Source organism: Anopheles merus, chromosome 2L (genome assembly GCF_017562075.2).
Source record: "Anopheles merus strain MAF chromosome 2L, AmerM5.1, whole genome shotgun sequence".
NCBI lineage: Eukaryota > Metazoa > Arthropoda > Insecta > Diptera > Culicidae > Anopheles > Anopheles merus.
In genome coordinates, this window is record NC_054083.1 from 18,119,111 (window position 1) to 18,404,427 (window position 285,317).

The 285,317-nt window shown below is 41.6% G+C and overlaps 9 protein-coding genes across 31 annotated transcripts in view; 6 read left to right on the plus strand and 3 right to left on the minus strand.

Moving 5' to 3' along the window:
* Positions 1-39,634: 39,634 nt before the first annotated feature.
* On the minus strand, positions 39,635-43,167 carry LOC121592268 (myomodulin neuropeptides 1-like). Its single transcript, XM_041913665.1, has 2 exons — positions 43,163-43,167; positions 39,635-40,161 (listed from the first exon to the last, which is right to left on the minus strand). The coding sequence occupies exons 1-2, from the start codon at positions 43,165-43,167 to the stop codon at positions 39,639-39,641; spliced, it is 528 nt and encodes a 175-aa protein (XP_041769599.1). The 3' UTR covers positions 39,635-39,638.
* A 3,524-nt stretch (positions 43,168-46,691) lies between these two features.
* LOC121593696 (uncharacterized protein K02A2.6-like) lies at positions 46,692-51,750 on the plus strand. The gene has a single exon (XM_041916287.1). The coding sequence runs from the start codon at positions 46,692-46,694 to the stop codon at positions 51,213-51,215; it is 4,524 nt and encodes a 1,507-aa protein (XP_041772221.1). The 3' UTR covers positions 51,216-51,750.
* A 1,953-nt stretch (positions 51,751-53,703) lies between these two features.
* Positions 53,704-59,714, minus strand: LOC121594523 (serine protease inhibitor 42Dd-like). 11 transcript variants are annotated; one of them, XM_041917861.1, is made up of 6 exons: positions 59,462-59,712; positions 59,134-59,345; positions 58,253-59,050; positions 58,006-58,147; positions 57,163-57,337; positions 54,009-54,101 (listed from the first exon to the last, which is right to left on the minus strand). In XM_041917861.1, coding segments are annotated over exons 1-5 (1,281 nt in total). In that variant the 5' UTR covers positions 59,463-59,712; the 3' UTR covers positions 54,009-54,101; positions 57,163-57,209. The 11 variants fall into 11 exon arrangements, 10 of the variants coding, with proteins under 10 accessions (XP_041773797.1, XP_041773795.1, XP_041773791.1 ...); XM_041917857.1 differs by lacking the exon at positions 57,163-57,337 and adding an exon at positions 57,689-57,877 and having other exon boundaries at positions 54,010-54,101; positions 59,462-59,714; XM_041917858.1 differs by lacking the exons at positions 54,009-54,101; positions 57,163-57,337 and adding exons at positions 54,524-54,602; positions 57,689-57,877 and having other exon boundaries at positions 59,462-59,714.
* Positions 59,715-60,757: 1,043 nt separating this feature from the next.
* Positions 60,758-178,525, plus strand: LOC121594526. 3 transcript variants are annotated; one of them, XM_041917877.1, is made up of 4 exons: positions 60,758-60,830; positions 177,589-177,872; positions 177,971-178,124; positions 178,198-178,525. In XM_041917877.1, exons 2-4 carry the CDS (start codon positions 177,630-177,632, stop codon positions 178,296-178,298), a joined length of 498 nt encoding a protein of 165 aa, XP_041773811.1. In that variant the 5' UTR covers positions 60,758-60,830; positions 177,589-177,629; the 3' UTR covers positions 178,299-178,525. The 3 variants fall into 3 exon arrangements, with proteins under 3 accessions (XP_041773811.1, XP_041773810.1, XP_041773812.1); XM_041917876.1 differs by lacking the exon at positions 60,758-60,830 and adding an exon at positions 173,891-174,200; XM_041917878.1 differs by lacking the exon at positions 60,758-60,830 and adding an exon at positions 174,516-174,780.
* LOC121594525 (GTP-binding protein Di-Ras1) lies at positions 60,759-234,543 on the plus strand. Of its 9 annotated transcripts, none has more exons than XM_041917872.1 (7): positions 187,837-188,941; positions 189,070-189,357; positions 209,421-209,980; positions 210,100-210,377; positions 229,089-229,249; positions 229,466-229,622; positions 229,717-234,543. In XM_041917872.1, the coding sequence occupies exons 3-7, from the start codon at positions 209,810-209,812 to the stop codon at positions 229,796-229,798; spliced, it is 849 nt and encodes a 282-aa protein (XP_041773806.1). In that variant the 5' UTR covers positions 187,837-188,941; positions 189,070-189,357; positions 209,421-209,809; the 3' UTR covers positions 229,799-234,543. The 9 variants fall into 9 exon arrangements, with proteins under 9 accessions (XP_041773809.1, XP_041773806.1, XP_041773800.1 ...); XM_041917866.1 differs by having other exon boundaries at positions 189,070-189,316; XM_041917869.1 differs by having other exon boundaries at positions 187,837-188,399; positions 189,070-189,316.
* On the plus strand, positions 127,425-134,252 carry LOC121594522. The gene is made up of 2 exons (XM_041917854.1): positions 127,425-131,448; positions 133,042-134,252. The coding sequence occupies exons 1-2, from the start codon at positions 128,425-128,427 to the stop codon at positions 133,663-133,665; spliced, it is 3,648 nt and encodes a 1,215-aa protein (XP_041773788.1). The 5' UTR covers positions 127,425-128,424; the 3' UTR covers positions 133,666-134,252.
* A 1,000-nt stretch (positions 234,544-235,543) lies between the features above and the next one.
* Positions 235,544-238,977, minus strand: LOC121593705 (probable RNA-binding protein 19). The gene is made up of 5 exons (XM_041916295.1): positions 238,859-238,977; positions 237,778-238,782; positions 237,166-237,703; positions 236,237-236,855; positions 235,544-236,112 (listed from the first exon to the last, which is right to left on the minus strand). The coding sequence occupies exons 1-5, from the start codon at positions 238,892-238,894 to the stop codon at positions 235,719-235,721; spliced, it is 2,592 nt and encodes an 863-aa protein (XP_041772229.1). The 5' UTR covers positions 238,895-238,977; the 3' UTR covers positions 235,544-235,718.
* Positions 238,978-239,999: 1,022 nt separating this feature from the next.
* Positions 240,000-243,220, plus strand: LOC121593218 (protein kintoun). Its single transcript, XM_041915413.1, has 3 exons — positions 240,000-242,442; positions 242,514-242,634; positions 242,760-243,220. The coding sequence occupies exons 1-3, from the start codon at positions 240,170-240,172 to the stop codon at positions 243,042-243,044; spliced, it is 2,679 nt and encodes an 892-aa protein (XP_041771347.1). The 5' UTR covers positions 240,000-240,169; the 3' UTR covers positions 243,045-243,220.
* A 13,310-nt stretch (positions 243,221-256,530) lies between these two features.
* The window catches only part of LOC121592207 (potassium voltage-gated channel subfamily H member 8), a 46,451-nt gene continuing 17,664 nt past the window's right edge, over positions 256,531-285,317 (plus strand). For 2 of the 3 annotated variants that reach the window (XM_041913605.1, XM_041913608.1), the window contains exons 1-6: positions 256,531-256,882; positions 259,246-259,630; positions 274,498-274,667; positions 276,619-276,729; positions 276,834-276,953; positions 281,004-281,141. In XM_041913605.1, coding sequence (XP_041769539.1) covers positions 274,592-274,667; positions 276,619-276,729; positions 276,834-276,953; positions 281,004-281,141 — 445 coding nt within the window. In that variant the 5' untranslated portion in view covers positions 256,531-256,882; positions 259,246-259,630; positions 274,498-274,591. Of the gene's footprint in view, positions 256,883-258,499; positions 258,715-259,245; positions 259,631-274,497; positions 274,668-276,618; positions 276,730-276,833; positions 276,954-281,003; positions 281,142-285,317 lie in introns of those variants that run through there. The other variant, XM_041913607.1, reaches the window with a different exon arrangement.

The following is a 285,317-nucleotide window of genomic DNA, read 5'->3' on the forward strand; positions in this document are numbered from 1 at the left end:
GAACACATTTCAAAGTTCACCGTTTCATCAGTAGATAATCGCACTAGATGCGTAGAGCGGTCACTGTTGCAGCAGGTGCATATACGGTTGACATGGCTTTTATTTCATCATATATATACTTTTTGTTACACGTTTTCACGTTTCGTTTGCTTTATAACGAAATGTGGCTGGAGCGTAAGAAAAAGAGAGCGGGAAAGAGGGAGGGGGGTTGCAAGAAAAGAAGGATAAAAAACAGCAGGGATAGCGACAATGTTCGCACATACGCAAAAAGCGGTTTTTATTGCCATAAATAATTATTTTGCTGTTGTACATAGTTTCCTGGTTTTGCTAAAATATGTGTTTGTAATTTTGTAAAATGGAAGGCAAATCATCATTCCACACTGTGTGCGATGGGGGAACAAACGGCAGGACCAGATTATGGCTATTTCATGCAGAATAGAGTCATACATACAATAGGACAGCAAATCAACTCAGGCGACTTCAAATTTCAGTTCAAATTGCAGCCTAAAGCAATAAATTTAAAATGTTTGGAACAAAAATTCAATTGATTTGAATCCCTAGTATCTCGGATGCTGCAAGGAGATCTCAGTATTGGTGTTAACACATGCCTCCATATTTCAATTGTGAATTAAGCTCTGTCTCATGGTGTAATACAATGGTGAAAGGACTCACTTGCTAGTTCGGGTACTCATTTTTTTTTCAGTTTTTTCTTCTACAACCGTTTTGCAACAGTAGCTTAAAACAAAAACATACACATCTGCGTACGACCAAACTAACTTGTAAGGAATTGATTTTACCATGAACTAATTCCTTCTTCATAGTTGAAATGTTCCATACTATGATTACTCCTCCCCCTCTTGACTCTTGTTTACCTATGTTTCATCGTTTTAGAACTGTATTCTGAATACTCATTAATTTAACTAAAACAAAAGTCAGTCGAGGCATGAACAATTGAAAAATGAGACACGCACACAACATCCCCACAAAAACTATCATTTATGTATACAAAATTACAAACATCAATGGCCATTAACCAGATTGCCAGAAACAATTTTCATCACACACATCTATATTAAATTTAAAATAATCGGTAAAGACGAAACACATATGCAAACGTGAAAACATATAGCGCAAAAACAAAAGACAAAACAATGCATTTGTGTTTACATACATTTCCATCACAAAAAAAAGAAACGCCGCTGATAAAAAAAAACGTTGCGCAAACAAACAACGATTACGTTAAGGGCGTAAAAAGCCATAGTAGTTAAAGTAAAAGCAACAGTGAAACGTAAAAAGAGAGAGCGAGATATGATGAAAGAGAGAGATAGAGAAAAAGAGAATGAGATAAGTAGAGAGAGAGAGAGAGAGAGTGAGAGAGAGAGAAAAAAACAAAAAAAGGTACAGACCGTGGGAGGATCGAACGATCGATACACGTTATGATCGTATGTTTTTTTTTATATTGATTGTAGTACATCATTACCATTTTTTAGTCGTAAGTTGTTTTATGCCTTATAGAAATATAAAAAATAAAAAAAAACTTCGATACGACATAGATGTTTATACTATAATAATTACATGATCTTTACAGGATGCTGTTAAATGCGAAAGAAAGCAAATCCATGGCTCATTCACGACTAGATACAACTTTGTTTTACTTTTAATGATAACTATCTCTCTTTCATTGCCAGGCGTGTGTCACCACAGCCAATGACACCATAGCATCAAATCGAGAACCACAGTGCCGACGAAAGGACAAATGTGCAGTGACGAACTAAAAACAATAAGGCGTACACAATCCTCTCTCTCTCTCTCCTTTATTTTCCCATTTCATATGATCATCGTTTTCATAACTCACATCATCAGCAGCAGTGGAAGGCAAATTCCAGAATTCCTTTTATTAACGTGTTTCTTTTCTTTCTTTTCAGATGCGTTACCGGAGACGACACAGCGAAAAACTCACTCTGAAGTTGTCAGCCATTGTCAAATAATTTGCATGATCTTTGAGGACAGTGTTTCTTAGCCCAAGTCGCAGCAGCAGCAGTAGCGGCACCAGCAGTATGATTGATTCCAATTACTAACCGTTGCCTTTGGTTCTTCATCTCCGCTTGCATCATCAATTTCAAAAATGAGGATAAGAACAGATTTGGAAATCATAACTGGGTGATCTCTGGATTTGAAGGAGTGTCCCTGGCAATTGTTCCATTCTGTTCGGTTACCTCTCTTCATTTTTCGATTGCGATGTTTGCGAAAGGAAAGTTTCTGTAACACGGATGTTTCGAAACGTAATTAAATTAACAGGTTAATTTTCCAATGCTCGACCATCGTCTTCAGTTGCAGCATTCACAACTCGGCATGTGTATCAGCAAAACAATTGATCATATTACTTTGGGAATGAAGGTAAACCAAGAAACCCACACTTAAACAATCCTGATAACCAAGGGAGAGCGAGGTGTGTTGTACTGAATTTTAACCCAAGCTCAACTGCCTGCCTGAATAAAACCTTAACAGCGCTGTGTCATGAGGATGGCTCTACGATAGGTGGCTGTAATTAACACAACTTCAGTAGGATATTCTTTCTCTAAAAAACTCGTTGTGATGCTAACAATTTTGGTTGGAACAACAATAAAAGAACATCGTAGTTTTCTCTTTTTGCTGGTAAAGCAATGTTCGGGGAATTTACGGTGGTGCTGCATTGCTTCTCTAGTTTTGTTATGGTTTACTAACACTGGCTCATATTTAAGTCTGTTTCCGACCAATGCGTAACACATCGTTGAAAATAATCCAAAGTCGTTAAAACCCCAGATCTCAGCCGTAGATTCGAATTCAATTTATCACTTAGGAATTTGGTATAGAAAATTGTTCCGGTTTTGGTCTTCCGTGTCAACACAGTTGAATCAATAGAAAAAAAACCTTCGTTTGTGCTGTACGTTCTCTTTCTCTGTTTTCTTTTTTGCCCAATCGAAATAAATTCACTCGCTCGCCATTTTCCATCTCAACACTTACTTCTCATTGTTTGTTTTTATTTTACATATGTGATTCATGTTTGCACTTTGTTTTAGTTCATCTGTGTGTTTACGGCAATTTATATTGTGTTGTCATTAATTTTGTGGTTGTGTTTCGTTTAAATCCACCATTTAGTAAACGTTTTCCATTGGTAAACATTGTTTCCGAACAATGGAAACCGTGGTATCTCAAGTTAGCTTTTGTGTTTTGTGTTTGTGTGCTGAGAATAGAATTACTTAAATGAATGCAAACTAATTATATGATTGTAGCAACATCTTATTACTTGCAGTATTATTGGCACTAACGGCAACTAACCATAACATTTTCTTTCTCTGTTTCTCTTTCTCTCTCTCTCTCTCTCTTCTCCTTCTGCCGAACGCGTTTTTCGCCGGTGGATGCGTATCTTCGACTTTGTATGAATATCATATTTAACAACTACGAATATTATCTTCATGCGGAATCACACGCAACGAACAATCTACAATTTCTTAATTATAAAAAAATAATATACTATTTAAAACAAATTGTTCTTAAAAACAAAACACATACACACACAAACTAAACTAACAACGAATTAACACATACCCGTGCGCATAATAATGGTCGTTGCTACATGCGTGTTCGTATTAATACCACATACTTATACCACTATTGCACCTACTACACCGGTCTGAACATTCTTGTACTACTACTGCCCACTTGGTTGCATTTCTTATCCCTACTAATCACTCGCGGATCGTACGTACGGATACGGGTGTGTGTATGTGTATGTGTATGGGTATGAACAATAGAAACAGAAGATCCCGAGGACAGTAGCTCGCTTGGTGGTGGAATAACGAAAATAAAGTTGGAAAACTTCTGGCACGATAACGACCTGATCGCGTTTGCCGAACCGGTCTCGAACCATAACGCGAAGACGACGATCGTAGCGCAACCGAAGGTGCAGCGAAATATCGCCACCACCGCAACCACCATCCCGGCATGGCGCTGCAAGACTTCGAAGTCCACTTCGAAAATATCGCTCGCGCCGATGGTGACCACGGTCGGACGCATGATGGTGGCCAAGAAATCGTCCCCGTCGGGTGGCGGTGTCGGCGGCGGCGCCAGCATGCTAGCCATCATGAAACCGCTCAAGACGACCGGAAACGGAAACGTGATCCTAACGTCGGCCGGGTCGCTGATGGCGACTACGATTTCGAGCGGCACGAATGCGACCGGCGGTGGTGGCAGCGGCAGTGCTAGCAGCAACGGCAGTAGCATCTCGCTCGGCAGCCGCAAGGAAGACAAGATCATGTTCCAGCACGAGAACGACGCAAAACCGTGGAAGTGCAAGAGCTGCGGCCGCAACTACAAGTGGAAAAACAGCCTCAAGTGTCACATCAAGAACGAGTGTGGCGTGCCGCCGAAATACTTCTGCGAGCGCATGTGCGGCTACAAGACGCACATACACAGCAACCTGAAGCGCCATCTGAATTCCAAGTTCTGCAAGCCCAACTGAGACCTGGTGCTGGCGGCGACCCCGACGACGACGTCGATCACCGCAGTAGCAGCGCGGTCCACTGTCGGATCCAGCACTGCCGCAGTTGCTTCCACCTCGTCGTCGGCGTCGACGTCCTCTTCGGTCTCCGTTTCGTCGTACACTGCTCCTTCCGCCGCCTCCGCCGCTTCCACCTTCATCAGTACCTCCTCTTCTTCCTGCTCCTCCTCCGGCGCTGCCACAATACAGGTAGCAGCACCGCCTCCGCCGCCGCTCGCAACGTCACTTACGCTCGCTTCCGGTACAAGAACTGCCATCCTTGTCGCGCCCGCCGCGATAACCGAGGTGGAGGTCGAGACGGAAGAGCAGGAGGACTCCACGCAACCTCCCCGGACGCGACTGTCTCGCAGGCGCATCCGCCGTGTTGTTGCGGGTACGGGTATTGGAGGGGGCCAACGTGCACACATCATTTACTATTAAAGCATGTGCGTGCGTGCAGGCTGTCATGATTGATGCTGCATGAAACGGAGCACACTTATCGCCGTGTGTGCAAGTGTGCAAGTGTTTGTGAGTGTTTATATCTTATATCAAAGACATAATCACACACACTCACAGACACACTGGTAGAAGATTTACAAGATTTTGCATTCGTTAAAAGCAGCGTTACTGATACGGTTGGTATTCCAATTGTATTACGGTTAACAATATCGCCCCAAGATCGTTTCTAGTGTTGGTAGAAATGTGAAAATGGGTGGGCGGATAGTCGAGAATTATAAACATTTCCGTTTTTTGTCTGTAAAGGATGTGTAGCAGAAACGAGGAAGAAACTGACCACATTAATATGAATTAAGAGGCAGAGATGCGCGCGCGCGTAGGAGAGAACGAAGACAAAGAGGCAAAGAGTTGAGTAGCATTATTTTGACTATGTTTAATTTAGCTCAATATTTTCTTCTATTTATTCTACTAATTAACAATGGTAAAAACGCAGCAAAGGGTTTTTTGTAATTTTAATATACTTTGGACGCGAAGAGTAAAGATTAGCCAGTAGTGAGAGGAGTCAGGCAAAGCGCAAATCAGTCAGCGGTATTCGGTAGGGTAGAAGCTTTGCCAAAACGTAGATTAAGTTTGCTTATTTATTTCAGGTTTATTTGTCCCTCGACTTCAAACGTAATGGTGAAACGCGCATTTCTTGCCCTATAGCAAGGGCAATATGAAACGACGAAAAAAAAAAAGTGGGAAACCAAAAGTTGCTCAACTCGGTAGATGTTTGTTTTTGTTTTTTTTTTTTAAGTTATAATGATTTTAGATTTTTTGTTTATGAATATAATTCAATTCCAAATTGCATCACCATGAATGCGACATGAAACCATAACTTATTTGAACACAAAAACTATACAGGCAGCGTTCAACAAAGCGCAACATTCCTTATCTTGCTTTAATGCTTACTTTTTTCCTTCGTAATTCTACAGAGCCGTTGAGGAGGCAGAGTTTATGACATGCGTGCGTTTGTGTTTAAGTATGTACGAAAGTGCAATCGATCTTTTCGTCTTTTTTTTTTGTAAACAGCTAACAGATTTCACGATACACACCCGCCATCAATTCAATTTGCCATGTGACTCGAAGGCTTTTACGCGCAGATTATTACGTGTGTACCAAGAGCAAAGTAGTTCGAAAAGGGGTTTGACATGCATTTTCCCACTTCAGAAAGTGTGCCATAATTTGGGTGTGTCATTGTAGTAAAACAAAAATGAAGGCTATTTCTAAAGTAAATATGTCCCAAGAATTACATGATTCACCAAAAACAAAACAAAAAGCAGGAGAATTCACTAGCAGTAGAGAGGGAACGATGTTTGATTGCTGCTAGTGATGCTAAAACAGTTTTATCAACTTATCTAGTCGGATGTACTTAACTATGTTGTACCTTTTGTTTTAAATGGTAGGAAAGACATGTAACTTTTTGTTTCCTTTAGTTATATACACTCTTCGCGGCCAGCTATATATTATACATAAGTATATTTTTTTTATTTGTTGAACTTTAACATTAAGTTAATAAGTAATATATTCCGTTCCCCATTCCATTACACATTCCAGTAACACATTTTCAGCACTATCAGTTTATTTGTATTTGTGCTAACCCCGCTGAGGTTTTGGAGCACTTATAAATCTTTTGAAACCGTAATTCCATTCCATTCAAATGAAAATGCAAATACTGTATTATAGCGAATAAGAAGCGCATGATGGAATGATAAACAACAAAGTTATGCATAGGCTAATGTGTTTTACACAGAGCATTGTTGTACACAAAAAACAATGAACACAATAGCACGCGCATATATGAATATGAACACGAGCATAGAAAAAAAGGAGTCAAGTACACAGACCGGTTTGTAAACGAAGTAATTTGTTTGCCGTGCGAAAAGAGAGTGATTTGCTGTAAGAATGAATGGCTTTTCTGCTGCAAAAAAAAAAAAAACAAACGACAAAGAACAAAACAATACATGGTAGATAAATTGGCAATTAAGTTGCGTCAATATAGAATCGGATAAATAAAGAAGATCGTAAAAAATAGAATCGATAAGGGAGGGTTGAAAAATGTTTGCGATGAATGATAATATTTAAAATAGAAATAGATGAAACGGTGGTTTAAATAGCTGCAACACACAGCTAAAAAGACAGATAATACATTAACAGCAAGCAGAATCACCAACAGTTTAGTTATCGACTTTCTACAGCAATGACTTAAAGCAGCCCAGGTACAGACTTCCCCATCACAACCCCCCCAGTACACCACATATAAGACAATGCGACGTAATATTAATTGGTAAAATTACACTTATATTGTCATAAGAACTATTTATCAGCTGCCTGCGGGTGAAATAGCCGACGAGAGGAGGTATAAAGTGTTTTGGGTTGAGCAATAGAAATGAGCATCGTGAAACAGAAGCAAGCAAAAAGAAGAGAGCCTATGTTCGATTTGCTGTTTGAATGAAAGTATAGAACTGATCTAGTGCGATGCTGAACGATTACAAACAAATAAAGAAAAGCACAGTGCAGTGTATGCATTTCACTTTGCGCAAATATGAGCAAATGATTATGTTTCAATACTTCCATGTGTAGGATGCACGGGGGACGACGCCTAAATTTATAGTGGTCTCTGGGTGGCCGAGTTGAGGTAACATTTGTAGCTTATGCTAAATGCTGTGGTATCACCCATTGTGGGGTTGTTGTATTAGTTTTTGTTCACTGTTGCACTAAGAGTTTTTTTTCCTTCTTTTTATTAACATTTTCATTTTCATTTTAGGTCATCGAGGAGGTCGCTGGAGGAATAAGAACTGGCCCGTGGCACTCACACTCAGTGGTTATAAGAAACCGAGCCGGAAGTTAGTTGTTCACTGGAGTGCTGAAGAGTCTTGTTAGTCTATATCATATGTAACAACGCATGCTGTTTCCTGGTTTTTGGATACATTATAACGAAGCGAACAAGATTGTGCCAACACATCACAACAAATGTGTGTGTATGGGTGTTTCCATATGTGTGGCCAACGCGCACTCATCGCCATTGGAAAATCAATCAGTCGATGAGAGATAGTGACTGAGTGTGAAATTAAGCTTTAGAAACTTCTGTATACCGTTAATGGTTGTAGAGTTCTCCAATAAAAATTCATTCGCTTGGGTTTGTTCTTATTTTATGTCCAATCGCGTAACTAGGAGCAGGAGAGGTTTTTTCATTGCATTTTATGGAATGATCATTTCAGTTACGATTTTTTTAATTTTAAAATTGAAAATATTTTAATCAGAACAGTTTGGCATACGCTCTAAATTTCATCAATGAAAAGAGGAAGAAAAAAAACGAGATAGAAAAAGCAAAAATCAATAGTCTCGGAATCGAAGTGAAACATAAAAGTGCAATGTCCTAAAACGTTAAACAATAGCTATAATCTATAACCTTTTAATGCGAAAATTCTACTCTTGTATAAGCTTTAAATGACTATTGCAGTTTGGATCAAAATGTTCCTCCATTAGTTATTCATCGTCGTTAGGAGAAATGTTTTGTGTATCATTTTCCCTTGTCAAAAATGTATTTTTCTTCTTTTAATATTTGTTAAACTCTCACTGCTTACGAGTTATTCTAAAGCAAAACAGTTAATAGAGTTTCATTACTATCGCATTTCGGGTTTATTCCTCTAGCTTTGCAGGATAAACAACAGCATAATGGAAGCGAATGCAAAATAAATTTAAACAACAAACTTTGCAGCAAACCAAAATAAAAAAACAAACACATAATTTCATTCACACACACACCTACCCCCTGCTATCATGTAAAACCACAAACCAAGCGCGCGCACAAACACACATACCTTACCTTTAGCTCTTCGTTTCTATTGCAAATCATACATTACTGCTCTCATGCAAACTACTACACACAATTTAATGGTGGTGGCAAGATGTGGTTTTCCTCTATTATTATTCATAACTTATATCTTTTGTTTTTTTTCTCCTTCAAGTTTATCGTGTGTTGACGAACTTTCTCTCTCGCTCTCTCTTTCTCTTTAATGTATTTCAATAAGTTCTTATATCTGTTTTTACTATATATTTGACAACTCAGTTATTGTTCTGCTATAAATGTATTCGTTTGTTTGTGTTTTACATGTGTATGTGTCTTTTACTGTGTGCGTGTGCGTGGGAAGGGTAAAGGAACTACAAAAACAACAACAACAAAAACAATCAACAAAACACAGGTGTTAGGGGTTAAAACAATGCTTCGGAAATGCTTTTATTTAAAAAAAGAGACAACCCATAGATTAGAACGTGCGCTTGTGCGTGCTTCTCGTACACGCGTAAAAGATTTTGTGGCTATATGTGTTAACAAAACCTTTCATTTTGCCTATAGCTCGTCGCTCCTTATTGCATATAGATATACCGTACCCGCACCAGAAGCATAACGAACATATTTCACAAAATGTTATGTGTTTTTTTTTGCATCAGGCACATACAATATATATGCACACACAGAGGCGGTCGTACACATGCACCCATGCCAATTGGTACTCGAATTATAAATCAAAACCGGATAAAAAAAAAACCCGGAGCAATCAGATTAAACATCGCACCCACTCCACCGCGTCAAAGAAATAAGTGATAAAGAGCGAACAAATTAAGTTCCTTGAAAAAGCATAAATTTTAATAATATCAATCCACATGGTTGCATTGTATCAATGAAGAGTACTGTTCAGTGTGCGTGTGTGTGTGCGATGGTTAGTGTATATTGCTATCGAAAACTTTCTGTGTGCATATGTACCTCCATTGCTGTGTGTTTTGTTTGTTTCTGTTTCGCTAATTATATGGAGTTTTGTTTTCACTTAAATTAGCAGCTTGTGGAAATCGTATCAAACTGAAACGGCAGGGACACAGTTAGCATAACCGTGGCTTAAATGTTTGCCTATTATTATCACACCGCATACAATGTACTGAGTGAGCGATAAATAAGTACTAATTTTACGCACATGTAACATAACTTACAGCATTGATAATCACATGGTTTTATACTGAATCTAAGGGTGCATATTGTGGCTCTCGCAAAAAAAAGAACAATTTAAAGCCCGTCTGGCTTAAACCCTTGATAGGTGTTAAGACTATGCGTGTGCAAAACAAATATGCAAAAAAAGCAACACACAGCTCCTAGTCATGTGTGAGAAAACAGCCAGGCACAGAGATAGAGGAAGAGATAAAACGAATATTCAATAGTTTAATCACACGAACACACTAAACTTTTGAACATTAATTTTTTCTGTGTAATGCCAATTGCCACTACCACCGGGAAAAGGGATAAACACAAATGCAAAAACAAAAAAAAAACAATCCGATCGGTAGCAAATATCAAACTTAAATCCAAACTCTACTTGTTCAGTTTCTGTACCCGTAGGTGAGGCGAGCGACACTGATGGAGGCCCATTGGTCGGTGGTGCTGCCGGAGGAGGAGCGCCAGAAGAAGGCGATCTCGTAACCAATCCCGCCGGTAGCGTGGGTAGTGCGGCGGCCACTGTCATAGCCGCCACCGCTGCAGCCGCCGGCGACATCATCGGGTGTTGCAGTGGCAACATCAGCAGTGCCATCACCATTACTAACAGTGGCGTGGCAGTGTCGGCAGCAGGCAATAGTGTTGAGAGCAAAGACAGACCGATGATGTGCACGACTGCTGGTGGTAGTGGCGGTGGTGGCGGCGGCGGTGGCGGCTGCAGCAGTAGTGCAAGTAGTAGTAGCAGCAACAGCAGCAGCAACAGCAGCAGCAGCAGTAGTAGTAGCAATGGTGGTATCGCCAGCGGTACCACCGGTAATAGTGATGCTGCGGCCGCAGCCATAGCCCTGGCCCTGAACCAGCAGCAGCCGACGAACATGTCGGCGGCTGCAGCCGCCGCCTTGATGGCCGAATACATCAAGAGCGATGTAGTGGGGGTCACGTTCCCTTTACCTGTTGTTACTACTACCCAGCCGTCGCCACCGATCGGTAGCGGCGGCAGTGCCGGGGAAGGATCCTCCTCCCACAAGCAGCTCGTGGCAGCCTCGCTGAAGCTGCAATCTCAATCCCAACCATTGGCGCTGCACCAGCAGCAACAACAACAGCACCAGCAGCAGCAGCAGCTACAGCAGCAGCAGCCGCAGCCGCAGCCGCAGCCGCAAACGACAGCACTACCGCTACTCTCACCGAAATCGCCACCGATCGATGAGCAACCGTGCGATCTGCGGATGCTAACCCCGGCGACGTACCTGCGAGAGTTTGCCAGCGCGGTGAAGCCGGAATCGTTCGCGGTTGCCGCCGCCACAGCGATCAAGCTCGCCGCGTCGGCTAATACGGGCAGCGCCAGTACGGCGGCCGCGCTGCCAATGCCCATGTTCAAGGGTATCAGCATGACGACACCGCCGCCCCAGCCGGCAATGGCGATGCCTTCGCCGATCGTCGGCGGCACGTACTCCTGCACACGGTGCGGCAACTCGTACGCCCGCCCGCATAGCCTCAACCGGCACATCCGGTTCGAGTGTGGTGTCGAGCCGAAGTTCGAATGTCCCGTGTGTCACAAAAAGTCCAAGCACAAGCACAACCTGGTGCTGCACATGCGCACCCATCAGCATCGATGATCCAGCAGCAGGGGGCTGCTTACGATGCTGCGCTACTTACTGCTGCTGTGCTTCCATTTCGTTGCGGATGCACTTTCGTGCGGGACACACGTTTTTTTTTGCTGCCAGCTACGTTTGCTAGCTGTGACGTGTGTTCGCACGTATGCAAACACCGGTACACGAAAGCTTGTGTAGCAGAGAGCGGCAGAGGGAAACAGAGAATGAAACAAAAAAAAAAACTACACTTTCTTGTGCAGCTGTGATTCTGTTGTGACGGGCAAAAGACGATGCGGTAGAAAGGGAAGCGCGCGAACTGTTCGAGCAGGAGCGAGAAGGAATCCACGTGTTTTGTTACAATTGTTATTTTTGATCTTTTCACTACCTTATTATTTTTTCTTTAATCTTTATTGCTTCGCAATTGTTATTACCATTATCTAACGTTATTTTAGTTGCTTTACTATTTTATTTCACCGTATCAGCTAAATTATCGTAACATGGAATTGTTTGTAGTCAGAAATAACCAAAACAACATATCCATCAGTCTGAATTAGTGGAAAACAAGGGATACAAAAAAAACGGGAAAAACAAGAAACAACTACACAGGCGAAATGGAGAAAAAGGGTGTGTGTAGCAAACTTAAAACAGTCGATGGAAATGGATATATAACAGTTCATATAGTCAAGAGCGTTTAAGGAAACAAAGGTTTAAAAAATCACATTCTAAGAATTAACAAAATCCTATCTGGATGTAAAATTGAACTAATCAAATGGATTGACAAAGAGTTGAAAAAGTAAAGTAAACGTTTATAGCTTATAGGTTAGTAGTACGTAAATGACACAATCTGTCATTATTATTGCTTACCGGTTTACCCCGTGCTCTGTGCCAAGCAGTTGAGCATCGAACGGTAATGTAATATGGGGCATATTCGTGTGTGGGTTAGGGGTATACGTACTGCAGGGCAGTAAAACAAGAGCAACAACAGTTGTAAGCAAAATCGAATACCCCTTTAAAGCATGTGTATGTGGGAGTTAATTGTGAATTGATCTGTGGTGAAAACAGAAACAAAAAAAAAAAAATGAAATTTTTGGTTAATTAATATTTGGGTTTTCTTGGTTACTTCAGGCGCACACATACCCACCAAATTCGAAGGCAATTTTTGTTAAGTTCTTATAAAATATTATAACAAAAACACATCATGCAATGTCTAACGAAACAGTCACATAGTGACACTAACGAGAAGAGAGCGAAAGAAGATCCCGGTTATATCGCAGGATTAAGCATTGAATTACCATTGAAAGGAGGGATAGTGTCTAAACATAAATTAGGTGGGTCAGTTACTTAACATTCTTGTTTTAGTTTTTTTTGTTTTGTTTACCTTAAAAGTTCTTAAACGGTGTTTGTGTAATTTTGCCCTTTTGCCGCCATATGTTAAATCTTCGTAAGATCGATAAATATTCACGAGCATGCAACGAGTAAAGCGGGAGCAGCTGCTTTGTTATGTGGGCAATTTATTTCTTTAAAACGTCTTTCAATTATAATTCTAGATTCAAAATACCACTTTCCCCTTTCCCAAAAGAAGATACAGAACATTTATTACACGCACCGCATGTAGGACATGCAAATCAGTCCCGTAATATAACGTGTTACGCTGTTTATCGTGGTGTGTACGGTAGGTCGAAGAAGAAGAAAAAACAATTCGAGTCATTTTTACATTGAGTAAGGTTCTTCTGTTCCAAACACGAAAATCAGTACTTTACAAGATGCCATTTGGCAGCAAGCTCGTTGTAAACGAATGCTTACCAGCCTACGGTCAAATTGCAGTTGTGTTTGTTTTTTCCTTTCTTCTTTATTGAGTTTTTGCATAGCATTATTTATACTATATACATGTAGATAAACGCAGCGGGGAGCCAAGCTCCTTCTAAATCGTACGCATAGATTGATTCTGAAGCATAGCTGCCGAAGCAGTAGCAAATCGGACAGGGGAATAATGGAGCAGTCGACCGAGCGCAGTTTACCACGGTCCGCGCAGATGATGGTCGATTCGTTCACTGTTAATATCGTTTACGCAACAATTGGTTACCAGACTACTAATATGTAAAGGCAGAAAAATGTATAGTATACAACAAAATACACACACACACACAAACCTCCAGATAATCGCGCAGTTACACCAATAATAAGATCGTTTAGCTAAGAAGATTTAGGAACGGGTTAACATATTAACATATTAATAGGTAATACTTGGTTAGTGGACATGTCTGTTGGACGCATAAAACGCATATTAGTTATTTTAAAGCTTTACTTCTTTTGCGTACGTTAAGGTAGTAATTTTTTTTTGTTGTGGTATGGAATTGATCATGGAGCGAATGGCAGCAGTAGCAGTAGCATCATCATGGAGTGTCTGTTCGAGTGATAATAGTTATAGACTGTGTGTGTGTTTTAGTCTGAATGGGTGAGATATCAGGTGATCAGATGGGAATGGATATTGATGGATATTTATTGATTGCTTTTGGGCATTGTTTTTGATCAGTTAAAGGAATGGTATTTGCTCGGACTGTGCAATGGTACAAATCCACAAATCCATTACACAGCCGGATCGTTTAGTGGTCCCAGAAAATCAACAGCCAGAGTGATTGGAAATTGCAGTGCAATAATGTGGATGTAAGATTTAGATAGCGGAAGAAGTAAAGCGCGCAGTCGACGAGACGGAAATGATGGGATAAACACGCTTTGCGGATACCAACAACGTTATATGTACCCCAGTTAGCACCGAAAGCTGTGTGTTACCGTGATAATGGAAATCAGTAGCAGGACTTTTTGCTTTGCATGTGTTCTCATTTTGGATCGCGGAATAGATTTTGTTGTAATTACTATGGACATTGTTTTCAATGCTAATAAGACCAAGTAGCATACTGGAACAGAGTAGTTCTCCCAGAATTGCATCATATACACAAATACATGTTACCACTAACTGTTGTTGGCGCGTTGTTTAGAGCGGAAAAGCACATAGTAACACACAGTGCAAATATGTTGGATTCGAACGGATTCTAAAAGTACCAGGCAGCGGGTCCTATAGGGATGACGCGTAGGAAGATGAGGTGTAACGTAAAGCTAGATGTAGAACAATAACGAATGAGCGAAACAAGGAGGTAGGCCTATGCATTTATTGAACGAAAGGCATAGGCACTTTAGTGTTAAATAGCCCATTATTTTGCGTATCATTGGGCGTGTGTTTAGTGTGTGATGGTCGATGGGGTGGGAGAATACAGAGGGTGAAAACAAGAAAACTGAAACAATTGGATTGTGATATTTGCAAAAGAGTATAGTCGTTCTTTATTTAATTTTTTTCTCATGAAAAAGATAGAGAGTTGCGATACGATGATCGGGGATAAGGAGAGCGGACACATTTAAGGGAAACACGAAATAGTATAGATAAACATTGCCTACGATAAGTGGATTTTGTGTGTCGTATGAGATCAGGTAGAATGATCTTCATGTATGGGGGAGGTGAAAAAAGGATAAATATTATTAACTCGCATACTACTTACTAGAGACGAACCGAAACACGAACTGTAAGGGAAAGACACATAAGCAGAAAAAATCTGACGATGATATCGACAGCAAAACATCCATTTCCGGAATGTTCCAGGTGTGGATGGGTTAGTTGTAAGAACGGCTCAGTGATCACAGTACCACAGAAGAAATGGGAAAGAAAACCGAAACGAAAGCAAATTTTAAAGCGAACCATTTCCAGGTCATGCTCTGCCTGCAACGACACTGCTGGGGGGGCGCATGCTTTGGTGGATCTTTTTTCTATCTGCATGCCATTTTGTTGCTCAGATCTCGGATACTTCACCTCACAATAGAATTCGGCTTTCCACCAGACGAACGAAACACATACACACCACTCTCGCTAGGTTCAAAGCCCATGAAATCGCACATGTTGATCAGTCCAGCTGCAGGGGATCCATCCGTATCTGGTGTAAAAATGCAACAGTTACTTAAAAAAACACACACACACACACACACATTTAGGACACACATACAACGTGCAAAAAGGGGTGGTGATGCAAATGTTTCCCCTTTAAGGAATTGCGTCCTTTCCCTTGCGTGGGGTACATTCCTCAGCGTTTTTGTTTTAAATATTGAACGCATTTTTGCTTGCTTTTGCTGCAGGTGTTGGGATGATGGTTGTTGACAAAGCAATTCTTTGTTGATTAGTTTTTGTGTTTGCATTATTCTGTTTGTGTTAGAAAGGTCAAAATTTATGTTTCCCACTTTTATCGGAACGGTATTTATCGTGGGAACGTTTTATTTTATCGATAATGCCATCAAATTTTATAAACAAAAAACAAAATACCACGCACACACATATACTGATTTGGATATCTCACATACACAACACTCCTCTTTAGATGCGTTTTGGAAATTGTTCATACAAAGCAGAAGAGGAGGAGCGCAGTGAAGAATAGATGGACAAAAAAACAAGGATAAAAAAGGGATAAAAGATTAAAAAATGTGCTGTGAACGAAAATATTGATGTGATTTTTTGTGATCGTTATTGTTATAACAGAGAGGAAAAGGGCGAAACATAAGTGAAAGTAGAGCCTATATAGCTCAGACGAATCATTAGATAAATTATATACATAGAACAGGGAAAAAAAGAACTAAAGCAAATCAAACATTATTGGAACGCCCCTCCCCCTCCTATCCCATCCTCCCCCAAAACATGTGAGCTTTATGAACGTGTCTCGACGAATCAGTAAAACAAAACAGTATAAGAAAAGTGAAAGTGAGCAAATTTATAGGAAAAAAAACACAAGCCAGATTTTAAATTTTGTGAACGAAAGGAAAACAAGTCGAAAAACAAAGTTAAACAAAAAGGTTCGTTTTGCCCCCCTCCCCCTCCCCCTACACAGAATCTTACCATCGTGTTGCATCGTGAAAAAGTATCATTTTGTGCAATTCACACCGTATTGGATTCGGAAAGTGGGGTGGAAGTAAGCCGTTTGGCGACACTTTTCTTTTTGTAACATGTGTGTGTGAGATTATTGGCTAGCGATGAGCACGAGGAGAGTGTGGTATAAGGGCTAAGGAGTAGACATAACAAAACATTGCAACTGATTGGGTGGAATTAGTCAATGAAATTGTGATCCGTTTTTCCGATCCCTGATGTGTATGGTGTGTGCGTGATGGGGGGGGGGGGGGGTGGTAGGACAACAAATTGAATGGTGGGGAAGTTATGCCACTGGATGAGTTAATGCGCAGATGCGACGACACGTGGACACGTTTACTTAAAAGAGCCGAACACTGTATATCGCCATTTTTATATACAAAACACAAACCACACGCAAAGCAACGAATTGGATCTCTTCAGTCTGTTTTCTTATGACAGATTAGCAATGCAGGAATAGTGAAACAGTCCGGCTCTTAACAGCGTTTGTGTGTATGTGTGTTTGAGTGAGTGTGGCACGATAAAAAAGCTGGCAATGTGTAGTAACGAAATACGACAGATTTCAAACAATGACAGGATAAGAATGTTCGATAAAAGGACGATAAGTTACCGAACAGAAACAGCAGAGAGAGAGAGAGAGAGAGAGAGAGAGAGAGAGAGAGAGAGAATAACATTTACACATTGTTTATGTTGTAACCGATCAATACTAAGTTTAAGCGAAATGATAGCATGCCAATATTGAAAGTTACCAGAAAGCGAAATCTTAAGCTGTGTTTCAAGTGTGCAATGCCAACGAATACACGAAAGTTACCACAAGTTAAACGGGAGAGAACGAAGGCGCCTTGATCGTGCCTCGATCTTTTCGGGAGGGGGGAGGGGAGGGGGGGTGCCATTCGTCGCAATAGGTTGAGACACGGGGAGACACACAGCGAAAAGGGGTCAAAATGTTCTGTGAGAAAACAGAAGTAAAACAAAAACGCGAATGCGACCACAGATCCACACGCACACGCACCCTTAAACGGCTTAAACTATCTCTACGAAACGAAAAGATAAAAGCAAGATGCGTGTAACCACTGGTGTAATAAGTGTAAATGAGTGTAAGTGATTAACCATACTACACATGGATATGAGTCCGTGGACGCGGTTAGGCCAACATCGTGCGCGCAGCATTGCTTAAAATTAAACTAACTGTAAGCTTAAGTGCACCTTTATTAACGAAACGAGAAACCGGAAGGAACAACAAAAAATGGCATGTAACAGAAAGGTAGAGCAAAAAGCGAAACCCTCCAATAACGGTCAATCACAATCGGAGTTTCGGAAAATTAACTGTGACAGCAAAGGAAAGTAAACGGAAAGCGCTTAAATTTTTGAGGAAGGTAGCAGCGGTGGCGTGTGTAGAGAAACAGTGTACATTTTATACCAAAACTAATGATCATTTAATATTTTGTTTAATAACTTTTTCGCGACTAAGAGAAAGAGGGCGGCTTACTACACCGGGCGTGTAAGTTGGCTGCAAGATACTAAACGATAAATATTAATGCAAAAAAAAGAAGTGAATACATCTTATATATTATATATATACACTGAAGAGTAACATGCATACAGACGATGAAAAAAAGGAAGATTGAATGATCGACCTCTAAACACTACTGGGCACTACTAGTCGAAGTCGACCAAAAGAAGTTTTGAATGTATAAAAAAAGAAACACACAAGGATCGATCACACAATTGGCGCCGGATGTATGTATGTATGTATGTATGTATGGGATATATATAGCTATATATTTATATACACATATTAAGAACCGAACGGATGTTAGATCATCGGGGGGTAATCAAGAGTGTGAAGCGCGCAGTTTTGAAATGCAAAAGTGAGCAAGGAAGAGAGCGAAAAAGGTGAAATAATATACATTAGTTGCTTGTGCGAATCTGAATATAGAGAAAAGTTGGAAAGGTGAAATAATAAAAGAAGCAAAACGTAATTAAACAATGTCAAAAAAGGAGCAAAAATAAGGAAATACAAAAGCGAAACCAAACTATATGAAATGTGATAAGCGATAAAACCTACAAGATTATGTATTCGCCGGCCACTCTCCAGCCGATTCGTTTTTCGCTCGTCCTTTTATTAAATTTGATGATTGATGAAGCGTCGAAGTGGAACGAGTTCGAGTGTGTTCGTTTTCGCCCACAAGGAGAAACGTCCTCGAGTGCGTGCTGTTGCGTGTGTTTTACGAATGCATGGCGCGTGACTGTTGATATATGTATGTGTGTGTGCGTGTGATGTATGGTTTGGTATGTTTGGAAACCAAAGTGCAGTCCGACTACTTACAATACTTAATACTGAACTGTTTTTAGACTTTTGCCGACCCTGGTTCAGACCTGAGCTCTCTCTCGCACTTATCACCACAAAAAGTTGGAAAAACATAACACACAAACATAGAACTCGCACATGACCCTTTTTCAACCTCTAGACACATCCCCTTATCTCCTTTCCCTATCGATCCCAGCATATTATGTCGAATGTATTCATATTAATTTTGTGTTCATAGGGTTACCCTTGTGTTTTGATACCTTTTTGTTAATGTTCTTCCCATTTTCGTTTTGGTGGGTTATGATGGAAATCGTGCGCACTTCACTACCATCCCCCAAAACGAGAGGCAGAAGATACCGAAACAAAAGTGGTCGTTGTTCATGTGCAGCGCTTCGGTCCGGGACGCTGGAAACACTTTTCACTAACATATTGTTCTTTTCTGTTCTTTTTCCAGACGGTGCGTGTACGGTGCAGACGGGTCAGGAACAGTTGCAGCTGAAAGTGGTGAAGAGTGAAGAAAATGCTACCATCACCCCGGTAGCGCTTGCGAGCGAAGGATTCGCGCGTGATAATGGAGCCCAGAAGGAGGAGAAGGAACAAGAGGAGGAGGAGGAGGAGGAGGATGTGGAGGATGGTGATCAGATGGACGTAACGTTGCATCGGCTCGGTTCAGACGAAGGCATCCTGGTGCCTTCCGCCTCCCTATTTGAGGACGGCCACTTTGGGATGGCATTTACGACGGCGGCCGGTGGGAGTGGGGCGGCACACCACTACCACCACCAGCCGCCCAGTTCGCTGAGCGACGATCTGGCACTGATGGTGGGGCGACCAGACGATCTGGGCTTTTTTCACTGTCCGGCGGATTCTTGTGATCGAAAGTATGAGACAAATTTGTGTGATCGATTTCCATCCCCCCCCCCCCCCGTCCTGTCGGCCCATTCCTGTCCCCCTGTCTCGTTCAGTGGAGAGGGAGTAGTGTGGAAGGGGTGTGGACGGGTCCATGTGCACCGGTGGTCCGACATACTGAGCCGATGGAATTCAAACATCTCCCTCTTGAACTCTCTTTCGCTCGCTGTGATGGCGCCCCGTCAGCACCATAGGTTGGTTTCCTCTTCTGCACCTCTAAACAAGCGCCACCGACCTTGTCATGAGCCAGAAGTGCGACTACCTACTGGAGTGGTGCGGTGGGGTCTTATTTTGCAGTTTGAAGAAGAGTTGAATTTCTAACGGCCAGTGTCAAAAACCGGTGCCGCGGAGTTTCCATCCGGAGCTGAATAAGCGACATCCCTCTACCACCGCCGTCTCTCCTTTCTCTCAGCTTGATCATGATCGATCGCTCTCTAAACAGCGTAAAAGTGTAAATGTTTATGTGTTTTTTTCTTCTTCTCATCTTTTCTTCTCCTTTCATGCTTGCTTGCTTGTGCATCTCCATCTCGTCCGGGGGCGCTGCTAATTATTACTTTCGCAACTCCTTGCGCGCCATCATCGTATATTGGTGTGTGTGTGTGTGTGTATGTGTGTGCGTGTGTATTTTTGATTTTCATGCCTACCTCCACCCTTTCCATAAAAAAAACATGCTGTGGGTCCCACCTTTTCATCCCTTGTGTTTTCAGATACAAAATCAAATACTCGCTGCTTCGTCATCTGCGCAATGAGTGTAACGCTGACCGGCGTTACTCGTGCCCGAAGTGTAAGAAGAAGTTTTCCTACGCATTCATTCTTAACCGGCATCTGCTAAACGTGCACAAGGAGAGCCCCGGTTACTACTGAGGAATTAATTGTGGGAGAAGGGGAGGCGTCCCACAGTGTGTGATAAAAATGACTTTAGGTAGAAACTGTAACGGAAAAATCAAAGGGAACGTTGCTTAAGGTAGATTAAAACATTAAAAAAGATGCAAGCAGAAGCGACTAAAAACACTTTAGCAAAAAAAGAGGAAAGGAATGTTTTTGTTTGTTTTTAGCTGTTAACGTTGCATTCCAAATTGCCAAAAAAAATGTAACTTAAAATAGAGTAACAAAACAAAACAAAAAACAAACTACATGCAAATTACATTTTTTCTTGTACATGATTCCTTTGCATGTATCCTTTTTTTATGTTGCAATAACAGGATAGTACTAAGTGTTACAACATGTGTGACATTGCGTACGCTTTTTTACTATTCAATTATATAAGTCAGTAGCAAAATGAATGAAGGACCATAACAATCAAAAAACGAATTAGAAAAAAAAATGCTATTATTTTTGCGGAAGCACCAAATAAGTTATTGAAAGTTTGCGAAAAAAAAATGTTGGATAGGGAAGGGACGAAAGTAAAGGTAAAAAAGACAACACGATGGCAAAAAGAAGAAATGAGTAATAAAAGTTAAACGAGTATATTTAACATTTTCTATTGAAACAAAACAACAAAAGAACAAAATGAAAATGGTAACAGCGTCAAGCATGTTTTCAATTTCTTGTACGTAATTTATTCACGAAAGAGTATTGATTTCAATCAAAAAATCAAGAAAAATCTTTCATACATACAAAATTCTCCATTCTTAATCAACATGATACTATTTTATGCTGGTGGTGACGGTGATTATAGAGAAAGGATAGAGCGCTTGTTTTCATTAGATCGTTTGCAAGGAGCATATGAAACCGGGTAGATGTTGGAAGCTACAAACTTTCTTAATGGTAGTAGCATTTTAGTTGCCGTTCTTTGTTTTTGTGCTACCGTTTACATTTTTACCTTGTTTGTTTTACTCATTCATCTCAGCTCTTTTCACTAGCATACCGAAATACGACAAAAATCGTAAATCTCTGTCCTTTAGCTCTCTATCTGTACGGATTAGTCGGGGACTACTGCTACTGCTACACAAGTACGGAAGTACGTTTCACGGCGAATGGCGCATGTTGGGGGATAATAGGATGTGACCAAATATTGTGCATTATGTTGTTGGGCGTGTGCTGCTATCTTACGCTCTCTACTATTACCCTGTTTATCGTAGCCAGTCGAGTCCGACTTTCTGCTGTTAATGTTGTTTTCTCCTTTATATTCCCCTTCTTTTCATTTTTTAGCAAGTATTTTCTTTTTTTCTTTCTCTTTCTTTCTCTCTTCCTCCGTATGCCGTTCTGTTTTCTCGCTGCGTTTCTTTCTTTTGTGTACCAACACCCTTTTTACATCCGTCTTTTGTAGCGCTGTTCTAGCTTGGTCTCGTTCTAGCTACGAATATAACCTTATACTCGGACTTGTAGTCTTGTGCTTGAGTCCGAAGGTAATTATCATTATTTGTCGTTTACTGTTATGTTTTCGTTATGTTTATTTATCATTTTTCCTTTTCCATCTATTTTCCTTTTCCTCCCTTTTCTCTTCCTTTCATTATTTTTCTCTCTACCTCTTTCTCTCTCGCTATCTCCTTTTTTCAATTGATTGGCATTTTGTTTTTTCATTCACACACCTCACCTGTGCTAGTATCCTTCCTGCTCCTTTCGTTACCTTTTCGAACCTTATTTCGGTATTAAGTTATTTAGCTACCTATTTAAAATTATTGTTTGAGGTACTTTGTAGATTGTTCTTGTTTTATTTATTTTTTATTTAGATCTTTTTGTTTTTGTTTCTTCTTGCGTTCAAAATTATATTTTTTTGTTTGTCTCTTATTAGATTTCCATACGTATCAAAAACAACAAAAAAACAAAAAACAAAAAACAACAAACACCTAAAAGAGTCGTGAAGCACATTTATCACCGACTAATAATAAATTTTCTTGTATTTTTTTCTTTCTCTCTCTTTTCTCTTCTCTTTTACGATGGAAATGCGCGCCTTCCCACACACGGTTGATTGGGTGCTTTCACACGTATGTTTGTGTGTGTGTGTGTGGATGTGTGTGTATGTGTGTGCTGCATGCAAACGGTTTGGGCGTGCGGTGTTGTTGTGGATATGCCTTCACTGTGCTACCAATTTTAGATTGCATCGACATGCTGGAACCCAAAGTAGTGATCATGGACGATGGCCTAACACGTTACGTGTGTCCGCAATGCGGCGTTAAGTACAAAAAGCTGAGCGCTCTGCGCGGACACATGAAGGAGTGTGGAAAGGGTGCGCAGTGCCCGCTGTGTCCGAAGATTGTCACCCAAAGGCGCAATCTGGCCAAGCACATGGAACGTCATCGCCGCGATGGGCTGCTCGAGTTCCATCACTTTATTGACAACTTTCCCAGCAACATAAACTTAATCATTTGAGCGGAAGGGGAGCATCGGACAGCAGGCGAAGTTACGCAGCGTGCGAACTACCGGAGTTGCGACGTGAAGAGAGAACACGACCGTTTGCATGTTCGTACTAAATGTTCCGATTTGATTTGATTTTTTTCGCTGGATTCAACAGAGGGGAAAGATAAGGGAGCCAGGAAGAGTAGTTTTTTAATTGTGTTTAATGTTTCTTTTCATGTTCAAATTTCATCGTGCTCTGTATCGTTTATTTTTTAACTCCCTTTTTTGTCCAACCTTTGGAAAATGGCTTTTCATTACTATTTTTACAAACCTTAATTCTATTTTGATAATTTGATTTTTGTGTTTAAGTTTAATACGTGTCTTTTTTACACTGTTCGTTTAATCTTTAACTGTAGAAGTAACGTTCTTTTCATTCCAAGTATTAGTACTTTGATTCATTCGACGTTAGGTTGTACCTCTGCAGCTCACTGTGCAGTGTGTGTGACTTGAAATCTACGATTTTAAAGTGTTTTGTTTGTAAGAAGTAATGTTAACCCTGCATATCATGTCAAATTTCAACAAGTTAAGAGCAAAACCACTAAGAGCGAGCAGGAAGAGAAGTAAACGAACACGAGAAAAGTAACTACCACTACCTCCCTTCGAAATAGTTCTGTTCGTCATATGGTAGGGCGCGCATACTTTATGACACGCAAGTGTCACGAGAAAAAGAAAAGAAGGTAATCTCTGCTGCTTGCGACAAAGTGTGTGTGTGTGAGGCACGTGAGAGTTTAAGGGCTACGAAAAAGGATCTTGTATATGTTAAGTTAAACTTCGACGAATGAAAGAGAGATAAACACTAGCACAAACAGAAATATTCAAGAACTGATCATTTACAACAAATAAGTTAGTAAGAGCTCGCTCACTTCACACAGGAAATGAATCATAGCAGTGGGTACAGTGACAAGGTTTCCTCGATCATATGCTTGCTTTGCAGATTGGAGGATCAATCATTCTGTTTTTGAAAATAAATCAATGATATGGGAATACTGGACTTGACTTTAAGAAAAAGTAACTCATTTTCTTATCCTTCAAGTGCTTTATATACCTTTGAAACTGTCTCAAATGAATCCAGAACATTATTCGATATTGATTAAAACAGATACATGAATGCATATTCGTTGTTATGCCTCGTATTCCATATTGTTTTGCCATTGTTACATGAACCAGCTTATTAATCGGCTTTAATTATGCATAAAATTTGATTTCGTGTTCGATTTTGCTCCCACAATGATGATCCGTAGGGCGTTGAAAGACGATCTAGAGAAGAAAGACCGAGATAGAGATAGAGAAAGAGAAGGAGCCTGCACTGTAATTTTCTTACACAATGGCATAATTTCATAGTGAAATATATTAACGCCCCAGCAGCTTTCAGTTTAACCAGTGCCATAAGCAGGTGATTCTGAGAGGATTCGCTGAAGCATCCTTGTCCATTTATGCGTGACACGATATTCTACTTTTCTCCTGCGGAGTAGCTTAATCTTCATTTTCGTTAGTATACCTTAGTTTTGTTACTATTAGGCGCGTATTACAACGTCAAACGATTCCATCTGCCGGAATGGCATTAATAATGGCACCCGGGATCTCTAAAACGGATCCGTCGTGCAACGATGCTTCTATGGGGCAGTGAGTAGCGAGCGAGATAAGATTCGTGTCACGAATTTTATAATTATGTGCTGATTTGAGATGACTAATTGTAAACTTTCAATTTTCCTAAGTTTTTTCTACCTCATTGTTCTGGATGTTTTTTTTATGCACGACATTGTATCGTGATACTGGAATCTGGACAATGGCCGGCATTACGTTTGGTTATGATTCTAGGCGCATACGCATAAGAAAAACAAACAACAACTCGCGCTTAAACATATAAAGAAGCAAATTCGATAAAGAAATGGTGATACTGACAGGAATGGCTGCAGGGCATACAACACAACTAGGTTTTAGTTATTTCATGGTTTATTAAATTCGGTCATATGATACACATGATTGACTCATTTCGGCATATACGTCGCATAACGGTGCATTTACTTTTCATAGGCAAGAAGAAAAAAAGAAACAGATTTATCGTCCATCAGATTTTTGTGAACCACTCTGGCACAGTCGGTAATTGAAGCATGGAAAGAAACCAAGCAGGGACAATACATGGAGTACTGTTAATTGTTTTGCTTAGCTGAACGTGCAGCACCGTGCAGCGCGGTTAGGGTAAACAAAACATTAAATTAGAATCTTAAGCTATATTACTAAGTTGCACAGCCGGAGGAAGATTGTTACGAAAGTTTACTTACGATAAGTTTGTAGTTCATCGCAAAATAAAGAGCTAACACAGCAAGCTGAGATAAAATACCTGAGTCGAAACGATAAGCAGGAGAAAAAAAGTGTGTGAATTGTAAGAACTTGGCTGCGGCGGAAATGCCACTCTAGACCCTCCGGAAGGAGGAAGCCCCCCGGTTAGGAGAGAAGTTTTCCAATACGTTTTGAATATTTCTTTTTTTTTATTTTCCATTGTTTCATTTGAAGGGATCTAAATTTTATAAGATTCATGTATAAGATTCATGATAGTGAACATGAACTGTGTGTACATCGAAACTTTCAAGTTGTACGGAAGCCGCTTGCCCAGGTGCTAGGTGAAACAATGACGCCCCAAAAGATTCCGTTTTTGATTCTGATTATAAAAAGTTTTGTTTTCTGAGACGAGTGTGTTTGTGAGTGTGTTAAGAGGAAAGGATGAGATTCAGTGATGCATTTTTCTTTAAATATTGCATACGAAAGTGCTTTGAGCATAGAGAAGATTATAGGTTTTTGCGCACTGTACTGAAAGCCGCCTTGCTGCTCTGCTGGAAGGCGGTTTAAAGACGAATCGCAAACGTTGTTAATCATATATATACATATACTGTGCCAATAGTTTGTTCAATTAGGAGGACAATAAGAACAGCAGAACAAAGGGAGAGGAAGTAGCACGTGAACATGAAATGAAGAGATAGTGCTTAAAACGGAACAAACAAATAACATACGCTACTTACAATGATGAATAATCGTTTGCGTGGGTCTGCAGCACAGTGTCCCGTCTCCGACAGCTTGTACTAAGGTGGCGCAATCGAAAGAAAAAAGACATTTAAATTGCTTTATTTCTATTTACGATATGAGACGCTATTGTGCCGATATCAAAACGAAAACGAAACGCATGAAATTGATAGCAAACAAAAAAGAGCAAAAAAATTAAAGCTAAAAAAGCGCACATGTAAAAAAGAGTAACTCCCTTCGGACGCCCGCCATACAGAAGGTGGGTTGGAAACAAGTTTGATAGAAAGCAAAACGAAGGACGCGTAATCAGGGGGGGGGAAGAAAGATGATCAAAATTGCAGATTTGCAAACGTTTTCCTTTCCATTTACAACTTAGAGTTTGTATGTATATGAGCAAGCATTTCTTGTTGGGTTGTGAGCGTGTTTAGAGCGCGTGTTTTGGCTTAGCGTACGCAAGGAAAGCATAAAAACAACCTCACACCTGATTTACGTCAAATTTGTTTGCATAAAGCTACTATTGCTGTTTGCATTAAGTGGAAGAGCATGTACGTGCGCGATCCTAAAAAGAGCGAGTGAGAAGATAATGAAATAGAGTAACTAAGATTTGTATAAAAAAAACAACATGTGTTTTTTTATTGTTTAGTAGTTTGCAGTTTTGCATCGTGCTCCAGTACATGCACAAAAATGTACGAAAATATTTCTTTTTTTTACGTTTTTCACGGGCATTCATTTGCCTTTGTGAATCGTGAAATGTTTCAAATTAAGAAGAAAAAAAAGTGGTGCAGGTAATAGTGTACAAAATCACACGATACCGTATTGTACGGGAAAGTTCGTATTATACTAACATTTTTTTTTGTTTCTTACAGGCTTCTGTGCAACGGCAACTCATGTGCCTTTTAACGAAAGGCTAAAGAATTCACATGATTTGTCGATTTTCAATGCGAATTATTAAAAAAGCCGCTGAATTTCACAACACTCCACGATGGGGGCTGCCTTGACCTTACGTATGTAAAACCTGTGACCACGGGCCGCGTGGGACTACGTGGGAATCCGTGTCTACGTGGGACAAATACAGTATTTTCTCGTTGGCTTATTGATCGTTTATTAGCAGAATTGGATCGTTAACCTTCGTTAGTGTGGATCCCAACATCCGGTCGTATACACATCCACAACACACTCCCAAGGCAACTCTGCAACGGATGAGTGTTTCCTTTTATCATTCTCCATTTCCATATCGTTGCCGTCCCGTCCTCACAACAGCCGCCCGCCCCCTGTGTTGTGTTATGTGTTGGCCATTTAGTTGGCCATTTCGTCATCCGACATGTGTGTGAGTGTGTGTTTGTGTGAATGTGCGTGTTTAGTCCTAATTGTGAAGCGGTGTGCATAGAAATGAAATAAAACAAGTATCAAACACTGATCCGCCCCACCTACCTATCCTCCCGCTACCACACACACACACATCATTCATGCTTCTCGTGCGCATCGTTCAACAGCAGACATGGGGATACTATATATATATATATGTGTGTGTGTGAGCGTTTATGTGTATGCGTAAGCAATTGTTGGTCACACAAAAGTTAGGAGTGGCGCATTTGCTGGATCAAAACCGTTTGTTACTCGTTACGGCTTCGTGAGGATAATTGGGGAATGCTTTACTTACAACGTTTATTGGGTTAGCAATATTCCAACAACTTGGAAACGATGAGTCGCCACGGGGGGATGCAAGTAGTTGACAAAATTCTTGTCTTGACTTGCTGCATACACAGCATGGGAACTCAAATTGGTTGTTGGTTTGTTTTCCGTTAAGGTTGTTGCAATATAGTACATCTATTTAAGATTGTGTTCTCTTCCCTAATCTTGAAACATGTTTTACCTTTATTTCGCTTTGCTCTTGAGGATTCCGATACGGTTTTTTTCTTTCTCACTTGCCACTTTTTCATTCAACTCAACCTTGCTGCTGCCTGCCTGTGCGTGTGTGCGTGTTTGTTGTGTGGTTTGATTTTGCATCTTGCGCATATAATTTGTATTGTTTTTTTTCTTTTTTTTTAACTGTTTCTCATGTACATAAAACCACCAGTGTGTTGTTGACTAACATCGACGCTCAAATGCTGATTGGAGATAACATGATTGCAATTTGGAATGTTTAAAACATTATTTACATTTAAAAAAAACACACGAACATACTTTGTTTTAAAACCGCCCTTCACACCAACTAACTAATCTATATATATCACAGGATTTTAATATGGAAACGGCTCTTGTGGAGGCCTGAATTTCTTCTTCCCTTTCTTCTTTTCATTTTCCTATGCCTGTGCAACCCTTAATGCATTCATTTTTTTGCTCTCCTCTTTTGTTTCAATTAGCTTCACCTTGTTTTTTGTTGAATAGTGTTTATTGAAATTTTGAAAGGAATATTCAAACCAATCGTTTGTCTGTATCTCCTTTTACTCTCCGGTCGAAATCGAAAAATGGTTGCTAATGAAAAGAATGTTTTTATTTTTCTCTTCCAATTCTATCTTTTTCTCTTTCTCTCTTTCTCCCCTTTTCACTTTCATTCTGGTGTTTACTGCGCGTGAACACGTGGTAAACGTTGCAAACATTAAAATAAAAAAAATCGAAAATCGGATATTGAACACACACACGCATCCCTCGTTACCGTGCCAAACAACGGTGTTGTATCCTGGTGGTGTCCTTTTCCCGTACCTGCTGTCGTACCTGCTGGCTGGTTTGTCTGTGTGTGTGTGCGTATGTGTAATATGCGCGCGCAGAGCTGTGGAGCGATTACTACAACTTCGGTTCGCTTACCGACGATCTGTACGGTCGCGGTAGCGATGCCAGCCGCCAGCTGAACCAGGCCCGTCTGATGGCACGCAAGAACGGGCAGAACTTTCCCTGCCTAAAGTGTGGCAAATGGTACTCGACGCGCAGCATCATGCTCCGGCACATGAACCACGAGTGCGGCGTTGAGAAGAAGATCCAGTGCAAGTTCTGCTACAAAAAGTTTCGCCGCAAATGGAACCTCGAACAGCACATCAAGCGCCTGCACATGAGCGAAAAGCGCAAACATCACCTGCACCAGCAACAGCAGCATCACCAGCAGCAGCAACAGCAGCAGCAGCAGCAGCAGCAGCAGCAGCAGCAGCAGCAACAGCAGCAACAGCAGCAACAACAGCAGCATGCAAGTCAACAAGTGTCCAATAGGAATTGACAGGAGTCTTCGTTGTCGACGGTGGTGCTACGGGTGGGGGAGCATGAATCGGGACAAAACAACGCCAAAACAACGCTACTGGCTAATGGCAACGGTTGGGAGCTGTAAACGGTTTGGCAGACGGGTAACGATAGTCGAGATGGCGGGGGCCGATTAGCACGATCTTCACGAGGGACAGCAAGAGGGAAATCAGACAAGCTTGATCGCAAATAGCGCATATTGCCGTTAATGCATCACATTTCGACTCTCTCTCGCTCTCTCTCTCTCTCTCTGTTACGCTCCTTACTGCTGGTCGATCGTTTGTATGAGTGTATTTGTGTTTGTTTTTTTTTATTGTTTATTTAGGATTTGTTTTACGGATTTTTTCTATTTATTCTTCCTTGGACTGTAAGGATTTTAGCAAATTTTTGTTTTAATATTTTGCGCTAATTTATTTCTACAATGTAACCCAATGTGTGTTGTTGCACCGCACTAAGCAACAAGGAGCGCTTGTTTGGAGCTTTTAATCGAACAGATGTTAATGTAAAAGATAGAGAGTGGTGCTAAGAAGAAACAAACGAAATGTGTACCTTGTTACATATTTTTAAATAGGTGCAAGTGTGTGTGAAGGTGGCTCCCAAAAAGAAACAGAAAAACCAACGACGACACCACACCCAAGGTGTGTGCGACAGCCGTTGGTATTGCACGGAACAAACTAAAGCATTGATCGAGCTCTGAGAGTCATTATCAATATAAACAAGTAGCAGGCAGCAGCCACAGCACACACCGCCCGTTACGGAGCTTCCAGCAAGGGTTTACCAGTCATTGAGTGTAGGGCTTTTATAAGAATAAGATCATTATTATATGGCGCCAGTGTGAGGATCAGGAGCGTTCGCGCGTAAAGTTTTCAGTAAGCACAGCTTGTGGTGTAGTGTTCATCTACCAGTTTTTTTGTGTAAGATTAGTTTATGTCTGCTGTTACGTACTTTAAAATAGCGTGAGTGTGTGTGTGTGTGCGTGTATGTCTGTCTGCTTTAGCGTTAGTGTGCTATTTATGCAACTCTTTCTCTAGGTGCTAAGGTGTAAGCGATAACAAGAGATAACAAAGAAAGAGGGAAACGAACGTAACAAAAAGGAAAAACGGCAACAAGAAAATTAAAGAAGAAAGGAGTAAAGATACAGTAAAAAGGATAAAGGAAATGAAGAGAGGAAAAAAACCAGCAAAGTAAAGAAGAAATGCGCAGATATAGTTTGCAAACAGCAGAACACTGAGCAAGTGTCCTTCCGTGTACTGTGCAGATTGAAACATTTGTACATAATAATTGATTGCTGTCAGCGGGCGGGGGTGGGTAGAGCTGAGGATCGAACGACCACAACAAACAACCAAAACTAGTTTTACTAACAAAGAATAACAAGAACAAACGGGTGGCTCATGATTATTTCCTCCTTTTTAATCCTTATTAAAAAAACAAACAAATCATCTCATCGCCCCCATCCAAGGAGTATAGAGTATTACACCACACAAGCAGGGGGCGCTATTAACTAACCAAAATGAAACCAATCAATACAAATCAATCGAAAGCCAAAGAGTAACACCACACAATTAACAATGTAATGAAAACATGTTAACGCTAAACGGACAAGAGACGAGGGGAGGGGCACACATCAGAGTGATTAAATTTTCGAAAGCGAACCGAGCAAAAGCGATGCTTTCAAAGCAGAGCCAAGCAAATTTGAATCAAACTAAAATACCCCTCAACACAGCAACACACTATTCACATCTTAGATGTGTCATAGTAGTAGTAGTGCTAGTAGTAGTAGTAGTAGTAGCAGTAGTAACGGCGGAAGCAATCCGGTGCTGCACAAATCAGCGAGTTTTGGGAGAAATCCGTGTTGTGTCATGATACAATAGTTTATATATACTATATATTTCTATTTATATATACTTTACACACGTAATGGTCGTACAATGTAAGCATAGTTTTATACGCGCCGTTGGGGTGCTCGTATCTATTATGAGTACGGAAGGAAATGTAAGATGAACCAATCATGCGGAAGGGCATCGCATATGTGTGGAAATGGCGCGTAGCAGCAAGAGAGCAGGAAACTGAGTGCCAAACTGATAAAAAAAACCCGACATTACACATTTTTTGTTTGGAAATTGGAATGAGGATAAAAAGAAGGAATTTTTTTATTGATTTTTTCTCTCTCCTCCAACACTATACAAACACAAACACAAGTGCCACAAACTTCTCAGCACAAACAGCGTTCAGGAAAAGCAAAAATTCTTAAAAAGAATTTCAATCAAAAGAGAAAGCAAAAGAGATCAACGAAACCTCCAAGGAGTACGAACTATGTGATTGGAAGAGAGTTTTGTTTTATGTTTGTCACATCCACTATTGTTGAAAAGCAATTTGCAAGCGCAAATGTAACCGAACTGCCATAACGCGATGAACAAGCCCACGGAAAAGAGCAAAAGAACAAAGTGAATGCCATAAAGCAAAGTTCAAATGACGACCATTGCGCACACGTTGTTGCATTAATTGTTTGCCGAACTAAACAATGCGCTAGAGATTATTTTTTATAACATCCTGTTTAAAAAAAACCCATATAGACACACAAACTTACACATACACGAAGCTACAAACACCCACCAATAGGGAAGAGATATTTGTATCTTGTTATCATGTTATCATTTATTCGACTGTGATGCAACGAAGATGCACTCAACCACCAACCAATCTATCCGCTGTTACAGGTTTATAAAACTAGCAATACATACACGATGCCTTTCACCATTGCAGTGTCATTGACCGAGGGAGATGATTTAAATCACTCCTGCAGAATCGGGGAGCTTTTATACATTCTTCTAGTGCAGCTTCAATTCATACAACCCACATAAAACGGCGACACAAGCATACATACATACGCAAATACCTGCAGAGCATAATTGATAATATGTGGCGTTTTCTTTTGCATTTATAGCAACAAAGGCAAACAGGCAGCATATTATTAAACAAGCCCAGTTTAAACCATGTTGTGTGGGGTATGTGGTGAGTCTTTATCGTTCACTAACACCACAAACCACAAACCACAAACGAAGAGCGCATTTTACGTCCCCCCGTTTTACTTTGTTTCCGCAACTAGACAGCACCGAACGATGAAGCTTACCTTCTCCACAGTTGCAATAGTTGTTCCAGCAGCAATCATTAACAGTACAAAGCTTTATACTCAATAAATATAATCCGACAAACAAGGCATGGAGCGCTTACCATGGCGATGGACAACAACAAATCGTGTGCGGAACGACACGCGGTCCAGTCTCCCTCCCTGTACCAGGTCTAATATCATGGATTGCTTCATCTTTCGTTTAATTGAACTGCTTCGATACTCATGTTACACGTTATGATTGATTGTATGCATCATTTTACTTATCAAAGGCGCTCCATATAAAAACAGGGATGAAAAGGAGAGAATTGAATCGTCAGGGCTTCAGGAAAGACTTATTTGGAAGAATATATTTCATCATGATTATTGAAGAAAATGTTACAGTAGTATACTCAGGAAAAACAAGATAATGGCTAGAAGGGAAACGATATCCTTGAGGGGGGAAAGGAAAACGAAACGAAGAACAGTTCTTTTATAAAAAGGCACAGAATTTACATTTGAAAAAGATGTTTGTTTTTGGCAATTAAAATTTATCCATATATACATTAACTCCTATTAACGACTCTAAGAGGCAACCTCGACATGACTGTGTGTGAGTGTGTGAGTTTTTGCGCAACATTGAAGACACGCACGACACTGAGCGATGCGATTGTGCATGCCAAACAGTCACGCTAACGCTACTATTTATTTCCTTCTGCAAACCAGTGTCATTAATTTTGCTATTAATTGTTTCAACTATTTGTAGAGGTAATGTAATCACGTCTTTTTTGTTCTAGAAGTAATGCAATTAACCAGTTGCCAAAGCATAACACAAAGTCAAACTAATGGGTAACGATGACGATAGTAGATATCAGAGTAAAAGGTGCGGTAGGAAAGCTACGCTCGATTGAAAGCAACCAAATCAATATGGCCATTAATGTATTTTTTTATCCGTTTATCAAGCCATATCTCATTGAAATCGCGCTTGGCAAGTAACAAGTATCAAGGGTGCTTGTTGTTTGCAAAAACTATACACCATAGGGTATTCAAATACAGTTGAAAAAAGGACACATTCACCTACACAAATTATGATCATCTTGTTCATATTATAAAGTAACGAAACACAAGTATAACTCAGTGAAAAAGAAGAAATCATTGTATGGAGAAAACTGTATCGTTATAGCATACTGTTAAAGTTGTTCGTGTGCCATCCGTGGCTAAGTTTTGAATGAGGTGATTGTTTTTCTTTTTATATGAGATGTAAAAGATTATTTAAATGGAAAATAGAACTATACATCAAACACACACATGCACACACATTAACATACATACATAAGCAAACAAATTCATAATGCTCTAAAGTTGATTAAAAAGACTAAACATGAACTTTACTAAAACCACAAACAACAGTACAATTGATAGGTGAAAACATGCCTTCTCGAAATAAAACACTACAAAACCCTGTTTTACCTTGCTACCAAAGTCTTATAATGAAGGTGTTGTGGGGTCAGTACTAACAAAGCTTTTTTTTAATTTAAAAAACCTAAACCAAGAGCTAATTACCAAATAAAACAAAACGACTAAAAACTATTGCAAACTTGACAGAAACAACCACAACACAACAAACCAGTTGAAAAACGACACTAAAGTAAGCTCCTCGAATGTGCGGCAGATGGAAATGGAATGTAAAAATAGTAATGAGTGATGATTAAGATAAATGGTGTCATCGATATTTTTAAGAAAGTGTATAGACATGTATGGCCATGTTTTTTTATAAGCGGGAGAGAGTAAGTGAAAAGAGAAAAAACGTCGCGAAAAAAGCTTCATAGCTTCATTTATAACTGAAACTTTCTCCCGTGTAAAAGCACACTGAGTAAAAGCAGAGGAAAAAAGTAAAATCTATCTATTCAATCGTTTTCATTGAAACATTTCTTCATTTATCAAAGAAAGAGAAAAAAATGCTGAAACAAATACAATTGAAGAAGATGGGAAAACAATCATTCAGCAAGATACTTGAAGACACAGGAAAGGACCAGATAAACTATATAAAACAGCCAAACTAAAAGTTTGAACAAGCGGTGAATATCTCATGATCAAAAGAATTGAATATTTTGTATGATGTTGAATCGGATTTTAAGGAGACGTGTGTGTGGGGATGGTTTTGGAACGTATTTTACAAAATAATTGCAATCAAATCTAGAAATCACGATACGCACAAAAAAGAAGAATAACACAACACAACAATTAAACTGCGTCATAGTGCCAACCACAAAGAAGAAGACTTAGTTCTTAGAGCACAACTGCGCGCCTCATTGACTAAGGATTTGTGTATATTTAAGAAAAGCAGAACCAGGAAAAGTCACAAAACTAAACCGACCGGCAATGAGAGGCGGTGGAATGGTTGTACTTTGTATGCACGAAGATCTTCCAGCGTATTAGAGCGTATGTTTTGGATTGATATTAGGAAGGAATCGATACGATCTTTTTTTATAATACGTGTGTCATATATGATGAGGAGAAAATCACACAGATTGGGAATAATGATGCCATAACGACTTGAGTTTTTTTTTGCGAGTGGTGATGGTTTTTTACGACTTTTACTAATTCGCAATTGGTGCAGTTGCATCTGTTCGTGTATCTGTGCGAGATTTATGATCAGCGTGTTTAAAAATGACAAAAACAGCCACCAGAGCAAAAACAAGAACAATCGTGAGGTGTTTTATATATTATTGTGTGCACAAAAGGAATGCAGACATATTAACGAACAAAAATAAAATTCAACCAAGCTATAATATGTGCTGACTCTTGCTATCGTCAATGTTGATTCGCACATCCGTACAATATTATCACACAGTACAAAGTTGCATGTAGAGTATCGTTTTGTTTTAATCCAAGTACAGGTGACCCCCGAGATACGCCTGTATTTGGGACCGATAAACTGTCCCAAAGCAAGGCGTAACTCGGAATAGCCGTATGTTGAGTTTATAAATTTATAACCGATGTTGAAGAGTCAGAATCTATGATATCGTGTATTTTATTTAAAATAATGTTCGATAATGCAGGGGAAGGTAAGTAAAGATGGACACTACGAGTATAATGGACACTTCTCATAAATGCATGAAAAAGGTAATTTTCAAATAATTCAATAATGCAGCATCCAAACTTAAAGTAAAACAACACATTTGAGAATATTTTTGGCATAATATATGCAAAATTGGTTAAATCCACGTACAAAATAAATTTTCAACCGTGCGCACTCTTGTTGATCTAATTTGATTACTGCGGATCTTAAGCTCTACACCTTGTTTTGTTTATATTTCCGGAAGTTTTATTTCATGAATAGTTGCCGTGATCATTAATGAAAAAACTGGCAAATGAACGAGGATGAAAGCAATAAAAATATTGTTTTTTGGTGGTTTAAACATCCTGACACCAAAGCATGAAAGACGTACACCTTGTCGTAGGGAAAGATGGACACGGAGTTTGTTGTTTTATTTTACTTCTTAGATCATCTGGTGATGAATCAAATATCAAATACATACCTTAAATCAGAGTAGTTAGAAGATATAAATCATCCAGCAACTAGAGAAAGCATGACACCAGTCAAAATAGCAGCCATTTGTAGTAATTGCCTAAAGGGAAGTTCTAGACTGTTATTCTGTAAGCTGGAGCAACGTCAGCTGTTAGTGCGCGATATTTCAATAATGCTTTAGATTCGATACATTATTGAAGGTGTTATAAGTGGCGCTTACAATTCCTTAATTAACGAATGAATCAAACGCCGTTCCAATTGGTCTAGAATTGGTTTATGTACCATGATGTGGAAAGTAATAGGATATGTGAAAATACTATAAACCTCTTCAATTTCCAACGTTTTTAGGTGTCTATCTTACCCTTCATGGTGTCCATCTTTCCCATATCAGGTGTCCGTCTTACCCGAACATTTCAAAACTGCACAAAAAAAAAATTCATTCGTGAAAAAACTCAAAAATCGATGGAAACTTAAAAGTTTCAACACATTTTCTAATAAAACATGAGTGTAAGATAATGTATGCACATTTTTATGGTCGTTGCACTTATATATTCCTAGATGTTTACCATTTTCTTAAACGTGTCCGTCTTTACCATCCCCTATATAGTGTAAACGGCTTTTGGCGTGTGTTGTTTTACTTTAAGTTTGGATGCTGCATTATTGAATTATTCGAAAATTACCTTTTTGATGCATTTATGAGAAGTGTCCATCTTACGCCGATCTGGTGGTACAGTCGTCAACTCGTACGACGTAACAACATGCCCGTCATGGGTTCAAGTCCCGAATAGACAGTGCCCCCATACGTGTAGAACTGACTATCCTGCTATGGTAACAATAAGTCACTGAAAACCAAGCTCACTTCATTAGTGGGTACTGGCAGGCCTTGACCGACAGCGGTTGTTGTGCCAAAGAAGAAGAAGTCCATCTTACCCGAAGTGTCCGTCTTTACCTACCTTCCCCTAGATATTCAAGATATTCAAGAGGTAGTTGGGGAATCGTTGGAAATGTGTGTGTAACGGTTGTCAGCAAGGAATTAAAAAAAAAATCATAAATTTCGTCACAATGACAACTTTCAACTGTGAAAATCAAAATCGTCGTATCTGCGAATCGTCGTAACTCGAGGCGGTCGTAACTCGGGGGACGCCTGTATACAAATTGTAAGCAAGTAAGCAGATTCATGTCTTTCATCTTATATGGAAGAAAGGCGTAGGCCATTTCAAGAATTAATCATCCTTTCTGAGTAGCGGAAAACGGGGCAAAATGGACATGTTAAGTAGTTTAAAGCATTTTTTAACTTTCCAGGAAAATAATTATTCTTACATTATATTTTATCGTATACTTTTGATGTCTTGTGGTTTTTTTAGACCATAGAGCAGTAGTATAAATTTTTATACTATTTATCCGTGGATTAAAATTAGCACAAGTCCTCAAAATAACGCAGTAATAAAAGTAAAATAAAGGTAGAAGTTTCGCGTGTTGCTATTGAATCAGCGAGGCAAAATGGGCATATTTCAACAAAACACGTGACGCGCCAAAACACTGGAGCGGTCAAAGGGGGGGGGGGCAGATTTTTTCATGATTTTGTATGACTACGGCTGTTTTGGACCCCGCGTGTAGGCGCTGACTACATCCGGTTTTGTCGGCTCGATTTTTTTAAGATTTGAAAACCCATTAAGAAATTGTGATCGTTGGTTTTATTGTGTAGATAAATACAACACCATAGCTTTATCAATAGCACGGCGGTCCCGTGGTACAGACGTCGAACGACTCAATAACATACCCGTCATGGGTTCAAGCCCAGAATGGACCGTGCCCTCATACGAAGGACTTACTGTCCTGCTATGGTAATAAATAAGTTACTGAAAGTCGAGCCCACTAGTGGTACAGTCAGGCCTTAACCGACTGTGGTTGTTGTGCCAAAGGAGAAAAAGAAGATATCGGGTGTATATTTGTCAATAGTATACAATGTAGGTAAGTAAGCATAAAGGTGTTTTTTTTTGTTTACAAAACATGACTACTCAGTGCATTGATTCACCTCTATTCAGATTTGTTTGACTATAAAATGTTGTTCCAAATATTGAGAGTAGTATTAGAAATTTTAAGTAGTAAGTAAGTAAGTATGACTATTTTAGTTTAACAGTAATTAAATGCTCTTCAAACAGTTATTTAATTCTCGAACGGTTTGATTCATTGTAAGTAAGCTACTAGAAATAATTTTGTTTCATTGACAGTCCTCCTGTAAGGTCAAACGTGGTCGTTACCATCACCCATCCCGGTCGTTCTCTTATACGTTAGCCTACTTTGGAATACACTGATTTGCAGAAACCCACCATGGCCCATCATGGTCGATAAGAAGCGGCAATGCATCCAATGGTCAATTGTGTAAGAGTGGAAAGAAGCTTTAGAAATTTTTTTTTATTGGAAAGTAACAAAATGTGGTTCTTTCGTTATATGCTTCAATTTTCAGTTGAAAGACTTTCTTTAGTTAAGTTGATAGTCAATTCATTATACAAGATAAGGCATCAAATGTTCAAGATTTCAGAGAATAGACTCTAATCTCAGAAATATTCAAGAACAGTGGCGAATTTAGGATATCGGGGGCCCTAGGCGGTAAGATGATTTGAGGCCCCCTGTAGAGCGGGGTTGGGAGATTGAACAGTGTAACATGATTGAACACTGTAATTGCTGACGGAGGAGGGGGGGCTCCTTTGTTTCTTTCTTTATGTTCATCAATTACTATTTACAATTTAAATTATTATTTGAAAAAGTCTGATTAAAACCATTTCAAAATTGTCATTGTAGAGTTTTTACATAATATTTTGTTAAATTCCAAAATGTGAATTGCATAGAATGTGAAAAGCATAGAAAAACTTTCTTTAAATTGAATGGTAGGTTTCGCTAGTCTTTCGGCTAGGGTAGTTCGCTGCACAATCCGGTGACGTACTCTACAGTTTACATGTAACAGAAGCCGACATTGCTGAAAAGTTGTTGAAAACTCATTAACGTGTGAACAACATTGTGTGCTTGCTCCAATTATCGTGAAAATTCAACTATTTCATTGTTTGGGGAATGTAGCTCAAGCCAACCGAAATTATGCGGTGGCACTTCTCATTGACAGAGAACGGCTGCTGAGCGAACAACTTCAAAACTAGGTTAATTAATCCTACCAAAGTAGGAAACGAGGGGCCTTTTTGCGGATTCAACTATTTATTTACTGTGATAAACATAAATACATATCTGAACGTAAACCGATGCCTTAACAAGTATTACCGCATTTTACATGTAATCATTTTGATCGATATGTACGAAATATTTCAATTTGTATTGCTAGCTGTTCACAATATGTCTTTAGCGGTTTTTTTCTCACCTATGTTACGCGTGTATGCAAATGATGGTGAACTTAATTACACCCTCTCCGATGGAAGCATTAATCATCATTTTACGAATGACCCAAGTTATACCCACGTCATACTCAGCGGACTTAGGGTTTTGTTAAAGTAAGGTGAACAAGATGTATGTTAATTTAAATTTATGAAACCTATAGAAGTCTTAAAACTCAATAAAAGGTCTCTTAGATAGAAGCTAAATATATACAGCACATATATACATATATGCTTTATGTACCGAATTTACGAAAAAGTCAAAGAGGGGCTATGCGATATTCTCAATATCGTAATCGAGTGACAGTGGAGGTGAAACTATTACTTTGTTCATGATATTTTTCATAATCGTATTGAAAAAGCGACGACGAACTTTGCGACCAAGAAGTTTGCGACCAAAAAGTTTGCAACCAAGACGATTGCGACCAAGCAATTTGCGATCAAGAAGTTTGCGACCAAGAAGTTTTCGTCGAAGAAGTTTGCGACCAAGAAGTTTGCGACCAAGAATTTTGCGTCCAAGAAGTTTGCGTCCAAGAAGTTTGCGGCCAAGAAGTTGGCGACCAAGACTTCTGCGACCAAGACTTCTGCGACCAAGACTTCTGCGACCAAGACTTCTGCGACCAAGACTTCTGCGACCAAGACTTCTGCGACCAAGACTTCTGCGACCAAGAATTTTGCGACCAAGAAGTTTGCGACCAAGAAGTTTGCGACCAAGAAGTTTGCGATCAAGAAGTTTGAGTTTTGTGTTAGCGAGCCGATCGAGCAGGAGCTCTCGGCAGGGGCGCTCGGTGCGGCTGGTGCGCGGCCACCGTACAGTATACGTTTTAATGGTTTGTGTTATGGAGGCGTTTAGGGCGAAACGCGATAAGTGAGCCAACCTGCGCAAACAGTTCGGCTCCGACTGGCTGGTCACTCAGCGAGCCGAGAGGCCACTCAGCACGATCGGAAGGACGATCGTGCTCTCTTGGATTAAGGCGGTCGAGCGGGACGGTCACACCAAAAAGGGCATTTAGGATTAATAAATTATATTATTGTATTGTATCGTTTTAAATAAGTACTGTTGGAATGTAAGGATTATGAAACGGTCATTTTGAATTGTTTGCGGTTGTTTTGTCAATTGGGAATTAAAGGTTAAATGTATTTTCTGGCAGCACTGCCGATCGACAATTTCTTTGATCAAGTATGTGTGCGAATAAAGCGGCACTAGCGCATGAAACTCGATACGAGCCGGACGTGTTCTTTACTTTGTCTCCTTTGGCGATCGAAGACGACACAACAAAACACAACGTAGGGCGTAGAGGCGTCAAGGGGGAAAGGAACCAACAAACCATGTACCAGAACGCAACATTGGTGCCGTGACCAGGATGGTCTAGTATTTGCGGTTTGGTTTGACTGGTTAAAGTGAAGAGCTTTGTGTGATTTCTTTTGGCAAAAATCGCGTAACGCGTGTGAAATCTGAAAGTTCCGTATCGAGCGTTGGTGGATTTCTGAATAAGAAAAAATCGCGAAAGCGTGAGAAATCATTGTGCTAGTGGGTGTTCTTTGCGTGTGTATGCATTTTGTGTCGCGTATTAGAAATGTCGGTTAGTGAAGATTTTGCCGGTTTCTCTGACGCGTCGGGTTCGAACAATACAATGCAATACACACAAGCAGAAGATCTGGATATGATTATCCTAAAGCGCGAGCGCGACCGAGTCGTGCAATCGTTGACAAGAATCGACACGTTTTTGGCGCAGTACAAAGAGAGTGATTTCCCAGAATTGACGCCTCGTCTCGATCTATTGAACGAGCGTTGGAGGGAGTTTCAGACTTTGGCTCGAAATATTGGCGCAAAAGATTACAGTGAAGATAACGATGTGCTTTATGGTGAGATCGAAGACAAAGTCATGCTGTTGAAAGGAAAATTATTGGGAAAGCTGCGGGCTGGAGCGGAGATACCGAGTGTGAAACAGGAGCGCGTGTGCGATGATTATAATAGTGTTCGTTTGCCTCAGTTGACGCTTCCTCAATTTTCCGGAAAATATGACGAATGGCTCCCGTATCACGACATGTTTGTTGTTACTGTTCATGAGAACGAGAAATTGTCGCAGGTTGAAAAGATGCTTTATTTGAAGGGTTCTCTGAAAGGTGAAGCGCTGAAGGTGGTGGATACTTTGCAAGCCTGCAATTCGAATTATGACGTAGCTTGGGATGCTTTGAAAAAGCGATATTCTAACGAATATATTTTGAAAAAGCGTCATGTTAACGCGATGCTACAATGGCCACGGATGAAAGTCATGAACACGGTGGGTATTCATGGGCTTATCGATTGTTTCGAAAGGAACTTAAAAATTCTAAAGCAGTTAGGTGAAGTGACCGAACAGTGGGGATGTTTGATTATTCAGATAATCATTTCAAAGTTGGACGAAAGCACCCAACAAAAGTGGGAAAGGCACGTTGAAGAAAGTGAGCAAAAAACGGTGACGGATTTGTTAAACTTTTTGCGCACACAGACGCGCATAATGGACGCGTTTGCAGTGGATAGGCCAATGGCGGCGGGCAAATCTACAAGTGAACGTCGTGTTGCGTCTAATGTGGCTGCAGAAGCAAAGTGCGCAAAATGTGATGGATCGCACATGGTGGAAAATTGTGACTCGTTTCGGAGTTTAACGTTGCCGCATCGTCGTGAAGTGGTTGAAGCTAAGAAGCTTTGTCTTAATTGTTTGAGGCAAGGGCATTTTCAAGCCAAGTGTTGGTCACGTGCACGATGCAATATTTGCAATCGTAAACATCATTCCCTTCTACACGGTGAAAATGTAAGTGAAACGATCGGTCCGTCGGTTCGTGAAGAACTTCCATCTACCAGTGGCACGCAAAATGTGGTGGTGAACGCGTCATCGAACAGAGAGTGCACTTCTGTGTTATTATCAACGGCGATAGTGAGTGTGCGAGCGTGTGGTAACAAATGGTTGTCGGCAAGAGCATTGATCGATAGTGGGTCTCAGGTGAACCTGATGACAAAGGGCTTGGCTGCGCGGCTTAAGTTACCGCAATACGAAAGTAAAACGGCATTATCGGGAGTTGGACATTCGAAAGTGGACATAACGACGTCGGTAACGACTGTCATACGTTCCAAAAGTTGTAACTATCAAGAACGTATGCAGTTTCTAGTGTTGCCGAGAATTTCTAGCTACAGGCCGGTAACTGGAAATCAAATTAGCAGGCAGAATCTCCCGATGAATTTTGTGCTCGCGGATCCTAATTTCGATAGTGATGCGGAAGTGGATTTATTGTTGGGCTCCGAATTTTACGCGACTTTTTTGAAACCGGACAACCGTGGTAAAATTAGGCTCGAGCTACCAGCGCTCCCAACATTTATTAGCACTGTTTTTGGATGGGTTGCAACTGGGAAAGTTCCGCTGGCTTCTGAAGGCAGCAATTATGTTACTTGTGGCACGTGTACTAGGTTGGACGATTTAATTGAGCGTTTTTGGATTATTGAAGAAATACGTGAGCCGCTTCAACATAGTCAGGAAGAAAGGGATTGCGAAGCACATTTTGTGCAAACTCATCAGCGGGATAGTGAAGGGAGATATATAGTGAAGCTGCCATTTAAGTGTGACTTACAGAACCAATTGGGACCGTCCAGTGCGATAGCGAGAAAACGGTTCTTGCAGTTAGAACGACGTTTCAATCGGGACCCATGGTTGAAACAAAAGTATACGGCGGTTATCAACGACTACATCGACAAAGGGATTTTAGTCAAGGTGGCTGCGAACCCTGATTCTGAAGAAGCTCATGGTCATTATTTCTTACCGCATCATCCGGTAATCAAGGCGTCCAGTACCAGTACAAAGGTACGACCTGTATTTGATGGATCGGCCTCTACCGACGGTGGTAAGTCTCTTAATGATTTGTTAATGACTGGTCCTGTGATTCAGGAGAACTTGTTGGCGTTGTTGCTGAAATTTCGGATGAGGAGCGTGGCATTAGTGGCAGACATAAAACAGATGTATCTGCAAGTCAAGGTGCATCCCGACGACACTCGTTTTCAACGTGTATTATGGCGAGGCTCATCTGTTGAGTCCATCGAAGTCTACGAGTTGCAGCGGGTCACATTTGGACTTGCACCGTCCTCCTTTCTGGCCATTCGAGTACTGCAGCAATTGGCAATTGATGAAGGGGAAAACTTTCCCTTGGCGAGACAGACGTTGTTAGAGGACTTCTATGTCGATGACTACATTGGTGGTGCCTCTAGCGAAGAAGAAGCAGTTAGGTTGCAAGCTGAGCTGACGCTATTGTTGAGAAAGGGCGGATTTCATCTAACTAAATGGAATTCTAACAAACCAGATGTTTTATCTAGCGTTTCAGCGGAAGACAGAGCAACATCCAACGTTAAAATGTTTGAAGTTCCAGAGGAGCCAATAAAAACTCTAGGTATCGCGTGGCTACCAGAATCGGACCAACTGTACATAGACTCGAACATTCAGATGAACAACGAGAGCTGGTCCCGTAGAAAGGTTTATTCTTTGGTAGCACGTATATACGACCCTTTGGGGCTGGTGGCTCCTGTGACATCTTGGGCCAAGATAAATATGCAATCGTTGTGGTTGGCAACTGATGACTGGGATGAAGAAATACCGGCTGTCATGCAAGAACGATGGTATGCTTTTCAATCACAACTCGGGTTGCTGAAGGAGGTTAAGTTTTCGCGCCATGCTGTTGTGCATAATCCTGTTGCTGTTCAACTACATTGCTTTTCGGATGCATCTGAAGCGGCTTATGGGGCATGCGTGTATGTTAGAACGATTGGTAGCAGCGGGGAAATGGTAGTTGAGTTGCTTGCTGCAAAGTCTCGTCCTGCGCCGTTGAAAAGAGTCAGTTTGGCCCGGTTAGAACTTTGTGGAGCATTACTGGCAGCAAGGTTGCAGAAAGTGGTACGCCAAGCGTTAAGAATTCCAGACGTGGAAACCTTTATGTGGACTGATGCGACAATCGTGTTGCATTGGATTCGAGCACCATCCCATTCTTGGGCTACGTACGTAGCGAATAGGGTATCCGAAATTCAGGAATTGACGCATGGCTACAAATGGATGCACGTGAAGGGCGTTGACAATCCTGCCGATATTGTATCGCGTGGAGCTATGCCAAACGAGCTGTTAGCATCGAAGCTGTGGTTCCATGGTCCCGGGTGGTTACAACTATCAGAGGAAGAATGGAAGAAGAATGCCAGCGGTGTGTTGGCAATTCCCGAAGAGGAGTTATTGGAACGAAGGAAGAGCTCATTGGTGGCCGCAGTAAGTAGCGAGAGCGATGATTGGTGTGATAGGTTTTCCAACTATGACAAATTACTGCGGATCACTGCGTATTGTATGAGATTTATTCGTTGTTGCCAACGAAAGCTGGATCCTAAACACAAAGGTGTTTTGTTGGTGAGCGAGCTAGCAGAGGCGAAAATTCGACTGGTGAAAAGAGAACAACGGATATACTTTGCGGCTGAGATCAAGGAGTTGTCTGCTGGACAAACGGTACGTCCCAAATCATCACTGAAGACATTAGGAGCTTTTTTGGACGGTGATGGTTTGCTCCGAGTTGGTGGCCGCTTGCATCGCGCTAAAGCCATGCAAGTTTGTAGCAGATTTCCGTTGGCGCTACCCAAGAAGTCACGATTTACTATGCTAATGGCAGAATATTATCATCGATTGGCACTTCATGGTGGGCCAACTGCAACATTGAGCGCACTCAGGAGAGAATTTTGGCCAATTCAAGGACGATCTTTGGTCAATAGTGTTTGCAGAGGCTGTCTGGTATGCTTCAGGATGAATCCCGTGTTAGTTCAACAACCACCAGGACAGCTACCCGTGTCACGTGCTATGCCAGCTCGACCATTTTCGATCGTAGGGGTTGATTTCTGTGGACCCATTTACTTGAAGCCGGTGCATCGCCGAGCAGCAGCGGAAAAAGCATATATTTCAATCTTTGTGTGTTTTTCAGTAAAGGCTGTTCACATCGAGCTTGTGGAGTCTCTATCAACTCATGCATTTCTAGCGGCGTTTCGTCGGTTTGTGGCAAGGCGGGGTTTGCCCAGCGAGGTCTATTCCGACAACGGTCTCAACTTCCAAGGAGCGAGTAAGGTGATCGATGACTTCTACACGTTGATGAACAGCGATTCGGCGGTGGAAGATATATCGAGGTATGCTGTTGGCGCTGGCGTTAAGTGGCACTTCATCCCACCCCATGCACCGAACTTTGGCGGCCTTTGGGAGGCAGCGGTAAAAGCGGCAAAACGCGTCCTACTGAAGGTTGTTGGTGATCGGCAGCTGGCGTTTGGGGAGATGTCGACGGTACTGGCACAAGTGGAAGCTCAACTCAACAGCAGACCGCTTACACCGTTGTCGGAGGATCCGGAAGAACTTGATGTATTGACGCCGGGGCATTTTCTAATCGGTGCTCCAATGAACGCTCTACCGGAGCCTGACGTGGGTGATGTACCAATCAATAGATTGAAACGGTATGAGGAATTGCGTAGAGTGGTACAGAATCATTGGGCGCGTTGGCGTAGGGAATATTTTAGCGAACTACATAACGAACATCAACGCGGCAAGGCAGTAGTAGAGCTAAAGGTAGGACAAATGGTCCTGTTGAAAGAGGATGGGAAGACTCCTCACCATTGGCCAATGGGACGGATTGCTGAGGTATTTCCTGGCCCAGATGGCGTAGTGAGAGTCGTTAGTATCAGGACTAGGAATGGCTTGTATAAGAGGCCAGCGAATAGGATTAGTCTTCTTCCGTTTGAGAGAGTGAATTAGATATCATAAAGGCATTTTGTGAAGTAACGGCAAGAAGTAAATTTGGTAAATTTAGGTGGCCGCTATGTTGGAATGTAAGGATTATGAAACGGTCATTTTGAATTGTTTGCGGTTGTTTTGTCAATTGGGAATTAAAGGTTAAATGTATTTTCTGGCAGCACTGCCGATCGACAATTTCTTTGATCAAGTATGTGTGCGAATAAAGCGGCACTAGCGCATGAAACTCGATACGAGCCGGACGTGTTCTTTACTTTGTCTCCTTTGGCGATCGAAGACGACACAACAAAACACAACGTAGGGCGTAGAGGCGTCAAGGGGGAAAGGAACCAACAAACCATGTACCAGAACGCAACAAGTACAATATCGTTTTAGCAAGCCCCGCAATATCACAAAAGTGGCGACGAGAAAAGTTAATGTGATCGTTTCGTGTTGTTAAGTGCTGACCAATTTTTAATTCGTTTTGTTCGTTTTCTTCCGTGTCCCGCTCACACACATACACCCACACAATTGCGCCACCACGTCCCAAGAAGCGCAAGATGAACCCCGCTGATGCAACGATGGATTTACCGACGGAGGAGGAGCAGCGACGTGCATCCTTAGGCCGGTCTGGATTTTTCAACCCGGCGGTGATGCAACAACCCGGAACATCGCGGCCGCACGTTCCCTCCGTGCACGAAGTAGCGTCCCATCATCAGTTGTCTCCAAACGGACACCTCTATCCGCCATCGCAATTGGGACCCGCATCAGCGCAGCCGGTATCAGCGCCATCGCAATTTGTGCAACCGCCATCGCAAACGGGCTCAGCTGTAGTGGATAACGCCGTACTCCTGCAAACGCTAAATATGATGCAGCAACAAATGGCCCAGCAACAGCAGCTTATTAGTAAAATAATGGCCCAGCAAATAAGCCAGCCCGTAGTTACGCCAAATTTCAATCCGGAGCAAGCAACGGAAGCATTAGCAAATTCAATTATGGAATTTCGGTTCGATCCTGAAGCTGGCATCACCTTCAGAACATGGTTTTCCCGGTACGAGGAGCTGTTCAACGAGGATGCTTGTCGGCTGAGTGATGCAGCAAAAGTGCGACTGCTTTTAAGGAAGCTAGGTGCAGCCGAGCATGATCGGTATTTGTCGTTTATCCTGCCCCTACGTTCAAGTGAATTTTCATTCAAGGAAACGATCGCAAAGCTCGCTGTGCTGTTCGACGTACAGGAATCCTTGATAAGCAAAAGGTACAAGTGTTTGCAGCTTACAAGGAAACCTGAAGAGGATCTGCTTACCTACGCATGTCGTGTAAATAAATCATGCGTAGAGTTCGAGCTCAGCAAGCTCGACGAGGAGCAGCTAAAGTGCCTCTTATTCGTTTGTGGATTAAGAGAAGAACGAGACGTCGAAGTGCGAACCAGATTGTTGGCGAAAATCGAGGATCGAGAGCAGATTACGTTGCAGCAACTGTCAGAGGATTGTAGTCGCATTGCCGCACTAAAAAGAGACAGCGCAATGATTCAAGAAAATGAACGGCAAGTACTCGCATTGCATAACAAAAATCATACAAACATATTTAACAAACATACTAAAGCTAAAAATTCGAGTTTTCAGCACCGGCAATTCCCCAAAAGAAATAATGTCCAAAGATATGATAAGCAGCGTCCTCCCGCACGGAACACCCATCCCAGTCGACCATGCTGGCTTTGTGGCGACAGACATTGGGTGCAATATTGTGGCTATAAATCGCACAAGTGCCAAGATTGCGGACAAATAGGACATCGGGAAGGCCACTGCAATACCGCGAACCAAAAAGGAAAATTTCGTCAGAGCCCATCGGTGGAGACACGTATCGTTACGGTAAATGCATGTGCCGTCGCGGTAAACCGTAAGTACGTTAACGTACTAATAAATGGGAAAAATGCCAGGTTACAACTCGATACGGGGTCCGATATTACGATCATAAATAGATCTCTGTGGCAAAGCTTAGGCAAACCTCCTCTAAATGCATGCGAGATACGAGCAAAAACAGTTTCAGGGGCCAGCCTTCCCTTAGACGGGGAATTCGAAGGAATTGTTACGGTTGGAGAGAAAACAAAAGCAGCTACCATCCGCGTAGCTTGCGTAAATCTCTTATTATTGGGTGCAGATATCATCGACGCATTTGATCTCGGATCGTTACCGATGAATGCATATTGTGGAGCTGTTTCGACAGCTACACCAATTGCAAAACAATTAGAAACCAAGTTTCCCAGTGTTTTTAGGGGATCAGGTTTATGCACCAAGGCACGTATAAAAGTGCAAGTAAAAGAGAACACCCAACCAACTTTTTGTCCAAAGCGCCCAGTCGCTTATGCTATGCAAGAAGCTGTGAATAAGGAACTCGACAGATTAGAGCAACTTGGAGTTATTACACCGGTAGACTATTCGGAATGGGCGGCTCCTATAGTGGTTGTTAGAAAGGCAAATGGAACTATAAGAATATGTGGAGACTACTCCACCGGCCTAAATTCAGCATTACGGGCGCATGAATACCCTTTACCATTACCCGAAGACATTTTTGCCAAACTTGCCGGTTGCAAGTATTTTAGCACAATCGATCTATCGGATGCATTTCTTCAGGTGGAAGTAGAAGAAAAATACAGATCGTTTTTGGTAATAAATACACACCGTGGTTTGTACACATACAACCGATTACCACCAGGTATAAAGATTGCACCAGCCGCATTCCAGCAAATTATTGATACCATGCTAGCTGGATTGAATGGAGTGTGTGGTTATATGGATGATGTGATAGTAGGGGGTAAAACTGAGGTTGAACATGATGCTAATCTATACAAACTATTGCAACGGATCGAAAGCTACGGGTTTACAATACGCGCCGAGAAATGTTCTTTTAAAACGTACCAAATTCTATACCTAGGCCACATAATTGATCATCAAGGAATTAAACCAAATCCAGAGAAGATAGCGGCAATTCTCAACTTACCAGCACCAACCGATTTAAGTGGCGTAAGATCATTCTTAGGTGCCATTAATTACTATGGCAAGTTTGTGCCCAACATGCGCGAGTTAAGGTATCCTTTAGACATGCTCTTAAAAAAGGACGGAAGATTCGAGTGGACCTTTGAGTGTGAAAAAGCTTTTAAAAAGTTTAAAGAAATTTTATCATCAAATTTGCTTCTCACACATTACGATCCCCGAGCCAAAATTGTTGTTTCTGCAGACGCCTCTTCTATAGGGGTCGGAGCAACCATTAGCCATGTTTTCTCTGATGGATCCGTTAAAGTAATACAGCACGCATCTAGAGCGCTAACCAAAGCAGAAACAGGCTACAGCCAAATCGATAGAGAGGGATTGGCCATAGTATACGCTGTAACCAAATTTCATAAAATGCTGTTTGGGAGACACTTTATTTTACAAACAGACCATAGACCACTGCTTAGAATATTTGGTTCAAAAAAGGGGATTCCGATCTATACAGCAAATCGTCTTCAAAGATTCGCGCTGACGCTACAGCTTTATGATTTTGAAATGGAATACATACAATCAGACAAGTTTGGAAATGCGGATGTCCTGTCTCGTCTTATACAAAATCATGCAAAGCCAGAGCCAGAATATGTGATCGCGAGCCTAAGCCTAGAAGAAGACTTGGAGGCAGTAGTTATCAACGCGATTAGTTCATTCCCCCTCACGTTCAGAGACGTTGAGATAAAAACCCAGAGCGATCCCGTACTACGACAGGTTTACACAAATATAAAAAAAGGCTGGCCAACAAACGTATCGTATGGATCAGAGCTTGCACGTTACCATGATAGAAGAGAGTCCTTGTCGGCAGTAAACAACTGTATCTTATTTGGAGAGAGGGTAGTGATCCCCAAACTGCTACAAAAACAATGTTTGAGTCAGATCCATCATGGTCATCCGGGGATTCAAAGGATGAAGGCCTTAGCTAGAAGCTACATTTACTGGCCATCTATGGATCGTGATATTACTGAATGGGTTAATTCGTGTCATGCCTGCCAGGCAGCCGCCAAATCACCTCCAAGCACCGATAAAACCAGCTGGCCAAAATCTTCAGCTCCTTGGCAACGCCTTCATATCGATTATGCTGGTCCATTAAAGGGAGAGTGGTATCTTATATTAGTGGATTCTTTTTCAAAATGGCCTGAAATAGTTCAAACTAGCAATGCGTCATCAGCGTCTACAATTGCTATTCTTCGTAGTATTTTCGCACGTTTTGGTATGCCGATGACGCTAGTGTCTGATAATGGGACACAATTCTCCAGTATTGAATTTGAACGATTTTGTAAGAAAAGCGGTATTATACACGTTAGAACGGCGCCTTACCATCCACAATCAAACGGCCAGGCAGAGCGATTTGTGGACACTTTTAAGCGAGCTATGACGAAAATCGAAGTTGATGGGTACACGGTTCGGGAGAGTTTGGACATATTCTTACAAACTTACAGGTCTACCCCAAACGCTTGTCTGGAAGGATCAAAGTCTCCCGCAGAGATCATGTTGGGTAGACGCCCAAGAATACCGCTGGATTTATTAACACCATTACAAAACCCACCACAGATAAGCCCTACTGTAGAAGAAAGAGAATTTTGCCCTAATCAAAACGTTTATGCTAAACATTATTCCCAGAATGGATGGAGATGGATAACCGGTACGGTTCTGAAGCGACAAGGTAGAGTCATGTACCTGGTCAGGGCGGCCGATGGAAAGATCATTCGACGGCATATTCATCAGCTACGTCGGCGGACGCAAGAAGAATCTTCAACAGTAGTTCAGCCTTGCTTACCTCTAGATGTTTTGCTTGAAGCTTGGAATTTGGATCGCGTACTAAATCCACCTGCACCTGCACCGTCACCACCAGAAGACTTACCGTTATCTTCAAGCATCAGCGACCACCAAACGGTACCGGTGTTTCCTCCTGCTGCATCCACACAAACATTTGGAAAAACAACAACTGCACGTCCCAGAAGGCTGTATCAGGTACAGGAACCACGACGCTCTTCTCGAAATAGAAGATTGCCCAGTCGGTTCGATGTGTACCGTACATTTTAAGAGAGGGAGATGTTATGGAGGCGTTTAGGGCGAAACGCGATAAGTGAGCCAACCTGCGCAAACAGTTCGGCTCCGACTGGCTGGTCACTCAGCGAGCCGAGAGGCCACTCAGCACGATCGGAAGGACGATCGTGCTCTCTTGGATTAAGGCGGTCGAGCGGGACGGTCACACCAAAAAGGGCATTTAGGATTAATAAATTATATTATTGTATTGTATCGTTTTAAATAAGTACAATATCGTTTTAGCAAGCCCCGCAATATCACAAAAGTTTGTTCATTGTGTCTTTTATTTATTATTGTTCGTTTCTAAGTGTTTTAAAAAAAGCAAATAGTGTCAAACATAACACTTTTATACGAAAGTTTATAATGTTGAAAGTATGCAATTTCCTACCCCTAACGCATATGCGAATTGTCACTTGGGCAGGGAAACATTTCATCAACACTGTAAATACATGTAAGCGATTCATTCCGCCAATGTGTTTCGTACAATAAACACACACTTAAATACGACTGCGCAAGTGTCCTGCTATTTCTCCCTTCCAACATATAAGGCTTATATAGGCCCGATTATAACGTACGCAGTGCTGGCATGGATTACTTGTGCGTACTCACATAGAAAAAAACTTCAAGTTGAACAAAACAAAATATTGAAAATGATCACATGAGTTAATTAATTTCTAAACAAAGCTCACCTTTTCTCTATCTAGTCCAGAATTAGGTTTAGGAAATGTAGGTTAGGCACCAGGTTAGACATATTTGTTTTTAGGTTAGGCCTAAAATTGCATGGGTTTTCCCATATTGGGGCGCTTCACGAATCTAGTCAGTTTTTTGTATGGTGTTTGACAGTTGGAGGCTGAAATCATGTAAACACTCCATACAAAACCACACATAAAACTAGCCTGCAATTTTCAGTCTAGATTATTCTAGCCCAGGGGTCTTCAAACTTTTCAGTTCGCGGGCCGCATTGCTTCACATATAATGGTGTTGAGGGCCATCTTTCCGTTGTCTGTAACTAATGCGAATTTATAAATTTCGTCTTTATTGGAAAATACTAACATGTTATACAAAACTTCTATAGCTTTCTAATATTTAAGCTTGGTCTACGTCTCTAAAAAGCAGCAATTACATTTTCTTTAAAAATAGTCACAATAATTAACTATTTCTTTTAACAAAGCCGCCAAGGGCCGCATAATAGGCTCCCGAGGGCCACATGCGGCCCGCGGGCCGTAGTTTAAAGACCCCTGTTCTAGCCTCTAAGCTAGAACTAGATTCGAGTACCTGCTCGAAAACACGGTGTTGTTTACATTTGTCCCAAGATGCATTAAAGAGATCTGATGATGGAATCTAGAATCAAAGTGTATGTAGTCGAGGTGGTCTCATAGCATGTTTTTTATAACCAAATTTCAATATCATTTTTGACAAGATGGGATAACACTTTTGTTCAAAGAAGCTTTCTGGAGGCTGGACGAATACTCAAAACACTTTTAAAATCTTAATTCAGAAGCAGAAGCGATAACAATCAGCCTTCTAAATTCATACACCTTGGGATAAGCCCACCTGTATACTATACCCACTTTGTTAGCTGCTCGGAAACTGTAATACAATGCAAACAGCTGCCAGGCTGAAATTTAAGCATACGAACTTAAAACGGAAAGGGCCCAATTAGTAGATTTATAATCAACAGACAACATATTTTTAACTCAGCTATGCTATAAAAATCCCGGTTATTGAGGAAAGCACATTGCGTATTCAATGTTAAAGAACGATCGATTATATATGTATATTTTTTTCTTTCCATCCACATTAAATATCTTTACTACCACTGCATCATTTTATAGTGTAACTGGTTGACGGACGGTAAGAACGTTGACGCTTTAATTAGTTGGGAAATAGTATATCTTTTCTTTTGGTATCAAATACGGATGACACGAGGCGGGAGTATTGGCGTAAATAGGATTTCCGCCATACAAACCTGTAATATTTTTGCATAAAGGTTACGCTTGCCCATAAAAATCAAGCGTAAAATTATTGAGTTTACGCCTCGTGTGACATGCTTATGCACTACATGTTGATAGGTGATATTCGTGATACAATAACAAATTATATTTCTTGCTCATGCTCACTCGTTCAGTAAAAAAAATTCGAAGAGTAATCATTTTTATGCAATTATGTCTATGAACGTAGCAATGATTTGTGCTAGTTCAATTGAATAAAATAACACTGTCATCGTCTTTGATAGAGTAGTGAAGCAACACACATTACTGGAGGGAAACATTAAAGCAGTGCTGACCCCAATCTTAATATTGCCTAAAATAGCTGCCCCACATTGCGACCCATGAGTGTGATGCGTTATGTATTGTGTTAATCAATAATTCACTAGCGCCTAGTACACTAGTATTCGAGTGAACCCAAATCGAAAACTACTGTGATTTGAAGAATAAAATGAAAAAAGTCATCATGATTGAGAAAAACAGCAAAGAGAAATGAGTGAAACAAAAAACAGTTTATCATTTATTTTATGACACTTGGTGAGTTGTACACCACATTGACATTAATATAAATATATTTGGAACATTTGTAAGTACCTTAAGTCCTTACTGTGCTCTTTGATACGCTATACAGAAGAGGTAGCTTTGTACGGTTTGTATTGTTGTGCGCGTTTAAATGCATACATATGAATGGATTAGTTAAGGCAACTGTTTGTGTTTGTGAGGTTATGCGTATTTGGTCCGATTTGAAGCATTCTATATTGACTCGTATTTCAAACTTTAAGTATTTTACCAATGAACAAGATGTTTCCTTGCGAATCTTGCAGCGCATATAGGAACGGATGATCAGCCGTAAACATAGGGTACATAATCATTGCGCACGTCATCATCACCATACCTGTTGGAACGATAAAAATTAACATAAAGTACGTGTGTGTTTTTATAGTCGTTAGCAAAAAAAAAAGTTGTTGCGTTTGTAGAGTTTTATCAGCCAAAGACGTGCATCTACTATAAGCGCTACGACTATACGAGACACATATTGAAACTATGGCCTACGAAGATATTCATTTTTGGTAAATCATCTTTTGTGTTATTCTTATGGTTCTTTGCTATTTTGAATGTTTGCATTTGCCTATCTTTATTAAATCAATGTTTTAGGGTGACTACAGAAACTGAATATCGGTTTTAGGAACTATAAAACGTATAAAAATGCATCATTTCTCCTCATTGTAATGCGGGTTATTAATGGTACACCGTAAACCATGTTATGGCATTTTACAGGTTTTTCCAATGAAAAACACACTCTTCTCCGGTGACATGAGTGCGTATATGAATGGATGATCAACTGTGAATTTCACTGGTTCGGAGATGATCATACAGAATGACATCGCGATCATGGCTAAAAATAAAGGAAATAATTGACACAAAATAGATCAACAACACGAGTCATCGAAAAAGAGGTACCAGAAGCGATTAAAAATAAGAGTTAAATCAACACATTTGCAAAAGTCAATCCTAACATCGTAGCGTAGTGAATCAAGGAAAACTAAAATCTTATAAGGTAAAATGAACCAACTTCAAAAACTCAAAAACTCTAGTAGAAAAAATTAATAGCGTTTGTTTACGATTAGGTCTAAATAGTAGTTAAAGTAGTCTAAAAGATCGATTTAAGTCATGTTTATATAGTCATTTTAAGAATTAAATGACCGAACATCGGAAATCTGGATCGCGGCAGTCGAGTGGGAACTTCTGCATATTGGCAGAAGACTGTCTAGTTTGACCGGCAAAGTATACAGAGAGGCGTTGAGTAGAGTGCGTTTAAAGCAGTAAGATAGTAACTTGAGGTTTGTCTTCGACCTGACGTATGTCTGGGTCCAGCCGGAGACTTAATACACCATCTAGACCACACATTGAATGTATTGGACCATGCACACGATATCTGTCTCGTGAATTGTGGTCGTGTCAAAGCTAAGACAGCCTTTATTTTAGTGATTGGTTATAAAGGCACTCAAAAAACATTAGTGAACACATTCCAAGCCACAAATGTAGCATAATCTCAACTAATATTCGATTTGGATGTTGTGAAGTTGACGTAATGATTGATTAATCAATCTTAACATCTCTACGCAAATTTCGAGAAGTGTTACGTGTCAAAATAAATGCATTGATTTTCTAGTTTTGAATACTAACTAAAATAAAATAATTTTACAAATAGCTTCGAGACTGCAAATGAATCAGACTCAGCTTTAGGTATTTTTGAGAAATGACATTGGAGCTCACAGAAGACCAACAATGTTTGTAGTATTCTCTTGGAAAAGCCGGCATCTTGTGGTACAGTCGTCAACTCGTACGACTTAACAGCATGTCCGTCATCGGTTCAAGCCTCGATTGGCCTGCTATGGGTTATCAATGAGACACTGAAAGCGAACCCCGCTAGTGGCATGGCATAGGTGGGGTAGCCCTTGACCGAAAACGGTTGTTGTGTCAACGAAGATTTTCTTCGAAAATTGGTGCTCGCTTGAGGGAGAAAAAGCCTAAGATGAAAAAGTTCCTGGACTAGTTAATCTAGTCCTGTTAACATGTAGCGTTGTTGTTCTATTTACGTTTTCGATTATTTTTGTTCATTATTTCTGTTAGCCCCAACCAAACCATCTGCTCCCTAGGCCAGTTCAATATCAATTTTAAGTAGTGAATTAGCATGCTTCATCAATCGGCTTGCCCGCTCGTTTTGCAGCATACTGTAGTTTTTGACCACGTACTAACGTCATCAAGTGATGCAACTTATTATTGATATGGTCGATTCATGTAGTGCATGTTATCTATGCTTATTTTTATCTTTTAAACTCTGACAGAAACATTGAATATGAAATCAAAGGCACGCGTTTGGGATGCGAGTGAAATATTGACGCAAGAGTAACAAGAACCGATGTGTCACAACTGATAAACTGATTCGGGTGTGAATGGTCGGATTTACTGATATCGTTTCCGACTGTGAAGCAACGTCTACATTTTTCAAGCATTCTCGTGGGGCGTACATTCGTATCCCCGCTTGCCTATCTTCCTAAGCGAAAGTCGAATTATTTTGATGCACAACAAGAAAACTGATATTTGCACCTAAAAATAAACCACCGGTTGGTTTGGGTGGGAGTATTCCCAGGAAACGTGTCTGAATAGCCACCAGAAAATAACGCAAGAGTTATTTGTTTACTCAAATGCGGTGGGGAGGTTTGTTTAGCTATTTAGGCGCAAGTGATCTGCTGCACCGGTTCTCACAAACAATTAATGGCGCTTTTTTTTCGCATCACGGCAGCAAACTCACCATCGAATGAGATCATTGAACGCGATGAAGTAGCAGTTGAGTTGGGAGACTTTTATGTACTTTGCGATTTAAGTCGAGTGATTCATTTTGGTGCGCATAAACTTGTACCGAGTTAGTCATTCTGCATCTATAATGGTCGATAATGTACTGCAATGGTGATTCACACATAAGTTAACTTGTATAAATGCTTAAACAAACAACGGAGTTATCAAAAGCCAAGGGCTTAGTGCAAGATTTAAAACACAAATGCCATCGGCACTGTGCATCGTTAAGCAAAGCATTTATAAATTACTTTGCGCAACCGTCCAAAGTGTGTGTGTGTGTCCTAAGGCACGTACACACCTTCATATAAAAAAACACTGCAAAGATCGGTAAGGGTGCTGAGCAACACACCGATCGTAGGATTACTAGTTTACGAGTGGGTCACTTCCAGTCAGATAAAATTGATAAGCAAACGTGCACAAAATGACAAAAAAACCAGTATCTCAGGCGAATGTAACCATACTTTTCAGAGGTTTTGAAAAGCAACTTTACAGCGCGGGCACGGTGGTAGTGTACAGTGAACGAATACTTCATATTTATTTTCCTTGAGATAGGTGATTTCATTAATACTAAATATTATCACGTGCATTCGACGTACGGATTGCAATCGGAGCAAGCTCGACCAGTTTTGCGCCTTGCTGCACGCTAAGCATCGATCTTGGCCACGCGACCCACAAAGTAGACCATCTGCTGATGCCTCAGCACATAAAGAAATGGATGGTCGACCGTGAAGTAAGGGTGCATTGGCATGCAGCGCATCATCATGATCATACCTATTCCGAGGATTTGTCCGGCCAGAATGTATCATCGGGTGCGGCGAATCATGCCATGTAGGGAAGAGAATAAGAAAAAAGGGAAAGCGATCAGAAAGACGCACGTCAAGAGGGGCTTGTGGTTAGATAATTGCGATCGAAGCCAATTAGGAGACGTTTTCTCGAGTGAAGTTGTTAAGGGGCGTCGGTTAGGGCCGAGTTAACAGAAAGAAAAAAATCCGTATTCGATAAGCGAATAGATTGTAACGACCATTAATCACATGGCCAAATGAGTGGTCTCACCATAAAAGCACAAGCGAGACCGATTGCAGTTCGTAGATAGCACACTCGCACACACACACACACACCCACCGATTCGCCGTGCAATTTACAATTCCTCGTGGCGATTTGCTTGGGTGACATCAGATTGATCGGGTTTCACCAACCGGCCAACGAAAGCCGTCTGCCGTGAAGACCCCATCATCAAAGCGTACAAGAACGGATGGTCTAGCCGTACTTTGAGGCGGTTTATAAGGGCTCGTTTGACGCGTGCAACAGCCGCTACAAAAAGAGGAATACCGGTACAATGATAGAATGCAAATGCTCGTGTGACTTTAGCTCTCGTTAGGGGGGACGGGCAAAGTTATGAGGGCTATGTGGAGCCGGGTCAAAGAAAACTAAATGCTTACCGGTAGCAGCAGCCGCCTCAGTGCCTTCCTCGTTCACTTCAATGAACGCTTTGTGGACGACTTTGGACACCTTTAGTGGTTCGTTTTGCTCCAGCAGGTCGGGGAATTCGGCCGAGTCGCTGAACATTCTTTCCATGCCGAGCTGTGTGTGAGAAAGTAAGCAGAAGGGGAAAATGCGTCAGACTTCGCTACAAGGGCTTTAACATGCACATTCCTACAGGAAAACGAAAAAAAAAACAGGACTTACCGCTTGCAGATCCTCGTTGAGATCGCGTGTAAATTCGATCTTGAATTTGGGCAGAAACACCTCCACCTCCTGCTTGTGCATTTTCCCCGCCAGCTCGGCCAGATTGAGCGTGGGCAGCTTTTCCTCGAGCGCGGTCAACCCCATACGTTCGTTCGGCAGTAGCAGCATCATCGTCATGTCGCTCCCGCCGTACGTGAGCTCCAGCGCCGAGAAGCCGAGCTCCTCGAAGTTGTTGAAGGCAAAGTGTTTCTTGATGTTCATCATCGGCACGTCGCGCGATTCCGTCTCGCTCAGCCAGAACGGGAACGGGCGGGTCAGACTCGGATCGAACTGGTACGTCCAGGTGCCCTTGAAGTGCACCGCATTGACCAGCACCATGCGCGACAGCTCGTCCAGCGCATCCGGCGAGATCAGATCCTTGATTTTGTTGTTCGTCTTCTCCTCCACCCAGCCGTTGATCTTTTTCGCTGCCGCCGCGCTCTCGGCAAAGTTGACCGACTCGGCCTCCGACCGGAAGCTGCCGGTGGCAATCGCGTTGAACGCACCCTTGACGGCGTAATTCTGCATGACGTAGATTTTGTTCGCCACGTTGACCGTGCTGTCGGTGGCGAGGCGCTCCATTAGGCGCCGATAGTTGTCGGCTACGGTTTGCTTTCTGTCCGGCGCTCCAAACTCCAGCACGGAGTACATCTGCTCTGCGGTAAGGCCGCCGGCGCCCATCGCGGCCAGGGAAAGGCACGCACTGATCGAGAATGGCGAAATGACCACATTCTCTCCCGCATGTTTCGCACTTATTCGCTATAAAACACAATGTACACACAGTAAGTATTCGCGCATTACATTGACCGTCCAGCCGCTTGCCGTAAGGTGGCGTGACTCACCTGGTACAGCTTGGTAGCGAAGCTGTTCGACTGTGACACAAATTGCGCATCGAGAGAGCTGCTATTTTCGGCCATGTTAAGTTTGAGGTTGTCCAGATGGTTTGTTATCTCCGGTTGGGTTGAGAAATGGTGATCAATCGATTGCACTTTGGATAGTAGTAGAAGCACTGCTAGAACTGGGCGTAATGTACCGAATCGTCGTATCGCGGGCACTGCGAGCGGGTTGAAGGTTATTTTGGGACTGGAATTGAAATCTGCTCAACATAGGCGCTATATACGCTATATTGGCGGGTGGTGCAAGCTTGTACATAAGCACACACACACTTACTTGCGTTATGGTGCGATGACTCATTCGGCCGGATGCGAGTTGGTGTTGTTGGATGGACGTCTAGCCGGTGTATTTGGGCGGCCGCGGCAAATATCGGTGTGTTTTTGGCTTTTCGGTGCGTAGACCGCAGCACCAACACAAGCACGACCAAACTTATGTTTGTGATTCAGCGATAGGCCGTGGGGAGGAGATGAATATTGGCAGCATGTGTTAACACACATACACGAAAGTACGTGGTAAGCGCTAATACGTTATGTACTGTGTTCGGTGGTTTGTTTGTTTTCGAATGCGTGGCGATGACATTTGGCCAAGCAGGATAGAGTTAAGCCGCAGGATTGAAAACTTATGATTGGAAATGCCGCACAGTGGGTATCAGCTGATCATCGCGCCGTTTTTGTGTTTCGCGTGTTGAGTGTTTTATTGTAAAGAATTCATATATATTGGCCTATTTTGTGTTTTATCTAAACATCTGACTATCTGACCTGCATTGAGCCATTAGCACATACAACAGTTTATCCGGAGAGTGAAAAAAAAGCTTTAACCGATACAGCAACAATGCAACTGAAAAGGATCCTGCGGAATTTGGCAATGTCCATGGAAACAGATTCTTGGATAGCAACCAGATGGGTATAAAGTAGGGAGCTGCTGCAGCTCAACGTCAAATTTGTGTGAACATTAGAAGAAGTAACTCTTAAATCTAGAAGCCAAATTAACGTGAACGTGAATCGAAGGAAAAAGTGAAGTGAAGTGATGTTTGAGTCCCAGTGCAAGTGTCCGTGAAAACCTAAAGACCACATTCTCATTGGTTGAAAGAAAGGTAGGAATTGTTTTACTCCGTCAAGGTTAATTACAGGAAAGTGGCGATTTAAGGACGGAACTGGCTGGAACTGGCACAGCAATATATGTCCTGTTGTAGTATCGTGTGGAGTAAGGGGAGAAAGTTGAAGGCTCAGGGTTTTGGAGTCGGTCATACATACATTGGTCAAACCTCCGAGAGCTCTGAACAATCTTGGGCCCTGGTTGAATACCACAGCCGCCTTTAGACATCGCGGTCCTACGCGACTGCTTGGTTCACTCAGAACTTGATCCGTTACCTGATGTTACCTGTGGCCGTGTGCATCAACAGTGCACCAAAAGGATGTAGCAGTAGGATATTTTAATGTTATTTTTGTGATTTAATGTGTAGTGTTTTGTTTCTTTTTTTCTTTTTGATGTAATATGTTTCATAGATTTTTTTCTTTAAATTTTATAGAGTTGCAGCTTACTGGTTAACATGCGCCTGTTGGATTTTGATTCATTTATCGAAAAAATGGCGAACCTTGAGTGACTCAATCCATGTTTGTATTCCTGTAAAAAACCAGCCAAGGGGGTAAGTATTGAAAAGTTTGTTACGGGCATGAACCATACTTTGGGGTAAGTGTCCAATTTACACTCGGCGAAAATATTTGTTTACTATATGCACTTGTAAAATAATATAAATGTGTCTGCATTGCAGGCTTTTCATTAGATTCCTTGATTCGTCTCACAGCCAATTAACTTTTTCTTTCTTACTCTGCATTGTGCAATGTGTGCTTTGATCGTCGGTTGTTACGCCTCGTAATACAGCGAGGAATGGTGGGCTTACCTTCGAGCGGGTTTGGTTGAATGAAAGAGGAAAATTTAAAACGCCAAGATGCTCTAGGATTAAATCCATTTTGTGGTCGTTTGAAAAAAACGTTTTTATTCTCCATTTTCTCTTATGCAATTATAACATATATCAATCAAATCAAATTGTGCTCAATTCAATACTATTGCATGCACAACACAATACGCGACCACTTTTTAGTGTTAAATTGTTTTCTTTTTTTGCTTTAGTAATAAATTGTGTTTTCAAATGATTTTTTTTAACATCTTCTATTTTATCGACTAATGAAATGTGATATAATTGCTATTTTAGTTTTGCTTTAAGCTTTAACATTATTCTATAAGCTGCATTCACGCTGTTGTCGCAATATTAAATAGTATCAGGTACATCTGGCTGTCTAGTTTGGTACATCTGCTTCTCTTTCAATTTGTATTGCAAAGAATAACATCCGATTTTAAAGGAACGCACAACTATATTCAATGAAGCGAACAGAATGAAACTTTATTATAAACTATTTGTATATCAATGTTAAATTAATGATTACTTTGATCATCTAACATCTCCTCCTTAACCTTGATGAGACAACTCCTTGGTTATTAATAGCTTCAGTAAAGCGACATCCAGGAATAAGTTTAGTATGGACGTCTGCTTTCTGAAGTTCTGATAGCAGGTGGTGTAAAAAGATTGTCTTCTTCTCTAATTATTTTCGCACGAAGTATATCCAATCTTCTTTTCTGTACAAAAACATCTTTTTCAAAAAAAAAAAAAAATTGAGAAAACCCCGCCACCTAATTACCTCCTGAGATGTATTCGAAAGAGCCATATATTCAGCTTCTCTTGTGGATAATGCAAACAGTAGGTTGCATCTTACAGCTCCAAGCTACAGATCTACCACAGAACTGGAATACAAATCCTGTAGTAGAACGACGGGTTTCAACATAGTTTCTCTAGTCGGCATCGCTAAAAGCTTGAAATAACGGATTAAACTGTTTCTGATACGTTAATTTCATGCTTTTAGTACCTTTGAGATAACGTAGAATCCTCTGTCGCTATCTAGTGTATCTCGTTTTGTTCGCTGCTAAATCTACTGACCTTGTTTACGGCATAATAAATATCTGGCCGAGTGCAGTGTGCCAAGAACTAGCTCTCGAAAAGGTACTTTTTCCATATGCTGCTTTTGTTGGATTGATGTTGTTTCAGCTTTCCTCAAATTATTACGTGGTTCAACCATGAGTGCTTTTATTGAACTGACCATATAATCTTACACTAACCTGAGCCATAACACCGATCTCACTAACACCTAGTTACATGCTATAATTTCGCATATGTATATATACTACAGTCTCCCCACTAAACGCAAACTTACGATTAACTATTTACAATATTTCAATCGCGGTTGACCTTTCAATCTATCTGATCTCCTAATGGGTGGAGATTGTGATTCGCTACGTTTGCGTTTATAATTATTCTCTGTATTCAACAATGTATCATTTTGGGACAAATTCTTTTCAGTAATATAACTATAATTCAACTTGCGTTTCAGCTTCCTTAATTGGTTTGTGTACTAATCTGGTATTTCCATTTATATTAGCAATGTAAGTAGTATAACTAACTTTCTTTATAATAGTGTCTGGAATCCATCGCACTAATTCCTTAAAATGGTTTCTATACACTACCTTTTCTCCGCTTTTAAAATCGATATACTTATTTTCCCTTCTTATGTTATGAATACGGACCGCTTTACAATTTTCTTCGTTATCCTTATTTTTTTCTACTTGCTTTGCATTTAATTTATTTAAAACAGTTACTGAAATGTAAGCAAAAATTCTCTGTGACGGCGTTTCTTTAGTTTACGTTTAGTAACCGTAGTGGGCGTATTCCTATAGTGCAACAGAAATTTGCTTATTTTGCGGCTCAAAGGCAAAAATTTATATTTAGAATCTAACAAAAACTTTTTTAATACTTCTTTTACTGTCCTCACTCCTCTTTCTGCTAACCCATTTGATTGAGGGTGATACGGTGGTGATTTAGTTACTTTTACACCATACTCTCTCAAAAAATTCACAAATGATTCAGAATTGAACGGCGGACCGTTATCAGTAACCACTTCCTGAGCAATCCCAAAATAACCAAAAAAAGATTCTATCTGCTCTATGATGTCGTTAGCTTTGGCCATATTTAACAAACGCACATCTATAAACTTCGAATACGCCTCTACTATTATTAATAATGTTCTAGATTCAAAATAAAATAAATCTATATGAATCCTTTCAAACGGATTTCCACATGAAGGCCATTTTGTTTCTACTATCTCTTTGCTAACTGGTTGACAAGCTTGACAAATCGAACATTCTGTTACAAAATCCGAAATATGCTTATCCATTCCCAACCACCAAACAAACTTTCTCGCACTAATTTTCATCTTTACGATACCATCGTGATTTGCGTGAAATTTGTTGAGTATATCATTTCTTAACATTTTTGGAATCACTATTCTATCATCGAAAAATAATATTCCGTTTTCTATTCCTAAACGATTTTTCACATTGTTATAAATTTTCAACCCTGGCTCTAAATTATTTTTCCATCTATATTTCACCAAATTATAAACATTCCTGATTTCACCATCACATTTACTCCCAAATTCACATTTTTTAGTCCATTTTCTTCAGGCAACGGTAATCTGGACATGGCATCTACATTTGACATTAACTTCCCTGCTTTATGTTCAATCGAATAATTATAATTCGCTAAAAATAAAGACCAACGTTGCAACCTTGCTGCTGTAATTGCAGAAGTTCCTTTCGACGGATTGAATATTTCCTTGACGCCACTGTTATCCGTAATTAGTTTAAATGCCCTTCCATACACATATTTGTGAAATTTTTTTATGCCGAGGCATTACCGCTAATGTCTCCCTATGCACTTGTGCATAATTCATTTGCGCTGCAGTTAACGTGGATGATGCAAACCCTATTGGTTTTTCCTCACCATCGATTATATGGGATAAAATTGCTCCTACACCATAAGGACTGTCATCCACTTGCAATACCAACGGTTTGCTCTCATCATAAGGTATTAACACTTGATGATCTACTAACTGATTTTTCGACTTATCGAACGCTATTTGACACTGCTCCGTCCATTCGAACTTAGTTTGTTTCCTCAAAAGGATATACAAAGGATGTAATAAATTTGCTAAATTGGGTATGAAGCGATGATAATAGTTCACCAACCCTAAATAAGCTTGCAGTTGCGTTACATTCTTTGGAACGGGTGCGTTAACAATCGCTCTCACTTTAGACTCGTTAGGATGAATACCCTTGTCTGATATTATATATCCTAATTACTCAATACTGCTTTTGAACAAGACTGATTTGGCCACATTGATTTTTACATTATGCGTATTCTTTTTCCACAAAATTTTGTATAGACGCTCTTTACATTGCTGCATATCGGTACCTCCTACCAAAATATCATCGATATACGCGATTCCTTCTGTATCTTGCAATACTTGATCTATCAACGATTGAAATATTGCCGGTGCTGAATGTATGCCAAAAGGCATACGAGTACATTGAAATAATCCCTTATGCGTATTTACCGTACATATTTCACGAGACGTTTCTGATAATAAGACTTGCAAGTACGCACCCGACAAATCTATCTTGCAAAATACCTTCCATGCTGCTATTTTAGCAAAAATATCTTCCACTTTCGGTAACGGGTAATGTTCCACTGATAATTGCCTATTCAATACCACTTTACCGTCCAAACACAAACGTATACTTCCATCTTGCTTCTTCACTATTGCAATTGGACTTGCCCATTTTGAAAATCGTGTTGGCCGTAAAACACCTTCTGCTACAAGCTTGTCTAAAGCTTCTTCTACTTTCGTCTGCATTGAGTATGGCACTGGGTACGCTTTATGAAATACAGGACCACAACCTGCCTTTAATACTAAATCCGCCTTAAAACCTTCAATTGTTTCGTTTTCTCCTGATTTTATAACTTTCGGAAATTTCTTTGCTATTTCCATAAGTAGATCCGTTTCTATAGCTTTTATCTCAAACACTTTTCTCCAGTTTGGAAATAATAATTCCAACCCATCTCGTCCTAATAAAGGACTTACTTCCCTTTCCGTAGGTATAATCACCAACTCTAACTTTTCTTCTTTTTCCGCCTTCGGCATCCTAACTTTCACTTCAATTTTACCGATGAGTTTTAACGATTGACCCGACGCCGATATAAAAGACATGGTGATCGGCTTCACCTCTACTTGGCTAAATACATCCGTATATGTCTTTTGCGAGATCACACTCGCACACGCACCACAATCTATTTCAAAAACTAATTTTTTTCCATCACACACTAACGTGATCATTTGCGGTACACTTGTATTAGTTCCTTCTACTTTTCGTACGCCTCTCTGATACGATCGACCTCGACACACTTTCGCTACGTGCCCTTGCTTCCCACACACATAACACTTCCAGGTTCGCGCAGGACAGTTTAACGGGTCATGATCTTTGCCGCACCGCCGACACATCACCTGTTGCCCTCGCTGCTGGTTCACCGGTTGCTGCTTTGCTGCTTTCTGCATGGCCGCCAACACGTTTCTCTCTCTGTCGGTCATTGCCTCGTTCTGTTCTTGCGCTGCTTCCCAAGATCGAGCGATTTCACATGCTCGCACGATTTTTAAATCTTCCTTCTTCAGCAGCCGTTTGCGAAGCTCCAGATCGTACACGCCAGCCATAAATTGATCTCTTAGAGCGTCTGATAAGAAACTGCCGAAATCACACGTCTGTGCCGCTGCCTTCAGCTCAATGATGTAATCAGCAATCGACTGTTCCGCTGTCTGCTTACACTTTCTGAGTAGATAACGCTCGGACACAACGTTCACGTTGGGCTTGAAATGCTTCTCCAACACCTTCACTAAATCTGCATACGTTTTATCTCCGGTGCCCACAACTTTATTGCTACCGAATACAACGACGCACCAGCCATTGTGATCAACACTGGCACTTTTTTCTGGACCGAGCAATATCATTGACGGTGAAATACATCTCCAGCCGATGAATATACTCTTTGAAACTTTCTCCCATTACGTAGGGCTCTATGTTTCCTATTTGACTCATCTTTTTACTTGCGGATTCTCTGCTGTGACCTTTTTTATCCTCGTCGCCAATATTACGTGGTTCAACCATGAGTGCTTTTATTGAACTGACCATATAATCTTACACTAACCTGAGCCATAACACCGATCTCACTAACACCTAGCTACATGCTATAATTTCGCATATGTATATATACTACACAAATGATTATGTGGATCCATAGGAGTTGAAACAGGGTTACAATTGGTCATGTTGAACCGTTCTAGTAATGCTTCCACGTATCGCTGTTGATCCAACAATTGTTCGTTAGTTCAGCTAAGCCGTTCCGTACTACGTTATAAGGTACCGTGACTTTATGAAAGATTCCTGCATTGCGAAGAAATCTCTCCATTTCTCCGTTAACGTTTTCTTGTCCATTATCAGTACGTAGACGTTTGATACGTTTTCCGGTTCGATTCTCCATCAGCGTCTTGAAATCTACAAAAACCTATAGCACTTGCGTATTTGCTTTCAAAAAATATACAAACATCTTGTGGCTTAAATCGTCAATAAACGTTAGGAGATATCGGCCACCACCGATGGACATATTCACAAAGGTCGCTGTGAATTAATTCCAAAACTTTTCCTACACGCTTACCTCAATGGTTGAAGGGGTGACGAAAATGTTTACTTTGTAACATGGCACACAAGAGTAATCATTTCCTTCGTTGAAAGTGATTCCCGTTGCAATTGACCGGAGCATTTTTAAACTATGTAAATTTAAATGCCCTATTCGCCGATGCCATAGCAATCTTTTCACCCATCCAATCTTCGACTGAGCAAAAATCCTTTATGTTTGTTAACTTTATCGTCCTGGAACGCTTTTTTCAAGCTGTCCAAGCCAAGTTTTGCAGTTTTTGCTGCCTGAACCAAACTGTTATTGATTGGCTTGTTGCTTAAGAAAATTGTGGCCAACACACTCAGCGATTGCGAGATTTCTGGACCGTTATCTTCTAGTGCATTTACTGCATCCCATGATCCTTCGCTGATCAAACGCAATTTGGTTGCAAATGCACGAGAAGAATAATTTTCTCTTCCTCGCATACGCTCCTTATACTGCTTCTAGACGACCAACTTTTGTACCGCGACAAATTTTCGGCGAGCTCCTTGTGCTAATAAAACTTCTCGATTTCATGAATATTGTGCTCATCGAAAAAAATAGCCTACATGGTTTGCCATTCGGAGCTAGATAACCGTCGAACTCCCTTGGTCCGTTTTGTTATATACTTTTTTAGAATATTTTTTTCTAAAAATTACCTTCGAAATTCAATGCAATATTTTATTAATTTTCTTCTTTTTTACTAATTATTAGACTAGCTCGTACCCCATAAAGATCTTTCCCTTGAACGTTCTTCTATATTAATTATAATGTGTCCTTCAGAATGTTGACCCATGTCTTTTCCCATGCCTGTTCTTTTATATTTTTCATTTTGTAATTCTAAACCAAGTTATATTCGTCCTTTCCTACCTCTGCAATAAATCCGATCAACAAAGCGATCGGTAGTATGATTATATACTTCAGACTTCTGGTCGTATTCTATTGCTTCGAATTTTACCATAATGGCACGAGCTTTCTCCGACAGGCGATACAACTCGCTGCAATAATTACGTTTTTATACCCACGCCTTCGCAGCTTTTCAATTTATGGACTGCGGATCAACGGTTCACTTACACTCTAACCTCCGTTATGCTCGTGTGAAGATAATTTAAAAGGACTTTTTGACATACCTAAGCACACACCACTAGCGCTTGAAATTAATGTAAATAACCTGTTCCGAGCCCGACGGCCAAATCGACTGCAACGGTTCTTTTATTGTGGTTCGCTTCAATCCGGCTGCTGCCACGGAGTTGCACATCCCGGGAAAAGGATTTCGGTGAGCGTCAACAACTGTCTAACTCTGCTTCAACAAACTATTTTCAATATTGATCTACCAGGCTAGGCTTGTTACCTTTTCCAATACAAATTAAGGAGTCTATTCAGTGGTAGCGCCGATATTGATTTTGGATAGTGTCACAGAAGAGGGAATATACATATACACACTGACATAAGGCTGGTGTATTACCGATATTGTATCGCTCTACTATTATACCCTAAATTGATCCCTATTTTAGCTTTCTAATTATATAACTTAAAGCTCTAATATATAAGGTAGAATCTACCGGGTATACGCAAGTTGTAGGGTGCTCGCAAACTCCGTTTTGCCCGCAAACTTTGGAAGTATGAGATGTTGCAATATAACTCGTGTGTTTACATAGCACAGACGATCTATACATCACATTACCTTTTGTTTTGGAACCACACCCTGTCCTTTTACGTGTAGATGCAGTGGCGCGTTAAACGGTGGGCGGACTGGGCGGCCGCCAGGGGCCCCGGCGATCTAGGGGGCCCCGTCATTGTGGATGTTCGACTTCGTATCGATTCTACCCCCCCCCCCCCCCCCCCCCCCCCCTCTGGATGGGACTTTTACCATCTATTTCAAAAAGACTCATTTTTAATTAATGCATTTTTCCCATCGCTTCACTCACTGTATTTTGTCAAGGGCCCGAACCGAAATACCGGGGCCCCATACTACTCAAAGCAGCACATTAAATGTTCTAAGAAATCTGCCAATACTTGCCTCACAGTCGCAAGCGAAGAACGCTGCGACATGCGCGCACAGCTCAAATCAATACCTCATCATCGTTGTCGCAAAGTATTGGACAGAGCGAGAAACCGTTAATTTTTGCTGGTGTGGGTGGCCTGTGCACGAGCACCCAAACCCAAAACCACGCAGAGCAACTTGCTGCTAAAATGGAATGCACAGCACGCTGCGCTTAACTACCACCGAAAACCCGTTACACAACACAATCATACAACACACCCAAGCAAAAATTTAAAGACCCCGAAACACAATATCAATACACCGACTCGTAGCCGGTAAAATTAGCAGGAAAAATTGACTAACATCAAGCAAGCAACGGTGCTCCAGTGGGTAGAGGTTTCATTCGAGAAACGATTCCATCGATATCGATGTGTGCGCTGTTCAATTTGGCTGGGATGAAACGTGCCTGCGCTTGTCTGGGGCCCCTATACTTGTTTTGCAGATGTGTGCCGAAAACAGACAGCTGTTTTCACGCGAAAAATGGTATTCACATCTCAAGCCTGAGATCGTGGAGCGTGCCTGCTTTTAACGAAAAACCTTAAATTTTCACGCGGGGTCCTACTCAACTTTTGTGGTCAACTGACAAATAGGGGAAATCGGGAAGGGGTGGTATTCATATGTCCAAAAAGGAACTCGAAAAAGGAACATAGTTGTATTTACATACAACTTTTTGCGTGAAGACAAAATAAAAAAACCGTTACAGCTATACTGAAGCCAAAACTCAAAGGTGGTTTACGGGGCCTCAACGATTATGTGGACTCTTCGATGAAGGGGTCCCGTCGGTAAGGGCCCCGTCGGTAAGGAGGCCCCATCAATAAGGGTCCCCGTCTATTAGGGGCCCCATCAATAAGGGGCCCCGTCCATTTGGTGTCTTGGTGTGGATGGTCCGTGCTCGAGCTCACCAAAAAAACGCGGAGACACTTGCTGCTAAAATCCAATGCACGGAACACAGGACAGCGCTGCGTTTAACCACAAAGAAAACCCGTTGAAACAGCCACAATCACAAATCATACACAGACAAAAATTTAAAGGCCCCTAAACAAAATTTCAATACACCGGCTCGTAGCCGGAGAAATTAGCAGGAAAAATTGACACCAAGCTCGCGTTGCTTTAAAAAGTCTAGGAAGATCGTTTGGTCAACGGTCCTTCAGTGGGTTGAGGTCTCATTCGAGAAATGGTTAAATCGATGTCATTGTGTGCGCTCTTGACTGGGATGAACCGTCTTGTTCTTTTATACGGGGCCCCTGCTACCGCTTTGCGATTTTGTGTCGAAAGCAGACAGCTGTTTCACACGAAAAATGGTATTCACATTCCTGGCCTGGGATAGTGGATTGTGTGTGTCTTTTAATGCAAAAACTAAAATTTTCATTCTTGGCCCTAATCGAACACATCAAGTTTGTGGACCGAAGAGAAGGGGAAATGGGAAAGGTTTCAGTTAGAAGGAAGGGGGGAAGGGTATAAAAATACTCAAGGAACCTATGGACCATGTTCATTTATATATGGTTTTTATCGACTATTTCAATTTTTGCGAATACAACAAGACCAAAAACCGTTACAGATGCATCTACATCCAGCCATAATACGAAGAACAATCTCCATTGCCTCGGCCATTTGGGGGCCCCGTTGATGATTCGGTCGATTGAGGGGCCCCTTCCATTTGATGTTGTCAACCTAATATATCCCCATTTTTCCCCGGGGGTTATGTTTACAATCAGATTTACTATTACTACCAGACCTATCAGAAGCATATTTATTTTACTTATCAGAAGCATTTTACTATCAGAAGCAGAAAACATTTGCCTTTTTAACATGTGCAATATTTTTGTTTACCATGTGCACCTTAGTTGGAAGCGTAGAGCGCTGCGATACATGCCCAGAGCTCAACACAATATCATTTCATCATCGATGGCCCAAAGCGTTGGATCAAATGCATTGAACGCTACGCGCGAGTTGGGTAAAGCGAAATCCGTTACAAGAGATGCCTCACACAAACTACATGCACATACGACATCAAAAGGCTCCGAAACCGATCTCAACACAACGGTTCGTAGCCGTAGAAATAAGCAAGAAAAATTGGCTGACACCAAGCACGCTCTTTTTATCTTGTTGTGTTTTGCACTTTTACTTTTATTAAAACACTTATAACGTACATAATAAATAAAACATAAACGAAACAACCAATACACTTTAAAATATAATAGTACGGTGGCCGCGCACCAGCCGCACCGAGCGCCCCTGCCGAGAGCTCCTGCTCGATCGGCTCGCTAACACACTCTAACTGTGCGCTCGGCACACACTAAGCCTTGCGCTGCTTAGTGTGTGCGACAGTGTGTGTGACACACTGTCGTCCTCCTGGACGTTGACCGGTGGCAGCGCAACTGCCACGGCAAGTCCAGGGGTCGGCACGGCTGCCCACAACATCTCCCCCTTTTAATACCGAAGGGCTCGAACCGACGCGGGGGTATTCCACTAAGGGAATACCGGCGTGGTGAACCCTTCCGACCGATGCTGCCAAGATGTGGGAACCCCGATGTTGGTGCGCTGAGCAGCGCTGGCTGCTGCTCTCGGGCCACACCGCGATGGCGATGACGCGGCGGTGATGCTGCTGCTGTGCCGCTCCCTGGGACGGCGGCGATGGTGTGACGGCGATGATGATGACGATGATGATAACGATGATGATGATGATGATGCCGCGATGATGAAGGTGCCGCGATGATGATGATGCCGCGATAATGATGACGATGATGATGATGATCCTTGCCCCAGGGCAGCAGCGATGTATTTTTTTTTTTCGATGACGGGCGGCAGAGATGAAAATACTCGGGCGGCATTGTTCCTCGCCCTCCTACGATGCGTTGGCTCATCGCCCTTCTTTTTGCTGTGGCTGCAGTCGGGGCGCAATTGACGACGCCCGTTCGACTGCAGCCGGGACGGCATGCAACCTCGTCCCATCTGGACATTGTGGCTGTAGCCGAGGCGCAATTGGCGACGCCTGTTCGACTACAGCCAGGGTGAAAACGTTCGCACTGATGTGGGCTGCTGTGTTGCAGCCGATGCAACTTGTGCGTTGCCGATCCTGTTGTGCTGCCGAGGCGGAATGTCACGTCGCCGTGGTGAGAGGCAGGGCTCGAGCCGCGGCGGAATTGCTGCCTCGCCGATGATGTGCTGAGCTCGAGCCGGGGCGGTATTGCTCGTCGCCGATGGATCCTTGTTGTGCTGCCGAGGCGGAATGTTACGTCGCCGTTATGTGAGGCAGGGCTCGAGCCGCGGCGGAATTTGTGCCTCGCCGATGATGAGCTGAGCTCGAGCCGGGCGGTATTGCTCGTCGCCGATGGATCATTGCACTGCTGCTGCTGCAGCTGGGCGGAATGCGTCCTCGCCCGATGAATCTGGGGGCTGCAGCATGGGCGGATGCGACGCCCATCCGAAGATCCAGCAGCAAGGCGGAAAGCTGCCTCGCCTGTGGTGCTGCTGGCGTTGCTGGGGCTGCAGCCCGACGACCTTCCTTGTCGCCGAGAGTGTGTGTTCGGCTGCCCCTATGGTCGCCAATGATGGGACGGCAGCCGGGGGCCTCGGTGTTGGCGGCGGTGGCGGCGGCCCGATGTTCCGCGGTATCCCAAAGGCACAGGGAACCGTGCCATCGCGATGGCCGCTGCAATGATGCAGCAAAAGCGAGATGGGCTCGATCGCGATGGCTTCCGCGGGTTCTTGTTGGATCCCCCTTACGCAGGAGGATCCCATCCTCGTCGCCACTGTTGTGTTTTGCACTTTTACTTTTATTAAAACACTTATAACGTACATAATAAATAAAACATAAACGAAACAACCAATACACTTTAAAATATAATAGTACGGTGGCCGCGCACCAGCCGCACCGAGCGCCCCTGCCGAGAGCTCCTGCTCGATCGGCTCGCTAACACACTCTAACTGTGCGCTCGGCACACACTAAGCCTTGCGCTGCTTAGTGTGTGCGACAGTGTGTGTGACACACTGTCGTCCTCCTGGACGTTGACCGGTGGCAGCGCAACTGCCACGGCAAGTCCAGGGGTCGGCACGGCTGCCCACAACATATCTGTTGAGGTTTCATTCAAGAATCGATTCCGATGTCGATGTGTGCGTTTTTTAATTTGGCCTGTGTGTATGTTATCACGCAAAAACTAAGAACTCGTGCCCCGGCTAACCTTTGGGGCCCCAGTTAAAATTGTGGACTGGACGAAGTGATGGTGGAAAGGCAAGCTGTTGAAGGGTTTGGGTCAAATTTGGAAGGGTCGACGGAAAGGAAATATCGATATGAATGATCGCGTAAAATTTGAACTAATTAAGCTATCGGCAAAGTCCGGCCCACCACAATATGCAGTCAGGCCCGAGAAAATATTTGCGCGATTTTGAAAGATAGGAAGATCCTATTTATTAAAAATTAACTGAACATATTTTAATATGACAATTCATATCGTTGAACTATTCCAAATTTGATCACCATAACATGGATTGTCGGACCAATCAATATGGTCAAATTTGAGGAGAAATTAGAAAATAGAAACGAATAATTCCATAAAAACCTAACTGTTGATTTTACGAGAACAATGGTTACACTCTATTGCTTTTTAAGGATGCAACGATTTTCTTGGAGCTTTTTTTTTAAGAAATGCACTATCAATTCGTCTGACCTGGCCTTACTTGTCCGTGGCCTCATAATAGTACTGAACGATTGTACGTTTGTCTCGATATTTTTCAGCTGTTAACTATTTTGTACCATCTCCAGATATATCCTAGAAAACAATTTGAAACATGGAAGGAAGGGTACGTTAAGAAGCGATATTGCGATTTTGCTTTATTGTTTTGAGCTTTTTATGACTTTTGCACACTATGCTGCAGACTCTTAATTGAAGAATCTTTACAATCAATTTTAGTTATTGTAATTTAATAAAATGAATTTAAAACTTGCTTGGATGATATAATAATCTAAGAAAACCAATAACCAATCGCATTGTTTAATAACATAAATATCATATCATTTTGTGTATTAACTGTAATAATATAATAATGTATGTGTAAAACAAATGCATTCTCCTGGCCCTCACCGCTCGATCATTTAGAAAGCAGCTGATCTAAAGCAGTGGTCTCCAACCTGTGGTCCGTGGATTACTTGAGACAAACATACTGCAATACAAGGTATTTCCAGTTACTTTCGAATGAAAATATTGTTTTTCCAGCGTGCAAGAAGTTATCGCTTTGACCGATTGAAAATGAAGTGGCCGTAATTCGAAGCCAGACGGTACTTCAGTATTCATTGTAAAGGTAAACCAACGTAAAAGCAAAATATTGTTTTCATGTTATGCTCACGATGACGATTTTAAATCAAATCGTCCGTATTATGAAACACGAGCTGGAAATTGTAAAGTAGGAAAGAAAATATCGTTTAGAACCATCGTTCTTGTCCATAAAAGACAAACGTAACTAGCTTAGCGAAAACGATAACTTTCCGACCTTTAACTTCTATTGAGTATAGATAAAACCAACAACAACGATCATGGCAGGTCAGATTTGTTCGGATTGTCAGGATAGGACTAAGCCCATCCATCATCTATCGACTTCTCATTTAAGGAGTTTACTTATGTCCTCCTACCCAAGGTAAGCCCTCTAAACTCCAACGTCCTACAGGTTTTTATGATCGCCTAGACCAGGGGTCTCCAAACTTTTCAGTTCGCGGGCCGCATTTCTTCGTAAATATCGTTGTTGAGGGCCATTTACGCGTTACTTTTGGTAATGAGAACGTTTAAAACTTGTTTTGACAAGAAAATACTTAATAAATGTTTTAAAGTTCTGCATTTTTCTTTTATAGTAACTTGATTCTTGTCTTGGTTTAGTAAAAATTAAAAAAAAATGATGGAAACTGTCAAACATATATGATATTTACATTATCCTTTACAACATCATCACGGGCCGCATTATAGGCTCTCGAGGGCCGTAGTTTGGAAACCCCTGGCCTAGACGATCAAGTGTCGAAAGTCCGCTTCGAAACAGTATCCACAGTGCCCAAAATTTTAACATACCACAAAGCCTTTCTGATATTAATGATTGTTAAGTCATTACTATCGATTGAAAATTGGCGAAAAAAGTATTAAAATTGGGGTTTTTACTGATGCGCGGGTGGCAGTCCATTCTGCTTATGTTCATCTCTGTTTCATAAAGTTTTATACAGATGTGAATTGTATTTTGTCGAAAGAAGTTTGTTGATTTGGTATAATGGGTATTTGGCCGAATACGCACCTAAAATTTATCGGGGTGTCTGTAAGCGGTTACCAAATCAAATTTTTGTTCATCACGAGCAAGTGGGCTTCGCAGTATGTTTTCCTTTGAAGCTCAGACGTGTCGTTTTGGTAGAATAAATAGCTGCATTTTCAGTAATTTGTTTTACTGATATTCAGTACCATGTATTACTTAATAGCTTTCAGTCAAAAATGTAACTGCAGCAAACTTATACAATTTGCAGTGTATGATTCGTACACCAAACCCCCCCCCCCCCCCCGCGATGGATTTGGTGAAGGGGCCCCGTCTACCATAACGCCTAGGGCCTCGGAGAGGCTTGACCCGCCACTGTGTAGATGATTAATATTTTAAGAAATATCACACTGTACTTACTTCGAATCATCCGTAGGAAGGATTCGTTATGCACTTTTGATGATTCGTAAATAGAAAAAACGTCTTTATGCAGTAAAGGCTGGTTTATTAGTGAATTGGTATAATACGGCGATCGGCAATGTGCGACTCGCGAGCCGCATGCAGCTTTTTGTTATCAAGATGGCGGATCTTAACAGTTCATATATTTCATAGCAATTTCTCACATTTTTGCTCTTGATTTAACAATTTGGCTCTTCAGGTGAAACTCTACGAACATTATTTTAGAATTTGGCTCTTTCGGTCGAAAAATTTGCCGACCGATGCTATAGTATAAACATTCCACATTTCCTTCACCGTGGTCTTCTCTTGTATACATCCCAAGAACTCCTCCGAAATAAAACTCACCAGCAACGACTTGGCCTTGGCGTCCATTTAAACATACAAACTTAACTAGCCTCTGCTGGAATATCCTTTGTGACTGCGTCCCATACCTTCGAGATTTTCAAAACCTAAACACTTTGGCCCTAACCTTTCAGGTGTCGTAGCTTATTCAGGAAAACTGCGGGATTCCGCAAACCATTACTTTTTCTGTTTGTCTGGGACAATAACCTCAAAACGCTTGTTCTTACTGCTGGTATTATCACAACTGCGATCTGTCTTTGCATTTTGTCAACTACGCTATTGCTAGATCTACAATAATTTTTATAGACTACTACAATCCATAGTCAAGTATCTTCAAATGTTTCGTTCAATTCAACAAATTATATATACAAGGGTTTCCAATAGAACAAAATAAAATAAAATAAATTAAAGCACGGCTTTAGGCAATTTTATTTAGGTGGGGAAGTGCATTAAAAAAGTTTTTTAATTTTTTTTTATTACTTAGTACAGTCAGAATTCAATAGTTGAATGCTTTTTAGTTGGTATACTTTTTAGTCGAACGCTCGATATTTGGCTGACAGTTCAATGAAAAAGTATGCATTTGTATGGAAAACCCGGTTCTCGAAAAATCACAAAAATATCTTGGCCTGCCGAGAAAAATTTCAGAAAACTTTTGCATGGAAAAACATGCCAATAAAAAAGCACATATTTAATAGTTGGCAAGGAATAAAAGTTCAACCAGTGATTTCGGACTTTAATTCTTAACTAGGTTAAATCTTTTGTTAAACGGATGGTTTACTGTACATGGTTACTAGGATCATTTAAAGTACATTGCGCCAAATCCAAGAAATAGAGAAAGAAGGAAAAGTTCACCCTAGCAACGAACAGAAAAAGGGAGAGGACAATCTAGAGCGTAAGGTGCTTTTGAGAGAGTTATTGAGGATAATGCTCGAAAAACACGGCGATGTGACGACCACTACATTTTCTTAGCCAAAAGTAAGCGACTTCAATAAAAAAACGTATGAAACGTTTAATACTAACGTTTGCCATTGATCTCATCCACACCTTTGATTTCGATGTCAATGTTTTCCACGGCTTACTAATGCATCCATATTATCAACCCATTTCCATTCGATGTCAACATTGTCTGTTTCGATGTGATAAAACTACAAAACAATCCACATTTGATTTTTATCATTTATCTTTTTTTTATTAAAGATGTTCCTGCTTCTCTGTTTTTTAAAAGTGAGTCGACCGGACGGTGCTTTCTGAGCCGCTCGGGTCGGTTCAATACAACATTATTGATGTTAGTCACATCCGAGTTCAACGGCAATAGTATAAACCGATCCAGATTTTTTTGGTACCGTTAGATGTGATGGAGTTCCAGATAAACTTTGGTGATCAGTCAGCGCATATAATCTTGTAGTTTGTTGGTGCGGGGCAACACCAAGTCGAATGGTAGCTTTACCAGTGATAGGTTCAATCCGGAAAAAGTATCATTGACGCCTCTCGCCAAAGTTCTGCAAATCTCTCGCATGACTTGTGTCTGGGGTCGATCGCACTCGCATGTTGATAGTCAGCCGCTGCTTGGTAAAGTGATGCCAAAGCACGCTTTGCTTGATACACTAATCGATTTTCTGTGTCCCCGTTTCCTTACCTACAATCGGCAAAGTGGTATCGATTATCAAAAAAGATTGGCATCACATCAACATCGCTGTAATGAGCCGAGCGTCTTCGGCAGGCCACGCGAAGGATTGGATCTCAGCCAGAGTCGCTGGGTCGTAGCGAAGGAGAAACAAACAGCGAACTTTTGGACAGAGTCCTTTGACACTTTGCCTACTAACCAGTCTTTCATAGCTCTGTCCTATTTCGGTTGTTGGAATGAAAGATGTTAACTCCAAGATCATTTGCGTTTGGATCTCTGTTAATTGGAAACATGTCCTACTTTTAATTATACCCTTGCACGTTTACCCGATTATCCGCTCGCACTGGATTGTTCGGGATTCCAAAAATATATTATTGTGACGTGGAAGGATTTAGAAGTATAAAAAATGATAACTTGGATTAGGATAAGCTAAATGGTGAATAAAGAAATTTATATTCACACTAGTTAAGGCCCGGTAAAATCTACCGGATGTCCTCAAATTTCGAATTATTTTCAAACTCTACACGTTGCAACAACGATAACTCCTATTTGTTTTTATGCGTTAATGCATTTGTGGTGACAAATGTGTTAACCTTGTAACTTCCTGGACAGTTCTTACTGTACCTTGCAGAACCGTTAAATATCGATGAGGCTACTTTGAGCCAAGTCACGCAATTTTGTAATTTTCAAACTGATACGTTCCATGGCTCTGTTGACACAAATGTATAGTTTTTTTATTATTATTTTTTAGTAGTACGTGTTCATTCAACAGGTCTCATGGTACAGTCGTCAACTCGTACGACTTAACAACATGCCCGTCATGGGTTCAAGCCCCAAATAGACCGTGCCGCCATACGTAGGACTGACTATCCTACTATGGGGGGAAATCAATAAGTCACTGAAAGCCAACCCCACAAGTGGGTTGGCAGGCCTTGACCGGCATCGGTTGTTGAGCCAAAGAAGAAGAAGAAGTTCATTCAACAACGTGTTCATTGAATAACGTATTGATGTGCAGTGAATTAAAAAATTAGGGTGCCGCTAATACATATACAACATGTTTAGATCCAATCCCAATTACGTACCTAAAACATACGATTTTTGAAATGCTCACTTTTGCTTCAATCCATTTTGTGTTTTTTGTGCCCCTTAACTGTAAGATTGAACTATAAAAATATGATATCGCACATGGTTCGAATTTCATTTCTACTCTTTTTTTCGACTTATGTTTCATACGTTAAGTAATAGATGCTTAGAACATTTTCAATGTAAATTTTCCCGGTCGCAAATTTGAAAAAGGTTTCCAAAAACGCCGTCAAAATTTCATTTTATTATTCTGAAACTGGTTTTGAAGTATTGAATGGAATTTGTATTTGTGTATGAGACAATTGTTATTGTAGCGCCAAATATCAAATTTTAATAGTGAACATTTACCCTCATATAATCATTCCAAATGTGTAGTTCTAATATTCCGATCTATATTGTTATAGAAAAGAATGGTTCAACACTGTTATAGCCTTTCTTGATCAATTAACTAAATTCGCATTTACTTGCAAACTACTTTATTTACTCTTCCCGACCCACATTTTTCAGATTTTGCTTCTGTGACGTGTCCTTAAAGATAACGTGGTTGTTCTTAATCAACACCATAGTACGGTGATAGCATCACATGGTAGATATAGCTATCACTCTTGATAGATACAGTCAGAATCTTTTCAGCCCTCTTGGGCACGTTACAGTAAGCATAGTTTCATTGTGGATCATTCTGCAGTTGATGCTGATCCGGCTGAATGCAGTGCGCACGGTTGTCTCACCTAACGCGCAGTATGTTGTAGACATGTTGCGCAATGAACCATCTCTCCCTTTAGTGCTTTGTTCCGGAAGGACATCTTGAAATAAGTAGTTCTTCCCGCATGCGAGCAAATCGTTACAAATTCAATTTTTAACTTTCAAGCCATCAACATTCGCCGCTTTCTTGCTCGGAATTTCAGCAAGGCTTTTTAGCATATGGCCGCTCAGGGTCTCTCGGCTACATGCACCTCTTATTGTCATGCGTTTACTACTCCGCAATATTGGCTGAGTCGGGACAAGGAAGATTTGAGGGAGTAGTCGATTTGGGGCGGTCCCGTGGTGCAGTCATCAACTCGAACGACTCAATAACATGCCCGTCATGGGTTCAAGCCCCTGGACCGTCCCCCATAGCAAGGATTGACTATCCGGCTACGTGGTTATGAATTAAGTCTCGAAAGCTTATACTATACGGCATGTCCGCATAGGACGTTACGCCAAATAGAAGAAGATTTGAGGGAGTGTACATGTTCGACGTGCTGGGTATATCAACCCGTTTTACAGGATATTCTGTACCACACTTATCTGCCGATGATGACGGTGTATGTAGTATTCGAGGTGCTTAAGCACCAATAATGAGTATGGTTGGCTTTATTAATGATTGAATGAATTGGAATATCAACTATTTTGGATAGTTTTCAAACATGTTTTTTTTAATATTGCCTTGAATATCTTAATTAATAATGGGAAGGGGTTTGATATAAGACACTTTATCATCAGGTGGCTAATTTGCAACTTTATTTATTAAAAAAATCATTATATCCAATACCATGTGTTTTCAAATCGGTTTGTGTAAACAAAAAAATCTAAGTAACCATTGCCCTCATTACCCGCGGGCTGGCAGTGGTGCATGGAGCAAGTCCTTTCGCAGCAACGCGCGTTGCTAAGAGTGTTCTGCTCTCACCGCTTTCTTTCTCTCTCTCTGGCTGAATGTTTACTCTCACGTCATTGTGGCGATTTTCGATTTTATATATAGTGAGAAGAAGAAAAGATTTTGCGGTATTTCCACGATAAGTCGGTTAGCGCGCTCCGCAAATCCGATTTGCGGATTGTACTCGTTTGATGCCTCGTGCCAAATACCTTCTTTCTGCAAATAGGCTTTGAAGCTCTTGTTTATGTACTCCTACCGTTATCAGTCCGAATCGATTTCAATTTTTTGCCGTTTTGACGCTCCGCCCTGGTGTGGTAATCGTTCTTGAAAACCGCAAAAAAAAAAATGTTTCTGATTTCGTTTTCAGGAAGCACTCGAAAATACGCCTCGTAAAGTAAAGTCATCGATGAATGTTAAATAGTACTGATTATCACGAAGACAATTCGTTTCCATTGAGCCAATGATATCAGAATGTATCATATCAAATATATTCACCGATTCAAGATTCTTTAGATTCGAAGCTCCGAGATGAATCTGAATCGAGATGAATGAAATCATCCATTCGTTTGTGCCACAGTTTGAAGCTTTCAGTTAAGTTACACGACAACGCCTTTTGTGTGTTAACTACTATTTGGTCGAGCTTGAATTGATTGTTGGTAGCCTTAGCAAGTTGCTACCAGCTTGCCGTTAGGGTTGTGCACCTCGCACCCATCTTTCTCGAGCTTGACGGTATAACCCTTCTGTACCATATAGCTCACTGAGAGAAGATTTGTCGTTAATATGCCACCGAATCAAAAAAACCAAACAATCGCGTCATCCTTTCCAAACGTAGACAGTGCCATGCAAAACGTTTCCCCCTTTTTGTCAGCCTTGCGGAATTTTGCGATGTGTCCGTGCCGGCCATATTTTCTGCATTGCGGAAGGCATAGGCTTAAAATTGTCCCTCCGTTTGATGGTTTGGTGGTTATCACCTGGTTTAAATTGGAGCTCATTGAGCCGCAAGTATCCAGATCTGACTAAATGAGCTTGTGAAGCATTTGCATCTAACGGATTTGCACAGAGAGCCCTTTATGCTCAAAAGCCGCTTCTAATTTGTTCCAGGTGGATCGAGCCGATAAGCTTCAATCTGGCTTGCAAATCTTTCTTCTCATCCGCCGTTTTGAACGTTCCATCTTGTTTTTGCGCTGATTTCACTATCTCCTAAAGTCATTCGAGCTGTAGAAACGTTTTAGCAGCAAACTTCCAAGATGACACATTTTCCGGACCCAGCAAACGATCGAACGAGGGAATACCTGAAGAACCGACGCTTGATGAACTGCTTGAACTAAGAAGTGGCTTGACCCTGCATATCATTGTCAAGCTGTGCCCCTTTCACTTGTCCTGTGGCCGGGTCCATGATTTCGACAGAAACAAATTTATAATAATCATTCAGTGTCTGAGGCTTGTCGTCATCCCTGATCATAAGTAGAAGGCAATTAACGCTTCTGAAATTCTATAACGTACACATTGGCTACCTCCACGAAAAGTGCACTTTTGTGTAGATCGTCCAGTATTGCGTTTTTCTTTTCATGAAAAACTCGATCCGTGAGATCGGGGCGATCGAACGCATGTTGACCAGGTATCAGAGTTTCCGTGATCTCAGGTCTCTTAGGATTGCACGTGATGGTTACGAAAAGATCTGGTTTTCCAAGAGCTCAAACAATGGCTCTGGCATCCTTGTACTGTGGTCGCATGTACCTGTCACTGCAAAAAAGGATGGAGCCAAAATCAAACGTGTTCCTGTAGTAGCAAGTGTAGGAGGATTGTTGTTATTATCTGAACTGGAAGGCTGTTGTTCACTGGCAAAAACGTCCCACACGCCCTGGTACAGCTCTGTTCGAAGCTGTTGTTTATGACTACGTTGAAACAAAAGACGTTGGATTCTACTCTGCAGAACAAATCAACACAGTATCGCTGGGAAAGCCTTCCTGCGCGATGTAACAGGGTGTTGTCTGTAGCTCGCCAGCATAACCTATATGCAGCGTACTGTCGTGGGGTTATTTGCCTTTTTGATGCTTCTGTGTCCGTAGCCCATTCGCCACAATATCCTGCTGTTCGTCGGTGCATCTTAGGAAGTCAAATCGTCCAGCCTTCTTCAGCGTATGGGTGTAATAGAGGGAATTGCATGGAATCTCTTGCAGGATGTTGTTCAAATATTTTAACTACCCGGCCAGTATTACGGGTCTGTGACATTAGGTCCCGAACTGGTGCAGTTTGTCCCTCGATCAAAGGCCTTTCTTCCGATTCTGCCACCGACGGCCGGCTGTACATGAACCTGCTGACATTCGCTCGTACGCGTGCTTAAATAACCCCGCCAAAGAGTTGTGGCCTGTGAGTATACGTTGCAGGATCAACATGATGGACCGATCGAAACCCGCACAGAAGGACATCCTTGATTTCAGCATTGCGTTGTACTGGTTAGCATCACTGGAGTCATAAAAGTATAACTGAGCAAATGAAGGCGCACATCCAGATAGATTTATCACGGAATCGATGCGGTGACATAGTGCTCCCTGGATACGGTAATTATATACCCCACCAGTATCAACAGTCTCGTGTTGTCGTACGGGGTCATTAGCTCTGGCCGACTTGTACTTACGGATGTCCTCAATGAAGGTGGTATTGTTGTATAATTGAATCAGCTCTGATGGAGGTCGGTCGAACGATGGCAGTATCACCTGGCTTCTGTTGCAGCATACCGTAGGAGCTTCACCTGGTCACTTAGGCGCTCTACAGTATGCACAGCTCCGTTGTTAACGCTGCTGACGGCGTTTTGGGTGGTTGTAGGCTCATGGTAACCTCATCGAACACGCAGTGTCCTGCTACCATGTCGCGCAATGAGCCGACGATGTCGTGTTGCTTCGGTCTCCTGACGGAGTCGCAAGAAATCCGGAGTAAAATGCAGCATAGTAGGCTGCTGCGACAACGATGGCGCCGCTGATGGTGCAAGAAGCAAAGTCTCCGCTTGTGAAACTGCAATTATATATTACGACGATGAATAGCTTCCAGTTTACGTGCAAGTCGTCGTCTCTTCACAGCAGGCGTTTTGTTTAGAGGGGTAGCAAACTCATCCACTGATCCCAAGTCAGAGTCGACATTGATTGCGTTCTGTATTTGTTGTAGAGCAGCTGTAGATGTTGATATGGTGCCCGTCCCCGGCTCTGATTCATCCTCCAAGTTAGATTCCCGTACTCGTTTGCGATGGCGGTAAAACGCACTGTTAATTCGTCCAAAGCGGTTCTTGCGGTCAACCACCGTTTCAAACGGGGGAGTGCAGGATATCTCGCCCGAATTTCTGCTTCAATCGCTTATTCCTACCTAGCGCTTGATATACCTTAAGCATTACTCGCCTGCTCTATTAGCGGCAGGATAAACTGCTGGCTGGCTTACTAGCTCACTCACCGAATAAACGTGGCCACATGCCGGTTTTGTTTGGTTGCTGCTGCTGGATCGAGTGGACGAACGTGGCGATAATCATGCGCACGTAACTATGTACAGTAAAATCTTTCTAAGATTTATTTTCTTTAAGATTGATCATGGAGAAACTTCACTGTAACTACGTACACGATAGCGACTCGCCCAAACACATTGGCTGGTATTATTGAATCCATTAGTAGCGGCGGCGTACGTCCCGACACTCATTTTCCTAACGTACTAGATGGTTGCTACAGTTATTCACCGCGGTGTTGTAGGAGCGGGCTCAAGAAATGTGTTGCCACCCCTAGAATTTCATGTGAGCGCCGTACGTTCCCGCTACGAACAGATTCAATAATACCTGCCATTATCGGACGAATAAGCATCAACATCGACCCGCTGAAACACCGGAGTACCACGGACGATCGTGACAAGCAGGGTATGCTCGTCTATCAACTACGCACCTGCTTCCAGCGCAACGATGGATTGCCAATTGTTATTGCCGATTGCAATTATCGAGCGAAGAAAGAACCCATCGTCATGCCAGCACTGTGATTCCGGGCGGCTAATAAAATATTCGTCGGGTGCTGTTGACGTCGTGCGCTGGTCAGCATTTCCTGCTTGTCGCGATCGTCCGATGCTGTGTAGTTTTTAAGAATCATAGGAACACTTCGTGTGTGAAATGATTCATTTGTATTAAAACTTTGACGAACGAAGCACTTACTACTTTGGTGTTATGGGGAAAATCACCAGTTGAATGATATGATATACTTTGTTCGTCAAAATTAAGTTAATTAGTTAATTATATAAGTACAAAAGAGAGCTCAAGTTATATACATGAAAAACGAGCTTCGCATTAAATTAGTTAGTTAAATGTGATTGTTTTGAATTTAAACATTAAAACTTAGACTTTTCTGCTGTGACAATTCATTTATTTTGACCGATCGCGTCGAGTGCTAAAGATGGACTGATTTTTGATTTCATCCGCTCGTGATACGAAACTTCTCTAGTTTGTCGCTTAACATCGGAAATTCTAAGAAAGGCCGATCGGCCACCAAAGGCGCGCACGTGCCTTAGCGCAGACAATTGTCCTTTGTTTTACTTTTCAGCCAACTTGCGAGCAGGCTTCACACTGTTCATATTGTGTCATTGGTTTACAAAGGAGATACAAAGTTCTTAGTATTGTTTTTCGCTTCGCTCACACCATATGACGCCCCTAGTTCCTAGCATCCTATTATTTTGCTTCAACAGTGATGAAGGTCAATTAGTTCGTCGGAGAACATCTATGAATCATGGATAATCAACTGTGTTGATGCTCAATACTAGGCATTTATGGAAAATTGATTTGAAAGCTGACATTGGCTTCCACATCAAAGATTAAACAAACTAGTTGACCCACACCACTAGTTATTTATAATATGTATAAGCATACTTACCGTGTCGACATGCATCGCATCTTGGGCGGCTTCGTACACAAATGACATCGCCTGGTAGGCGAACCACCGTGGGCGGAACACGTCGTCATTGCTTAAAATAAAACAATAATCAATTGGGATGAGAAAGAATAAATTCGCTTAATATATATGTTTTGTATGTACCTGCACCGGTTTGCGTCGTTTTCTTCACCTTGGTCTTGTTGGTCCGATAAATCCCAAGGAGTCGGGACCACAGATGTTTCGCATCTTGTGGCGAAATCTCCTCCTTGGCCGCTATCGCAGCCCATGCGTCGCCCTTTATAACTAATTTTTCTTGTGCCTAGTAATTTTTATTTTTCTCGTGCAACAAAACAGGGTGCTTTTGCACCTCGGCAATGAAGCGTAGGCTCTTTTCATGATCCTGGATTAAAAAAGAAAATTCGGTTAAATACTTCCCTTTTTTAATTTAAATTTAAACAACAGAAAGGTCGATAATCGCGTAATAATTCGGTCATGCAAGCCTTCACACCGGAACCGTAGTGAAAATAATAACACGTGCTATTTTTATAGGCCGGTAAATTTTACTTGCAATTTGATTAAAACACGTTCTACCAAGCAATACGGCAAGCAGTTCCTCATGAATAAAAAAAAAGCTCTATACTAAAAACCGCTGCAATACCAAATCGAACAACCAGTTTTACACACTTTACAATGTAGTTTAAATGATGAAATAGATGGACAAACCATACACTAAATTATTTAAGCACTTGTGAAACCTACTAACACCACATTTCTCATTTTAAAATTTTAGGCACAATTGCGACACACACACACACACACACACACACACACACACACACACACACACACACACACACACACACACACACACACACACACATGCACCTTTTCTGAACCTCGGAGCAACGCGCGTTGCTAAGAGAGCTCTGCTCTCACCGCTTTCTTTCTCTCTCTCTGAATGTTTACTCTCACGTCATTGTGGCGATTTTCGATTTTATATATATAGTGAGAAGAAGAAAATCCATCACTTCATCAAAGATGTTCAGTTTCTCAATACCAATTAAAATATAGACGGTAGTAAAACTGTCTTTTTTATTTAATACCAGACTATTGACATAAACTACACCGGAATAACACCTAATTGCACTGACTCAGGTTACTTAGATCTTTTCGATCTCCTCGATCGAAGTTGCGCAAATAAATGAACTAACTACTGCCCTACTAGGCGATTAAAGAGGTAATGAGATTTACTATACACTAGTTAATTTGGCCCGGTTGCAGGGTTTCGTAACAGAACTTAAGACGTGTATACTGGCTGCAGGGCACATTTAAATGTTTTCATGCAAACATGTAGATAAGCATTTCTGCTCTCTTTTGATCTTGATGTCTTTTTACTGATACTTTTTATGACCGTGTCGCTATCTTGGTACAGTTTTCCATCCAATTCTTATCCCGGTTCATAGCCCTTCCATAGTTTTGTCTTATTTAGTTATCGTGGGTTCAAGTTCCAATGTGACTGACTATTATCCTGCTATAGGTTATCAAAAAGTCACTAAAAACCAAGCCCCGATGTGGTGCAGGCAGGTCTTGGCCGTCAACGGTTGTTGTGGTAAAGAAGAAGATGTTTGACTATTCCGCTATCATTGACCATTTTTACAACCATATAGGACATACGAAAATTTAATTTAGTCATTGTGAACTTATGGAATAGCTTCTATTAAATGTCATGACATGTTCATATGGGTGTTTCCATCCATGCAAGACTATTTGTGTACCAAGCAGCCATGGATATCCAGGAGTGCTAAATGCAGATAAAATCAATTGAACTAACTTCATTTAACTTTGTTGCTTCATCATGTGCTCATATAAAAAAAAAACCCCATGGCCCAGGAATGTCCTTATTCCGTGTACATTATTGTCCCATTACGCGCGTGGAGGCCCGATCTATGGGAAATATAAATCCGTTATATGCATGTTTTAAAGTTGTTCACTTAGTCCTAGTTATGCAGCTCCGATGGTTTCACTATTTTGCATGGTACCACGCATTTTTGGGTTAATGTACAATGAAAAATTGTAATTGTTAAACGTTCATAGCGTACGATTTGGCAATCCTTTCAAGCAAGCATTTGACTGCATTTGGATGATGGTACAGGAAGCAAGTACATGATAGTTCAAAGCAAGTCTTTTTATTTAACCGTTTTGAACTACACAATAAAACACTACTACACATGATAAAATGGATGGAGCGAGGTAGAATCTCCACCACAGAAGTATTTAGAATCACTGGGAATAATTTGATAATTATTGATACACTTTCAACACGTGTGTAGAAGAAAACAATGATGTCTTTTGTTCTGAATGTATCAATGATTCAATCACTCTACCATTGCTTGTTGAACTCTTGTCGGAGAATGGAAACACCGCAAAGAAATAAAAATCATCCAAGCACCCATAGTTGGTTAGCAAAACCGTTCTATAGTGAGTAACTTTTTCATACAGGAAGATCCTATAGTGAGCAATCGTGTCACCTATTAGCGTAACGTGAGCGTAACGTGAGCGTCACCTCTTACTTCGTTTTGTATAGGGAGACTAGCTTAAGAAGGCACTGTTATTGGATTTTGCAACAGAATCCCGAGTGTTTTTGTATCACTCGAGACTGCACTCAAACACCTTCACATGCAGTCCTGTTTCCCCTATCTTTATCGATATTTTCTTTTACGATCGAGCACATCGTCCTTACATGGCCTGAACAACAATTCTCCATGACGTTTGGTCCCTAGTTGCAGCATCTCAACCATGTTGATACCCATTCTCCGACAAAACTTACTTTATCTGATCCAGATTACCAACCCCTTCTTGGCGAGACATGAGTTCGATATCCTCATAACATGCCCCAGCGTTCGTAGCATGTCAGCCTTCACCATCTTTAGGGTGCTCTATCCGCTGTACAGCTCAGCAAACTTGTTGTTCATCCTTCTCCTCCAAACTTCATGCTCGAACACAGCACCAAAGGTGGTCGGAAAATGCGTCACTCAAACACGCTCAAAGCGTTTGCGTCTTCCGCGGGTATGATCCAGGACTCGTGTTCATAGAGGACCACCAGGCAAATCAATGTGCGTTATATCTCACATTTCATGCGGGCTCGAAGTTTTCTGGATCTCAGCAGTCGATGAAGCCAATAGTATACACGATTCCCCTGCACAATGCGTCTCTTTATTTCACTGCTGATGTCGTTGTCCGAAGTAGTCATCATATCAAGACAGACAAATTCCTCTAGGTCGTCGAGACTGTCGCCGACAACTAACAAACTGCTTCCTAGTTGGTCTGAGTCTCCAGCAAGCAGGTCTTCCGTCGCATTGATTATCATATCAATGATGGTTGATTTGTGCTTGAGTCACCTGCGTTTATACGCCTTACACACCTAAGCTGTTTCTCAATATTGAAACAATAACCGTTTGAACGTTATTAAACAATTCCTTCGGCTGTAAAAAAACACTTTTGCTGTTGTTCTGCCGATGATGTCAATCTCATCCGGGAAACCAAGATATTTGAGAGACCGGTAAAATATCATGCCATGGATGTCGTAAGTCCCGTGATTCGAATGATACCTTCCAGGGCGATGTTGAAGAGTAGACAGAAGATTCCATCACCTTGTCTCAGAACCTGTGTTCGTCAACAGTATCCTGTGCGTTTCGAACGATTCCGACATCAAGTTTGATACTCTTTCCTTGCACTGCAACTCGTTCATAGTGGCTTCTACCATCCGGATCAACTTCCTAAGAAAGTGATACCGCAGCAAGATTTTCTATAGCTCATACCGGACTAAGGTTTTGTTGGCAGCCTGAAGTCGATAAATAGGTTAGTGGTGGATTTGCCTCCAAAAAACCCTGCTTGGTAGCTGCCGACGAAATTTGTAGCTAGGGACGCATACGTGCAGAACAGGGTCTGGGGCAGGATCTTGTAGGCGGCATTAAAGACTGTGATGGCACGACAATTCGAGCATTCTAGCTTGTCGTCTGTTTTTGAATTTAAATGTCATTAATGAATGAAACCCAGCGTCTTCTCATTTCTAGCAGTTCTTTCTGTTCCCAGGTTCTTATAATCATGAATGCACCAACCATTTCGAGGGTAAGCCTCACCGGCTCTGTATTGAAGAGCTTGGCCTCTAGCTCATCACTGCCAGCAGACTTATTGCTCTTAAACTGCTTGATAGATGGCGAAATTACCTTGTCGTCTATACAGTTACTGTTGCTGGTGTTATTGATGTTTCCCATTCAAACAGTCGGAATTTCGATTCGAGCCAAATTCGCAATTCGGTTTCATAAATGTGTTTCTATCATGTTCTATTTGGCGTACCGTCCTATGTGGACATGCCGGCCTATAAGACTTTCGAGACTGAATTCATTACTACGCAGCTGGATAGTCAATCCTTGCTACGGGGGGACGGGCCATTCTAAGCTTGAACTCATGACGGGCATGTTATTGAATCGTTCGAGTTGATGACTGTACCACGGGATCGCACCATCGTGTTCTATCGTGTTACAGGTTCCTTTTCAGGACTGATACCATCCTAAACCTTTTTTTGATTTATCTGATTAACAATATTTAGAAATCAACTTATCTGGATATCTAAAGATGTTATCACATTTTAAATTTATTTTACATCACACAAATAAAAAATCATTGTAATGTTGCAGCAAATCCCATTGACAGAACTGATTGTCCTCCTTTGCACAAACTACCATCAATAGGTTCAACCCGGTATTGAATTTGACTAACTTTCCGTTCCATCTACATTAACTGAATTTAAGTTTAACTTAACCAAATATACACGAAGCAAATGGGGTGGTCCCGTGGTACATTCGTCAACTCGAACGACTCAATAACACGGCCGCAATGGGTTCAAGCCTGGAACGGATCGTCTCCCCCGTAGTAAGGTCTGACTATGCGGCTATGTGGTATTGAATGAAGTCTTGAAAGCCTGTATAGGCCGGCATGTCCTCGTAGGATGTTTACACCAATCAGAAGAAGAAGAAGAACACGATGCAAAATTGTTTTAATTTTTGCTAAGTTTTCAACTCAACTGTTCATCAATCATCATTGTGTGTCCGATAAGATTTTTATCAACCGCAATGTTTCTTAGAACACGAAATTCAATCTGTGCAGTGCTTTCATTCATGAGGGCAGAGTACAGTTGATCGTAATGATTGTCCATCTTCCATCAAAAGACACAGGGACCGCCACCGGCGTACGGGAAAGTTCGCTGGTGGTCCCTGTAGACCGCTATAGGACTGAACGTGTTAATCTGTGCTCTACCTTCTGCAGGATTTTATTGTATACTAGTTAAAATGGCCCGGTTACACGGCTACGCAACGTTTATCGGAGGGCAACTTCAATAACAATACAGTAGATGACCGCTAACTGGATGTGTTTTACCGGAGTTTCTTTTAACAGGAAGTTCGCTGACTGGAGTGATTCTCAGTTGAAAAAACACATAAATTTCAAAACATGAAATATCCGGAATCTTGCGAAGCGAAAATCATAGCAAATGTGCATTTTTCTCGCAAATTTTAACTCTCAGTTAGCGGTCACCTTCTGTATAAGAATTGCACTTCAATTAACCATTTTGTTTTTGGATCCTTTGTGAAAGATTTTTTTCTGTGTGCTAAGATTTATGATCTCTTAATTTTCTTTTATTTAATATTTTACTAGTTAAGGCCCGGTAAAACCTACCGGGTGCACGCGAGGTGCTCAATAACTCGGATTAGCCTGTAAACTCTGGAAATATGAGATGTAGCAATACAACTCATGTGCTTACAGTGAATAGACGTTTTATACATCAATCTACCTTTTGTTTTGGAACCACAAACCTTTGCTTTTACGTCTCAATGATTTGTATTTTAAATAATATGATATTGTACTTACTTCGAATTATTTGTCATAAGGATTCGTTTTCTGCTTTTAGAGATTAGTAATATATCCTGATTACATTTTGAAAATCATATACTATATACCATGTTTTTATTGCAATATGTGCGTCTAACAGTTGAATTATGTTAAAGCGTCAACAACTTCCTTGTAGACGATGTTTTTCGTGGATACTCCTTGGTCATCTTGTCTTTCAGGATTGCCAATCAGTATGCTCAAATTTTCCCTAGACGTGACGCGCGACAATGCAACGTATAGTTGACCATGAGCAAACACATTCCTTGGTAGATACAAACCCACATGATTGAACGATTGTCCTTGTGACTTGTTTATCGTCATTGCGAAGCAAGTTTGGATAGGAAATTGCCTTCGACGGATCTGGAATAGTGCGCCTTTGTCGTTACTATCGCAATAGATTCTTGGAAGCAGCACGTCGTCACCACTACGCTTGCCTGTAAGAATACGGGCATGAATGCAATTCGCCTTCATTTCGATAATCTGCAACCGTGTGCCATTGCACAATCCCATCGCGGTATTGAGATTGCCCAGCAGCAAAACTGGGACGTATCTCTTTAATCGCAGACGGTGCACAGGTATGCCGCTCAAGTTAATTGAGTTAAGGTACTCTGGCGGCAGTTGAAGATGTTCCTGCTCCTCTGGATTCACAAGTGAGTCAACTGAACGGTACTCCATGAGCCTCTCGGGTAGTCGGTCCAATACAACATTATTAATGGTAGTAACATCAGCGTTCAACGGCGATAGTATGGATCGATCCGAGAAGAATTTTGGGTCCCGATAGAAGCGATGGAGTTCTGGATACACCATGGTGATCAGTGAGCGCAAATCATCTTCCAGTTTGTTGGTGCGGGGCAAAATCATGTCAATTGGTAGCTTTGCCAGTGATTGATCCAATCCGGAAAATGTAGCATGACGCCCCTCACCAATTTGAAGCAAAAAGTCAGCAAAGTATTGCAAATCGCTGGCATGACTTGCGTCGGGTGCCGATCGCACTCGCATGTTGATAGTCAGCCGCTGCTTGATAAAGTGCTGCCAAAGTACGCTATGCTTGATGCACTGATCGATTATCTGTGTCTCCGTTCCCTTAGGTACAATCGGAAGAATCTGACGGAAATCACCTGAGAGCAGCATAACTTTACCTCCAAAAGGTCGCCGAACACCGATGATATCTTGAAGTGTGCGATCGACTGCTTCAAGCGCGTACCGACTGGCCATGGAAGCTTCATCCCATACGATGAGCGAAGTCTCGCGTATTAACTCGGCTAGTTTAGACTGTACGGGTATAGCACATGTAGAACGATCGTCCAGATCGAGTGGTAGCTTAAAGGTCGAATGAACGGTTTTACCACCGCTAAGCAGCAAGGCGGCAATCCCGCTCGACGCTGTCGCTAGTGCGATTTTACCTTGACGTCGCGTATATGCAAGAATCGTCTCGAGTAGGTACGATTTTCCGGTACCTCCCGGGCCGTCAAGGAAAAATAGTCTTTCTTCCTGATTGGGTGTGGAGTCCAAAGCATTTTTTAGTTGGTCAAATACCCTACGTTGGTCCTCATTCAGCAGATCCACGGCAGCAAGTGTATTATCGAGAACGCTCGCAGAGTAGTTTCGTTCAGCGGCGATCAATGAGTTCGTACCGTCATTGATTAGGTATTCTTGAACGTGAGCATAGTCGGCGAGCTGCGGCATATTCGGATAGCACGTCAGATCCTTTGGCGGTGTAGCACGTCGAAGGAAGTGGTCAATTTCGCTGAGGGCACGAAAATGCTCGATGTCACGCAGTAGTCGGTTATGGTCATCCGCTTCATCCGACGTGTAGCGGTCTCGATTTTCGCGACAAAAGTCTTCTGTGAAATGCTCAGCAAAAGTGTCCCATAGAAGTCGTGGATTCTGTGGTTGTCCACACGTTAGTATTGTGACGAAGCAATACCTTAGCGGTCGAGGCATTTGAAACGATGCAGCTTCTCTAAGAGTTCTATCCCACACAGTGTCGTCCTGCAGCAGACCCTCCATGACCGCAGCTTGTTGGTAAGTGGGGCACACTGTTCCACGGACAGTGCGTAAATCCAAAAAAGACTTGGGTCCTTTGCGATAGCATAAAAGCAGCCGTAAGCAGTATCGCTCCATATCTGTCATGGGAACATATACCATTCGGCCGATGATCATTTTTTCGTTACGGCTGCGTCTAATCCACTGATTGCCCGTGCCGTGCCACTGCTGTCGCTGAGCTGCTGTAGGTTTGGTAAAGCGATAATGCGTTGGAATCTCGTGATATAGGAGATTCTTAGCAAAATCGTCATGCGTTGCAAGCTCGAAAAAGCAAGTCAGCATGGTATTCTTACCCCGTTCCAACACCGTTTCAAGCGATTCCTCTGGCCTGTAAAGGACACTTTGCTGATTCATCAGATGGATCGGTAGGGTGACTACGACATGTGATTTCGCCTGCACTTCGAAACGCATTATTCTCCAGCATGCTTCGGAAGCCGAAATGTAACGCGCGTCCTCATACATTTTGATTTCATTCACCGATTGTCCTAGTAATATCGCTGCTCGATCATGTCCCTTGAAAAGGTACTTATAAAGATACTTGACCCCTGTAATAGATGTACATATCTCTACGTTAATATGACAATCATATTTGTGAGATAGCCACGGGTTGTAAGGAACAACATGTCGGTTGTCTAGCTGTACCCCTTTCACCGTTACGGTGCGTCCGTTGTTCCGACGACGGTATTCTGGGTATCCGTTATCGCTGGCATGCGTCTGGTCGCAGAAGGGTTTCGGGTAACGTTTCCAGCAAACCCCGTCCTTCATACACGGAGATTGCCGATTGTGACTTCCACACGGGCCGTGCATCATGCACTGAGTTACGGTGTGGTAAAGTTGTTCGTTGGTCGGATCCGGGATTTCGGCAGAAACGAATTTATCATAATCATCCGGCGTCTGAGGCTTGTCGTCGTCCCCGAGAATAAGTAGTAGATGTGCATGTGGCAATCCACGCTTCTGAAATTCTATAACGTACACATTTGCGACCTCCACGCCAAGTGCACCTTTGTGTAGATCGTCCAGTATTGCGTTTTTCTTTTCATGAAAAACTCGAGCCGTGAGATCGGGGCGATTGGACGCATGTTGACCTGGTAGGAGATTTTCCGCGATCTCAGGCCACTTGGGATTGCACGTGATGGTTATGAAAAGATCTGGTTTTCCAAGAGCTCGAACGATGGCCATCGCATCCTGGTACTGTGCTCGCATGTACCTGTCGCTGCCGACAAAGGATGGAGCCAAAATCAAACGTGTTCCCGTAGTAGCAAGTGTAGGGGGATTGTTGTTGTTATTATCTGCACTGGAAAGCAGCTGTTCACTGGCAAGAACGTCCCAGACGCCCTGGTACAGCTCTGCTCGAAGCTGTTGTTGATGAGTACGTTGGAACAAAAGACGTTGGGATTCTACTTTGCAGTACAAATCAACACAATATTGCTGGAAAAGCCTTCCTGCGCGATGGAACAGGGTGTTGTCTGTCGGTCGCCAGCATAACCTATATGCAGCATACTCTCGTGGAGTTATTTGCCTGTTTGATGCTTCGGGTTCCGTAGCCCGTTCGCCTCGATTTCCTGCTGTTCGTCGGCGCATCTTAGGAAGTCCAATCGTCCAGCCTACTTCAGCGTATGGATGTAATAGAGGGAATTGCATGGCATCTCTTGCTGGATGTTGTTCAAATATTTTAATTAACCGCCCAGTATTGCGGGTCTGCACCATTAAGTCCCGAACTGGTGCAGTTTGTCCCTCGATCAAAAGCCCTCCTACCTCTGCCACCGACGGCCGGTTGTACCGACGTTGATCAATACCTTCGATCCGAGAGTGCAGACGGATTTGAATGTTTTGGCATGAATCTGCTGACATTCGCTCGTACGCGTGCTTAAATAATCCCGCCAAAGAGTTGTGTTCTGTGAGTACACGTTGTAGGATCGACATGATGGACCGATCCAAACCCGCACAGAAGGACATCCTTGTCTCCAGCATTGCGTTGTACTGGTTAGCATCACTGGAGTCATAAAAGTATAACTGAGCAAATGAAGGCGCACGTCCAGGTAGATTTGTCAGGGAACCAATGCGGTGACATAGTGCTCCCTGGATACGGTAATTATATACCCCACCAGTAGCAACAGTCTCATCTTGTCGTACGGGGTCATTAGCTCTGGCCGAGGCGCCCATCGACGTGAAAGTAAACGCGTTGTTGTACTTACGGATGTCCTTAATAAAGGTGGTATTGTTGAATAATTGAAACAACTCTGATGGAGGTCGGTCGAACGGTGACAGTATCACCTGGCCACTGTTGCAGCATACCGTAGGTGCTTCACCAGGCCACTTAGGCGCACTACAATATGCACAGCTCCGTTGTGAACCCAGCCGATGGCGTTCTGGGTGGTTGTAGTGCTCATGGTAACCCAATCCAACACGCAGTGTGCTGCTACCATGTCGCGCAATGAGCCGATGCTGCCGTGCTGCTTCGGTCTCCCGACGTAGTCGCAAGTCATCTGGATTAAAATGCAACATAGAAGGCTGCTGCGGCAACGATGGCGCAGGTGATGGTTCAGGAAGCAAAGTCTCCGGTTGTGCAACTGTTTGCAATTGTAGATTACGACGATGAATAGCTTTCAGCTTATGTGCAAGTCGTCGTTTTTTCGCAGCAGGTGTTTCGTTTGGAGGGGTGGCAAACTCACCATCCAACGATACGTTCAAGTCAGAGCCGACATTGATTGCGTTCTGTCCTTGTTGTAGAGCAGCAGTAGATGTTGATATGGAGCCCGTCCTCGGCTCTGATACATCCTCAAAGGTAGATTCCCGTACTCGTTTGCGATGGCGGTAAAACGCACTGTTAATTCGTCCAAAGCGGTTCTTGCGGTCATCCTTCGTTTCGAACTGGGGAGCGGGATATCTCGCCCGAATTTCTGCTTCAATCGCTTCTTCCTGCATAGCGCCTGATGTACCTCCGACTCCGTTCATGATGAGAGCAATTTTTTGTTTTTGACTGTTTTACCAAAAACATTGAAAAGATCAAACATGGACACACATTACACATACACATAGTCAACACATAATGACTAACTCTAAAAATTAAACACCAAAGGCACTAAGAATCTTACTTGCAATGACAGCTTCTCTTGCACAGCACTAATTGTTCCACTTAGGCAATGCAATACAATGAAATCTTTTCCGAACCTCGGAGAGATCTACAGCTTTTTTAATACTAATCAAACGTTGGGTAATGTGTTCAAGAAGCTAACTGTTCAAATACAGCATCCTTTGATCCCAGTCAAAGGTATAATACCAAGGTGGCTAGATAGAGTACAGTTGGGTTGTTAGGTTAAATTTGGTAGCCGTGATGGATGAAGTTTTCTACAAAATTTTCAAATTTTGTGATATTTTCATTAAAAAATAATACAAATCATGTTTAAGTACCATATTTTATTAATTTATAGATAATAGATAGGATTATCAAAAAAATAAAATATTCCACCATAAAGATGCTTCACATTTCTCACAATCTGCAAGCCGAAAATCTAAGTAGCCTTTTTCATCACTCGTTCATGTTCACACACACTGGTTGAGGGATAAAGAAGAGAGGGAGATAGGAAGAATAGAAATACGTGGTGGATGAAACCTTCACACGCAACGCAACTTAGCAACGCGCTTTGCTAAGCGAGCTTTGCTCTCAGCACTCTCTCTCTCTCCTCGCTGAACGTTTGCTCTCACGTCATTGTGGCGATTTTCGATTTTATATATAGTGAGATAAATTAAATTGTAGATCATGTACCCCTTGAAATACATAATTTATGTATAAAAATTCACATTGTTTGCGATAAATTTACGTAACCTTTTGAATCAGATGTTCCAGGTAATATAAAGTCGCGTGGTATCTTGGCATATGCCTTACCGAACCCCGGCAATGTCTTATGCCGTATGTCGTATGACTCTCGCCGATACAGAGCAGAAATTCTACGAACTCTTTCCGCTCTTCAGCATCTCGAACAGTCTGCACACGCATGTTTTCCCGCAAATGCAATACCCTAAATTTGCCCCAAATCATGCTCCGCCGAATACACTGCTGCAGACCTTTACTGTACACGGATATTATAGGAACTGTGAACGTCCAGGATGAGCGATAGCTTGAATGTAGAGTGTAGCGTGCTTTCCATGGTCAGCAGCAGAGTAGCAATTCCACTCGAAGCCACTGCGATTTCAATTTTCGATTAAATGCAAGAATAGTTTCGAGCATTTACGGATTTCCGATGCCACCAGGGCAATCAAGGAAAAAACCTGTCCATTGTGTGTCTCCTCTGCGCTGGATTGTTCTGTCAAATCGTAGCTGTCCACTGCTGCGGTAGTAATCGCACACCATTCATTGTTCGTTGTTCAATTGGTTCACGTTTACTAATATGTTTTCCAGCTCATCGATAGCATAAGAGTGTTCCGCATCCACCAGGGAAAATATTTCGGCTGCGGATAAAGCGCATTGTAGAAAGTCTGGCTGTATCTGCACAAAGTTGTCTAAATGCAGCATCAGCGGCGTCATTTAGCACAGATACTAATCAATGATTCGCAGCGCTTTGAGGTTCTCGAAAGCTTGCAGTATCTGATTCTGTTCGGAGTCTTCGATCTTGATTTTGCGAGTGTAAATCTTCACAAAAGTGGTTCACGTTTGCGTTCTACAATAAAAGAGGATAATGCGACATTTCCTCCACCAATATAAGGGCAAATAGGTGATTCAGATGACTGAAGATTTGAAATGAGACTGCTCCCTGTAGAGTCCTGGATATTTTGGTGTCATCCTGCAGCAATCCAGACATCAACAGTATACCATGCGGCCAATAACGATCAGCCAATCAGTCTGGCGGTGGCCCGCGATCCACTGGTTACCCGTACCAGCATACCACAGAAGCTGCTGCAATCAATTTTAAGCTTTACTGTACTTTTTGAATCTTTATGCTGTTTAGATCACTTCATAAATATTACACAATTTCACATACGTGAGGGCGATATTCGTCTGTTCGTTTGACGAAAACATCCTTGTCGTCTTTCGTCCAAAGCCTACATCGATGAATCGCTTTGTCGGTGCAAAGTGTGCAAGAAACGGTACAAAAATCATCCAAGCTATCCGCACCTAACATCAACTCACTAACCAACATCGTCTCACTATAGGATTGAAAAAGTAACGCTCTATAGTGAGAGATTGAAAATGAGAACCTTTTTGTAAAATTTGTTATAGGAAAATGTGATTTGACTGAATCAAACGCCGTAGCTCTATGATTAACAACATGCATTCTGCTTAACATTCACGGTTTTGCGTTTGCGTTTTGAGTGTTTAAATGTAAATTGATAATCACTGGTTTTTGAGTTTCATAAATTATAGATGATGAGTCTTGCAGTACTTGGACGCTAATGTTTATATTCGGGAAACGGCACCACTGGCGCCTAGGTGGCAACAATTTGAAGCTATCGTTGATCTCATCAACGTAGGTGGATCGTAAAATTACAGGAATTATTTGTCTTGAATTGTGTGATAGGAGTACCATAATATCAAAATCTACTGTTTTTTGTTTAAGTGTGTGGATTTCTGTTCAACACATCAAAGAAATGAGTATGTATGTGTTTGTCCCATAATGCATCCATCTTATTTTGAAAGGTTGAATTGGACAGGTGGGTTTATTTTGAATATTCCTCTTCCTGCATTACTTGATAGCTGAAAACATAAACAATATGTAGTGAACATCAACCAAACTAAGAAGGACGCAGGTCTTTTTTGTAAAACATTTAATGAGTGTGATATTGAATGAGTGCAATACCGTTTTTAAACGACAGCGTTGTGATTGTGTTTATGACATTGTTGCTAAATTTAACATCGTATAAAAGCCAATCGGAATTAATCTCCTTTTCTATGATATTTTCCATGGATTTTTCAAGGGCGATATCGAACATGCATTTGTATAAATCATCATCGTCATAAATTGTTTGCCATAATCAACTTCATTTCCAGTTATATGCCGATATATGATTACGCTCAAGCATCTGAATAAAGTCGTTAATCGAATTGCGATTTTGTTTCGCTTTGCTAAGGAATCACACACGTCCTTGGCTGATTTCGGAAAGTAAAGTAGAGAATTCGATGGTTGTTAAGATTGAATTTCTTGCCGGAGCACTTCCGTACGTTCTTTATTTAAACTCTCATTCACAGCTACGTTACTGCGATGCATGTTCTTCTTTTTTTCTTTGTACATTTTTTTTGTAGTGCCTGTTGGGCCTGTCCATCCCACCAACCCTATTGCGTTCGGCTTCTACAACTGGACGTTTAGTTACCTGTACTTGCTTGGTCCATTCATAACGTACATCTCCTAACACTCCTTGAAACGGGATACTTCACATGTCCACCGTTTTGTTTTTAGGAGCGAGATGAGCGACCTTTTTCCTTCTGTCTTCTTGAGTTGTTTCGTTGTTGTAAAAGCTATAGGTAAAATTAAAACGGTTGGTTAATTTATTTGCTAACAGCTGTGAATAATATCGATGTGCGATAAAATACTCACCATAAAGTATGGATTTTCATCTGTATTCATCTTCATACTGTATGGATCTCCATCTGTGTTGCCGTTTGATGCTCTTGAAGTTATTAGATTGGATCACGCTGGTCAAGGGATTCATACACACATGAAAAAGGTACATTGTTTATGGTTAGTACTATAAACATCTGTTCAAAAAATCATCCAACTTACCAAACTGTTCGCGTTTCAAATTGGTTAGACGAAAGCACCATTTTTGCAAATATCGACATGCCTTTTCTTTCCGAAAGCTCGATTCACCTCGAAACACGTTTGATCAACACCCTAGCAATTCAATTGATACACAAAACTTGGCCCAGCACCAGTTAAAACAGTTTCAACGGCTTTAAAAATATATTCCACAAAAAAAAAAACAAATACAATTCCATCAACCAGATCGAATCCGTACGGTTGAAAATAACTGCTAGATCAAAACAGCCGGTCAGCAAAAGTGTCCGAGTACGGTGCACGTGTACGAAGAAGAGCAACCAATGAGAAACACACCGTCTCCGTAACACCGTCACCATAACGGCGTCGCCGTAACAGCGTCACCGTAACGGCGTCACCCCGTTGCCATGGTAGCGTTACGCGCTAAGGAAAATTTATATATAGGAGATATATCTACTTCGATCTACATTGTTCGAAATAAATGTCGGCTTACGTTGATGCACATAATTTTATAACATATTCACTTACACCAATCCATTTAGGCACTGATGGAAATGTCCGAATTCCGAAAAATATAGAAGAATGTCTCTTAAACAGGATTAAAACTTGTCATTTCTAAATAAGGGTTCCTCCATCGGATCCATTGACATTAATGGTTCGTAGTCGATCGACGTGCTCAACAGCTCCGAAAAATGGTTGACCTGGCAACGGTTCCTTCGTTCATGGTTTCTATACACATACTACGTTCAGTACCACGTTCTGTTGTATTTGAGAACTAATCTTTATTTGGTTGAATAACACACTTGAATGAGCTCCACTGAGCTTCTTGCACTCTTTTTACAGTGGTGCGATTTACGCATCTACGATGTTGTACAACCTAGCATCCATTAATATGGCTACTATGAAATTCAACACGTTCTGGACTATCCATTCATAACCTCCTGGAACGTGTGTGACTTTTCGTGGATCTGCGCTGCAATGAGCACTGTGTCTCAATATATTTTTGGCAGAATGCCCTTCACAATCATTGCTTTCTGGGATATCTGCAGTGAATACAATTCTTGAAATCGATGCTACTCGTTTCTGATCTTTCACGACTCGACGAACGTTTATTATTATTTTTATTCTTTATTTATTATTTATTCTTTATTATTTTCATCCTTGATGTCTGCTTTGATTGATTAAATAACGAGTAGACCACGAGTAAACCACGAGTAAAACTGACTTCTGTATGAGAAAAAATGTGTTCATTATTTACTGACCGCATGGATTCACCACATGGCGTTGTATACTTTGAATTTCATCACATCCATTGTCATAACTCTTGTGCAATTTTCAAGTTAGCAGTTTTGAAATGATATCTTACAGTGGGTTTCGATGTAACGAGAATTGTAGACCTGGGATTCGAGTATAATTTCACCAATTTCGTATTCTCGTTCAAACTCAACGCACGGTTATGAAAGCAGTTGTATAATGCATGTATAAAAAAGTTACTAAAATAACAAACATAAGAAGATAGTATGTTTCTTCTTTTAGTAACTTGCTATTGCTTTGTTCTATATGTTTTCTGCCGTTGGATACCTCACGGAGATGAAGATGGCAAATTATACGCTGATATTTTGTTCTTTAATCAATTCCAACTATTTTTGTCACATCGTAAAACTATTAAAAAGAAGAAGCTAAATGGTATTGAAAATCCTGATACATAATAGACTTCTAACAAGGATCTGTAGAATGCTCAATCGAGCTCTCTGCCTGACACGCAGCTCTTACACAGTAAAATTTCTAGTGATCTGATGAAATAGGATTTGCGTTGAGAGTAGCCATGTTTTGCACGGGGATTAACAATAAAATAACTATAACACCCAGGAATGGCTGTTGTCCGCCAATTACGCTGCAAGCACAATCCGTTTCGACATATAGTTTTGTCCTACATTCTTATCATCTATTGAGTTATTGGTATGAGTTTTGTGCGTCATCAGTCAATTAGTGTATGGTATAACATTTTTGGTTTTCAATAGCGACTGCGGCATTTTTCTGAAATGCCCCTCGAGTGTTCTCTCGAAGTGAAAGTGAAAAGCCCTTAAAGCAGGTTGTAAAGGCGTCGAAAAGCGGCCTCACGTTGTGTGTCCATCTGCTTGTGTTAAAAACGATCATATCGAAAATGCACATGCACAATGATGGCAAAAAATTATCGTGTTGGTATAGTTGCACTAGTAGAGCCTCTGAATGTGCGCGTAGTCGGAATGGGAATTATCAAATGGATACACGCGCCGGCTCTCATAAAGCAGGACGTGGGTCGAATATCATTTAAACTGTCCTCTCCGGTGCACAGGATTGTAAAAATACAAACATGCGCGCTCAATACAATGGTCCTATAGACTGCGCTAGGAAAACCAGTTGTTAAAATCGTGGTGATTTTCTGATGGTGCATGTAATTCACATGAGTAGTTACCCTTTAGGCTATATCAATCTAGGAAAATATGGATATCTTGCAAGTTTGGTCGGTGAGGTTGGTGGTTCGCTTGTTGCGACAAATAATTTTATAATATATCCAATATATAACAATCGTGCAACAAATGTGCTACTCCATCTTACTTTCATGATGTTATTGGCATTCAGCTTCAAAATCAAAATTACGATGTTGTGAATCGATGATGATAAAAAAAGTTTGTAGATATCTGGCCTTGTTTTATTAAAAAAGGAATACAATTTCAGCTATGCAGTCATCTCTTTATTACAAAATTCAAGTATCGTCAGAGATACTGGATAATGAGAAAAGATTAAAAAAGGAGTAACTAGAACAAATCATGGGTCATGGGTTCAAGCCCCAAATAGACCGTGCCGCCATACGTAGGACTGACTATCCTGCTATGGGGGGAATTCAATAAGTCACTGAAAGCCAACCCCACAAGTGTGTTGGCAGGCCTTGACCGGCATCGGTTGTTGAGCCAAAGAAGAAGAAGAAGAAGAACTAGAACAAATCAAGTAGTAAAAAGCGAATGATGAAAGAATTGTTGAATGAAAAAGACAAAGCTTTCTTAATAATAAGACACGTAACTATTGAACCCAATGTCTTAAAAGTACTTGGATGAATATATAAATTGCACAAGAGTAATGAAAGGGGTGAAAAGATAGTTTATATATTTTGATTTCTGATTTCGTTGTTCTGATAAAATATTTATTCTGAGCACCAAACCTCTCATTTTTAAAGCCAAGTTTTAAAGCTCAGTTCTGGTAGTCAAAACTCAAACAATATTCTTTTACTAGTGGATAGTAAAAAAATAAATTAATTGCGTTAGATCATTTGTTCGTCGTGAACTCCTCCGGTACCTTCGTACTCAACATCATGCCTATTTTTCTGATTATTATTTTTTTGAATCATGCAATCTACAAGCTTCCCATGTCATGGTTACCTTGATAAACGTTGAAATTTAGCCGGAAGTTCATCAATCGATGATTGCCAGGATCTATTATAACATCTAGATCCTTTATCTACAAGATTCTCACTCTCCATAGTTTTATGGAAGATCAGGGTGTTAACTTAGATTGTACAACGCTTGTGTATCACGTTATCAATTAGCATTTATTACGTCTTATCAATACAACGGTTAGCGAGCAAAGAGATCGAGCCAAGGACCGCATATCCTTAGTTCCCTAATTCTATATCCGCTTAATAGCTATATGGCTTAACTCGATTCAGTGGAAGGTTGAGGTGCGCAGCGACAAGTGGCGTACCTGCTATAATTCGTTACCTGCTAGGCCAAGATCGCCAGAACAGGTCTAACGCGAATCTAACGGTTAGAACTGGTCTAAAGCCGTAACGGTCACTACAATTGTAACCAAATTGAATGATAGAAAAATAACAAATAGGTCATATTCCTAGTAGTGATGGGTAATCCGGGGCGGAGTCATGGATCAACTCCGACTCCGGTGCGCAAAATATGACTCCGACTCCGGATCCGGAGTTAATTTCAGTTTTTTTGTCTTTGTGCGGAAGACTTAGAAGATGACTTGTTCGCGTGTGGCGGCCATCTATACAGTTTACTGAACTGAGTGTGCGGCCTCGACATTACTGCCATCATTAGTATCCTGGACCTTCATAAACGAATTAAACGGGTTGATTCTAGCTTCCTTTTGTTACTCTGCATCTGCATTTGTTTTTCTTCTATACTTACTTACTTATCCGGCGCTACAACCGCTTTGCGGTCTTGGCCTGCCTCAGGAGTGTCCGAAACCGCTCGCGGTCTCGCGCCTTCGTCTGCCAGTTCGTTATCCCGGCCTTAATGGCGGACGCCTCCACGCCATCTTGCCACCTCAATTTGGGCCTACCACGCCTCCTCTGTCCTTGTGGACGGCCTTTTTCTTCTATAAATGCTCTTATTTTCATTTGTAACACATGCTTTATCTGACGTTGAAATCTCACATGGACGTCCGTTGCAGAGATCTTTCATTATCATTAAAGAATCATTAGCTTCAACAGCAGTGCTTCTTTTGCATCGATTCTCTTCTCGATTTTATACCAAAGCAGGGGAACCATGAAGAAAATAAAAACACCAGCATATAGGCGAGTGACAAAATGTCATCTCGTCTGCTTGGTGTGTATTTGAAATGCGGGAACACTGGAGCAAAATCGATCGTTCCCGCAAATGGGATGAACGCATGTTATGAAACATGCTCTACCGTATGGGGGAACTGGTACTGCTCTGCAGTACCGTAGTCCATTAGATGTACCGATTTGCAGGCCGTTCTGCTACTCAGCTGCTACTCAGGTGGACGAACCGTGGTGTTCGTGAAACATCTCCAGCTTGTCGAGCAGTTGCAACGTAAGCAGGAGCCTCACCCATAAGCTGAAGCTTCTTCCACACCTATTTAGCAACTCGTGCAGTGATATGGTCCCAGACGATCCAACGCTAGTAAATCGCATTTTGCGATTCGTGCCTCTTGAAGTTATTGAAAATAAACCTTCTCCTTCAGAGGTATAATAGTAACTAATTTATATTTCTTCAAAACTTACTAAAGAAACTTATTCAAAGTGTACTATGTATCGTGCTTGCTTTGATGTAGCATGCTGAATACAAGCCTATTTCATCAGTGCCGACATCTATGAACATGGACTATCCACGAGCCTTCGGAAGCTTTGTATACAACAGGTGCTACGTAGCTAGCAGGATCTTTTGCAACTCGTCAATCATTTTTATGACCACCCTTTGTTTGGCACGAGTATGCATGCTCAGCAACATGGTACCACATTCACCAGGATCCTCTTCTTCCAGAATCCGATTGGTGGAGGTTTGCGCCATTATCACGGATTCCTGCGAAATGGATTTGGAGGCACGTGGCAGTATCTTCGTTTTGATTTGTATAATCAATATATTCGTGTTTTGTCCACCAAACAAACTTCAATATGAACAAAAGCGATCCCTAGGTGCCTGATATAAACCATGAAGTAGAGTAAATCTGTATGCGTATGCGTACTTGTTCACCGTTTCGTTAGTCTTTCGCATGATCAGAAATTTCTGCCGAAATCATACGATCGTAGTTCGCTGCCGAACTTGGTTTTTACGATTTCTCTTAAAAATATTATTTTAACTTGACAACTTTTTTGGGAGACTTCCAAGTAACATGCTTTCTCAAAGAGTGAACCGCAAATTTTTGGCATTTTCCCTACTATTTACGCATTTCTTGACGTTGAAGTCCTATAGTTTATTATATAATTTAGAACCAGTGCTCACTTTTTTGATGTGTATTTAATTTGAGTTTTGTGAGTTTCGATATCATTGCTAGCTTATCCAACTTGTTGCTCACCACCATGACTGGTTTCCGGTTCACAGTTGAGCCGCTGATTAATATTATTGATTTACGACACGAAGTTTCTATCGGCATTTAAAATTCTCGTTGTGGTTTTTCCTCGTAAACGACACTATTTGTTTTGCTTTAAGTGCGAAAGCATACTATATCGATATTTCGTGATCTACTTCTGAAATAAAAAATGCAACAGTTTATATTAATCTATTGTCAAAAGCCGCAGAGTAATAGCAAACTTGTCATTTAAACCGATCGCTTTTCACATAAACGTATGTATTTTAAAGGTTTTATGACTGTGAACGATTTCGAACATTCCTGAAGCAGGCTGCAGACTGCAAAACTGGTTAAAGCGCTGGATAAGTGAGTTTACCCTCTTCTTTCATTTGTAATACTTAGGATCGTTAAAAGAGATAACGGAAGAAACATCCAATTAAATACATTTTCAATTGGTTTTTACCAATATTGCCCTTTTTTTAAATTTCGTTAGTTACAAACACATTTTAACGTTTGAGAATGGAGAATAGCTAGCACAGTAAACAGCACGCTAATAAAAACTATCAACGTTGTGAAAAAAGTTTCAATTCATGTTACCGGAAAACATGAGTAGCTGCGTGTTCCTTTAATAAATACACGCGTTTTTCTTTCGTCTAACGAATTCCTTATGGTCGTATCATCCCATAATAGCCTTTGTGAATGTTTTGGAGAAAATAATGTAAGAATATATAATCTAAAATAGCACAGCGAACTGTAAAGGCTAATTGCCGGCAATTGATGTTCACTGCTTGTCGTTTGTCTCGTTTGCCTGAAGCTTTTGATGTATCGAAGCGAAAGTTGGTGCTGTATTGCATGCTTGGGTGCGTGGTCTGGCGTGCAATCATGACTGCCATGACAACCATAAACGGATGCTTGCAAAATTAAAAAAGTAACACCACATCATATCATTGCTTTCTGATGGAGTGGGGGGAGGAGGGTTTTTTTTAATTCAGACTGATGCTAAATAAGTCCATATGATCTGTTTTTATCCTTACATGAGTATATTGATAGACCAAATATTGATTCAATACTTACAGTCCGATACTTGTTAGTCTACCGGTTAAACTTAAATGTTTGTTCGAGAGCACATAAAAAACATGCGAGAATTATTGTTTCAGCTATTACGATTCAGGTGCTGTCTTTTTAGTTTTTTTGCAAAAATGATATGATGAACTCGATTGTAAGATATTTTATCTGAAAAAGTTCAGAAAAGGAAACATGGTCAGACTGTTTATGTTTGTTTAATTACAGTATTTAGTCATTTTTGCCATTTAATTTAGCCTACTTTTCCAATCATTTGAAGAACAAGCTACTTTTATATTCCATTATCTTTACCAACAAAAACCAGTTTGAAGAAATTGTAATAGTAGTCTCTCTACAAAGTAAAATATTATTGTAAACATCGTAATCGTAATTTGAAAGATCATAAAAGTACTTACATGGTGTCGTGATCTGCGATACATTTTTATTACACCCGTTTTGAGCTACGTCCGTATCTCCTTCCATTTTCATCGAATTCAAAGTGAGTGTATATATCAGTTGGGCGTATGGTGTTCTTTCTCACCCATACATCGACAAACAATTTGACGGTTTGTTTCATAACTTTACTCTTTAGTATTATTTCAATGATGGAAGTACTCGCTACAAAGCATGCCGTGCTGAGATGATAAAATAAGAGCACCGTAAAATGATATCTAAAATGAAATAAAATGAAATATCTAGCTGAAGTATTTTGGTAGCGAGGTGTGGTTTCTTCATTATACTTACATGAATTTCAAGCTACGTTCGATTGGTCGATACGGTCTATAAAAAAGGGAACTCGAACATACCTAAAAAAAGCCAGTAGGAAGAAAAAAAAGATGTTACATATTTACTAGCTAAGGCCCTGTAGAATCTATCGTATGCCTACAAATTATGGGGCTACTGTAAATTATTAACTTCTATCTGTTCTGAAAGTCTAGAACAACTCGGATATCTAATTTTTCAATCAAAAATCATACCAACATTTGAAAATTCCATGAAAAACCATGGCGTGCCCTGATAATTGATAATTTGATAATTTTTGGAACACTTCGGGTTAGTGTACCAATTATGGCTATATTATGTTATCAAGATACCGATTTTACTGCTGTAAAAATAAGTATTGGGTAAAATTTTAAAAGTATATATGTTTTCTAGAAGCCTATAATGTGTAGAACACGAGAATATTTTTTATTTTGACTCAATGTTTAGCTAAACAATAGAAAATTTCGATTAAAAATTGCATCTCAAGTTCCCAATTATGGCTATAGTGTTCCTAACAATTCGCCATAGCTGTACCAATTATGGTCGTAAGGCAAAACTCATGGATATTTAAACAATGTCACAAATTGATTTTTGGTGGAACTCAAATCAAGTAGTAAAAAGTTCATTGCAGGTAAATTAGTAAGTGAACACAATGAAATAAGTAAAATCAACAGTTTCAAATCTCCGTTTTGTTGTATCACTATTTGTATTGATATCCACGCTCAATTAATCGCACAATTGACAGGGCGCTACAATAATTTACCTCCCTCCACTGCTGTATCTGTGTCTGAAACAAGTTCTTCTAAAATGTTAGGGACTTATTCTACTGATAACACCGTATTTGAACACACTTTATATCTCCCGACAATTCTTCATATTCCTTCATTTGGAAGCTATACCGAAGCTAGCTACCGTTTCAGCACGAGATACAGAGGAGCGCAAATCAGGGTGGCCTGTTTGAATTGATTTAAATCGTATAAGAATCGTAACCATTGCCCAAATATCTTGAAGATACTTCTGGTCAATTCTTCTCTGATCGACAATTAGAGCATAACAAGCGTCGTTCAGATTACACCTTTTTTTCGTATGAAAGTCATTCAAGACTGCGTTATTTCGATGAAACTCATTCGATGTGTTTAATTATACAATACAATGATGCTTAAAACACAAAATAACACTTTATGTTTCGAAAATAACACAACCCCGATTTGTTCACTTGGAAACTAAGCACTGCGACCAAACCGACAGTTGTCAGTTGGACATACGGAAAAAATACATATTTTCGATGAAATGTTGGTAGATTTTGATGTGTAGTCGTTAAATAACTAATATTTTGCACCAAAATGATGATTTTGAGATAAAATTAGGATTATGTGCTTGAAAATCGCTAATACCATACAGTGCGGTTCTTAGCAAAATGGAAAGAGATACCAAAAATCTTTTAATGAAAGGAGACTGTCTGATTTCCAATCGATCTCATACATTTGACGCCTTTGCGAGAACTCATGCATTTATGTCAACAATTTTTCTAGCTATCGGCAGGATTTTTTTTTGCTAAAGCATAGCAAAACAGTGTCCTCAGCAAAACGTGTGAAGAAAGTTCAGTGGTGTAATGCTGTCTTAAAATACCGCTAGTACGTATGTAACATGTTTCCAACTGAGCGGATACAGAACATACAATCTTGAAATGCCCGCTTCTGCTTGAATGCGTCTGGCGCTTTTGATGCACATAAATGTAACAATATGTCGTACGTGGTTCGCAACTGATTTCTATTTTTTATTCGACCTATAATTCATGCTTTGTTAATGAGCAATAGATGCTTAGAATCATTTTAATGCAAATTTTCCCGTTTTCAAATTCCGTGAAGTTTATTCTAACAAAAAAACGTCAACATATTAACGCCAAAACTTTCAAATATTGCTCCTAATTTTCCTTTATTAAAGCAGAGTTGTTTTCAACTAAAATGATCAGTAAAATGGTAATAGCACCAACGAACCGACGTGGCACTTGCGTTACAAAAGCGTTCCGAATTAATGTTCTGTCATTTGTATTTGGAAAAGTTGTTTGTTCGAGGCAGTAGTAGAGCTCATTTTGAACGAAATGATTGGCTCAATCATGTATCAAAAACAAGGGACACTAGCTGTGTTTTTGGATCTCAAGCGAGCTTTAGAAACGATTTATAGTAGCCTATTGTTGAGCTCAATAATTTTTTTTGGTTTTGCGGGCACTGAACTCAAATGGTTCACTACTTTTTTACTAGAGAGACCTCAGAAGACAAAGTTTGGGGGAAGTCTATCTAATAACACCCTAGGGGTCCCCGAATGTAGTGTTATTGGGCCCATTATTTTTATTTGTAGAGAGTAGCTGTGTAAAGGTTGCTGTTTGGAACAAGACTATATTTTTAAGAACCTTAAATTAATAATCATAGCTTACTATTTTACTCGAGGTTTGCTCTTCCACACTCCTCCCCAAGCCTCAGAGATAGCCATTAACATGCGACTAATTTCGAACTTAGCCCGTTGCAATGGTTTAGTAAGTCCATCTGCAATCTGGTCCTCCGTGCTGACATATTCTAGATTGACAATCCCCCGGCTGAGAGCATTTTTGATGAATTGGTGAGGTATATCAATATGTTTCGTACGTGGATGGTACCCACCATTCTTAGCGATCACAATGCATCTCTGGTTATCACAACGAATTTCAATCACTTCATCCGCATTCGTCAATTGCGCAGAAAGCGTTGCCATGTATTCAGCCTCACACTTAGATAAGGCTACCGTCGGTTGCTTCTTGCACATCCATGAAATAGCTTCTCTTTGCACCATAAAGATGTTGTCAGTGGTGGATTTTCGTTCATCTAGATCAGATCCCCAATCAGCATCACAGTAACCGATAATTTTAGAATCTACATTCTTTCTGTAAAACAATTTGAGATTAGAAGTCCCTCGAAGATAGCGATTACATGGTTCTCTGCATTCCAATGTTTTTGTCCTGGATTTTTGTTGAATCGACTCAGCATATTCACCGCTGTCACACTCACAAAATGTCTGATGTATTTGAAACTGCTGTGATGAAAGATGTGCCGTATCAAGAAGCCGTTGGGTCGAGTACTTTGTGCCAGTGTTACTCTTCTGACTTTCTTCCTTGGTTAGCTTCTCATTGTTGTTCATTGGAATAGCCACAGGTTTACATTTATCCATATTGAACCTCTTTAAAATAGATTGTATGTAGACTTCTTGATTCATCTTGATGATGTCTTTTTTATACCTAGGCAGTGCTGTGCTGTTCCTAAATCCTTCATACGAAAACAGCTATAAAAAAGTTTCTTCAACTGCTTTTTCCATGCCACATTGTTGGAACTTTTGTAAGGTTCCAACATCTGTCAGACTAGGCGATGTTTTGATCCGGTTCAAAACATATAAAAAGGGAGAAAAATCTCGGAATCGTTCGCTTTTTGTCGTTAATGGGCCAAGTGTACAAACGCGATTATAAGAGAGAATAAAAAACACTTTTTTTGGTACTGCGTTGACAAAAATTTTTTGGTACTGCGTTGAAGTAGCCTAAAGAATTCAATTCTCTCACTTTTTTTTTCAAGGGAAGCAAACGTTTTCCAACACACATCGTTGCTAAAAATCATCATGTCGCCAACGTATATAGCAACGATAATGATCTTACCTCCTTTGCTGCCCACATACACGCAAGGATTGTACTGCGTTGGTATCTGGCCGAACCGTTGTAATGCTGCATCTAGTTTGTTGTTCCAAACCCGGCTCGCCTGCTTCAAACCATAAATAGCTTTGTTAAGTTTACATACCAACGTTTTCCGCTGTCCATCAATGAAGCAAGGTGGTTGCTCCATGTAAATCTCTTCATCAAGATCATCTTGTAGAAATGCTGTTACTGCATCTATTTGGTCTATCATCAGATCATGTTTGATAGCCAGGGCAAAAAGGTATCGCAGCGAACTATACCTTACCACGGGAGCGTACGTTTCATCATAATCTTCCCCCTTTCGCTGTGAGAATCCTTTGACGACTAAATGAGCCTTGCATCGACTGAAATGTTCTGATGAATTGTTTGGTCTCATACACCCATTTGCATTTTATCACTTGTCTTCCTTTCGGGAGCGAAGTTAGCGTCCAGGTTTTGTTCTCCATCAGAGCGTTATACTCTTCCTGCATGGCAGTCCGCCATTCAGTGCTATCGTCCCTAGCGAGTGCTTCTTTGTGTAAAACAGGATCAGCACCAGTTCCACTCCAAGAAAATCACTCGAATCGCTTTCAGTTTGTACCATCGTTTCTGTAGTAGTGTTGTTTTTGTCTTCTGTCGTGCTTTCATCGAGTTCACCATCCGTTTCTGCATCATTTTCTTGCAACGTGCTGTCTGATCCTGCATCAGGTGCAAAATTGACTTGCACTGGTTGGGTTGCAGCTTTTTCCTTAGTGTCCAGTCTAACGAATATTCTTCTTGGCTCTTGCATCACTGTAACTTTCACGTCAGATGAACAACCGTCATCTAGAAAAATTACTTCGCGGCTGAGGATCGTTTGCTTCTTCTTAGAGTCATACAGACGATATCCTTTCGTATCTTCATCAAAGCCAGTCAGAACGCATTTATGAGATGTCCGATCCCATTTACGTCGCTTCTCCTTTGGAATCATCACCATCGATTTCGTTCCAAACACACGCAAATGTGAAAGGTAAGGTTTTCTTACAGGTGCTTCCTCCGAAGTTAAACTGTGTCCAAGAGTAGGAGAACGATTGACAAGATAAACTGCGGTTGAAACCGCTTCCGCCCAAAATCCTTTGGTTATGTTTCCTTGGAACAGTAAACACCGCGCCATTTCCGCGATAATTCTGTTGGCACGTTCCACCAGTCCATTTTGCTGTGGTGTGCATCCGTTTGAAGTTTCATGTTGGCTGTCTTCACAAGCTCTTCACAAATCGTCATTCATACAAAGCGCTGGGCAACATTTTTCCACATCTTTCAATCTTTTTCACTCATTGGGTAAAAATATAGCCTCCTCGATCAAAAAAACTTTTTTTAAGATAAATTATACCAGCCTCTAGCTTCCACCCGCCGTCGCTAGGTAGCGTACGTGTTCACATAAAAATTGCACTAGCGAGTATGGACAATGTCCCCTCGGCCTTCACACTACGGAGTACGATCAATGTAGCCCGGCTTTATGTAGGGTGCTATGAGCACTTGGAAAATTGATGATACCAATTTATTTTTAATTACTTGGTTTATTTATTTATTTATTTTATGTTAGTTAATTTTAAGGTTTTGTTATTCAAACCAATACAATGATTATCAAATATAAAACAAAGTTGATGACGATTGTATTCACCGATTGCTGTACATCGCCACAGACACATATTTCAAAGGGATACAGGGTTTTCACTCGTTAGAAAGATTTTGGCACCCAATATAAAGACTTTTTCTAGAGTATGAAGACTAACACCTTGAGTATGACGCTATGATCTCGTTGTTCGGCCTTATAGAGACATTCGTTCCAATACTATGGTGTACCAAAATATTTCTAACATGTGAAATACCCTGTAAAAACGGTGTACAATGGCGCCGTCTAGTTTTCCAGCGCCTAAAATAATGTTTTACAAGAAAGTTGGCTATTTTAGACAAGATTCGATATGATACACAATGTAAATAGTACAAAAATGACTTATGACCGCGGTTTGATCGTGGTCGCCCCATAGTGCAACGGTTGCAAAGCAGTAATGAGAAATGTCCTTAACTGTGGACGATATAATCCTCCGCCCTCATGCGCTAAACATCCTTCAATGGATGTCAGTGAAACATCGAGTGGTGTGTCAAACCATGGTGTTTGTGTTTAAATTAACTAGTTAACTCTGAATTCGCTGTGTAACCCATTAACCGGGCCAAATTATCAAATCTCTTCTCTGTAAGAATTTTCATAAACAACAATTCCTGACCACGCAAACTATTACAGTTCATTTCCGACTAAATAGATTATTAACTATGTTTATTTAACAGGGCCGGTCTGGTGGTACAGTCGTCAACTCGTACGACGTAACAACATGCCCGTCATGAGTTCAAGTCCCGAATAGACCGTGCCCTTATACGTAGGACTTGACTATCCTGCTATGGTAACAATAAGTCACGGAAAGCCAAGCTCACTTCATTAGTGGGTACTGGCAAGCCTTGACCGACAGCGGTTGTTGTGCCAAAGTAGAAGAAGAAGAAGAAGATTTATTCAACATGATTTCTCATTTTTCATTTGCTGTGTATACGCAAGAAAGATGGTGCCACACTGTATGTTACCAGTATGCCAGTATTACTATTGTTCCTGTTAGATTTCAAAACAGCCTTTCCTTAAACATCACGGGCACTATGAATGATGAATTATTTACCTGCATCAATATTTTTTTAATTAATCACCTCGTGGTAAACAATGTTTCTCAGTGTGACACCCTCAAGATCATAATCGGAATTCACTAGCACTCAGTACCGCCATGTTCTTCCTTGATGTTAATAGTCATTACGAAGCAAACCTGCACCTGAAATTGCTTGCGACAAATTTGAAACGGAAGCTTTACATCGTTGCTATTACAAAAGATACGTGGCAATAATACATCCACTCCCCGCCGTTTGCTTACATGCACGGATTTTAACTGGCAATGTGGTTTCATATCGATGATCTGTAAACGCGAACCATTGCATAGCCCGCGCTCGGTGTTAAGATTTCGCAGAAGCAGTACTGGTGTGTTTTTCTTCAACTGCAGACAATGAACTGGAATTCCGCTTACATTAATAGAGTGCAGAAACTCTGGGTATACACGTTAGTCAATCCGAAAGAGCAAGAGGTTCCTTTAGTTGCCACCAAAGATACTCCTGTACCTGGCCAGGTAATTGTTCCAACACATTGTTGTTGATAGCTCTCACATCAAAGTTTTTTGGTGACAGTATTGCTCGATCTGTGAAATATTCCGATTTTCGATAATGCCACCGTGTATTCGATTAAACTTACTTTACGAACTTCCTCTCGTCGTCATCAATGCTGGAAGAGTGGAGCAACGCCATATTGTGTGGGAGCTTTGCTACAGAGGCGTTCATTCCCGGATATGTGGAGTAGCGACCCTTATCGATGCAGAGTAGAAAATTATTGCAAATTGCTGTAGATCAGCTGTGTCAAACTCATTTCATCAGAGGGCCACAAGTACAGATTTTCAGTGATTCGCGGGCCGCAAAGTTGAGAATAAAAAATATACCTCAATATTTATATAAAATACTGTTTAAAATTATGATTGTTAAACTAATTGACTTTTTGTACCCCTCGCTTCAAATCTGGAATCGTTTCTTATTTAAAAATTTGCATTGTTATTTTTCATTGTGCTGTTTTATTTAAAAAAATGTTTAATATAATTTTAAATTCACATGCAATTTCTTTTATCCTTATTATTAAAATAGGATATTTTTCATTTGTCGCGTTCTGCCAATCTTTTTATAAGCAATCCGAGCTGGATGAATAACAAAAATATTTGCCTGCGATTTTTTGACAGTTCAAGAGAAAAATTGTAATAAATCGTGTTTGAACATTAGTTTTCGCTAATTTCCAGGTCCCAAATGTTCTGATGGTATATTCATTCCTTATAACAAGAATCCGTTGTTTATGAATAATTTGGTTAAATTACGATAATTTTATCCGACGCAGATTCGTGGTGTGTGAACACAAAAAGGTTGGCAAATATTTTTTTTTGACACTTAAAGGGAAATGATTCGCGAATTAAGCAAAGGGTTGTGTGAGCTAACCTATTAATTAGCTATGTATTACAGGACTTGGGCAATCGCTTATTTTAATCCTTAATAAACATTCTTTTATCTTAAGCGTAATCATTTCATTTTGGTTTTGATTTTTGACGGTTCCGAATGACTCTAGACGGCTCTATATGCTTCGGATGGCAACGAGTGAAACTGTTGGTTTGACAATCCATCACTAGTTGTTGCAAAGTTTCCAAGTGGGTATATCTTGCTATTTTCATTCCTATTTTGTTTCTAGACAGTTGATTGCACATTCTATATGGAAAAACAAATTTGCGTCGAGTCTGCACAAAATTATGCTAATATTCAGAATTTAATCGAAACATAAAACAAATGAGTTTTCATTCGATTTAATGTTTTTTAAAGGTCTCGGTTGTTCTGTACGTACGCGTAGAATAAGTTTGTTAGATGTTATGGGAACATTAATGTTAATTTAGAAAAATAAAGCGACACAATGATGATAGCGACACAATGATTGTTCTGCTCTGGAAAATTGAAAACACTTCGACAAATAGTAATAACAGATTTTTGGTTTGCAGTGCTTTCAGCACTTCTCAAAATATTCTCGCGGGCCGCATTCATTATTGACGCGGGCCGCCAGTTTGACATAGCTGCTGTAGATCATTGGCATTATGTACGGTTGGCGCAGTTCGAACGCGCATGTTGGTATTTAACCGCAAAACCCGAAACAGCCTCCACAATGGACTTTTCTTTATACATTGCTGAACCACCTGTGCATTGGTCCCTTGCGGGACTATTGGTAAAATCTGGTAATTCCAAATTTTTCTAAAATTTTGTTTGCAGCTGCCTCCTGTGACAGTTTCAGTTCGCCACGATTACGGTTGTACTTCATTCGCATTCCCAGGAAAAACTTCGTTTGCCCACAATCGGTCATTTCAAATTCATCTGTGAGCCGCCGTTTCAGTCTCTCCATCGTTCGAATATTTCGTCCAACAATCAGAAGATCGTCGACATAAAGTACCAGATAAATTTCATCACCTTTTTCAGTTGAAACGTACAGACAGTAGTCTCGGTTTGAGCTACAGAACCTAAACTTCAACAATGACGAGTTGAAGCGGTCATTCCAGCATCGTGGAGCTTGTTTTAGACCATAAAACGATTTTCTAAGTTTGCACACCATGCTTGGTCTAGCCCTCACGCTTTGGGGCACTTCCATGTACAGGTCCTTCTTTAACACTCCGTGTATGAAAGCCGTTTTGACGTCCATTTGGTGTACGTGTAAGCCACGATGGACGGCAACAGCTAGTACTACTCTAACTGTCGACAACCTAGCAACGGGTGCAAATGTGTATTCAAAGTCAATCCCGGGCCGTTGTAGAAACCCTTTGACTACAAGTCGCGCCTTTTACCGGACCTGTTGTCCGGTTTCATCCTCCTTCAGCCGGAACACCCACTTTGTTTTTAGCGGTTTCACACCGGCTGGACACACCGTCAGCTTCCACACATCGTTGACCTTCATGGAGTTTAGTTCATCTTATACCGCTTGGTACCATCGGTCACGATCCTCACGAGCATTAATGTCGTTATACATTTCTGGAACGTCTGAAGAGAACGGAGGGCCAACAGCACAAGCACTGAATCCGGTAATATAGTCAAGGAACTTACCGGGAAATCGGCGCTCCCGTTCGCTGTGCCTCCTAGACTGTTCGCCACTAGGGCCGGAAGACAATTCCAGATCTAGATGCGAAGGGAGCGCGGTATCGTCTACTTCCGCTGCATCTTCATCATCATTACACGATTGGACACCATCGCAGTCAAGTGATTCAGTAGAAGAGTTTTGCCCATATTGTTCGTCTGGATCTTCTTCTTCCGGATGTACATTAACGGCATCCTCGATCACTTCTTCCTCGATTACTTCTTCCCCCTCTTGCTCGTAGGTTAGCGGTACAATTAATTTTCCGTTATTTTGTGTATCATTCGTCAATGGAAAATATGTTTCGTTAAACTTCACATCACGAGCAATAACGATTTGTTTAGAATCCTTGTCCCATAGCCGATAGCCGTTTGGTGCATATCCGACCATAAATAACTGTCGACTTTTTGCATCAAGCTTCTTTCTTTGTTGATTCGGCACCCATGCAAATTCTCGACATCCAAAGACACGAGCCTTTTCCAGATATGGCTTTCTTCCATACCATAGTTCAGCAGGCGTAACGTTCTTTGATATCGCAGACGTTGGACTTCGATTTAAGATGTACACAGCAGCTAGCACAGCTTCACTCCACAATGACTTGGGCGCATTCGATCCAATTAACATAGTACGTACCTTTTCGATAAGAGTTCGGTTGAACCGTTCCGCGACCCCGTTCGTATGCGGTGAGTAGGCTACTGTTGGCTCCACCTGAATTCCCATCGCCTTGTTGTACTTCTGTTGATTATTCGAAAAATACTCACGTCCCTGGTCTACAGTGAGTTTTGAAAATTTCGTACCAAACATCGCAGTCGCCATTGCTGAAAACTCTTTGAATTTTTCAAAGACCTCCGATTTCTTTCGAAGCAAATACACCACAGCAAAATGGGACTGATCCTCTATGAACGAGACGAAGTAGCGATGACCTTCCCACGATGGCGTGTCGATCGGTCCACATACGTCAGAGTGGATACGTTCCAACGGTCGGGTTGCACTGGCACCGATTGTTCCAACGGTCTGGCACCATTGAACGGCTCCCGACAGTGTCTACCCAAGACACACACGTCACAGAACTTGCTCTGGGTGTGCGCTTCAAACCGGAAAAGCTCAAGGTCTTCACGTATCATAGTAGACATGGCACCTTCACTGATGTGACCGAGACGACGGTGCCAAAGATCAGCATACTCCACTTCTGCTATACTTGCATTAGCCCGTTCAATTTTCAATTCGATAGCGTACAGATTTCCTCGCTGTTTTCCAGTTGCAATTATTTTTCCATTGATTTTCATTATCACTTGCGTTTCTTGAAATATTACCTCTACACCAGCCTTCGTTAGCTTTTTCACAGACATGAGGTTTTCTCTTAAAGTCGGCACATACAGAACGTTTTCAGCGCTCATCAGAACGCTATGGTTGCTCATTCCGTTAATAACGCCGCTTTCTTTGGCCACGAGAGATTCCCCATTCTTCGCTACATCGATGAAAACTGGCTGTTTCAAGTTTTCCACGGTTGTAAAAAACTTTTTCGAATTTACCATGAGGTCACTAGCTCCTGAATCCAGCTGTAATTGAAGCTGATCACTGGTTTGTACCCTACGTCCGATTTCATCCGCCATGAACACAACTTGTCTTGAATCACTGGCAACGTTGGCTTTCGTTTTAATTCGACAGTCCTTTTTCATATGCCCTTTTTTTCCACTGTTGTTTTCCACAAAACCGTTCCCATTTCGATTTTTTCCAGCGAATGCAGTAGGATTCTCCACAGAATTTTCGATTCTATCCAAGCGCTTGCATTCGTCGCCTAGCAACCGGGTCTTCATTAACTCATACGTTAATTGTGATTCAGGAAGGTTTTCTAATGCCGTCATCAGGGGATCGTAGGACTCCGGAAGCGTTAAACTCAAAGCCGAACAGACGTCACTTTCTTCAAGTTTTGATCCGGCCACTCGAAGCTGCCGAACCAGATCCTCAAATTGTTGAAGGTGGGCGCGCAACGATGTCCCTTCCTTCAACTTCAGACGAGCGATCTGGTTCCTTAAGACCATTTACATTCGCCAAGAAATCCTCGGGAAGGCATTCTCCAGTGCTTCCCACATTTCCTTCGTAGTGGATTTTTCTCGAATACATCCCAAGTATTCGTCAGAAATAAAGCTCACCAGTAGAGACATTGCCTTCGCGTCCATTTCCTCAAACTTGGCCACTTCACTGGCCACTGATGGAACGTCCTTTACCACTGCGTCCCATACCTTCGACGCTTTCAAAAAACACTTCGACCCGAAACTTCCAGGTGTCGTAGCCTGTTCCGGAAAACTGCGGTGCTTGTCGCCCATAACCTAAAGACGTCTGTTCTTACTAAAGGTGTTATTACAACTAACTAATCCGTTATGCGTTCATAGACCACTGTGATCTACATATAAGTTTGACAACGATTGCTAGATTACAACAATTTCGCATGAATTCTACATCGTCGAACAGTTCAGATAGCTCAGTTGGAGGCTCTTGAAATGGTGGCAAAATGGCCTGACCACTATTACAGCACAATGTTCCAGTCTCTCCAGCCCATTTTTCTGCCGCACAATATGGGCACGGTGTGCGAGCGTTCAGTTTATGGCGCATAGGGTAGTTGTAGTTATCGTGATAACCAAGTCCAGAATTTAGTGTTCGTGCTCCGTATTTGTTTTGGATTCGTTTTCGTCGAAAGGCTTCCCATCGTTGGCGAAGCGGGAGAACGAATTGTATCTGCTGCGTATGGTGAAGATTAATAAGTTTTCTTATTATTAGCTGTTGCAAAATGATTGACTTATGATATACTTACTATCTCTCGATGTATCTGAAGATGTGATCGTGCAGCATGCGTCTCTTCTGATGGAGTAACCTGCAATTCATGTGAGGATTCTCGTCACGATCGTTTGTCCTCGTTTTCGATGGTCCCGGACCTGTAGTATCATCAACTGTCTGTCCTCGGTGACGGTACTCGACCTACCGTTTACGTTGTAGGCGTGTTTTTTGTGTCTGCATGTTCCTCATCGTCAGGAGTGTTATACAGAGCCATCCTTCTTGCATTATCGCTTTGAGAAATAGATTTTAGGAATATGAGTGCTTTTGAGGGACGCGCCGAAAATATTAACAGTAACGTTGAACTACTTGTGTTACCTTATCTCTTAATGTGATGTATATGCTTTCCCGTCCACTGTTTACAAACTTTTCCAACATTTAATCTTGTTGAGAAATCTTGTAGAATTTTGGAATGCTTTTGTTATTCTTTCACCGTAAATTGACGACCTTCAAGCATATTGTAAAATAATTTTTACAATTTTAATATCATATTTGTCATCAAACATTTCCATGCATATAAATGAGGAATAATTCTCCATAAAATATTTCTTATTGTTGTAAACTTTTTTTTATTAAATAGTTATTATTTTCATTTGAATGTCACTTCTTTTTATACATTGTCAATAACTTTTTCTCTGGTTAGTTTTTATTTTTTAATTTTATAAAAAATTAAGTCGATCAATCGGAACAACAAATGATGATACACTTTCAATTCGTTGGTGTAGAAGTTTTGTATTGAAAAAAACAATGAATCAATGAGATTTTCTAATTGCAAGAAATCAATCACTCTACCATTGCTTCTAACTCTCTAACTCTTGTCGGAGAATGGAAACAACGCAAAGAAATAAAAATTATCCAAGCACCCACAGTTGGTTAGCAAAACCGTTCTATAGTGAGTAACTTTTTCGTACAGGAAGATCCTATAGTGAGCAAGCGTCACCTATGAGCGTAATGTGAGCGTAACGTGAGCGTCACCTCTTATTCCGTTTATCTCCCTATACAAAACGAAGTGTTACTGGGGTACCTGGGGTACCCTGGGGTCGAGGGTGGAGCGTGGCACAAATGTCCACGGCTATGGAACGCGTAGATCGATCATTTTGTTCGAAATGTCACGTCGGTTCGTCGGTGGTAATAGCATCATTTGGTCACTTTTGCTAGATTCCATCGTATAGCTAGCGTTTTCTGTCCTTTTAGGTACACTACAGTAAGAACAGCACCATTGTGGATGATTCTACAGACGATGCTGATTCGGCTGTTTGTAGTGCACACGATTACTTAACATAACACCTAGTATGTAGCTATCAAGTCTCGCACCATTAACCATCCCTGCTTTTTGTACTTCGTTCCGGAAGGACATCCTGAATTTAGTAGTTCTTGCCACCCGCTAGTAAATTACTACCGATTAAACTTTAACGTTGAAGCCACCAACACCCCGCAATGAACATCCACGATCAAAACTGTAACAAAGCTTTTATCTTTTGGCCGCTTATGGGCTAATGCCTTAGTTCGTCACGGGCAGCAATACCTTTTAATTTTCTCGATTTCTTGTGACGATTTTCGATTTTATATATAGTGAGAAGCTCTTAAGCAGAATTAGTACGCTGTGGAACGCAAAAATATGAAACAAGAAACTTGTTATACAACTTCACTCGAGCTTATTTTATAATCGGTTTCTTTTCCAAAACTATCTGCTTAATGGCTTATTTGTTGCTCTACCACCATAAATTAATTAATCGACGAATAGTCGACGAATATGAGTAAAACCTAAAATAAGATACAATTGTGTATCGTAGAAAACTGTTGCCTTAGAACTAATAAGTGTATGGATACAAAGTAAGTCTATCAGGGAAGGGTGTGAACTTTTTAAACGGCAGCTATTTTTGTGATAGGCCGCCGCAGCTAGATGGCAGGATAAAACGATGTTAATGATATTCTTTTATGTTTGTGAAATATTGCCGTGCGTCTGTGTTTCGTGCATCGGTTGCAAATGTGTGTACACGGGTCACGGGTAGGGCTGGATCGGTGAACGTAAAAACGTCTATGTCGAGTCGTTTACGTCCAGTGCATAAAGTGCAGTAATAAAGCAATGCACGTTTTAGTACCGGATCGACCCAATTCCGATTCCTCCATGCTTTGCGCTGCTATGAAGTTGATCAGTAATTGAGTTTGGCATGGCGATAGATACCGTCTGAAGACTGATATGGCACGCTGAACGGTTTGAATGTGTGGAGGTGAATCTTAATGTTACTTGGATAATAGTTGGAAAAATAATTTACTCAGCTATCGCCAGCGTAAATTTGCCTGTAGATATTACTTTGTGAAGCCAACATACCAAATCAAACTACATTGTTGTGATTTATATAAAATGTTAGCAGTATGGATGCAATAATCAGGCAAATACTGAAAAATGTTCAAAGAAACTATTCGTTACACCTTTGAATGTCTTGTGCTAACCATAACCATCAAGCAAGGTACGAGCATCATCTCCCTTTTTCGATATCGGAACAGCTTTAGCAACCAGCGCCGCAACCGTTTGTGGAGTGCAAAATAAGGGAGAGCATCGGGAGAGCACCATGGTTGTTGTATTCGATGATTGCTCAAAATTGGTAACCTGCATGGTGCAAAATACTTCGAGTTTGTTGCATCTTTCCGTATCCATGACGGCAAATTGTGTATGATGCAGAGCCATCGATGCAGCGGAATCTGTGGAAGTCGTTCGTTGTGTTTATATGAAAATTATTAATCCATTCCATTGAAGCCAACACAAGTATGTTGTCGTAACAGGATCTGCTTCGTTACGTTCGCTCTAGCGCGATAAAGTAGGAGAAATCGTTTGATGACCTGTACCGTGTGTGCTGCTCATGACAAAACATGGCTGGTATGCGATTTATCTTGCATGTACGTAAATCACAGAAGTGTACTTAACTGGGACGGTGGGAAAATATGTATCACACTGATTCACATAACAGCTCTTGTAAGTTATATTTTGATTGCAATCTGCTTTGACCGGTGAACCCAACAGTGGTAGTGTTAGAAAATGTATTTATGAAAATCTTAACTTAATGTGATATTTTTTGTGGTTTTGGCTATTGTTAGATTCATAGTGTCTTTAGGTATCATTGCGTCGACGTCCAATTGATATAGCATATTTACATGCTGTAGTCCCTCAGAGACCTAATGTATAGACATATCATCGATTCATAAAACGTTGGACGTGGATTGATCCTCCCATACATAGCAAGGTATGCAACAAAGTAAAGACCTTGAATAAAACCTGTGCTGGACATATCCCTGTGTACATGATTTTGCATATAAAGAAAAAGCTATTGATAATTGATTGTGTCATAAGACACCTGTTGAAGATGGACTGAATAGTTCAAACGATAATTTGCATACGGAGTTGCATCATAAAGTTTAGTCGATTTAAAATTGTATGTATGACCGGGAAAAAGACGGATTTTCACATAGTTGGAAGCATATAATCTAGTGTCACTTGTAAAAATCTCCAAATATGACCATTGAGCTTGTTATTCTTGTTATATTATTTAGTAGTTTTTATTGTTACTAGTTAATTTGGCCCGGTTGCAGGGTTTCGTAACAGAACTTAAGACGTGTATACTGGCTGCAGGGCACATTTAAATGTTTTCATGTAAACATGTAGAAAAGCATTCCTGCTCTCTTTTGATGACTTTTTACTGATACTTTTTATGACCGTGTTGCTTTCTTGGTACAGGTTTCCATCCAATTCTTATCCCGGTTCATAGCCCTTCCATAGTTTTGTCTTATTTAGTTATCGTGGGTTCAAGTTCCTATATGACTGACTATTATCATGCTATACACACTTAAAAATATTTCACGACCTCGGTTACAAAAACTGCCGAAATCCGTCGGCTCTTTCGATTCTTGCTGATATCAGTATCAGATATCAGTTAAAAAAAAACCAGTAGCCGAAAATTAGTACCATTTAAAACTGAAATATCAGTTCAATAAATATTTGAACCGAAACTCGGCAACACAACATGCCGAGAACATACGTTAATACAGCTGTCATCGAGCTCATCGGTCAAAATAACCGAGATTTCAGCTTTACTATTTGGATTAGCCGAGGCTCGGTATTCTATCTGTCATTCGCCATTCTGTTAATCTCGTGCTAATGAAACGAAAACCTTTCGGAGTTATGTTGTGATGTAAAATTTAAAGTGTAAAAAAATAAATTTAAATGAGTCTCTCAGCGTGAAAAAACCGAGCATAAGTAGCGTGCGATCGAGCACGGGTATGGAGCGGGGTTGGGGCTAGGAAACTCCATCAGCGCACGCAGCCGGTGCTCTTCACAGCATCGCTCGGAGCAGTCCCTATTCAAGGATCAGATGTGGAAGCTAATCCGTTCAGGCTTCTAGGATTAATTTCCAGTCACCTACACGAAGTAAGTATCAACACTCGTCACGTGAAATCTAAACAGGGTTCACTTAAACTTGTTTCACTCTGTTCGCTTTACAGAACCGTGCCTGTACCAGTGCCCGCTCCTTGGCCGGCTCATTTTCCTGTACCTGTACCACATCCAAACGCTGTGCCCCATCCGGTGGTTGAATCGGCGCCTGTCCCTACGCTACCCATCACACCAGAACTCTCATAAAAATAGGGTGACTTCCTGCCGTCCTGCTACAGTAAGGGGCACGATGGTGGTATCATGCTGCAGAAGGTGTACACTATCATCATGGCCTCTTACTGCTATGGCTATTTTTCCCAGTAAATCATATTGTTTATTCATGTTACCTAAATAAACCTACTTGATACGCAAATAAAACCACTAAAATAAAAATAAAATGTTTTTATAATTAGCCGAAATCTCGATTTGCTCTAACCGAAAATCTCGGTTAAAAGTAAACGTCAAACCAAAATGTCATTAACTGAGATGTCGGCAACAGAAATTTAACCGAGATCTTTGCCGAGATTTCAGTTGTGCAGATCTCGGCAAAAATTAACCGAGATTCGGCAAAATTTTTTAAGAGTGTAGGTTATCAAAAAGTCACTAAAAACCAAGCCCCGATGTGGCGCAGGCAGGTCTTGGCCGTCAACGGTTGTTGTGGTAAAGAAGAAGATGTTTGACTAAATTAAATTTTCGTATGTCCTATATGGTTGTAAAAATGGTCAATGATAGCGGAATAGTCATTGTGAACTTATGGAATAGCTTCTATTAAATGTCATGACATGTTCATATGACATATGGGTGTTCCATCCACAGGGCTCACTGTCACGGCTTATTATTGACCCGTAATCTATCTAATGCGTAATCTAATGCAAGACTATTTGTGTACCAAGTAGCCATGGATATCCAGGAGTGCTAAATGCAGATAAAATCAATTGAACTAACTTCATTTAACTTTGTTGCTTCATCATGTGCTCATATAAAAAAAAACCCCATGGCCCAGGAATGTCCTTATTCCGTGTACATTATTGTCCCATTACGCGCGTGGAGGCCCGATCTATGGGAAATATGAATCCGTTATATGCATGTTTTAAAGTTGTTCACTTAGTCCTAGTTATGCAGCTCCGATGGTTTCACTATTTTGCATGGTACCACGCATTTTTGGGTTAATGTACAATGAAAAATTGTAATTGTTAAACGTTCATAGCGTACGATTTGGCAATCCTTTCAAGCAAGCATTTGACTGCATTTGGATGATGGTACAGGAAGCAAGTACATGATAGTTCAAAGCAAGTCTTTTTATTTAACCGTTTTGAACTACACAATAAAACACTACTACACATGATAAAATGGATGGAGCGAGGTAGAATCTCCACCACAGAAGTATTTAGAATCACTGGGAATAATTTGATAATTACTGATACACTTTCAACACGTGTGTAGAAGAAAACAATGATGTCTTTTGATCTGAATGTATCAATGATTCAATCACTCTACCATTGCTTGTTGAACTCTTGTCGGAGAATGGAAACACCGCAAAGAAATAAAAATCATCCAAGCACCCATAGTTGGTTAGCAAAACCGTTCTATAGTGAGTAACTTTTTCATACAGGAAGATCCTATAGTGAGCAATCGTGTCACCTATTAGCGTAACGTGAGCGTAACGTGAGCGTCACCTCTTACTTCGTTTTGTATAGGGAGATTTAACAATAACGACCTAGGGTTAGTGTACCAATTATGGATGTAACTAGTTAATTTGGCCCGGTTAGTGGGTTACATAGCAAATGCAGAGTTATCAAATCTGTTATCTGTTTTATTTTGATAAGTAACAATTCCTGAATACGCAAACTGTTACAGTTCATTTCCGACTAAATATATTATTAACTGAATAAGTGAATAAGCAAGAAAGATGTTATGTATGTTACCAGTATGCCAGTATTTGTATTGTTCCTGTGGGACTTAAAAGCAGGCTTTCCTTAAACATAACGGGCACTAAGATTAATTATTTTCGTGCATCAATCTTTTTTAATTACTCAATCATCTCGTGGTAAACAATGTTTCTCACTGTGACACCCTCAAGATCATAATCGGGATTCACTATCAGCACCGCCACGTTCTTCCTTGATGTCACTCGCGACAGTGCAACGTAAAGCTGTCCGTGTGCGAACACATCTGAGGGTAGGTACAAACCAAGGTGGTGTAGGGATTGACCTTGCGCCTTGTTTTTGATGGTGTCATTTGACGCAAATATCTGTCGATGACGCGCAGAGCACAAAATTGCTCCTGTGTACGTAGCAGCATGTTTTGATCAGAGTCCTGCGTTGTATAACGCTCTCGATGCTGCCAATGGAAATCCTCACATAAATGTAACACGTACGACTCCCACAGGTGGCGAGGATTTTGTGGCTGTTGCGACAGGATGATTGCGAACAGATGGCGCAGTTGAGATGGCATATGGAACGAAACGGCTTCCTGCATTGCCCGATCCCATTCATGGTCATCTTGTAGTAGCCCAGCCATAGTAGCTGCTTCATGGTAAGACGCATAAACGATACCGTCAACCGTCCGAAGGTCTTCAAATGAAGTTGGGCCCTTGCGATAGCACAGCATCAACCGCAAGCAGTACCGTTCCATCTGCGACATCGGACAGTATACCATATGACCAATCACGATGCTTGCGTCACGAATGCGTTGAATCCACTGGCATCCTGAGCCTTCATGCCATGGAAGTCGCTGAGTTGGCTTGGCATATTGGAAGTACGTCGGTAGCTCTTGATATGTGAGATTTCGCGCGGAAGGATCATTTGCCATCAGCTGAAAGAAGCGCGTTAGTATTGTGTGGTGGCCTCGTTCGATGACAGATTCGATGTTTTCGTTCGAATTAAAGACGATTCCCTGTTGGTTCTCGAGGTGTATCGGTAGTACGACGACAGTGACTGTTTTTGCCTGCATCTCGAAACCGAAGATGATTGCCATGGCCTGAGATGCTGATATGTACCGAGCATCAAGATATTCTTGTATCTCGTTCAATGATGTAGATGGCGAAATTACTACTCGGTCGTGTCCCTTATACACGTACTTGTAAAGGTACTTAATACTGGCCACCGACGAACATACCTCGACGTTTATGTGACAATCGTATTTATGACACAACCACGGATTGTAGGGTACAACATAACGATTGTCCAGGTGTACACCCTTTACTGTTACAGTACGTCCATCGTTGCGTCGTCTATATACTGGTGTTGCGTGCGAAGTGCATGCAGAATAAAAAATAAAAAATGAAAAGACACAAGATCGGTGAATTTCCACGAAACGCCAGCCGTACCCCCCACGATGAACGTCGCTACCAGCACGCGCAGCACCGGTACCGTCTACACAAAGGATTGCTCGATGGATTGATCGATGCGGAATTTCTGGAATCGCCGGTGCGAACAGATGTCGCCGGGAGTGACAATGGAAACCGGGAGCGCGATGGGAGTTGGGGACAAACGGGAATGGGAGTGGGAGGAAAGGCGTAGAATTTTGGGTTAGTATCGTGCAGAAAAATTGTGAAAATTTTGGTATATAAAGGCGGCTCAAGCTGGAGCCAAATCAGATTCGAACGATAAGCCAAAGTGTTAAGAGCTTCATTTCATAACATCCGAAATAATCCGAATCTCAAGGAACGATCCCCCTTTCTGTTGCATAGACTCCCGAGGCAGCGAGGAGCACTAGCTGAAAGGCTTGGAGAATTCCCCGTTGTAGCCGTAGGAGCCGGAACCTTCGCCCGGCGGAGCCCCTCGGCCGCAACATTGGTGGCTCCAGAGAGGAGAGCCTCACCGTAAGATAGTGTCGTCGCGTCGTTGCTAGACCGGAGTGGACGAGCCGTGTAGCTACCGTGCTCCGTGTTACCAAGTGCGCCGTGGTCCCGAGTGTCCAGCCGCACCGGAAGGGTCGAGCCCAGAGTGTGCTTCTGGAACCGAAGTGTCCAGCCCATCTGTGACGTCGTCACATCATCATCATTGGACCGGATTGGAATAAAAAGCTAAGTCCGTGCTTCTGGCCAGAGTGTCCAGCCATCCGCGTCATTGAAGTGCGCCGTGGTCCCGAGTGTCCAGCCGCATCAATTTATGTTATTTGTCATACGTCCTTCTGTCATTGGACCGGATTGGAAAAAAAAGCTAAGTCCGTGCTTCTGGCCAGAGTGTCCAGCCATCCGCGTCGTTAAAGTGCGCCGTGGTCCCGAGTGTCCAGCCGCATCAATTTATGTTGTTTTGTCATACGACTGTCAGTCGTAGAATTGTCGTAAAAATGGCTAACAAGAAGAGCAATTACTTTGTTGAGAACAAAAACGGCGCATGTCGCCTATGTACCGAACCAAACGGTGATAGTCCGTTTGTTAAGTGTGAAGAATGCGATCGATATTTTCACCTGGCCTGCGCCAAATTATCGGCGGTACCAACCGCAGAAGAAGAATGGTTGTGCATAAAATGCCAAGATATCAAAATCCAATACCAACAAGAAGAAAAGAAAAGCACACCAGATCAAGCCATACTAGAACTCGCCATGGTATTACAGAACAATAGTTTGGAAGCCAGCCGCCATATCAAGAAAACCACATTAGTAAACCTTCCAGAATTTGATGGGAAACCACAAGACTGGCCACATTTCAAAAAGACATTTGAAGACACAACAATTGAAGCAGGTTTTAGCAAGCTAGAAAACTTGAATCGTTTGCAACGATTTGTTAAGGGAGAAGCCGAAAAAGCAGTGCGTGCCTTACTCTTGGATCCGCAGAACGTTCCGGCCATCATGGCTCGTTTAGAAGAACAATTTGGAAGAGCGGACCAAGTATACAAAGAGCTATTGAAAGATGTGGTGAAAATAAAGGTCGAAGGACAAATGAAAATAATGGAGCTTTCTGACGCTCTTGATAACCTAGTTACAAATATAAAGATTTTAGGAAAAAGATCTTATTTGAATGATCCTCGACTCATCGATGAATTGTTGGCAAAACTTTCGATCGATAAACAACTGAATTGGGCACAGCACAAAGCCAGTCTAGAGGCAGCTAATTCCGAAGTAACGCTTGACCAGTTCAACGATTGGATGCACCAAATATCGAAGGTATTGCGAAGTCTGCCAAAAAGAACAGAGCGACCACAGAACAAGGTAAATGTTCACAAATATCACAATCGCAAACCACCAGGAAATTCCCAGCAAATGAACATTGCTCAAAACTTGCACACAGTTTGTCGCTTGTGCAAAGGACAACATACGTTGCCAGAGTGTGAAAACTTTTTACAGAAAAACATTAGTGACCGAATTGCATTCACCACACAACACCATCTGTGTTTCACATGTCTCCTCTCCAGCGAGCATGTCCAAAGAAACTGCCCATTGTCCAAAGTATGTAGTGTGCAGGGATGTATTCGGCGGCATCATCCTCTGTTACATGAAGTGCCCCAGCCAATATATTATCACTATAACGACGTACGTGTCTACTACCAGATCGTTCCGATAACCGTACGCAATGGGTCAGTGGCTATGAAAACGTTTGCTTTCTTGGACGCTGGATCGTCACTAACACTGATGGAGGAAGATTTGGCAAACAAGTTAGGTTTACAAGGCCGGCAATATCCATTAACAATGACGTGGACCCAAAATCTAACGGTAGAACAAGACACCAGTCGTCGAGTGCAACTTACGATTGTAAATGATCAAGGAAAAGAATTCCTATTGAAAGAGGTGCGAACCGTTAAAAATCTACAACTACCACAACAAACAATAGACACCAATAGATTACTTGCTCTTTACCCACACCTGAAAGGCATTAAAATAGAATCGTTTACAAACGCTTACCCTACCATCCTCATCGGCTTAAGTCACAGCCACCTTATCATGCCATTAGACCGCAGAATGGGCCGTCCAGAAGAACCGATGGCTATCAAAACAAAACTCGGATGGATAATATTCGGAAATGAGTACACACAACCGGCAACAAGATCGGATCATTTCATGGTACACAAAAACGAGGAAATAATGAATAGAATGATCCAACAATACTTCAGTACGGAAGACTTTGGAGTGAAAGTGACAAAACCTCTTGTGCCCAAAGAGATAGAGCAAGCGAATAAAATTCTAGAAAAGACACTAGAGAAAAAGGATGGATATTATCAAGTGGGACTGTTGTGGAAACCAGAAGTGGCACACTTCCCAAATAGCTATCCAAACGCACTGAAACGCCTAGTAAGTTTGGAAAAGCAGTTGAATAAGAATAGAGAGCTGCAAGTTTGGGCAAAGAACACATTTGCAGATTACATACAGAAGGGTTATCTGAGAAAGTTGACGCCAAGCCAGGTTGCTATTGCAACACCAAAAACTTTCTATCTACCGCATTTCGTTGTAGTCAACCGAAACAAACCGATACCGAAACCACGATTGGTGTTTGACGCGGCTGCTGAAGTCAATCACATTTCGCTGAACTCCCAATTACTATCTGGCCCTGACGAAATGGCTTCACTTTTCGGTGTCTTGCTACGTTTTCGAGAAGGCAACATCTGCGTCACAGGGGACATCCAAGAGATGTTCCACCGAGTAAGAATACGGGAAGAAGATCAGGACTCTCAGCGTATTCTGTGGCGAGATTGTGAAAACCGGTGTCCCGATGTGTACGTCATGCAAGTCATGACATTTGGCGCGACTTGTTCGCCTGCATGCGCACAAGTAGTAAAGAATACCAACGCAGCTGCCCACGCCGAAACACACCCTCTGGTAGTAGACCCAATAGTTCGGCAACATTATGTTGACGACTATCTCGATAGTTTTTTCACAATGGAAGATGCAATTGAAACAGTGAGACAAGTAATTGAGGTACACAAAGCTGCTGATTTTCACATAAGAAATTTTACCTCAAACCGGGGGGAGTTACTGAAAACAATTCCTCAAGATCGTGTACAACAAAAAACAACTTCAGTACAAATCGAAGAAAAGGGCCAAGACTACGAGAAGATACTTGGTGTTCATTGGAACTCAACGATCGATCATTTTGGGTTTCAAGTCAAAATGAACAAAGTAACAAAAGACAGGCCAACAATGAGAGAAGTTCTTAGTTGTGTCATGAGTGTTTACGATCCGCTGGGCTTAATAAGCCACGTAACAATAGCTGGCAGAATTTTAATGAGAGAACTTCATGTTATAACGAAGGATTGGGACTCCACCATTCCAGATGAATTACAAGAGAAATGGGAAGAATGTCTACGCGTAGTAAAGAGTGCCGAAAACATACGAATTCCGAGGCAATTGGTGAAATCCTTGAATGATCCGCTAGAATTGCATACTTTCGTAGACGCTTCTGAGAACGCATTTGCTGCTTGCGTTTACGCCCGCACTGTATCAAGAGAAGGAACAGTATTTATTAATCTTGTGGCCGGAAAGGCACGCGTGGCGCCAATTAATCCATTGTCCATTCCTAGGCTGGAGTTACAGGCTGCGGTTCTAGGTGTACGTCTAACCGAAAGTATAAGAAAAGAACTTCGCCTATTCGTAAAACACATAACATACTGGAGTGATTCAGAAGTAGTATTGAGTTGGCTCAAAAATCGACGTAAATACGCACAATTTGTTGCTCATCGTGTGGGCGAAATTTTAGAATCATCTCGAGCCGACCAATGGAGATGGGTTCCATCTCGAGAAAATCCAGCAGACATTGCAACAAAACCATATCCAAATGATTGGATTTGGGTAAATGGACCTTCGTTTTTAAGAAACGACGAATCAGATTGGCCACACAAAGAGATCGTAGAAACGAATGAAGAATGCCGCGTAGTAGCTGTACACCAACACGCAGAAACAGCTATACCAGTCGAGAATTATTCTTCGTGGCCTAGATTGTTAAAACATCTAACAATTCTGAAAAAGTTTGCCGATTTTATTAGAAATCGCTCAGCATTTACACGTTCCATTCAGCCTGATGACGTCCAATTAGTCCGAAATGGAATGTATCGCAGTGCTCAATGGGAAGGATTTCCCGAAGAAATGGCGACTCTCACTAAAGGGCAACCAGTACCAAAGCAAAGCCCTTTAAACAAGCTATCACCATTTTTAGACTCCGATGGCATCATGCGTTCCCGTGGAAGATTGGAAAACATCAGCGCGCTTCCCCAAGGTACACGCACGCCAATCATACTGCCACAGAAACCAAGATTGGTAAAATTGTTAGTGAGAAATTTCCATGAACGTTATTTGCATCAGGCCGACAACGTAGTTATCGGCGCAATTCGACAAGAATATTGGATAGTGAATTTGCGAGCAGTCCTAAAGAACATAAAGAAATGTTGCCAAAAGTGCATTCTACAAACCGCTGCACCAGTAGCCCCCTTTATGGCACCTCTCCCAGAATTCAGAGCTCACCCATACACACCACCGTTTTATAATACAGGGATCGACTATTTTGGACCTATCGAAGTACAAGTAAAAAGATCGTTGGAAAAACGATGGGGTGCTATCTTCTCGTGCATGAATACCAGAGCAGTTCATATAGAACTAGCCGAGAAGCTAGACACAGACAGTTTTATGGTATGCCTGAAGAATTTCCAAAATCGCCGAGGAAAAATATGCAACATGTATAGCGATAACGGAAAAAATTTTGTTGGTGCGGAGCGCGAATTAAGAGAATTAGTAACAGAAATCGACAAGCGCATGGGACATGAATCGGCGCTCAAGTACGAAATAAAATGGCACTTCAATCCCCCTTCCGCCCCCCATTTTGGTGGAGCATGGGAGCGGCAAATACAAAATATCAAGAAAGGATTGCGGCACATGTTTACTGAATGGAGTCACCGACACCCGACTCCAGAGACACTTCGTGCCACTTTAATTGAAATCGAGGCAATGCTTAATTCCCGGCCCTTAACACACATACCGCTGGAAAATGAAGAAGACGAAATACTCACACCATTTCATTTTCTTATTGGACGAAATGGCAGCCATATACCACCAGTAGTGAACGAAACCTCGGCAGCAAACAGGCAACAGTACAAACTCACACAGCATTACTCAAAGATATTCTGGGACCGTTGGAAAAAAGAATATCTTCCAACACTAATACGCCGAAATAAGTGGACTAACCACGTAGAACCCATAAAGGTGGGAGACATAGTCGTGCTGTTTGATGACAACGCACCTCCGGGAAAGTGGATCAAAGGAAGAATTATGAAAGCGAATATGGCCCCGGATGGGCAAGTACGATCAGTGGAAGTAAAAGTGGGAGAAAACATATTAAAACGGCCAGCTGTCCGAGTTGCCGTATTAAATATAGAGCAAAAAGAACATTTGCTTCTCCACACAACATCTCAGCAACACCAGGGCACACATCGAATCAGACCACTTCAGCCTAACAATGACAACAATGAAACGAAGCCTCCTCGCAAGAAGACAAAGATCGCCCCATGTCATTGGGCAAAACAGTTGTTGGAAAATAACCCACCAAGCACTTCGACCAACTAAGCAAGAAGCGTAATCCCCACCTGTGAATTACGTGGGGGAGAATGTTGCGTGCGAAGTGCATGCAGAATAAAAAATAAAAAATGAAAAGACACAAGATCGGTGAATTTCCACGAAACGCCAGCCGTACCCCCCACGATGAACGTCGCTACCAGCACGCGCAGCACCGGTACCGTCTACACAAAGGATTGCTCGATGGATTGATCGATGCGGAATTTCTGGAATCGCCGGTGCGAACAGATGTCGCCGGGAGTGACAATGGAAACCGGGAGCGCGATGGGAGTTGGGGACAAACGGGAATGGGAGTGGGAGGAAAGGCGTAGAATTTTGGGTTAGTATCGTGCAGAAAAATTGTGAAAATTTTGGTATATAAAGGCGGCTCAAGCTGGAGCCAAATCAGATTCGAACGATAAGCCAAAGTGTTAAGAGCTTCATTTCATAACATCCGAAATAATCCGAATCTCAAGGAACGATCCCCCTTTCTGTTGCATAGACTCCCGAGGCAGCGAGGAGCACTAGCTGAAAGGCTTGGAGAATTCCCCGTTGTAGCCGTAGGAGCCGGAACCTTCGCCCGGCGGAGCCCCTCGGCCGCAACAACTGGATAACCGTCATCGGCTTGTTTTGTTTCATTGGTGAAATTTTTCGGGAACCTTTTCGAACATACACCATCTTTCATACACGGTGCATCCGGATTCGATCTACCGCATGGTCCATGCATCATGCACATGCGTACTGTTTGATAAAGTTGTTCGTTTTCTGGATCCGGGATTTCGGCAGAGACTAAACGGTCATAATCATCCGCCGATCGTGGCTTGTCCGCTTCAGCAAGCATCAGCAAACAGTGAGCATGGGGAAGGCCACGCTTCTGGTATTCAATAACATGAATGCGTGCAATCTCTAAACCAAGAACTCCAGCCGAAAGGTCATCCAAGATAGATTTTAGTTTCAGTCGAAACACACGGGCCGTCAGATCTGGTCGATCTGCGGCATGTTGTCGTGGAAGTAAAGCTTCCGATACCTCTACCCATTTCGGGTTGCAAGTGACAGTGATAAATAAATCTGGCTTTCCAATAGCTCTCACAATGGCCATCGAATCTTGATATTGGGCGCGCATATAGCGCTCGCCTCCTGGGAAAGATGGGGCAAGAATAATGCGTGTGCCCGCTTGCCCAAGTGTTCGGTCGTGTTCGAGCGGATCTTCCGGTAACGGATTGACGATTGGACCAGCAAAATCCATTATGCCAGCGTATGCATCGGCACGCAGCTGTGCTTGATGTTCACGTTGGAACTTGAGCCGCTGTTCTTCGATCTTACAGCATTGATCAACGGCGTACTGTTGCATAAGGCGTCCTGCACGATGGATTAGGGATGTTTGTCCGGCCCTTGTACACATCCGATAAGCGGCATATTCTCGAGGCGTAATCTGCCGTGATCTGGTATTTTCTCCAACTGCCATTTGTCCTTCACCGTCGGCTGTTTCATCATCGTTGCGGCTACCTGTTCGTGTGTGTCGTTGTGCCCGATCACGCCGCATTCTCTTTAAAATATTATATGTCCACCCAACTTCTGCGTATGGATGCAGGAGCGGATAGGCTAGTGGGTCATATAGTTGATGTGATTCGAAAACACGGCTGAGGTTGCCAGAAGCACGACATTGTAAAACGATGTCACGTGACTGTCCTTGTTCTCCATAAAGGAATATGCCACCGACCTCATCGGCGGTTGGTCTGTTGTAGCGACGCTGATCGAGGCCCGGCAAGCGGGCGTGAATGTGTAGCTGGACATTTTGTTGTAGCGTTTTACGTTCATATGCGTGACGAAACAGGTGAGCCAAGGAGTTATTGGCATCAAACATACGCTGTAGAATTGCCACTTTCATTCGATCCAGCTTATTGCTCAAAGCAACTCGTGCTTCAATAACATTGTTCTGATTCTCTTCTATACGCGTGTCGTTGAAATAAAGTTGTGCATAAGCTGGCGCATGACCTGGGACTTGGTCAAGTGCACCGATTCGATGGCACAGAGTACCCTGGATACGGAACGTATAAACACCTCTACCGTTGGCGACAGAGCGATCTTGACGCACATGATCATTTGCACGTATTGATGCTCCCATGGACGTAAAGGCGAATGCGTTATTGTATACACGAATATTTCGCATGAATTCTGCATCGTCAAACAGTTCAGATAGCTCAGTTGGAGGCTCTTGAAATGGTGGCAAAATGACCTGACCACCATTACAGCACAATGTTCCAATCTCTCCAGCCCATTTTTCTGCCGCACAATATGGGCACGGTGTGCGAGCGTTCAGTTTATGACGTATTGGGTAGTTGTAGTTATCATGATAACCGAGCCCAGTATTTAGTGTTCGTGCTCCGTATTTGTTTTGGATTCGTTTCCGTCGAAAGGCTTCCCATCGTTGGCGAAGCGGGAGAACGAATTCTGTCTGCTGCTTATGGTGAAGATTAATAAGTTTTCTTATTATTAGCTGTTGCAAAAGATTGACATATGAATTACTTACTATCTCTCTATAAATCTGAAGATGTGATCGAGCAGCATGCGTATCTTCTGATGGAGCAACCTGCAATTCATGTGAGGAAGGATTCTCTTGACGATCATGTGTCCTCGTTTCCGATGGTTCCGGACCTGTAGTATCACCAACTGTCCGTCGACGATGACGGTACTCGGCCTGCTGTTTACGTTGAAGACGTTTCTGTTTTGCAGCGGGTGTTTCTTCGGGAGGAGTTGCATATCTTACCCTCCAGTCCTGGGGACACGGCTCCTCGTCACGATCGTTTGTCCTCGTTTCCGATGGTTCCGGACCTGTAGTATCACCAACTGTCCGTCGACGATGACGGTACTCGGCCTGCCGTTTACGTTGAAGACGTTTCTGTTTTGCAGCGGGTGTTTCTTCGGGAGGAGTTGCATATCTTACCCTCCAGTCCTGGGGACACGGCTCCTCGTCACGATCGTTTGTCCTCGTTTCCGATGGTTCCGGACCTGTAGTATCACCAACTGTCCGTCGACGATGACGGTACTCGGCCTGCCGTTTACGTTGAAGACGTTTCTGTTTTGCAGCGGGTGTTTCTTCGGGAGGAGTTGTATATCTTACCCTCCAGTCCTGAGGACACGGCTCCTCGTCACGATCGTTTGTCCTCGTTTCCGATGGTTCCGGGCCGGCAGTATCATCAATTGTTCGTCGACGATGACGGCACTCGGCCTGTCGTTTGCGTTGTAGACGTTTCTTTTTGCATCAGGTGTTTCTTCGGGAGGTGTTGCATATCTTACCCTCCAGTCCTGTGGACATGGCTCAGCACTCATATTCTAAAAATCGAACAGTAACGTTGAACTACTTGTGTAACCTTATCTCTCAATGTGATGTATATGCTTACCCGTCCACTGCTTAGAAACTTTTCCAACACTTAATTGTTGTTAAAAATTAATCTTGTTAAGAAATCTTGTAACAATTATTTCACAATATGCTTGAATGTCGTCAATTTACATGAATTATATTTTCTTGACAATCAGCTTGATTCCATAGCCTACTTGATTAGACTGTTTCTTTTCAAGACTTCATAGACTTTCTTGACAATCAGCTTGATTCCATAGACTACGTGATTAGACTGTTTGTTTTCAAGAAGAAAATGTTATTTTCAACGGTAATCAGTGAAAGATTGACAGAAGCATCTCAAAATTCTACAATTTCAATACCATATTTGTCATCAAAAATTTCGATGCATATAAATGAGGAATAATTCTAAAAAAAACTTTTTTTTACTATTGACATACTTTTTTTTCAAAAGATATTATTTTTATTAGTATGTCACGTCTTTTTACACATTGCTCATAACTGTTTCTCTCTTTTGTTTTATTTTTTTATTTTCATAAAAAATTAAGTCGATCAATCCATGCTACGATGAACTTCACATAAACACTTTGAAAACGTTGGTGTAGAAGTTTTGTATTGAATAAAACAATGATGTCTTTTGATCTGAATATATTAATGATTCAATCACTCTACCATTGCTTGTTGTCTCGGAGAATGGAAACACCGCAAAGAAATAAAAATCATCCAAGCACCCATAGTTGGTTAGCAAAACCGTTCTATAGTGAGTAACTTTTTCGTTCAGGAAGATCCTATAGTGAGCAAGCGTCACCTATGAGCGTGACGTGAGCGTAACGTGAGCGTCACCTCTTACTTCGTTTTGTATAGGGAGATATGTCATCAAGATACCGATTTTACTGCGGTAAAAATAATTTATGAGGTGCATTGCAAAAAACTGATAATTTTCTGGAAGCCTTAAATGTGTAGAACATGTGGATATTTTTTATTTTGACTCACTGTTCATAGAAATCGGGGAAAAAATTAAATAACAATTGCATCTTTAGGTACCCATTATGGCTATAGTGTTCCTAGCAATTCGCCATAAGGGTTCCTATGATGGATATAAACCATAAATCTTAAATCTTAGTAGGAAAAATCATTTTCATTATATTATCCAACCATGACAAAATTAGAAATTTAACACAATTTCAGTTGAATTTGATCGCAAATATGAAATAAAGTAGTTTTTCCATTTTATAAACAATTAATTTTTTTTATTCAAGAGTAAAAGATTTTTTTTAGTGGCAAGTAGGTAGTCTTAATTCTACACACAAGAACCAAAAATATCATAATCTATAATCTATGTAGAAGTCAAATTAATTAATTGCTAATCATAACTAGTTCCGGTTTTTTTTTGCTTTGATTTTTTTGGTTTTCCTCCTTTCTTATGTTTTTCGCGTTCCTCCAATCTTGCCCGTTTTGCTTCTTCTCTTTTTTCTTTGGCTTCTCGGCGTTCTTCAGCCTTTCTTTTTCTTAGTTGCCCCTCTTTCTCTTTTTGTTCTTTTTTCTGTCGGATTGCCTCCGTACGCTCTCCAGCCGTCAGTACGGGGTGAAAATTTGGTTTTGTAATTTCGATGTTTAATACTACGACGCGGCGTTGGCGGTAGAGTTAATACCTCGGGCAGGCTAAGTGTAGTATTATGACCGTCCAAGATGCCTATCTCCACTGTAATTACAAAATTAATATCAGTTGGGAAAATGTTCTATAGTTCGTTTGGCATTTTATTTTTTTTGCAAACGTCAGTTTTTTTACTTACCATGCTCGAAATCCTTAGGCTGTTCTAACATAATATTGCCAGTTCGTGGTTCATCGAAAAGATATTCATTTAAAGGCAATATATTTGTTCACATCGAAGACAGTGAAATGTTGCCAATTTCACATTTGCTTACATTGATGTCCGTAGAATTGGTCTCAAAGCTATTCATTGGAGATCTTTGTTGATCGAATACAACATGAGGACGAACAAATTCTCTGTAAAAAAAATCGAATGACACGTTCTTCACGAGACAAGAGGTTCACGTCTCCTTCGATTTTAGATCTCATATCAACACCAATCAGGTCGTATGCCTCAATTATACGTTCTATGCTTATTTTGATGTTGTCCTCACCGCTATCTTCCTGTCTAGCTGTGCTATTTGGCTCCATAATTGATGTATGAAGAGCTTCGCAAGAGTCATCAACTTCAGAATGTTCAATTTTAAAAGCAGCTGCTGTCTTGGCGATGCACTTGGAATAGTCTATCGCATTAGCATCAAATGGTTGCAAACGGCATGCCCGAAAACCATTGATAATCGATGGCTTTTGAATTCCCTTTTCAATAGCCTCACATAAATCTGGCCCAAAGTGCAAGATGTTAAGAGCACAACCTTGATTTTTCAATCTCCAAGCTTCTACTGCACGCTTCCATTCGTTTTTTAATGGCTTAAATATAGCCACGTCTGCGGGCTGTGTAATATGTGTGGTATTAGGATATAGGCATATCAATATTATGCCCAGTGATTTGCAGAGATCGGCTACTTCTAGTGCATTGTGCGATGCATGGCCATCAACAAATAATGTTATAGGAAATTTCACCGCTTGTTTGATGACAAAAGGGTGAAATATTTTATGAATTAATCCTTTAAAATTAGGAGAATCCATCCAAACGCGTTCGCTTTGACCAAGACCCCATTCGGAAGGAAAACTTTGCACTACCTCTTGCCGCAAACGTTTACCTGGCAGTATCACATGTGGATGTACAATAATGCCATTTGCTCCGAATGCAAACATAACTGTTACATTATGTTTGGCAGCAGCTTGCTCTGCTTCGTAAACATTGCGGGAACCAGTACGAGCAATAACCTCTTTTGATTTTGGATGAAGGAAAAATGAGGTTTCGTCTGCGTTAAAAATTCTAGCTGGATCATTCAATATTTCTCGCATTCCATTCTCAGTTATCCGCGGATGGTTTAATTTGATAGATGGTTGGCTATCTTTCTCACTAACTCGGCTACTAGCACTAGACAAAGCTTCGGGCATACGGAAGGAAAAACTGTTGTTGCGCCGCATAAAGCCGCGTAACCATTTGCGACCTGAAGGGAGGAGATATTGTGAATTATTGGTATTTAAACACTGACTCATACGCTTCTTACCCGGTTTGTTGTTACGAAAAGGAGTCACTCGATCTGGATTAGCCTCTAGAAATTCTTTTAACTTAAAGAGCAAAACTCTTCGAGTGACTGGAAATCCACGATCCTGCATTTCGTTCAACCAGTCAGCAATGTTTTGTTCCTCATCTGCTGATAGTACAGACTGTTTACCCGGTTTAAACTTATTTCTCCAATTACCACTTATTCTGTAACGGATGGTGGACATTGGGATACCAAATTCCTTAAAGGCAGCATACAATGTTTTACCGGCATTAATAGACTTAATACAGTCGCTAATCGCATCTTCGGTGTACGTTTTCAAATTACGTGATGGAGCCATTCTAAAAAAAACAACACATAAATTGAACAAACGTTTTCTTTTCAATCTAAACTCTACATACCTGGTGATTGTTTAGCAAATCATACAAATTTTATGGAAAACCGACACGAACAAAGAAATTGCAACACTCGTTAGCTAGCTTTGTGACCAAACTGACAGTATTGAAAAATGCATTCATAGCATGCTGCGATAATTCGTACCTCGATGTTTAGTTGTACCAATTGTGGACTATGGAAAATTACGCACTTTTTCGATGAAATGTCAGAAAAATTTGAAGTGAAGTGATTAAATAACTAATATTTTGTAAAATGATGTTGTTTTTTTCGAAGAAATACTGGTCTCTAATACTAAATATTCCTTATTACTCAACGGTATTCCCCTTAGCAAAATGTTAAGAGATGTCAAACATCTTGGCAACACATTTTAAAAGGGTGATATTTAAGAAATGCCAGCATGGAACTAATGAAGCACAAATGTTTTAAAATGATCATATTTGAAATAAAAAATACTACCGTGGTTTCAAAACGCAAATTGACTGTTTTAGAGCCAAAATATTGTTCGTTATAGCCATAATTGGTGACATAGCCACAATTGGTACACTTACCCTAGTCGTTGGTATCGCTTTGATTTTGTATTGAGTGCAAAATAGAAACTTTAAATGTTTCAAATATAGCCATAATTGGTACACTTACCATAGTAATTATTCGTAAGAAGTTTTAGATACCGCTTTACTATTGTAAAAAATATCGCGTAAAATTCTACATGTTTTTTGAAGCCCAAAATGTGTAGAACACGAGAGTTTTTTTTTATTTTCATCCAGTGTTTATCGAAATTTTTGAAATTTTGAATCGATTTTTTTACTAAGTGTATAAACATTATTAAATAAGGGGCTTTTCTATTCTTTTACTCGATTATGGTTGAGTCGAAAAATTAAACTCGATTGCTCTTTAAAATATGCTTGTTGTTTTAGAAGTCTGGTAGGGAAAATCAATCGAGACGGTCTGTCTGTTTGTTGCCTACTTCGATGTCGGCAGCCCAACTGTTGAAGATGACTTTAAAATGCGCTTACAACACTAGAGTATTGGCAAAAAATCAGTATTATACATTTTTAGATCATCGAACGGAATAATTTATTCTAATCTAATTTTATTGCATTATCGGTTGTTTTCATGATGGACCATCCAGTTTGGTATTGCTGGCATTTAAGTGATTACCTTGAATTAATTTTAACTCATATCATTATTGAATTTGTCTTATCAGAAAACTGAAACATTTTAATTCAAAACTGCCAAAACTTTGATTTTGAACCATTTTCGACAAAGGTTTTGATGTCGAGAACGACAAGCTTGAATCTACTGTGCAAATGAAAGAACACGTAGTTGTTTTAATGGATAAAACTCGCCTACTTGACATATTGTTATGGAAACCCCCCTACATAACAATTAGGAGCGGGGGATAGTTTAGTTCCAAAGTATACCTGATTTCCTTATTCTATTCTTGCAATCGAAATATCTCGACGTCGAGTTGCATGTTGCTAAGCAGATAAGTAAATTTTATAGTTTCAATTCTCCGTTGTATATCATTGGTTGCGTTAGTAGCCCCGCTCAATTAGTCGCAGAATTGATGTGGCTAATCCTTCTCAAATTTCACTTTCTTATCCTACTTATAACACCATGTTTGGACACACTTCATATCTCATAATAATCCTTCATATTACTTGGTAGCTTGCTTCGGTATATCTTTCGTCTCAGCACGAGACGCAGAGGAGCACAAATCAGGGAGGTTTGTTGGAATTAGAAAAATGGTAAGAGATGCCAAAATCTTGTCCAACAAATATCATCCTTCTAAAATGTGTTGGAATTAAACTAACGGAATTGGCCAGTACGAAACAAATGAATCACAAATGCTTTTAAATATTTATATTGGAAGTAGTAAACATTCTAAAACTACGGATAAATTTTTGTTTGTTTTAGAGCAAAAATAGTGTACCAATTGTGGCTATAGCACCAATTATGGCTATAACGAACACTTATTCAGTTACTAATTAGAGTCAGTTACTGCGGAAGTGTTAGTTGCATTTTTTCAAAAAAAAAAAAAAAAATACTACCACAGCAGCCGTTATAAAAAAAAATCGGCGTTAGCTGCAGAAGCCTTAAGTGGCCAACTATGTTGTAGGCTGCGGCTCTTTTCGAACTATTATGTATGATACTGTAACTCCCTGATTTAATACGTACTAGTTGTTGGCTTTTTTTAAATCATGTATCAATGAACAATGTCTTATTAATTTGAATATCCTAGTGATACATTCGTTCCTCTCAATCCATTGTGGGTGAAAGAGGTGGGACTCATCATCATCAGAAGCAGCAGAGTGTTTTTTCGAGACAGAAAATATTTTCGCTCATAGTCCCTGACTCCTTAGTCCTCCTGAATTTCCTTAGCAAAACTGCATGCATCAATCATGAACACTGGACATGTTAGCCCAAAGTCCAAAAGATATATGTATAATTTTTTTTGTGCAGATATATTTATCTGTCAAACGGCTCGATTTGATATATTTATGCGCAATCTGAGATTGCGCATCGTTTATTGATGATGAACTTAATGCATATCGTGAGGAACGCCGAACGGTCATAGTGAATTTCATTTCATAGTTCATTCATAAATCATTAATTAATATTGAGAAAGAAATATCGTTTGAAACAACTCGTTTACATTGGCGGAATCGTTACCAGAACCAGTCGCTGTTTAGAGCTTTTATGAACATAATTTACAGGGGTTTTATTATGTTCGTATTCCGACAGAGAAAGTTTTACAAATTGGTAGTTAAGAAAACTATTGAACTGTGCCTGATTCGTTACTCGTTAGTTCCATGTTCCTAGCATTTCGTACCGACCCTTTTCCACCATACGATGTAGCACCATGCGAGACGCAACCTTTGCAATGTAGCAATTATGACCTCATGCTACTGCAGCACCTGTGTTGGGGTCGCTATTTTGCTGTGCATTGAAAATACGCACTTGGTTCGTGATACCAGTACTGCACACCATTCAGTTGTTGGAAGGTGAAATCAATGCTGCTGTTGCATCAACCGGTTGTTATTCGTGTGCGTATTAATTAACAATTTATGCTTTAGTGAGTGGAAAATGGATGGCTGGATTTGTAAATCTCAACGTCACTAGTGCATGTGGCTTCTACATTGCAGGTATTGGTGGGACAGCGTTCTTACGACCGAACGATTTGGTCGACGACTAATTGTTAATTAGCATTTGAATCGAGTGCACACGACGAGCTAAAAGTATGCGCTACAGTTTACGAGAAGGAGTAGAAGATTGAGTGAGCACGATAAATCACAGGTGACGATATGTTAGCAAGCCAGTTTGCTTTCGAGATATGATGGTAGCTGATTTTTGACCTGGTTTTGTGTTCCGGGAATGCTATTGTGTTGCTTGGTGATAACAGCTTGATGTGGCAAACAATGTGTTTTACTTTTTAATGCAAAGTATGTTGTCCTTACAACGCTACGTTCAGGAGAACAAACCTTATTCTCTACAATGTTGTAAAATGAAATCGGTCCCTTATTCTATCGATAGGAACTTTTGTCGCTGGGTGACATTTACCTATAACCGAAGTTTTCAACGATTTAAGAACCCGCTAAGCGGTTAATTAAAACTTTTACCATGCTCTGGACGATTTCCATTTGTTGGTAGCGATCGATTTCCCTGAACCTAAGAGATAAATACTCTAGTCCTGAATACAAATTCATCGTACAGTAAAGACGCCTGTTTTAACTGAAAGTTTTATTACAACTAATAATAATGTAATAATTAAGCGGTTATAGACTACTATGATCTTTTACATTTGTATCTATGATTTACATTTCGCCAATTACACGATTGCTAGATTACAACAAGGACCGTAGAGAATGAGAGCGATAGTCGGATAGCAAAGTATGAGAAGTGGCTGTAAAGATTTATTTTAAATATATATGTTTGTGACATACTTAGCATTCACTTAATCAGTTATCCAGTAATAAGCCAATTACTTTAGTCGTTAAATCGTCAAGCTCATTTAATTTATTCAGACTTCCTCCCTACGAAGGAAATGATAATCTTGAACATTTTGTTTCTGTATTTTTAGACAACATTTAGATGGTTAGTTTTTTTTCAGATTAACTTCTGTTTTGTGTTTCTGTGTAGAAAATAGATGAATAAAATTTGTATTCATATAGATCATCTATACCACTAATTTATATTATCTTCGATATAGTCTTCATAGATCCGACCAAATGCTGTTTGAAATTTTAGCAGCATGAATGTCGGGCTTCAGTATTGATGTTGATGCATACCCGGGAGGTTCCCACGTTTTTTCGCTTTAGGTTGCTGTGATAAATCCATTTTTTAGCACCTGTCACCACGCGATGAAGAAAGCCCTTCATGTAGTGCCGCTGCAGCAGATGTTCGCATTCGTACCGGCGTCGCTCCTCGTCTCTGAGCTTCAATTCGTAAAGGACTGAATTCCCTTGCTTTTGGATCATCCTCAACGCATGCAGACGCTTAGAAACCGTCTGGCGAGCGACATTCAGCATTGAACTAATCTTTTCTTGTGTTTGGCTTGGATCTTCATCGATCAATTCCAGCAATTGGCAGTCTTCCTTCATGCGCACGATCAACCCGGAGAAAGTTGCCAAGCTTCGTTTACATCAAAAATGCAATTTTTGTAGGCCGACTGATGTGCAATTTCAGTTACCTTTTGTTTCGCGAGTAACTTAATCGGCATATAGAAAATAAATTGATATTTCTATTTATCCTACGTAGCAATATTCCGTTTTATTCATTATTTTTACACGCGGTTGCATCAGACGTAGGCTTGAACTCCTCCTCAATTACAGGACCAGTTGCGAATGCTTTTTCATTAATTCGAATTGATCCCCAGAAGGCATTCCTACGTTTCAAGCGCTTTACTTCCTCAACCAGTAAAATATTATAGCAGTACTTCAGAAGGAGAAAATTCGAATAAGATTCGTTATCCGTTTCAGGTTCTACCACGTATTCTTCATACGAGCAAGCACGAAAACCTTTTACATCTTCATGATCTCCACAATGTTCTTGGACCACAAGCGGTATCTTAAATGTAACGAGGAAGGTGGCCAATACTATCCTCAAGTGGTATAGACCTTCATCTCGATCTCCACCGAACACTACTTTTCCGCCTTTAAGTATCTTGCAGCCAGTTTTATCAAGCAATACCTCGAAAATCTGCGACCGTTTAGTAAGACTGCTGACCTGGGCGCTTCATTTCGGGACGAAACATTGGCCAAAGTAACATTCCTTTGAATAGCTTCTTCATCCAAGGAGACAATTCGTCCTGGTTCTATTTTCCGTCCACAAGCCAGATCGTTGGTATTTCGATTCAGGTGCCACATGCCGCATGACAAACAACGCGTCTATTCTAGGCACTGTGGACGGGTCGAAAAAATCACACTCCCGAATCTTTCGTGTTGTCCGTCATCAAAAAATGCCATCTTGATCTGGATATAGAACTGCCATTCTTGCTTTATGGGTGTTGTGTTTCTTTTGCTCAGCTGCTCATTTCTTGCAGTCACACTTGAAGTGTCCTTCTTTCTTGCAGTAGAAACATACCTTTTCTTTCTTTTTCATGTTACTACAGTTCGATACCAGTGAGTCATATAAAGTGTGCGACGAATGAGCATTTTCCCTTCAAAGAGGACCATTCATGATACTCTTGAAGTTTTTCCCTGATTTATTTCTCCGTTTCAATCAATATCACATGCAGAAGTTGACTATCTCCCAAAGCAAGGCCGATGGTTACCATCGCCTTCTTATTCTTCTGCGTCCAGACAGCATTTTCACGTGCCGGTTTGAGTTGACTTATGACTTCCCACAATCCAGCTCGCGAAAGAAGAAGCTTTACCTTAAATTTCCAATTCGCGTCATTGTGGTCATTAAGTTTCTCAATCGAACAATTCATAGTCTCAGCCATTTTGAGTTTTGCAAAATTTCGACTTACTTAAATGTAGAAAAACCCTCTCAAGACAATTAAACGGAAGTCTAATGGAGATGCGTATATCGTGGGTGTGGTACATCTGTGCACTTCATGCTACTCGAGAAAGTGCAACGAACGGGTGCGTCGTAAGAGTACTACTGCAGTTCGATGGGTGGGCCCAAGGGTGTGTGAGTATATGGGAGGGCTCTTTGTGTTTTCTAAGCCGACTCTCCAAGGGCACATGGAGCTCCGCAAAACTATTTCGAACAATTTCCTTTTGATCATTTTCCTTCTTGCCACTTTTGGGTTCTTTCATCTGCCATCTTGTTTTTCATTTCCACGGACTGAAATTACACAAAACATTGTTTAAACGATGAACACAAATGCATACAGGTTGTTAAGGGATGAAGGGAACGCTCAGCCACTGTCCCAAAAAACCAGGATCTGCAAAGAACTCGTACAGGACAGGCCAGGACAGGATACCGGTACGAAATACCAACGCTGTTATGGTTTTGGTTTTGGAAAATGGTAGCTTGGCAACTGTGGAGTGGATTTAAGAAATCTCATCCCACAGTTGCCTTTTTGATCGCAGTACACATTGGCGCAGTGTGAATATAACTGAATGCATTCTAGTTGCCTACACATATAGCCGCTGGTGGAGTGTACAGTCAGTCCAAAAAGTATTCGTCTAGCTGAATATTTTGCAGAAAAAAGGCGAATTATGGCCGCAATAGGCATGGGCTGGTAAAAGTAATCATGGGGTTTGATAAAGGGACTATCAATACACACGTTTAGCTAAAAATAAGAATCAAAATAGTGCAATAACAACTAAAGTATTTAAAAAAACTAAAAAAAGTCGTTTGATGGGCAAACGAATTCGTCCATCAGAATCGCAAAAAGTATTCGTCCATCAGAATTTTGGCATAATATGCGTATGAAAACAACGGTTATGGAATCAAAAAATGTCCTGATCTTGTTTCTTATTGCATTTATTGTTAACTATTGGTGACTACTTGCACAATGCTAGAACTCATTTGAACCTTTAAAAATGCGTATTTTCGATCCACTTATCCTACAAGACTTGTTCCAATTATTCTCTGGTAAAAATATTGTATTTCCGGAATACGTGGCCAAGTTCCATTGAAAAAATGGCAACTGATATCATATTGAGAGTCTACTAAATCATTTTCATCAGTTTGGTTTCAGCTGGTTTGGTGTTTCGAGCAAATGACAATGTTCTGTATGTTCTCCAGCTCGACTGTTCTTGAAACATGTAATACATTTTTAAGTAAAATTTTTCAGATTTGGGACTCAAAGTACTTAAAAACTGCATTATTATGTTTCCTCATCTCGTCTCCTATCATTTTGAATCATTTTTCTAGCTCACCTTACCTCACTGAGCCCTAGTATCATGACTCCATGATGCTACCGTTACACGAGATTTTGATGTTGCATCTTAGTAAACTGTTTTCGCTATACTAGACGGCGACCGTTTGACCTTGGCGATTTAAACATGTTTCAATATGTTAGTAGAGCCTAATTTGAAATAAATTCCTGAATTATTTGATGCACCTTAACAGATCTGGCCACTTTCTGTGTATGGTATTATTCAAACAAAACATGTTTGTAACAACTCACTTATTCAAGTTATTACATGACCAGCTACGATGAAATGCAGCATAACCTATCAACCAAATGTGACCCATCTCTTTTCCTGATCTTATTGTCCATCACAAAATGCACTGATTCCTTGGTAAAATTTGATTTTTTGGACATTAAACTGCTTCTTTTGTTACACTAACCGTCAAGAATGGCTGCTTACATGGCAGTTTGTCACTCAATTAGTGTCAGAAAAATGGACAAACTCTGATCAAATGAAGGAACGAGGCCTCCCACACATTTTGTAACCTTCAAAAACGGGTAGGATAGGTTATGCATAAGATAAAGATACGATTTTTGCCATCATGCTCCAATCATTTAACTTCTCCGCCTTTAGTGCCTCTCTGACCGCTTGAAGTGCAATTGAAACAACAGAAATGCATTAATTTAGGAGGAAGTCACCAGTAGATTGATAATAATAACTTTAATTCATGTGTACGTAGTGTTTGTCCAGCGTAAATATCTAAAAAGCTCAATGGACGAATACTTTTTGCGCGCCCATCAAACGACTTTTTTTAGTTTTTGAAATAATTTAGTTGTTATTGCACTATTTAAAAGCCTATTTTTAGCAAAACGTGTGTATTGATGGTCCCTTTATCAAACCTCATCATTACTTTTATCGCTACATGCGTATTGCAGCCATAATTCGCCTTTTTCCGTAAAATGTTCAGCTAGACGAATACTTTTTGGACTAACTGTATGTATGTTTGAGATACTAGATACTAGATACTAGTAGTACAAACATACATACACTCCACCAGCGTCTATATGTGTAGGCAACTAGAATGCATTCAGTTATATTCACACTACGTGTAAACGAAAGGTGACATAAATATAAACAAAAGTGGAATCAATTTCTCACAAAAACACACAAAGACACCGTTAAATATGGGAGCGATTAAAAGCACAATTCGCAGGTGCCCAAACATCATCAGAATTAACTTCGACACACGTCCTTCGCTATTCAGCATCTTCGGAGTCCGTGATGGTGGTGAATCTCTCCACCTATCGGATTCCTGGAAAATTCGAATCTGTTGGCTGCGGTACGGTGCTGGTGGGTAGGCATGCTTGTTCCAATCAAAGTGTGGTCATAAAAATGGCCAACGGTGAGGTGGAACAGATCCTGCTCGCTACGGAGCGTCGGATCTACGATTCGAATCTATGACAGTCAGTCCAAAAAGTATTCGTCTAGCTCAGCGGTCGGCAAACTTTTGAGGCAACGGGCCAAATTTAGTTAATGATCTGAAGCCGCGGGCCAGGAGAATGCGGTAATTCAATTATTGTGATTTAATTATTACTTTATTAAATTTTACAAAACAAAATAATTGATTAATGATATCAAGCAATGTGATTGGTATTATTGCTGTTTTCCTATAATCGTGTCATCCAAGCATGGTTCAAAATTGATATAACCTACTTATTAACATTTTTTTTAATATACAAAAATCTTCTTCTTCTTCTTGTTTGGCTCAACAACCGATGCCGGTCAAGGCCTGCCAACCCACTTGTGGGGTTGGCTTTCAGTGACTTATTGATGTCCCCCCATAGCAGGATAGTCAGTCCTACGTATGGCGGCACGGTCTATTTGGGGCTTGAACCCATGACGGGCATGTTGTTAAGGCGTACGAGTTGACGACTGTACCATGAGACCGGCTTACGACCATACAAAAATATAAATCATAAAATATCGTATGCGACCTTCACTTCGATAGGCTTATTATGGTGTTAAAATGATGTAAGTATTACATAACGATTGCATTAAACCCATGAAAAATTGATTGTTGTCCATTTTTTATCTTAACCCGCACTAACAAAACGTTAATTACACTTTGACTAGTAGTATCCCATTAGCTAACAGACAAAATTTGACTCCTCTATCAGTCGAACTCTAACCATGATGGCCAAAAAGTGAAACAAAAGCGTGCGCGATCAAAGAATGGCACCCCGTAGCGTCCAAAATGGACTCCGTGCGGAAGTTTTTCGACGTCGTATATACCCGTTTTTGCATTTTCGTTGCCAACGTCTTGGAACTATAAGGCAACAATGAAAGCATCGTAAGAAAGCCCAGATTCATTTTTGAGGAAGAACAAAGAAGCTGAAATGAAGACAGAGGGACAAGTGGCTACATTACTGCGTTAGCTGGATCGGGAGATCGATGCAACACACCAAACAGTAAAATAATACCTGGGAAACATGAAGAAATAGATTAGGAATTAGGAATCGCATCCACTGGCTTCGCTGTGGCAAACAATTACGCGAAAACTCAATGCAATCATTTCAGGTGAATTTCAACAGAATTTCGATATAACACCCTAGTCCGCAAAATGATGCAAAAACTCTACTCTAACAATTTTGTAGCAAAAACTTAGGAGGAATTGATGAAAATCGAAGGTAGAACTTAAATCATGCATGTCTCCGTCCTTACTTACTTACTTATCCGGCACTACAACCGCTTTGCGGTCTTGGCCTGCCTCAGGAGTGTCCGAAACCGCTCACGGTCTCGCGCCTTCGTCTGCCAGTCCGTTATCCCGGCCTTAATGGCGGACGCCTCCACGCCATCTTGCCACCTCAATTTGGGCCTACCACGCCTCCTCTGTCCTTGTGGACGGCCTAAAAAGACTTTACGGGCTGGGTCGTCCGTTTCCATGCGTATAACATGGCCAGCCCACCGGAGCCTGGCGAGCTTTATACGCTGTACGACAGTGAGGTCGCCGTACATCTCGTATAGCTCGTCATTATAGCGGCTCCTCCATTGTCCTTCCACACATACGGGGCCAAGTATCCTTCTGAGCATCTTCCTCTCGAACGCGGCTAAGAGGGTTTCGTCAGATTTGGACAGTGTCCATGTCTCAGAGGCGTATGTGAGTACTGGTACTATATAGGTACTATATAGTCCCAGCTTCGTCCGTCGCGACAGGTTCTTTGAGGTAAACTGCTTTTTCAGGCTGTAGAATGACCGGTTGGCAGCCAGCATCCTTGCGCGCAACTCAGCTTCCATGCTGTTGTCGTTGCTGACCTTTGACCCAAGATAGGTGAATTGTGGGACGACTTCAAAAGTGCGTTCACCTATCTGTACGTCACACCTACGTAGATTCGGATTATTTATTGGTAGGTCCGCTGATGTTGCCACCATCAGTTTGGTCTTTGCCTCGTTTATCTGCAATCCGAGGCTCTCTGCCGCCTGCTCAATCCCTTGGTAGGCTTCTGCTACATAGGAGAGCCGCAGACCAATGATGTCTATATCATCAGCGTATGCCAGGATCTGGGTTGACTTATAGAAGATGGTTCCCGTAGTCTCCACCCTCGAGTCGCGGATGGCCCTCTCTAGCGCCAAGTTGAATAGGAGACAGGCAAGCCCGTCCCCCTGGCGCAGACCTTTGGTGGTAGCAAAAGGTCCTGAGAGTTTTCCATCCACCCTCACCTGGCATGTGACGTTGGTCATAGTCATTCTAACTAGCCTTATCAGTTTGGCCGGGATTCCAAATGAGCTCATAGCGTCGTACAGTTTTACCCTGGCTATGCTATCGTATGCGGCTTTGAAGTCTATGAAGAGATGGTATGTGTCGTTTTTGTATTCAGCCATCTTCTCCAAGATCTGCCGCATGGTGAAGATCTGATCAGTGGTTGATTTTCCGTTTCGGAATCCTCTTTGATAGTTTCCTACTATCTCTTCGACGTGCGGGACAAGGCGATCCTGAAGGATCAGGGAGAATATTTTATAGGCGGTATTCAACACCGTAATACCCCTGTAGTTGTTGCAGTCCAACCTGTCTCCCTTCTTGTATACGGGGTAGATGATGCCGAGATTCCAATCACAAGGCATCGATTCGCTATCCCACACCTCAGTAACAATTTGATGAATCTCGTTTTCTAGTCGTGCACCTCCATTCTTGACCAGTTCAGCTGCAATTCCGTCGGTTCCGGGTGCCTTGTTATTTTTCAGCCGACGGATAGCCTTTCGTGTTTCTTCTATGCTAGGTGGCAGTAGCATGACACTATCTGCTAGTGGCGCTTCTAGCTGTTCGTTTAACTGGTCGTTGAGTAATTCATCAAAGTACTGAGCCCACCGCGAGAGGACCTCTGGCTGGTTACTAACCAGATCTCCATCCTTGTTGCGACAGCAGGTTACCTTAGGTACCACGTTGTTTCGGTGACCTGCTATCGCTTGGTAAAACTTTCGTGTCGGTCCGTACGCCTCTCTGGTTTGCTCGAGTTCCCGCATGTTTTGCTCTTCCAAAGCATGCTTCTTAGAGCGGTGAACTCGTTTCTCTTCGCGTCTGAGCCGTGAATATTCCTCTGCGCATGCCCGCGTTCTATGCCGTTGCTGCATTGCTCGGTATGCAGTATTCTTACGTTCGGTCACTTGTCTGCATTCATCGTCGAACCAGCCAGATTTGGTGTTGCCACGACGTGGTGGGAGTATATTTCTTGCACAGTTTATTATTTTTGTTTTTAGAGCGTTCCACCTCTCGCTCGTAGTTTCATATCTGTTTTCTGGTAGTAGAGACTCGTCTAAAGCGGCTTTGAATTCCTGTTGGACAGTAATGTCCCTTAGAGAGTCCGTGTTGAGCCGAGGCTGCGTGTTTTCTCCGCCCCCATTGGTGCGGGGGCGGGCGATTCTACAACGTATCACTAAGCCAACCAAGTAGTGATCGGAATCGATATTGGCTCCTCGATAAGTTCTGACGTTTAACAGGCTCGACTGTCGTCGGCGGCTTATTAACACGTGGTCGATCTGGTTGAAGGATTCGCCATCCGGGTGCGCCCACGTCATTTTGTGGATGTCCCTCCGCGCAAATTTGGTACTTCCTACAACCAGATTGTTCGCTGCGGCGAACTGGACCAATCTACTACCATTATCGTTACTGTGCTCATGCAGACTGTGACAGCCAGTGTATTGGCGGTACATTGGCTCCCTACCGACTTTTGCGTTGAAGTCCCCCAGGATGATTTTGAGGTCATGCCTGGGGCACGCATCTATAGTTCTAGCGAGGCGGCCGTAAAAAAGGTCCTTCTCCTCTTCCTCTTTATCTTCGGTAGGGGCGTGAACGTTTATGAGGCTTATATTAAAAAATTTGCCTCGCATGCGCAGGGTGCATAGCCTATCGTTTATAGCCTTGAAATCTATGATTACGGATTTCAGCCGGGGACCTACGGCGAAACCCGTTCCGAGCACGTGGTGGCGGTCGTGGCAGCTGTAGTAAATATCGTAGCATTGCTTACCACGCCTGTTGTGCACACCGTTCCCTAGCCACCGAATCTCTTGTAGAGCTACGAGGTCCATGCTCAATGTGGCTAGGGAGTCATCAAGTTGTTTCAAGGCTCCGGCTTTGCTAAGAGTGCGTACGTTCCATGAGCCCATTTTAATCGTTGTCCGGGGGCATTGCGTTGGGTCGGTATCGTTAAGTCCGTTTCGTATCCTTCTGATGCTTTCTGTAGTCAGTTGTTCCATGGGACTGGGTGACTGGCCCTGCGCCCACGTGGCCGTTTTATTTAGCGTCGGGTTGCCCCCCCGACGTTCAGGCACCCAGTTTCCCGGGATACCCACCCCCCTCCTGGTTCGCCATATGCCACCATCCGCCCAAGGGGTTGGATCTAGCCCGTGTACCCAAGCTAGGATATATGAAGGCACATGTTACCACTCTACACGACGAGGACGTGTCGGAATAGGAGTTGGATGGGAGAGCCTATGTTATCCCTCGGAGGGCTTCGGATCCCATCCCATTTCCAATTATAGTAAAGAAAATGGCATATTTTCGTCACAGTCGTTATCAGGTACACGGTGGCGGTGCAAATCGAACCACAAAACATGGTTGATTGAAACTTGTAGTGTTTAATTAAAACCAGCTCCGACAAGTCACAAAGCACAAGCGACTAACTGCACTTTAAAGTTTTCAAGTTTTTTACATTATCGTGCTTAAGTTACGGGGATATTGTCCTCGAGCTCGAACATACTGAACGGTCCGTCATTCCATAGTACTTTAATTAAAAGTTGAAAAAGTACGATGGTTTAATATGGTATACTAAAAGATCTTCAGTAATTTGTGTACGATCGTTTCGTTTCTTCCCATCTTTCAAAATCAGTCAGTGTCCTTTCGCGGGCCGGATTGAATGTTGTGGCGGGCCGCATTTGGCCCGCGGGCCGGACTTTGCCGACCGCTGGTCTGGCCACAATATGCCTTTTTCTGAAAAATATTCAGCTACACTAGGCATGGGACGGTAAATGTAATGATGAGATTCGATAGAAAAACCATCAATTAATATTTTTTGTGAGAGGTTAAACATTTTAGTAGTTTTATACCAAAAATACACTTAGACGAATAGTTTTTAGCGCCCATCCAATGTGGTTTTTTACGTTTATATTTGGGTGTTTTTAGATATTAATTTAAAAGCTTTCACTTCAGAATATCTAAAAACACCCAAATAGACGAATAGTTTTTAGCGCCCATCCAATGTGATTTTTTACGTTTATAAGTGTATTTTTGGTATAAAACTACTAAAATGTTTAACCTCTCACAAAAAATATTAATTGATGGTTTTTATATCGACCCTCATCATTACTTTTACCGTCCCATGCCTAGTGCGGCCACAATATGTTTTTTTCTGAAAAATATTCAGTTAGACAAATACTTTTTGGACTGAGTGTATATTCTTATCAACACTAATTTCCGTCACGTCCTGTTATCTCCGAATTTTCCTAGTCTTTCGAATGTCAATCTTCGAGAATACTTCTTCTTCGGATACAAATTTCAGCCTCCTTTGAAATCGTTGATCGTTGATCCAATTGGCCCAAAATACACGCATCAGAATTTCACCTTCGCGAAATCGTAGACACCGGGATTGCAAGCGCAGAAAAGTGATAGTTAACAGTTTGTATATGTATAACCTAGCTGATGGAATTTCACGCCCGCAAAATTTCGACTCGTGTATTGTTGGCCTGCTAGCAGAAATACTAACACAATTTAAATCGCTCATCTTAATGCCTAAATCAGCGATCGGCAAAGTACGGCTCGCGAGCCGCATGCGGCTCTTTGATAAAGGCGGCGTTTACCCTTTCATATATTTCATAGAATTTAAACAAAACTAGTTAAGGCCCGGTAAAATCTACCGGATGTCCTCAAATTTCGAATTATTTTCAAACTCTACACGTTGCAACATCCATAACTCCTATTTGTTCTTATGCGTTAATGCATTTGTGGTGACAAATGTGTTAACCTTGTAACATCCTGGACAGTTCTTACTGTACTTTGCAGAACCGTTAAACATCGATGAGGCTACTTTTGAGCCAAGTAACGCAATATTGTAATTTTCTAACTGATACGTTCCATGCCTCTGTTGACACAAATGTATAGTTTTTTTTATTATTATTTTTTAGTAGTACGTGTTCATTCAACAACGTGTTCATTGAATAACGTATTGATGTACAGTGGATTAAAAAATTAGGGTGCCGCTAATACATATACAACATGTTTAGATCCAATCCCAATTACGTACCTAAAACATACGATTTTTGAAATGCTCACTTTTGCTTCAATCCATTTTGTGTTTTTTGTGCCCCTTAACTGTAAGATTGAACTATAAAAATATGATATCGCACATGGTTTGAATTTCATTTCTACTCTTTTTTTCGACTTATATTTCATACGTTAAGTAATAGATGCTTAGAACATTTTCAATGTAAATTTTTCCGGTCGCAAATTTGAAAAAGGTTTCCAAAAACGCCGTCAAAATTTCATTTTATTGTTCTGAAACTGGTTTTGAAGTATTGAATGGAATTTGTATTTGTGTATGAGACAATTATTATTGTAGCGCCAAATATCAAATTTTAATAGTGAACATATACCCTCATATAATCATTCCAAATGTGTAGTTCTAATATTCCGATCTATATTGTTATAGAAAAGAATGGTTCAACACTGTTATAGCCTTTCTTGATCAATTAACTAAATTCGCATTTACTTGCAAACTACTTTATTTACTCTTCCCGACCCACATTTTTCAGATTTTGCTTCTGTGACGTGTCCTTAAAGATAACGTGGTTGTTCTTAATCAACACCATAGTACGGTGATAGCATCACATGGTAGATATAGCTATCACTCTTGATAGATACAGTCAGAATCTTTTCAGCCCTCTTGGGCACGTTACAGTAAGCATAGTTTCATTGTGGATCATTCTGCAGTTGATGCTGATCCGGCTGAATGCAGTGCGCACGGTTGTCTCACCTAACGCGCAGTATGTTGTAGACATGTTGCGCAATGAACCATCTCTCCCTTTAGTGCTTTGTTCCGGAAGGACATCTTGAAATAAGTAGTTCTTCCCGCATGCGAGCAAATCGTTACAAATTCAATTTTTAACTTTCAAGCCATCAACATTCGCCGCTTTCTTGCTCGGAATTTCAGCAAGGCTTTTTAGCATATGGCCGCTCAGGGTCTCTCGGCTACATGCACCTCTTATTGTCATGCGTTTACTACTCCGCAATATTGGCTGAGTCGGGACAAGGAAGATTTGAGGGAGTAGTCGATTTGGGGCGGTCCCGTGGTGCAGTCATCAACTCGAACGACTCAATAACATGCCCGTCATGGGTTCAAGCCCCTGGACCGTCCCCCATAGCAAGGATTGACTATCCGGCTACGTGGTTATGAATTAAGTCTCGAAAGCTTATACTATACGGCATGTCCGCATAGGACGTTACGCCAAATAGAAGAAGATTTGAGGGAGTGTACATGTTCGACGTGCTGGGTATATCAACCCGTTTTACAGGATATTCTGTACCACACTTATCTGCCGATGATGACGGTGTATGTAGTATTCGAGGTGCTTAAGCACCAATAATGAGTATGGTTGGCTTTATTAATGATTGAATGAATTGGAATATCAACCATTGCACAATTATGCTATTTTGCATAGTTTTCAAACATGTTTTTTTAATATTGCCTTGAATATCTTGATTTATAATGGGAAGGGGTTTGAGATGGGACACGTTATCATCAGGTGGCTAAGTTGCAACTTTAATTATTAAATATATATATATATATATCCAATACCATGTGTTTTCAAATCGGTTTGTGTAAACAAAAAATCTAAGTAACCAATCATTACCCGCGGGCTAGCAGTGGTGCATGTACCAAGTCCTTTCGCAGCAACGCGCGTTGCTAAGAGAGCTCTGCTCTCACCGCTTTCTTTCTCTCTCTCGCTGAATGTTTACTCTCACGTCATTGTGGCGATTTTCGATTTTATATATAGTGAGATTGTTCATAAAGTTTCACGTGAAGAGCTAAATTATTCAACCTAGAGCGAAATTGTGCGTAATTTGGCTCTTTCGGAGGAAAAGTTTGTCGACCGCTGGCCTAAATCCTTCAGCAACTTGTCTGAATCTTCAAATATGATACATAATAGACCGACCTTTTAACCTATTTGGTCTTTGAAAGTCTGTTTTTGGATGGCCAACGGCTTCAGTTGTTGCATTCTGTTCAGAAACAAGCGATGATGGCGAAGGGAAGAACCCCTGTCGTATCGTCAACGCTTATATTTCATTTTCGAACCGGATACGCTTATAACTTCCGTTGCAACTTCTTTTGATAGATCTGCATATCTTTCGCTAAAATAAGTAAGATCGATCTTATAATTTTGACAATCACTAACCAAAGGATTATCATCTCCCATTGCAATATTGCTTTCGTTTGTCCCCGAAGTTTGTCTATAAATGGTTTGCTTACTTGCTTTGACACTGCATCCTTCTCCCGGAACGTCGTTTTGATCTAATTTTTGTCAAGATGTCCACAAACATGAAAAATATCCTTAACGCCATTTGTATTTTTTATTGTGTACACCAAAAAACATCACTCACATTTGGGAGTATGTGTGTGAACGTACTCCTATAATGCAACTCTCCAATGATTAACCATTCTATATTATCTGCTGCCACTGCCTTAATAATGCTTAGATTACGTTGTTCTATTGCTTCATTCGATTGAGCGCTTAGTGGGATTAAATTTCTTATCCTCACTCAGAATAAACACAAACACAAAAAATGCTACAATAACCTGGCATCCATACGCAAATTTTCCCTAAATTCAAAAATAAGCATAATTTAAACATTCATGAAAAAGATTTTACATGGAATTTGAACATTTATGGGATATCAAACAGTGGTTTTAATATTGAAAATCACTTATTCTATTATATGTTATGTCCTTTTGATTCGATGACTCGACCAGGAACCCATGACTTTGGGTGTATGTTGAACAACAACAGTGTACAGAACCAACAGTCGGCTACAGTCGGAAGAGCTGGTTTCCTCAACAGATCCAACGTAGTGCGAATCGTTCATTTTAAAAACATTTCTGTTGGAGATGTTCTTTTTGGTGTATTCCTGTTGGGTGTTGATCGGTACACTAAAAAAAGTCTGTAGATGCTCTAAGAAGCTAGGTGATGGGGAATTACCAACAATATAATCGCGTTCAACGAGGGAATCCACAAAACGCTCAGCTCGGCCATTCGACTGCGGGTGGTATGGGGCAGTGATAATATGGTTGATACCACTCTCACAAAACGCCGTGTCCCGTTGCCCGTTGCAAAACGGTTGCAACTATTCGCTCATAAACTGCGTTCCGTTATCCGAGACTAGCGTGTCCGGATTGTCGTAACGGGAGAATGTTTCACAAAGCGTTTCCAACGTTGTTATCAGCACAGATGTAGTGCGAACAATTTTGTGATTGTAGATGCCTACTCCAGGTGGCGCGAAATAGTGATATCCGGCGATTGGGCCAGCGAAATCCACGTGTACACGTTGCCAGGGCCGGTCCGGGAGGGGCCATGATTCCAGGATTACTTTCGTCGGAGCCTTCGCTGCTTTAGCACATGCATTGCACTAACGAACGAATTGCGTCACATCGTCGTCGACATTCCGCCAGTAGATGTGGCCGCGAACCAGAGATTTCATCCGCTCCATTTTTAGATGTCCACGATGTAGCTGGCGGACAATTCCCTTCCGGAATTTTGATGGAAAGACGATTCGATCGCCGAACATGAGGTGGTTATCGTCGACTTAAAATCCCTCACGTCTGACGAAGAACTTCTTCACATCAGGATCGGTGTTTAGGTATCTCAACGAAGGATGGCCAACAAGTGTGAAGCTAATCACTTGCTGTAGAATAGCCTACTTGCGTTTATCAGCCACATTTGATGGAGTCGCCGAGAATCGCCTGTCACTCATCATAAATCTGTCATTGCTTCGGATTCGACATTACGTCATTTCCTGTCCCGGCTGATGTCATCACAGCGCTGATGACCAGATAAGGAAGTCTTCGAAGTTGTACAGGAGAAGTGTCAAAGCCTATCTCTACGATGAACTTCGGATATACAATCAACCACATTATTGCAGACGATTGGCTGTATAGACTGGTATACTTTTTTCGAGCCGAAAACTTTCGGTGATCGGTTTGGAGAGTGAAATGTCGTCCGTACAGCATATTATGAAAACGTGTGACATCGAATATCAGCTCCAATGCTTCTTTCTCAACTTGGCCGTGGATCATTTCCGCTAGCGTCAGTGAACGTGAAGCATGTGCGATTGCCTTCACCTCACTGGTTGGAAAACGATGCATATTGACAGCGCCAAGACCATCGTCGCGGCAGACCCATATGATCTGCTTAGACGGGTCATAGTGAGTAAGCAGCAGGTCCGAAAGTGAAATGGTCTTGAGCTGCTCAAAAGATTTCTGACACTACTTAGCCCAGTTCCTGCGAACATCCTTATTGAGCAGGTCATCCAGGGGAGCCCTGAGCTGCTTCATCTGCAGAACGAATCGATTATAATAGTTAATAGCTCCGAGGTAGGAGCGAAGTTGCTTCACGTCCTTCATGGGTGTGGCATCTTGGCAATGGCTTCTGTTTTGGACGAGTCAGGCCGAACACCGTCCTTGTCCACGTTCAAGCCGGGGCATGAACGGGCATCAGGCTTCAAGTATAACTTCGCTAGGGCTTTTGTGCATCTTTGGAAACTGACCAATACGTTGATCACCTCAAGCAACAAAGATTTGATGTACTACGCTGACCGGATGTACGGTTAATGTATGACGGTACGAACCACAGATCAAACAGATCCATGGCATAGATTCCCAAAACATTAAGATCGATGATATCTGAGATGAAAATGCGCCCTGTCTTTGTCAAGTTATTTATGGTGATCTCGGCTTGAAACCCTGCTATCACAGCGTCTGGCAGTGATTTGAATCTCTTCGCAGATTAATCGGTTAGTTGAATGGGTGGTCGGCCGATGGTAGCTCATGTTTCGTTCGATATGATGGTGATGTTGGACTCCGAGTCGTGCTGAAGCTTGACAGCTATCCCGTTGAGCTCGACCGGGACGAATTTGTGAACAGTGTAAATGCCAACGTCGAAAGAAAATGAATTCGTCTTCATGTCTTCATGCATTCGTCTTCACCTCTTTGGGCCTCTATTGCTTGAGAGGTTTTGATGCTGCGAGCTTTCTGCTTGCATCTAGTACAGGTGTGTGATGCAAACGGACATTCGCATACGTATCGCAGTTCCCCATACTTCTAGCAGGGTGTCTTTGGTACTTTGTTGGTATTATTCGAAGAGGGATGGCTCTGATTCCGCGAAATGGCGTTGATGGAGCAAGCCTCCATACTCTCCACCATCTGCGTGGTATGCTTGAGGATGGTCACACGATGACATTCTTCCACCAGGTTTTTCAAAGTCACTTTACTTCCATGTTCAACAACTGTAGTTTTATAAGTTTCCAGTTTCGAAATCAATCTGGCTCAGATGTCTGCATCCCGTGGCGATTAGAGTCCACAGACAAATCGGAGAGCTTTAAATAGATCTGACGTGAGCTTCGATCCGCTTCAGACATTTTCGTGATTTGATGTTTTCGCTAAAAAGACCTTCGAGATGCTTCTGAACTTTACTTCCTCACCAATGTTACAGTTCAAACGGAGAGCAAATAAAAGTGGACTTGCTTGTTCGAGGGTGAATAAACAAACAAATAAATAATAGTTCTTCGTTAAGTAGTTTAGCTGCTTTAAAATGCTCTGACATTTGGTGTTATTGTTTGGGAGTGCATTTTTTCTCGACAACCAATTAATGTTGTTTTTCGATTGTCTCCAACGAATGCCGTGGGCTTCTTTTCGAAATTTTCCATTCTTTGCGAGCGCTTACATTATTTGCCTAGAAACCCGATCTTTATTACCTCTTAAGTTGACTGAGATTCGGGAAGATTTTAGAATGTGGTCATCAGGGGATCGTAGGACTTCGGAAGGGGTAAGCTTAAGGCAGAACAGACATTGCTTTTTTCTAGCTTTGATGCAGCTACACGAAGTTGCCGAACCAGATCCTCAAATTGTTAAAGTTGAGCGCGCAACGAACCCGTCTTAAGTTGAAGGACATTTGATTTCATATGGCAGGCAGGTGATCCTTCCCGATGACTTGTTGGCGAATTTATTTTCGAGAATATTCCTAAAGGAACTCGGTTCTTTGAAACGCTTAGGAAGTTGTATTAACAAGTTTTTATATGCCCTTCTCTTAATTAGCCTCTGCTGGAACATTTTTTAGGACTGCGTCCCATACCTTCGAGGCTTTCAAATATCCAGAACCAACCAGAACCAGAACATCTATGTTTCGTAGCCTGTTCCTGTAAATTGCGGGATTCCGTGAACCGCCACTTATTTCTGCTTATCTGGGCCCATAATCGAAAGATGTCCGTTCTAGGTGATGGTTTAATTAAGAGTGACTTATACATTACAGTGTGATATGTCTTTATATTGTGGATCTAGCAATCGTATAGTTAACAAAATACAGTTGATACTGATCAAGATGTAATACAACTGTTTCATGCTGAAATACGCAAATGTACAAATGATAGTCCAGTAGTTTGGGCCGCACACCTTTCTAGTGTTATTTTAAGGAAGAACTCCTTTTCGACAGCTTCCATCCAGTCAACTTGGTCGCCAGGAACCGTGAAGCTATCGTCGTCAGGAGCATAGAGTTTTGGATGCTCAGATCGTAACTGAATCACAGTAGCGATTATATTATCTCATTATCTATAATACCGAATTTTCACACGCTATCACCAAATATTGAGCCAGCCGAATTTCATACAACGCGAGGATTTCTTTTCTTTTTGTCGTGAGATATTTCCCGGTGTGCTTATTGATGCCTGATCGCAAATTATATTGAGGCGGTTCAACTGTACATTCATTGCCTTGCATATGTGTTGCAGGATAATTCCCATCCCTTCCCATTCTACGTACTATATAGACACGGAAAGAAATTATTACAATAATTTTCGTTCACAACTGCTGTACGTATCTTTCCGATCTATAGCAATTGGAACTATTGTTCCCATAAACTAAAAACTCTTGAAGGAGTCGGCGGTTGATTTTGACGATATTTGCGGCCATCGTTAGAATCAACAGTCCAAAATCTAAAAATATGTTCCTTCACGCTATTTTTCAAAAAAATATCACGTGAGGTAAATGTACCAGTTTTCGGCAGTGTACCTATTTTCGGTAGCAAAAAACTTGAAATTCTGCACAAATGCGGCAAAATATTCACAAAACACAATTTTGTAGTGAAAGTGTACTTGTATTTGTTATTCACATACGAAGTTTTACACCATTTCATTGCGCATTTTTTAAAACATCAAATAATTTGTGCTTTTTTCGGTAGATTTGCTGTCAGCCAATAGTTCGGCAGATTTTGTGATTACTAGTTAAAATGGCCCGGTTACCAGGCTGCGCAGCGTTTATTGGAGGGCATATAAGAATTGCGCTTCAATCAACCATTTTGTTTTTTATCCTTTTGTGTGTGTGCTCATATTATTTATAACGTACATTGAAGTACATACAGTAATAATTAGTAATTTTCTTTTATTCAATCTTCTATAATTATATTGTGTATGGTGTACCTGTAGGAATAAATAATTTATTAATAAAAATTCACACCGTTTGCAATATTTTTTTCTTACCTCAGCAATCGTGGTTCAATCTCTTACTACCTCTTGATAAACGACATTTCTAACGGCCACACCTTCCTGATCCTCTTTCGCCGGTTCTGTGATGAGCACGTTCTCGTTCGATCGCAATATCACTCTTGACCATACCATACTGGACAGATACAGTCCAAGATGGTGTAGGGACTGTCCTTGGGCTTTGTTTATGGTAATCGCATAACACAACTGCAACGGAAATTATTTTCGGCGGATGTGAAACGGTAATTTCGTGTTGTTGCTATCGCAGAAAATGCGCGGTAACAGTACATTGTCTCTCCTCCGTGTGCCGTGCATGAACACAGTTTAGCCTAAGAGCGACGATCTGAAGTCGCACCCCATTGCAGAGTCCTCGGGATGTGTTCAAATTACAAAGCAGCAACACCGGTGTGAAATGCTTCAACCTCAACTGATGCACCGGAATACCGCCACTATTTATAAAGTGTAAGAACTCTGCCGGTAGCATTAGTGCCTCTTGATCCTCTTGATTTACTAAAGTATCAACTGACAGATACTCATGTTCCGGTTCTGGTATTCGATTCAGGACGCTGTTATTAATCGTCGTGACGTCAACGTTTCGTGATGACAGGATTGCCCGGTTGGAGAAATAGTCTGTGTTAGTGATGGGTAAAGTTGGCATAAATCCGGAGCCAACTCCGATCCTACTCCAATAAATTCTGAATCGACTCAGGAAGGTAGGTCCGCCCGGAATCGCCCGGAGTCGTACGGAGTCGTCCGGAGTCGTTCGGAGTCGTCCGGAGTTGTACGGAGTTGTAGTCGTTCGGAGTCGTTTGGACTCGTCCGGAGTTGTTTGGAATCGTTCGGATTCGGAGTCGTCTGGAGTCGGCGGAGGTCGGCCTTCGAAACAAAGGCCTGTATAAGAAGTGCACGCGCAACGTGAAAGACAAAAAACACAACGAAAGGAAATGTCTGATCACAAGCACAAAGGCTCCTGTTGACTCCGAACAACTCCGGACGACTCCGGACGACTCCGGATGACTCCGAACGACTCCGGAGGGCTCCGGACAACTCCGGGCGACTCCGACTCCGGTCGGATCTAGTGGTTCCATTTTGGCGGAGTCGGAATCGGACTAACAATAGTTGGAGTCGGATCGGAGTCGTGGGTGCACTTCAGGGAGCACATCAATAGCCTGTGTGCTGATAGTATTGCCCGATGTCTGGATACACTCTATTCACCAGGCACTGCACATCACCTTTGGGATCAGATGTTACAGGTAAAATCAAGTCCCGTGGTATCTTGGCATATGACTTATCGAATCCCGGGAATGTTGCATGCCGACTCTCTCCGATGCGAAGCAAAAATTCTGCGAACTTTCTCAACTCTTCAGCATCTTGTACAGTCTGGGCTGTCTGCACGCGCATATTTCCCCGCAATCTCAATATCTTAAATTTGCCCCAAATCATGCTCCGCCGGACGTCCTGGAGGGCGCAATCGACAGCTTCTAGAGCATAGCGGGTGCTCATGGATGCTTCGTCCCATACGATAAGCGATACCTGGCGCATCAATTCAGCCTATACTGACTGTACACGGATGTTACAGGAACTGTTAGCATCCATGTTAAGCAGTAGCTTGAATGTGGAATGTACTGTTCGTCCTCCGGTCAGAGGAGAGCAGCAATTCCACTAAAAGCCACTGCGATTGCAACTTTTGATTGGCGTCGCGTGTACGTAAGAATTGTTTCGAGCAGAAACGACTTCCCGGTGCCACCAGGTCCATCAAGGAAAAAAAGCTTTCCATTATGCGTCTCCTCTCCTCTGGATTGTTCTGTGAAACCCGAGCTATTCACTGCTGCAGTAACTACGTCGTACACCGTTCGTTGCTCGTTGTTTAATCGGTTCACGTTTGCTAATACGTTATCCAACTCATCGATAACATAAGAGCGCTCTGCGTCCACCAGGGAATATGTTTCGGCAGTGGATAAGGCGGATTGTACAGATACAGCCACACTTCCTACAAAGTCGTCTAACTGCAGCATACTTGGAAACATTGTCAGCGCTTTCGGCGGCACCATTTCACGCAGGTACTGGTCGATGAAGCGCAGCGCTTTGAGGTGCTCGACAGCTCGCAGTGTCCGATTCTGCTCGGTGACGGTGGAGTGAGTGACGGTGTAACGGTCCTGATTTTGCTGGTGAAAGTCTTCACAAAAGTGTTCCACGTTAGCGTCCCACAATAAGTGAGGATTTTGGGACATTCCCTTCGACAATATAAGGACAAACAGGTGACGCAGTTGGTTGGGCATTTGAAAAGAGACCGCTTCCTGTAGGGTCTATATTTGTGTGTCATCCTGTAGCAGTCCGGACTACATTGCCGCTTCCTAAAACGTGGCACACGTGATTTCGTTCACTGTTTGCAGGTCTGAAAAAGATTTCAGACCCGTTCGACAGCAAAATAACAATCGTAAGCAGTACCGTTCCAGCTGCGCCATTAAACAGTAAACCATCCGGCCAATAACAATATCAGTTTGGCGGCGGCGCGCGATCAACCAGTGGACCCGTACCAACATACCATGGAAGCTGCTGCGTGGGTTTGGTAAACCGGTAGTGCGTCACAACTTGCTGATAGGTCAAGCGATCACGGGCGTCGTTTGCTGCCAATTCGAAAAATCGCATCAACAAGGGATGGTGGGTCCGTTCAAGTACTGATTGACCAGTATCATTTTCTCGAAATACGACGCCCTGCTGGTATTCTGTATTGGCAACTGTACGACAGTCACTGTTTTTGCCTGCATTTCGTAACCAAAAATAACTGCCATGGACTGTGATGCAGAAATGTACCTTGCGTCAATGTACTGTTGTATCTCGTCGAAGGAATCACTGGATGTTACGACAACCCGGGCATCTCGGTTGTACAAATACTTTACGCTTATCACTATCGAGCAGATATTCACATTAATGTGACAGTCATATTTATGGCACAACCACCACATAACGGGTACCAGCTCGGCACCGTGCACGGTAACAGTCCGTCCATTGTTGCGACGCTGGTAAAGCCGTCCTCTGCCTCGTGTGTTGCATTGCAAAACGATTTTGGAAACCGTTTGGAACAGGCACCGTCCCGCATGCAAGGTGCTGTTGGATTCGCCCGACCACACGGTCCGTGCATCATGGATGTCCGGATGGTAGCGTGGGGTCTCTCGTTTGATGGGTCTGAAATTTCTGCTGACACTATTCGGTAGTAGTCCGAGGCCAATCGAGGTTTATCCGTGTCTGCTAAAATCATCAATAGATGCGCGTGCGGCAAACCACGTTTCTGATGTTCAATTACATGAAAACATGCCAATTTGAGGTCAAGTGCACCAGCCGAAAGATCTGTCAGGACTGCCTTCAGCTTCTCCCGGAAGACGCAAGCCGTCAGATCTTGTCGATTGCTCGCATTATGCCCCGGGAATAGGGCTTCGATAACTTCCGTCCACTTTGGATTACAGGTGACCGTGATGAAAAGGTCAGGTTTTCCCATAGCCCGCACGATGGCCATCGCATCTTGGTGTGCGCAGTACCAATGTACCATGGCTACCGGGGTACGATGGTGCATGTACCGATCGCTACCGGGGTACAATGGTGCAAGAATCATTCGTGTTCCTGTTCGTTTTAATGTGCGCCCGCCATGTTCAGCTCCAGGTTGTTGCTCTGTGTCCATCACACCTGCGTACACGTCAGCACGCAACTGCGACTGATACTATCGTTGGTACTTTAGTCGCTGCTCTTCAATTTTGCATGCCTGGTTAACGCAGTACTGCTGCATCAGGCGCCCACTCCGAAGTATTAGTGAATCATCTCCATCTCGCATAAACATTCGGTAGACTGCGTACTCACGGGGAGTCACCTGACCCCGTGGAGCTTATGCTTCATTCCCTTCGTGATTCGCTTCATCAATAGTATTATTGTTTTCGTTCAGGCCTTGTCCTCGTCGGATAGTCTTTGGAAACCCGAATGTCCTACCAACTTCAGCATGCGGGTGTAGCAGTGGGTACTGCAAAGCGTCGTGCATTTGATGAGATTCGAACACACCCATCAGATGGCCGGAGGCACGTAACTACAGTACAATAACACGTGATTGGCCCTGCTCGCTACCGATAAATATTCCGCCGATTTCATCTGCGGTTGGTCGACTATAGCGCCGCCGATCTAATCCTAGTAGCCGTGAGTGTATACGCAACTGCATATCCTCATTTCCTTCTATCATTCGCTCGTGAGCGTATTGAAACACTCTTGTCAGTGGGTTACACTGCATGAGGATGCGCTGCAGGGTGATCACAGTCTCTCGGTCCATATCGTTGTTTAGTGCAATACGTGCGTCCACCGTCTTTTGTTGCTGTTCATTTGTGCTCGTATTGTAAAAAAAAGAGTTGCGCGTACGCCGGTACATGACCCGGTAGCCGTCCAAGGGTTCCGATACGATGGCATAATGCTCCCTGAATACGGTACTTGAAAGGACCACCGCCGTCAAGCACAGCCCGATTGTGGCGCACTGAATCATTTGGCCGTACGGATGCACTCATCGAGGTAAATGCAAAGGCATTATTATATGAGCGAATGTTACGCAGGAATTGGGCGTTGTCGAAAAGTGCAGATAATTCACGGGGTGGACTGGAAAAAGAAGGCAACCTGACCTGCTCACCATTGCAGCACAACGTTCCAGTTTCTCTTTGCCACTTTTGTACAGCACAATATGGACATGGATCGCTAGCGCCCAGCCAATGCCGTTCTGGCCAGTTATATGATACGTGGTGGCCGAGTGCCAAATAAAGATCGTGAAACCTCTTCCGTCGTATTGCTTCCCTCTGTTGTCGTAATTGAAGCTGTACGGCTTGTTGTCCACACGTCACACATTAAATTGAATTTTAAATATTTGACCGTTTAGCTTTACGACGATAATAAAGTTCGCTTTGGTGCTTACGTTTCAAACGATTCATCTTAGCCGCCGAGACCTCGTTCGGCGGGGTTGCATACCTTGCCATCCATCCTAGTGGGAAAGATACTACAGGTGTATTGTTTTCATGTTGCACCGTCGGTCCTTGAGCTACTGCGGTACGTTGACGATGCCGAAACTCAGCTTTTCGCTTGCGATTTAAGAGAGCTATACGCTCAGCAGACGTTTCCTCAGGTAGAGTAGCATACCTTTGTAGCCATGCATGATTCATGGGCACCTCACCTTCAACTGCAGGATCTGAGATTTGTTCTTCTTCTGTTGTGTTCATGATCTACAATAAAAAGAACAAACTTTTTATTGTAGGATTTAAATTTATAGTGCAATTAATTTTAAGCTTACCTGTTCTTATTTAATTTATAAGCTATTTAAATCACTTGATAAATACTATACAACTTAACATACAAATGGACGATATTCTTTTGACGAAAACATGGTTGTCGTTTTACAGTCAGTCCAAAAAGTATTCGTCTAGCTGAATATTTTACTGAAAAAAGGCAAAACATGGCCGCAATACGTATCGGGCGATAAAAGTAATGATGAGGTTTGATAAAGGGACCATCAATACACACGTTTTGCTCAAAAATAACCATTTAAATAGTGCAATAGCAACCCAAATACAAAAAACACAAAAAAAAAATCGTTTGCAGGGGGCGCAAAAAGTATTCGTCCATCTAGCTTTTTAATTATTTACGATTGACAAACACTGCGTGGACGTGAATTAAGTTTATTATTATCAATCTACTGGTGACTTCCTTCTAAAATAATGCATTTCTGTTGTTTCAATTGCACTTCAAGCGGTCAGAGAGGCACTAAAGGCGGGGGAGTTAAGAGAATGGAGCATGAAGGCGAAAATCGTATCTTAATCCCGTGTATAACCTATCTTACCCATATTTGAAGGTTACAAAATGTGTGGGAGGCCTCGTTCCTTCATTTGATCATAGTTTGGCCAATTTTCTGACACTAATTGTGTGACAAACTGCCATGCAAGCAGCCATCCTTGACGGTTAATCTAACGAAAGAAGCGGTTTAATGTCCAAAAAATCAAATTTTAACAAGGAATCAGTGCATTTTGTGATGGCCAATAAGATCAGGAAAAGAGATGGGTCACATTTAGTTGATGGGTCATGCTGCATTTCATCGTAGCTGGTCATGTAATAGCTTGAATGAGTGAGTTGTTACAAACGTGTTTTGTTTGGCCACTTTCTGTGTATGGTATTAAACAAATTTGTTAAGGTGCATCAAATAATTCAGGAATTCATTCTAAATTAGGCTCTACCAACATATTAAAACATGTTTAAATCGCCAAGGTCATACGACCGACGTCTACCATAGCGAAAACAGTCTACTAAGATGCAGCAGCAAAATCTAATGTAACGGTAGCATCATGGAGTCATGATACTAGGGCTCAGTGAGGAAAGGTGAGCTAAAAAAATGATTCAAATTTATGGGAAAAAAGATTCGGAAACATATTAATGCAGTTTTTAAGTACTTTGTGTCCCAGTTCTGAGAAATTTTACTTAAATGTATCACATGTTTCAAGCACAGACGAGCTGGAGAACATACAGGGAATTGTCATTTGCCCGAAACGCCAAACCAGCTGAAACCAAACTGATGAAAATGATTAAGTAGACTCTCAATATGATATCAGTTGCCATTTTTTCAATGGAACTTGGCCACGTGGTCCGGAAATGTAATCTTTCTACCCGAGAAGAATTGGAACAAGTCTTGTAGGATGTGTGGGTCAAAAATACGCCCTTTTTAAGGTTCAAATGAGTTCTTGCGATGTGCAAGTAGTCACCAATGGTCATTAATGCAATAAGAAACAAGATCCGGAGATTTTTTTATTTCATAACCTTTGTTTTCTTACGTATATTACGCCAAAAGCCTGATAGACGAATACTTTTTGCGCGTCAATCAAATGACTATTTTTAGTTTTTTAAATAATTTAGTTGTTATTGCACTATTTTAATACTTATTTTAACCAGTACGTGTGTATTGATAGTCCCTTTATCAAACCCCATGATTACTTTTACCACCCCATGTCTATTGCGGCCATAACTCGCCTTTTTCTGCAAAATATTCAGCTAGACGAATACTTTTTGGACTGACTGTACGTCCAACGCCTACATCGATGAATCGCTTTGTCGATGCAAAGTGTGCAAGAAAACCAACACGGTACAAAAACCATCCAAGTTATCCGCACCTAACATCAACTCACTAACCAACATCGTCTCATTATAGGAGTGAAAAAGTAACGCTCTATAGTGAGAGATTGAAAATGAGAAGCTTTTTGTAAAATTTGTTATAGGATGATAACCAGAACAGTAAAACGATAAAAAAGTGGTGTATATTATGGTGATTGTATGCTTATTTAATTTATTGTTTATCTTGATTTTAAAATCCCAAACAAGCTACAAGTTTTTTTTTCACTTTAAATGCTACTGAAAATAGGTACACAGTTAATGTTTATTTATGACAGCTCTATGTTATTGTTCCGAGTTTCGGCAGGAGCCCATAACACACCTTGGATTTGGCTGAATATTCCTTTAAAAGTTGACCAGAGCACTACAATGCGTATGTCGACACTTACTAAGACCTTTCTTGTATCAAATAACATCAATTTCACGATAAATAATGCAATAATTTAAGAGAAAAATAATTATGTGTGACCCTGTCGGTGGCTGCTCTGTGTATATGTCACATGAAAAAGGCTGTTAAAGCGGGTCAACATAAAAGCACTTTAATTATTAATTTTATGTTGTTTAACACCAACATTAACATTGAACATTAAAAATATTTGCTGATCCGTATTCGCAATGCCGAAAACAGGAACACAGCCTGCTAAAAATAGGAACAAACTGCCGAAAATAGGAGCAAAACCAATGTTTGCTTTTTCGCGAATATTTGTGAAAAAGGGCTTTGAAACGGCAAATAAAAAATAGCATAACATATTGCGATAATTTATCAACCAAAATAATATCACTTTTATGAAAGATTAATAAAAAATGTAGGTGTATGAACAGTTTTTGTGAAACTGCTGCACTAGCCTGCCGAAAACTGGTACAGTTACCCTAGTTTTTCTTGGAACGCAGTAAAAATAGACTGATCTCTTCGAGTGGTAAATTGCAAACTAACTTTGTTAAACATATGTATGTACCTGCTATAATTTCGTTTACTTTATTCCTGTATGCTTGGATTCCTTCACTCCTCTTCATGCTGCAGCGATCTAAGTTCCATCTTTTTCCAGCAGGTATCTATTTTCACTTTTGACATCGCCTTTGTTAATGCGCCAGCGATCATAAGTTCGGAAGGGCAGTATTGAATCTGTATAATGGTTTTTTGTACATCAGGTCCCGAATAATATTGTACCGAGTGTCGATATGCTTGGTTCTTATACATCCTCCTTCGGTTCACAACATTGCCATGCAGCTCGGGTTATCTTCACGGATAATTTTCAATTTTCGATCTTAATGGTCTCCCGCCCAGTAGGCATCAACGTATGCTTCTAGCTCTCCAGCTTCACCAACTTTCAATTTCATACTGTAATACCTGCCATTTAATTTAGGTATTTGCTTGGCCTCCGTGCAGTCAGCTTGGCAAAGAATGCTCACCTTGCGCCCCAGGATGGATGCACTGATGGCAATGTTGGGCTGCATGTTGACCGCAACGTACAGCAAAGTACCCACCAAGCTTTGGAAATGGTACTTCCGAGGCATTAGTTCCTCCCCCTTTTGTTTTTTTAGATAACCGGGGTCTACTGGGAAACGGGACGTTCTTGCATCAGCTTGTCCGAATCTTGTAGCAATCCTACGAATGTTCGAGGCTTTATCCAATAGAAATTGTCCATTCTGTTCTCGTTCGATACGAATTCCGAGATAGTTTCTTACTTCGACCAGGGTCGCTTCAAGGTTGTTTAGATTGTTTTATATTCTGTATCCTTAGAACAAGCAACAAGCAATTCATCCACATACAACAGTATGAATGACCAACGACCACGTTTCTTCTTGACAAAATGACAAGAATCTGCTTCCGAAGGATGATACCCCAAACTCCAAAGCACTTCGATTATTGCTTGGTTCCATACTCGTCCTGCTTGCTTCAGTCCATATAAACTCTTTTTCAGCAGACAAACGTATTTTTTTGGACTAATTTTGAATCCATCGGTTGCTTCATATAAATCGTCTGTGCCAGATTACCGTACAAGTATGCTGACTTAACACTGTAATTGTGAAACATGTCTACATTTTCCTAGTCAGTTTCAAAATGTAAATATTGTTATTCACCGCGTGCAAAATTTTATTCCCAGTGCTGCAAAATGTCACTGTCAATTTCATCACATGCTTGGTGACGTTTTGTGCAACCAACTTTTGGTCAGTCACCTGGTCGCGACATTTTCTGTTGGTAATCATCACGATAGTCATGGGAGATATGTGATGCTTGCGAGTGATTGTCGGATCAAACAGAGCAAGAACACATGCTGCTTTTGGTTCTTGAAGCCAATCAAAGCAGACAGAGCGAGAAAGAATGCTCATTTTGTTGCTTGGCAAATATATTCCAAGAATGTCGGTCACGACAATTTTCTGCCGTTGATAATCACAAGTGAGTGACCAAGAGTTGTTGGGTGCTAAACGAAATGTCACCAAGTATGTAATTGGTCCACCAACTGTTTGATCATCTCAGTTGTGTAGGTGAGCTGATTTGAGCTTCTTTTCAAAGGTGAGACTCAGTCATGAGTGTTTGTGATTGAAACAGTGGCATTTGGCAGCATTGTTCACAGTCACAATACTACATCATGATTATGTTTGCTCTGGCATTAAGCTCATCTTGTCGGTCAGAGTTTCACGTTTAACTCAAGCGCTCGCATTATTTTCGACATGTCAGGACGCACTTACATTGCGTATCACCAATGAGCATCAAGCTACCACGGGTATGTTCATTGTTTTCGCTGGTGAAAATCTCGTGATGCTCATGACATTTTCCACATCGATCTGACATCTCTTTTCCATCATCATAATTTTTAATTTCTTCAGCTTGATTTTCAACACATCAATGGGCTGTTACGATCCGGCTTCAAATCCCGATGAAAAACGATAGCATCACCCATTTACTGTCGAAGTGTTGAAAATCATGATGAAGAAATTAAAAATATGATGATGGTTATGAAATATCAGATCGATGTGGAATAACATTTTGCACGCGGTGAATAACAATAAACGCAGTGAACATTCGAAACTGACTTGGATAACCCGGTGAATAACAATAAACGCGGTGAACATTCGAAACTGACTTGGATAACCCTTTAAGCTTGTGTAGGTGTAATTCGTGTGTAAGCGGTAAGATTTTAAAAGCAAATAAACCAGTCGTATCATAAAAAGCATCCGGGAGAGCCGGCTTTATAACTATACCTAATGCGATCGATTTTCCCCTTTTGCTCAAATAACCACAACCAAAGCTACGCATCGGTCGCAAGCGGTACGAAATACTTGTGCAGCACTGGATTGAAAGAAGAAGCAGAGAGCCAGATCGAGAGAATAGCACAAATAACACCCCCCATTTGAGCATTACTGACGCCGACCGCGCTTATGCGTCATGTGCGTTACGAGGGGAGATCACGTTACGCAGCGTTACTATGGGCTCCGCTCTCACGTTGAGAGTCTCACGGCCCTTCATTCATACATTCGTACCAGCAATCGTACTATGAGCGATCTGTGATGTGGGCTAGTCGCAAGAGAGTGAGAACAAACAAGTAGGTCGGTGTTGCCCCGGTCGGGTTGCGGTTAATACACACAAACCGCAGCGTCTGACATAAGCTTAGCGCGCGAACCGACTGCGCCAACAAGCGCACATCTCGCTCTCAATCGGTGGCCGATCGTGGTAGTCGCGCACCAGCATTTACGTGGATTGGAAGCTGCCGTCCTGTTTCGGACGCTCGATTAAGTGGAGAATTATTATATTCGATCTCGAACGTTCCTTACAGCGCGTCGCTAGGCAGTTTGTTGTGTGTGTTTGCTTCCTTGCTTCCGATTTTGTGCACATTCGACACCCACGCACGCTCAAACAGTAAGTGTCACAACCATGTGCAGAACAGTGCACCCTGTAGCAGTTTAAGTGCCCTAGGTTCGAGTCGGTCCCGAAATCTAGGTCAAACAGTCGGTCAATCAAAGTGTGTCAGACTGCATCGCGCGTTTAGGGTTGCAATAGCTCTCTCCGTCTGCTTGAATTGTGCCTACGCTTGCGTAAAAGTGCGAATGAAAGAGAAACACACCCTACGCGAAAGGGAAGTGACTATCAAAACCTGTTTCAATTAAAAAAAAAAAAAAAAACAGTTCATATGATCTTAGACGCAAGTGACTTTGCCGACGATAAGTCATGCTCTGTAATGAATATTTTATCGTCCAACTAGGTCAACTAGCAATGTGATATCATATTGTAATTACCACACAGTTCAATCAAACCGATTAACACACCCATACAAATGTGTTGCGGATACGCGTAAAGGTGGAATTGGGAGAAGATGATGCTCATCGTGCTCGAGTTTCTCTCATCGTTTGCGAGCGCGTGCAGCGCACAAGTAACCATCATCTTTTATTTTTAGCTCAAAAGAAAGGAACGGTCAGCATATTGAGAGGTGGAGAAAAAAGTGCGTATTTGTAAAATTCTCGTTCTGCTGTGCGAGGTTTACTTTTCGATGGAACGGTTACGGTCCGGTGGGGTTTAAGAATTTCACCTTTTATTAGCAGCCGTTGGACAAGACTCCGCGAAAGGGTGTTTTGGAGCAGGCCGCGCACACACACACACAACCATGTTCAATTACAAACACCACCACCAATGATGGTCTGGTTTGTTAACCCTTCGCGCATCAACTGGTTACATCCATGTATGGTGATGTAAATGTGTAGTATGTACGTGCAAAGTTGACACAATATTTTCAGTGGGATAGGTGCGGAAATCCTTTCACACACTGTTTGAAGTGTAACCACATTGCTATCAATTGACAAAAAACGCAACCCTTAGCGCGAGATGCGTCATCGCTGTTTGTGCTAAGTGTGGGCAACATAAATGAGCGGATGCGAGATACGGCGCACGATGTAGAGGTGTTGGTGTGATGCGTTTCTGCGTGGTAGTGGTGAGCACACAGCTGGTTTCATAGCCAGCTGTGAAACACTCGAACAGACCGGTGATCTTGAAAATGTTGTTTATGTGTGCTGTGTGCGTTACCAGTGGTTTTGGGGGGGTTTGCAGCTCATCAACGGACAATTTAGGTCGCATATGTGACGCGTTTGGAGGCCAATGCGAAAGCTGATTGGCCCAAATCTTAGCATACGATTTATGACATGAGCAGAGCGAAAATAGTAGAAGCGGTTTATGTTGCATGCACCTGTGTATGCTTTGTAGACAAAACATCATCAATAGTGTTCAAAAATTGTATAAAATAGTTGACAAAAATAGTTGACCAAGCAAGTTGGCGATCTTTTTTTACCGTAGCTTGTTATCACCTGTCTTTGTTCTTTTGATTCGTGTTTGTTTTGTGTTTAATGCTGATAAGGTGAGCTCTACTAATTTATTGAAAATATTGCTGTGTGTGTTTTAACTCATAGCCTCCACTGGCAATATCAGCATTGAATAAATTAAACTGGAACTCGATGACCCAAACAACGAAATACGAACTCTTTGCGGGCTTGTTGTTAATCAGCTCCGTTTTGATTTTTTTTTCAACTTCAGTGACATCTAATGTTGAAGATCTAGACTAATCCATCTCATCGCTAGATTTTTAATAGCATGCTCAACCGACAGGGAATGCTCACCGAAGGAAATTCGCTAGACAACCCCAAATCATTCTATTTCTGATTTTAGAACTGGTCATAAAATATTCATCCAATATAAGCCATGTGATGGTAAATTCATTACATTGCCACTATTCCTGGGTGGTGCTTTCGTCGGATACAATCAACTTAAAGCCCAGTCGGGTCGTAAATCGATTTGGCCGGAACGTTTTTATTACATTCCGGCCTGCTATCGTCCAGATACTGTGGACTGCCCGTGTGCCGAAATGATGTCATTGTACTTTGGGTGGTTGTTTTGATTAGAGATTCCTAAGCCCTAGCTAGCGGCAGGTGAGAATCACTACAACAAAATATCGTTACTCTGGTATGCGTGAGCTCTTGCTGTACAGCGAGGTATGATTTCTGTATGGCATTCCTGCTCCTGCTCAACATGCGGAAAACATCCGACTGTAGCATGTCGCAGCTTGTATGGCAAATTAGAGACGTAATTATTGTTGCTTGTTGAATTTAATTGGCTCCCAGCAAATTCAAAGTGGTTCAGTGGTTCAAGCAGACAAACATCGACAAAAGCGGCCCCCACGTCATGTACACATGCCGTATATATTTGTACGCCATCCAAAGTTTCAAAGTCCAGATGAATGCTTTGATAAAAAGTTTGCCGTACGCAAACAAAAAAATATGTATATAAAGCAAAAGTGTGCAAAAGTTCTATTATTGCTTGCTTTCTCGTTTCCACATGGCTGTGTTTACTAATGTAGTCAAGTGCCGCTTCATTATGTATGATTTTCATACTGAATTACGCGCGGGATTTTTTGGCGCATGTTTGGAACCCCGACTCCAATGCGTGTTTTGTTTTGGGACAAATTTTCCCCTGAGGGATTGAAAACTTAATTTTACTTCATTTTACGTGTGAACATTTTCGTTGCTGTCTTCTGGTATTAACCTTTACCGCACAGCGAGCTTGGCGGTTGTGGGCTGGATTTAGTGTCGTTATTTTATTCGAAATAAATGCTGCATATTTAATAGAACTATGGTAAACAGCAAGGAAACAGGACCATTCGTTTTGCATTTGTAAATCTGGGGGACAGGGTCCTCTACTCCAAGGGTGCAAAGGATAAGTAGCAAAGGGTGAGATATAAAATCGCGCAGAACTGCACCTGTGCAAGATGGCGAGATGGCATTCAGGATTACCGAAGCATAATTGGAAAACGAATCTCGTTCCCTGGAAGGCAAATAATTACTCTAACGACCTCTAACGCATTCTTACCAGAGCATTTGTAACTGATGTTAGAATGTTACTGCATAATCCGTACGACACTGGAAAATTACGCAAGACACAATTACACAATGTTACTGCAAGTCCGTACGCGTTAGTGGAACATTAGTCATGAAAAATTGTATTAAACACTGTGAATAAGTGTAACGAATTCACTAATGAATAATGAAATATAGAACATGCTAGTTAAGTGAATGTAATGCTCCGATGTCTTAGAGCTTGAATACATATTTATTTATATTTGTATATTAAAAACACACCGATTGAAAGCAATGTGTCTAGGTTTAGTCCTAGTCACTCTTTGATAGAGAGCTGTAGAATAATTTAACATTCCTTACCTTTTTCCGTGTTGCGGCCGGTTAACTTGAATCTTGTTTGTGTTTTTCAGTCATTTGCGTTTAGGCTTGTATCGTTTCGCCAGCAATCACAATGGGCCAGCCGCTAGTCAGCTCCTGCTGCCGATGTTATTCGCTCCGAAGCGGATCCATTGCCACGGGTATCCTCGGCATTCTGCTCTCGATCATCTCGATTATTCTAATTTTCACCGTGCGCATCGACTTCAAGACCATTCTCATGGACTGGCTGCCGCAAAATGTGGTGAAAATAATCTACGCACTCAATCTGGTCATGACGATACTGATCTCACTGCTGATGATTATGGGCGTAATGAAGGTGAGTCGAAACTCTATACAGTACGCCAGAGGGGGAATGCCTGGTTCGGGAAAACAACACTAAGCGCCAATTGGTTTCGGTGCGTTTGTTTATTGCAGAAAAATCACTTCTTCATGATGCCGTGGGTCGTGCTGGGACTGATGCTTGCGATAGGATTGCTCATTAGCGTAATTTATAACGCGGTGGTTTACTTCATCGATGGATACGTTTTGGGCGGAACGCTCTGGATTGTGGTTGGGCTGCTATCCGTTGGTAAGTGTGGCAGGTATACGCACCCGGACCAACTGGTTAAGGGTTGATCATTTTTGTATGTTTTCCCTTGCAGTCATATACGTGTACCTATGGATCGTGGTGTACAGCTACTTCGTGACGCTGAAGAATGAAAACGATCGGGGACGTTACTCGAAGCAGCCATACCGTCGATAAGGGGGAGGGTGAAAGTAAATCAACAAACTCGTCACAAAAGCTCCCGTTGGTTTTTCAAGAGCTTGCCATCTCTTTAATTTGTTGTAGTTTTATGTTTATTAATTCGTAATCAACATACTATTGATAGATTCACAATCAGATTGTGAAATGTTAGTCATTACTGTAAATACTTAATCGATCGTAAAGTTTAAAACGGTAACAGAACAACAACAAAATGCAGAAAGCAACAAAACAACTAACAAATAAATAAATCCAAACGTATCAAAAATATTAAAAAGAACACATATAAAATCCGTGTTTGAATGCTGTATTACTCATGCAGAACTAACTTATTTAAAATATTTTTTTATCGTTCGTTGACTGATAACTCTCTGATTATACTCATAAAATATTATTAAATCTCTTTACTGACACAATAATAAATAATGTGCAATTTGTATTTAATAGAACTATTTCATCCGTTATTGATGACATTTCGTGATAGCAGCGTGCCTGAATCACTGCAATGAACTTTTTAATAATTAAAAAGTTCATTGCAGTAACATTCAAGAAAATCAGCTTCTCTTAATGATGTGCGAAGCAAGACCGATGTGTCCTGAGATCCTATTAATGAATGCATGCACTGTAGCATTCCGGAAAAGTAGGCATAATATATGGTGGGAATGAGCGTAGCAAAAAAACATAAGCCAGTATTTTCTTTCAAACAGGTGAAGTAGTTTCCGAGCATAGAAGGAATAGAAAACAAAAATAAATACAGATTCAAGAACGATGAAAGCACATCATAACGGCCGTTGAGAGAAGTGGGGCAAGGGGAAGAAAGTTGTATAGAAAGGCTCAAGCAGGAAAACCCGTCTGCTGTGCATAATCGGTTCGTTATACGTTGGGTGGATGTAAAAATAGCGAACGAAATGGCAAGAAACCAGCAGGAGTAGAAACAAAGATTGAAACAGCTACAGCAACCTATCTGTCGCCTGAAGGATAGGCTCGGGATGTGCTACACACATACACACGCGCGCGCGCGCATACACACGTTCATGAAGCTTACACCGTTCGCGCGGTGATCACGTCCCCGCTCATCGTCGACAACGTACCGTAAGCGGAGCGATGCACAGTAGTGTCGAGCGAAGAAAGGATCGATAAGTGCGTCCAAGGGCAAGGGTAAAAGGATGGCACGCTGTTAGTGACATCGGTGCGCTGGAAGGCGGTAAGGTTGATACGATGATGAATATTATGTTAGGGTTGTTGTTGATAAGCCCGCATAAAATGGGCGGGTAAGGTGTAATTTATGTGAGCTCTGCAGGGAAGAGTCCCCTTTTTTTGTTTGCTTGTTGTTTGTTGCACGCATTTCCAACTGAGCTGAAATGGTACGCAGCTTTAAAGGGCAACTGAAAGCGTCTGGTAGATAAGAGAAGAAAGCGTCTCCCAACCAAGGCACACTGTTAGCTTCCGTTGCTGTCGCCGGAGGCACATTGATCTGTAGATGAAACCATCATCGCTTTGAAGTGGTGCGAGACATTGTTTGCGTGCTGAAATTTGCTTAAATTAGCAAACAAACGTGAAACAAAGAGACATGTCGGACATGTTGAAGCGGGATGACTCTCGGGATAAGTTGTTTGTGTGTGTCTATAGTCCTTTCTTTCTTCGAGCTGTTCCTGTGAGTGTATGACCGATCAAGTGACATTTAGCTTATTAATTCCTATAGATTTTGAATGCCAGACCAAATGCCCCATCCGACCGGCACTTTGTGTGAAGAGATTTGTTGTAGAGATGAAATAGGACAGTATTATGCAGCTAGGTGCATTATCAGCATATAGCATATATTGTGGTTGATTCTTGAGATGGTTATCAGGCGTATTCTATTCTTGTAATCGAGACGTCTCGACGTCGAGCTGATTCATTTTTTATGCTCATTTGTATGAAAAAGTTCACTTCTAAGTTAATTTTCTCGACTCGTATCGAATCGAGTTTAGAATCGAATAAGCCTGTATGTTAGGAAACCATTTTGAGTCACGGACTTTTTACAGAGGCTTCACGGCGTTAATAAGAATTAAGCTTGTACGTAGTTGTTTTTTTTTTTTAATTAAACTCTCTTGCAATATTCATCTATTATTCACTACAATCACACGTCACTCCTTTAGATGTTCAGTTGTGCAAAGAATGCAAAGCCAAAATAATTCCGCATGCGTTGAACACAGTAGGAGGAAACATATTTGTTCGCGATAGGAAAACGAATTGCCCAGTGTGGTTTTCTCGGTTAAGCTGCTACAACAAAATACCGAGCTATGTAGCGGTGATTGATGGTGTACCGGAATCGTTGCTGTTCAAATAGAAATTTCATTTGGATGTAACTTTGCACAACGGATCTGGATTGGTAGACGTTAGGAAAGTGTGTAAGGGAAAAATACCCCGCCAAGAAAGTGTGGAAAAAAACTCCAATACTTCTTTTTTTTTGCTACTGATACGTACCAAATCTATGCTTGTATTGCGGCTAGAAGCGATTGGTTTGATCGGGGGTTTATTGTAAGGTGTGCATCTTAATATAGTAACGATTTGACTTGAAACCTCCGGGTCGGGCAGCAACATGATTTGGCGGAATAATTCGAATCGACTGTGAAGTATCGTAATCCTCCGACCTTTTGCTTACTGAGTTGAAGGATTGCTAGATTGGACACGGTAGGGTTTGTTAGAGCTGCGAGTAGTCGAACATTGAATTTGCTGGTCTGCCGTTGGCAGTCGTGCGGGAAGATGCCAAACAGCAATTGCACTAGTGGTAGGTCAGTTGAATTTGGGCGGTACTGCGTTTGGTGTGTGATCAACTGTAAAGGATTTTGGAGCATGCATGAGCGAGTCAGAAAAGGATCAGGATCAGGGTAATCTAAACAACCGTGTACATACTCTCTTCTATATTGCTGTATATTTTCATAAAAATGGTTACAGCACATCTGTTGATCGTTCTACTACCTTTTTATTTGAAGCACGATATTTAAATCACTACATATAATTTATCAATGTAAATATTCTAAAGAATTCAAATGATAGGTAATCCAGAAATTCCACATTGAAAAAGCAAAATAGTGGAAAATTGATAGGAATTTGTTTTTTAACATCAAAAGATATTCATTTGAATTGCAGCTATAAATATCCGCAGTTTTCCATCGAATTCGTACGAAAGAAATGAAATAAAGTGAAAAATATATTTTTTATTCTTCAGAAGGAACGTTTTGTATTGCTAATCATCATTTCTATTTACAAAAACTGTTTCATTATCTTCCTAGGATACATCATGCAGCAAGATCTTACCCAGGAACACAACAACAATGACAGAGAATATTTGCAAAATGATACTTTGCTCCCTTTGATTTCCGTAACGGCGATACCTGACTGCGACGATTCTGGTGTGAACACGTACATCAATCATTTCCTTTAGCAATGGTTTCGCAGAGTTCGGCCCAGCCTTTGATGTTTGGCTCGGCCCGGTTACCCACCAGTGTCAAGCTGTCAATCACGGTCAACGTCGGAAAGGTTTCCGTTCCGATTTCGTTGTATAGAATCTAAGCCTTTCTGCAGGGTAATCGGGCAGTAGCGCAGTATCGACTTGTAACAATACAAACTTTCATCAAACAGTCGCGGATTGTTTGTATCCTAGTGGTTCATTGCGAGAAAGTGTTCTCCGGATGTCACATCTCGTTTGAGTGCACATTGCTCTTGTTAATTTTAGCGAGTCAACCCTTTTTTTAAGAAGGCCACAAACTAAATCATTCGATACAGAAGACTGAAGTTAAACAGAGAAATTTAGTTCCGTTCTGATACCGATAAGATTGTTCAACCTCTGATAATTTATTGAGACTGTCCAGGAGACGAACATCATACCAACAGTAACGGGAATACCTTAACTTTTTATTGGAAATCGGGATGCACGGTGAGTGTCGTACAAATGTTTAGCAAATGGTTTACGGCTACGGTACCGTGAGTTAAACGTCTTAGACGTCTACGGTAAAGAAGAGTTGCATTAAAATCAATCTATTTTCCAACGTATATTTACAAATTGGTGAACAGCAAATAAGAGTAGTCAAAACGGTAGCAAACAAAAAAAAAAAGGAAACTGGAAATGAAAATCGTTCAGAAGTAGCCGTGCCGCATTGAAAATGGGATGCAACGAAAATAAAACGCTTGGGAAATAAATCGCTAAAGTGAAAAATACGGAAGCCTTATGAAACGAAAGGACTTCCTTTTTGCTCCGTTGCCCTTTCAATCAATAGTTACGCTTGATACTTTGCTCTTGGTGCGTCAGAGCCACAGTAAAGTCTTCATCGACGATACATATTGAATGATGTAAAATTAAAAATATGTATCGTCGGTTTAGTCGGTTTTACCATCCCTCGAATTGGAAACATTTATGTTATATCAACTGCTCACACAAAAAACATTGGTATTTTATCGGTTATTTTATAATTATAGCTGTATACCCATCAAGCAAGCTGCTAATAACATCTAACCGAACCTGTTTTTCACTACCAACTGGTATGTACGCTGACGAATCGATTTGAATCGAATACGAATGTATTCTTCTTTGAAATTTTAATAAACTCCTTTGCCCTTTGAATTGAAGGGAGTGTACTGCATTGAGCACCGTACTAGAGGGAAGCAGTAACATTCTTATGAAACACTTGAGTAAAGCTTTTCCTATTTAAATAACATCTCCCGTAGCATTGGTGTAACTGGGTCGGAAACATTCTTTTCATCGTCAACTCGTCATAACTTTGCTTCTCGTTCGAAGTTACTCTATTTGCAAGTCCGAGCCGATGAATCGGTTGTGAAAAGTTATGCTGAAGAAGTATCGCTAAAAGGCAACGCTTGGAAAGTTTTACCTACCGTGTACGGGGTTAGTAACACAACAAAGTTTGCACTAAACGTGAGCGTGCAAAAAAAATAATAGAAGGGGATATCACGGCCGGTGGCAATGATAGGAGGTGCACTACTCGTTACGGATGTGTTACAGCTCGATAAGTAATTATGGTATGCTATCGTTATTATGTTATGAACACTTCTGTGACATGTAAAGTTCAGATGTTGTATCTACCCCCAAAAACACTCACACATTTACATGCGTGTTTATTCAAGTGGAACTTTTGTAAAAAGGTCACTGTGATACGGGCGTAAGTGTCATTAAAACATACAAGCAAATACGAATGATGGTCGGGGGAAGTCTTTTCAAACTCAACTATTGATGGAATGGGTTAAAGCTGCTATAAAAGCTAGCTGAGCTGAGTGGAATGAAGTTTAAAATTCATGAAGCTGTTTGGTCAAAATACTACAATAGTACGAGGAAGCTTTTCTGTTATAGTTTAGCATTTTCATTAAAAGCATTGACCGAAAAGTTTTTCAGTACAGACTACCATGTCTAACGTGTCGGGTTGAACTGCTGGTTAACGCATATTAAGTTGAATAATTTGAGAGTAAATTAAAATCAAACTTAATTTTCCTCATCAACAATACATATGGTTTTATTATGCCTCACCAGTCAATTAAATTGCTTGAAAAATTAAATCATATCGTTAAAAAGGGACCAAAATTAACACGGAATCAAAAATAGTTTGTGTTCAATTTTGCTGATCTGTAACAGTTGACGAACGAAAACAAGCCACGCTGGGGAATTATGCGGTTGCTTTTGTAATTGCCTTCGTGTCGTACCTTAGTGGCTCTCTTGTGGTTATGACATAAAATCATTGAGACCAGTATTTTTGTATGGCTTTCTAATGTACAATCTTATAGGTTTTTTGTCTTCTAGATTATTGATTTTATATCAAATAGAAGAGAGCCGTAAGGAAGAGTAGTTGGAAGTTTTCACTAATTAATTAGCATGTCACGGTATAAGAACATATTTTTTGAAATCAACTGGAGAATACTGGATCAAATACTGGAGAGTTTAGAACATTTCAACAGTTTCAGGGTAGCCCCCGAGGTAAGAAAAGTAGCTATGTACTTACTTATTCGTTGATGATTAACCAGGAAAGAAAAACTAATCTTTATCTTTGAAGATGTATCTTTGATTCAACAAAAGATTGTCGGTCAAGGCCTGCCTGTACCACTACTTGTGGGCTTGCCTTTCAGTGACTTATAAGGGTTAAAAAATACAACCTCGATATTAAATATTGTTCCTCTGACAGGAAACTATCCTGGCCTCATAATCTCTTTAGCGATCCGCTAAATTCCATTTTGTCGACAGAAGTTCGGTAGTCGCATGTTAAGGTCACAATCTCGAAGACTGAATCTGATGCTAATGCTTAACCATTTTCGTATTGGCTTTACAGCGCAGCTAGTCGTTTTTCCAACTATCTCATATTTATATTAAACACACGTTTGTAATGCATTGAAGGATGTTAAATTTAATAAATATGGTACAAAACTATAACTTTCATTTCAACAAAATCTGAATTTTCAAAACAGATAGCGGAATTTGGGGCAAGTGTGCCATACGGGGCAAAAGTGCCACCAAGCATTTTTCCTTAAAAAATTTAGTTTAATGATCAATTGTGTATACAGTTGGTTGCTTTCCAATGACTAGGTATACTGAGCCGAATTTCATATAGACCAATTGATATTTCCCATTGTTTTGAACTGATTTATATTGAGTTTTAAAATTGAGCAGAATATTATAATTTTTGAATCCAACCAAATAAGCTCTCAAAAATCATGCGAACAATCAACCGAGAAAATATTGAGAAAAACTGAGCAAACGTGAAATTTTTGTGGGGTTAGTTGAAAAAAACTTTGTTTTTGTCACTGAAAAATTCAACTTCAAAAAAGTTACAACTTTTGGGGCGAAAGAGCCATCTCTATTTGGGGCAAGTGTGCCACCATCTTTCATAGGCGCGAGCTGTCAAAAATGTAAACATTGTTGTAGCGTTTAGCGGTATGGTGCGCTTTTACGAGCGGATTTTACTCCGGAAAAACAGACCAGCAACAACCCATATTGCGATACTGTTTGTAATGAAAAGGGGATGTTCATTGGTGACTCAAGACATGTAGGAATACATACACTAGTGGTACAAACGTAATAATTTCCAATTATCTAAGAAATACGGTTATTTTAACCAGCTGGCCGTCTTGCCCCATACGACTGGCACTCTTGCCCCATAGCCTAAAAAACAACGTCTTTTTGGACCCTTTTTAAAACGCTTCAAAAACTGTTTTGTTTGCACTTTTTTCAAGCGAAACTCATTTAGAAGTGAGGAAATAGATGTAAAATGGTTATGAGATTTAAATCAGCTTTTGAAAAACACGTTTTAGTGAGTTATAACTTGAAATGCTTAAGGTGCCACACTTGCCCCAAATTCCGCTACAGATGCCTAATCTATGCGAATCCACATTGCTCGTATCGTTCATGGTCAATTTTAACCGGAATCGTTCTTATAAACGAAACTTCATGAAAGATTACTTTTGAAAAATTGAGGTATTCTTATTTGTTATAAATAAATCGTTTTAAATTAAGTTATAATAATACATTAATGATACCATTCTAATGGATCGTACAATAAGATAGTCGTTTGCCGCAAGCTATGTTGTTAGTGCTGGTCCACTGAACATTGAAGCTCCATCCGGCGGAACGTCGCAACGACATGTATGAGAAAGAAATTGACACAAAAATCTCCCGCCAGGTCAGGCAGGATGTACCGCGCAAAGTGATTTTGTGGTGTTAATCGGTTGTAGTTGAATGTCCTGCAAATAACTGCCTGAAATTCCATGCGATAAAATGAAAGGCTGAGGTGAGAGGCGATTGACGGAACCGGTCCGAGGAAACATCCGTACGGAGTTTTGTGTTACTGGGTCCCCAAATACGGGTCACCAATGGATACACGGTAGGGGCGGCAGGCACAAGAAATTGTTTCCCGGCTCGAGAGAATTCGATTCCGGTACTTCCGGCGCTCTGGGGCAGCAGTAACCATCGGAATGACCGACTCAATTGAAGTCACTTTTATTCGGGGCGCCTCGCTGTAAGATGAGCCCCACGGCCGGCGGCAGACACGCGTTTACGGTCACATTTCAAAACGAACCAAGGGTTGCGTGGCGACTTCCGGCAGCAGCCCATCTTACCATCGAGCACATACTCACAAAAGAGGTTGAATCAATATAAAGCACAAAGGAGAGCAATCGTCGCAGCAGAAGTTGTTTTCTTCACTTTACTGACCATCGTCGTGTCCCACCGGAATGGTTTCGTATTACATTCCAAAACGCGAAGAATTTTCTGATATTTTCAAAATGGTCGATTGAAACAGAGCGCACCAGACACAGTGACGGAAGATAGGAACAGACGCGACAGACGCGCACAGTGTACCACTTCTCCCGATTGTGCATATACACGCTGGTTACGGTTCGGCAATTCTAGCCAGAGAGTAGTATTTGAAGCCTTAACGGTCTCTGCACAGTCGGTAGGGCATTCATCCCGCGTCATCCCGATACAGCGTGGTTGTTGGAGCGGACATTCTGCTGGTAAGCCGTCTTTTATTCAGCGTATGGCCTGATGGAGTTGAGAGGTGAGGCAGATGAGGCGGTGTGGAGTGAAGCGTTGTCGCGGTCTAGTAAGCAGTGATTTCGATCGAGGGGCGAGACCCGTCCAAAGACTAGTTTCCAGAGAGCCCCCGGCACGGTCAGTCCATGCCCTGGTAAAAGAATTCTTCCTGCCACAACAGGCCGAAATCGACACACGGCAGCCGAAGATCCTGTCTACGGAAGTACCCAGTCTGTGTAGTAATTTGACCGTATGCCAAGAAAACAGGAAGCGGCAGACAAAAGAAAACAAAAACGACTCTAGACAGCGCAGCTCTCACACGGGAATGGTATTCGTTTGAAGAGCTACGCAAGCTTGGGCTTGGGCGCATAGCCACGCTTGGCGTTCGTTTCATTGCTCTGGGTGTCGGTCGTAAATTTACAACTTCTACCGAGGGCAGGCACACACGCCCCGTGCGCCCCGATCCTAGTGCTGTGAAAAGGTGTGAGAGGGTGGGGTCTTCAAATGGGAGGCAATGGTGGTGTGTATTGCGCAAGGATACGCTAACCGGGACTCGGCTTTTTTCCCCAGCCCGAGCGCTCGCTTTCGGTTCGGAACGGTTCGGCTCTCGCGCTCGATTCAGGTTACAACAAACTGAAACCAGGTTACAACAACACTGTTCAGTAGGATTTTGGCTGCTGTTTCCGCTTTAAGAAACATACGAGGACATTCACGTCAAATTGGAGTTAACATTGAAGGAATTTTTTTAAATTCAAATTGTAAAATTTGTTGAAGATGTTGTACACCGAGTAAACAGAGAACATGAACTAATTTTTCCGAGCTCCAAACATCACACAAAAATTTTGGCCCACAGTGTGTACCGTTCTGTTGATGGTGCTCTGTCTCGTTTTGCCGCGGGCGTCCTCCACGTTGCCATGGGGATGGCTTCGGCGTAAAAGGCTACGTAGTAAACGCTCGACCTCTCTCTCGCCCGCACACTCACACAAAGCCGCACACAGCCGGCTCTATCCCGTGGTTGTCGTACGCGGTTTCGGTTCGGCTACGAAGTCGTCGGATTCCGGATTGACGGTTGGGGTTTGCTGGCGTCCGTGGCAGCGTCGGGTCCACAGAGCATCGAACAACATTGCCACGGGCAGTCAGTGATCCGGGCCATTTCGGGCGAGCCAGAGCAACCGTTTGCATCCGGGCGTTCGGTGTGTAGTGTTACGTCGGCGTCGTGTCGCGCCAACAAGCAGTCAACTAACCAAGCACAACCTGGTTGGGTTAGGTGTGTGTGACTGTGCTGTGCTGTGTGTTCGTCTGTTCGCTCTTTACCGATCCTGCCCAATTTCGGTTCCGTGCACTGAACTTTCCAGTGGAATCGGAAATCTACACCCGCCGCCCCGTTCCTGGGGTCGCTTGAGCGAGTTTGTCTCACCCAGCCGACGACGATGACGACGACACGGGGCCCAACAAAGAGCAACATGCTCAGTGGGTTTCCTGCTGGAATTCCGTTCTGACTGCGCTTTGCTTTCTTATCCAACGCGTCCGTGGCGTTTGCTGTAGTATTCTGGGTACTAGTTGTTGTGGGTCGCGTTTGTAAAACGGTTTGTGTAAGCTGGTGTTCCCCGAGTGTGTCGCATGTCCCACAGAGCGTTCCCCGTCCGTCCTATCTTTTGCACTGCTGGGGGTCGATCCGGCACCGTTTAACGCAAAATTAGGACGACGTCGACGACCGGACCGAGCAAACGAACGAATTGCAGTGTCAGCCCGCGCGCGCTTGTTGTGTAACGTGTCCATATTTGGGCAGTGCCACACTGCGGACACCTGCGTTGTTTTGTTGCTCGTGTGTGTGTGTGTTTTTTTTCAGAGAGAAGATTTTTATCTTTTTTTCCCACCGCCGGTGCGTTAAAGTTTATCGATGCGGTAGTTGCGCCGGCGAGCGTTAAATCGAGAAGCGACACCGACAACACTATTTACAAGCGACAAAGTGAGCATTGGCCGGGCGGTGTAGAAAAACCGCACCGTTTCACACCCGCCTCGGAGCAAAACGATCCTCCCTTCAGTGGTGTGGTGTGTATGTGTGTGTTTTGTGTGTCTGCTGTAAAAGTCGGAGCGCATAGTGGCTGGTGGAGTAGTGCTCGCCGTCTGCTCGGTTAGTCCCCCTTCGCGTGACAACGCAAAGGCGTACTTGCTGCGGTTTTGGTTTGTTATATTCTTGTGTATTTCACCATCTTCCTTTTATCTTTGTGCTTATGCGTGTTTGTGTATGTGTGTGTGTAGTGCTAGAGAGCTGCAAGCAAATAACAAACAAGTGCGGACAGTACGTCCCCCCCATCAGTGTGTGTGTGTGTGTGTGTGGTTCACGCTCCATGGTGTGCAACAGTGTGAGAAGTGCGACAAAAAAGTGCGACGTACGTACAGCGCCTCGTCTCGTGATTGAATTGCGGTGCTAGCGTGTGGCAAGCCAGTGCCCTTTAGATTACAGCAGTGCACGACGCGGCAGAAGCAGCATACAACCCTTCGGCAGGTGCGTTTGAGGGTGATTTGCTAGCAGCGTACATATCCTCGGTGCGTGCGTAGGAGATAGGTAGGAGGGAGGGGGGTCTTCTCTGTCCTGCAGCCGTACCCTTAGCTTCCGGGAACAACTCGTGTGGCTGGTACGCCCCGCACATTAAGGGACATGCGGGGAATTAATCTCGTCGTAAGCAGGGAAGCTGCACGAAGGACGTTGTGCCTTAACGAGTTGTGATTGGAAACCAATTAAAGCGATCCTGGTTACGGGGGGAGAGCCCGGATAGGGAGCGACTGGTTCGGGGAGAATGAAGCGCTTAACCGCAATTTCGCTCGGCTGCACAGACTTATACACAATTAGGTAGTGCGGGGGAAACGTTGATGAAGGGAAATCGAGCCAAGGCGGGAACCAAAGATAACGCCGCACACTCTGACGAAAATCGAACGATGAAATCTTGCCCCACTTTATGGTTGTTTCGAGAAGGGGCGTTGGACGGAATAGGAAAAAAAAGTATAGAATTCGGTAAAAGAATTTAATGAATACGGACAAGTGCCGGTGGTGTGAATGTGAAATGAAATTCACTAACGACACTTGGTGCAGATCGACGGTGTCTGTAGTAAGAGGAAAGAACACACACAACAACATACAAAATCATCTTTAAACTGTTCCTCCCGGTCCGGCGGGGGATGCCGGCGTGGGACGCCAACTGAAGCACATACTTTTGGGGCTTTTGATTGAATCCATCAGCATGACAAACATCCGGCCCGCGAAAGTGCGCCCAGGGAAAGGTCCAAAACCGATCCCGCTAATGCGTTTGCCATTTTGTGAAAGCAATTTTCATTTCTAATAGACTGTGAACGCGCTTTTCGTGGAATGTGACACATACCGGCGACGGCCATTGTTTCCTAGGGCGCGCTCTTCCACTCTCCTTCCCACCCCCTCCTTCTACGGGCCTGCGAGCGTAATACGGTTGGGAAGTTTCGCCATCGCCTAGGGTCCGCAGCACGTGGCGGCCAACAACGACGTTTAGCAAGCGCCGTTTGGTGGAGGCGCCTGGTACGTGTTGCCACGCGTTTGGCTGCGTACTTGCGCTGCGCTGCGGCCGGTACGATTGGCACGAGTGCCTTCGCAGCCATCGATCGCCACGACACACACACATACAGACACACGGACCAGACGTATTTACTGCCGCAGTTGGGTGCCCTCCCATTATTGGTAAGCGCTGTGGTTGCTTTTGCTGCTGCTCTAAATGCCACCAACCACCCGAGGGGTCGAGGCAAAGACTGGCGTTTGCTCTTTGCCCGCAGTAACTCAATTTTGGCCGGTCGCTTTATTTGGAAACGATAGCCAAGGGGTGCTTGAGCGTATAATGCAGACAACAAAGAACATGCGGTTAAGCTTTGTCGAACGCTGTTGCATTAGCGGGATAAACTTTGTCCCCGTCCCCGTTCAGGTGCAGTATTATCCTACTTCTGGTTCTCCTGCACCTAGTGGTGGCAGCAGGCTGTCCTTTCGATTCGGGGCGTCTTTATTATCCTGCCCGCTGGCAGCAACAGCGTCTACGTACCAGCGTGTGAAAGACCCCCAAGTAAACCAAACCCGGGCAAATGTGGGTCATCATTAGACATTCATAGCTGGGAATCGATTTAGCCCGGGATCATGAATAGTCCTACGAGAGAGCGTATCGATGAATTTTGTGTGGAATTTGAATATATATATATGTACAGAGGGTGTTTTTATTTTTTTTCTGCTTTGGTTTTGCAGAAAGAAGCTTAAGTTAAATGTATTCTGAGAATGGATAAAAAAGGCAGCTTGCCCCGGGAGCAGAAATGGTAGCCTGCCGTCGGTTCCATTTCCCGTGCTTGAAAGAAACGGCTCAGCGGAAACATGACCAGCCATAAGCAGGATTAGCGTTGATAAGATTGCGCTTAGATTGTTTTGATGAAAGCGTTTGTGTATGTGTTATTATGGATAAATGCAATTCATTCGACCTACTTGCCATTTCATGAGTTTCATCTTTGTATAATGTCTACTACTAGTTGTTTGTTCATTGAAATGGGTAGCAAGACCGATTTTACTTGCAGGATATTGTTAGATGTGTTGTTAGTTTCATTCGAAATTTGCTGGAAATGAGGCAATAAGAATTGTTTCAATATTTCTTATGTAACCGTTAAGAATTGGAGTATTTTAAAGTTGCTTCAAACTGATACCCGCAACAAGAAGAATTTAAAACCATAAAAACCAAAAAAAAAAAAACGCCAGAAACACCACAATCTAAAAAAGAACGAGAGACTCAGTTCATCGCAAGGGTAGTTAAAGTAGTCTTCAGTCATGAAACAATCATGCAGCAGCCAATTTGAAAAACTCTATTTTAATTATACACAGCTCCGGAGCAAGCTTCAAATAGTGGCTGCGTTAAAAAAGTATGATTTGTTAAGTTGTTTAAGCATAATTAAAAGTATGACGCAATATACAACAGTGAAACAACTTTTTCTTGGTAATGAATCGTATTCTGCAAAGTTTCAATTTATGTTGTTAGTTTTTTTTTTAAGTTAAGGTTCGTTTGATTCAGTTAAACAATATTTGTGCATCAACGCTTACACCGAAAGACATACATTCGCTTGAAGCTATGTATGATTTGATCGTCGCATAGTACGACTCAACATAGACATTTGCAATATAGTCTCCATGCTGCGTTTGAATCAAATCTCGCATCGCTCGAGCCTTCCAATGATGGACACGCTGTTAGGTAGTATAATTTCACAACTGTACCATGTTGATTGACCTGTTAGACCGGTTCGTAATGTACTCTCAGCTCTTAGTTCTAAGAAAAGCAAACCATGAAAATTGTATTTCTCCTTCTTGACGATTAGACTCCTTGTTGACCGATTAGATATTGGTAATTGTTACTTTCACTGGCGAGTTGATTTGATTAATATTTCTTTGTTTGTTTCAATACTAAAGTGCAGGAATAAAATTGCTCTATAGCAGCGAAATATACTGTTATTTTAGAATATATAACTGCGCGTATAGCTAATTAGAGATGACTTATTTAAAAATTGGGAAAACATTGAATTTGCAATCTAATAAATTATATTTGTAAAATGCCCGTCTAAACGTTTATTACGTGAACGCCAGATGCAAAAGGATCTAAATTAAGAGCTACTCAAGATTAATTTTGTAAGCAGTCGTAGCAACAAAACTTAATTCAAAATTTAAAGATTAAAAAGTTGTCTTTTTCGCGTTAATAAGAAAGTTTTCAATCGATTGCAATTCATCAAATTTATGGCAAACAATAATGATATCTTTAAAAAAAAATTGATATCTTTTTCGTTTTGACTAAATTTGAAAAGATCAAGCATTTTGATTAATCTTAACTTATTCCTTCAATGAGTTAGCATTATACATTTATACAAGTAGTTTTAGAAATAACCGGCCTCATGGTACAGTCGTCAACTCGTACGACGTAACAACATGACCGTCATGGGTTCAAGCCCCAAATAGACCGTGCCGCTATAAGTATGACTGACTATTCTGCTATGGGGGGTAATGGAAAAGTCATTAAAAGCCAACCCCACAACTGGTACAGGCAGGCCTTGAACGACAACGGTTGTTGAGCCAAAAGAAGAAAGAAGAAGTCTTTGAAATAAGAACATACCATAAAGCTGTCATATTTTCTGTAGCTTTTTTGCAAGTTGCAGCTTGGAATTCTTTTTTTTTTTCAGGATAAATGATTATTCTAAAATAACAGTATATTTCGCTGCTATAGAGCAATTTTATTGCTGCGCTTTGGCAACACACAAAATAAACCAAATAGACGTTCGTCGTTCGTATTTTTTCAATTGGATTGACATCTCACATTTCTGTGTACACTCTGGTATTAAACAAAACAATGCAGTCACACAAATATATCTTCACGATTGATAGGAGTGTATACAAATTGCATGAGGAGCAATGTGTCCGTTAAGCCCGAAGCGCTTAGTTATCTATATGGATGGGAAAATACAAAGAAATTGTAATGTTTTTTTTTACTAAACTTCCGCTATTATTACATTGTTTTTGTTAAAATCCTGGACAAAGGATGCTATAAATACGCACATTTGCGAACAAAATATTTTTGTTTTTTTTAAATACATATTTCATTCTTATTGTCGTATTAAAATCCGATTTTCATTTCAAATCTCTTCATTTCCAAGGATCACGTATGTTTGTGCACGGACCACATGTTACCGTTCAAATAGACATACAGCGACAACGTCACGCGCGACAAAAAGTAGCTCAATTTTGCAAACAGAGCTACTCGTCTCGCGCGACATTTTTGCTTCATCCGAAATAATCAAATTATCTAGTTTGTTTGCAAGCTAGATTAATTCCAAACGCAAAAAATAGATTTGAACACATTTCAACCTATTTTTGTGTGTTTTCAAATATAAAAAAGTTGGTTGAGCGCGTCAACTGAGCTACTTTGATCTACACGGAGTGAAATTTTGAGCTATTTTTCGTCGCGCGCGACGTTGTCGCTCTATGTCTATTTGAACGGTTAGAGACCGCTGCATTTGATCACAACCTGATCTGTTAACTGGTTTTTTTATCATAAAAGTATGCATATTTATTTATTGTGCATATTTCTTGTGTTCATATTTATAACAAAACATATGAAATATCCCAAAAAAATAAAATATTTTGACAATTTTATCATCATTACTAGAGGCAGTCAGGACACATATTCAGGAGAGCGAATCACGCAATCAAGCACAATTATATTCATCGCAAACAAGAGCCCGAGTGCACACATGTTACATACGAGATCTTGGAATGCTCCTAGATCCCAAACATATGTTCCGCAAACATTTGACAGGTACTTTCTCGGGAGGTAACCATATAACAGGTTTTGACAAAGTGCAAATAGTTCCGTGATCGTAAGCGTGATCTGGAAACCATCTATTGTGCTATTGTACGTGTCGTACTTGAGTATGAGTGCGCGGATTGAGGAAAGGTACCATTACATAGAATCACTTAGCTAGCAAATAAATTCCAAAGAAACTTCACACGTTACGCGTTGAGACTTATTTCTCGCAGCAAACCTCCGTAAAACACTTGGTAGTACAGCCACTGAGTGAAAGGTGTTACAACATGCAATGCATACTCGTTTGCCGGCTGGGGAAATTGTTTTTTTCCGACTCGTTTCCGAGCACAGGTATAGGCATGTGTCCGCCGAGTTGATCAGCCATGAGCTAAATATTCCAATGGCCTATTCAATCTCACACATGGCTGATCAAATCGCAGATGAAGATTTTCCTCCGATAGGTGATTAGTTTAGCGGGCCGGTCTAATGGTACAGTCGTCAACTCGTACGACTTAACAACATGCCCGTCATGGGTTCAAGCCCCAACTAGACCGTGCCGCCATACGTAGGACTGACTATCCTGCTATGGGGGGAAATCAATAAGTCACTGAAAGCCAACCCCACAAGTGTGTTGGCAGGCCTTGACCGGCATCGGTTGTTAAGCCAAAGAAGAAGAAGAAGAAGGTGATTAGTTTACACAAAGCAATTTGCTTGCTAGGCATAGTAGGTTATAGATTAATGCAATTAAATCGTACGAAAAGTTAAATTTCCACTTTCAAACGACCTTAGTTGCTTAATATATGTTTTAAACGTGCATACATAACAGTGTAACCCCACAGTGCCAAAGTAAACATATTTTATCTATATTGTTACGTGGTGACGATAAAGGCACTATGATTAGAATACTATGTAGATGACCACCAAAACTAGTCGATGGACCTTTAATAATTGATATCAAATGGTTTAAGAAGCATATTGCTCAATATTGGAATGCTACGTGGTCATTTTGCTACGAAGTGAAGAGTGTCCGACTTTCAGTGGACTGCATAAATTTCATATCTTTTCTCACATTTATGAATGGTGTTCCGAGATGTTAAAAGTTATCGGTCTTATTTTTATGAAATTTTGAATTTAGAGTTTTTTTTTATGAAAAATTACTACCAAGTTTACTAGTTCAGCAACCGTGAAAATCTTGATCCGCAATCGACTGTGAGTCGCAGTAATAACTTTTAAAGAAAAATAACAAACAAGACTTCCAGACACACCAAACGCACCAGGGCACTTTCCCATACGTGGTGCACCCTTCTCAACCGGGCGATGACAAATTGCTTTCTTTCCCGGACTTCTCCGATTACTTAAGCGCGTTCTTAAAAGTTTCGAAAGCTCGAGGACGTTTTCTGAAATGTCTGTATACTTTGTGTTGCTTTGTGTGCTTGGGCACTGGTGGATGAAGCAGCAGTCGTTGACTGTTGTTCTCCACACTCCGCGGCAGAATGTTTTGCTACAGCGATTGCTCAGGTGTGCATGCAACAAAGAAACGAACAGCACCAGCAACTAGTGGTGCGGTGACTATGCGCTGGGTAAGGGGGGATGTGCGGGGCAGATGAGTGGAAAGGCATTGTGTGGAATAAATTCGCTGCGCTAAACATTCTGCCCGGGCAGATAATTCTTTGTCAACGAGAAAATTGCAATATGGCAGAAGAATTTGTGCAACGGGGCACAACAACTCGCGTACGCTGTGATGAATGTAAATTACTACATCTGTCCGCATTGTAGGGACGTTGCTGCACGGCGGCAACCGGACAGGCGACACCAGTCTTAATGAACTAGCACACCGGGGGCGGCCCTACGTTTCGTGCAATGTGCTGGTGCAATGGCGTGGTGTATGGTGAAAGTCATTTCAAGTGTACTAAAAAAAAAGAAAAGGGGAAAAAATATCACCACAACGAATTAAAATTTTACCGCTGACGTCATCGTCAAGGTGAGTGTCGAAGACAACCACCACCCCGGAACGGAATGAGGAGGTGAGGTCGTAAAGGAAGCCAGGGACTGGGAAAGGTAACCAAACCGTTGCTAAGTAATACATCGCTTGAAATGATCTATAAATACAATGTGCTCGATACGCGCACTCTGTACCTTTAATGGGGAAACTTTTTCTTCAGCATGACAAACATTTTCTTACAATTCAAGTTCGGCTCGTGCACGTTGGCGGAGTCGGGCGAAAAAGTTTGGCTAGTAAAGTTTGGCTGGTTTTTTTTTTCTTTTTATCGCCGTTCAAATTGTAAACGAACGGAGAATTGTGTTTTGGGAGAAATGAAATTCCTAAGTTATAAATTATATTCAACAAATTTCTCCAAGTGTTACATTTTGAAGCGCTTATCGCTTGTGCTAGGCGGAAGGCTGATAAAACTGCTTGTATGTTAAGAAACATAGAGCAGAGTTTGTGCCCCATGACCTTCTTTCTAATCAATTTTGGCCGACCATACAGAAGGGATGAAAGATGGTGCGGCTGCCTGATGGTTGTGCCGTTGATTGCCGGGGCTGGGAAGAAAGTTTACGGTCTCCCAAATGAGTGAGTGTTGTTTTGATGCGCTATGATTACTTTGAAAGAGGAATTTTACAGTGCGGGAAAGTTTGACCCGTCTCCCGGAACGACGTACAGTAGCAGCAGCAGCAGCAGCAGCAGCAGCGCAATTCATTCAACCCCTCGGTCTGTCAAAAGATTGCAAAAGCAGAAGCAACGCCAAAAGTTTCCCGAATCGCTTGCGCGACTGATACTTTTTGTTTTGTTTTTAATTTGCAGCTTAAGGGGTTGCAATATTAAATAATTCCGCTTTGTTCCTGTCAGGGCAAGTGTCGATGGTGTCGGAGCAGCGGCAGCGCGGCAAGCAAAAGCCGAGCGGGGTAATCAAAATAATGAATATTAAAAGAGTCCCTTGGACGTGTCTATCGATTCGTTTCCACCCTTCAGAACGGTGCGAGTGACACTTCCCTCTCTCCCCACCCACTGCAAAGCTTATTTCCCTTTCCGTGCGCTCCTGTCCGCTCGGCAGTAACATGCTCCTTAAATAGCTTTTAGCATAAATTTGTAGAAAAATAATTGGACGATTTTGTGAAACTCCTGCTGCTGCTGTTCGACCGAGCGATTCCGCGTAAATTTATTGCGCACCGAGCAATCGTTTTCCCCACTCGTGATGATAATTGCGCATTCAGCGTGTGCCGTTCCAGTGCATTCGCATCGAAAGATGGCTGTCCTGTACATGTACACCGGTGTATCGGTATCGGGAATTGCTATTTGTGGAAACTTCGATCAAGGTTACATCGGGAGCGAGACTGCGCCGCGGAACATGCGAGCGGAAATGTTTTTCTTTTTGATTAAACCGCTTCCCAAACCGTCGTTCTTCGTAGCGACGAAATAATTCCATCCGATTTACTGAATTTCCAAATTCAATTATGCTCATCTTCTTTTTGACTGGCGCTGCATGGAGTGGTGGGGGTGCCCTGCTCGCGGAAGTTGGTTGTTTTTTGCGTGTTTGCCGTGGTTTTATCGTGACACACCAGCGGGTGCACACGTTGGTTTCGATAAATTATTACGTTTTTTTGTTAAGTCGATGCAACAATGTATCGGAGTCAGTCAGATAACGCTTCATTGCCCATTTGGCCGGACAGAGAGCGGGTTAGTGGAGCGGTGAAGTGGAACTGCAATAAATTCGTACCGAATGCTTGCTATCCTTGGCAAGCGGTAGGGGGCAAAGCGATAACATGCGGTAAACTTTGCTGGCTAAGAAGCTAAGAAGCCGTGATGAGCATGTATAAATGAAATTTTATTATTACCATTAACCAACGCACACCGATAAGCAGTCGCCCACGTACACTCGTTAGGCACACAATTGCGGACAACAGTGCACAGTTGGCTTCTTGATGTGAGAACTTTAAACAATCAGTTTGGAAAGTTTGGGATGATACACATTATAAGTATAAAACTTGTGTAAAAAATCAACTTAAGCGCTCCGTTGGTCTGAAGATATTAGATAATTTCGCAGTTTAAAGCGACCCGATTTTTAATATGATCAGTATGATTTGTCAAACCTTGAAGTAAATACCAAGCAAAGAAATAACACCACTCGCTAAGAAAATGTGCGAAATTTCAAGCATGAAACAAAGCTCGGGTTTTGTGAGATTATTCTCTAAAGCTTCTCACAAATAAACTAAATTTTAAAAGTTTTAGTTTGTCCATCCCGATTTTAACTATGTAATAGCTGCACTAAGAATACAATAATAACAAAGGTTTCCGGGTTTAGTTTTGAAAAGCTTTTAACACATTTTATTTTATTTTTCTTTATTATTGTGAACGAACGTATGTTGAACATAAAAAAGTCTAATGAAATATTTTTTTGAATATAGTAAAAAGTAAGAAATAATGTTGATTTTATGTTAAAAATTATTAGATTTTATAAAAAATAGCAGTTGTAACAGTGAAAAATGAGTTCTATATAAATGCTAGCAGCAGCCAAGCATTCCTTGGTAGAAAACCTCGTCAAACTATGCTTTCTGAGAACGGCTTAAGCAATCTACGACGATGGTTTTGAAATTGAAAAATGATTTTAAAAATAAAAACATTAAAACCAACTAATGGTTCTTGAGAGTTTACGGCGAACTAGAGCGATTATAACCCGATTGAGAGTTTGTAGCGAGGACGGCATTTATGCCTCCGCAGACGCTTATTCGGAATTTCTCACCAAGTGAAAAACCTGATGCTGAAAAAAGTGCTTGCATCGGTAGGAAGCTGTGCACATTAGCATCCCCAACCAACCATTGGGACGTAAATGGTAAACCAAACCGAACTCCACCAAGTGCTTGACGAATTGGGCATGATCAAGAATCACCTTCCGCGTGCACCTCATCAAAGTGTTTGCATTTTTATGCGCCATTTGACGATTGAAAATGGTTTTTATTTGATGTTGTCGGTGAAGGGTACCGGCTGGCAAACATCGTGGTGCATTTCCATCACCAACGATGATGAATTATGCAACGTAAATAATTAAAAGGAATCCTGCTTCGGGATATTCTGAAATTAATTTCCTTCACCCAACTCCCTCGCCCATTCCCGCTTGCCATACCGGTGCAGAACTTTCAACAACGCTCGTCCCGAACGCTTTGAAGCTCGAATGATGAGACTTTCGCGCGGGAGGTCATGGCGGAGCAAAGCAAACGGTCGTGTAAACACTGGCGACGGGCTCGATGCCATGCTGGGCCGGGATGAACGGGAGGTAAATTGAATAAAACACTTACTTCCACAGCGTAAGTGCGGAGGCATTGCACGCGCCGGGCACGGAAGGTGGAAAATTGTGCAATTTGCGCTTGCACTTATTTACTGCCGTTTGTTATTACACCGGGCGCTAACTGTGTGAGCCTAACCGATGAGATGCCGAATGTCTAACGGGGCGAACGGGCTCGTAACGTTTCATTGGATATCGTAAAGACGGGACCGGTGGCATGTAAAGGTAGTAAAACGCGGAAGTACGTGGTTCACCGCCACAATGATGATATTGTTGCTGTTTCTTTTTCCCTACCCCGCATGAAAACGCATTATCCACGCATCGGCAAACATGCCTTTGAAGGCGCACACAGAGCATCATCTTTCGGTGTCACACACACACGCACAAACATTCGGGTACGACCGATAAGCTTGCGACCCTTGCGTGCCTCGCAAGGACACAGGCAAAGGCACTGCGTATGGTTGTGAAATCCAACACACGTAAGAAAGGGGAGAGGTAGAAAAAAGCGAATCAATGTTTTATATTTCAGATCGGAACGATGTGATACAGGATATTTTCCATTTTAATGACGGCTGCCGTTGGGCCTGTTATGATTCCTGTGTCCCATGGATCCGATACTCGTTGCCGAACGACACAATCGTCCATACATATCGGGCAGAACCTACGGTCCGGACAGTTAGTTGCTGCAGGTTCGCTTTGATTGAACCACCCGAAAACGAACACGACTCGTAGGGACTCGTGGTTGCGTGGCGAAGCGGGCCGAAATTTGAGCGACAGGTGAAGGTGAAACTGAGGACAGCAGCAGCAGCAGCGAAGATCAACGTCATGAAGCGTTGAATTAATGCTCGGGCAAAGCTTGTGAGCCGCAAAATATGGTGAAAGCATTCGGCATTTTTGTCGGCAGTTTCTTATTTCCAACCGGAGATTCTTGCTACCGTCCTGCCCTTTTCTGTGACATCTTTCATGGGCCACCGAAGCAAACGGGCTGCCATAAAATCGTCCCCTATCGAGAGAGCAAAAGCGTAGACGCAAGGTAGGATTACTAGAATTTTATTACCCTGCACATTCCTTGCCCACGATCGATAGAAAAGTGGGAACAGTGGCTGAGCAGGCAAGGTTGTGGAATCTTTTGTTATTTTTAAAATAGCGGAGGAAACTTTGTGTCGATCATCGGCCGGTCGTGGTGTCCGGGGAATGGGTTTATTGATTTTGCCAAATCAATCCGAGCACGGGGCAGGGCCGGTTTGATTTTGCAAAGCTTTTGATGCTGGTAAGTGTGTTTTTAAGACTCAAAATACAGCTTGCCTTATGCTATTAAGTGCCAGCTTTGGTTGATTAATCAAACAGTAAAGTCGATAGGGTTATGCTCAGCTTTAAAGACAGTCATGTAAATTGAGTGTAAGGTAAGGCAAGCTTCAATGGGCAGCTAATCATGAACAGAACCACAAAAAATGGACTCTAACACTAATGAAGCTCTCAAGATTATGATAGAATTAATTTAATTATGTATAAGGAGAGCAGACATTGCACCAAAGCAGCTTAACCGTGGGCATTCGGGGAGGATTAATAAATAGCTCTGTCCCACTCCTTGTCTGGCATAACTCCTTAACAAATCATTATAAAGCCATGTTGGCCAAATGTCTTTTGGGGCTACACTTCGCCAAGGAAGTCATCTCAGGTTGATGGTGTGGCTTTTAAGTAGAGAGCATTTTTAATGGTTGTTGAAATTCGACTTTGCATACCGAGGCTATTTTGTATGCCACGCAGAATGCGATAGAAACAGCTCTAGACGATAGCATCCATGCTGTTGTTGTTTGAGCAAACGGCGTTACTCGGTATAATACCGATAATTGACTTAATGGCTTTACCTAAAGCAGTAATTTGCTAAACAAATAAAAGGAATCCGGTGTCAGCAACGGTTCAAATTACCTGAACTTCGAAGAGCAATGGTTTGGTCTTTGAAGTAGTAATTGTTAGCTCTACTTTCGCTGGTTGAGCTTAGCGAAAATCATACACATCCATCAGGATTTTGTTTCTGTTTTGTTCACCGATCTGTTTTCGCTTTATCTGTAATTTACTATCGTTCGGTTCGTTGTCATTTTGCTGAAGCGTGGTAATTGTCGTTAAGCGTTTTAAAGATGTTTTTTCCCCGATTAAAGTTGTAGAGGGTAAATGTACTTATAGTGGTGGTAGTACCAATAGTGGTGGTATTGCATTAAAAAACGTCTCATACGACAAATTAACAGTAGTTAAGTTATTTATGTTAGTGTGATATGTTCTCTTCTATATTCTTCTCATTTACAAAGGGATTAAAAGTTAAATGGGGCCATTCTGTTACTTTAGTCAATAGTTTCATCAATCGAATTTATACATTTTTTACGATCAAACTACGCAAGAAACCAATCTTATGACTGTAATCATTGCTATTCATACGAAAACAGCTTCGAATCTAAGTTTCATTGATATTATACACTGTTTTGGAGGTATCTTTGTTAACCACCACTATAGGAACACAATACGACGATTATAGGAACCATACCACCATTATAGATACAATGAATCAGTCACAAAAATATGTATTTTTTCGTAAATTTTATGTGTTTCATGGTAAAAATGGTCGTGATTGCGAAGATAAACCAATTGTCATGTGTTAAAATATTCAGAAATTGTCCTTCCTGACACTTTAAATCCATTAAAACACATCTGTACCACAATAAATTGCATTACCACAATTGGTACATTTACCCAAATTCATGTTAATAAAACGTTAGCTTGCAACGTTCCATAAGGATTTTCCATTTTCCATTTTGTATGCTCTCTGAGTTTTCTGTTGTTTCAAACACTGGTAATCAATAAACATTTATTAATCGCACATTATGATTGGGAGCCGATGCTATTTACCCTTAGCAATTTGTACGGCAAACTTTCACGTGGTGCTAAATTGCATTGCTTATTTTGACGCCAGTGGTAATGATGAGGTTGTGTTTATGGTTCATCCTTTGCGTGGCGTGCGAAATAGACAGCACAAGAAGTGTGAATAGCGCTGGGCGTCGAGGTAATGTGTTTATGGCTCTGATGGGATGGTAGCAGCGGCGGCAAACGTGTTACCTAACGGTGGGAGCTTCATTTTCACGGGCTGCAACTATAAATCATTCCATTTTTTTATCCCCTCTACGGCAAACCTATGCCCATCGCAGGCGTGGGAAGCTTTGCAAAAAAAAAGATAGGAATACAGGAAAACAAGACATGATGAAAACATGCGGGCTGCTTTGGTAGCCGCCCGTAACAGAAGTTCATAATTGTGGTAAACCCAGCCGTAAGACGGTAAGGCTGGTAGTAGTAATAGAGCCAAATGGTCGAAACCCTCCTTGAAAACTGATCGTTCACCGAAGAAGCAGTGTAAGTCGTAGTCCTAGAAGTGGATGTCCAAAATGATTTGGGCTGCTTTGAAATGCTATCGTTTGCTGTTTGCTAACAGCTACAAGAAAATCAGCGATGTGAAATGTTGATTTATGGTTTCATTCTGTTTTGCTGCATCTTTCCACGCTACTATCTTGCACCCAACCACATTGTACGAAAGAATCTTTCGTTTGTTTGTTTTTTTTTTATTGTGTTACATAAAAAGTATTCGTTTGAATAAACCCACGCAACATAGCGAAACAGAAGTGATTAAAGACGAACGCTTATTGAACTACCGTGGTGTCGATTGATGATGCGCTCGATCCGATTTGATAAATGTATTTAATTTATCTTTTCAGTCTGTGAACTCACACGAATGAATGCAATTAGCAGCTGCAGCAGCGTGTTTCGAGCGGGGCTAAAATAGTATCACTGTTCTAGTACCTGGAAAGCAAGTACTAACAGATTAAAAAAAAAGCTCCTCCGATCATCATGATGTGCGGTTTCGAAGTAGTTTGCGCTTCCGCTAATAGTTTCATTCTTTCGTACGTTGCATTAATAGGGTTTCGATATTACACGTTCTCAAGTACCTAGTGAAATGTACTTCAATACTTATGAATAAATATGAATATGAGTTCAAATAATAGTGAACTGTATTTAATTTATTTTCCTACTTCCAGGTTTACTCATGTGCTTTCTGAGAGGTTTAAGTTGTTTCTCAAATATTATTTATTTGATTCTACACTTCGTTGCCTTAGAAACAGACATCATATTGTGAGATTTCTGCTTCATTGAATTCTGTGAATTAAATCCTTATGTTACATCAGCTGAATGCAAACTCGTTTTTATCACATTGGAAAAATATTTGCAATTACCCTTGATCAGAACCAAAAAATATTAGTCATATTATAACGTTGTAGAGGAAAAATAATAGAAACGATATGATACTAAATTTTTTAATAATAATGCTGGAGTGTCTGAGACCGTTAACAGCCTCTCGCTTTCGTCTGGAATTCCATTATTGCGGCCTTAAGGTGCACGTCTCCACGCCACGCTTCTGTCCTTGTATGTTCATTCTGTTGGTGTTTAAAGCTCGTAAAACCTTTAACACACAGTTCATCTGTAAATTATACTTAACACCATTGTGTGTAGTACATAAGACATTTGGATCTCTGTATTGGGTCACGCATTTATTTACATCAGATTTACTGTTTACATTGACTGTGAGATTGACTGTTTGACAAGTTTACATAAATGGTCTAATATTACTTAAAGATTAGAGTGGAATATTTTGATGATCAAGCCAGATGAATAAACGTTAATTTATCTAAACCTAACCTCAAAAGCTCCAGATAAAAAAATAATTCAGTGCAATTGTTTTCCTACCCGAGGGTGTGTACATAATGAAAGAAATGGAAATGGTTTAAACTGCCGCTTCCCGGGCACGTGTAAATAAGTTTTCAACGAGCTATGGACTAGCATTTGATATATTTAGGCGTCTCCAAGTCCTTTAACCGTTCGTTTGTTGAAATCTTGGTGCAAGTAGAATCAGATTACATTTTAAAATAGGAACTTGTATTGGATTTCCGTCGCGCACCAAACAGAGTCTGCCAACAGATGTATTTTTATGAGAACTGACAAGCGTCTGACTGACTGGTAGTGTTTAAACAACTTTTTTGTCATCGGAAGAGCTATCACGCAGTCAGCTATTTCGGAAATATAATTGATATACGATATTTGATGTAAAAATGGTCCGATTTGCTAGTGGTATTCGTCATTAAAATTGAGTTGAGTTATATTACATTATATTAAATTTGTAATTAATACTTTAACCATTAAACCACCAACCTTCATACCCTGGTTTTTGGTAGATAGCTATAGACGTCCCGGTTCAGATTGCGTTTGCTTATACTTTAATCCAACCACAGCTTTATGAAGCATTCATAAGTGGATGTAAATCCTTTGGCTGATGATTATATTACCTGAATTTGCTTACAGTGGTTCCTAAAATTGGTTTCATCTCCGTTGTTCGTTGTGATAAACAACCTCGCAGCCCTTTTTAATGCATATTTTATCTTCCTCCAAACGCTCCATTCGTTAGACCTTCATTCTTTAGACCCAAAATTGTCGATTGAGATCGTTGGAGAAAGCACTTGTATTTCATTTGTTGGAGGCTTTTGCACTTCTTTGATGTATAGTACGATTTTCTTGATACTGTTTGCTAGGCCGTTCTTACGAGGAATAAAAAGTACGGTTTTTATCGTATCTGATGAAAGAATTGAATTCTCCTGAAGCAATTGTGATTTATTATGATTCTGTATCAGTAAATATTATCAATCTTAGACCATGCGATCCATCGTAAACCAAAAGATATCCTACAGCAGTTCTACCTAATTTGTTTTGCGTGTACCATTATTCTTGGATGATCTGTTAACCGTACATTCAGTGTCTTGGCTTGGTTGAGTTTTTTTTTTTTGTAATTCGTTTGCTGTAGGCAATAAAGTTACATCACTTTCGATACGCTACAAGACGTCCTTGAGGATATTGGATAGCGGTTTGTTAATTAAGATGCCAGCGCATCTGCTGACAGATGTCACCGAAACCGCATTTCCCTCTCGAGCTCAGCGGCCGACGATTTCTATTAATTACGGACCGCTTTCAGGCAGTTTGGTCGCGAAACAACACAACCCAAACGTCCTGAAGGAATAAACTTCTTTGCCCGTACATAACGTGCACAAGCACAATTCCATGCGGTACGTTATGGATGTGATGCGATACGCTCCCGGTGCCAGAGCTAACCATTTGTGTGACATGATTTCACATTTGTCGCAAGGTCTCACCACTAACAATGCCGTGTTGGCCGTGTCCTGGAGAAGGTCCGATTTCGATCCTTATCTAACGAGCCTAATCTGTGGCACAACTTGCCAACCGAGCCGGTTCCCTCGTGTCCCTTCGGCTGTCCCAAATAGCACCGTCATTCTTGGAATAATTTTCCCACGAGAGCACTTCGGTGAAGCGGAAAATCATTGGTCGATATGTGCGGTCTGCCTGCCAGCTGACCCTGTGGTATGCCCAATATATATATTTGCCTAATGAGAAAGACCCTTCGCATCCCGACCGCTTCGTGTCTCTGTTGGTTTGTATGTGCGTGTGTTTGTGTACGTACGTACGTTCCTGCACGATGAAAGGTACATTGGGAAACACGTCCGAACCGCCCCCAAAAGAGCAAATGGGCGCTTTGTGACAGGTGAAAGTCGATACGAGGTTATGCGTGTGGTAATATGTTGGTGACCGCAAACACTACCCACCAGCGTACCATCATCAAAAGTGGTTTGTGGACCTTTTTTGACTTTTTTGCTGTTGTTTGTGGATAGTCATTGACTGTATTGCGGGCAACAGAAACACTACTGGAATTAGGAATTTTGCTCTGTTTGCAAATACTTTGGTGCTGCAGTGGTACGTGCAGTTTCTGGCTAACCGGGCTGTTGGTGTAGCTCATTCAAAAGCATTGGCAAATCATTAATTTCTCTACAGTAAGCTCTATTTATGCCCATCGGTAATCGAAACTCTACGCTGCGCTGGGATAAAACTGGATGGTCGGAGAAAGCTGCGGTTGTTTTAACCGGCCATTAGCGAACATCACGGTCGCTTGCATTTCAGTAAAATAAATGGTAAATGGTGAATCGATTCAACCGGTGGTATGATGATCATGGGGAATGGGGTGGTGAAAATGCAAAAATGTGTCACTAATGAGGTTGGATATACGTTATGGACGAGCGCGGAGCTTTTGTGAGTAGTAGAGATGTAGAAAGAAAGAGAGAACGAGAGTGAGTGTTTTGCTGATGTGTAATTTTACTTCTATTTATTAAGTAAAGGTGTTACATGGTAGAGTTGGGTGTTTTCACTTCAAAACAAAAACGAGCATCACATACTAAAGATCTGTTTCATGACGTATTTACTTTTTATTCGTTATAATGATGTATCGTGACTAAAGGACTTCATATTCGTTACTGCAGGAGCGATTTGCTATCGTTGATGTCTTTTCTTCGTTTAAGATATAAAATGTATCTTTTTTATGGAGCATTTTCCTTGTTTGATAATCCTGAACCGCCAACATAAGATGCTGTGGATATTTGTTGAAAACGATTACTGCAGTGCTTGCGTGGTTAAAATAGTCATCATGTAAGGCATTATTACGTGTGAGATTAATGACTAATAACTTACATGTTGAAGTATTTTATAACAGTTTACCTGATTCGAGACGAATGCTAAACATGAAATTATTAAATTTTCTAAAAATCTAATTATTTATTGCATTAAAAACATACAAACTGCATGTCTCCTCTACGGTCCAGGAAATATATCCTTTTTATTTCACGATTCTCTCTTGAACTTACCTTTAATGATTCATCTGCTTATTTCATTTGCTTCGAGTGAATGCGAATAAAACGTTCCTTTTAGTATGGTTATCGTTGGGATTAGCGTCAGAAATCTCTTTTCCTATAAGTATGTTTCTGTTGCACGGATGGAGTTAGTAGAGAGGTTCTACATCCGTTTCAAAACGTGTATCGAAACGTTTGTTCCTACTACTTGATCTGTGATTTCTCTTATTTGTTGTGCTATCAAATATTGTTCCACGAATCTCTACAAACAGGCCGTATCTATTTTAGCTTTTTTGCTGCTCTGGCCCGTGATATTGCTCCTCAATGCCTCGCTATTGATCCTCTTTGTTTTCTTCAAATTGGATGCTATTTCCCTTTAACTATGTGAGCTTCTAATCATTCCACATAGTAGAAAAGATCTCAGCGCGATTAATCATGTACTAGGTTATGTACTAGACTTTATTATTAATTATATAACAATTGTATGTTCTATTAAAAGCCTCAGCTCATCATCAAATAGATTTAACAGATCTCGCCTCGGATGCTCTTCACTGCCATTTTCTCCTAATCTCCTCTTTTCCTATTCGTTTTTTATTATTCCAGTGTCCATTTCTTATACTTGTACCGCTTCCGTGGAGCTTAATTAGTTTTCGAGTAGAAGTTGTGTTATAAAATCTGAAAAAGATCTAAATAAGAAAATAAAAATGAGATGACCAATCATGATTACAAAAAAGAACTCAGAAAAAAAACTAATACACCGAACTAGCTCTTTCCAACATCAATCATTTTAAAAATTGACACAGTCCTTTATAGCTAGTGATGGAGACGCCTAGTTTTTTTACTATAATGCTCACGTAAAAAAAATGCCATAACTGCTAAAGTGGTGCAAAGTACAATCGAACGTAGGTTATAAATGTATAAATTCTATGATTTCTTTATCGACGATGTTTCAAATTTTTATCATATAGATTCGAAGACATTTGGGCAAAACACTGAATAGGTTAATATAGAATGAGACCCTGGCTGTGCTTTTGTTCTCCGTTTCTATTCAATCATCGCCTGCGGGGAGGGAGAATAAATCAATTATAATGGCACATCATCTTTTTTGTAAATCAACAGTTTGCAGAATGGGCCAAGATTGTTTTCTTTTGTTAACTTTTTGCAATTATGTTACTATGGGTTTCTGGATTTTATAAAAATCGTGGGACTGACAAAGGGCTAGGAATCATATGTTTTTTTTTGACAGTCGCATAATTGTTAACTCGCTAGACTTTACAGCATTACAAACAGCCGTCAGTAGTTCAAGCCCCCCAATGGACTATGCCTCCTTACTCAGCGCTGACTATTCTGAGATAGGTAATCAATTAGTCACTGAAAGCCAAGCCATATACTGGTAAAGACAGGATTTGACCAACAACGGTTGTTGTGCCGATGAAGAAGAAGAAAGAAAAGCATACTTTCGGATAAGTTATTCCACTGTACCACTCTATCAGTTTGCATATTATGTAAATTATAACCAATAATAGTTTGAATTTCATGTATAACAATCCTTAAGTACGGTGGTCGGCGAAGTCTACGCCGCGAGCCAAATGCGGTGCGCCGTTAAATTTGGCCTTTGCCCTGAAAAGTTGGCCGACCGCTGATGTAGCACAATATTTTATAGAAGTGTTGGTGCGTAAATAAGCGTTACAAATCTTACTTTCGTTTTATTTGCTTGAAAATAACATAGTAGTTCAAGAATTTCAGAGCCATAACTGTTTTACAAGAAGTCAGCAATACCTCATCAACTAAAAGAATGCAATCTGGTGTAAGGTTCGATGTTTAGTTGAAGTTATGTGACTTGATTTCTTTCAGTTTCTTATCTTTTACCTCTCTATAGTTTGTACCATGCATCATTTTTCCGCTGAACCCACAGTATTAATGCATACGCCCAAGGTTTAAGTTGCATAACGAAACAAAGTAAAACCAATGCCCGGATTAAGGATGGTAACTTACATTGTAGGGAATTGTAGCTCTACCTAAACATGCAAGAAAAAATATAAAAAGCTACAATCTCTCTACAGAACCGATACAAGTGAAATTTATTTCCTGTGCATTGCAACATCGACAGACCATATTTTGTATCGGAAGTGCTGGTAAAGAAATCCAATTTAAAAATATGCTAACCGAATGTGTTTTTCCTTCTCTCTTCCCTTGCTTCTCATTTATTGCAGATCGAAATTTCGTGCTCGCGTGAACGATGAAGCCAAAAACGAAAGCGCACCATTGCTAGCTAGTTCCCATTCGCATATTTCATCCGCTGACATAGTGCCAGTCACCAGCCTGAGCTCGGAACAAGCAAAGACACCACTCAGCATAAGACAATTCATTTCCGCGTGCTGCGCGTGTGTGTGTCGGTTGAGAAAGAGGGCAGATACCATTCCCCGTTCTGCTTGCGCTTTATAAGACGGCGTACTGCGTGTCATTGCAGCTGGGAGCTTTCCGTCTTTTGCTTGCTCCTTGCACTGCACGCTGCAACTCGCACCTTCTGCGGCAACATTTCGCCTCCACCAGTAAACGCTAGCGGTAGAGCAGTACTGTTCCACACGGCACACAGGGTTAAATGAAAATGTCAGACTTTGAGCGAATAAGGCTAGTGATTCTAGGTGGAGCCGGCGTCGGCAAAAGCTGCATCATAAAACGGTTCCTATTCAAAACGTACTCCGACAAGTACCGGCCAACGGTGGAGGATCTGTACAACCGGGAGTACGATCTCGGCTCAGTTACGCTTAAGGTAAGTGGGAGGGTAGGCAGGCACTAAGGGATAACGATTTACACAGTGTCTCGCCCGTCAACATGTGTTCTATCAAACGTTTAAAATTGGAACTTCTTGCTGGCTGCCATTGCACACAGGTCGACATCCTTGATACGTCCGGCGAGATGCAGTTTCCGGCCATGAGGCGGCTCTCGATTGCGACGGCCCATGCGTTCCTGCTCGTGTATGCGACCACGTCCGAGGCCAGCCTGGGCTGCGTGAAGCAGTGCTTCGAGGAGATACGCGAGCAGCGGGCCGACTTCCAGGACATTCCCATGGTAATCGTGGGCAACAAGTACGACCTGACCGCGTCACACCGTGAGGTTCGCATCGAGGACGTCTCCGAGTGGGTTTTCTGCGAGCTACCGAAGCTAAAGTAAGTAACACAGATTTGGGAGCGCTCGAGGGCTGGGTGTTTGAGTGTGGGGCATGGGGGGAAGAGGGCTGTTTTGTTCGGAAAACAATTTCTGCGGAAAATTTCATGCAGCCGTGCATATCGCTCTGTCACATGAGCGTATAATTGCCATCATGTTGGTTGCTGCGGCATGCTCCTAGTATTCATAAACGTGTGCTAAGTAAGACAAGAAGTAAAACATTCACTCGACTAGAACTTTATGAAGATGCAAAAAGCACTGGTGTCGGAAGTTTAGAAGCCCTTCAAACGAAGAGTGAATATTTCAAAGCAGCCCAACAGACGTGAGGAAAGTTTCGTCGACATGATGAAACCTCTATTCATTCCGTACAGAGAAGACGTTTTGATCACGAATTTGAATCACGATCATGAAAGTGTCGATGCAACTGGGGATAGTTTGTATAATTACAAGATTATGTGGTTGAATCTGTGGCTGAAACAACGGTTTAAATAGTAATAAAATATTGCTACTAAAAATTACACACACAAAAAAAAACACAAAAGCAGACCGTGCCGGACCGCACATGTCATGTGGAAAAATACCATAGTCATCACGAACCCTACCTTAGCTGCAACCAACACGCACATCCATTAATTAATGTTGATTGTTCGAGGCCAAAATAATGGTCACCATTGTAACGTATGCTGCCAGCCGAAACACACTTTCGATTAATTTTTGTTGTTGCCCTTTTGGCGGAGCTCTTTTCCTCTTTATTTTACAACAACGAGATTGAATTTTCCCAGGGTGCTGCAATTTTTCTCACAGCAGGTATATCAAATTGAAATCAATTTGTCCTCACACAACAAACATGCCGCCACGCCACCTGCCCGTGGATGCAATAACTCCACTTATTAGCGACAGCAGCAGCAACAGCCGGATAAAACACCAAAAAGTAGCATTGTTTGTCAGAATATTGCACTCGACCCATTCAGCGTGCCCATAGCCTTTCACACGCCCATCCCGGGCGACGGACAATTTGCTGACATTTTCAGGCGTTTTCATTTGACGCTGGTGGGATCATTCATTTAAGCTTTGGGAGTGGTGGTGATGGTGGCAGTGTGTGGAGCGATGGAAATTCAATTCAAAGCCAATATTGACCATCGCACACCGCAGGACGCGGGACGGTTTCGGTTTGGCATGGCATCGATGAAAAGAGTTGCTGCGTTGCATAATTCCATTCCGGGCTGTGAGTATTTGGCACTGCTGAAAGTGTTTGAATAAGGCGGTGTTTGTCGGTGCAAGCGATTGGCAGAAATTATTCAGTTCTGAGCTCGGGCGTTTGTTGAAATGTTCCGCTCCACCTTGCTCCGCCCCGGTTGGATGGGGACCACCGATCGCTCTTTCTGTGATAAATGAACTAGTTCTAATGGGGTGTTTGCACGTTAGTGTGGGCGCCAAAGGCAATCGTACCAAGAGGTGGCGAAGCACATGTTCGCTTTCCCATCAGCCTTTAAGCGCTAGCGCACTGACAAACCGGCAGCGCCCAAATGCATAATCCGGCACCTGTCCTATAATCGGGCCAGAATATCGAAATTAATTGCACGATAGGTTGTATCGGTGTTGTACCTGAATTGCAATCGTCTATTCCACGTGCATCTGAGTGTGTATGCATGTGTGTGTGTGTGTGTGTGTGTGTGTGTGTGTGTGTGTGTGTGTGTGTGTGTGTGTGTGTGTGTGTGTGTGGTGTGTGTGTGTGTGTGTGTGTGTGTGTGTGTGTGTGTGTGTGTGTGTGTGTGTTTTCATGTTTTGGATAATGAGTTTCCTGATAATTGAAAAAGTTTCATGAAATTGTTTGTATTTGTAATTGTTGAGTGTATGAAGAAGAAAGAACTTAGTTTATATTCATTCCATGCACAACAGTACAACCTGACCATGTGCACAGACGCTCAGAACCGGTTTGACGTTTATTAAAATTAATCATCGACCTGTAAAGTTAATTGAAACCCGCGCGCACATATGAGGTTATTATTTATCTGAATAAATCCACAAGTTAGTGTTGTTATTAGTTCAACGTGGCACGGTTGGACAGTGCATCGAATTTATTCGGTGGAATAATTATTTTTGCGAACAGAGTTACAGTATTGATTTTATTTTCTTAGCCATTCAAATAACACTGCAAGCCGAGATTATATGAACCTGTTCAAATGAAAATAACAATTCCTATTCATTGTTTGAAATGAATGTTTCCAACCATTTATGAAACATTGACCAACCACACAACATCATTGAGGAAGCTTAAAAGCTTTAATTTTGATAGTTTTTGTTTGTAATTTGATCCAATCTCTTCCTCTTCTTTTTACAAACATGATGCGTAATAAACCTATTCCAACACCTTTTTCCCATGACCACATGAGCATGAACATCTTGGAAAAATTGGGTACTGAAAAAATCTTGAAACAGTAGTACTGATAAATTGTTGTCCAAACAGCAGTAAAAAATAGCATGAATAAATAAGAAGCTGATGTGAAAAACTTTAAATCTGATGAAGATGGAGATTTTTCTCATCGAAGAATCATCGCCGCCAACGCGAAACAACTGTTCATTTTTAGCCAATGAAGAATCCACCACAAGATGTTCTACTTTGGAAGGTTTTAAAGTTCTTCACAATGCACGCCTTTCTAGCACGAGTATCAAATGACAATGATGGAAAATTAAATGAAATAGTTGTCAAGTCACGTTCGCTAAGCACTTTGCGTTAGGCAGCAGCGTGATAGTAAGACGACAGTAGATTTGATTTCGCCAACTTCGTCGATGTTCCGTACAGTCATCCGGGTGTCGGCAACGCTCGTTTCACTTGTAAATTGTTCACAAGCTATCGTGGTTTGAGTGATGGATCATGCATACAGCATCGGATATCCTCTCTATTCACGGAAGCGCCACACGATTGACACGGCTGACATTGTACACATCTTGCTCGAACGATGGCGCACAGTGGCGGGCCGTAGTTCGCAAAGGTCACGAATCGAAAACTGATTCCTGAACATGACGAATGCTACACGCTCTCCTGGTTCATGGATCATTTATTACGCCGATAGTGCTGAACGCGACAGGGCTGTGCAAAGATGCGCCCAATAATCGTCAGCATAAGCACGGTTTCGTAATCCCGATCCATTTTCGGGATGGTCCAATGCGTAGACGCTACTTTGATATCATGGCACAAAACAAAAGACCTCCCATTCCCACTCTGCATGTAGGTGAAGGATTGTGAATCGTTTGATGCGCGGAAAGATATATCGTGACTTTTTTCCGGCTTCACTTGTTTGAAGTTGGTGGCACAATCTTGCCGCTGCCGCTGGATAACAAAGCGACGGAATGGCATCGAGATTTTCGACAGATGGCTCGTACCCTCGGGACTACCCATGGACTACGACCCGGCACGAGGCCACCCGTGGATAAAAATTCGGCACTCGCGGTATGCGTGTATGTTGAATAAATATATCTTCAACCGAAATCGCACCCTTCGCATGCTGCCCGCGCTCTGTTTGTTAGGCCAAGGCAAAGCAACCACTTGTCATGTTTTGTGGCACGGTCGGCTGTCAAGTGGTCGGCGCCACAGAGCACGTACTGAGTAGGCTTACCAAAACGAGGGCTGTGAAAATTGACAGAACAGTGGTAACGTGACTAAAGCCAATTGTGTGGGATAAATCTTAATTCAATCTTTGCGCCTCGCGCAGTCTTTAACAACCGCTGATGGTGATTTCGTGAAAAGAGATCGTGTAGCGGCTACAGATTTTTACAGTGCGGGATTCGTTTGTGCTTTTGGTTCTACTTCATAAACTTTTTTAAGTCTTCACTCGCACTTCTCCTCCTAAAAAACGGTCTTACATAAAACATTGCACACAAATTGACTCGTTCACAGCTATTCACTACGGCCATACATTTATTTAACTCGTAACAAATGGTACAGGCAACGTAAGTAATACTCATACTCATACTTTAATGGTTCGTAAATACATTGGAATTCAAAAAGGCTTTTTCCACGCAAGGCATCAAAACTGGCTTGAACAACAGAAGCAACCACCAGGGACAAAGCAGCGAAATAGTACATACACACATATTGGAGGAAAACCAAGCGCCAATTATGGCATTTTCTGCAAACATAAAGAGCTTTTATTCTACATTATGCCATTATGATGCAACTGGTGGAGGTTAAAACGAAGCTTAAAAAAGAAGACTTCTATGGAAGAGAAGTTGTTCATTTTGCAATCATCCACACACAGTTAAACTGATAATAATGTTTGAAAAGCAAATAGAGAACAAAAAAAGAAAATGCAGAACAAAACTGCTGGCAAAGGGTAATTGGACCGAAACGAAACGAATTATACAACCACAACAATGAATGAACCTTTATTGCCTGTACAGACTGTACAGACAAACCCGAGCCCGGGATAATGTATTCCACAATGTCTCGCTCGATAAGTTTTCTGCGGAATGGAACGGTCTCTTTGGCTTTAGCACATTCCACATAGCTCTACGATGTTTTACGATCGTGAACGCAAGATTAAATTTTCGTCATATGAGGGGATTATAACTGTTGAATATATTCGCTAGGATAGGGGAAATATATTAAAATTATGTGTGTAATAACGGTAATCTAATAGCGTATAAACCGCTTAAATAAGGTATAAGGTCGGTGTTGCTACGTGTGTAGCAATCGAGTAATTGAGTTGCAAACAGTAAAGATAATTTTACAAACTGTCTATTTATTTGATCAGTTTTTTAAATTGGTGCTGACTTTCCGCGTTCTAATTTGCAACTAATTTGTGGTTTGCGATGGCGCCCTGTTCTCCATCAGCTGTGCGAACTTGACCCGCTTCCTAATTAGTCCTATTCTTGGAGATCTAGTTGTCGCACAAGTTAATCCTGTCGTCCCTTTCTGTGTATCCAGTACGCCATCTGTCGGGTAAAGTGGGAGTTAGGTCGATCTGTTCTTGACAGATCGATGTTTACAAATATTACTTTCTGTCTACATCCACGCGGTCTATATCGTCCCAACAGTCGGTTAAAGTAATGAGCCGATTTGGTAAATGGGCCATCAATACACACGTTTGGCTAAAAAATATGCATTAAAATAATGCAATAGCAGCTAAAACACATCAAAAATTTTAAAAAAAGTCGTTTGACGGTGCGTGCTATGATCCAACATCTCCCACCCTTATTAACTGGTTCTTCTGGAATGAATTGAAGTGATCACCGTTATATTACTAGCTGTGTTGAGCTGTAGGGCGTTTTTCAGTATGTACTAGTTAATTTGGCCCGGTTACAGGGTTATGCAAGACAATTTCTGGGGTATATAATAACTTGAATGCAACGGATTTCTTAAAGTACAACGCAAATTCCATGAGGTTTTTAATTCCAAGTGATGCATTAAGAAGCGATGCATTAATCCCGAATCCATGTTGAATCTGAAATTTTATACAACTTATTCTGGTGCTGGAACTGATTCCATTCCCGTATAGGTATTATAATTAGTCATTAACCTGATTGTGGAACTGATCCTAACCCCTTACTGTTTCTTTTTACTGATCCTGATCCATTCCGGTCGGGAAGTTGATCCCATTTCCATACTGGATCTGAAATATATCTTGATATTGGTGTAGTACCATAAGTGGTGGTATGGCTCTAAAATGCGCATCATACGATAATTTAAGAGCAATTAAGTTGTTTATGTCATTGTTTGATGTTCTCTGTTTTTTTAAAGGCTATAAAAGTTAATTTGGGCCATTCCATTACAGTGATAGAAATACCCCATATTTTGTGTCAAAGTGTCAACATTCTCCCAAATTCCTTATCCTTTTTCCATAGTGTTATTATAGATACACAAAGTAGGCATGTTACTATTGATAGTGGTCATAGTTATATAATTAGTAAAAACAGGTTATTTGAGATTTTTTCCGTGGTATTGTTAACATTTCGTATTGTTTTCACAAAAATAAGCTACAGAAATCCAACTGAGTGAAAAATCGACTTCGAATCAAGCATACTCTTACCGGCTTTTAAAGACTACAGTTATAAAGCTTTTTAGTCTATATTTGCATCATTAATTACACTTTGTCTACGGTCAAATCTACGGTCAAATTATGTAAGAAATCAATATAATGGATGTGATTCTTACTATTCATATGAAAACAGCTTCTAACAAAGTTCCATGTATATTATACACAGTTTTTAGGTATCTTTGTTTACCAACAATATAGTCACATAATACGACGACTATAGGAACCATTCAACCATTATAAGTACAACAAAGTCGTAATATTATTTTTTTCGTAAATTTGTTGTGCTTGATGGTAAAAATGCTTTTGATAGCGAAGATAAAATATATTTCAATTGCTTTGTGTTAAAATATTCATAAATTTACTTTCCTGACACTTTGATTCTATTAAAGCACATCTGTACCGCTACATTAATACATTTACCCTACCGGTACTGAAATTGTATATATATATACCTTTATAACGGCGTCAAAAACCGTACCGGCTATGGAATTGATCCCGAAGCCACACCAGAACTTACACTGAACCCATAATGGTCCTGGGACTGATTCGGACTCCATGCAGATCCTGCAACATATACCTTTCAGTACTGGAACTGAACCCCCTACTGATCCATGAAATGATTAAAATTCCATGTCAGTCATGGAACAGATCCTTATTCCGAGCCCTGATTCTGCTCTCTTTTACCGCAGGACTCCACACAGCATAACACGGAGCGCAACATAACAACTGACAGTTGCCAAACGCTTCCGAAAACGCTTCTTTGCTGGTATCATGTTTTGAATATCCTTAGTAGGCCGCTCATTTCTCGTTGAACAGCTACCAGCCTACTGCGATGACCGACAGTTAATGAAACGCTTTACCTCCTTTCCCAAGCGTTTTGTGAAGCGTTTGGCAGCTGTCAGTTGTTATGTTGCGCTCCGTGTTATGCTGTGTGGAGTCCTGCGGTTATATTTCGGGTCCTAAATAGTTTCTGAATCTGACTTACTAATGGAACCATCCAATCCAGTTTTCCTATTAATATTTCTTGTTGAATTAAGGGATCTCGCGGTACTATCGTCAACTCGGACATCTTAACATGCCCATCCAATGGTGCTAAGCAAGGATTGACTATCCGACTAAGTGGTACTAATTATAGAAAGCCTGTATAGGCCGGCATGGCCCGTTACTCCTAAAATAAGGTTATTTGTTTCAGTTACTTTTTCGTATGAATGTTTCCGCAACGTTTTCATACATCCAGATCCAGTTCTTTGGACCACTTATTGCAAATCTTTACTTACACGTCGTAGAAGACATTATTTGACTATGCTTAAAAATTAGGCCCATGTATAGAAAAATCTCGAAAGACCACGGAAAAACGTTCAATTATTAAATTCTGACTGTAATTTGTATCATTCTTCTCCAAACCTTTCAAAACACTTAAAATTAAGTCGGCGTTGCGTTTTCTATAGACGATGTGGTTGCCTTTGTATGGATGTAACCTAAGCAAAAAGCATCCAAGCTACCACTGGAAAGTAACGCTGATCAGCCTTTACTAGAATTTTATAATAGAGATGATTTTAGACCTTCATATACATCGAGAGATAGTAAGTATCGCATTATTAAACCATTTTGCAACAGCTAACAATGTGAATGCTTGGCTCGCTCAGCAACATAGTCTTTCGGAGAAAAGCTATTCAACAGAGTAGGGGCCGGTCTGGTGGTACAGTCGTCAACTCGAGCGACTTAACAACATGCCCGTCATGGGTTCAAGCCCCGAATAGACCGCGCCCTCATACGTAGGACTGACTATCTTGCTATGGTAACAATAAATCACTGAAAGCCAAGCCCACTTTACTAGTGGGTACAGGCAGGCCTTGACCGAAACGGTTGTTGTGCCAAAAGAAGAAGAAGATTGAGCTGTAGATTGACTGTAATGCCGTTGATGGAATGTTGTAGGAATCCATTTTCTTGGGTGTTGAGTGATGTGATTCACAATGTAGACGCCTCTGGAATGCAATTTTCCTTGTTCACTTGATGATGATTGTTGTGTTAATTTCTCCTTATTTGTTATCTCCTCCTGCTGGGCGTTTTTTTTCTGGAAACATTCACAGTAGCCTTCTGTGTGACCAATACGATGGCATTTTCTACATTGGTGTGACGAGTATTGCCAATCTCCAACAAAGTGCATTTGACAGCAGACTTACGCAGACATACTTGAAACGATCAGTCTAGGTTCACTTGCGCCGCGTAATTTATAATGTCATCTGCCTCGGTTTTGAAGAACTGAAGACTCTGCAATCCGCAAATTTTCATTAATGTCTTCACGGTTTTCTTGAATGTTAGCTATTTCAGAAGTTTGGGGAGGATGTAATTGGTTGTGTGCTTGTGCATCCAACTTCCTCAGCAACAGCCGAACCTTACCGACATCCTTCGCATCCGATTCGAAAAAATCTTCGTATCGTCGAAACCATTTTAGAAATTTTCCTCCATTTTCTGGATTGAAGATAATTTCGATCAAGTTCATGGCTACGAGTTGTTCCGTATTATTGGTTCCCGATTATGTGTTCTGGTCTTTTTGAGGCATGCTTGCTTCTATATTTACATATCCCCGTCGCCAATTGTTGTGTATTGAAATGCCAGACTACGATGCGTTCTATTTGAGAGTTTTATTCAGATTGATTGTTTTATTTGTATTCTATACTTTTATAGTCCAGGATGCAACAATGTGAACAATGATCAACTAATAGTTATGATATGATAATGTTCTTGTTATAAAATTTGCTATGATCCAACAGGTAGCAACAGAAAATCTGGCAATCTATGATCTATGATGAAACAGGCAATTCATGTTCGGTAATTGCGTACGTGTGAATAGGCTCAAGCTTTGTCTCTCATTTTTAACTACTGTTAGAATTTAAGATAGAGGGAAGATAGAGATTTAAGGAAGCGGTCTCATGGAAGCATGTCTCTCGACTTAACATCAACTGTAACATCTCGACTGTCTGTCCTGAGTAATTTATAAGTCGTTGTGAGCCAAGCCCATTAGAGGTAAAGATAAGCCATGACCTACTACTTATTTGGCGCAACGTCCATTGTTGAAGAATAATTTCTTCCGTTAAATACATTTTCTCATATCTTAAACGCTTAAAAATCAAAGATTTGTTCGTGTATATTTTCTAATTCTAAATTATCAACGCGAATAAACAAATTTATATAAACATATTTTAATAACAAGTGAGATTACTCCTTGCGTTAACCAGGGCGTAGCTGGTACGTAGCTAAATCATAAAAGGTCCCAAAAATTTCAGAAATCGCTTGTCCTAAAATAATACGCAACAATTTTATTCGGAAAAGTGAACATAATCCCTTGTGTTGTATGTTCGTATTGTTTCCCAACGTGCATTAAAAAAAATTACCTATGAAGTACGAATTCAAAAGGCAATATAGTAGCAGTCATACATGAGCCATATCTCAGCAGTCTCAAAACTGACGACATTGATGTAAATCGGAAATGATCCCGAACACTGCCTTTTTGGAAATGTTTATTTTTTCGATACGAGAAAAATTTTGAAAATGGTTTCGACGATACGAAGATTTTTTATGTCAACACGTGCAACGGATTATTTTAAAGTAGAACCATATACTCTTATTTAAGCTGTGTACGTAGAAAGCAAAAGTATATGATGCACAGTGAAAACGCAAAGTCGCACAAGTGATCTCGAATCTCGACAGCGCCGCTGTAAAACCGTACTTTTGTTAAGCACACCACGGTACGACGTGTATGAAACGATTGTAGTTTTGCTTCAAGTATTGTTGTGGGGATAACAATAACCAGCGCTGTGCTGTGTTTACCATCAGTGAAAACTACTTCCAACTGATAATGAGAGCAACGGTGATGATGGCGTGTTTGGGGCGAACACCAATCACTCCCCCAAACTACCAGCTCTCCTTGGCTGACTATTGTACCAGCGTGTAATGTGCAAAATTTCAATCAATACTACATGCCACAATCCTTCCTGCTTCCCTTGGTTGGTCATCATGCTGCCGGCGCAAACTTTCGCCAACCAACGATGTGCTACGCTTGGTAGAGAAACTTGTCCTGCCAACTGCTGATGCTGGCAGGTTCATCAATGTCCTTCCAGTGCAGACGATGCGCCACGCAACACGACACACACACACACTCACACACGTCCAGACACGGTTAGATAGAGATAAAAAGTGCAACGAGAGTACGAAAAGCAAAACATAATCGGTTGCTTAACAGGTTTCAATTGTTTCTTCGTCTGCGTTCCCGGATAATGGTGCGTTCGTGGGGTAGCGAGAGAAAAGGGGAGGAAGGGAAGGTTGGGTTTCCGGAACTGGAGCGGAAAGCTCAGTGTAATGGTCTAATCGCATCCGTTTTGGGGTGGGAAGGAGTTTTGCACATTTTTGCACGGTTCTGATGCTACTGCGTTGCGGTGCCCAGAGCCTGTTCGTTTTCTTGTTGAAACATGTAGAATATGCGCCGGCAGGATGCAACAACGAGCGTGACAGTGCCGGAGAGCCGAGCAACGAGAAAGAGAGAGAGAGAGAGAGAGAGAGAGAGAGAGAGAGAGAGAGAGAGAGAGAGAGAGAGAAATCACCACCACTCTGCTGATTTGATGCACCGTAACACGGAAGGGTGCTTCACAGCCGAGGTCTGTCAAACAGAGCAAAAAAAAAAACAGAATCTGAAAACACCTGAAGAGAAAGTAACCAATTCACGAACGGTGGAACTAATCTAATTTTAATTGCACACACTCAGGCGCCCGGCCGGGGTTAGCAAGCGTGATGGTGAAGCCGTTCTGGTTGCGGAAAATTGAAATCTACTTTCATCCGGTAAGCACCGAATGACATGGCTAGATCGCATTTGTTCCGTTTGCAGTGGTCTCGTTGGTCGTGATGGAAGGTCATAGTCAGTAGCCAGAGATATGAAAAAAAACTCTAATGGTAGTTCTGTGTGGTTTTTGTTTTTCTGGTACACGCAGTGTTGCGAGCATCAAGTTTGAGCGCGTTGAAAAACCATAATAACCAAGGGTAATTTGCTTTCTACACTCCCGCCAAGATATGACACTTTGTTGCGGAACGCTCTGTTTTGTAGTCTGTTTTTTGCCGAATATTCACACGATCTGGCAAACAGATATCTAAACTTTTGTGCCGGTTTAAACTAGTGAGGTTGAATATTCCATCTGCATGTCGGCAAGCGTGTAATTGCGAACCGTAGTTCCATGTGCCGTACCCAAACTGCCGTCGAGGGCAACAAATATTCATAACGCAACCCACAAAACTCGAAAATGGAAAACAGCTCCCAGTTTTTTTTTTGTGTTTGGGAGCTAAATGCGTGGCAGAAGCGTTAGCATGAACTCCGCACCACCACTCAAATCGAGTATAATGCTAGCAGGGCGGTCGTCACTCTTCTTGGGGTCGAGCTGGGTCTGCGAGCCAAGCGAAGTCTTCACCAGCTTGGCAGCTGGCATGTAAAAATGCGATATGTTATTTTGCATGCGCCTTCGAAACGGTTCGAAACGGTTGGCAGGGATGAAGATTGACGTAGAGAAAATCTGAACATTGTCTAGCTCTATTGAAATAAAAAGGAAAAGAAAAAAACATTGCAAACATGTGAAGAGCAACCGTCGAGGATGATAGCACGGTTGGGGAGTAGATATGGTAAAATGAAATGCGCGTGTGCTATTGCTTTCTCCTCCACTGAAGTACGGTGCATTAATTACAATTTTTCGCCCAAGCTAATATTCTCTAAATATTAAACTGATTTTTCGAACTGCTCACACACACACACCCATAGACTCGAATTGAAGGGTTCGCTCGAACGGTTGTGAAGCAGCTTGGATTTGGTTATGCTAAACAAACAACGCCTACAAAGTAGAGTACGGCAAACCTGAACCAGGCAGTATCAATTTAAATTGATTATTTTAATCAGCATTTTAAAACACGTTGCGTAAAGCGGCGATGAGTTGCGTAATCGTTTCGCAGAAAGCTGGAGAGCTTTCACCCTGCCCACACACACAAACATACACACAGACACACAAACCTGCATAAAACCAATACCAAAACTCTCATCCTCGTCAGAGTCGGTGTCCCTTCGAGAGGAGTTAAACTAGCAAATTTCTCCATATTGCTCTATTTCACCAATTCCCTTTACAACGCCAGCCCCGGGGGGACCACTTCGAGCGATGGTTTTGTATTCTCCCCAATCTGGGTCGCTCGCAGAAAGCCGCGCTGAAGGGCAGGTGAAAATTGGACGGTCACCGTCGTCTCGCACTCCTCTCCATTCCTTCTTGGCCGTGTCTTTCACACGTCCAAGGTGTGCACAATGAACGCCACAGCTTAATGACGGGACGAGCACAGGAAAAGGTCAACCGTTTGATTGTGTGATTGAGGTTGCCTGGTTGGCTGTGTGCTAGTCAGTGCTGGTGCCCTTGCCACCATACGGCTAATTGAATATGGAGCGGAAGGGCACTTGAGGCAACAGAGCGGGTTCATAGGATATAGCGAACCGAAGGAACCATCTTATCATGGTCGAATGTGATTGGCTATCACATGGGCAAGGAGGCAAAGTGGAACTGGGAAAGTCATTTGTTCGATGGTGTGAGATGGGTAAGAACGATAAGCCACATTCCAGCAAATGCATCGATTTATTTCCTGCATGAGAGATCATCACCGTTTCTTGTGTGGTGCTTTAGCTTGGAACAGATTTATGTTTCTTTCCATCAACTTCTCCCTCTCAGGTGGGTAAAGCAAATAAAGCCGATCATTTCAAAGCCGATGAACATATTGCAGGTTCAAACTGCTCGCCACTAACATTTAAAAACACATAGATGACGTTAGCAGCGCAACCCTTTCTTTGATCTATTTTTAATTCTTTTATTTTATTCCACTTTTTGCTTCACAACCATAAGGATGATGGTGGTAGAAAAAAAAGGCAAGCTGTGTTTAGTGCACTTCGGTGGAGAGCTGTTTCATGTCCCTTCCCGCCTACAAGTGCATCTGTTCGTGACAACTTCCGTAGAAGGTTTAACGAAAGTGGTCCTGCAGAGAATGGTAGAGAAAAGAAAAATCTAATTAATTGGGAATTTGTGTACCAGTTAGAGAACGGTCAATTTGGCCATTTTTTACCTTTGTTTAAAGAAATATTAAAAAAAAAAACAGCGTCACCAATTCCGGCAAACAGTTTGGATAGAAAACGTTATTCCAACCAATTTGCAAAGATTCTGCGTTCGTTCAGTAAAGGTCATTCTAAATAAATAATGTTTTAAATAATTCATCATTTGTAGTGTGCGTAACACAAGTCATACAGGGCTTTCCGAGTCCGTTTTCTCTTACGAGTTTCCAAATATTGTTTTTGAAAAATATCTTGGAGGCGGTAAATGATTATGTGCACATGCGGAAGTGACTAGGAAATCCCTGTAAGACTTTTTTAATAAAAACATAATTCGAAGCATAGATAGAATAGATAAATAGAAGGGATCAAATAAAAGTTCTCGCTTAGGCTGGTTATTTGATTCTCTATATTCTACAGATTCCTGTCATTCATTTACTATTTTAATATTATAAGTACTAGGCGTCTCCATCGTGGGGAATGGTGGAACATTATGTTGATTTTTTTTTTGGTACTATTTCGGTATTGGAATGTAGATCAAAAATGATGTGTGTGTGTGTGTGTTTTTTTTTTGTTATTTTATATTTGTGAGAGTATGTGAAACTGTGGATTCTGTCCAATTAATAGTCCACCATTACTATTGAAGGAGTCTCTGAATGAAGATCGATCTTCTCCAACCTCGCAGGAGTTATCGAATCGACCAGTCCCATATCACATACAATCATGATGACAATGAATATGATGAGATCACTCGAACTTTAATTCATTAACAAACATATTCACCATCGGTGAATTGTTAATCACTGTAACGAGATGACCTATCGCAAAATAAACCAATCCAATAAACCAATCCATAAATAATAATAAATGTGTTTCATAGCTTTTATGGCCGGTGTAGGGACGACCTTAACTGACAGCGGGTTGTTGATGTACGAGCGATTTCGAACATCTATAATTTTGAATATTGATAGGTGTTATCAGAGTCCGCTAGATGGCGTATAGAGGTCTAATCGTCGAAAATATATCGTTGAAAAGAGAGGGCACTCGAGGAGAAGTAACCAAGCAGCACTCCAAAAAAGCGAAAAATCGCGGCTAGGGTCATAAAGGGTCAAATCGACTTGAGTGCGCGCAAAACATAAAACAGATTCATTCGCAAAAGAGCAGCCAAGACGTTTTTAAAGTGCAGAATAAAGAATAAAGAAGTCTCGCTACAAAACACTTGGTTTTCGTGTTTAAAATCTAAATATGAGCCCTTTGCAAAAGCGATCGTCGCAACAGTCGGCGATGACTCCGTTTTGACCTAGGAATAATCCTTGGAATGGAACGGAAAAAAGTAGCCATGGTTTCAGGTATTTTATCCAAACGCAAGCTTTTTTTACTAAACCTCAACTTATCACTTAACTCAACTTTCACTTCTTGATGGAAATATAAAATCGATTTTTTTACTTCTTGACTAGCTGCTCCAGCCGCTCAGGCCATGACTTATTTACATCTATTCGAACCCCCTCTTGACATTTTCTGCCAACAGTTTAGACGGGCCAACACAGACAGGTGATCAGCACTGGGGCTCAAATCGATGCTTTGGTCAGTCTCTACATATAGAAGAATTTTACAGAAGCCATAATGGTCACAAGTAGCGTAGGCTCGTTTTAGTGCATGACTTTTTTTGTAGTGGGAATCGTAAATTGACTGATTTATTATTGCGTATTAAACTTACTGATTATTTTTCTCCTTTCACACAACATCCATAGGGATAAAGGACTCCCTCATTTTCTAATAATCCTACCTTTAAGTGACTTTTTGTGTGCTCTGTCCACAACAGAGTTAATACTGTATAGCGTGACAAGTATGATTTATGAATAAACGATGAACTAAACGAATAAATAATTGCTAATATTATTCCTCGTTTCTTGACGCAAACATTTAGATTTCAACTTCATTTAGAACGATAAAGTTTGCTTCAATATAATGCATAATTCATTCTATTTTTTGTGTGGAAATTAATAATAAAATAACGTTAATACAACATGTAAACGGCCAATAATTGGACAACCAAATTTACTTCTTATTGGTTTTAGGCTTGGCATATCGGCCTGACGCAGGTTTATAAAAATTAGTTATTTCCGTTAGTTGTATCTTAGTTATACACGATAAACTGGTGTAGAACGCTTCTTCCATTTGGCGTAACGTCCTACGCGGACATTTATTTATTTTATTTATTTATTTATTTCATACACAACCGACGGACCATTGTGTCTAATCGGCAACCTTATAATTAAATTAAGATATATATAACAATGATCATTTATAACATATAATTAGACCTATAGTTATAAGCTAACATTAAATGTGACGTAGACGCAATTTCTCCTTGAACGTAGATGTAGACATACTAAAATCGAACAAATCTAACACTTCATTGAACTCGAGGGACATACGTATAATGGGGTGTCCCTGGTTGTTGCGGGTACGCGGTACACGGAGATGGAAATTGGATCTAAGAATCCGACAGGGAGCGAACAAATGGATGCTGGCTAGTAATGCCGGGGAATCGATCTCTCCGTTAAGGAGCCGGAATATGAAAAGGCATTGGGCGTTTTTACGTCGAGAGCAGAGTGGTTCAAGTCCGAGAAGCAGACACCGCTGATGGTAGGTGGGCCGAGCGTGGTGGGATTGCCATGGAAGGAGGCGAACCGCGTACCTGGTGAGTCTCCGTTGAATGACTTCGAGGCGATTGATGTCACCAACGCCAAGCGGGCATCAGATCGGACAGCAGTACTCCAGGCACGACCTTACGATGACACAGAAGATCGACTTGACGCACATGGGATCGGTAAACTCGCTACAGGTCCGCGTAATTAAACCAAGTAGCTGATTCGCAACAACGCTATCAATGTGAGGGCGAAATGACATCTTCTGATCGAGTAGCAACCCCAGATCACGGATACATGTCGTGCGAGCCAAAGCCGTGTTGAGCATAGTGTATGTAAACGTGATGGAGTGACGGGCTCTGCTGAATGATATACACTGGCATTTATCAGCACACACTTGGAGGGCGTTTCTGCTGCACCAGCTATCCAGATTCTCAAGGATTGTTTGAAGGCGTACACAGTCACTGTCGTTTCTAACTGAAGCGAACATGCCGGCCTACACAGGCTTTCGAGACTTAATTCACATTACCGCGTAGCCGGATATTCAAACCTTGCTACGGGGGGACGGTCCATTCTGGGCTTGAACCCATGACGGGCATGTTATTGAGTCGTTCGAGTTGACGACTGTATCACGGAACCGCCCCTGTAGGTGTAGAACGCAAAACTATGGAAAAAAACAACCGAGCGAGTACTATTTTTGGAATATGGCTAACATGTGATATAGCACTCATAATACAATGACTCATTCAAAATCAACTATTATATGAACATAGTGAACAGTAATAATTGGAAAAATAAAATTTTTAAACGCCGTGGGAATTAATTAGACCGTTTTCTCATAATGAAAAAAAAGTTTACATTTCGTTTGGGGAATTAACCCTTCTTTATTCATTTTTTTTTATTCTCTCTGCGCCATTTATGCATTTTCCTTAAATAACTGAATTCCTGGCCATATCAATCTACGAGATGGGGTTGCAATTTTACATGATCTACTTTTTTTTTATAAGACTTTTATAATTATGGTACCTCAAAGCTGCAATATATTTTCCCGAGCACACGTATCCATTTTCCATTGTTCCAATAATATACTGCTAATTTTAATTCCTTTGAGCAAAGAGCAAAAGTGAAACCCCATTCCTTGGACTTCCAATCTTGTCTTACATTTTGATTGCCTTTTTATTCAAAGCCGCCTCCGTGATGTTCCAAAGAAACACTAACAAACAAACTTCATCCCACCATTGGCGTCTCGCTACAAAAGCTGCCGTATGTTACACCGTCCATGCTCAAGCTTATTGCTATCGTTCCGGATGTATGCACTTCGCTTTTTATTACACAGCCCTTAATCAAGCACGTGCTAGCTTTTTAATGTGCTTTCATTTTCGCTCGAGATGATTAGCGCAAATGGATACTGCTTGTATGCCGCAGCGAGAACCGCTCAACCGGAAATCGTACCATGCGAAACGAATGAAACTGACACACACACACCACCACACACTGATTAAAAACTTTGCTCCGGTAATAATTCCGAAAGGCTGTCTACGGTCGCGCGCCCTGCCGTTCGTATGAATTAATCAAAAGCCTCTTGGCTAACGGGGGTCCTTCCGGGTTCAATCGTCGTTGAAAAGATTGTCGAAACGAAACGTCGCCCTACTCCACCCGGCAGCAATTACTGTGACAGTTCAGTGCGGGCATGCCGAAAACATGAAGCGCACACAAAAAAAAAGTGGCCCGATTACATCGTCTTTATGAAATGCTGGGGGAAGGTGCTTTTTTATTAGCCAGTTGCTCGAGTACTCTCAGTTCAATGGGCTCCAACAATGATTCCATGCGATCCCGGTCCCGACGATGGTGTTGATCCGTGGAAGTGGTCACCACCAATTCGCTGCACCAGCCACGCGCTAGGAGAATGGGATAAATTTGAAATTAATTTTATCGCCGGGAACGGGAAAGAACGGACCGTTTCGAACCGGCCAGCCCCTGCCTGTGTTTGTATTCGTGTTTTTGGAGTGTAGGCATATGTCCGTGTGCCAGGTAGCACCCATTACAAACCGGCCACCTGCTGAGGGAATTGTTGCATTGATTGGCGCTTGTTGGCAGCGGAGGGAACGGGGAAGCATGATCATAAAAATCGATCGACTCGGGTGGTTTTTTATGCCACTCTGTCACCAACACGTGGAAATCCGGATTGTGCCCTAATGCGCATTGCTTCTTTTTTTTTAGCTCCTGTCTGGCGAGTGTCAGGTAGAACCTCCATTACCTGTGTGGCCGATTTTGGCGGGGCGAACACAAAGCCGGAAGAAACTTTATGGCCTAAAACGCCAAACAACCCGCCCCCTCGCAATCCCATCCCGTTTTGCTTCCGTGTTGTCGGATCGCTTCGTTGGGGATGAAGGCTTTGAGCGTTTATTTTCATTTTTTATGTCGCTTTTTCCCGCTCGTTTTTTTTATCTTTTCCTCTTGCAACCACCACTCACCCTCCCTCCCCTGCCCCACCTCCCTCGACCACTGTTTTTACGATGTGCTTCTGGCTCATTTGGTATGAAGCAATTTTGTGATCAAATGTTTGACCAAAGCCGGCCGGTGCGATAGGAAAATTGTGCTCCCCGGGGGTGGGAAATAGCGGACACCAGAGCGGGTTTAAATACGTGAATTAAGAGCTTAGTTGGCACACGGCATACTCTCCTCCCTTTCGCTTCGATCACCCCGAGAAGCCAATCGATCGGTTCGGGAGGATTTTCGCTGCAAAACCAAACCATTCGCAAGCTCTCGAGGAATTGGACAATGGCAGCTTCCGAAGCGTTTGTTGTTTCCTAATTGCTTTTGACAGGATTTTCACATCGAAACATTGCCCTTTTTTGTACCTGTGTCTCATATTCTCTCTTTTTTTTATTCACTTTTTATGTTTACCAGAGTGAAGGTGCTTGAGTGCTCCGCGAAGGATGATTACAATATAATGGAAATATTTCGCACGTTTGTCACGCTGTCCCGCATACTGCCGGTGAACGGTAGCGCCGAGTCCGGTTCCGGCTTGAAGCGGCGCTCGTCAGCCTACGTCAGTGCCAGCAGTAAAGGTAGGTGCGGACGCCATCGCAGCACTGTTTATACAGCATGCCTCCTGTTCATTATGAGCTTCCCCCACCCTCTGGCAGGATGCTCATTATGTGCACAGTTTTATGCAACGAACGAAACGCCGTGCCGGGCATAGCTTAATTAACCACTTGATGTATCACGCTCTTTTCTTCCTTTGCTGGTTTCCATTTGCTCGATGTATGGTTTGCAACGCACAGCAAAGTCCAGAATCGGCAGTCCGTCCATAGGAGGTTGTGAAAAGCCAAAGGATTCGTCATCGTACCTGGCGGCATCCACGTCCGAGGGCACGAGCAGCGGTGGGCTCGGTGGCGCCGTCGGTGGCGCTGCCGAGGTGAAGTCGAAGCCCCGGTCAAGGTAAGTGGGTGTCGCTGCATCGGGAGCTACTTAGATGATTGCTACACCACCCACCTTCCGATGCGCCCCTCTTCTTACTCTCCCTCTTTCGCAGGTCGCTCATCCGAAGATCGTCCCGCAAGACGAAGCAACAAATACAGAACGCGTCCGGCGCCGAAGACTGCAACATTCAATGAATTCGCTGGTGCTTCGTCGGCTGTGACTGATATGGGGAGCCGGTCGGGGGTGCTGCTGCTGTTGCTCGGCACGGCTGTTAAACAGGGCTGTTAAACTTCTTGGTGAAATAGAGGAACCCCACATAACCTCCCCCCTCTGCAGCGAACGTTAGCGCGATATGCGTATGTGCGTGTGTCATTTATGTGTAACCGAACACAACACAACCATTGCAAATGGCGCATGTTTTCTTGTTATTGTTATGGGTAGCGTTTGGTGCAAGCGTAGTGCAAGGGTTAGTTGAACCCATACTCCTCACTCCCTCCCCCCGCCGGTAGTATTAGATGAAACGTCCTCCCATCTCCCGTACCCCTCAACAGTTTGGAGTAACGATTGTGTTCCAAGTGGCACGACAAGCGAACGGTGGAAAAAATTATATTAATTGAATGAAATTGCGTCTTTGGCGCTCTTCCGCTGCCTCTCCTCCGTTCTGGAATGGGAAGAGTGTAAGTGTTGTGATTGAGGAGTAGTATGGGATGAGAAGGGGGGGGGGGGGGGCAACATGTCCCGACACGACCACAAAAAAGACCCCGTCGAAGTAACTAACACCTCTGCAGGGGAAGAATAAGGTAGAAGTAGCCAGCGTTTATAGTAGCATGTTTTTTGGACAATTGTTGACGTAAGCGTATAGAGGCGCTAACAAGAACACACTATTGATGAATGCACCCAGCAGGCAATAGGCAGGGGATATGTTTGGCAGTGGTATTGGTTCAGCAGGAGCTAAAGTTACTAGTGGCAGGGAAGAGAGGACCCGGATGATCGTACTATTATGGAAGGCCTTTTTCTGGAATTACCATTTATGGGAGAGACAAACGATTCATGGGCACAAAAGGCAGGGCAGAGGAAGAAAGTAGAACACCCAGCAGAACAAAAGTAGTTTGGGAAACGCAACCGCGAACCGATCGCGATGGGCCTTTGGCAAACGATCGACTACAGAAATGGTAAACTCGGTTAGACTTTAGAACGATCAAACAAAACAAAAAAAGGAACGGGCTGGACGGGCAAACGAACGAACTGTATCGTATGTGTGTAAAACCCAATGTTTGTAAAAAGCAATAATTTTCCCGTACCGTTTGACACCGTTCATTGACCGTTTTGGGAAGAAGGCAGACGTAGATGGCAATGGTGCATGAAGTTTTATATAACCTTAAGAAACTATAACCGCGACACAATATCAACGTATCGAATGCTACCAAATCGATCACACATTGAACAGAGTATCGCAGCTGCTGATCGACGGCTCAACGTGCTCGGTGGTGGTGGTGGAAGAAACGTGGATGGTGTAGTAGAGATGTGGATTACAAACAGTGAGGTAACATTGCGGTATTGCAAAACAAAAAAATCACCCTTTCGAACGAAACTTAACCGATCCAGCAATCTACTACCTACAAATAGCGACGATAAATTATTTAAAAAAATCTTTTTCTTGGCGTACGCAACACGGTAAATGGAAGGAGAGAACATACAAATATTCACTACTTACAATGGTACAACCACGTACATGATGATCTCAGCACAACAAATGTACCCTCAGTGTAGTTTACAGGATTTACCAAGGAGTTGCGTTCCGTTTCCCAAATTTCTTTGAATTGTTTTCACGAACTATTGTCTATTGCCTACTTCATTTTGAATCAGTCCCACGAATCACTTGTGAAACTGATTCAAAACTGATGCAGACAGTTGTCAATAAACGGGAGATAAATTTAAAATACATTAGGGAAACATAAAAAATGGAAAAGAACTAAGAAACACAACTGCATTATTTAAGCTAGGTAACTTATTCTTACTCCATAAATCACTTACGCCATTTTACATCGAAAGCTTTGCCATGGTTTTGTGTTTGTTCAACGTCATTCGGTTCATCACTGGTCATTCGGTTCATCACTGCTGGCAGAGTTTTTCAATGTATTTCATATATTTCATCGCCATTCGCTGCTACTGATGCTACAAATGTTTCCACTTATATGCTAGAATAAAGATAGATTGTAATATTAGTCCATACGAGCTGAGCTTATCCATTAATGGACAGTAACTTCTAGTAGCATCTGTAAAGCGTGTTGGAGAATTTAAAATCACTAAAACTACCACTTGTTGGATCTATTCACATCTTACCTTTTTTCTTCGTCACTTGCCGTCGTCTTATTTTGTTTCATAAATTCGTAAAAAATGGCACTCCGTTTTCTTGAGAAATAAATATTCCTATTAAAATATTTCTTCAGGAACCATCCATAACTTACGTAACGCTTATAAGGGAAACGCTTACATGACCGAAACATAATTGCACTATGCATGCTATAACAAACATGGTATTACTTAACACTTTAAAACATTAATTTGATACTGGTTACTAATAGATCGGTCCTGGTAGCTAATGTACTTTGCTAGCTACTTTACTTACAATTATGCGAACGCCAGTATTGAATAATTTAGCTACAGTAACTAGTTGGTCACTATAACGTAACATGTTTATTTGTGTTACTTTTGTTTCCATCTTTTCCATGCCATTGTTTCGGTTGAGACCATTCACCTGAGTTTAATGCACTGTTTTTTAGCTTTGCTATGAAGGTATGCTGAATTCGACCAAAACATAAATTTCGCTAATTTCTGGTAAAAAACTAACACTCCTAGCTCATCAGCTAAGGGTGCTGGGTTTAGAAATAAGCTGCAGTTGCAATATTAAATTACCATGCAATGGAAAGAATGAAAAGGATAACACTGAAATGAAACCTTAAGTATTTATTCATATTTTTCTTTATAATTCACAAGGTCATTATATTATAGCATTACGTAGTCTGTAGGTGCAATTTTGAGTTTTTAATTATTATTATGAACTAGCTGTTCTTTTAGACAAAAAGGTCGCTAGTTGCTGCTGCGTGCACGTTTACTCTACTGACAGCGCAGTATCCATAAAAACCCATACACCCTCAAAAATATGCTAGGAAAATTATGACGCAATTTGTAACGCTAGATGAGATAACTAAATGCAAATCTTTACGCTAAATGAGAGACAGAGTGAGAAGTGGAACGCAATGCAAGACATCTAGGCGCATCATGTCTAGAAGGTAGCTGCCGGGACACGCGATATAGTCATTGGTTTTGCCGAGCAACGGAACCATATGAAGGAGTAATTAGGAATTAGAGCAAAACAAAACCTTAATCTTACATTTGTACGCCATAGGGACACAACAAGGAAGAGCTTTTCTTGCTGAGGAAAACATAAAGATACAAAGTGAATCGAGCATCTGTGGAGCCACAATTTTGTGTGGTTTGCATCTCGCTAACGTTTTAATAATGATGATAATTATAGAAATTGAATTCGAGCAAATATAGCATCACAAAGGGTTTTCTTTTTTTTTCTTTTCGCAAATTGTACCAAAGTTTTGAGCAAATGTGCTGTGCCGAAAGCGAATGCTGAAGATAAGGGAACATAACTCACACTGTGGACGCACTAGGATGGGTGTATTTTCGTGGAGGCGGTTCCGAATTGCCCCCCCTGGGGGAAGAGGGATGTTTATTTGCTCAGTTCCACTGAAGGAGTAATGTTCATTTAACCTCGTCATGGTAGAAAATGGGCGAAGAAAATGCACAACAATGGCACACTGTGTAAATGGGCATCACATATCGTCGTTACATCACGTTATTGTTCGAACGTTGGGACAGTTCGTTTCTTGCCCGTGTGTGTAAGACGGGATTGTTTGCTGATCCGAACGAGAGACAGACTGTTGTTTAGGTGGAATTAGCTGAACGTTACTACAATTGCAATTGCATTGAATGTGATTTAATAATACAAATGAAACAAAGTTCGTTCGTTGCATAGACGGCTCCCTTAATAGATGTAACAAATCTCACCTAGAAGTACTAGGTCTCTCCAGTATCCGTTTCCTTATCCAGAGAACCAAAAGAAGACAAAAACAACCCGTATCCCTGTGTACCCTGTGTGACCGATTGGCTTTTCTTGAGTCTTGAACCATTACCGAACAACTCAGTTCAGTTATCGAACCAACTTACAAAACTAGACTTATAGTAATCTACGATATCCAGAGTTTGCATCATATATATATGACTCTCTGTACCGGTAAATGTCTGAATGTTGTGTCAAAAACAAAACAAACAAAAAACGGATGGTGTAACTGATTTTGTGGTTTGCTACAACTTCTTCTTGTTCAGATATAACTTGCTCTAGTCTCTGACACGGCACGTAGAACAGCATGTTGCCGGGTCGACGTACATAGGATAACTTTTTACAGATTACTTAAACCAGCAGGCTAACGGACATTCAATCCGGCTGAATTGTTGTCACTGTTCTGATAACTAGCTCGATTCCAATCGATGCATTCGATGCTGAGCATTGCCGCTTTCGTTAGGTAAATTGACTGCGCACTTCGTTTTCAACCCAAGAAACATTAAAAAAGGTAGAATTATTTTAAAAAAACACGAAATTGTGGTCAGAGAATGAAACCTGCGCAACGTGAGTACCAATTTGCGAATAGCTTAATGTGTAAGATTGAAGAAACCATGAAACAAACCGTTACTTATGAGATATCAAAATAAGATGATCAAAACAAGAAGGAAAGTGAAGATGTTTACAAAGCGATTGCAACAACGTTGCAGCAGATAAGCGGTCGCAGCCAACCAATGCATTTGTAATAAGATAAGAAGGTAACACATATTTCTTACTAATAAACTGTTTCGATTATCCTTTCCTTATACAAGCAATCTTGTTTTCTTGTTGTGCTGTATTGTTTTGTAACTGCAAGTACAGAAAGAAAGAAAATTGCCAGCTGGAATGGAGGGTAATTAGTGGTGGGAGCTCGGAATTGAAACCACCCGATTCCGATTCCGTGTTCGGAATCAATTCCGATTCCGGAGTCGATTCCGGAACCGATTTCGGAGCCGATTGTGGAGTTGACTCCGAAGCTCCGGAGGGAATCGCAATTTACTCCGAAAATGGAATAAAAGTTGACTCCAGAATTCGAATTAGCTCCGGAATGAAAATCAGAATTGAAATAAGAAGTTTCAGAAGCGAAATCAGTCCAGGAATCTCCATGAGAATGGATTGTTTCCAAGTGAATTTGGATTATTTGCCGATTCCGACTCCAGTACCGACTCCAAATCCAATTTCAATTCCGGAGCTGTTTCAGGAGCTGATTTCGATTCCGGGGCCGATTCCGAAATCGATTCCGGAAACTGATTCCGGACCTACTATCCGGAATTGATTCCAGAAAACTTCGGAGCTAGATTCTGACGAAAACTTCATTTTTCCCTTTCTCGGGGTAATTCAATTTTTCAGAAAAGTACGCAGTCAATCTATGCGCGGTCGCCCTTGCGCGATATAAGAGGGAGAGCCGGCGACGGAACCACAAGGTGGCAGGGTTCGCGTATATATTATTTATTCGGCGACAACACCAATTAAAAAATGGCTCAAATTTTAATGGCTTTTTAAGTATAGACCCTTTTAGTGAAAGTGTTGTTTATTGTTTTATAAAATATCAAAGGAAAGTCGATACAATTTGAACAACAAATTGTAACATTAAAGACATTCTTTCATCATTCCTCGCTAATAACTGAATTTTATAATAGAAATTGAGATGGATTTTTATGTCAAAGATTAGAATATGTAGCACTTTTTCTTTCGGTGTGTAAAACGATACATTTTAATAATAATAATAACTCAAACAAACAATAAAACAAGAACTATCACGTTTCACTCTCTCGATCTGTAAGTGGACCTTAAACAGAACATTATTTTAATTTATTTATTTTTGTGGTTCACAACAAGAACAACTTTCTTAAATGTACACAGCACTGTTCCAACCATCGATTGCAAACGGTATTGCCCGATTAAAAAGCACAATCTTCTGGTTAATCGGTTCGCTCATTGGCTCACAATACTGCGCCTTCCCCATAATAACCGTCGTCGCCGTCGTCGTCATCGTCATCACCATTCTTACCGGATTTCCTCTGCGACGCGCTGATAAACTCCTCCGTTGCCAGTGTACCCTTACCAGTGGCCGCTCGCTTGCCACCGGACCCACCGTCCCGGCTGTTGAACTGTTCTGCCGTCCGTTTTCGCAGTTCCTCCACGTCGTTGTCAGCGGCGGCCCATTCCAGCACGAGCCGGCGACCGTACAGATGCGTACTGCGGCCCAGTGTATCGAACGCGCGCTTCGCGTCCGATTCTTCGTCGTACTCCACGAAGCAAAAGCCACGATGTGTGTCATCAGCACTGGCGGCCATTTTCTTCGGCAGCCGGAGTGATTTAATATCCCCGAAGGGTCTGTAAGGGTCGGAAGAAAATAGAAAATCAATAAATATGCGGCGGTAACGATGTAGCCTTAAATGCCCCCTCGTCAGCAAAGGCGTTAATGTAAACAAAACTGTGATAAGAGAGGGTTACTTACTTGAAAAGATCTCGCACCTCCTTGGCACTAGCCTGGAAGGGAATGTTTCGCACAAGGATCTTGCAGCCAGTTTGCTTCTGCGCTCCTTTCGCTCCTTTTCTACGCTCCGCTCCTTCCTGTGCCGTCCGAAGGGTACGATCGCTGCGCGCAAGCTCCACCGTTCGCCCGTCGATTTGCACCGACTGTAGGTTCTTTAGCGCGTAATCTGCCACCTGCCGACGCTTGAATTGAATGAAACCGTACCCACGGCTTTCGTTGCGCCCATTGCCAGACAGATCCATGCTGCGTACGACCTGCACCATGTGGATCGCACCGACACACCGGAATCGCTCCCGGATTGCGTCTTCGTTGGTGGTGAAGCTAAGGTTCTTAATGAACAGTGTCGTACCCTCCTCCGGCTCTGTATCGTCGACCGTTGCTTCTTCGGTGGCGTTGTTTGCATTTTCGGGCGCTGTGCTCGATTTGCTTGGCTCTTCAGTACTGGGTGGACCCGATGGGCCCGACGTGAACGTTCCGACTGGAGCCCATTCCAGGTACAATGGCAGCGATTCGAACATGCTGTAGGCTAACTTTTTGAACGCTTTACGCGCTTCGCTAGGATCGAGGAATTCAATCACGGCTGCAATAAAATGTAATAATGATTGATTGAAGTTAAATGAAGAAAAATTAAGATGTTAAAAATTTAATGAATTAAATGACAATTAAATAAAGAAAAATTAAAATGTTAAAAAAAAAAAAAATATGGGCATTTTTCTCGAAATATCGGTACAAATTGCCACAAAAAAGAGGGAATATGAATATGAATAGAGAATATTTGCAATCTTTCTAGCTACCCTCTAATAAAAATGTAATGAAATTTTATCCGATAAAGTGAAACATGCCTTAACGTGATCTATGAATCCCCCTATGCTCTCACGATCTAAGCATACCTGTTACGGCACTGGGTGGAAGCACGACACGTCCCAGTAACCCGAACGGAGCAAACAGCTTGCGCAGCGCGGCTGCAGTACAACCGGGGGCAAGATTTTTCGCCAATATCACCGTGCTCGATCGTTTTGTGTCGGTCGAGCTGAAAGCGTCCAGCGAAATGCCGTTCTCCTTTAAAAACGATTCCATCTCTAGCACCAGTTCTGTCTCGCCAAGTGCCAACCGAACGGCCGCACTCGTGTCACCCTCGGACGAGATGAGAATCTGTTCCTTCGTGGTGCCATACTTTTTCGCAACCGCTTCCGCGACGGCGTTTTCGCCCATGAACAGGGTGTTCCAGTTGTGGCTTGATTGGGCCGTTTTCTTCTGCGTTTGCTCCTTCTTCTTTCTGTAGTCGGTAGTGTCGTCATCGACCGCTTCGTCGGATGGTACCTTCGCCGGTAGGATATGGAACATACGGCCCTGCAGAAAGGTTCCGTTCAGCTCGTTGTACGCGGTGACAGCGTGCTCCGGAATCATGAACGTTACCGTACCGAAACCCTATAAAGCAAACAAAACCGTATCATTCGGTTAAGAATGGAACACAAGAGACAGCTCATCAACACAATCCTTACCTTCAGCTTGCGTGTGTTGGAATCGATCGGTACGTCCACTTCCGCCACCGGACCGTACTGCTCGAACAACGTGCGAATGTCACTTTCCTGCACCGAGTAGGCCAAATTGCGGAAGAACAGCTTACCGGACTCGCAGATCGCTTCACTGGACGCGTTCGCCTTCTGCCGTTCCCATTTCGCCTGCTTGCCTTGCTTCGCTTCGGGTTTTTCCTGCGCAGCATGGGCAGCACTGCGCGCGGTAAAATCGAATATTTTCACCTGCTTGCCGCCCAGGAAGCTTTTGTTCATTAGCAGCGCCTTGCTCAGCTCGGATTCGGTTTTAAAGCCCACGTAAGCGAATCCGCTCTGCTTCGGTGGAATACGAACCGAGTACGGTTTGACCGTTTTGAAGAAGCGTATCAAATCTTGCCGCTTCGTCGACGACGGTATGTTGTGCACCTTGGCAACGAACAGTGAAACCATTGGCTTTTTTGCCGCTTTCTTTTCCTCCACGTCCTTTGCATTTGCCTCTGCGGGTGGTTCAACGTCAACGGCCGTATCGCCACTCACCGGCTTTTCCTCCGCTTCGGTTGACTGTTCCAGCAGGTTGTCCCACACCGACTTGCCGGCCCGTTTGTGTGCGCTCAGAAACTCCTGAAACTTTGGATCCTTCTCGTACTGGCCGAGCACGTCCTTTGCCGTTTGGGCTTTCGGCTTTTCTTTGCCTTTCGCTTTGCTTTCATCCTTCGCCGGTTCCACCGTTTCGGTGGTAGCCGGCTTTTGTGCATGTTTGCTCCAGACTTTGAGGTTTTTCGACTCCGATAGCGCCACACACGCAGCGACCGTTATTTTGGACGTGCGAATGTAGCTATTGTTAAAGTGTGTGATTGCCTTGGCCGCCTGTTCCTCGGATTCGAAGCCGATGAATCCAAAGTTGCGGAACTTTCCCTCGGACGTGTACTTCAGCTGCACATCCGTGATGATACCGCACGTGCTGAAGTGGCTTCGAACTTTCGCCTCATCGTACTGCAATGAAAAACATCGAAAACGCCCAATAGAAGATGTTTACTAAATGTTGGGTAGGTGAAACTCATTTACTTACCCCGTTTGGTATGTTTTTAACTATTATACGGGACATTTTCTGTGTTTTTTGCGCTCGGTACCTCGCGAAAACGTGCCCCAGACAAATCAAAACATTGCAACTACGGTATGTTTGGCAGGTATACCGCATGTAGCGTGTTTTGACATTTGAACGACACACAGCTGATCTCTACTAACCTTGTGTGCTATTGTTGTGACAGGCGCGTTGTTATGACACACTGTGCCCGCCGCATGATTTTTTTTAAATATGAAATTATTTTAATTATGAAATTATATTCTTTTGCTCGATAATTACCAATTATTATTACCAATTAATGGAAAAAATATTGACATAATGAATACATCATAATTGATTCTGATAAGTTGTGGGAGCAATTCCAGAGCCAATTTCGCGAAAGAAATTAATTCTGGAGCCGATTCCGATGCTGGAATCGATTCCAAATCCTGAGCAGGTTCCGGAGTTGACTCGGGAGTCGATATCTGGAGTTGACTTTGGATCTGATTCCAGAATCGGCTGCAGAATCGATCTGGGAATCACAATTTGCTCCGGGAACGAAATCTGGATTGTCTCGAGAAATGAAATAAGAGGCAGGTCCGTATCGTGGTATTGGCGAGATTCGCGGCTGTCAAGGGCGCAGGGCCTTGTGGGTGCCAAATTGACTCCATGAGAATAGATCGTTTACAACTAATTTAAATTTAATTAATTAATAAAATTAAATTTAAAATAATAACCTAATTTAAAGTACATATTCTTGCTGGCTACCAATACGTATCATCATTAAACCCAAATGCCTATTCTTAAGAAGATGCCGAAAACGACTCCGATTTCAAAGTCGATTCTGATTTCGGAGCAAATTCCTTTTCCGGAACCTATTCCAGAGCTATTTCCCGTGCCGATTGCAGAACCGATTCCGATTCCGTTGCCGATTCCAAAATAGATTCCGGAGATACTGTCCGGAATCGATTCCAGAAAACTTCGGAGCTAGTCGGAATCGATTCCGACGAAAACGTCATTTTCCCATCACTAGTTCTGATGATATTTTTTGCTGAATTGTTGAAATTTAAAACATTTTCCTGACGTCATCCAACATGTCCAGCGAAATGAATGCGTCGAGCACACTGTTCCAACAAAAAATATATGTCACTCGTAGAGAAGAATAGAAAAAAAACTTGCCGGGATCTTGGCAACGAAACACCTGAAAATTTATCTCGTTATAAACAAAGTATACTGCGTAATAGTTATTTTTAATTCGTTATCGCAACCGGCCATCGTTTATGCTGTGCTAAGCGCATCTCGCCATCACAACAAAAAATGTCGACGAAAGATTTTAACATCTCGCGGGACGAGTTCCGCAACATCACCCGCTGTTTGGACAACGAGGAGTTCCGGAACCTGTTCATGGAGTATTGCACCGAGCTGCGGGACAACCGGAAACAGTACGAGGACGAGCTGTCCATGCTGGAGGCGCAGCGGGGATACGACGTAAAGTTTCTCAAGCCTTCGCCGGGTTACGTAATCAAAACAATCGTCGACGGCAAGGGCAAGGGGTTCATCAACGTGTGCCAGTCCGAGCTGGTGCAGAAACCGACCAGCACCACCGGACTGAATGAGGACGGCACCAAGGGGCTGAAATGGAGCGTCCCGTACGCCCAGACGCAGCCGCGGAAGGATTACGACAACAAGCGCGTCGAGTGCACCGTGTACGACGTGATGTTTCATCCGGACGCGCTGCACCTGGCGTCGAAGAATGAGGGCTTCCGCAAGCTGCTGAACGATACGTCACTCGATGCGGTCGAGCAGTCGTTCAAAGTGAGGCTGGACCGGGCGAACCTTCGCTTCCCGAAGCTACAGTACAAGGGCACGCCCAGCTCGTCGGTGGTGCGGGAAAAGTTGCCCCACTGTGATAGTCTGCCGAAGGATGAGCTGTTCGACAAATTGCTGCCACCGCTGCCGAACGTGCCTGCGCCCGGTTATACGGGCAGCGAGCGAACGACGAAAACTAAAAACAAAGAAAACATTAACCGAACGGCAGCGGTGGCGGCGGCGGCTGCGTCGCCCGGAAACCCGTTCTACACTACACCGGAATACAAAATCGTCCAGTGCCGCGACGTGGAGTACGGCGAAATGACCAACGAGCTGGATGCGAAAATCGATGTAACAATTCCGCGGGAGCTGAAGGTAGTCATCACGCTGCCACTGCTCAAGTCGACCGCCGAGTGTGCGCTGGACGTCACCAAGACAACGTTGCATCTGGTGAGCGAAAAGCCGGCCAGGTACAAGCTGGAGCTTAAGCTGCCCTACGAGGTGAAGGAAAGCGAAGGCAAGGCCACCTTCAACGTGGAGGCGCGGTCGCTTACCGTAACGCTGCCGGTGCTGCGCAAGCGAAACATCACCCTGCAGGACATTAACAGTGCGAACGTGTCGGCATCGCCCGCCAAAGAAGCGGGCAAACTGATCGAAGAGATCGGCACCATCATTCCACCGGCCGGCGGCGACCAACAGCTGGCCCGAGCGGCATCCGCACCGTCCGCGCCGGAAGTACCGAAGAAAACAATTTTCCCCAAATTTTCCGTAAACAAAATGGAAAACCTGCTCGCATTCACACTCAACGTGCGTAATGTCGACCCGAGCACGATCCAGCTGGACAACCGGACGGATTCGGTGCACTGTCGCTTTTCCAACGTGGGTAATGGATATTTCCCCTGCTACTACGTGTTCTTCGTGCGCTTCCCGAACGCGCTAGTGACGGACGTGCAGCACGAGGAGTGGGATAACAATCTGATTATTCAGATCACGCTCAACACGGCCAGCGTGTCCTCCTACCAGGCTGGCCCGGACGAGCACGAAACCGTGGAGTACTCGATCATGGAAGACATTGCGGACAAGATCAATAAATTCGGGAAGGAAATCGAGGACGACAGCCTGTGCATAGCGGTGGTGCGGCAGGCAACGAAAGCCTCGGCGAAGGTGAAGGCCGATGCGCTGATGAGCATCGAGATTACCAAGCGCGAGGAACACGGGGAACCGGTGCTGCAGGCAGTGAGCGAAGGAAGGGATTCGGAAAAGGAGCGGGAAACATCATCACACCCGGAAGCATTCTCAGCCACGTCCGCCGAAGAGTGCGATGAAAAGGATGGTTCTGAGGCGGAGAAGGCCAGAACGCTGCAGAAGGCGAAGCGAAACTCTCGCAAGAAGAAGAAGGAACGCTCACTGTCCGATTCATTCTGCGACCATTTGAAGGTGATCGTGGAAAACGAGGCCAGCACGGAAGTGGCGGGAGAGGGGGCCGCCATACAGCCATCGGCCAAACCAATCGACAGCCCGGAAGCGAAGGCAAGAAAGGCTCGCAGCATATCGGAGTGCTGCCCACCGAAGGAATCGGATGGCGGCGAAGAGGCGTCAACGATGCCGACGCTCACGCGCAAATACAAAAGTATCCTGAAGCGAAGCTCGTACGATCGTAGCATCAGCGAATGTTCGTCCGTAGATGATTTGGGCACCTCGGTGGAGATGGCCAGATCGATTGGGGAAGAGTGCCGAAAGACGGTGCGATTCAACAACTCAATACGCAAGCAACTGTTCAGGTAAGTGATGCGCGAGGTGCGCGCTGTTTGATGACGTCCGATTCGTAACAAGCTTTGGCTCCGCTTTGCAGATCAAACTCTTGCATTCTCACGATGAAAAAGAAGGCTCTAAAGCGAAGGGAGGTGAAGCGCAGGGCGGATGCACGACGAATGAGCGAAGGGGAAAGCACCGATAACGACGAGAAAGATGCGGTAAGTGCATGTCATCCTGCCGCAATCACACGCAATTAAGATAACGCGGCTGTTGCGTCAACTGACTAGCTGACTTATTATTGTTTTTTATTTATTTTTTTTTATTTGCATCTCTCATTTTGCAGCACCATCACGACGATGAGCATTGTTCCAGCAGCGATCAGCACGACGAGAAAGATGCAATCGAGGATGATAGCGGCGTTTCGTTCGATTCGGAGTCTGGCGATAAGGAAATTGCCGCAGCCATGAAAGCGGAAGCCATCGGTGGCGGGGGCCGCGGAAAAGCCGCTTCAAAGCGGAAAAACAGCAACAAGCAAGGAGGCGCAAAGTCAAATGGTGGCAAGAAACAGGGCACGGATGCGAAGAACATTCAGTTCAAAAGTGATATGATTTTCGATATCGAAATTTAAAGCAACGTGAATTTTGGGGGCGTTTCTAGTGTTAGCCCATATTATACATTACTCTCCCCCTCACTTTACTTATTACGTTATACTTTAAATCGATGCGTCTCAGCGTTGAGGTAGACTGGTAAAAAACACGAGTAGAGTAGCATTATTTTCAATAAACAAAACACCTATGTATTGCACAAACGTGGCTTTTCGTGTGTATGCTTTCTGTCACAAATACGAAATGAAAGCGCTATTCATTATTTGTTCTAGCGTTAAATAAGTGGTCCGAATCTTTGACTTGGACTTGCGTAGAAACTTTCGTAGTTTCACTCTCCTCCTGAGCACTAATTTATCTAATCTTTCAATGTTCAACCTTTCACTCAATTTGACTACTTTTGTTTTGGTCTATCATGTTATCTTTTTCTTATTTGGCACCACAAAATTCGATCGTTCTAGACTGCTTTAGCCATCAAATGACTTGGCTGATGGTGGCTTAATTGGTTGCCTCATAGCAGAACAGTCAATCTTCTGTCTTAGAAGCTCGGGCCATATGGGGCTTGCACCCACGGCGGGTGTCTTGTTAGGGCGTAAGATTATGGGTCTATCCTTGAATAGATAGACAATGACAAGACCGAAGTAGATTAAAGCGCGATATTAGATTGAAACTTGTCTCTAACGTAAACACATTTATATCTAATGAAAACAAATCAAATCATTGTTTATAGCATACAAACTTTTATTCTGAACTTTTTTTAAGTTGAACTTTTTTCACTTGAATAAGAAAACTCAATTTTTGAAAACACTTTATATAAACCCCCATCTAACTAATTAGTTCTAGATATAAAATTAGGATTTTTTTTATTTATTCTTGCATAACGGCGTTTACAGGGTGGCCACTCAACCGAGAAAATCGGGAATTAGACGGGAAAAACCGGGAAAAATCTCAAAAAAAAACCGAGAAATTATCACAAACTCTTGCCGATGTATATGGACAACATTTTCCGTTTCTCGCATATGGTACGCAATATATGTGCTTCTCATTCGCACTAGTGCAATACTTACGTTCACCGATATTGGTTCTTGCGCATTTCTGGTATGGTGTGTCTATTCGTGCTACCTTGTCTTTTGTTAGTCATCTCTCGTGAAGTTGCGGTCGTGTCGAATTTAACGATGGATTTAGTGGGCGATCCCAATTACGCCCCTTACTCCTCAAGGCGACTACTGATAATGTTTTTCCTCTTTAGTAAATTTAAGGTTGCCCACTCATAAATCGCTTGTACATTGGAATTTTGCATTTTGGTTAGGGGCCTCTACCTTCATTCCGCCCGGTTTACTGGGTTCCCACACTGATACGCGCAGGCTGCGCTGGCGTCGCTTCTGTAGTCCGATCGTTGCTGTTTGTTTTCACGGGGAACAACCGTTCCGATAGCTCAGCTATCGATTACCGTGGATTTTTTTAATGGAATGGAATGGGTGAAAATGAAACCAAGAGCGTGTGTTTCTACGCAGCAATAAATAGATAAAAGACTGTTCAAAAAGGGTGCCGTAGAACCTACTTTTTATCACGTAAAGTACACTTTCCGTAAAACACAATCAAGAAAGTGTCCCAAAATTAAGAAAACCCCTGAAATCTCCCGTAACTATTCGTGAGGTGCATCATCTGCGTCGTGCGAGTAACAGCATAATGCATGGCTGCTGTTTTACAGAAAATCCGTTCTTCGCAAGATTTTTATGCTTTCTTCAGTGGTTGGTTGGCCCATGAGTTACGGTTACCCTTTTTTAAGGTTGTGTGATGGCATCTGTTCTGTGTGATGGCATCGTAGTACAGTCGTCAACTCGTACGACTTAACAACATGCCCGTCATGGGTTCAAACCCCAAATGGACCATGCCGCCATACGTCTGACTATCCTGCTATGGGGGGAAATCAATTTGTCACTGAAAGCCAAGCCCACAAGTGGTACAGACAGGCCTTGACCGACAACGGTTGTTGTGCCAAAGAAGAAGAAGATGGCATCTGTTAATCAACAATTGTGATAGCAGCTGCAAAATTGATTTGTCACGGGTAAAACCTTTCACGATGCTAAACCACTAAAAAGCAATATTTTAAAGCTTTTTTCCTCGTTTTTTCATCAGTTTTTTGCTCGTGTAAAACTTCCAAAAATATTAAAATTGCATATATAAATTGCTTAAGATCCATAGTAGTCCAATTAGATCCACAAACGAGCGCACCATTGAAAATTTGTTTATACCAAGTTGATAGAAATCATGCCACAAATGGCTCTCAAATGTGTTGTCACACCTCCAGCTTGGATACTATATGGTTGAATAATTCACTATTTATGACTAGTATTTAAGTGTCCATTTTTCTCGTAATGTCAGTCTTTACCCACCATCCTCTAGATAACGAATTTTGAAAACGCTTTATGATATAATAATTTGGAATTGAAGTATCGATAACTGGCACACGAAGTATAGTGAACCGGGAAAACCCCAAAAAATCCAGGAAAAACCGGGAAAAACCTGGAATTTAAAATACTGGTTGATAGCGAAACGAATCAAAATATGAAGTACTTAGATCAGTGGTCGGCAAACTTTTGACGCAAAGGGTCAAATTTATTAAACGATCAAGAGCCGAGGGCCAGCAGAATGCAATTGTTTGTTTATTTTTGAAACGGACGGCCCAGCCCGTAAAGACTTTTTAGGCCGTCCACAAGGACAGAGGAGGCGTGGTAGGCCCAAATTGAGGTGGCAAGATGGCGTGGAGGCGTCCGCCATAAAGGCCGGGATAACGGACTGCCAGACGAAGGCGCGAGACCGTGAACGGTTTCGGACACTCCTGAGGCAGGCCAAGACCGCAATGCGGTTGTAGCGCCGGATAAGTAAGAACTTGTTTGTACAAACTTAATTGTTTGTAACCATTGGACTCGTAAAAACAACAATCAGTTTTTTTAAATATTGGTTCTTATTTTTAAATGAAGATGAGCCTCGTTCTGTCGAAGCAATGTTAGTATTACAAAGAAAGTCAATCCATGTTACTCCAATTTGTGCGTATAATAACGATTAGCGGCAAAACAACAACTTTGTGTCCTGTTCTATTCTCTCTTCTTTGACCATGTGCTATATGTTGCACATCGCTTGTATGTTTGTGATGGATGAATGAATGCAGGAATGAAAGAATGAATAAGTGGAAGGACATTAATTAGATAAACTTGAACACTTTAACTATCCAAACTCCAACCATGTCACTCGGACCACGGACTAAAGAAAAGGACTATATCCAACAAAGTGCTTGGGAATCAAATAATGCAGACCCCCGGAACGCAAATTGGACCACTAAACTGGACTAAGCAGCCTCGAAATCGTTTCTCCTGAGTAAAAATAAAATTAAATCGTATTGTATGAACAATAAATTCCTAAAACAATTATGAAAATCATCCGTACAGTAGCAATTCAACTTGTAAATATGGAGAAAATTGAATAATCCCGGTTTGATTGATTGCTACATAACGACTAACTTCATTCTTCCTAATCACGTACAAATGACTATTCTTACTTATGTTTATACTGGAAACGTATATGTACATTGCCGTACATGTTTTCTACATATGCATACATTGAACTGGTGGTGTGCACTGTTGTAAACAAACATAAATGTGTTCTTGTACCATAACGTTCGATTTACAATCATTGTATTTTTTGTGCAACAATCGTAACCGGTGTAGGCCCACCTTAACATTAAACATGCTTGAACCCAATTTACTTACTTTAAATGCTGATGGCTCTGTAACGATATTTTTAACTTATTCAATTGCATTCTCTTTACAAGATTAGTCTAATCATAATGTCTTTCTAGCTAGTTCAAAATAATAATAACAATAACAAAATGTTAAAGCTTACTTACTAAACATCAAGTGATGGCTAGGTGCAACAGTAATGCGACCGATCGGTTCGTTGTTTTTGAAGTACTACAGAAGAAGAATAGACATTTTCATTACTAAGCTGGCACAACACTTTCTTGTGTTTTAATAGTGATGAACATATTACAAAGGTGAAAAAATTAAAAAAAAAACTTCACAATTAAAGCATATTTTGCTAGAGGTTGTAAAACATAAAATAATCATGAAGTGATCCATAAAAATTCCGTTCTTTTGAATGGTCTTTTAAAAAGGTTTCGCTGCATAATACTCAGTTCAAGATACAAGACATCTGGCTACATAGATGAGTTTTTTTTCTTGATCGTTGAAAAGACGAGGTCACGTTATCCCTTTATGTAAATGATCCACTCTAGCTTGATGGGGGAAAATGTGTATTACGCAACGATCGATAATAGTGCAGTTCTTTGATGTAGGGGAAGGTAGGTAAAGACGGACACGTTAAAAGAAATGGTAAAAATCTAGGGACATATAAGTGCAACGACCATGAAAATGTGTTCACATTATCTTACACTCATGTTTTATCAGAAAATGTGTTGAAACTTTTAAGTTTCCATCGATTTTTGCGTTTTTTTTTTCATGAATGAAAAACATGATTTTTTTTTTGTGAAGTTTTGAAATGTTCGGGTAAGACGGACACCTGATATGGGAAAGATGGACACCATGAAGGGTAAGATGGACACCTGTAGAAAACGTTAGAAAGTGAAGAATTTTACAGTATTTTATCAAATTCTATCGCATTCCACGTCCTGGTACGTTTATAAACCAATTCTAGGCCTATTGCAACGACGTTTTATTCAGTTGAGGTTTTAGGAATTGTAAGCACCGCTTCCAATTCCGCTAGCATCTAAAGCATTATTGAAATATCGCACACTTACAGTTGACGTTGCTCCACCTTACAGATTAAATGTCTAGAACTTTCTTTATGGAAATTACTCCGCGAAAAGACCACGAACCCAGTATTTTTTTGTTGTTGTTTTTTGCTTAAAGTTATCCAAGTCGTGACAAGATATTGGATTTCGTGAAGCGCCTCATCAGCGTCAAGCGAGTAATAGCATAACGAATGGCTACTATTTTGACCGGTGTTTCTTTTCTTCCTTATTTCAATACTTTCTCTAGTTGCTGATTGGTTTTTAGCGTTGGAATACCCTTATTTAAGGTATTGAGAGAAATCTATTCATCACCAATTGATTTAAGAAGTAAAATAAATCAATAAATTCGGTGTCCATCTTTCCTTACACCAAAGTGTCCGTCTTTCCCGCTTTGGTGTCAGGATATTTAAACCACCAGAAAACAATATTTTGTATTGCTTTCATTCTCGTTTTTTCGCCAGTTTTTTCATTAATGATCACGACAACTCATTCATGAAATAAAACTTCCGGAAATATAACAAATACAAGTTGTAGAGCTTAAGATCCGTAGTAGTCAAATTTGATCCACAACGGCGCACATGATTGAAAATTTATTTTTTCCGTGGATTTAACCAATTTTGCATAAATTATGCCAAGAATGTTCTCAAATGTGTTGTTTAACTTTAAATTAGGACGCTGCATTGTTGATTTTTTTAAATACCTTTTTCATGCATTTATGAGAAGTATCCATCTTACCCCCAGTGTCCGTCTTTACCTACCTTCCCCTACTGTTTCTCAACACTCCCGTTATTATTAAAGCGTTCGTAACTATTGATGTGGAGTTTTTTGAGGACTTAAATGTATTTGCTTGTAAATTTGTAAATATTTGTTAATCGAATGAAAACTTAAATTAACTGCTTAATTTTGTAAAACTATGCCTGTACCACTAGTAGACTTGGCTTTTAGTGACTTATTAGCAGACAGCACCAACACGGGCATGTTGTTAAGTCGTGTGAGTTGACGGTTGTATCACGAGTCAATATTTATTTGTTCCGGTTTTTTGTTCTAGAAGAGGTGTCTCAAAACTTTTCAGTTCGCGGGCCGCACTGCTTCACAATTAACGTTGTTGAGGGCCATTTTGACACTACCTGTACAATAGGTGAAATTTCAAATCTCATTTCAATTAGAAAATATGAACTGAATATATCATATTCTAAAGCTTTCTTTTTTGAATCTTGATTTTCGTCTTTCACAAGTAAAAAAATAAATTTTAATTAATGAATTAAAAACTAACCTGTTACTAAGTTATGACGGGCAGCTTTAAAGGCTTTTGAAGGCCGCACGCGGGTCGTAGTTTGTTCTACAATGATAAAAACTAATATGAAAAATAATCAATTAAGCTTCGGCATGGAGACGCCTTGTATCTTGTAGATTGTGCTCTTAATGGGTTTTCCACGATTTATTGGATTGATCCGATAATTTTTTTTGGCTCATCTCACGATTTATTCAACGTATCTTATAGATTTTTATTTGTTCCCCACAATTTATTGATATTTTCCGATTGGACATCAATACAATTGAACCAACAAATTCTGGGAAACGCACCAAAAATATATAGAAACCTGCCAATAAATCGTGGAAACCCTGAGAATCAGTATTATCATTGATGATATATCCTAAAAGTAACACGTATTCATACCAACGATAGCAAATTTGATAATTGAATGGAATTCAATAACTTCAATAACAATAATTATTAAACAATTGCTATTGACTTCAACAAGCCTGTGTGTTAAGAGAACAAATGAAAATAGTTGGCGTTAATGCGTTAATATCGATTCCCAACTGGATGATTGCCGATAAAACATAGGAATTATTAAAAAAGATAAAACCAAAAATTTATCAATCACAAAAACAGGTCCTGCAAACATGAAAAATACATGATTTATTCAACGCAATCGAAACCTTCAACTTCACGTTGCAGCGTTGCCTACCATCCTGCTAAAACAAGTCGTCACGCGCTCGCTGGCTAATTAGCGTGGCCAGAGGAAGCTGGTTAAATTATTCATCCTGAGTGGCGTTGACTAGCCACCCGCCGCCCGATGTTGGTGCAGGAATTCGGGGAAAATCAAATCCTCCACTCCTGCCAGAAACAGAAATGCCAGGCGCCTTACGAATATCAAAATCTTTCCTTCCTCATTCCCTCCACTCACCCAGCCCAACTTGGCGGAGCCTTCCGCCGAGCGAGCGTTAAAAATAAAAGCAAAACAGGGCGCACAAAAACCGGAAAGAAAGACCAACCGAGAAAGACGAAAGCAAAATGCTACAGCAACACACTAATCGTACAAACAACGCCGATAAATGTGGTGCCAATTTTTCTCACCGTGCCCCGCGCGTTTCTCGCGCTTTGCCGCCCAGGCGTTTCCGTTCCGTGCGTTGCCAGGGGTAGAAATTGTGCAGGCAGCTGGCAGCCGGCATGAAAGCCGATCTAATTCATGACTCATTAGCCTCATGGTTAGGATTTGTTGGCCAAACGGAAGGCAAATTGATGAGCAATCATATATATAAAACGGGCCAGCACCTTTGGTGCGAACCCGGCCTTCGGTTACGTTCGCTTAGCATTGGCGCCGATTAGCTGTCGTTGCTGGTCGTTGCGACCATGCGGAGGGGATCCGGTGAGGTGAGGACTGATCGATTGAACAAACGAACCGACCGACCGACCTGAGCTCCAGCTGGAAAGGGGTTGAAGCGTCGGGACGGGGAAGACTAGAGAGAAAGAGAGAATGAGGACAATCGAAAGATGCATACCAATCGAGTAAAACGTCAAACCGCCATTATACCACAACGGGAAGTGAGCATGCGAGAACGCGAGTGCGAGTAATGAGTGGAAGGAATATTTTTGGAGCCTGGCTCCCCCCCCCCCCCCCCCGCTCACTTATCAACAGGTGAACTTTGCACTGGGAAAACAAAATTCCGTACAACCGACTGGTGGGTGGGTTGAATATAAGCGAGCGAGCGGGCGGGTTGGACAGAACGTAATGTATGTTTTATTTCACCAAACATTGTTTCGCACGCGCTCACACTCTAAATACGCATTTTCCACGCAGTAGTTGGTTTGCACCGCGGAACCATAACCACCAATGCCCCTTTGACTGTTTTCGAGCAATAGCAAGATCTCGTCGACTCGTTGGGACGCGGTCGTTCGAGAGCAAATGTGCTTGATGCGAAGAATGCGGGGTGCTCGGGTGCAAAATGTGAAGTAGAATGCGAAAAAAATAATGACCGTACACGCGTACCGAGGGAGTTCGTTTATTTTGAAAGGTGTATAAAAGTCCGCGACTGTACAGAGGGGAAGAGTTGCGTGCCTTTGTATTGCCAGGCTAAGCGGATGGTAATTGTTGTTTGCCAATTGCTCTCGCACGTATGTACGTGAAGCGGGAACGAAATGATCCATTCGAGCATTGGACGTTCGTTTTTATGAATCAAACGAGTGAAAAGCAAACCGAACCTGACGACTGACGAATGATTGGTGTTTCTGTGTGGTTGGTTTGCTTTTATAGATTATTGTTGATAGTTTCAATAACCATGCAAATAGCGAAACAACCTTCGCAAAACAAACCAACCCACTGAAAACGTTTTGGATGATATTAACGGATATTGATGGGCAAGAGGGTTCGGATGAACTGTTCGTCGAGAACATTGGTTTCCAGTAAAATCTAAAATTTAATAAAAGTAACATGTTTTATACACATTTTCAGCAGTTGTCTGCTTTCGATATTATTAGTAGAAATAAGGGAACATGAAAATAATAATTATAGTAAGCAAAGCAGTACATGATAATTGCTCATATTTTCAGTGGCGGACTGACTTTATAATTCTTATACATTGCTCCATACATGTACTAGCTTTGAGCCTTCCTGGACAGTTTTTTAAACGCTTTGGCTAAGCGAGTGCCAAAATCGGCCTACTCTCTAAAAACACTAATGGAAAACCAATCGTAGCTATTTTACTACCTAATATAGGTTATTTAATAGGCATACGAAGTAAAAATGCAGCCTTTTAACGACGCAATATACTAATAACGACAACACATAATTATAGCACTACATGGGATAATATTAGTTAGGTTCCCGGAGCTCAGTACTTGTTTTTGCAAATTGTTGTTAGAAAAGGGTAAGTTGTATAAATTATATCGGCTTAACTGCATCCTGTAAACCTTATTTTGACTTTTTAACCTATGAATAATGAATAATCTACAACAATGAACTTGATATTAATTTAAAGAAGAACCGATTGTTATTGATACACTTTTTCTTGTTGTTATGCTTTTAATAACATCTTACAAAGCACTGTTTGTTTTTATCAAGTACCAATATGCTCCAGGGCCTTTGATATGTCCGTCGTTGACTATGTAAAAACATTATCAAATAAATAGTTTGTTATTTAGGCTATTCAAATTAAACTTCAAACTTTGACTTGTTAACGGCAAAAATCAAGCTTCAATAATAGATAGCTTATATACAAAAAATTAGTTAGTATGTTCAAATTAAACCAGATTTAAGCGTTAACGCATACGCTAATAATAACGAAAAAATAGCCCTGTACAACGTTATTTGCAATGTGCCCTGCGAATTGAAAAGCTGGGAGATCATTGCTTCCTTCCATTGACCACTGAGACCATCAAAATTTACTTAGGGGATATTATTTGTTAGGTTAAAATTCTGTTATCTTCTCCTAGATCATCTTTCTTCAATTGTAAAACGATGTAGTAATAATTTATTACGTTACTTAACAGGCTCGTTTAACATACAAAGCACATCTACTATTTCTATTAAACCATAGCTACATTGCTCGCATTTTTTTATTGTTCGCGAGATCGTGTTATACAAGTACTCCTTTGAACCATAAGGAGTTCCTTGACTGATTTGTCTTGTAGTTAAGCAGTCTTGGTACGCTCTATCCATGTGTGTACACCATATCGATGAGGATTTTTTTAGTTCAGGATGTTAAAATAAACGCCTTTTAAGCGCATTAATTTAATATGTTAATGGTACATTTTTCAATTACACTGGAATATTCTTAAAAACAGGTGTGAAATAAGAATATCACCACCGTGTAAAAACAGGGTTCTATTAATTTTAGAGGTAGATTACGACCGTAAATGTAAAAATCTTTTAAACAGGTGGTTAAATCGGCACCGTTCCTCTTGAATAAAAAAAACTGGATCGACAGGGTAATGAAAAAAAGTAAAACACTACTACCTGTGGCACAAAAATCCGAACAAAGACAAGGTTTAATTGACATATAGGCAAAGATTTAATACAAAAACTCTGTATTACTTAACACAAATTTATCAAAATCGAGTATGATTAGCTTTTCTGGCGTTAAAAGATATGGTTTATTCTGCAACAAGTTAAGACATGCAATAGCATGAATGTCAACGTAAACGACTCTTGATGAAGTTTTGATTGTACTTATTTTTCGTAAATTATTTTTCTACCAAGAAAGACTTCAAAATTGTTCTCTTTCTGGGTGTAGCTTAAACTTGATGATTAACATGTGTGGCAACACTACTGATGCGATAAACGTAAACACCAGTTTTTAAGAAGAGCCAGAGCTCTTACAGTACATTCTTATGTACTTATTATTTGGAAAGATTTGTCACTTTAAAAAATTGTTATTGGAGTGGACCTAAATGCATTAAAGGTAGAAAATTGACTCAAAATTAACTAGATGAAACAGTTTGGCGCAAAAACAGGTCTAGATTAAGTTTTAAAGTATAAAAATGTTGTTATACGTATGGATTGGATTACCTAATGCTGGATTTTTGCCAAACATATTGCAGTGATTCAGTGGTCAGCATGCTGTCCAGTTTTGACACCTGATGGAAAATAGATTGAATACCCTCGTTTGTAAAAAAATAGATGAAAACAAATAACTGAAGCATGCTAGAACCCTTGTCAGCGAGCATTTGGAACAAATCGAGTATCACTCTCTGTAATCACACTTTTCCCATAAATTAGCGATTAATTTATCAAATTTGAATAAATAACATGAAATTTACCAAAATGTACATTATGTATCCGCATTATTGAGTCTTTAATCTTTGCCGTCTTTTTATGTGCTCTTTATTAGCTGAAAATAATAATAAAGTAGAACAATAATCAAAATGTGTTACAAAAAGTGCCTTTATCAAATACACGATTTATTGTTATTATCTACCATCTGTTAATAGCGATGGAGGCGCCTGGTATCTATGGATTCGCAATTACAGAAAAAGTAGAACAACATTACAATCAAAGGCATAATATTTTTTTTCCTCATTTTTTTTCGGTTAAGGGGTTTAAAGTTTTATATTTGATGAATATTTGAACTAGTAATTCTTCTATCTAATTTCTGCCGTTCTTTTTTAATCATGACGCACTTCGTACTCAGTTTCTATTGAAAGCTAAATAGCTAATAAATATATAAAAAACAAATACCAATTCGTTTTGAGCGTTAATTAAAGCGAGCTTGCTAAACGATAACGCAAGCCTGGCAGATTGCCTATCCGGTTGCCAGTTCTATTGATAGTCAACAAGTTTCAAGGTCACAGCTAAATCGGTAGCACACAGCAAAGTGCTTCCCTACAGCCGTTGCTGTAATCCGCCAGCCGCATCATGCAACTTTAACCAGATCGATCTTATCAGTTTTCCTCGCTGGCTCTTTTATCACCGTAAGTAGTGATGGCACGTGTGTTGGCGGCCGGATTCGTATCACTTAAATTGAAATAGCATTTATTGGAAGTGCACGATAACGGCTATCGATTCGATTGTCATAACGCGTAACAAAATATCACACCCAGTAGCGTCGTCGGCCTTGCGATAAAGGATCGATTCGAATCGGATATTGACTATTAGCGTGTTGGAATGCCGATATTAAAATTATTTATGATTTCCCCCATTTTTTCGCACACACATACACACACACCCACCTATACAGCCCATCCATCGAAATCATTGAACGGTTTCATTTCCCTTGGTTGCCATTCTGGAAAAAGCATATTTGCAGCTTTTACGAAACATTCACCCACGAGCAGAAGCGAGCGACGTCCTGCGCGGCACTTTTGTCCGCCGAGGAATCGTTTTAACGGAAACCAAAGCTTTCGAGCATGACTGTTATTGCAGCTAGGAATGCTCCCACGTGCCCAAAGGTGCCCCTTGCCGAGTCACTGTTTGCTTAGGACCTATCACACACTCCGAGACTAGTTTCATAATCTGATCAAATATTCGCCTTTCGCCGAGTCTGGCTTTCCTTTTGGAGGACTTTTGCTCTCTCTTTTCCCTTCTCTTGGAAATTGTAAATAGTTACATAAGGCGGTTAGAAGAGTTTTTTTTTTATGCCCCTAAAAAGTCGACCTTCGTTGACCTAGAATCAATCAAGCACGAGCAGCAGAGCAGTTAACAGTTTAAAGTATCGTTCGAGATTATCATTTGCGACTGTTAAACAAACTGTTTCCAAAAGCAAAACGCTCCACCGATTTCCTGATTGCGCGCGCCTGGGACCCCGGGATGAGTGATAAACTCCTCCCGCGGGAGTGTGCTAAAGGGCCGCGTGGTTCCCTTTCCCCCGCCGCCACGCGGGGTTTTCCTCGGTTGCGCCCGCTCGGGATCGATTGTTTGCCACCGTTCGCTTGCCGTTGGATTGGGTTGTTTGTTTGCCTTTCCTAGGTGCTTTTGTTTTGAATTCCAAATGATGTGCTAACCACCCTATGCAGCCCTCACCACACCCCTTTCCCAGCGTGGCGCAATCTTTTAATCGATGTTTCAAATCTGCCTTTTTGTGTATGTGTGTTTGTGTATTAGTTTTTTGTTGTTGTTGTTTTGTGTGTGTGTGTGTGTTTCATTTAACATTCCCAAGCCAAGTCAATTTTTCGCCGCTCGTTCCTCCGTCAGGCACGAAGGTCACACACAAACACATGCACACTTACGTGCAAGCGCCCACAAATTCCCGTTACCAGCGGGCGGGAGGGGAAGGTGGTGGGAGAGGGGGGGGGCGAGTATTTGGCCCCCAAACAGTGTGCGCAAAGCATTGGCCAAAAAAGAACGGCGCGACGGAGCGCGCTATCGGAAGGAAGAAGAAGAAGGATTTTATCAAGCAGATGATTTTCGGAGCGACAGCGCGGAGGAAGTTCCGGATTTTCCTGCTTTCCATTCCTTTTTTCCCCCGGCCCTCCGGTGTTGCGGTCCCCTTCTCGAGCGTGGTGTGAAATTCGTCGGAACCGACAGCTTCAGCTTCCTTCAGCACCGTGCACCAATCCTGCTCAACCTCTCTCTCCCTATTGGAACGCTTCGCTTAATCCACCCCATGAGCCGGAGCACCCCATGAAACAGCAAAACATGCAAAACGGCTCCGGGATCCGGATTCCGGTCTCCAGGTCGCTGCGGAACGCTCGCCACAGCGTAGCGCGACCCGCCGGGTAGTGCAGAACCGTACCAGCTATCCCGCGCGGCTACGAGCGAACGCCACACGGACGGCAACACTGTCGACAGTTACGCTCCAGCACCGAAACCCTCGGACTCGGTGACCAGAAAACCCGAACGTGCGCGACCGTGCACCAGCTGCGACCTACCAGTTGCGCATGTCCGCGAACGTACACGTTGCGAAGCGCCGCCTGGCTCGTACGAACGAACCGAACGAGCCGTGTCGTGTCGTGCCATGCCGTACCGTGCGATGGAAGCAGCCACACACTTGCCCAGGGCAACAGTTTGTTGAATCGGTTCATTCCGCGCTGACCCAATCGCTGCTCCGGTTCGTCACTAAGTTCGTCCCTGCTCTGTGCTCCGCGCGATACCAACAGCTGCTCCCCTCCCCATCCCGCTTTGTGCAAGTGGCGAACGCACCAGCAGAAGCCACCGTCAGACGCACATCTGGTCACATGTAGCCCGCTGGTTTCGCGAGCCTGGGGACGCGGCACTCGTCGAGCCCGTTACCGACCGCTACCAACCGCTACCAACCGGCCACCCCACGTCAATTACTGCAACGTCCCAACCGGGGGCCCGGACGCGTTTGCCTGCGGATGCGGATCGTTTTTTGGTAGGTGCTGCCCGGTGGTTAGATTCTCAGCTTCCCGCCCGCCTGCGGGATGCTGGGACGCGAGGGTTTGAGTCGGTTTAGGTGCTATTTCAGGCAGTGAAATGGTGAAGGAATCAAATCCGTCCAGGACCGCGGGAAGCCATGTGGCTTCGGTAATGAAGTTTAGTTGCGTGTGTTTCGTGTGTGTTTGTGTGTGTTGGCGCAAAACGAAGGGCCCAGATTGGAATCGGTTGGTTAAGGATTTAGCAAAAAAAAGAAGAGAGGAAAACTAAGAAATGCAACCCGACAAATACACCATTGCAGTGCAGCTCTTCAGGGAATTCAGTCTTCAGAAGTCTTCATTCGTGCACACGTGCTGCGGAGGACGAATGCCCTCGTGAAGCCCTGGATGCAGTGTGGTTTACTTAGGGGCCTTCTTACTAAGCGTCTCTTTTTAGCTCCAGCTCTGCCACAAACCAACTATAGACGTGTGTGTGTGTGTGTGTGTGTTTTTTTTTTGTGAGCGATATAGCAAGGACTGCTGCAAAGGACTCAGAACTGTTGTGCATCCCGGGGAACAAGTGTAGCATAAAGCAGGTGCACACACACACACACACGCGCACACACATACTGGCTTCTGATGCGACCATGTTGCCATTTGTTCTGCGGCCGTTTGTGCGCTAGCTGGCGTGCTGGAATGTTAATTTACCCCGAAAGTTAGCGCGATGCAAGCAAAAAAGTGCACAGCTACTGGGACGTATCCGGTGGTGCGCTCGTAAATCCCCGACAATGTATTGCTTTCTAGTTCGTAATGTGTGTGTGTGTGCTCTCTGTGTGAATAATCGTTTTGGCGCGTTTTGGTTAAAATTGAATGGAACCATCGTGGGCCTCCGCGTTTCCGAGTCCCTGTGCACTGTTTTCTCCCCCATGAAAACTATAATAGAGGATGCTGGGTGCTGTATAAACCTGCAAGCGAACAGATGCTCGTGCATTTTGTTGAGATGGAAAGTGTGCGATAGAGAGAAAGAGAGAGATAGAGAGAGAGAGAGAGAGAGAGAGTTTGAAGGATAATAAAGAGTAAGAGAGATGATAAATTATGATGCCGACGACGTGATGATGATGTTGATGGTTGTGCAGATTCAATTCCTTGCGCCGTCTACCCGTCACGACGTAGGCAGTGCTTCAGCAACAAACAACAGCAACAGCAAGATGAAGATAGAAGTCAGGCTCCCACAGCATTCAGCCAGCACCACAATTCTGAACAAGAAAAAATAAGGGGAAGGTGAGGGTGGTTGAAGGGGGCGGTTGCATAAAAGAAAAATGCAGCATGCGGTGCAAATAAGGTACCGCGGGCTGAGCTGGGGACATGCTTGTTGCTGCTGCTGGGGCTAAAGAGACAAGGCGCGGTGCGATTTCCCACAAGCTGCTGCTGCTGGTGGTATTCCCGATCCACTAGGTCCCCCTTTATTTTATTTTATTTTATTTTTTTGCTTGCTTGCTGCTCCAGGTGAGCCGGATAAAACCGGGTAGGGGCGCAGAGCTGTTGCAGAGACGAACGCAGCGCCGTGTTGATAGCGGGGAAGAGAGTGTTGAGCGTGTTTTAAAATATACATAAGGTGAACTGTTTGCCGTTGGCAGCGTCCCGCCTTGCCAACGCCAGTCGGCCCCCCTTCTCTTTCACTCTCCCTCTTTGCCAAGGCCAGCCGAGAGAAGTGGAGAAAGAACCAGCAGCCCAAGTATAAATAGTGCAAAGAAAGTGCCGCCAGCGAAGCGGGCAAGTGTGTGCTGCCCGCGTGGGTTTTTGCAGAAGTGACGCTGGCGAAGGAAATGGCAGCTTTCGTGTGTTTGTGCGTGTAAGTTTGTGTGCCGTGTACGTGCGTGTATATATTTGCGTGCATGTGTTTTCGGTGCGTGTGTGTGGGAGTGTGATTATGCAGTTTATAGAGATACCTTAGCGTCTCTTTTCTCCCTGCTCGTTTCTTCACCTGCGGCGTCCATTACAGATCGTTTTCGAGGCGAAAGCAATTTTTCAGTTCATTTTTCCGCCTCGTGGCTTGCGTCGATTTTCTTCGACGTCGCTAGCTCACACTCAGAAAAGGCTTCAGAGCTGAGGGAACGAAGAAAGGTGCATTTCCTTGATAGTGGACGGGGGACCTGGCGAAAGATCAAACTCCGTTCTTCGCCTGGACGCCTGGGTTGTAACTGACCTTGCTCTCGTTTTCTGCACTCGTTTACACCGTGGTGCATTGCCTTTCGCAGAAAAAAGCGAGTGTTTGGTTTTCTCCTTTGCCTCTCTACCTTCAATGCTCTTGTTTGTTTGTTTTCTGTTTGTTATCCTTCCCGTTTCGCCGCACACCCCGAACCCCTGGGCTTGCATTCACTAGACGCGCTGACCGGTGTGACGACCCGTGCGGAGAATCCTTTCACCGAAGACCCCGCAGTCCGAGGAGTTCGAGTGAGTGAAAATAGGAAAAAGAGCGAAAAAAGGCAAACAACGAACGAATCAATTCATCATCGTGACCAGTACCTTTAACATTACCATCGCCGACATTGGACCGGAACCGACTTTTGTCGGTCAGCGCATCTCTCGTTCGCCTCACCATTTTTAAGACGTTGGCCGTGCTCTTCGCCAACGCTCAAAGGATGCAAAGAGCCGTGTGATTTCCTGGGTGCAACTTTTTCCCCCACCACTCGCACGTGCAGACCCAATCGACGTTGGCCTCATCCCGCCCTCGGCTCGCAGGAACAAGCAGCGGGCAACTGCAAAAGGTGAGTGGCAATTTTCTGATTGACTTCTCCATTTACTTGGGTACTTCCTCGATTCTCCCGTTCCATTTCTCCCGTTCCTTTCCGGTTCCGTTCCGGTTGCGATGCTGGCCGTCTTTGGCTGGCGATAGATTCCCTTCCCGATATGTCGTGTCCTTCGCTAATGCTCAGCTAGATCAGTTGATTTTGCCGTTCGTTTTGGGGACGGTTGGCTGGCTTGGCTAGGGTTCGGCAACGTTCGGCAACGCCCATTGCCCCGGCACGTGCAAAAGCACAGTGGCAGTGGGCAAAGACTAAAAAGGGCTAGCAGTGTAATGCAGCAGAGACGGTTCGTTTGGAAACTGTTTTTTTTTCCTTTAATATTTATTTTCGTTTCGGCCGGATCCCTCTCAAAATCCGTCGTAATCCAGTTTTAATGGGCCAACAACTTTTACGGACCCAAGGTGGGCCTCCCATGCAACCGAGCTTCGCAATATCGGTATTGGATTCGGCTGCTGACCGGGCGCTTTTCAATAAGGAAGAACGAACAGAAACAACAACAAAATCAACTTCAAAACAAATGGAAAAGGTAATGATCGCAACACCAGCCAGCTAATGGCAGCGGCAGAAAGGAAGTAAACATCGAAATCTATACCACGCGTGGATGGGAATTGTTTTACTGCTTGTTATTGATTTTCCGCTGCGTTGTGTTTAGGTGTTCTTCATATTTGGGCTGTGTGAGACAGTTTACTATATTAATTGTTATATTGTTACAGTTTTGACGGTTTAAGATTTTCAAATATACAATCTGTTCCCGAGTTGCGCGGTTTGTGCGTTCCCTAGGAATCGCGTTTTCGACCAAAATATTATGGATTATTCGGTATGTTTTATTCGATTAAATATTTAATACACTTTATCATTTAATTCATACGATTCGTGCAGAATTTTGCCTCATTTTTCGCTTCTAAGTAGATTAAATTTGTTAGCAAAAATGCAATTTATACTGTATTGGACAATTCTAGAAGCAAATTGCACTGATGCACACCTCGTATGTCGAGAACCGCGTATCTCGGGAACAGACTGTAGTCTTAATATTTGTGTTGTAATAAGAGTTCTAATCAGGTACTCTTATTCAACTCCGTTGACTACTACGAGCTAGGGTCATTGTTGAATCTAGTTGTCCTCTTTTCAAAACGTAGTATTCATCATATCGAGCTGTCCAATAAAGTAAAACATTTCGTTGTAATGTAAATTCAGTTTGATCTACAAATTTAAAATAATTTGAATTGGCATAACTTTAATTGGCGGGTAATTGGCGATCTTCAGCAACATCGTATCCCTTTTGAATACATTTGCTTTATAAATAGAGCCAAATGAACTCCTGGCAAAGGAACTTAGCTCTATCGAGTTAATTCCAGCATGAAAGTATAAATGTGTATTGGCTTTAAACACTTCAATGGTTGCAGAAAAAAATGCTTTAATGCTCTATTCAAAAAAGACCCTATAGTGTAATTGACAAAAGAATATTGGTTAAGATGCAGTTTGAAAAGGAAAATTCACATGTTTCTTTGATTCTTCTAGTGGTTTCTTTATATAAAACTTTAACTTAGCCTACGCAACTTAAGTCAATATCTATGTACCAAAACTGAACGTCCAGGCGGACGCAAACCTCTAAAAGGTGATGTTGAAGAAACTATTTACAGTATCATGTGGTTAAAGCCATTCGAAGAAGGCCTCATGTTGTTATTAAAGTTATGTACTCTTGTTTCATCTCCAAAGAAAGTCATCATTTAACTGTTAAAAGTGTAGTTGTAATCTAGTTGCAACATCAATATTAAAGCCAAATCAATCTTACAACTTCAATTATTTGTAATACTTGGAAACATTATGCATAATTTTCGATTCAGAATATATAATGTCGAAATGCCTAGAGAAATCTTCAGCAAGGTGCTCACATTTTGCCTAACAATTGATACAATCTATGATGGTCTTACATCTCTGACCGTCACTGTGTACTTACAATCAGACTGCCTGAAGAGACCGAGCTGGTGCTTGTGTGTGTGAGAGAGAGTGTACACTGGAATATGTTCGACTTCTTGATTCAAATGGCGGAAGCGGCACGGAATTGAAGTGAAGCTTACGGAACGAATCGAAATGAGTTTTCGTCTAACCTACCTCCATGTCTACGGCCTCGCACTACCTCCCAAGTGAGGGCTCCAGACTCCCCCTAGACTCCAGACTCGGGAGCTTTGGGAGATTCGATTTTTCATCACCCTTCAGGCGTCGTAAAACTCACTCCACGCTACGGTGGGTACCGAATTGCTGATCCCGCCGCTCCAGGGATTGGGGCCGGCTTTTGGACCTACGCACACTGGCATCTGGCCGATAAAGAATTCACAGGCTGATCGTAGCGCCTGTGATACGACCGTGTTGCCCATCGTGCCCGTAGTGTTGATGGCCCGGGACGTTAACGCTGTGGACGTGTGATATCGACCCTAAGCAGTAGCAGTACCCGAGGTCGACGGTAAATTGGAGGCTGCAGGTCCATCGAGTGAGCATCTCCGAGGGCACGAAGAGATGATTTAGATTAGATGAAGAAGAATCGTAGAAAAAGGAAATGCTTTTAACCTAAAACGAAAAACCAGAAAAGCGAACTCCGCAATGCCGATGCCACCGGGGGACGAATGCTCCGCTGCTTTTGCTTTCATGTTCGGTTAGGGATATCGTTCACGTGAAGCACACGTCTCACCCACGTCGGTTGGGGTAGACGGCGGGCGGACCACCCAAGCTGTTGCCTGCTAACTTCGGTAGATGATTTTCACGAGGCCAAACCACCCCCCCGATCCCGGCATTTACGAACGTGGTGCGTAATGGGTCGGGAAATCGGGCGACTCTGGCCCGGTTCTGTAAGTTTTCGTTGCAATCGCTGCGGGTCGACCGCACGGGAGAAAAGTTGTACCATTAGTCGAGTTCGAGATCGGGGCTATAAATTTGCTGCTTCCCGGAAAAGTTTCCCTCCAACAGGTGGTTCGGATTTGCCCGGTGGGAAGTTTTAAAGTAATGCTCGGTTCGTGTGAACCATCGCAGCGCAATGGTTTCCGTTTGATTTTGTGTTCCATTTTTCACGGAATGGCATTTTTCTGACGAGCTTTTGAAACAGCATTTGGATCTGTTAGTGGGAGAGTAATTTTTAATGCTCTTCCTGCCTGCATATCGCTAAAAGCTTTGACTTTGGCACCGTGACAGTGCTTAACGATTAGCTTGAAGCACAGTTGAAAGTGTCCACAACAGAAACGTTGTCAGTGAGCCCAAGAGCTGTTCTGATTTAAGGAGACGGTGTTCCAATTCGAGCAGCTTGAGCGCTTACTAAACTACTTACTGGTTCTCTGTGCACCGTTTCTACCAACAAAACGCAATCTTTTAATTTTAAAGTAATCTTTACAAGTTCAGCAAAATTGATATCCGGTTCTTGAGTTTGGTTTTCTCTTGATTACAAAAGTTGCACTTTGCTATAAAAAATACGATCTTTTGCACGATGCATACAGAGAGCTGTATTACCTGGTTCAACGCTAGTCCGCAGTATTGTGAGCTGAAAGCAGCAAATAGCAGCGAGAACACTGAACGAAGGCCACCGTTCTATGGTACGTTGATTAGTGTGTTCTGATCGCAAGATACGTGCTTGTAACTTTTTACTATCTCACACTCCTACGCCAGTTCAATCTCTGAACAAGGACGCTGCCGAGGTATCATACGGGAGAGAATTGGCGACGCTGGGCAGTAAACTTATTTTCTATTGAAGCTCCACCACCACTGCCAGCGTATCTTCCACTAAGCTGCACAAAACTTATGCTTCGTACGGCAGTGGCTGTATCAGCGAGTCCGCCATTGCGAACCAGAAAAAGCGGAACGTTTGAGCGGATGTACAATCGGCACACAATCGGAAGATTTGATGTTATTATGCCAATCGTACGAAACGTACCAAATCTGGCCTGCCATGGCCTGATAGAGAGGAAAATGAATAATGCTTTAATGTGCTACGGCTCACCGGTGTGCGCCTTATTACCTGCTCTTTTGTAACTGGAATAGAGTTCCGAAAATTTGGACCAAAATGAAACGTTGATGGAACTGGAAAACCTGTTTCGTTAGCCAGGAGGCTTCATCCATCAATTACGTTACGCTTAATTCGATGCCTTGTACCAATATATACAGTTCAAAGAGACTAAACTCAATCATTACATAACAGATTACAGCCTTCCGTTAATTGGCTTTTACACAGTATTTTTTACTATATTTTACAGTATTTTTGTACTTTACTTTTAATAATTAAGTGTATACATTATTTGAATTATTTAAACATTAAGCCAATTATACCCTTTTTATGGGTTCTCATCGTTGATAAAATTCTGCATCAAATCAATTTTTAAACCACTTATTTCTATTTTCCCAACTAGATACAACGGTTGCTTTATTTTTTTTTATTATCCTACTCAGATCGCTCACGAATTCGATCGTGTTTGGGAAAGTGGCTGAATATTTTACTCAACCATTCTCATTCTCGTTCATAAGCATGTAAAACTTTACATAGCTGTGTTTTGTTTTCGATTGGATTTAGATTTTACGTCACTAACCATTTGAATTTAAATTGTCACGTTTTACTAAGTATTCTTGTACTCAAGGGAAGCGCATATCCATAGGTAGCCCTTTCAAATTTAGATGCGACTATGAGATTTTTTTGACAATATTCATGCAACTACAAGCATGGATCTATACGTAAAATCCACTGATAAACAAAATAGGGAAAAGTATTTTCGATCCATCCACAGATGGTTAGAAATAAACGAGTATTCATACGGAAAGTATTCAGGTTGTTTTGAAACAGATACTTGTAGAATTCCAATAAAAGATATTGATATGGGCAGTCGTGCTGACCCCTGGACTTGCCGTGGCAGTTGCGCTGCCACAGTGTGCACACGCATATTTTTCATTGAGCATCTTTTGTGCTTATTTATAATGTAAAAACATAAGTGCACAAATACTGTTATTAAGACACAATCTTCCCCTTCTTTTTCCTTTGGCTCAACAACCGTTGTCGGTCAAGGCCTGTCTATACCACTACTAGTGTGCTTGGCTTTCAGTGATTCCTCCCATATCAGGATAGTAAGTCCTACGTATGGTGGTACGGTCCATTCAGGGATTGAACCCATGACAGGCATTTTATTAAGTCGTTCGAGTTGAAGACTGTACCACGAGACTAGCTTTGCACAATCAAGTGCACAATATCAGAACATAAAAGATTACTAAATAGCTCGAGGATACTAGAAAATGAGAAAGAAAGAGAAAAAAAATATCCTATTGATGACACTGATCGAGATGAATGCGGAAGCTTTCGTCTGTGATCTCTTTCTCGCTCATGTTCTAAGCGTTGGAAGAAGACAATTCCCATACTAATTAATGGATGCTGTACGCTTATCAGAGTGCGCAAAGCGATCTGTAGTGTAGGTGAGGCTGAAGGAGACGCATGTATGTTTTTCTCTCTTTTTGATCCTTGCCAATCCGTTTGAGACGCTGTTTTCGAAGCGATTTTCAGTATGCGGACAGGAGAGTATCCAAATGCAGAGGTAGCTCTTATCAGTAAACAAACTGTCATTGAGATCTCATTCTTGCTCGATTATCTCATGATGATTATCTCATTCTTGCTCGTGTTCAAAGAAAGGAAGGATATATTTTCGCTGGTATTATATTCTACTAAGCGAGAGAGGAGAGCGACTGATCCTGCAGATGACACCGATCAAGATGAATGCGGAAGCTTTCGTCTGTGATCTCTCTCTCTCTCTCTCTCTCTCATGTTCTAAGCGTTGGGAGAAGATCATTCCCATACTAATTCATGGATGCTGTACGCTTATCAGAGTGCGCAAAGCGATCCGTAGTGTAGGTGAGGCTGAAGGAGACGCATGCATGTTTTTCTCTCTTTTTGATCCTTGCCAATCCGTTTGAGCCGCTGTTTTCGAAGCGATTTTCAGTATGCGTGACAGGAGAGTATCCAAATGCAGAGGTAGCTCTTATCAGTAAACAAACTGTCTCTTATCTCATTCTTGCTCGTGTTCAAAGAAAGGAAGGATATATTTTCGCTGGTATTATATTCTACTAAGCGAGAGAGGAGAGTGACTGATCCTGCAGATGACACTGATCAAGATGAATGCGGAAGCATTCGTCTGTGACCTCTCTCTCGCTCATGTTCTAAGCGTTGGGAGAAGATAATTCCAATACTAATTAATGGATGATGATCGCTAATCAGAGTGTGTAAAGCGATCGATAGTGTAGGTGAGGCTGTTGGAAATGCATGGATTGTTTGCCTTTGTTCGTATTTTGTTCTAGTAGAGCCGTTTGAAATATTATTTTTGCCCGTTTTATCGTCGCTGTAACTTGTTTTGGGCTTTATTGATATTTTTTATTTAACCATATGGAATATGGTGTTTGACTTTTTTCTAAATTCAAACCTATGTCAAACAAAAAGATAACCCATTTTATGTGAAACAATATCATGAAAACATCGGTCTATTCATCGTTCAATCACTCAACATGACAAAGGAGTCTGACTGACGTTTCTTTTAATTAACGCTGTGCGTATCATGAATTAAGACGGTAAGAAACATCCTTTCTTCTCCTTAGAAGAAAAGTATACAGATAGAGGAAAGTTATCTAACCGTATTGTAAAAAACGGCATTCTGAAAGCATGCGGAAGTATGATCAATAAATTAAGAATGATTTTAGCATGTTTACGACGATGGTTTCAGCTATCAATCACTTTATAAGCTGGAACTTTTTCACATCTCGGCTTATTGAAACATAAGTTCATTTGTTATCGTTCACATTGAATTAACGCTCAAGTTTTCAAAGTTTTGCGCCAAAAGAGGCAACATTAATTTCAATATTATCAAGGAACAAAAGAGGCAGAAGAAACATAATTGCAAATGAAAAGGAAAATTTGGATAATAATCAGTTTATCTGCTGTGCAGTTTAAACATAAAGGTATCATATATTTTATAGACTGGTCAATGTTTTTATAGCATTTATTGTTCTATGTAATTTTGGTTACATTACTCAATACCATAGGATGCAAAACTTAATCTACTTCTTTAATATCTGGTCCAAAGCGTATTTACGCATGCAGCAAACGTAGTTTTTAAGAAATTAGCTTTAGGAAATTTATAGTCGAGCGTTATTTTTTTATGGTGAGTGTTTTAATTTTGCTGGAATAATACTTTTACAGGGTTTCCCACGATTTATTGGTTGGTTCCCATCATTTTTTGGTGGGTTCCCATATTTTTTTGGTGCGTTCCCACGATTTTTTGGTCGTTTCCCAGAATTTGTTGGTCCAATTGTATTGATATCCAATCGGAAAATACCAATAAATTATGGGAACGAACCAAAAATCTATGGGATACGACCAAAAAATCGTGGGAACGCTCCAAAAAATCATGGGAACTGACCAATAAATCGTGGGAAACCCTGTATTTGAATGGTCAGATTTGATGGAACTTAATTGAACATTAGATGCAATAATATGCATCAAGTTGATAGTGTTGATTCGAAACGACACACTGAAGCTGAAACGTTTCGAAACTCTAAATAAAATGCGTAAACCGAAGCGGGAATAAATTACACACTTTTCTTAGTTCTCACTTAAATCAAAATGTTTGCAACTAAATGCTAACTAAATTAAAACTAAATGTTCCAATACACCAAATTGTTATGCAAAATCTAGCAAAAACTAAGGGAAACACTTCGAATGAGATAAGAGAGCAAGTTGAGTCACCACTACTCGCCACCCCACCCTGCATTTACATTGTTGGTTCTGAAATGACAGGATCTACCGGTGTGTAAGAACGGCCAACTAGAATCGGAAATGAGTGATAAATTGACTAATGCGATGGAAGCTACCCGTCAGCAACGGTCGAGCACCTGGCACGTAAAGGGTAAGGCAACAATTCACTAACCTGGCCGGCTTGGGCAGAGAAGCCCAAGAGCAAGAGTTGTATCTTTGAGTAGTTAATTTAATTTGCACGGCAAGAAGGAAATGAGTGCCTTCCGCAATACTGCTGCGAAGTTGCCCATTCGTCGCAGCAGCAGCCCAACCAGGGGCAATCTTCCGTGGTCGCACACGAAGCACTGTGGAACCGCAAACCACAGCACTTCCGTCGCTCTCATCACCCCGGGATGGAGACTGTGTTTCCTCGCAGCCGGTGCATCCCGCATCACCCGGTGTCAGCCCAGCCATCCTGTCCCTGTCCGGCACTGGTTGCATCTGCTCTGCAATCGTTCTGACGAGATGGATTGCATACCATCTCATCTAGGGTAGAAATTTATTCATGAGATTTTCGAGCGAAAAAGAAGCATGCATACTGTTGCAAATATTGAACACGTCGCACGGTGTGACACACTCACTGCTACAAACATCAGTCACTCGAAGACTTTAGTGAGCAAACAATCGTGCAGATACTTGCAATCGACGAAGTTGGTGCTTCTTTCGCTGCGATAGGCATTATTGATGTTGAGCCGGCTTAATTTCGGTTGGAAAATAAGCAAAACTTTTCGTATAGCCTTTGCGCTGAGACTGCCGGGAATTCCATCATCATCTATGGTTACCAGGAACAAAATAAGTTTGTGAGAAGGCTTTCGGGGCAGCATAGGGCGGAACATTTGTATCTTTCTATTTACTCAACTGAACTGAATCATATATACAGTTCAATGTAATTGAAACATCAAATTGAAACACACAGATTGTGATTATTCGTCGGTATAAGTCGTTTGTATCAGCATGTATAGGAATGTACAATAATCAACATAGAAATTAGTTAAGTTTTGTAATAACAGGAATCAATGGTATTGGAACTAAATGAATCAATGCGGTGTGACGAGCCAAATTATGAAAAAACTAGTTACATAAACGTTCCTTGGCCAGTCATTGGCTTTCTTTTCTATTTTAAAACAATTTAAATCTATTACCGGTCTCGTAGTTAAAATGGAAAAAAATTTGAATCCAAACTCGAACGACTTAAGAACATTCCCGTCATGGGTTCAAGCCCCGATTTGACAGTGCCACCATACGAAGAACTGACTATCCTGATATTGGGGGAATCTATAAGTCACTGAAAACCAAGTCTGCAAGTAGTGGTATATGGCAGGCCTTGACCGACAATGGTTGTTGGGCCAAAAGAAGAAGAAGAAATCCAAAACCAAAAGTAAAAAATTCCTTTCGAACTTCATATTAATATTCGAAAAATATTCTCCAAATTACATGGTTTGATTTTCCCATCTTCTTCTGTTTCAAAGGTTGAATAAATTTTTTATCATTTTCCGTAACAATTAAAGTTTTTTTCAAGTAATGAAAAGACACAGTTTTTTTATGGTTTATAACCAATAAATTGAAAAAAATATATAAGCCGCGTAATTCGAACCTAGTAGTAAAAGAACCAAGCCCTAGAACCAAGACAAGCCCAAAGTAAAGTAAAACAAACCCTTCTGCTTGTGATGTGTTTCCCAGAATCTCAAAAATTCCAATAGCAGAGACATAAATTCAGCTCCATCGTGCGCTTTTGTGTCGTATTTGTCGTTAATGGCATGCCTTTTGAAGATACATATAAAAAACACCTTATTATGCTGTACACATTTTTTTTTAATATTTAAAAATGTTAAACATTTTAAAGAGCCTTTTGGTTCGGCGTGCGGTGGAACTGTATCCGTTCCCATAATATAATTTAATGGACAATAGCAAGAAGGATGCATTATAAGGGCTGCTTGATAGCTCTTTATCGGCTGTAATGTGATGCGAGCATAATTTAGGCGATCGCTTCAAAGAGAATTAAGCGTGATTCAATGTTTGGGACCGAAATGCGAAAATGAAAATACCATTAAGCTTCATTTCTAATCAGCTCGATTGAAATTCTACCGGAAAGGAGAGCAGGCAACGCTCTCGTCTTACACTCTTTTTTTTCTTCTACTAAACGAAACGTTCTGAACACAACAGTGAAGAAAGTAATTCCTCTTCCAATTTCCTCCCGCAATGCAAAACCAGCACACGGGAAAAGCAAGAATCCTGTTTTTGTGTTTCCTTTCAATGGAACCAGTGGTTCCGTACCTGTTGCTGGAGGGGGAAGGAGAAGCAGCAGCTGGTTACAGATACTGCATGTTGCCCGATTGCTGAACTTTGCTACATACGAAGCAAGCGTCAAGCAATACACTCTCTGCAATTCCCCCAACGAAAGGAGAGGCCGATAACGAACTCGCCTCGATGAAAGGAACGAGACGCGTAATCCAATTTACATTTTTCGTATTTCGATTTGGTGTGACTATATTGCCGAGCATCGGCAAACGATCGCTTTGGGCGGTTCTCTTAAAGTCGGTACAAAATTGAAGACGCTTTTGCATTGTGTGCGTGTGTGTGTGAAAGAGAGGTGTGTTTATAAGTTTGTCAGCAAATGTCTGACAAAAAGGCAAAGTTTAAGACAATAGCGAGCGAGCAAAAGGATCTGACATCAACCTATTCCGTAGTACGGTGCTACGGAACGGTACCGCCGAGTGTCTGATGGAGTGAAGCTTTTGGATAAACGTTTTCAAGCTTCTTACAAAAGGCGCATGAAACGACCGGAACGACGTGTGTTCGGTATATGTCAATCATCATTGTGACACTTGGGTGATTGAATATTATGAGAATATTTGGCATGCATATCAGATTCGAAGCCTGCCCTCACTCGGATATCTGCGTAGGTGTAGTGAGTATGGATCCATGATTGTTTCCTCATTTATGATATAATGTAGAGCTTTTTTAATAATCATATTTATTATTTGAATAATGAATAACCGGTATGTTGGCATGGGGATGGCGTTGCCAGGTTTTCCGGGTATTCTGTTTGCTCTACAGTATTTTTCACTGTTAAATAGCTTTTACCATTTGCTCCTGACGACCCGTTCAAGCACCGAACGAAGTAAAGTAAGTAAACTAAAAGCTCAATTCCACTGAAACGGCTGCCGGCTGCAAAGGGAAACGAGGCTAAAAATGGAACAAAACTCTCGGTCGGTTTTAAAAATAATCATAATCTAACCTCAACAGCCGGGGGGTTTAGGCCTGTGCCCACCTGTTGCATCTATGTTGAGCAGTGTCCGCCAAACCTGTTCCGCTCCGGTTGCCGTGCGGGTGAAGGCGAACGTACAAAAAAGGGTTCCGATACGAGCGATTTCCTTTTTTAAACCCAACCCCATCAAGATGGTCCGGGTATGGTAACAAGAGCCACCCGGAGCCCTGGGGCGATGCTTTTGACTCGATTTTTCTTGCACTACATTTTTTATTTAATGATCATTTCAACGTGTCGCTCACCTGGTATGGTCAAGCGCTTGATCCACCAAAGCGCTTTGGGCGCTATAGCTGTGGTTAGTGTTTACCGCCGGAGTCTGATCGGTTGAGTAATTATTGTCACGGTTGTAGGGAAGCTACTATTCATGGAAAACACGCTACAACCCGGTTAGAAACGTACCACAGGACAGCCTGCACTGGAAGCAGCGGAAAACGCGTGGTCGTGTGATTGCCGGAAACGCTCCATCGTGACGACAAGCACCACACCGTCGATGGTCGTGGGAATAATTGATGGGTACACTGGCACCTGTACAAGCGTAGTTCAAGAGCACACTTCCAGGGAATACACGGCCACGTGTACAGGGCAGGCTGGAGACGCCCCGGTACCGGAAGCAGAGTGCAGTGCGTTGCGTTGATCGCGCTGGATGCCGTTCGATAACACATGCTGATCAATAAAGAAGAAAAATTAGCCTGCATGTAGGTGTACAATACTATCGCCTCCACCCTGGTATTCTGTTGTAGGCCGCCAACTGAACGGAACGTGGAAAATGGTCGTTTTGTAAGCAGTTCGCACAGCGTGAACCAACATAGAACAGTTTGATTATGTTCAATTCACGCCTTTCCCATGCAGCGCTCACCTTTGGTTGAGCGATGCGACTAAATCGACCTTTAATTTTGTTCCGCATGGTAGGTAGTTTGAGCCAAACTACAAACAAGGCCCGGTGAGGAGTTTCTAGGTGAGAAAATTGGCGGCCAGTGTGTGTGTGTGTACGTACGCGTTTAGGTGCTTGAACATTGTTTACACAATCAATATGCTGGCAATGGCACGGCATAAACAAAGTCAACCAGGTAGAGGGCAGGGCAGGTAGGAGATCGCATCATTTTCACCATCGTTTTCCGGCTCTGGCACCGTTATCTATCGGTGGGAGGGCCAGGCGGTATGCGGATCCGATGGAGCGGGGCGATGCTGTCGCGCAAAACAAGCTTGTGGATTGAAAAGGGACGAGCAGTGGTATTATTTTGGAAAGATAAGTATTTTTGGCCCATCCGAAGTATATGTGTAGGCAGGTTGTGGACACAGCATGTATCAATGTTGCCGGTTGGGGAATTATGAGTGGAGTAAAAACATATTACACAACGTGGTCTAGAATGGTGCAGAATTTATTCGAAACGAGCAAGAAAAAAATAACTTCATTTGTGTTTCAGAAACTACACTCTTTGTACGATTATGATTGTTTGATATTCAGTTTATATTTACGGGATTCTATTTCATCCATGATTAATATCATGATTCCATAAATTCAGCTGCTAACTGTCAAACTCTATATAAAAAGGTTATCTAGTATCGTAAACTTTCCCATCGTTTAATTACGACTTTTACCGTAAAATAGATTTATCAAACATTACAGAGGATCTTAAAATTTGCAACAAACATTTAATGAAACATAAGTTTTGATTGTTTCGTTCCATGTTTTGTTTTGTTTTCTTTGTTTATTTGTTGTTATTTGTTTTATTCCCCGTAAACATGCGTGCTCGTGAAGGTCTGTTACTCGCCGTGTTTTGGATTTTTGTGTAAACAGCAATAGATTCTTACTGCTACACTATTTACAATTTACTGCAACCAAACTACTTTACCCGAAAAAGACGGGATATTTAAAAGATGGGATAAACACATGTTTCCGACTGAAGGAGAGCTATAAATCATCTGAATACATTAGTTTATTATGTTCAAGATGAACATTGAAATATTTTTAGACCTCTTATTATACATTCTAGTTACCAATTCCTTTAAGAAAAAAAATATAAAATATAATATATATTTAAAAAAAACCATGAGATGTATTTTCAGGAGCTCAAGGCATAATAAGTTTTTTAGCAAGAAAAATTAAAATCTGACAGTAACTTTACACGCCTAGCCATCATTCCCTCTTCAGGCCTTAAAATGGGTTTATTTGTTTATTTGATAAAGCAAACCCATACATAGTCAGCTTTTTCTTAATAAATAACAATAAACACGTTTACTACTTTCTTAACCGAGCTAGACGTAGGAGTTCCCGAAATGTGGCCTGAGATATATCGAAATCGATTAAATCAGCGGTCAAGTTAAAATTACGGGACATGGATGTAATGGGATTATTTTCATTTGTTTAGTACTTCTGCTACGTAAAACTCTTGCTCGTATTTCCTTCTATTGCGAAGTGTCTCACGACCCAGTAGCTGAATATTCCATGGTATTTTTCGAACAGCATAACGAGTCCACTTTCATTAAAGCGATTCGATTCTTTCTATCCATACATCTGCATACGGAGACAAAACAATTGATGCAAATTGAAGGATGGACCTAGCTAGACTAGCATGTATTGCTGTGATTGCCTTAGGGTTAAATTAACTCAGAATTTAGCGTAACTCCTAAAAAAAGAAAAGAAAAGGAGTTGATTTTTCATCATTGAAGTTCAATCAGTTGATTAACGCTTCCAGATCATTCACAAGTATTGCAACATTTTTTTGTCTTTTTTATCTGTAACTAACTATTATAAGTTATTTAAAAGTATCGAAACAAAATATCGAATGACAGGATCTGTTGTTATTGTTGATATTATTATAACAAATGTTTTGTCATTGGCCCTCCTTGTAATATTTTTACCTCTCCTAATGCAATGTGCGAATCTGCAGATCACTTAACCACCCTTCTAGATACCTTTCCGTCCGGCCGACCTCATTCGATGTGGCATTAAAATGTGCGTGTACCTGATACTGTTTGATATTCATGCCAACATCGATAGTCGATTCGTTTGTTTGGTGTAAGTTATCTTATCGTCTTTGGCGTCTGTCCGCGTTTGTGATAGTGATTAGTCACACCAAAAAGAGAAAGAGAGAGAGAGAGAGAGAGAGAGAGAGAGAGAGAGAGAGAGAGAGAAAGAGAGAGGCGCAGATGTTAAGGTTCATCCAATCGCTTAGCTCACTTCCTCTCACTCCCACTCCCCCGGGGCCGAGCAGGGGTTCCTTCAACGCATTGCACGCGTTGTTGCACCAATGCCTCCCTTCGGCCGTTGTTTGCGCTTTGATAGGGTGGATGATACGGCGCACACACATTGAGTGTGAGCTAATTTTTCCGACTTGCCCGGGCCCGCTTCCGTACACAGTCGCACTGAAAACCGCGGGAGACCCGTTCAAAGCATCGCATCGTCTCCAAACACACGTCGAGTATCACGAATCGAAGTGATCGATTCGCGTGCAGCATTGGCGGATAAAACACGATTACGAACAAATTGCTTCAGCCTGAGCGGGTGTATTTGGAAATTGTGTGTATGTATATGTGTTGTAGTTTAGGTTGCTCGGTAAATATTTATCGAAATCAGCATGCACCACACGCGTATCGTTTACAATAACGCCACACTCCAACAACCGATCCACTGCGTTTCTTCTGCCCTCTTCCACCACGGTACGATATGGGGGGAAGCCTCTTGCAATACAATTTCTTCCAATGCTAAACACAGCTTTCTTTTCATAATTTTATTTTATTCCGTTTCTCTCGCTGCAGGTTTAGGTGCGGCCCTCCCCCTCAAGCCCATACCACCCAAAACACTTCCGCCAGGGACGGCTGAAGAGCGAACGGCCAACAAAACACCACCCAAATGCCGGCACGGAAGGGGCTCCTGGCGCCCCAGAACACTTTCCTCGATACGATAGCGACCCGCTTCGATGGGACACGTAAGTAGACAGTTTAATTAAGGTGGCATTAAAATTTGCCGAACTGACTTAAAAGTGCCGAACAGCAGCGGAAAGGTGCTCGGTGGGGCGGGCGCACAAGGAAGCAAGCTGTGTCCTCGATTAATTTCATCACGCGCCCTCGTCAAGGATCCGGAGGTCGTGTGCTTTGTGCACGGTTCAATGTGTCTCTGTGTGTATTTGTACGTACGTGTGTGTCTGTGTGTATGTTTGTATGGGTGTGCATATGGGTGGTGTTGCTGTGGAACGCTGTTTTACCTGAAACGGGACCAACACGCCGTGCCCGTAAGCGTCCTAAAATTGAAACGGAAGAAGGCACGAAACTTTTCTTTTTTTCCTGCCACAACCGTTTTGCCATCGTTGTTGTTAATGGTGGTGGTGGTGGCGCTGGTAGGGCCTTTGCCCGCCTCAAGTGCCCCGCCATGTTCATATTTTCACAATTGCTTCCTCGAATGGTTTTTCATTCAAAGGTAAATGAAACGCATGACTTCCCGGGCCCGCACGGCGCTTGTGGATACGGTGCGGGAAAATTAATTGAGTTCACATAAATGTGTGACTTTTCTTTGCCTCTTCGGTGGCAAAATCTTGGAAAGTTGAGAAACGGAAAGGTGTTGGCGGAGCAGTTCGGAGCTGCTCGCCAGTAGACATAAATTTGCACCGCGGCGATGAAAACTTTGGCTTAAAAGAGTGCTTCAACTGTTTTACTAGAACCGACAGGTAGCTGAATTAGTTGGAAGCTCATGGGCATATGTGTAGCCGTGTATTTATGCTGAACTTTGAAACTCACGCAATGATGCTGTGTGTTGCGAGTTTAAATTGGCTTGCGTGTAACAATATGAAAATACCCCCGATGAAAACAGATTGCCTTTCATGTGCGATTTGAAATAGGATTTCGTTCGTTTCATATTTCGTTGTTGAAATAGATAATTTGAAATTTGAGAAACAAAGAGTGAGAACACAAAACGATACATCAGTTATCGCATGTTCAACCCACGCGCCATGCCATAACAAAAAAACTTAAAAGAGTTGAAAAGAACAAACAAAAGCAAAGGTGGATGTATTACAGATGAGATGTACTACTGCTATTTCATATCATGTGAAATCTGAATACTTGTCTGTATAAAGAAAGACAGCTGCCTGGTATTTTAAAGCATACGCTAGTCAATCGACGTTCGAAAAGGCGTGTCAAAATTCCGAAAGCCGTTCCGATGTTTTTGGTTCCGGAAACTTCTTCTTAAACAAGTGTGCGCAATACATAACATGCTAAGATAATTCTTGGATTTCCATTCTTTTACAAAAAAAATTACATAAAATATTATTACAAAAAAGATACATTGCTAAATGACACCTAAGCAAGTCATATGAAATGATCCTAAATTTTTCATTCTACAGTATTGTGATATTGTTATTGCCAAGCTTTTATCTGCTACACACAGAGCTCATTATCTCTCGACAAATGGACATACATTTGGACAAATTTACTCGCAGCGTTTGTTAACCTTGAGCGCAGCACCGGTATTCCCCGGACAGAAATGAGGCTGGAGGCATTTCCAGGACCCGACTCTTGTCAGCTCTTGTGGTGCGTCACGCCAGCTTTATGTCAGATTTATGGTTTCCTTTATTTATTAGCGACTCCATCGGAGTTCTTCCCATACAAAAGGGCAATGATTGCTTCAATTCGATCATTCTTGCTGAATGCGAACACGCTTTTCCGTGAAGCGTGAAACTCGCTCAACCAAACCATTCGGGCCAGAGCATTTTGCTATGAACCACAATAGACATACGGAAAACGTTGCTTCCTCGTGCTGTTTACCATGTCGCCCCGTTATCACACTGAATCGCGAACAACGCGTGGTGTGCTAAACAAATGGCACACTGTACAGCGATGGGCCGCTCAAATATATGCTGTGTTGCTTCTTACACTTCGTTCCAGATTCCAACTTCGTACTAGGCAACGCACAAGTAAACGGGTATCCCATAGTGTACTGCTCCGATGGCTTCGTGGAGCTGTCGGGGTTTTCGCGAGCGCAAATTATGCAAAAAGGTAATAAAGTTGTGCATTATCTCCCGTGCCCGGGAATGCGATTTAGCCGCCGCCGCAGCACCATTCACTGCTCCTATCCTTTTACGCGTTTATCCTTTTTGCAGGCTGTGCCTGTCGCTTTCTGTACGGCCCCGAGACCAAGGACGAGCATAAAAGCATGATCGAAACGAGTCTGGACGGCAAGACGGAGCTCAAGCTGGAGGTCATCTTCTACAAGAAAAATGGTAAGCGAATGTTTCCATGGCCGCCGGGTCATATGGTCGTAAAGCGTGACACACATTCATAAACCGGGCGAGCTCGGATTGTGTCCTTTTTTGTTGTTGTGGTGCTTATTTTTATGCATATCTATATATTTTTTTGCAACAAATACTTGCCCAAGCATATGAAGCAAGCTGTTGGGAAGGTTTATTGTTCTAAGTAGGCATGTGCTCTCTGGGCGTACTCATGACTCCGATCCGACTTCGGTTAGTCTGATTCCAACAACGGGTGGATGTAGTGGTTCTGAGATTGTCGAAGCCTGAGTTGTGCGGAGTCGGAGTCGGCCTAAATCGAAGTTGATTGGAGTCGTCCTGAATCGAAGTCGATCGGAGTCGGAGTCGACCGTAGTTGGTCGCTACTCTAGACGACTCCAATTCCGGACGATTTCTCCGGAGAACTCAGGATGGCTCCGAATGATTCCAAGCACATGCACATGAATCGAAACTGATAACTAAAATCGCAAAAAATGACAAAACTTAAACAAACAATTAATCTACTATTTTCAAACTTGTATTTTAAACCTGTGACAGACAGTTAAAAACACCTGTACATATCTAACGAAGAGTTAGAATATACATGTAGAAAGTATTGATTCATCAAAAATCCTATAACAAAGCCAGCCGATCTGAGCCAAATAAAATCCAAGTGTTGGATGAAGATTGGATTTTATAAGTGTCTGCGTACACGTAATGTAATATTTATCATCAGTATCAGTAGTATCATTTGTTTATAAGGCTTTCATTTACAAAATAAGTTCAAGATATATAGGGTTTACCATATAGGGTTACCTTATATATAGGGTTTACCTTATATAGGGTTTACCAAAGTTTTTTAGTTGCTGTTCAATTTTTTGTATTGCTTCCTATATTTTTTTGGTTCAATTGTATTCATGTCCAATGGGACGATACCAAGTGTGGCATAGCTGCTACAAGTAAACAGAACTAAACAGAATAAATAAATAAATAAATAAATAATAAACCACACAGCACTTATAATAAAGCTATAGACACATTGTAACACACTTCGGAAAGCCAAATACACACTATTGCAACACATTCATTACAACACATCAGCAAATCAATCCACACCATAACAACTTACCCAGACCATGTAGTTCATAGAAACCAATGAGCCACACTTTTCAAAAACAACCAAAACGGGCAACATAAGCAATTCAAGCGTTACTGCAGCAAAGTGGACAAACAGAGAACGCATAGCAACTTATTGCTAAAAGCGCAGTGTAGGCAAAGATCAACGAACGCACCCGTTCTTTGGCTAGACATCTACCCGGTACATCTTTTGAGTATAAATAAACCCAACTCCGACCATGGCGAGTTAGATTCGTTCGGACTGCTAAGATAGGACTATGCCCATCCAACATCTATCGACCTTATGTCCCCCTTACCCAAGGTAAGGCTTCCAAACTCCAACATTTCCAATTAGGGAAACCCTTTCAGGGTTTCTATGATCACCTGAACGATCTAGTGTCGAAAAGTCTGCTTCAAACAAAGTGTTATTCTACCTCGATACATGTCAGCGAAACACTGATCCACCGCAACGGTACACGATGTACAGTTGTACGATCATCACATTAAATGCCGACCGTAACTATCCAAAATCAAACTCACTTCATGGCGACCGTAACTAGCGGCGAACTCATTACATAAAAAATCGTGGAATCCTGTAATAGTGCAAACAACGATTCTACACCTTTTAAGAGCATTTTACAGCAACCCAACACTATATTATATAACTTTTTTAAATTCCAAAAAAACTTCTAGACTAGCGGATTTAAACAGGGGGAATTTTGAGAGAGAATTTTCGATGAAAATTTTGCAAAATGCAAAAAGACATAGTTAGATACGATGGTTGGGGCATGTCATGACGATGCCGGACTCGTGCCCCACCAAGAAGGTGTTATGATAAGTCCCACCTCTTACTCCAACACAGGTTTGAGAAGGACGAAAGTATCCATAAGATAATTCTACTCTAATAGTTGTAATTAAAAAAAGAGCTGAAATTAAACTGTTGTACCGTTGAATCCCTTTGAAAAACAAAGAATTTATGGCACTTGCGTGTGAATGCAAGAATGCAAGTTGGGTATCCTCGGCTCACTAGCCCTGCGTTAGCAGTGCCGATGGACGTCGTAACCCCGAATTATGCTCTCCCCCAGATACCCAGGCAACATGCCTTTTAACATTTAAGAAATGAAGATCATGGTCTGGTACACAATCCTCTGATGTACCGACATCCATTGAAGAATATCTAGCATTACAGTAGTCGGCATACGTCGACTGCACTCCAGAACAAACCTCATGATGCGATTTTGAAACCTTTGAAGCCTTTTTATTTGTTCCTTGTTGCCAAAATATAGAACGGACGAGCAAAAGTCAAAATGTGGTGACACCAATGATTTATAGAGGTGAATTTTCCAGAAGAAGTCGAGATCCTTCGTCAATCTACTTATTACTCCACACTTCTTAGCATTGAACTTCCGTAGAACACGTTACTCCTAATTCTTGAATTTTGAACCACTGTTGCGTTTGAAAGAAAGAAGTAAACAAAAAAAATGAAGGTTGTTATTTGAAAGAGGGTGGTTATTGTTTAGAAATAGTAAAACAGAATAAACAAAAGCCATGGACTGCTGTCTAAGGGTCTAGGGACAGTCCAGGGGGAGTCCATGGTTGAAACTCCCCATACCCTCCCCCCCTCCCACGCTCATGAAGTTGTAAGGGGGGAATGTAAAGCTACATGCACCCATAGGGGGAAAAGCTGCTAAAAGGTTGAAAGCTGCTCTAGAATGCTAATAAATACATGAATAAATAACAACAACAAAATTCTTCGACCACCAGTCAATAGGATTAAATCGCTGCATGAATTCATAGATTTACCGCTTTAAATGCAATTATCTCCATCGTTTAAGCAAACCACCGAGACAAAACATGCGCACAGAAAGAAGGACGCAGCTTCAGCTGTTACGTTGCGGCATGATAACTTAATATTTAGCTTCTTTCGCTGTCAATTCAGCACAACTGGCGGGCGTATGTGTGCCTGCTCATGAAAATATACATATTTATTAACAGCCATCTGCACCTGATTCGCGACTACGATGTCAAATTAATAATAACTGTGAACGACACTTCACTCGGAACGGCACCGGATGCCGCACCGCGTACACACGCACACACGCACTACCTTTTAGGAATAGAGTAAATTTGTCAACCAGTCACACCAGCGAAACTAGACGTTGCCGTTATCCCCAAAACAGTTCGTAAATGGTGGTCTTTTTTGTTGGTTCACCTTTTTAGCGCACTCCTTTTGCTGCTCACACTTTTCATGCAAAAGTTTAGCGAGCGCGGGACCGGCATTGCTCGAAAGACCCGACCCTGACTCCAACCATCTGTGCGTTGAAGCTCACGTTACCGGTTGTCTCATAGCGACCGACCAAGAGAGCAGCAGAGATGAGACCGGAATGATGGGTTGGATAAGACATAAGCTACCCGCAGCTGGTGGGTAGCATGATTTATGGGACAGACACCGGGACATCAAAACTTACGCTAATGAAATCGCTCTCCACAGTCACCAACCTTGCAAAGTGTTTCCGTTAAATTTTCAGTCAAGTGAAACATACAAAAAATACTGAACCACACAGAGCGAAAGCCAAACCCTCGTAGTAAACCCACACGGTATTAGGGCATTTGATGGGCTGGAGAATGGTATGGCAGGGAATAAATCCACGCGCACAAACACCGTGCGCGACAGCAAACCGGGAAGAGTGGCAGGCAGCTGAGGATTTCTTTTTTTTTTTTTTTTTTTTTTGCACAACCACGACCCAAAAATCCTGGAAAAAACTTTCCCTTTTGCCAAAGTTTGCTCGTAATCGTTGTAATGAGTTATTATGCTTGTTATGCTTAACATTTCATGTCTGTTCTGACAACTTTTCATCGGTACGATTTATTTTATTTCTTTGTTCTTGCGTTATTTTTTGACATCGCGGGAAAAAAACCCATCCACAGGTACGCCGTTTTGGTGCTTGCTGGATATTGTGCCGATCAAAAATGAGAAGCGCGAAGTTGTGCTGTTCCTGGCATCGCACAAGGATGTCACGACTGCCAAAATGTCGGAAATGTCGATGTCGGACGAATGTGATAGCGGTAAGTAGACCCGATCTCAAGTAATTCTTTGCTTTCGACTTTGACCCGCGTGCGTCGTTTCAGTATGTGTTTTTAACTGTTTTTTACAATTTTTAATCCTGTTCAATTCTGTTCGTTTCGTGACTGTACTATATCTGCCCGTTTCCGATTTCTTATCCTACAGCTGCGAACAAGCAATCGTATTCGCTTCTTGTTTTGCTGATGGAAAAGTTAGGGCAACGTTATCTAAAAGTAAACGATTTCGATGTTTATAATTTGTCTAACCAAACAGATACATACACAATACCTCGTTTGTGTCGCAATGTTAGGAACCAGCTTGCAATGCGTTTTGTAATAAATCTCTTATGAACAGTTTTTTTAATGATCTGTTTGTCAAAGGTTTCCGTATTATTTTCCATAATGTATTTACTGCTGTACTTATAGTTTTGAAAATTTCCTAAACGTGCCATTCTTGTTGTTTTAAGTCAGTTTTGTTGGATTTGAGAGCTTTGAGTATCTTCCTCCGCTAGTTGTGATGTACTGAATCAAGCATTTTGAGGGAAAGATGCGCAAAGAAAATATCTAGTACGAACAGTGTCACGAGTACACTCGATTTTACAATGTATGCATTACGCATACATTTACAGCCTATAGATAACATAAAAAAGTAAAGGGTGAGAAAATTTAAGAATGGCAACATGTCATTTATTTGTTAATCTAGATATGATTCTTTTGAATAAGCCAAAAATTCCCAAAAAACCAACAATCAAAATTTCCCGGATTTCTATCTTATTCAAACCAATTCTAATACTCATTTGGCATCCAGTGTATATAGAATGGGTATAAAAACCCATCTTTTTAATATATAAATACCAAACTATTGCAAATTTGCGATACAACGCTACATTTGCTACGAATATTATTTAAAATCTATTTCAAAAGTTGCCATCATTGTAATATACATTTTGCCGTATTTAGTCAAAAGTTAGAATTATCACCAAATTTTATCAAACTAAAATATATTACAAATCTAAAATATAATTACAATTGGAAGTATATAATTATAATTGGAAATTGGATAAATTAAAATCCTTCAATAAAAATATCATCACATTTCTTCGCTGGACATAATTTATAGTAAAGCCTATTCGTAAGGTCTCTTTGCATTCAAATCCACGATAACCTGAGACAAATATATTTTCATCTGAGATAAAAAGGCAAGGATTATTATATAATGTTGTTCGTGTCTAATGTTCAACTTTGTTGGCATACTGGATTATTCAGATAAAGATTGTTCAGGTTGTTAAACAAACAATAAAAGTTGAATGGCTATTTTGAATGAGTAAATCAAATAGATTAGCAATTAAATGTATGAAATCGTTGCGATTTGCTCTTACGTTTGCACCGCTGCATTGATTATTTTGATAAATTTGAGCACTAGATTTGAAGGTGTGTTATCAATGATTGTTGCAGCTATTTTAGTGCATTGCCTTTGCTCTGTATGTGGCAAACTAGGCGGATGAGAACGAGATTTGTTGCACGCAATGCATTCGATTTAATTTCCCCGCTCCCGTCTAGTAATTACTCTTCAGCACCGTTTCCGGTCTCCCAATTTGACGCTCTGCCCCTTTACCCGGCACATGAACTCTAGTGCGGTATGCTGTTTTCATACGGGTAGCTCAAACGATGCTCATTTATTCCTCGACTCGACTGACTACTTCACAGACGGAAACGTTTCCAGTTAACTCTCAAGCGATTCTATATGCCTCAATTCAAATGGCAAGCAAGGTCGAGAATGAGCGTGAAAATGGAACGGAAAATTTGCATTTACATGGGCGCGTATGATCTCATGCTGATAGCTCCAAGCGCAGTAGTCGTAACTAATATGCAGAATATTCAAATGCGAGTAGTAACTTTTCAATGCCCTTGCAGTGATTGGATTACACCGGGTAGAAAAGTTATGGATATGGAATCTATCATGAGAGGTCAAACAAATGCCATGCCGTTGCGTGGCGGAAAAAACGGGCAAAAAATAACTGGGAAATTTAAACGAATGCAGCCAAATGACGCCCAACGAAATGCAACATACGAAATGAAATTTATTTTTTATGGTAATTCCGTTAATCAGTTTAATTGAACTTCAAATCATGTTTGCTTGAGCTGAAAGTACAGAAAAGATAGACATTTTGTAAAACGAACCAACTGTAGGGTATTTTCTATTGGTTTGCTGTGTGTTTTATAAAGATTTGTGTCGAGGGGAACATACAAAGGATCAACTGTAAAGATGTAACATATTTAAATTGTATATTATATTATATTATATTGTCGTGTTATTTATGTCCTAAAACACTTTAAGTATTTCAATTAATGTATCATGTTGCATTATCGATCATAACCGAATGTACTTTCATTTAGTTTAGTTTTGGTTTGTTATCAAATTACGCTTATCATCTCTTTTCTTTAATTTATTTTTACAATTTGACCAAACTTAAACGGTTATTTATACGAGTTTTAAGGAGAAGCTACCCGTTTAGATCTTTAGTAAATTAATAAACATAATAATTTGTGGATAATTTACTAATACAAATTAATGAAAACCGCGTTTCAATGCCTGTTTTTGTATCGTTAAATCGTTATTTGGTTGGGATTATCTGCATCGTAAGCTCTAGGTGAACAATGGTATTAAATACTTCGAAAATATAATTTGGACGAATCAATATAAATGTTTGGTAATAAAAAGGACAACATTTTCTTTGATTGGCCATGTCCAAGTCCTACACAAGAAGGTGTTCAACGTTACTTTTTATTACTCTTCTTGTAAGAAGCCTTTAGGTAGCGTATTATTACAGTAAACAAACGTTGCTTCTGACGGCGAACAAATTCAGAATTGTTCTATTAAAAAATGCTTACAAGCACTTTTCATTGAAGTGTAAATTGTTTAAAGCTCTATTGAAAGGCAGAGATGATTGAGCATTACAGGAAACACTGTTTTCTCATTGTTTTATTTTTGTCTTTAAGTTTTATAATTGCCGGAAAAAGTTTTAAATTGCCGGTTTTATAAGAACCGGAAAATCTACTTCCACTGTCGAAAATCGAATGATAATGCCAATACACAGTTTGGCTGTCATAATTTTGTTGAAGGTCACGAAAAAGAATGAAAACACAGTCCTCTTCTAATGATGCCCATCACTAGAAAATGATCATTTGTAATCAAATCCAACCATAGCGAATGCATTAACCGGAAACTGTAGCGACAGTATACACTTCTAATTCAAATCCTTCGAGGAAACAAAAAGGGCCCACTGTTTACGAAAACAAAAAGTTTTCGAGCAAGCAGATTAACGTTCCTGGAAGGATGCACAGACACACTTAAAACTCAAATGGTTTCAGTATACATCTGGAACAAACAGCGATGCGCCTACGAAAGCAAAATGCGCATTAGGAACCAACTGCCGTTGCCTGTGCAGTGCTGCAGGAGGTAGTTCGTACAATTGCATTCCGTTCCTGACTGACTGCATGAATGTTGCTCCAGATAAGCGATCGGTTTTTCTTTATTGTGTTGTGATTTTTATGTAACTGTTATACAATTTATTCACTTCCTGTAGTTCATAGGAACGTTTGAGAATCATCTTGGCGATCATGTTGGTATTCTGTACGTTGAATGTAGTTTGTTTTGTTTTACCATTGAAGTATAGAATAAAGACTACATACATCATTCACCAATTCGGATTTATCTTGAAAAACCTTCAAAACAGTCGTGTAGTATAGGGTCATTGGTGTGTGTTTCTGTGTGTGTGTTTGAAAGTATTCTAAGATTTATCTGTTGGTCTTATTTTTCTTCTTTTTTGGCTTTGGGAAACGCCAATTGGAACGCGCAGAACCGTTCGGTACCTTGAAATTGAACCGTTTTTCTCGTGGAACAATTAAGTGTGTCTGTTTTCACTCTCTCCCTCTCTCTATGTTTCCACCAGTTGGTTTAGTTTGGTTTTGTGTTTTTTTGTTTTCTTTCATTTTATTTTTTTAATAAACCTCTTCTCTTTCTATACGGTTTGGTGTCAACGTTTTTTTTGTCTTGCTCGATACCGATTCGTTCTTTCTATTTTTCCCCCTCTATCCTTCCTAGTGCTGGTCCCTTCCCATTTGCCAGTACCTTCTGTTGAATGTTTCAGTGTGTGTTTTTTAATCAATTCAATTCTT

Coding starts and splice junctions, on each gene's coding strand:
- LOC121593696 (XM_041916287.1), top strand. CDS start 46,692: ATGAACCCCGCTGATGCAACGATGGATTTACCGACGGAGGAGGAGCAG.
- LOC121594523 (XM_041917857.1), bottom strand. Junction 59,051..59,133: donor TCGCTACCAAGCTGTACCAG/GTGAGTCACGCC, acceptor TGTGTTTTATAG/CGAATAAGTGCGAAACATGC. Junction 57,878..58,005: donor TGAGGCGGCTGCTGCTACCG/GTAAGCATTTAG, acceptor CTCTTTTTGTAG/CGGCTGTTGCACGCGTCAAA.
- LOC121594522 (XM_041917854.1), top strand. CDS start 128,425: ATGTTGTTTTGTCATACGACTGTCAGTCGTAGAATTGTCGTAAAAATG. Junction 131,449..133,041: donor AGAGTGCCGAAAACATACGA/ATTCCGAGGCAA, acceptor ACTTTAATTGAA/ATCGAGGCAATGCTTAATTC.
- LOC121594526 (XM_041917877.1), top strand. CDS start 177,630: ATGGGCCAGCCGCTAGTCAGCTCCTGCTGCCGATGTTATTCGCTCCGA. Junction 177,873..177,970: donor TGATTATGGGCGTAATGAAG/GTGAGTCGAAAC, acceptor TGTTTATTGCAG/AAAAATCACTTCTTCATGAT. Junction 178,125..178,197: donor GGTTGGGCTGCTATCCGTTG/GTAAGTGTGGCA, acceptor TTTCCCTTGCAG/TCATATACGTGTACCTATGG.
- LOC121594525 (XM_041917875.1), top strand. CDS start 209,810: ATGAAAATGTCAGACTTTGAGCGAATAAGGCTAGTGATTCTAGGTGGA. Junction 209,981..210,099: donor TCGGCTCAGTTACGCTTAAG/GTAAGTGGGAGG, acceptor CATTGCACACAG/GTCGACATCCTTGATACGTC. Junction 210,378..229,088: donor TGCGAGCTACCGAAGCTAAA/GTAAGTAACACA, acceptor TATGTTTACCAG/AGTGAAGGTGCTTGAGTGCT.
- LOC121593705 (XM_041916295.1), bottom strand. CDS start 238,894: ATGTCCCGTATAATAGTTAAAAACATACCAAACGGG. Junction 237,704..237,777: donor CCAACACACGCAAGCTGAAG/GTAAGGATTGTG, acceptor TTTGCTTTATAG/GGTTTCGGTACGGTAACGTT. Junction 236,856..237,165: donor TCCACCCAGTGCCGTAACAG/GTATGCTTAGAT, acceptor ATTTTATTGCAG/CCGTGATTGAATTCCTCGAT.
- LOC121593218 (XM_041915413.1), top strand. CDS start 240,170: ATGTCGACGAAAGATTTTAACATCTCGCGGGACGAGTTCCGCAACATC. Junction 242,443..242,513: donor ATACGCAAGCAACTGTTCAG/GTAAGTGATGCG, acceptor TCCGCTTTGCAG/ATCAAACTCTTGCATTCTCA. Junction 242,635..242,759: donor ATAACGACGAGAAAGATGCG/GTAAGTGCATGT, acceptor CTCATTTTGCAG/CACCATCACGACGATGAGCA.